We start from the raw sequence: 288358 nt of genomic DNA, 5'->3' as shown, positions 1-288358 counted from the left end.
TGGATCTGCTAGAAGTCAATGGTTCAAAGATCCTCTACTTTATTGGTCATATGTGTCCATTCAGATCTCCATGCCGATTGGCAATGATCCATGAAACTCTTGTATCATATCATCCATATAACACACAATGTATTGAGTCTTAGAATATCTCGAGGTGTCAATCCAATGTGTCTATTAAGATTTGCATGCCATGTGGCTACTATTTTTGTAACAATTACTCTATAATACCCACGTTTCATACAATGTATTGAGTCAAATGAAACTCCTATTCATTAAAATAAAATTTATTTTGGCAAAATTCTCTGAGTATTCTTGTGTTATTCTTTTCATTATCTTTCATGTAAATGGTATGATTAAAGTAATGCCTTGAAATTGAATCTATACTTTGTGTCAATGTACATATCCACATGTGTTTTGATATCAATGTTTATGTTTGTTTACAAAAGTGTAAACATCTCTTAATGCCATGTTGATTTGTATGGCATATTGGTAATTACTAGATAGACTTAAAATGCTTATTATTTAGGGATTAATACATACTTCTTTGCATCTAATGCGTAGGTTATAATCCCTGAGAGAAAAACAAGAATTTTCTCAATAGAAGTATGTGTAACAGAAAAGATGAAGAAGGGAATTGAATCACTGATACGTATCATTGCTTGTCTTGGGTACATATGCGTCCAAGTATGAAGGGAGCTTTCAGGATGAAAGCATATACAATTGCAAATTTATCAAAGCACTAGAAGGGTAAAATTTTAGCTCTCAGACAAAGGAATGTTGATTCTCACCTTGTAATAAAGGCGTTTTTATAGCATGTATTCATGCAAAAACAAATACATATTGCACCCACTGTGCCCTTTCAGTGAAACATTGTAAATAGTAAGTATTTGCAACTCATTGAGAATGAGAAATTTCATGATATCTATGTAACAACTTGTCTCGTATTTATAGAAGTATACCCTTTGAATTATTGTGAGTGGAAAAATGTTGAGAGTTTCATAAGTTCTTTTAAGTATTACCACCTCGAAATTGGTAGATTGCTCTTTAAAGGGCATACAACTAAGCAGCTTGCAGAGGACCTTATTTTTTTCTATGACTGCAAGTACATATTGCCCAAGGGGGGTTGAGAATATGGAACCCTTGATTCTATGCACATATCAAATCTCAATAGCATAGAATGGCCATTGTGTAGTAGTGACATTTCACACATTCATACCGATTGCAATTTTTGCACACATGTTCAAGGAATGTAAGGGTTTGAGACGTTGTCAAGCATTTTTTTGAAAACTGAAATCCCCTAGTCAAATTGTAGTTAGGTTTGATTTTTGCTAGCTTAGTTGTTTGTGTGACAATTTGTTTTGTTATTTCATAGTTGGATTTCTTGTGTTTGTTTAGCCAAGGATTTGCTTTTGTCATCTTGTTTGATTTGTTGAGTGTGAAACTTGATAGCCTTGGTCGAGCTTGGTATTTTTTTGGACAGGTTGAAGTTGGAGTTTGCTATTAGCTACCGAACATTGAGGAGCTAGGTATGTATTCTTGTTGAGACTCTTGCACATCACAGGGGATAATGGGTTCACGAGCACTTCACGTTGCACTTGTTGATGCACTGCACTCGGGGGTCATCTCCTGTTCTTATCAAATACTTCCATGCCATGGATTGGGATTAAGCACATCTTACACCATCATTGAGCACTAGCACGACATGAGGTCCACTGCAACTATATGCAGTAAATCTTAGATGCACGTGCACATGAGAGAGCACCTGTCATTGAGCATGAACATTTCTTGCACGCACGATATTTGGGATGCTCATCACCAAGTTAGGAACCTCTGGTTGAGTGTGTAAGGAGGTTGGGTGAGTTAGAGGGTCGTGAAGGACGCCATCAATTGTAAGAAGGGTTGTTCATGTTTGGTCAACATCTTGAGGACCACCATTTTCTAAAGTGATGTGAGATTATGGGCGGGTGGAGTGGAGTATATCATATCTTCTTATGAGAGTTGAGAGGTGAGGATAAGGAATTTTAAATTAATAAGGAATTTTATTTGCATTTTGCATGACGAACGATCACATCTAGATAGGCTAGGGACGATTCTTCAAAGCATACATTATTTTATGTATACCATGGATTGATTGATTGCATATCATAGATCAATTGCAATTTTTTATCAAATCATGTATGGTTGAGCACGAAGTTCCTACCAAATCATATTTCTGCTAGGGCACATTGCATAAAAATATAGATTCATTTTGAAAATTCCAAGAATGTCAAAACTGCATTGGAGTTTATACAAGAATCATGGCACAAAAGCATTGCAGCCATAAAACAGCATACAGATTTAAGGGCAACAACAACGTACAAAGTTGAAGACAATGAAGCAAAGAGGAGATGTTTAGCAATGAGGGTTGTCAAAGAGAAGCAATTTTAAAAACTCAAGGAGAGAGTTTTGGCTATTAAGTATCGGTTGTTTTTAATCAACAAGTTATTACACAAGATGAACAGGTGTTAGAAAAACAGGAAGCTGCTCTAATGCTACACCAAAGGGTTCAATTGGACAAGAACTTTCCATTCTGTGAGTCTGAAAGAGTCTATATAAAGAGGCCATCATTGCTACTAGGGATTCAGATGGTACTATCTATGGACCATTTTGTCAGCAAACTATGGAAATAGCTACATTTATAGAGATGCCTGAGGAGAAACCTGCAGTATTAGTCAATTTGGTGAGAGAACATATTGGATCAGACCAGCAGACTTTGATATTTTCTTCCAAAACATCATGATGAGTTCTTGCAAGAGCTTTTGCATAGAGAGGGCCTTGAACTGTCAAATGTTTATGGATCCATGGATCAGGCAGCCAGAAAAATACATCTTGCAAAGTTCCGTGCAAGGAAGACCAGGGTGCTTCTTGTGACAGATTGTTCGGTTAGATGTGGATACAAAAAATCATCCCTAACTTGAAGTTGTCAATCTTAACTTTACAGTATGAGGATAAATTTCATGGTCACTCAGCAGTAGTTGTAACTGGAAATCCCTAGGACCTTGGTGGCTCTCTTGGTAGAGAATCTACCACAGGAAGGGGAATAGTGTATGCCACACAGGTGCTGCTGCCATGGGAAAAGCTGCTACTTTTGGACAGTACAAGCGCAGAAGTTGGAACTCACCCGATTCTAGTGAAAATACAAACAATGGAAACCGAACTTCTGGCGATGAAAGTTCCATGATGTCTTGGCACAGTGCATATCAACATAGTTATCTTGGGAATACTGAGGCTAGTTCCAGCAAGGCAATCATTTGGGCTTTCCTCGGAGTTCAACTCATAATCCTTCTCAGTTCAGGCAAAGAAAGGGTACGAAGAAGAAGGTGATGAAGACGAAAAGGCTTTGACAAAGCCTATAGACAACGACAAAGGAGCTGGGAGGACGAGGATGCCGAAGCGAAGAGAGGTCAAGTCGAAGGAAGGAATGGTGCGATGAAGAATCTGACGTCAAAGACGAACGCAGGTTGACGATTCATCAATCCTGACTAAAGGAGGATGAAAGTAGAAGATAGGAGTCCAACTCAGTTCGAGGATAAAGACAACGACCTTGACAGGGAGCTTTTGCTCCGTCGGGAAGAATCAGCCTACTACAATGAAGAAGGCGCGGTCCGAGTTGCAGCTACGACGAGGTTTCTTCTTCAAAAGGAGGCTGCTAGCGAAGCTCGACAAAGGCTACACAGGGTGACGAGTAAAAGGGAAGCTGAAGAAGAAGCTGATCGCGAGGAGGACATGGATCATGTGGAGCCCTCGCATATCTAGTATCGGAAGAAGCTACAGTAGGCGACTTCCAAGAATTCTTCAGCTTCCTTGTCTGATTTTTACCTGTGACCTCTCTCAGAATATAGAAAAAGTCCAAGACATCAATAGAGTCTCAGAAAAGTGCGTATTCCCTCTCGAAATTTTCTAGAAGTTTAGTGAAGGGAAAATGCAAAATTTTTGAGAGACAGTGAGAGGAAGCTGAAATAGCCTCTCTCACAACCCGATAACAACATACCAAAAGCACGTATGTTATAAAAAGTGCATCAGAGAATTATGTAATAAGGATTCTAGGCAAAGCTTGGTGGACATAAAAAATGACTCACAGTCCTGACATAGTGGAGTGCTGAGTCACAACAAGGAACATGGATTTCAAGTAAAATTTTTCTCTCTTAGTTGACTATTATCTTACTTGGGATGAATTGGCTAACTGTCCTTTCCAATTATAAGTACTTTGTCACACGACATATTTTATGCCTAGACTTGTTCAAGTATCATAGATGGAGGATGCTCAAGGGTAAATGGTTTTGCCTTGATCAAGACATGTGTGAAAGTGTAGCTATGGATGTTACTATCATTTGTGAGGGCCGCGAGCCCCAAGTGTTGCAAATGGAGGATGATTGGTCCTTGATTATAATACACCAGGAAATTACAATGTTAATGCAAAATCCACCTATTAGCTTCTATTTTAAACTAGATGGTAGAAAAATTCAAAGCCGAGCTGAGGATACTGTTACTAGTGGAAAGTATATGGCTCCACATATTTTAGAAATTGTAGAGTCTCCCTAAAATCCCAACACCACAAGTTGTAAAATTTATGATATTTATGCAAAATCATGCACTTGTTATACACTTTTCACATCAACACATTTACATATGCATGTAAACTTTACAAAGATGTAAGTAAAGCCATAACTAAATATCATATGGGAATAGCCCTTAATGGTTTAAAACTTAAAATTTTTAAGGTAGAACTAGTTTAGTTCTTGTTTCATTGTTTCATTTCACACTTTCTCTCTTCATCTCTTTATATCCATCACATCCCTCCTACCTGCTATGATGGATGCTTGTGCACACTTTGATGAGTGGATCCACAAGACTATCTTTTCCAACCAGGGTGACGAGATATTTCAAGTTTTCTCTAAGAACTTCAACCTTGAAAGTGTGCTCTCATTATTGGACCTCCCTCCTTCAGGTTTTGGAAGACTTTGTGAGCACCATTGTTGCTACCTACACATACTCCATCGAGGGATCCGACATGACTTGGGTGCCTCTGGAACAGCTCATGGTATTTCAGTTAGGGAAGAATCGCCAAAAAGTGGTGAATAGGTGTCTAGCCCATGTGGATCATTCGCAGAGAATATGCACTGTTCCCATGAGTAGTGCACCAGGTACAACATCTTTGGATCTCCTAGAGTGTGATGGCGCATTGGCAATTTACCTCCTTGCATTGGATATACCCCTAGAGGAAGAGAGCAATGAAGATACAACTCCACAGGTTGTTGATATCACATACACGTGAGAAGAACCAATTGAAGAGCTCATAAATATTGAAGAGGAACATGGAGTGGTGGCAGAGCAAGGGTTGGCTCTCATGGTGCCATCTTCTTCAGAAAAATCACAAGTCGACAAACCCAACCTTGCCTCCTTGACGCCCATTAAAGTAGATGGTGTACAATACTTGCTTCTATCAGATGTGCTGCAATACTTGGAAATGAAGGAAGAAGAGTTGTTTTCCATCCTAGTCAAGGACTCGATGGAAGACCTGATCGATTATGATTACATGGATGTGCATCCGACGATGACAGAGATTGGAAGATATGATGGCACAAGCTTAGATACAGTGAGTGTCATCATAGCAACACATGAGCATATTACCTTAGTTGAGGAAGATTACCTTGTGCCAAATGCTAAATTTGAAGCACTACAACATGATCTGCTTGGACTAAGGCCCCAACTTCCTACCAAGGAGTTTGTAGATCCCTTTGCCCAAAGAGGTGCTTGACACACAAGGAAATGAAGATACAAGATGATCTGGAGAAGGTGATATTTCTAACTACCATATATTTTTATGTGACAAAGCTTGTCAGTAGGGTGTGTCGGCTCCCCTAGAGTCCACTGGTGAAATCTTGGCAAAAAATGGTCCCTATAGCTTCCTTGTTCAAAGTCTGGCATCTGGGGCCACTTTCTGTCTCCCAAAGTCACTGGTGAAATCTTGGCAAAAAATGATGTATGTAGTTGCCCTGTCCGAAGTCTGGCATCTAAGGCCACTTCTGAAATGATGCCTACAATTGCCCTGTCCAAAGTCCTGGCACTGAAATGATGCCTGCAGTTGCCCTATCCAAAGTCTGGCATTTAGGGCCACTTCTGAAAGTGGCCCTAGGCACCAGACTTCGGTCAAAAGTGGCCCCAGACACCAGAGTTTGGACAGGGCAGCTACAGGCATCATTTTTTGCCAAGATTTCACCAGTAACTCCAGGGGACCCGACGCACCCTATCGTCAAGTTTCGTCACTTTCTGATAACTCTAGGTTAGTCACTAAATATATTGTTTGATTTGACTTTGTCATTAAATACATATTATATATAGATGAGTTTACATCAAGGAAAGGAGGAGCTCGGCACATGGATCGACAGAAGGATTCAGCTCTAAAGGAGTACATTGGCAACCTTGTTACAGACTTGGTGGTCTTTCGTAAGAAGTGCTTACCAGGAGGGCAAGAAATAATCATGAAAATTCGAGTTTTGACCAAGTTTAAACCTTTTTGAGCAATACCTGTAACATTTATCTTGGAGAAGGTGGTGCTAATCAAGTGATCAAAGCTTCTTTACTTGTTTGACCAAACACGTGGTGAAGCAATGTGTGTGATTGCTACATTAGGTGACCTTGCTAAAGTGTTAGATCTGCTTCTCCTAGAGAAAGAGCTGAAGGGGAAGCGCATCATTTTTTAATCAAAGAATGAACTTATACTTTCATCGAAAGGTGGCCCCTCCTCCGATGAAAAAGCCAAGGAACAATTGAGAGTTCTTATTGGCTATCAGCTTTTTGTATCTACCATCACTATCAGCCATTGCATGTATTTTTTTAATGAATATAAGATTTTATTTTGTCTCTATAAATAATTATTTATTGAATAAATATGTGGTTTGTGTAAGTGTGACGACAATGTGTAATACGTGAATGACACATTCGCATACATTAACATAATTCAACGCATAGTACTGCACTTGCGATTGTGTAAGTGTGACGATAATGTGTGGTACGTGAATGACGCATTTTCATACATTAACATAATTCAACGCATAGTACTGCACTTGCGATTATACATAAGCAATAACGTAACTCGTATCTGCACGTATTACTACTTTCGATGCATTCATATGTTAAACAAAAATTAAGAGTCGTGCATTTCAAGAAACAAAACAAAACAACTTTACTCAATTATTAGAATTCAGTACACATTGCATGAGACATTATGTATATATAAATAAATATTCCAATGTGGTAGAGTATACAAAATTTTTTGGCCTTCCAAGATGCTATGGTGCTATAACACTCATTACAAAACCTTGCATCATTAATCTCATAACCTATGGAGGAGTCCCCTTGCTGTGTCAAAGCCGAATGATAAAGTTCATGTCTTTATCTGTGATTGTGATACGCTTTGCATGGATGGCTACAAGCTGTGTATCATTGAACAAGTCAATGTGAGAAACCCCTCTGCAGCTGTTTGTAGGGACTCCATACCTGCAACAGTCCACCTTCCTGCTGGTGGGCCATCCCGCACTCGCACCAAAAATCTTGCCATCCCTTTTAGCTCCAAGTCTTGCATGACTTCCTAAACAACCTTATAAAAAGAACTTTTCCGAATGAGAAGCTCGTATCTGCGTTGGATTCTCCTTATCTCTCGAAGGGCGATAAAGCCCGGTTTCCATCTCCTCTTCTTCTGTGGTGGTCCTTGTGCTCTATGGGGAGCACCTATTACTACACTAGAGGAGGCTCCACCTTGTGCTCCACGTGGCAGGCCTTGGCATGAGGTCTTTTCGAGACTAAAACAGTGGCATTCTTGCTTGGTGCATGCCATGCAAGCTCAAGGAGGGCAAGATGGAGAAGAGATAGAGGTTGGGGGTGTGAGAATGGAGGAAGCAAGAAAGAAAGATGTGAAAATGAGAAGAAGAATGAACTTTTAACCCATTTAAATCCCAAAACTAGGTTAATGCAGCTTCATACACACTGTCCATCATGTAATCGTAAATCCATAATCTTTTATCGAAATGTGATGAAACTTCAAACATGCACTTGTTAGGTGGCCAAGAGCCCAAATCATTATTTTTTTGAAAAAAAAATACTTGCAAACCCCTAGTCCAAAGTCTACCGTCTGGAGCCACTTTCATATTTTGTCGCATTCCGATATAGTTTAGTATTTTAAAAATTATCCCACACCAAAATTATGGATGGATTGATAATTGATAAATCAACATCATGACTATTGGCCCTTAGAAACTTCGTACCACATAGACTATACAGAGACATCAGGAGTAAAGTTTGCAACAAGAAATGGCAAATTTTTGTATGTTTTTCCTATTGAAATTGACAGTACTAATAAAAACTGTAAGTAAGAATTGAAAATACAGTGAAGATGCACCGTCAAAGTTGAGAGCGAAGGACAAGAGTAAAAATTTAATTCATATTTTAAGGGCACATACAATAGTTTTGCATTGGGACATAGTCATATATCCAATGCACAAGGATAACACTATGCCAAAAAAGATAACATTACAAACTGTGTTCATTCCATTGGAACAAATGCATCCTTCACTACTTGAATATTTCTTACAAGTTGGAAGTCCTTGGGATTTACAGTGTTGCGCTTCACATGTATTGCACAACGTTGAGCATCAGTCATCAAGTCAGCTAAAAAGGCCTCTACATCACACTATAGAGCATGAAGTCATTCTTTTGTGAAGCGATCAAGTCTATCTTAACCTTGTGCCAAAAACCACCTCCTGCTTTGTATGTGGTAGAGGCCTTGCACAATCTCGTGAATAAGTCTTCAGAAGCTCGCCTTCAGAATGATGAGATCAAAAGACCGTTGATACCTCCTAATTTCTCTCAAGGCCATTGTACCTAGCTTCCACGTGTTTCTTATGGGGATGCTGAGGAGGACCCTTGTGAGGGCGGCTTGAGGAAGGTGGGTTAGGTTTAGAAGGGGGTGCATCTGGGCTAGTAGATGCTCCAAGGGGCTGAACATGATATGGGACTCTGAGCGGAAGCTTATTTGCAACTACCTTAGACCTAGCCATCTTTCCTACACAAGATCTATGATAACTCAATGAAGAAGATAGAAAGTGAAACCCTCTTTTATATAACCCTAAACTGTAAGACTCGTTCACATAGATGCACACTCTCTCTTTCTCTCTTAAACTATGAATTGTATTCACACTGAATACATTGTTCATCTTACTATCTTAGCTCTCTTTGAATCCATTTGTTGCCTCGTCAAAGCCTTGTTTCTAGCCACTTGGCATGGTTTTCTTTGGCACTTGAGGCTTCATAATGCACTCTTTTAGTGACACGACGTGATTCCATAATGTCTGCAACCAATTCATAAGCACTTTTATTTTTTGTCTTTTGTAAGAGTTTAGCTTCATCCGCTAGTATAATCCTATACCACCAAGATAGCAATTGGATCATTGGATTGCTACCATTCATCCCTCCACCATGATCAGTTTTTCTTTGGTATGCACCATACGCTATCCAATGTGAATTTTCCATCCCTTGTGTGGACCAAATTCCGATGCTTCCCTTTTCTACAAAGTATGGCCCATGTGTCTCAAGGATATGCTACAAAGACACATATCACACATGAGTAAAACTATGCCCAACACTTTATACAATTCATACAATTTTAAAATATTAACTTAGTACGCACCATGCAATGTATGATAGAGCTTTTGCCCACGCTTCCACCATGTTTTCGTAGAAGCTATGCACAACATTGATAAATTCTTGCTTATCTTCATTGTTAAACACCATCTTGCGAAGTAAGGGAGTCAATTTGTTAAGACTTATCCAAACCTTAGCTTTGGCCAACCTTGTTTTTCCTCCATTACTTTGATCAGGAACTGCAAAATGTAACTTTTTCCACCCATCGTAGTCCTGCGGTCTACGAACCATGACACTCCCTTTCTCATTGATGGGTGATGAGAGAAACTTCCTAGCCTTTGCTCCTCCAAAGTAAGGCTTTTTTTGGCAAATTACCAGATTTTCCTGATCTCTTCTCATCTTTTTCAATTGTCACTTGATGCTTGCGTAGCTCAATTTCTGATAGCACTTGCTCCACATCCCTACACGTTGCAATGGCTTCTTTTTCTGGTTGCATCCTATAAGCAAAGAAAATGTATTCATATACAAGTTTCTCCATGATTCTAACAAAAAGCATGCAATGAACAAATGTGAATACTATCCAATGGAATGTTGAAGATGGGCTTCCAAGTGGGATCTTCTCTATTGCGCGTCGGTGCAGCACTTGTCACCCTTTGTCAGTTCTTCTTTTCGTCATTTCCTTCCACCCTCTCTGTCAAGCAATATAGACATGGATTCTTTGTATTTACACCATTGGAGATTCCACACATGCATTTTAAAGTTTTCAAGTCTCCTGCAAGATGCCATTTAACCAAGTATTGACCATACCCTTCAATCGAGAGCATCTCACCATGTTCCTGATGATTGATGATGCTTGGAATGCTTGTGTGCACAAAGAATAGCTATAGCACCTCAAATGTTTCCTTAGGAACTTCAAATGCAGCGAGCCACCACACATGGTGCTTTGATTGAATACTAAAGTTCCTTGGGTTGTTCTTGTCGAATTGTAAAGCTCTATTCATCAAAGTTACACTAACTCTTTCAAGCTTTACTCCTTTGACGACCTCACTTTTATCTAATTTTATAACAAAATACAATTTACCATTACATTCTCCAACAGACATATTATAGTACATTACCATTGCCAACTGCACCTTGTATAAATGTAAATAGTAATTGTTGAGTTCGGTGAACTTCACCTCATATGCATTTTTTGTCCTGACCTTTAGTGTTTCCACGCATTGAACATGCATGGGATCTCCTATCAGCTCCAAAGCCTTTGTATTAAGTTGTCATCGGGCCTCTATTAACTTTGAAGGTTAAGAAAGAGGCACGATTCTATTTCTCTTCAGCACACGACCAAACCTAGCCTTCACACCTTTGAATATCTTTGAGTAAGTCATTGTGCTAATACCGGCCTTGTCACAAATAGATTGTGCATCCATATTTGAGAACTCATTTGACACATCTTTTAATGTGCACTCAATCACATTTTCCTTCATAGCCCTAAACTTAGGATTTCTCAAAGCGTTTTCCAATGTACTTGCCTTCAGCAATCTACTAATACACAATCCAACCTCACCCTCACCTAGGTTCTCTTTCTGAGCTACCTTACATGCTTTGATATGTCACTTCCACTAGCCGCTATTCACAATTAACTCATTGATTGGCTTCTTCTTTCATTTGTGCTCCTGTGTTAGCTTGCTGTTGATCTTTCTCAAGTCATCCAATTGTGCCTTTGCCTCCTCATATGAGATACCAATGTCATGGATAGTGTCCTACATTGAAATAATTTGATTCTTTTGTTGAATTATAGTGTCATTCATTTGTATTACTTGTCCTATGAGCTATTGTATATGAAGTTGATGTCCAGCAATCACATCATGGCAATTTTTTATGGTTGCTTGGCAAGTTGTAAATACTTTGAACGCTTGATCATTGAGCAGCCTAGTGTAATTGAGTAACCCATTTTCAACCTCGCACACATACTTCAACAAATTTGTGATTCTTGAGAAAGTTAGAGGTCTATTGTTTAAGGGGTCAATTGGGTAGATTCCCCCATCAACCCACAAATCCACATGTTTCAACCCCATTTACTTGGACACTAGTACCTTGGGTTCTTTTGAATAATGGGACGTATTCAATCTCTGCCTCAATATGCAGCTCCTTCTTTCCTGTATTCATTTTACTATTAATAGAAATGGGGAGCCTACTTGGTTGTCATAGGAGGTAGAGTGAAGATGCATAGAGAGACACACAAAGGTGCCAAGGGAAAGGAGGGTGTAAGTAATTCACTCTATTAATGGAGGTTGCATAAACACATAGAAAAGGTCACAATAGAGCCATGAGAGAGTATAGATATAGGGAAAAATAGCTCAGAGGGTAGGGATGTCCAAGACTTTTCTTATTTTAGACATTTCTATTTTACCTCCAAAAACATTTCCAAAAAACACGAAATTTGACCAGTTGGTTGATCAAAAGCTAGAATATAAAAAATCCCCAAAATATCTTAAAAGGAACTTTCAAATTTTCATTTTCCTTGTTCTTGATTAAAAATCAGTTACCTTGTATCTACTAATCATTTTGCATTGAAAACAAAGCACCACACTCCCGTAACTAACTCCTTTTTTAATATAAAATTTGGTTGGAGAGAGAAGGAATTTGAGTATATCTTTGTAGATAATATAAAAAAAGGCAAAACTAGATTGCAAAAGTGGAGAGAGAATAGGATTATTTTACTATTCTTCTCTCCTCTTTTCCTTATTTTAAGGAGGAGACGGGGGGCTAAAAGACCCATTTGGAGTTCATTTTTTTTCTAATGATCCTAGTTTGTTCCTCCTTGACACTCGAGGCAGTGCCACATCAATACTCAAGGTAGTTGAAATGATCACTATACCCACCTCCCTTTGGAACAACCATTGCCACTACTTTCCTCAAGAAAACTACCCCTCCTCAACATACAATACCACCACCAATGCTCGAAGCAATAGCTAGCTCAAGCCAGTCCATTTAAACTATTGTTTCAAGCGTAAAATATGCCCACAAAAAATGTATTAGAGAAATATATTTATTGCAATTCCAATCTCAAAGGACAAGTGAAGGAGATGAAATTTCTTTTAAAAAATGTTTCCAAGCTCATTTACAAATGCTAGAAATGCACCCACCAAAAATGCATTAGACAAATGTGTTTGCAATCCTAATCTTGAAGGATAGGTGAAGGAGGTGAAGTTTTTCTATATCCACGCAAAATGCTAACACACCATGTGCTTAATAGTTGTTGTCTACCATGGCCCATATGTTAAACTACTCTTGAGACATGTTTCCCTCCTCTATGCAACATGGTGCCTCAGTACCCCGTCCAACCTAGTCCCCCTTCTTGCCACCCCACCATGACCTCCCCCCCAAGCCCCTTGTCACTTTGGCAAAAAACTTCTAATACCTAACTATCCTAACCATTAGACTTGGCCCATTTTTCTCTTCTCTTTGCTCTTCTTGGTCTTCCCTTTTCTATTTCTACTCTTTTAGTTCTTTCTTCATGATATTTTCAAATTCACCCATAGCAAAAGGCATAGAGACTACTCTCGATTAGACCAATCACCCCCTCTAGTTTTACTCTTCGATGCCCTTCGGGCTATTGCCTTCATTACTCTCATCTATTTTTTGTTTGCAACCAACAAAGGATGAAAGGGAAGAGGAGGAAGAAAATAAAAGCTAAAATTTTGTTTTAAATGAAATGGATGAGGAAGAGGCATCAACATCTAAAATTGATTTCAAACCTTATGTGGATGGAGTGTGAGGTGTTTCCTTGGGTGAAAGAGGTATTCGAAAACTTGGATAATTTTCAAACTCCAAATTGGAATAAATGCTTTTATATGAATCTTACAATGGGGACAAATGCTATTGGAGCTACTTTAATGCAAAAAGGGAAGCTTTCTCAATATATCAAGTTAGTCTATTTTGCAAGCATAATGATGAGAAAGGTAGAGTTTTCAAGATCAGGAAGGTAGAGTTTTCAAGATCAAGTGCATAGTACCTATCAATTGAACCATTAGCCTTGCGCTTGAGTTTAAAAATTCATTTAGTGCCAATAGCCTTCTTGCTAGCCAGCAACAGCCAACTCAAGACTCTTTTGTTACATTTATAGCATACCTTTCTTGCTCAACTACTTAGTCCATTGTTGGAGGCAAAACATGATCAACCAAGGGTTGATCTGGGGCAGATGGAGTAGCAACAGTTTGTTATAATACATCTATTTCTACATTTACAGCAGGCTCGAATCCCAATATAAGTGGCAAAAGACCCTCAAAGACATCAGTAGACTCATAAGTGGCTTGCATCTCAAACTGATCCTAAGAACAAGCAGCATTTTCAACAAAAATGGCATCTTCATTGACATAAATATTTCAAGTATGAGGATCATACAAATAATATCCTTTGCTCTCCGAACTATATACAATAAAAATACAATTAAGTGCTTTATACATTAAATACTAATGTAGCATCCAAAGTGCCCGAAAAGCATCAAGTAGCCATAGGCATATACTTGCGCGAATAAATAAGTGAGCAACATAGCTTAGAAAGCAACTCCAAGCAAGGACCAAACACTTATCAATATGTTAGTATCAAATCAATATCACATAAGCATATCAGATGAGCAATAAGCACTCAATACAAGTGTTGCCCTATAGTATCCAGCTTGTTATCACATAGTATTTTATTAATTTTAATGAAAGAGAGTAATGTATTTTATTTTTTATTAATGGTTGTTTTAATACGCAGGCACTGTGAGTGACCATGGCCGTAGAGCGAGGCTGGTGACCATAAAGACCATGCTATGAGCTCGTGGACAGTCACATGATGATCTGCACGCGGCCATGGTGGACTACAAGGAGTTGTTCGATGGAGCATTGGACACTACTAATTGCATTACGGGGGAGGACATTGTAGCCCATGTAGCCTAGGGAGGGCACATTGTCTCAGCCACCTACAAGAGGAGGCACCTCTCCAGCTAGAGGTATCGCCAAAGCGTATCAATAAGCATCTCAAACGATAAAATAGAAAGCATCTCAAACAATAAAAATAGTAATCTAAAAATCTTAATATCTCCTTGATGTCTATGTATACATTAGGTCTCCTATACCTTTGCTAGGACCATCGAGCCAACCTGTACCTCCTAATGCACCTCCTATTACTCAGGAGACACAAAGGTATATCCTTTATGACAACAACACATCAAGTTAAGTGTGTTTTTCAAAAATTAGGAATTCATTGTCTTATTTTTCTATTGCATGTAAGCATCGATAGAGCAGCACACCGCCTGATGACAGGCGACAATGGAGCCTAGCAGTCTCAGCCACCACTATCCGTAGCTAGAGTCCCGATGCGCCCTTGTATCGGCACCCTAGGTGTTACTTGCTACATTGCACCCAACGGTTCCATTGACTACTCAAGAGCAAGCATTGCCTTTTGACGTCGGATGGGAGAGCTATGCTACTCCTATATACCACATGTCCACATTCCGTGGGGGTGAGTATTAATTAACATAAAAATGATAAAATGTGTTTATTTAAAACTACTAATGGGCCTTGTTTTTCAATGCAGTGATCAGTGGGAGGATGACAAGAAATATGTCATCAGTGTATCAGAGCTGGAGTATGGGACGGGATGGAGCCATAAGTGGCTTTGCAAGCAATGTCTACTCTTATGGCCCATCGACATGGCCGTGCACTGTGAGAAGCTTTGATATGAATGTGTGTGTGTGTGTGTGTGTGTGTGTGTGTGTGTGTGTGTGTGTGTGTGTGTGTGTGTGTGTGTGTGTGTGTGTGTGTGTGTGTGTGTGTGTGTGTGTGTGTGTGTGTGTGTGTGTGTGTGTGTGTGTGTGTGTGTGTGTGTGTGTGTGTGTGTGTGTGTGTGTGTGTGTGTGTGTGTGTGTGTGTGTGTGTGAAAGAAAGAAAGAAGAAAGAAAGTTATATTAGCATCTAAGTTGGCCTATGAGACCAAAAAGTTACATATAGAATGTCTGGAAAGTTTTCCAAGTCCAATAAAGCGGCTATCTAGTGCTATGGTAAACTAAGTGAGTAGGTAGGTACAAAATGGTATACATACTAGATACAATCTCGATGCACTTCAAGCACAGTGTGGAACTACTCATGGAGTGTGGTCATTCTAAGATGTCCCACATGGGCCTATCTAGCACAGAGAGGCTGAAGCGGTGGGGTATGGCCTCTCAGTGGCGTAGTAGTATCCTTTGGATCCACACCATGTGTCTCTTGCATGGGTGGGGGCCCGTCGGGCATGGTCGCTAGGTTCGGCACCTTACGGTGTCTATGTCAAGAGTGGTCCCCCATGGTAGGGGGACTAGTAGGGTTGGATGGGGTTCTTTGGTAGGGATGTTAGTCGGTGCTTGGTAGAACTCTATAATTGTGCACTGGTGGAAAAAAGAAAGAGAATATTTCAGCCTATATGGCATGTATAAATAATTTATAAATAATCACAAATTCACCTAGATGGTATGTATAAATAAATGTCATACTTCAGCTTGATAACTCTTAAGACTTCATTTAGACAAGCTGTCTTGAGTGCCTAGTTGCATTGATTGAATCATTTCGACTTCATTTGCAAAGTACACATAGAACTGTTCATTTAATTGAATCAGCCCATCATGCAGAGGATTTCTACTTAGAGAAGAGAGAAAGTTGACTAGAGGGCATTTCATTCAATGATACACATGTCAATTCTAAGTGTAAACGATACATTGTGCATTATGCAATGAGATGCACTGTTCAACCACCGTCAAGTACTCTATGTGGGCATTCACGATTGTAGTACATGATAGAAAGAGAAAGGAATGGATACGGTATTAAGCTTATCCCATATGAGAGAGTCTGAGGGGAATTGAACCCCAACACTAGCCATATGCGGCTATCACCACGAGACTCACTGCCCACCCTCCCTTGTTAGTAAGAATACAATGGAACTACATAATGAAATATTAAGAGTGGATACATTACCTAGTGTTGGAAATAATAAGCATCCCTTGAAATTGGTTGATTTGTAGGTTTTCTAGCTAATACTGGTAATCCTCGTCGTCATCTCTAAGGTCAATTGTCAATAGAATCTCATCTTCATTATCCTTGTTGACTTCTTCAATCTCCTCCATTGTTAAACCTGTATTGATGTTCATTTCCACTACAGGCTCGGCATCCATTGTTTCCTCCTCCGGTGTCTGTAGTGTCAAGTGCAGATCATTGTTATTCTAAACGTCAACAAGGTCATCATGATCGGAAAGAAGAACTCTATGATTGTCCAACATTGATGCATTTTGATCGGAAGGCAAATCCAATTCATCTCGATCATCAGCCACCACTATGTCAACACTATCAAACAACTGTCGACCTCTAGGCTGGACATGCACAACTTACTACCATGGATCAGCATGTGTATTCTTGTAGAAGAATGCATGTTCAACATGAGCTGGAAAAATATATGGCTCCTTTGAAGCCCATATTAACTTGGAGGAATTGACGGCGGACCAAAATCTAGATGGCTCTTGTCTTATTGTGGCATTACTACCTTTGTACTCTGCTCAAAACCAATCCACCTTCAAAACCACCTATTAAAGCGCATGAATTGAAGCTTTAGAATTATTATAAATTCAAGAAGTCTAGATGTCACGAGTACACAATTCAAGAGATTTTTTTATTTACTTGCTCGAAGATACGCTACGATACTTCATAAATGCCTACTATGGCTCCCACGTAGCCAAGTTCAGTGTCGACAAGATTTGTGTCTCTTGAACTTGCACGTGATACTTGCTTGAAAGAGGCAACAACGCAGGAAACTTGAGTGAGATGTAAGTCATCAATATTCTTCACCCTTACATGTTGTCCATAAGCCCACATGTTTCTGTACATGCTACCCTGAACCAACAAATAGACCATAAAAAAGTAGCTGATATAAAATCCACTTGTTTAGTCCAAAGTTCTCGAAAAAAAAAATTTAAAAAAAGGTTACCTTTCTTTCACACCCAACCATAAACTCTCTCAATTCATCTGAGATAGGCTCATGATTTCTAATCATCCGCGTTGCGTACAGGTGTATATCCAATCCATGAAAGAAGGTGCATCCTTGTCTTCATTTACATCGTCTTGACATCTTGATCTCCTCTTTCTACATTTGCCAACTCGTCTTCTTGCAAGTTCTGCATCATACTCATCAACGAATTGTTGCATGCATTCGCTATTGTAGACTATGAAAGTAGATATATCCAATTTGCCTTGGACCTTGAGGCAGAAAGGGACTCTCTGACCAAACAATACATCATTTGACATGGTAGACGAAGACTTATTTGTCCATGCACATGGAGCCTCCTCATCAGATGACTCTAGGTATTCAGAGACGTAATACATGCATTCCTCGAGTGCCCATCCCTTGACAATGGAATCCTCTGGTTTCGCCCTTTGGCATACATAATTTTTTAAAACTCCCATAAATCTTTGGACCCAAAATATCCATCGAGTTCTCACAACACCGACGATCTCTATCTTGTCCACTACATGGATCAGAACATGAACCTGGATATTAAAGAAGGATGTTGAAAGCTCCTTCTCCATTAAACAAAGAAGCTCTATGCATTCACACTTCTTTTGTGGAATGGACCCTTTGTCAATTTCCTTATATGTAATCCATCTATAGAGGAAAAAATATATATTATATATGTTTTTGAATGTTTTTGTATTGCAAATTAACAAGCAAACGAATACCTTGTAAGTGACCCAAGATGGTAAATGATATCTCGGACGCCTCTTGTAGTGCATCCATCAATAAGAAGGGGTAGGAGACATGCTACACATATGACCATGATAAGCTCGATGAATGAAACAAGGAAGGTATTCAAAATTACTTTCAAAAATTGAGAGAGATTTACCTTCAAAAAAATATGCCAATCATGTGTTTTTAGGCTAGACAAGCTCCTGTCATCTACTGTGAACATGGTTCAACAAGACGCGCCATACCCTATGGGCATATGAATAGATTGAATTCGTTGGTTGAGTCTGCATCTCTTCTAATGTGAGCACCCATGGGGTGGGCTCATAAGCTCCTGTCATTTACTGTGAACATGGTTCAACAAGACGGGCCATACCCTATAACCGTATGAATAGATTGAATTCGTTGGTTGAGAATCTGCATCTCTTCTAATGTGAGCACCCATGGGGTGGGCTCATAAGTTTTCTCACCTATAGTTTCATCAAATTGTGGCCATAGATTGGGCTTTGAATTTTGGTTCATTAAGTCATTTCTTGCTGTAATTGTGTCTTTCAAACCAACAAGGTGTTGCCATAAGGAATGACCAATGTTCTTGATTATATGCATAGGATCAAGAAGATGACAAATCTTCAAATCCTTCTAGTATTCTAAAGCATACCATATCGAGGGACTTAACACCAAAGAACGTTTTCCTCTAGCTTGCATTTGGACGTCATCGCTCTCATCGCCACTTATGATTTTCGACTTCGGATTGATAGCGGATCCAACAGTCCACTTTTGATACCAATCCATTGGTATCATCTGCATGGGACATCTCCCATTCTCCACCTTTCCATTAAAATTCATGGCTTGTCCCTTGCTTCATAAATGATGATTTGCAAGTAAAAATCATCTATGCCAAATATATATATTTTTGTTGAGACTTTTGCTATATGTTGACCTCAACCAATCACCGCACACATGACAAGCTTTATAACCCTTGGTAGATATCCCTACAAAAAAAAATTAATTGAATGACCTACTTGACAAACATCATAAAAACACACGAGACAATGTGTATATGTTGAACCATGTATTTGAGCAAAAACCATATCCTAGAAAGTCGTGGATAGTCCATGTTACAATTCCATGAACAATGAATTGTATTTGACCACTGCTTTTGGACATATCCATGACATCAATCCCTCTCCATAGATCTTGAAGATCATCAATGAGAGGAGCCAAATAAACATAAAGGTCTTTAACTTGACATTTTCCCAAAATTAAGAGGGAGAGCATTAAATGCTCCTTCTTAATACTGAGATAGGGGGCTGATTATAGTTAATAACTACCACCTGCCAAGTAGACCATTTACTTGATCTCATGGAAAATGGATTCACACCATCCAATCCTATGCCCATCTTAATATTTCATGGTTCTTTTGCAAAATCTAGCCAGCGTAAACCAATGTGCTCAAATGCAGGACTATCAGATGGAATTCGCATTACTCCATCTTTCCCCTTATGCTCCGCTCCCCAAGACATAAGCTTAGCTAGTTTTGGACTTTGAAACATATGTTTTATATGTGGATCCAAGGGAAAATGCCTTAATACATTTCTAGGAACCTTACCTTTGCCTTCTTTATAATGAGACATTCGACATTTTGGGCACGTCACATCATCCTTATATTGACCTCTATACAAGATACAATTGTTGGGGCATGCATGTATAGATTTATAGTCAAGTCCATATTTATCATTTTTTTAACCGCATCATGCAATGCAGGGAGGGCATTACTTGAAGGTAGAAACTTCTTATAGAGTAGCCTGTAAGTCAATTACACAAGCTATCAAGCATAGGAAATAATAAAAAGCATAATCACACAACAATGAAATGGAATTCACTAAAAAAAGTATGTCACGTACTTCAATAACACTGTAACAGATACATTACTCCATCCAAATTGATTTTGAAGATTGAGAATAAGCAAGCTTGCACTTAGACATGTCAATTGGCTTCCTGTATAGGTACACTTTAGAACTTCTTCTCGAAGATATTTCTCGTTGTCAGGAATATCACTCACACCATCATTTTGATACCAATCATCAACAAAATCACACATGCCGTCGTCATCGTCAAAGATGCCATCACATGGATCAAACTCCTTGGAATATTGTTATTTTAGTCTTGCATACATGTTAGGATCGCTCCTACGTAGGATCCTCATGCACTCTACTGACATACGTGATGTGCCATGTGAAGGTTGATTTATGACATCATCAATGTCATGATCCGTATGCTGCATATTTGAAGGCAAAGAAGACATACATCAATGGCATGCTTTGACCATAAAAGGAGAGAGAGACACACATGCAAGCACACATAATTCAATGGCTACAAATTTAAGAATAATGAGAACCACACTTTGTTGTACATATACAAAGCTTTCAAAGATTGCCCAAAAAGATTATAACATTATGAGACTGTAGTACAGAAGTCCAAAATTGTAGTACAAGGTTCCAAAAATATATATATAATCTGTATACACTGGAGCTCCTAATCCTCATCTATAAAGGGTGCTCGTGGAGGCCTATGCCAACCATAGTTAACTAACAATTCATCTCCAACACGCAATGATGTAATATCATTCACAACTATGTATCTTGGTACATCTCTATCATATGTCCTGGCTCATGACTATTTTCAATCTCTACAAATGTGCAATTGGTTCTTGCGCTTCCTCCTCAATTACCTCCTCAACTAGTATTGATCAAACCTACTATGTTTCCTTGAGAGTAAGGTCTCCCATCAATATAGAGTCTTTTTGCATGTGTGATGCCTCTCTCTAAAAGAGAGGTTGCATTGAGACACAGCCCATAAGTACTCATGCTCTAGATGTAGCGAGCAAGCTGATGCCATGGTCCCCACCCATATATATAGGTCCACAAAAGGACATAAGAGTGACCTCTGAATGAGGGGGCACATGTAAATCCTATGCAATAAATCAGCCTCATCCTGCTCCACTAATAGTGGATAGAGCAATCATGTACCGATTACCCCAAAAGTTGAAAACCTCTCCATCTAATGGAAGTGATCCCCTTTCCCATCCTTCATATCCTCTATGATCCTATATCTGTACTAGAGTACGCAAACGAGTAGGCAATGGATGAGATCTCTAGCCATCTCAACCTCCATACTAGGGGCAAGAGGTCATCGAGAAACCTCAAACTGCAACTAACCAATGTCATGTCCATGCCGTGTGTGAGGGACATGTGCCCCACCAATATTGTAGTCATCCTCCTTATCAAGCGAGGGTCCCTACATATATAACATAGTTCGCATCACATATATAAGTCAATGCTCATTACAAAAACTAATAATGAAAGTAAGAAAGATCAGTCACACATATCATAGGTTCATGTCACTCCTCAGGTGCTGGCGCTTGATCATAAATATCGTATTGCATCTGAAGTGAATGGCACTTTTGTCATGGCCTCCAATATGTACCTTGACAATGATCACACCAACATATCACATGCTTCTTATAGTAAAAATCATCATATGTAGGTCCATGTGCAGCACTAGAACCCAGCCATCATCAGTAGGAGGCCGCAGTGTACCCTCTGACCTATCTAAATCTACTTATCAAGAATCACAAAAATATGAGACATTTATTGAAGGATCAATTATAGTAAAGAACCATAAAACTAATATAACAACAAAATCTAATAGGTTTTGTGATATCTTATAGAGCTTATTATGTGAAGAATAAACTATACACACGCACACACACATAATGTATACGTGTGTGTGTGTGTGTGGACGCGCGCGCAAGTGCGCGTGCAATCCTCCTTTTGTTTGTCTCTACTATACAGTAGCCCCTTTTTTTTCATACTAGAATAAGCATTACTTGATATTATAGAATTAATACTTACTTTAGCATGGGAAAAAAATAGACACTACTATATGGTGGAGACAAAAGGCCGGCCGATATGGGCATGGAGACGTGGCAGCACTTTCGTAGGGAGAGACACCTACGGATAAGCTTTCCTTAGCAAAGGGTATGTGCAATAAATAGCTTACATTTGAGCTGTTGTGATCTTTGTTAGATGTATTATAAATGTTCTCTAAACTATGCAATTCTTATTTATGAAATTTACATAGGAGGCTGCACAGAGACGAGTGGCGGCTGCTCACACGTCTAGACTAGGCCGCCGGATGGGACGAGCTGGATTTGTGGCAACATTTGTAAGTATAGGCTGGTCAAATTTAGACTTTTACGCATAATACTAAGTGGAGAAATCAATAATTATTTGGTTCTGTTCAATAAAGACCAAAGACTATGGTCGTGCGCCTACGGAGCTGGAGACACAATACGCGATGTGGGCCACGGATACCGAGCCTTGTGCGCAACACTTCAGGAGAGTACCAACCCACTTGTGAGTATAACCTTTATAATTTTAGTTTTTTCTCAAGATAAATATAATATTTTCTTTATTTGATTTTACTAACAAAGTGTTTTTATTTGATTTCACTAACTAATACAGGAGCAGCATGGAGAGAGCAACATGACAAAGGTGGCTCGACACAGGAGGCAGAGGGGCGGCGTCGAGAGGCTACTAGTGGTGGTGGTGGTGGTGGTGGTGGTGGTGGCGGTGGAGATGGCGGCAACAACAGCAAGTGCGACACAGAGGAGGGCTCGTGCGAGCCTGCGAAGCATGGTAACTCTATTTAGGGATTTTTTTGATCGGTGATATCTGGCATTTATTTATACGTTTTGTAGATGGGAGGATTGACTAGACCTATATTGTATGCACACATTTGTACATATTTATTGATGATGTGCATTGACGTATGTTTGTCTATTTTGTATAGGAGAGGGATGATGTTAATACACTCAGACATGCATGCTTTGTATATACACATTTGTAGATACTTCTTGATGGTATACATTGACCTTTGTTGGTTTCATATTTGAATTTTTTTATCGTTATTTAGTTTGTTGAGAGTAGTATATATCCAAAAGTTATTTATATGTTGGTAAGTTAACAAGTATGTATCTGAAATTCAAAGTGTGTGTAGGTTCCATAAGAGTACATACCAAAATCTATTGTATTGTGTTCCAAAATACGTGGTTCCATAAGAGTACCTTTTTTTAAAATATCAAGTTCCGAAGTACCTCCTTCATTGGTACCAAGCTAGTGAAGTCATACATTTGGGTCCAAACCTCGCAAAATCCCTCTCTTAGGTCGAAGATCCTACGTCCCCTCTTATCTCCATGATATGCTCCAACGTTAATAACTTTGTGGTTTTCCATGTTGGGCTGTAACGTCAACAAGTTCGTGGTTTCCATGTTTTCCACCAAGATAACAGATTCAATGCTATGCATTAACTCGTTCCCAAGTACAAGAACTATTGTACCAAGTTTCATCCAATGTGGTTCCATAAGAGTACCTAGTTTTAAATTATCAAGCTCCAAAGTAGCTCTTTCATTGGTACCAAGCTAATGAAGTTAGACATTTGGGTCGAGACATCACAAAATCCCTCTCTTGGGTTGAAGTTCATACTTGTCTTATTCCCATGTTATGCTCTAACGTCAACAACTTTGTGGTTTTCCATGTCAGGCTCTAACATCAACAAGTTTGTAGTTTCCATGTTTTTCACTAAGATATCAAATTCAATGCTATGCATCAACTCGTCCCCAAGTACCAAGAACCCTAAACCAAGTATGAAAGTACGTGGTCCCATAAGAGCACTTGGTTTTAAACTATCAAGTTCCGAAACACCTATTTCATTGGTACCAAGCTAACAAAGTTAGACATTTGGGTCGAGACCTCGCAAAACCCCTCTCTTGGATTGAAGTCCCTACCCATCTTATTTCCATGTCAGGCTCTAATATTAACAAGTTTATGGTTTCCATGTTATTCGCCAAGGTACCGAATTCAATGCTATGTGACAACTTGTTCCCAAGTACCAAGGTCCAATGGGCGAAGTTCGAAAGTACATGACTCCATAAGAGTACCGCTTTGCAAAGTATTAAGTTTCGAAGTACCTCGTACCCAAGTATCAAGGTAGAGCATTAAGTCATTAATTGATTCTACTTATTATAATTTTGATTGTTGTATAGCGCGTCGAGAAGATGGGTGTCTAGGAGACACTATGGGCTGCCAAAAATAAGGGTATCTAGGAGATAAAAAGGTTGTGCCTCACGATAACAACATAGAGTACTATTCAAAAGAGTAATGTTTTCTATAACCTTTAATTGCATGTGTACTATTGAGCGAGCACCCTCAATGAGAACACACACCATTACATTGGGGAAACCATTACATGTTAGAAATCTCAAGGTTAGAAGCAAGATGGATGGGTGAGAGAGGGTCATGTAGGTCTAAATCGACTATAAGTTAGGGTCTCAATATGTCTCATTATGCATGGCCATTTTACCTCAACTCCCAACCATGCAAACTCACAATCAAAGGGTGCCTTTAGTCAACTTAGGGATGATGTCCTAGCCTAAGACCCTTATCAATATCCTAACTTAAGGCCCTTCCAAATATCAACATAGTAAATGATCCACCCAATTAAGAGTTCCAAGAACTTTCAAGCACTTTGACTCCCCTCTTATGTTTTCCTTCACCAGAAGACCCTAGATACTTCACATGAACTTACTTATTTTCTTTTAAGATTCCAAAAGAGAGACACTTATGTAGCCAATGGGAACAAATAACTAGACAATATACTAAATCATATAAACATCAAGCTACAAGGAACCCACTCCATACCAAACAACTAGTTCGAATATCATATGCACCCAAGAAGGACCACATAAATACCCAATCCTTTTGAAAAAACCTCATGGTTCTGCACTATACTTAACATGTTATTACTTCTTCTTCACTAATCACCACACTTTCCTTCATAAAAATGCTTGAAGAACTACTAGATGCAACAACAGTCTATACATGGAGCAATAGGTTGAGAAAAATAGCACAAGCATCATGAGTCCTACCTCTCAAATACACTTCGTGAATGTATACAACAAATTAATGAATCTTAAAAGTAATTCAATACTTAGAAAAATAAAATCTTTTCAAGGTAATTCAAGACTCCATGGCAAGCCCCCTTTCTCTCTTTATAACATATACACGTATTAAGACTTGTGATCATTAAAACAAGTACAAAATTCTATTTTTTAACTTATTCAACTATGGTATTTTTAAAATTTTCAATTTAAAAAAACTCATTTTTCATTCTATTTAATAATTTTGTTTTATAAAGTATCAAGAAAATAGAGATAGTTATTTACCATAATCCATGTTTGTGATCAATTGCGATCAGCCTGAAAATCTTGAAAAGAATCACCTATGCATAGACTGGACCAAAGTACACAATGTCCAGAGTGAGTGCAAGGAAAGAATTGCCAAAAAAAAAAACACACACACACACACACACACACACACACACAGAGAATTGAGTCCAGAGGGCACAACAAATGAGAGAGAGAGAGTGTGTGTGTGTGTGTGTGTCTGAGAGAGAGAGAGAGATAATTGAGTCCAGAGGGCACAACAAATGAGATATATATATATATATATATATATATATAATTGAGTCTAGAGGGCACAACAAATGAGAGAGAGAGAGTGTGTGTGTGTGTGTGTCTGAGAGAGAGAAAAGAGAGAGAGAGAGAGAGAGAGAGAGAGAGAGAGAGAGAGAGAGAGATGTGTGTGGGTGTGAGTGGGTGAGTGTGTGTGTTTGGGTGTAAGTGTAAGAGGGATTGAGAGAGAGATGCATGACAGAGAAAGAGAGGGAGAGAGGGGGGTGTAGCAGAAAATGGTTGGGGAGAAACAGAGGAGACAAAAATGGATAGCTCAGGTTTGTCCGCAAGGTATCATCATCTATACTATATTTTTCTAATAATATTCCTTCGACGTCATCGCTTAAGGGACGAGAAACAAATTTTACCTTACTTAAGCAACTAAAGCAATGTTAAAATTTTTAAGCCGCTTATGCGACACTTTTTGGTCTCGCTAATATCCTCGCGATACTCATCACATAAATGATGTACAATAGCGACAAGGAAAGCAATGACTTTTTACATCACTTATGCAATGAAAACCTATTGCTTTATGCCTCGCTATAGGGGGGTCATTATAGTAGTGGGCATTTTCACCAAAGGCCTTCAGAGTTGAGAAGCTTCAATGCTTCAAGACTATGCTTGGAGTTCACAAGCTCATGCTGAGCTTAAGGGGAAGTGTTGAGATGTCGAACCCTATATGAGTTGGCATCCACTATGTGCCTTGGTCATATGGCACGATATTACTCATTGGCATTTTAGATGACCAGCATGACGATATGCTAGTGATTCTACAGCTGGACTACACCCATGTAGTCCACCCTTGGTTATGGCATATTCATTGTGCCACCTCTTATTTCGTTAGTGGGATTATAGTTAGTAACCACTTGTATGTACGTTATGGTACTTTCATATTAGTTTTTTATCGTGGTGTAGACTTGGTTCTTTTGTGTGTGGAATTGGTCTCTCCAAGTGTTCCATTTTTTAGATACTTAGGGACTCACACATGGAGGTATATTTTCTTTGAAGATAAAATATTATTCATTTGTTTATATAGTAATAAAAAAGCATGCATTATTTTTTGTAGAAAATTTTCTTTTATGCATGTATAAATTTTGTAAATGCCAACTTGGAAAGGTAAAATTAAGATGGTTGCACAACCAAATTCTCATATGCACTTGAATATTAGCTACAACAAGTAAGCATGCATTACCAACCCAATTTGCAAATGTAGAACCGTGCAAGACTAGTGGTACTCACATGCACCATAGAATAAGGTATAATCCAATGTGGACTTGACATAGCGCAAGGTGCACCTCACTACATCCAAATATGGCTTCAATGGAAGCTGCATAAACTGACTCTCCAAACCAATTGCATAGTTTAGATCTAGCCTAATGATTGTCAAATAGATCGAGCTGCCCACAATCTTTTGATACATGGTTGATAAAGTCACCCTCATGTGCAATAGATTAACATAAATATCCAAAGGCATAGAAATAGGCTTGCGATTAGCCATACCATACTTCTTTAACATATCTAATGTATACTACCTCTATGACAACTATATACCATGTGGAGTCTTGATTATCTCCATGCCAAGAAAATAGCATAGCTCTCCCAAATCCTTCATCTCAAATTTAGTCTTAAGGAGACCCTTCACATGGTCAATCTTTGTCTCACTATCCATAATGATCAAATCATCCACATATATATAGTAATGACCATAATACCTGCATCACTCTCACATACATAGAGCGAGTGATTAGCATGTGCTTTGTGAAATCAAATGCTGACAATGTATTTTACAATCATGTCTTGCCATGCCCTAGGCGCTTGTTTAGCTCATACAAGTCCTTACAAAGCATGCATGTATAAACTGCATTACTTACATCCACATAACCAAGTGGCTACTCCACATAAACTTCCTCTTGCAACTCCCCTTTCAAGAAGGCCGCATTCTTAACATTCAATTAATGCATGATCCAACCATTTAATGCAACCACTACTATGACAACCATTACAATAGTCATTTTAGAAATTTGAGCAAAAGTCTCCTCATAATCAACATCATGAGTCTCTGCATATCCATTTGGCAACCAATCATGCCTTATGGCACTCTTTGACCTTATAAACCCATTTGCAACCAATAGCTTTCTTGCCTTTAGGTAAGGCACCAACTCCCATGTGTCATTCTCCTTAAGTGTAGCCATTTCTTCATTCATATCATGATCCCAATACCCATTACCCACTACATATCCTTCATTGGCTTTCTTACTCTATTTGACCTACATGGGCTTGGATCACTACTAAGTGTTTTAGCATCCTCTTGTGCCTTCTATAAAACATGTATTTAATAGATGAAATCCCAAACTCCTTGTATGCTCAAAGACATCTAAATCAATATTAACATGAGAGAAACCTAATGATACATTTTTCATAATAGGCGAGTCTCCAACTTTTTCTTTATCTTTTCTTAATATCTATGATATACTAGGTAGAGTAACCTGTGACCTCAATCTACCACTCGAAGGTCTATCAACAAAACCATGACTAGGAGACTCTTGTGCTCCACTCAATATTTGTGATTTTCTAACATGTTTTCTACACAACCACACTCTCATGCTCATCGGTCCTAATAACATTCTACACATTACTATTCCAGCTACTCATTTCATCAAAAACAACATCCATGTTAACTCTTAGCTCATGTGTAATATAGTTATAACATCTATACCCCTTCTACTCAAGTGAATATCCCACAAATACATATTTTTTTTCTTTGGAATCCAATTTATTGTGCAACTCAGTAGGAATATGCATATAGGAAAAAGTTGGCTTTGTATCTATAAACTTCTCTTCAAATATCATACCATATATAACAACAATGGGTGTCCTATTCATAATGTATATAACAACAACAATTGCTTGAGTCCAATAGTAATGAGGAGAGTTTTTTTTAAACATCAATGCATGAGCCACCTCTGCACTATACATATTTTTCTATTCAACAACTCCATTTTGTTCCAGCATGTATGTACATGTGTACTACTACTTTTTTGTAAGAAATCAAAGATTTCAATAGAGAGATATTCTCCCCCTCCATTGGACCTTAGGCATGTAATATGTAACCTTATCTCCTTCTCAACCAAAGCCTTAAAGTTTTTAAAGTGAGTGAACACCTCACTTTTCTCATGTATAAAGTACACCCATACTTTGCCAAGTATGATCATCAATGAAGAAAATATAATACTTGCAACCACTTAAAGTTGTAGTCTTTGCAAGATCCCACACATTAGAATGTATCAATTTAAGTGGCTTCTTGCATACATGATTTTCATGTGAAAATTCATGTTTTGCTTGCTTTTAAGATTGACATACTTCACATACTTTATGCAGTCCATCAACTCTAAACATAGACAAACTATCCACAATCTATTTTGATTGTGTCTTTCAATTATTACCGCTGCACATTCACATGACCAATTCCCTTATGCTAGATTTCAATATTAGCCACAATACCTAAACCTTGTGCAAACATGGCAGCATCCATTTTAAGAAGACTTACATAAAGAGTAAACAATCTACTAGTACATTTCCCATTTATAATCAACTTGCAATCATTTTTAAAATCTTCTACATAACAACCATCATATGTGAACCAAACTTGCAATCCCTGCTCTACCATCTAATCAACAGAAACTAAATTTTTTATAATATTTAGTTTAAGCAACACATCAACTAAGTACTTAGTTTTACTGTCATGCATACTCAAATGAATATTTCCAACATGAGTAACGGAGTTAGTTGTATTATCCCATATCTCCACATAGCTTGGAGACTCTAGAATGTGCATCCCTTTAAACCACTCTCCATGAAAAGTCATATGGTTAGAGGCACTTGAGTCTATATACCATACATCATTCTTTGATAACATGATAAAATACTAATATAAAAGTACTACAACATATATGCATACGGTCACTAAGTGTGAACCCACTAAGAAAAAAGAGATGGCATAATGAATGTGTTGTAACCAAGAATGAACTATGTGGGTTTCATGGCAGCTATAGAATCACTAGTGTATTTGCATGTTGGTCACCTAACACGCTAGTGCAAAATATCTTGCCACATCATTAAGGCACGTAGTGGATGCCAGCTCTCATGTAGATCTCAACATGTCAACAAATCCTACTCGTAATGGATGCTAAAGCAAGGACAACCCTTCATTTGTATGCAAACTAGGATAAGACTTGGTTCTATGAAGTTTCTAGAAGATTTTGAAAGATTCTAGAACATTCTAGAATATATCTATATCATTGCTTATATCATCATTGATGTTAGCATGCCATGTGTTAGTATGCATGTCATACCATTTATTGACGTATATGTCATGCCATCATGTGGTATCCTTTTGTAACCACATGTGTCCCCCTTACCTTCCCTAGATTATAGTATAAATAGAGGTCATGGGTTTCAAGCCCTTCAGTCTTGCCAACACCAATTATGAGGCTCTTGTTGCAAGGTAAGTCCTCTTCCAATTCTTATCTTATTTTAGTATTGTCTTACAATCAAGCCACTCTTTTGTGATCATTCTCTCAAAATCAAGTTATCTCACAATCAAGTTCTAATTCAATTTCTATTTCAAGTTCTCCTCTTGTAAGTTGTTAGAGCAATCTCCTCACTCTCAAAGAGCGCTTGCTATGCTCATAAGAGTTTGGTAAGACTCTCCTACCATGATCTTGCCTAGTTGTGATGAAGTTCGTGATGGGAAGCATTGTTACTTCTTTAAAAGCATCTAGCAACAAATCCAAGAGCTTTAGGAAAGTAATGAAAAGTTATAAGTAGAGCAATCACAAGCTTTGGGTAGCTTAACTATGCAAGACCTATAGTGACACCTTCAAAAAATTCAAGAGACAAGCCTATATCAAGCCACAGGTCCATTAGCTACTAACAACCTTCATGATCAACATAGCAAAGAACCAAATTTCAATATTCCAAAGAAATTTGATGGTATAAGGTCAAAATTCAGAGGTCTCCTTTAGTAGGTGTGATTGCTTATATGTATGCAACTTGATCATTACCCAAATGATGCTTTCTAGGTCAGCCTCCTAGAAACTCTTCTCTTAGGTATAGCTCTCTCTTGGTTTTCCCCCTTACTTGAGAAGGAATCTCAATTGCTATATAATTTTGACACCTTGTACAAGAGTTATTTGGCTACATTTGGGGAAGTAGACAAAGCAAGAGTAGTTAAAATCTACACCAAGGGTCGAAACCCACCTCGCTATATGCATCAAAATTCTGGTAACTCACATACAATTTAGCATGGTATGAGGATTATTTTATTATTAAATTCCATGGAAGCTTGAAAATTGATGTTAAAGATATTTTGTTCACCATGCCACAAAGGTGCGTACAATTATCGAATTTATCTCTCAAGAAATTGAATGTGATAGCTACTTGTTTGAAAGAAGACACGAAAGATATCGAGGAGCTACTTTGAATTCAAGAATGATGAAGACTTTTGAAGACCTAACTATCCAAGAAGACTAAGTATATGAGACAGAGCCTATCCAAATTGATATGATACCATTCAATTCATTGACAACTCAAGGAAAACCAAGGTGGTGCATTAATGGATTATGCATGTACTATAGTTAGTTTGGACACATAGTTAAATATTTTCCTAACAAAGAAAGGATGAGAATTCATGGTATCACTACTCCATCACTATTAGGGAACGACGATATCCGAGCTCAATAGAGACCATGCAGTTGGATAAAGCTTCAAGAAACCCAAAAGAAGTTTCCATCCAATGTTTAGTGTTAGGTTACCAATAAAGATTCACATGGAGGGAAGATAGTTAATCAGACAAACTTTGTTAGACTTTGAAACCACATCATGCTTCACGAATGAGAAATTTATAGAAAAACATGATATACATCTTTTAAGGAAAGCAAAGCCAATATGTGTAGAAGTAATTGATAGTTGAATAATTGAAGGTATGAAACACTCCATAAAAGTTACCATAAGGAGTCTTGTATTAGATATAGCCTTAAACATCATCCACTATCCAAATAGCCCCATTTTTATTAGGCTACCCTAGCTAGAATTGCATAACCCTGACATCAATTGGAGGTCTAGAAAGGTTGAAGCAAGGCAAAACAATAAAAGTAATATTTTTTAACCAATATACATTGGGGAAAAGGTGTTCATATGTCAAGCAAAGGAGAATCCATCCTTTTTAATTTATGCGATTCCAATGGAGAAGCCAAAGGATGAAATCCTGGTGGACACATTCCCAAGCTCAATATGCAAAGTTCAAGGATGTATTTGAAAAGAAGAATGTGGATATGCTACAAGAACATTGATCTTATGATTTTGTAATAGATTTACAAGAAAGAGCTCAACCTCCTTTTGGTACCATCGATAAGCTATACCAAGGTGAATTCGCACAACTCAAAAAATATATTGATGAGAATCTTACCAAGGGATTCATATATCATTCAAAATCTCTAGTTGATGAAAATAAACAAGAGACAAGAGAGGTGAAGGACTCTATTTGAAATACTACTAGCCCAATCTATATTTGTGTAACCATACAACTCCAATTATACATCTACTCCATAGAATAAGGCATAGTCAAATGTGGACTTGACATAGCGCAATGTATGCAACACTTCATCCAAATGTGGCTTCCATGAAAGCTACATAAACTAACTCTCCCAACCAATTATGTAGTTTAGATCTGGCCTGGTGATTATCAAATAGATAAGGCTATCCATAATCTTCCGATACATAGTGATATCCTCAATCAAGTCACCTTCATGTGTACTAAGCTTAGCATTAATATCCAATGATATAGAAATTAGCTTACAATCCACCATACCATACTTATTCAATATATCCAATGCATATTATCTCTGTCACAATCATGATTCATGATTATCTCTATGCCAAGAAAATAGTGTAGCTTTTCCAAATCCTTCATCTCAAATTCAGTCTTGAGGAGACCCTTTACATAGTCAATCTCTATCTTACTATCACCCACAATGATTAAATCATCCACATATATAGTAATATCACAATACCTCCATAAATCTCATAAACATAAAGTGAGTGATCAACCTATGCTATGCAAAATCCAATGCTAACAATGTATTTTGCAATCCTATAATGCCATGGCTTGGGTATTTGCTTCAACCCATACAAGGCCTTACGAAGCTTGTGTATATAATCTGGATGATTCTCATCTACACAACTAGGTGTTTTCTCCATATGAACTTTCTCTTGCAACTCCAAAAGTAAGAAGACATTCTTAACATCTATTTGATGTATAATCCAACCTTTTGATGCAGCCACTGCTATATTATAGTGGCCATTTTAGCCACTAGATCAAAACTCTCCTCATGAGTTTGTGCATACCCTTTGGCAACCACTTGTGCCTTTATAGCACTCAATAGATCCATTTGACTTATGCTTGACCTTGTAAACTCATTTGCATCCAATAGCTTTCTTGCCTTCAGGTAAAGGTACTAACTCCCATGTGTCATTATTCATATATGTAGCCATTTCTACATCCATACCACCGTCCCAATACTCATTATCCACCGCATCCTCAAAACAGGTGGGTTCCACACATGTATGCATAGTGATGAGCTACATAGTTATCATATATCAATTGCTACATTGGCTTTTTTTACTCTACTTAACTTGCATGGGCATGGATCACTACCAAGTACCTTAACATCCTCTTGTGTCTTTCGAGTGCCTTTCACACACTAGGTGTTTTAATAACTGGAATCCTAAACTCCTCATTTGAGCTCTGTTTAAAGCCATTTGAGTCAACATCAACATGAGAGAAACATGATGATACATTTGTCATAGTAGGTGAGTCCCCAACTTTTCCTTTACTTTTTCTTGACATATACGATGCACTTGGTGGAGTAACTTGTGACCTCTAATGTCTATCAAACATAACCATGACTAGGAGACTCTTGTAGTCCACTCAATGTCAGTAGAACTACTGACTTATTTTCTACATAGCCACACTCTCATGCTCATCAACCCCAATTGCGTTCTGTACATTATTGTACCAACTACTCATTTCATCAAAAACAACATCTTTGCTAACTCTTAGGTCACGTGTAATAGGGTTATAATATCTATATCCCTTCTGCTCAAGAGAATATTCAACAAATATACATTTTTCTACTTTGGGATCCAATTTAATATGAAACTCATCAAGAAAATGTACATAAGAAATACATCCAAATACTTTCAGATGGGCCAAATTTGGCTTTCTAACCATAAAATTCTCTTCAGATGTCATGCCATGTACATTGATAGTGTGTATCCTATTCATAGTATATATAAGAGTAGAAACGACTTCAATCCAATAGTAATGAGACAAGTTTCTTTTTGACATCAATGCACAAGTCATCTTTGAAATATACCTCTTTTCTGCTCAGATACTCCATTTTTCTATGAAGTATATATACATGTATACCGCCTATGTTTACCATTTTTTTGTAAAAAATCAAAAAACTCATTGGAGAGATATTCTCTCCTTCCATCCTACCTTAGGCATTTAATATGCAATCTTATCTCCTTCTCAACTAAAGTCTTAATTCTTTTAAAGTGAGTGGGCACCTCACTTTTCTCACACATAAAGTAAACCCATACTTTACAAGTATGATTATCATTGAACAAAATATAATACTTGCAACCACTCACCGTTGCAGTCTTTGTAGGACACCCACACATTAGAATGCATCAATTCAAGTGGCTTCTTGCATACATTCTTTTCATGTGGAAATGTATGCCTTGCTTGGACAAAGAGAAACAATGAATCAAGTCTTGGAGCAATACCTTAGATGCGCATTGAACTATCATCAAGATAATCGCGTGGATCTATTACCCCTTGCTGAGTTTGCATATAATAATTTCCTCCCATGACTCCACTCAATTCATACATTCTTTCCTAATCATGGTCAACTCCCAAGGATAGACAATCATGTAAGATGATTGCTACAGACTTAGCTCAATGCCTATTTTATATTCATAAAGAGTTGCAAGCATAGATCAAACAAGCTCAACAAAAATATAAGAGAAATGTAGATAAGCTTTACCTAAGCATGTATGGGGGTAAAGACACTTGCACACTTGTACATTGTAGGTAGCAAGCTCCCGTAATTGTTACTTTATTAACTATTCTTTCAATGACTGAGTCAATAAGGGAATGTGGTTACACATTATGATTTTTTGAGTTCCCACATACAGTGTCTCTCTCTCTTTCTCTCTTGGTCTCTTGCTCCATCCATCGTAGCTCTTGCTTTGCTCTTGCTTTTTCTTGTGTGCTTCCACTTGGGATCTACCTTTCAACTAGTATCAAAGCTTGGACTCAAGGAGCTCCACTGATCATTTGCTTCAGCCCGTGAAGAAGCTTAAACTCAAGGTTTCATGGTAGCCATTGTTTCTTTCTCCCGGTGAAGGCATTAAGTGGTCCCTTCTCTTAACTTGTTCCAACTTACTCTCGACTTTTCGAGGAGCTTCCATGGCTTAGCTTAGCCTTGTTGAGTTCTTATTGAGCTCAAAAGTGGCTATTCTATCCATTTTGATTGGATACATAGCATGTTGTAGAAGTCATGGACAACTGTGGTATCTTGACTACACTTTCATATTTTGGACATAACTTTTACATACAATATCAAATTTAGGTGTTCTATAGCTACAAATAAATAGCAGGGCTACAAAGATGAGCACTCAAATAGCTACTTCTTTTTAGTTTTTAATTTTCTATTTTACATAGAATAGAATAGCTCTAGTTTGGACAACAAGCATCTGATTTGTCTATGCTCTACTAATGCTTATGGGAAATGTTTGCAATGCTCGAATGATGCATTGATGCTTTTGAAAGAATTTTAAGCTTATTATAGCTTGATTTTATCATTCATTGAATATCAATTTCTATAATAATAGTTTGGGCAACAAGCATACAATAGTGAGCTTCATGCGCACTGAATGCCTATTGTGCTTACATGGTATTTCAGGTATGCCTCTTGGCCTTTGGTTAGTTACTTTGAGCTTCCGTGCTTACTCACAAGTATTGAAGCTTCATTGGACACTTATGCTCCTAGATGTATTTTTGATACACTTGGGCTTCCCATATGCTTTGATGCATATGTCTTGAGCTTTTCTTGCTTACTTTGCATTCGTGATTTGCTTCTAGTAGGAGCCACTTGCACTCACTTTGTAGAGCTTAGTTATTTCAAACAGTGGGACTCTTGGTTCATGTATATGCTCTCTTGCATGCTATTGGACGTAATTACCTCCACTTGTGGGTTGAATTGATTATGTATCCTTTGGACACCGATGCTTACCTCTATCAATAGTTTGTCAGTGATGTATATATGTATATTGGTTATGTACTAAGCGTCATTGCTCTTTGCTCAATCAGTTATACATTTGGTTGATCACTGTAGTTGGTTTTGAGATCTTCTACACGCATGATTTATATGCTTATGCGATGCATGATTTACTGACACTTTGAGTTTGTGATAGTCTTTGATATCACTAGTCTATGCTCAGTCATTGCTAGTTGCATTCTTTATATTCTGATTTCTTGGATATCCTTGGCAATGGAAGCTTGCTTTCTTGGCTATTGCCCATAGTCGGGGACTAACATATATTGATGTCTTTATTTCAGCATTGTTATAATTACAAAATTTAAGCATTCTTTTGGAGAGAATAAAGTTTTTTCTAGCACTCTATTGATTGCAATTTGTGGACAACTATACCCTCATTTATTCCCACCCTTTTGCTTGCCTTTTTGCATTAGTTTTGGGATTGTTTTGTTACATTTACAATAGCCTATACTCTTGTCATTTGTAGACATTTATAGTCATTATGGCAAGTTGTGCTATTTTCAACATTGAAAACCTTTATGACAATAACTTCTACGATTGGAAGACAAAGACATAAGCTATCTTAGTGGTATCGGGTATTGACTTTAAATGAGGTGGGGTTAGGTGCATGAATGGGTGAGTGATGACCCTAAGATGTATGGTGGTTGTGGCTATGAGTGAATGCTCCAAACCTAGGACTTTGGGGTGATGTAAGAAGGTGTGTATATACATAAATGGATGTGTGTGTGTGTGTGTGTGTGTGTGTGTGTGTGTGTGTGTGTGTGTGTGTGTGTACACGTGCGCGTGAATGTGCATGCGTGTGCGCATGTATGACTCTAGGTGGACCCATGGTGTTTCCCTAAAGTGCTATACTACCCTATCAATAGCTATGTGATTAGTGTATGAGTGCTAAGGGTCTAGCATATGAATGTTGTCAAGTCACCTAACCAATGAGTGGATCATGAGGGTAGTGGTTCTTACAAATGGAGGATTGAGGGGTATGACTACAAGGCCAAGGGCTTAAGTATATAAGTGTTCTGCTAGGACTAGAGCCCATGAGTGATTCTTGAGCTATTAATTTACCCTAGCCCATGATGGTGGTCACCAAAGCAACACCTTGACTGGTCTGACAAAATGGCTTGGTGAACTAACCCCATGAGTGGGGTGTAGTGTGTTTTATGCCTATGACTGCACACTCATAAAGATCCAAAGAGTGAGCTCTAAGGCAATGTGGCTGTGAGTGATATGGTGGAAGTGGTGACTACAAGTGTGTTCATTTCTAAAAGTAGCGTGCGTGCGTGCGTGCGTGCATGTGTGTGTGTGTGTGTGTGTGTGTGTGTGTGTGTGTGTGTGTGTGTGTGTGTGTGTGTGTGTGTGTGTGTTGCATGTATATTCCTACTTGTGGTGAACCAAGGGCTTTATGCTTATATTCATAGTGATGATTTGTAGCCTAAAATTGGATGATCATGGAGGTGCCAACTAGTGTGAGGTTGTGGTTGCAACACAATTTATAAAGGTGAAGATCTTCCATAACCATGATTTCACCCTAATACCAAGTGGGCATAGGTCTATGAGACAAGCCCACTAATGACTCACAAGTAGTAATTGCATTGATATGTCCCTCCTTGTGGACATGCATGGAGTGAATGTTTCTAAAAGTTTGTGATAATGGAGGTGACTAGTGGCTACATATGGTGATGGTACACATGTGTGCTCATTGTGATGCTATGTGCGGCTACATGAAGGTTGTGCCATGAGTGGTTTGGTGAAGGTGGTGCCTACCAAAGTGTGTAATTGTGGTGATGAAATTGGGTGGACTCATGCATGCTTGGATGGCCAATCCCATGATTAGATGTGGAAGTGGAGTCCATGGTGGGTTTTGAGAACATAACTAAGTAGGCTTGCGCATGAGCGATATGAGTAAATGAGCACATAACTAAGTAGGCTGCACATGAGCAATATGAGTAAATGAGCACATAAGCAGTGCCTTTGAATTAGGATTAATAGTATTAACCCTAACAACAAAATATTTAAATAAATTAGATGCTTATGATGCTCATACAAGTGCAATTCAATTAATGAATAAATTCACAAGGTGAGAGACAATTGTACTTTTTAAGCTTGATGATGGTGAACACTTGAGTTGGAAGATTATAAACCCTTCTCTCTCTTGCACACTTGCATGCTTTCTTTGCTTCTCTCTTTTCAAATCCTTGTCCATCCACAAAACCCTAGGTTTGTATTCTTATCCTTTTCTTCTTAGTCATATTAATTCCATGTGGGTGTTAAAGTCTAATACTGTTGTTGATGGTGACCACATTGTGATGGCACTAATTGTAACGATGAGGAATGGGTGTTGCTATAACTTTAGCCAACCACCTATATGGCTATAAAGGACATTTGGTATCCAAGGCAAGCCGATCTTAGCATAGGTTGTGACATTGCCAAGTCAAGGGATTGATAAGGGTGATGCAAGATGCTATTGCTAGTTGTGATGATAGCACAATGGTGATAGGGTTCCAAGATTAAATGAGTGTTAGCCAATCTATTTGTTCATGACAATGATTTGTCAGTTTCTTCTTCTGTGGAAACTATAAATTTTCTAAGTGAGTTTCTTTTTTTGTGACTTGAGTCAAGTGGAAACCATGCAATCATAATGGAAGGCTATTTTTTGTAGCATGCCCTTGTGATGATACGCCACCCTTATGGCACATATAAATGTGAGCTGACCAATGTGGCACACATGGACATCAAGGCTAGGATGAAGCCACTTGTCACATAGGTGTCAAACAATGAGCTATTAACCTCATGAGTGTTGCATTGTGTTGGAAAAAAGATGGGCAAGTTGCAAATAAACCAAATGATTGTGTGAAAAAGGAAGATCACATGATTGATGGTAGTGCATATTGAGCTCACAAGTTGCTCAAATTAGGTTTGTGAATGGTACTAAGTGATAATTATCTAGAAGAGAAGATACCGATGAGGATGAATCCATGAGTATGAGTGCAAGTGGATGACTAGTGTTGTGCTGACCTCTAGCATACTATTGTATAGGCTGGACTAATCCATGAGTAGGTTGGAAGTATATGGCCCACAATTTTTTAATGACAATCTGACTAATGTGATGACTAAGTTAGGTTTGTGGGTATGGCCGATGACTGATTTGTGGGTGTGGTTTCTAGGATGGGCATGGGTGTGCCACAAGTGGTGAGCTAAAGTGTGAACATGAATGAAATGCAGCTATAAATCCTAAGGATGGATCAGCAATAGTAATTACCAATAGATTTCTTGGATTACAAGAGTGAATAAGATGTGATGGGTTGGAGAAATCCCTATGACAAGGTGGCTTTGGTGCCATGTATAGTGGTTTCTCTTTTTCTTTTTCAACCTTTTATTTTCCCAAGGACTTAAACCAATGCAAGTACACCAAAATCCTAATCTCTATGAATCTTGCTTTGCATTAACCTAATGCACATAATTAAGTGTTTTGCACAGCACTATCAATCCAATTTAACATTTAACAAATATCCAAACAAATCCATACCAAAATGGTTGATAATAATCAGTTTTCTTTTGGGGCTTTCTAAGTTTCTTCTTGTTTTTTTTTTCTTTTCTTGAGTCTGATGATCTCTACTCTACTCTATACATATATGATGCAATGCTCTTCATCAACAACCCATCAAATCAACTATTTCAGTCTTCTAACCTAGTTGTGAATGGAGTAAGTGTAGCACAAACCAGTTATCCATTATTGCATCCTGCTCCAAGCACACAAGCCCCATATTCTGCTACATATTGAGAATATGAGTAGATTGGCTAGTGAATTCCATCTTTTGTTTTGAAAACGAAACCAATAAATTAGCCTCAATGAGTGCTAAAATATGGGGCATTGGATGGAACTCTTATTCCTTTAAGAGCTTCAACTTTCCATAGCTCAAGATCTCTCACCCAGTTGGATCATTCCTTACTTTGACTTGCCTTGGCTCAAGAATATAGTCAATATATTCTATAAATTAAAAGTTCATTTTTCTTCCAAGTATGTTGGGTATATCTAATGTTTATGTAACGTGCCTACTGCCTATCGGCTATCCAAGCATGTTTTTAGCGGTCCATTGAGAGACGAGTCTAAGCGACATCGCCCAACACTCCCATGGAATGTCACGATGTTTTTTGCCTAGGATTTATTGAATCCGCCTCACAACGGAACGTTCGCGGTCGAACCCACTGGGATCAACCTAAAATCTAAGTTCCTAGTGGTCAAGATCTCCTGACAACATTCTAGCTTCGAGGGTCCTGGGCATCCTACTTTATGCAAAGATACCCAAACTGAAGCAGACCCATGCCGCACTTGGTTCAAAGAGAATGGGAAATGAGAGGGATGAAATTTGGGTTCCTAATGGTCAAGGTCTTTTGACAATATTCTAGCTTTAAGGGTCCTAGAAATCCTACTTTATGCAGAGATACCCAAACTGAAGCAGACCCATGCCGCACTTGGTTCAAAGAGAATGGGAAATGAGAGGGATGCACTGCTCAACCTCTCTACCCGTAGGGCATAGTCCCATTCCAGTCCCCTAAAATGGCATGAATCGGGGTTCTAACCTAACAATCACTAAGGGCAATCATCGATAAAACCTTGTGAGAAGCCTCCTAGTTCTCTAGGACCACCCTTTTGTAGGACCGGACCCGTCGGGGGTTCCTCCCACCCACTTCCCTTGATAGCTTTAGTTATCTAATTAGGTCCTATCACATTTATGTGTGACATTTAAAACTAGCTTTCTTAATTAATCATTTTAGGGAATAGGATTCATTTGCGTAATTTATGGCACAGATGCAAAAACAGAGCAAGCAGTCCTTTTGATAAACAAGTTTCTTAACTTATCATCAAGTTAATCTTTGTCTCCTACCCATGCAGGAGAAATTATATGTCCCTTTTGCGGCACCATAATTTCCATCCTTTATCCAGAATAGAATCTTCCGATGCCACAGACATTAGTCTTCAACTTCGTTCTAGAGCTCCACCTAGCCCACAAGTGGCCTCGGAGTGAAACATCACTTCCATGGTTGACCTTTTCACCACTCGACCTTTGGTCCATGAATCGAACAGTGCTCTTCTCTCGAGTTAATCCGAGGTGTGATCCTGGAGATGATCCACTTGTGCAAAATATCATTTCCTTATTAATTCATTTAAGAATCAAGCACAGTCAAGATAATCGTCTCTAATATCATCTTTCAAAAAACATTCATTTATTCCCATGGCAACTTGTCATCACAGACCCTTGCCATGAATTTACCATCAATCACAAGCACTTGGAATAATCATCCAAACCACAATCCAACAATCAATTAATTGTAAAAGCATTTAGGGTGTTGTTCAATCAACCCACAAAACTAATTGTATTTTTCCAAACAATGCAAGAATAGACATAATAACAATTCCATCGCATATTCGCTCTCCCCCTTGGGATCAAAGAGCGATTCTAGGTAAAATTTACTTAACACTTATATGCATAATTCTTAATGTCATTCTTTTTACGATTATGCCATTCATAACCTCTGACTGATTCTTCCTCGTAATTTATCTATCAATGAATAAGCCATATGCAACTAGGTGAAATTAACTTCCCTTGATACATACACTTCACAAACTCCATCTTTTGAATATTTGCAATGAATTTATCATTTCTAATAACCCATTCTCGTGCAACATAGTATGGGACCTAATGTATCTCATGCGAGAATCAAAGCAAGTATCTAACAATTTGAAAATGTACTACTTATATCCGGTACCCTAGTTGTATTGGCAATGATAACATCGCCCGAATCTTCGTTGTTGGTTGTGGGATTGCATTCTTCACTTGGGGGCCATCCTCCACAATTAGATCCAAGAGATAAAGAAGCAATGGAGATTGAATTTGAGATGGGAGAGCATAAGAGAAGATGGCTTAGTTAAACACCGAGATAGGGGAAAATTGAGCTAACTCTCTCCCTTGCAGCCTCTTGGGGTAATCTCTCTCTCTCTCTCTCTCTCTCTCTCTCTCTCTCTCTCTCTCTCTCTCTCTCTCAAGCTCCTTCTCGCAATCTCTTGGAGGGGTATTCTTCTACCTCTCTCTCGCAGCCTCTCGAGGTCTCCTTATACTTCCTTGTGCCTCCCAGGCCTCATATTTATAGCTAAACAAGAGAAGAAGGGTTGTGGTTGAGAGAAGAGCTCTTTGTGGAGAAGATCTTGGAAAAATCAATGATTTGGTGCTCAAATAATAAATTTGATTGTCCCATTGGCTTCGAAAGGGGGGTAGAACCCCAAGACCCAAGACATTTGGTTAGAAATCTGTCAGATCACTCCTTCTTTTTCTCCATGTTTGAAGTGTTGTTTACTGCCTATAAATTGCGATCACAGTGCGTGCGATTTTGCCAATCCTTCTTTTTTGTATTAAATCTCCAAAACTAGCTTAAAAATCACTTGCTTTTGTTTTTACATGACATCCAGTTTTAGAAATTTCCATATCTCTTTAGGATACTTAGAATAAATAATATCTAAAATATGCTAGTTTTGCCCAAATTCTAATATTTTTGGACCATCCATACTATACACATTAACACTAGTGATTAATATGGCTCATAACTCTCATTCACGTTGTCACTTCCGTGAAGGGTGGCTGCGGTCCTTGTCAATCTGAGAAAAATGTCGGATTACAACTCTCAATTTTTTTAAATATATTTTTAATTAAATAAAAATCAGTAGTTATTAATGTTGGTTAGTTTTTACTTTGGTTAATATTTAGTTAGTAATCTTATTAACTTATTAATTGACTAACTAACTTTTAAACTAACCAACTAACTTTTAATTGTGTGGAAATATTATAGATCAACACGATTCTTTCTATAGAAATTCAATGAAAATTATCACACTTTTGCTAAACAATGCTATCCAATGCATTGTCAAGCATATAACCATGATTGTTAAGAGTAAACACTTCAATATCATGGCATCTATCCTTTTACCTTTCTCATCTCACCCTTTATTGTAATATCCCTAGTGTAATGACTCTTTTGGAAATTATAAGATATTAAAAAGATCATAAAGGCTCTATGATAAAAAGTCTAAATGTTTTCTTTTTAATCACTTCCTTCTTTTCATTATCCACATATAGATAGAGGCTATCATCATACTCTTGACAAAAGAGGAGATGTCGATCAAACTCGCACTGATGATTAAATCCATTAAATGGCCATTAAATGGCCAAGAAGCCATAGGTGGCCATCAGCATCATCACCATGCTAATAAGAAAAAGGGAGTGAAGACAGATTGTTTGGACCATTCGCCATGTCAACTTGGAAAGTGCAAACACTCAAAGTTGAGAGAGAGAGAGAGAGAGATTATCAACATGAAGGAGAGAAGAAAATCTCAACCCCCCCTTCCATTCATCAATCATTATTCTTATCCCCATGATAACAAGTGGCTATATAAGTAGTCCTAGGCAAGCACTAAGGTTGATTTTTCATTCTTGTTTTTTAATCAAGTTGAGAAAAAGAGAGAGATAGGTAGAGGTGGTGTGTGTGTGTGTGTGTGTGTGTGTGTGTGTGTGTGTGTGTGTGTGTGTGTGTGCGCGCGTGCGTGCTAGAGGAGGATCAAAGGCAAGAGGTCATCAACAATCAAGGAGAGTAGGAGGCTATATCAACCTATTTCATCCTCATCTCCACATCCCTCATCACAGGGATCTTCCTACTCAATCCATCATCCCTCTATTTCCCCCACTCCAAGTCAATTCAACATCTCTCCATCCCCAAAGATACCAAATTTCTAAATTCTACCACACCTTATTGTCCAAAATTTCAAGGAGAAATCCCTACCCATAGAAACTTGAAGATAGATCCTATTCATTAGCTAAGCCATAAACTCTAACTTATCCTACATCAAAGATTCCATTCTTCTAACCCTAAGTACCATCTCAATCTCTACCCTATCCATAGCCATCCATCAAGTCTCCCTTACCTAGCCAAATACTCCTCTTGGCCAAATATTCCTATCCAAATTTTTAAAAAATGAGTTCTAGGAAGAGAGTTAGAAACTTAAGGTGGCCATGAAGATTTCAAGTATTAGTCCCCTTCCAAAGGGGATAGACCCCATGGTGGAAAGCAAAAGCACTTAGATGGATTTTATGCATGGAATTGCATTAGAAATTTTGATTGATGCATTAGAAATTTTGATTGATGCATTAGAAAAGATTATTTGATTTTGTCTATGTTTTAAGTCTTGCTATGCCAACATAAGTTCATTTTCTAGGAGCATATTTAAAATCCTCCAAGGTTAGCCATTGGGATATTTGGCTAAGGAGCTCATTGTCTACGCTGAATGTGAGGACCCCTACCAAATTTAAGAGGTTCCTTTGTAGAAACTTGTAGGTCATTATGAGGTGATAAGGAGCCAAGCGGCTTTGGCCATAATTTTTTAAATATACTAGGACTAGATTGGACTCTGAAAAGGCCTTAATGCTAGCCAAGGGTGGATTGCTAGTTTGCCTATGGATTGAATCCATTTTCTTAGATAAGAAACTAAGGAAATGAAATAGTAACTATATAAATATTTTGAATAAAATTCATGCTTTCTTAAAGATCACTAGCAGTGCTAATATTATGCAAAGAAACGTTTTCTAACAAGTCAATTAAAGAAGTTTTTTGTATATGTCAAACATAATTATGGTAGGATTAGTTAGAAAAGTAAGACTACAAAGTAGGAGCTTAAATCCCTAATGGATTCATCTAATGGCAGGATGATCCTGATTTAGGGAAATTTTAGGAAAAGCTTATCCTAGAGTATCATTCTAGAATGTGACTTAGTGTCATTTTGGGGGGATCACAATGAGACTTTACCTTATAGGCATTTAAAGGGGTTGACATGCCTAGCTCACGCTCATTTCTCACTCTCTTTGAACAAATTGTGACACTAATTCTCTTGGTTTTTGAATGTCTTACATAAGGGGATACCCAACACTTATGCTAAAACTTATGGTATGAGACCTTAGAAGTCAGTTATTAGGATCTTTGTTTTAGATCAATCCTTGTGGGGATGAGATGGATCTTTCCCTGGGAGGGTAGACTCCAATGATCCTAGGCTACGAAGTTCACATATTCCTTAGGAGTTTGGGATGGAGTCGCTAAGATAAAACATTTGATGGACTATCAAAATCATACTATCAAGGATTTGTTAGCTAGGCATGTTACATGTGGTATTAAAGAGAAAAAAGAAATATAGTTCTCATCTTAGAAAAAAACTGGCAAATCTTGTAAAGGCTTATTGTTAACTTGATAACTCTCTTGTGAAACATATTTGCCACTGATAAATGATGGACTTTTCTAGAGTGACGAGACTTGCCAGCAGTTCCTAGTATTTTGAGCTATTTTCACTTTAGCCATGTACTCCATAGATATTGATAGGACAAATATTTCTCCAAAGTGTGAAAATAAACTAGGCTTAGAGGTTGCACTATTATCCAAGCTTTTAGTAGAGTTAGAAAATGGAAATGAAGTTGTATATCACAACAAACTAGGAATGTGGAGTTTGGTGGAGCAATGAGCCCACTAGCATAAGATTCCATGTTGTGAGCTTGGGTGCCTATATGAATACTTGTTAGGGATGGACTAGCTAATCCCCAAAGATGCTCACATCCATTGTGGAAGAGGGCAAGTATCATTCCAAAACCTAGAAGAAAATCAAGTGACTACTCAAGGCAAAGCTGGTAAGCCAAAAATCCAATTAGCCAAAGCTTCATGAATAGTGCAAGGTTAAGAAAATGATTACATTTATAGTTAATTAAATTTAATAAACTTTGTCAAGACAAGGGATTAGAAGAGGACCCTTCTTAAATGGAGTATGCAAACACTTTTCCTGAAGAGAAACTAAACTTCTACCTCAAAGAGAAGTTGATTCGAACTAGTAACAAGAGCTACTCCAATTGCACAAAGGCCTTACCCAATGCTCATTCTTGAGACTATTGAGTTGAAAGAGTAACTCAAAGGATTATTAGATCATATCTGACCAAGCAATTCACCATGGGGAGCCCAATCTCTATTTCTGAAAAAGAAAGACAGAACCCTTCATATTTGCATTGATTACCATGGGCTAAACTAAGTCACAACTAAAAACAAGTACTCAATCCCTAGGATTGATATGTTATTTGATCGACTTCAAGGAGAAAAGGTCAACTTGAGTTCTAGATACTATCAAATAAGGAGAAAAGAAGAAGATTTTCCCAAAACTACCCTTAATACAAGCTATGGTCACTGTGAGTGCATTGTTATGTCTTTTGGACTAACCAATGCTCTTGCAACCTTCAATCTATTAATTTAAGATATCTTTTGACTTTATCTCAGTCTTTTTTCTCTCACCTCCTTTGATGAAATTTTGATCTATTCCAAGGAAAATAAGGAACATGAGCCACAACTCTACCTTGTTCTTGAAACAATGAGAATGCACAAGCTTTACACCAAAAAAAAGAAATGGGCAATGAGTTCACTGTTATGTCTTTTAAACTAATCAATTCTCTTGCAACCTTCAACAAATGTATGTAGAATATCTTGCAAACTTATCTCAATGATTTCATTATCATCTTCTTTGATGACATTTTGACCTATTCCAAGAAAGACGAGGAACATGAGCCACAACTCTACATTGTGCTTGAAACAATAAGGATGCACAAGCTTTATAATAAAAAGAAGCACAAGCTTTATAATAAAAAGAAGCACAAGCTTTATGATAAAAAGAAGAAATGTGTATTCTTCAAAATATAGATTGGATACCTTGGGTTTATAGTGTCAGAAGAAGGAATGGCCATAGATCCTACCAAGGTCAAGGATGTATAAGAATGGCCACCCCCAATGAAAGTCTCAAAGAAGTGTGTAGTTTCTTAGAATTGATAAGATGGTACCGAGTCTCTATCAAGGATTATGCCTTAATTGCTACACCCCTCAACAATCTCTTGCTAAAGAAACAGACTTACATTGTATGGACCTTGATTGAGCAATCCACCTTTGAACGACTTAAGAAAATTTTAGTAAGAACCCCTATTTTGAAGCTTCTTGACCTAAACTAGGGGTTTGAGGTTGTGACATAATTGAATAATTTCCTTATGCAAGAGGGACATCCAGTTTCTTGTTCCTCAACAAAAATAAAAACTCATGAAAGTAAACATGCTATTCATGACTTGGAATTATTGGATGTGATCCATGCTCTCAAGTTATGTTTGAGAGATTACTTGCTTGGAAAGAAATTCACCTTAATAATGTATCGCAAAGGTCTCAAATGGATCCTTACCCAACCATATCTAAACAAGAGACAATGAAGGTGGATTGAAGTCTTACAAGAGTACGAGTTTGAGTTTAAATGCAAGCCATGCAAGGAAAATGTAGTTGTGGATGCTTTAAGCTACAAGGCATTCCTCAATGCTCTCATTGCAAAAGAACCCTCAAGGGTAGAATCATTAGCTGCCATAGTATAAATGTCAAGAAACCCATCATCCAAATGACAAAGGAAGAAGTTGCAAAGGACCCTAAATATCAATATTTAAGAAGGGATATTCAACTTAAGGATAAAGACCCTAAGTTGCAACTTAAGTATGAAGACTTCTCCATTGAGAAATAACTTGTGGAGTTCAAGAAATAATTATTGCATTCCTTCTAGCCATGAATTGAGGAAGAAAATACTGTGGGAAGTTCACAACTCTCCATTTTTAGGACATCCTAACTATGTCAAGATTCCCAATGCAGTTAGGAAAAGCTATCATCAAGAAAAACTTAGAGGTAATGTAAAGTATGTCACTAGATACCTAAGCTGCCAAAGGATGAAAGTAAAGCATGTTAAAATGCCAGGAAAACTTCAACTCCTTCTCACATCCCTCAAATGAAGTGGGAATTCACTAGCTTGGATTTCATGGTAGGGTTTCCTTCAATCTAGGAGGATACAACTCTATCATGGTGATTATGGAGATGCTAACAAAGATTACTCATCTCATTCACATTAAGACAAACTACAAGGTTTTTGACATCACAAGGTTGTTTGTCAAAGAAATCTTTAAGCTTCATGGATTTCCAAAAAGCATCATCATCAAGATTTCCTCTTTACTTCTCCATTTTGGAAGAGCTTATTTGAAGATAGTAATAGATAGATATGCTTTAGTACAACATATCACCCACAAGCCAATGGCCAAATAGAGCAATCAATCAATTCAAAGGAGACACCCTAAGGGACTATTATTGCAAAGAACCTAAGTAGCAATGGATGCAATATCTACCCTTAGTAGAATTTTCTTACAATATCTCTTACCACAAAAGTATCAAGATGACTTCATTCCAGCCTTGTATGGGAAATATTATCTCACACTACTAAGCTTCTCCAATCCAACAATGCGTCTTACCACCAAAGAATCAAGATGACTCCATTCCAAGTTCCAAGCCTTGTATGTGCAAGATTGTCTCATAGTACTCAACTTCTCCAAATCCAACAATAAAGGTAGAAGCCTGCATGAAGATGCCACAGGAGATTGGGTGAACAAGTTAAAGCCATAAGACAAGATATTCAAGGTACTAATGATTGCCTAAAAACCTACACAAACATGAGTGGGTCTACAAAGGAGGAGACATGGTGTTTCTTTGTGTCTACCCAAGGGAGAGTTTTCTATCATGGGTTGAATTTAAGAGACTAATTCCAATATATTGTGGAACTTACAAGATCCTTAAGTGCCTAGGGAGAAATGCATACAATTTGCAACTTCTTGGACACTTAAATATCCACCCTATTTTCATATTATTTTATTAAAGTCTTATGTACCCAACCTGCATTGTGTACTAGCTGATCAAAAAATTGGAATGTTGAGCCAAGGAGTTAAGCTCCATCCTAAGAGAATACTTGGTGTAATGAAGATAATCCTTATATGTAGACCTCATCAAGTGGAAGGACTATCATGAAGAGGATGCAACTTGGATTGATGAAGAAACTTTATATAGACAATACCCCCGGTCTAAAAGAAAGCACTCAAAATCTCTATGTTTTTAGATAGTCATTACCCCCCTAATATCATTAACAACTATGTCACCCTCACCCTCATCATTTGCAATGCCATCAACCGCGACATCATCTTCACCCCCTACATGATGTAAATCCACCAAATCACAAAGAGAACAATCATCTACAAAATAAATTTGACTAATTAAAGTAAGGCCATGGCAAGCTAAACATATAATAGTAGAAGGGCTATATAAAACTTTAACTACTATGGCTTGGGGCTACATGAAATTTTTATTGTGCTAGTCATAGAGAGAGAGAGAGAGAGAGAGAGAGAGAGTGTGTGTGTGTGTGTGTGTGTGTGTGTGTGTGTGTGTGTTTGAAGGGAGATAGAGAGGGAAAGCAAGAGAGGAGAGCAAGATATTGAATGAGAAGAGGTTCATGCCCAAGTCTTGGAGGATCTAGACCCTCATGGAGTGAGTGTGTATGTGTGTGTGTGTGTGTGTGTGAGCATTGTCGCAATGTGTAGGGTTGAAGGTCACCACAAGGGTTTGGCAAGAAAACTGGACAAGATAGATGGTCATGTGTCTTCAAGAGATAAGTAGATTACAATGAATGTTTAAGGTTCAAGAGGTACTTCACGATCAATCACAAGGGTTTAAGAGAGAAGAATGTATGGGGGTTCAAGAGCTTAGACTCCAGAGATGGTAGAGATAAGAGAAGGGTTGAAGGTTTCAAGCCAAGTTCTTGAAGATGTTAATAGAGCTTCCAACTGCATGTTCTCAGCAAAGATCACAAGAGTATTCTCATAAGTTCTAACTCAAATTAAGCTTTTTTTCTTGACTGTAAGAGCAATCACAAATTATAAAATCAAGTACAATATGCTGTCATGTATCATAAACAACTCTGCATCCAATCATTCATACTTGATGCCATAGCATGAATCAACTTTGCATGATTACATTCAATATAGACTGTTAGGGACAAAAGCTTATGATTCAATTACAAGGCTTGTAGGGAAAAGAGACTTGCTTCAAGAGAGCTTCAAATTGAGTTCTTGATAAGAATAAGTTACCATAGCCAAGAAATAAGAGAAAAAACTCCTCTTAATTCAACTCAAAGCATCTATGAATGACCTACAAACATTGCCATACCATAGGGGCACATAATACTTGCATATTTTGACAAGATATCTTCTATAGAGTAAGAAATGAATTAAAAGAACAATGCTATAGCTGATTCTCTGAATATGGCTGAAGATATCAGCCCCAAATCAACCCAAATATCTTTCAAAATTCACCTCTCATGATAGCATATACTTCCCCTAACACAGTGTCGGTGCGTTTGGTGTCAAAAGTCCACCACAGGGGTAAGAGACAGCAAGGTGAAGGTAGATTTAGGGAGAGGAGTAGACAAAAGAGAAGGGGTTCAAAGAAATTGAAGACATAGAAAAATACTCCCAAAAAGAATCAAAAAATGTAGAAAAATACTAACAAAGATGAAGCCTATCAGTTTATTCCTGCATTATAAGAAGATAAAACTCTAATAGACAAAAACGTGTATAAAATAATACCTTCCTCTATGCTGCTCAGATTGCCAATATGATGCTTCCATTGGCTTCAAAAGGGGGTAAAATACCAAGACACCTAGCCAGAATTCAGCTAGATCACTCCTTCTTCATCTCCCACTTTGGAGTGCTGTTCATTGCCTAAAAACAGTGATCATGCACCGCGTGATTTCGCCAATCTCTCTTTTTACATAAAATCCTCTCAAATTAGTTGAAAGCTATATGATTTCTTTTACATGTTATCATAATCTAGAAGTTGTCTGTAGTTTTATGGATTTTTACAAGAGAAAATATCTAAAATATTAAATATTGACTAAAACTTGTCCAAAAATCTAATATTTTTGAACCATGAACACTAACACTAATGTCTAAAATGGCATTGGCTCTCTAAATCAATAAGAAAGCCACACTCTAGATTTTTTTTACACGGTGTGCACGTAGCAGCACAACATCCACCCCCTCCTAACCTGCATATCCTCTGGCATGTGCCAAAGTATTACGGATCTGTAGTGTTAGAAGAAGTATATTCTACCATGTCAATGTCTTCATCTTCTGTCTCTTCTTCTTCCTCTATGTCTTCATGCTCTTGAATTACATCCAAGTCTTCTAACTCATATGTCGAACTTTCTCTTCGTTTGAAGAGCTTGATTCTTTTTCCAACTATGGGTATCTTCATGCTTATTCCATCCAATTCACCCAATGAATATGCAACATTGTCATGAACGACTTTTACCACATACAGGCCAAACCAACGTTTTACCATCTTCCTAGAAGCACTGTATTGATTATTTAGGCTGCTGTCATAGACGAGCACCTAGTCATTTTCTTGAATTGCTATTGGCCGAAGTCAATATCGCTTATCAAATCTTCTTTTGTTCTTTAGTCTTGCTGTCTTTAGCTTCTCAATAGATACTTGAACATCTTCATGCCTTCTTTCTAGCTGCCATATACGCAAAGTCAGCAATTCTTCTCTACTGATGCCTTTCTCCCAAGGTAGAAGACTCCATGTGAGAATAGATTCTTCAATTAGCATAATTGGTTGTTGTCCATGCATAAGTTCAACTGTTATATAGCCACTCATTGTACTGTGAGTAGTTTGGTTAGCCCATAATGCAAAAGGTAGCATTTTAGGCCATTCTTTGATCTTTCCTCTTTAAGACTTTGCTAGAGCCTTGAGAATAGACTGGTGCCCTCTCTCACTTTTCCCATTGCCTTAAGGGTTGTAGGCTGATGTGACAGATGATTTTTTACATCGAGAAGTGCTTAAAAATAGCTAAAATTTTCGAATTTCAGGGGGAAAATAGACTTCGTTGAAGGCAACAACTGCAATTAGTACGATTTTAAGCGGCAATGCCCAAAAATGCTTTAAAGACCCACCGAGCGGCAGTTGGAGAATTTTCATAAATTTTTTGACTGTCAAATGGGACTTTTGGAGATGCCCGGTAGTGCGGGGGGACTTCAAGATGAACTGCCAGAATTTTTAAGACTTCAAATCCGAGATCAAACGTGGGAGATAGACCGGAAAGGAGTGCCAAGACCAAATGGCCAAGTGGAAATGGACTTAGGAAACCCCAAAGGGTGTAACCCTTAGGGGCTCCCTTTGGGGGCCCCTTCAAACTTGATTTTCGTGGTAGGGGCGGGAAGGGAGGGGAGGGGGTGGGGGCTGATTTTTGCACACAAGGAAAAAACTGTCGCCATGGATGGAGGAGGCGATGATTTGTGGAAGGGGGGTTGTGGAGCTTCAAAGCACCTCCCCCAGTAGATTACATACATGATTTCCCTCTTCTCTATGCTCTCTATCGCCGCCTTCAGCCTCTCCAATGGTTGCCTGAAGATGAAGATAAAAAAGCATTCTTTCTCTCTCCTCCCTCTCTCTCTCTTCCAAGAGGCAATTCATGTGGGAAGAATCAAGAAAAGAATCGGGTGGTGAACGCTTATCTGGCATGGTACCGGATCACTCCTGAATTGATGGAGGGCTAGAGTTGTTTATTCGGAGGTGGGCTGAACCTTGAATGAGGGCTGATCTGCAATCCCGCATCAGATTTTAAGACCCGCAAAGAAGGAAAAAAACGGTAACTCTATTTTACAAAGGAAATTTGTTTTTTCTTAATATTTGATTGAGCCAAAGTTATTCTTATGGAGTGAAAATTGGTAGACATGCTGTTCACTATTTGTTCTATGCTGGCATAGTGAAAAAATCAGAAAAAAAAAGTCAAAATTCTGAAAATAATTTTTAGAAACCTGTAAAACACGGTTTTTATGAGGAAAATGGAGTTTTTGGTATTTTCGGGTGGGATAAACCAATACACATGGGATAAAATGCCAATAAAATCTATATTTCTACTGTTTTAAGAATCAAGAGCCACAGCTCTGAAAATATATCAATTTTTTTATTAGAAAATTAGAGAAAAATGAAAAAAAATAAGATAAAAATAGAAATGCACCTTTAAAAAATATGAAAAAATATAATAAGTGGTTGTGGATGTATGGTAGTGGCAAAGCATGAGTTTTGGCCTCAATTTGTTGCCCTATATTTTTGTCACAGTGCGTGATTTATTGCTTTTTACATATTAAACCATGACAAAATAACCTCTATACACCTATGCAACGAAGCAAAACTTAAGGAGGAGGATTTTGTGCAACAGTTTGAGGGCTGAAATAATACAAATTTTGATTGTTTTTTCTATGTATAGCACTTAGGAAATGGCCTATTTGAAAATAAGGGATCTAGTAGCACAAGGTTCGCCTTGGTGTTAGATTCTTGCAACGAGGAATATACGTATTAGTTGGAATTCATGAAAAGACTATTTGCGTACTAGCATATAGACTGATTTTGAAACATAAATGTTTGTATACGATGAGACATCCACTATTGCATTGATCATACATATGGTATCAACTCCTCGAAATGCATAGCAATTGTTTGAATTATAGTAGACCCACGCTTGAGAGGATGAGATTCCCCTTGCCGTAGGTTAGTCGTTCATTTCTTGGTAAAATTTATTGGTGAGGAAACATGGTATCTCCTAGATCTTGCTGGAAAAAAGAAAAGTCTTGTGCAAATGTGTTTCTATGTAAAAATAGCTTATCTAGGGGCCAATCCCCAAGATGTAGGAGAGCTATAGTGGGGCCACGACAATCAACCGATAGGGTGCCTCCTATGTTTGTGATACGTGGCACTTATTGCCAACATGTGTGGAATACCCCCCTTGAGGGGTTTTGGGGAAGGTGCCATTGGACTCTTATCCAGCTACAAACGCAATATTAGATGTATCTAGTGTGCATTTACTTATTACAGACACTCCTGGTCTGCAAGGCCATGTGGTGGTGGGGGTGTTTATTGTGTGCATGAGGTCCGGCTAGTGCCATAGCCAGTACCGGCCCATTTTTGGTCCCATCAGTGGTGCGTCTTCTGAGAACCACCTCAAAATGGTGGTTTTCGAATCTAGGGTCTCTTGGGACCTACTTGTTAGTTGATGTCCTTTGAAGAGATCCATCAAGTGGGACTCCAAAAACATGAGAGAGCTGAGAGGGCTAGATAAAGGGCCGAAATCAATAGCCGTTATTCTCCTAAAAGGAGTAGTCATGAATCTATTCAAGGGCGAGGTCTTAGTAACCTTATCCTGAATCAAATTCCCTTCAGGAGGTGGAAGTTCTAGTACTTCCCCCCTCCCAATTAATCTACCCACTTCGAGTGGTGGGACAGCTTTGTCTGCCCCGATTTCATTAGCAAATCCAGTCATTGCCATGGCACAACCTATTGCAATCCCTGTGGGAACAGCAAATTTGCCAGCCTTAGGTTTCCCCCTTTCCTTTTTTAATGGGTTAGTGGAAGAGGATGTGGAGCTTCATATACAGGAGTTCCAAAAGCTGATGTTTAACTATCGTATCCAAGAGGAAGGGCATCTAATGATGTTCTTCAACATGACCTTGAAGGGAAGGGCAGCTATATGGTATCACAGCCTTGAGGTTGGAACCATAACCACCGTGGACTTATTTTATGAAGCCTTCCGAAGGGAGTTTGCCCTTGAGAGGGGTGGCCAATATTGGCTATGCGTGTTGAATTTGACACGCCAAGAACCGCATGAAGATATACTAGCGTATACCAAGAAGATTAAAGATTGTTTTCGTAAATTGGATGCCTCTATCCCTATTCCACCTGCTTCCTAGTTACAATACTTCTTGCATGGTTTTGATTTTAACATCCAGGTGCAGCTGAGTAGTGTCACCTTGGCAGATATAGACACTGCCACCATTAGACGAGCGCAAGAAATAGAATCCCAACTACAAGAGGCCTATGCTTCTCAAACCAATCCTAATATGGGTCTAGCATCAAGAAATAATTTGCAACCGATCAATGGCAGTGGAAGCCAAGGGATAGGGATGGCCAATCCTAATGGGAGAGGGAACGTAGTGCTGAATGTGCCTTTATTGCTAGCTCCGCCTAGTGTGACTATGCCTATGGCTAGTCAGATGCCTCCAAATGTGGGAGGCCAAGCAGCGAACCCTAATATCAATCCTGTGGGTTAGCAACCAATGCAACCGATGCCTAATCAAATTGTGCGGCCGACGGGTAGACGATCAAGGCTATGTGTCAAGTTCGTCAAATATCCTTAGTGAAGCCAAGGACATGATGAAGCACTACATGAATATGATCTCCGAAAAATATCGACAAATAGCCGTTGATGTTAATTTCTTAAAGAAACAAGAGAATCTTATAGGGAGTCGACACCCTGAAGAGGGTGTCAACTCCAAATAGTGTGGTGGGCAACATTATCTATGTAATTGCCCAAATATCACGTGTGACATTTATAGAAAGTCCGACCATTTAGCAGCCACCTGTTGGAGCAAGATCAGTTCCCTCCAACAAGGCAATTGACAACCAGGGCATGTTAATCATCGTGTGCAAGGAAACAATTTTCAACAGGATGATGGGCCGAAACAAATACTCCAAAGGGATAAGGCTATTGTCGAAGAACTGCCAGGCGGCAATGGGGTGAGCCTCATAGAGGTTGTGCAAGTTAATGGCACTAAAGCTTCTAGCCTACATGCTGTAACAAGAGGCCAAAAAAATAGAGAAGGTGACAAAGATAATGTAAAACCTGTCGACGGAAACCCTAGGCAGAATGATAAAGAAACACAAGTTCTAAATCTTGACGAGGAAGGGGGACCTCTAAAGCCCATAGAGAGTAAGGCTGACGCCAAGAGAGATAAAGAGGTGTCGAGAAAGAAGGTGAGAGTTAAAAAAGAGGCAATAAAGCTGGTATAGCATCCTAAAGAGCGGATGGTTTGGTGCGAGAAGCGAGCTTTAGTGAATTATCACGAAGTTGATTTAGCTAGCTCTCTTTGCGATGTTAAAACAGACGTGAATCTCTTGCAGGTAATCAAGCTGTCGTTAGGAGTACGCAAAGAATTTAAAAATATCTTGCATAGGGGTTATATCGTAGAACCCTTGGGAATAGCACGGGTAGGGGATGACTAGTTTAAACATGTCGAAAAGCACTACCCAAGGGTTGCAACCTATGTTGATGGGATTCTAGTGGATAATGCTATCGTCAACATAGGATCCTCGATTAATATTATGAGTCTGATTTGATGGAGAGGTTGGATCTTGTGATTCAGAAAGATGCCTCCACAATCCTTAGAACGGCTGATGATAGCCTGAGATAGCTGGAGGACTGCATTACTAAAGTCCATGTGATAGTTGCCAACATAGAATGCTTGTTGGACTTTAGGGTAATCCGATTTGCAGGGTGTCCGAGTTACCAAGTATTACTTGTCGATCTTGGATTTTGCAAGCAGAATGTCAAGTAGATATACCTGCCGGTATATTGATACTTGGCAGATGTGCTAGATGTGTGGTAGTTGATGCATATCATGAATCACCTCAAAGTGAGAGAACTCTCATGTCTTCTACAGAGTTAGAGACAATGGAAGATGTGTCTACAAGTGAGACATCATCGACTAACAAATCCAAACAGGGATCGACCACACAGAAGATGTATATCAAGTAATGTTGAATAATCCATTAGAAGCTCAAGATAGAATAAGGGACGCAGATGTTATCGAGCTAGACCTTGGTACGCCAGACGATGAGTGGCCAATAAAGCTAGGTTCCATGCTTAGTGCGGAGGAATGGGAGGATTATGTCGCTTCGATCCAAGAGTTTCACAATATTTTTGCTTGGAGTTACGATGAACTTAGAGGCATTCCTCCCAGCCTTACTATCCATACAATTCCATTGAAGGAAAGAAGTCGTCCTGTGTGACAAAAAGTCAAGCGTTTGCCGTTTGAGTTGCAGGATGGGCTGTTCAAAGAGTTACAGAAATTACAAAAAGTGGATTTGATCTTTCCTATGTAGCACACTGAATGGTGTTCACCAATTGTGATCAACAAGAAGAAAAATAATCAAATCTAACTGTGTGTGGGCTTTCGAGAGTTGAACAAGCAAACAATTAAGGATTACTACCCACCGCCCTTTATCGACCAGATTCTGGATCAATTGGTGGGTAGGGAGATATATTCATTCATGGACTATTTTGCAAGCTATAATCAAATGGCGATTGCAGAATAGGATAAGCTCAAAATGACATTCATAACAGCCTTCGGGACCTTTGCGTATCATGTGATGGCATTTAGTCTATGCAATGCGCTTGGTTCTTGGTAGCAATGAACTGCCAATAAGACCTTTGGTGACATTTCCCTTGAGGAGCTAAAGGTATTTATTGACAATTTAGGGCCAGCCACCGTGAGAGAAAGGTAATTGATTATTTTACAAAAATGTTTTGAGAAATGTAGATAATTTTGCATAGCTCTCAATCCGAGGAAGTGCATTTTTGACGTACCTTATGGGCTTCTGCTAGGCCATGTAGTTAGCTCAATAGAGATTGTGATGGATCCTTAAAAGATCAAAGCTATAGTCGCCATGAGTCTGCCACGCACCCCCAAAGAAGTCCACAGCTTTCTATCTCATCAGTTGGATATTATCGACGGTTCATAAATGCTTTGGCAAAAAGAACGTTGCTATTGACAAATCTATTATCCTTCAACTATTTGTTTATGTGGAGTGACCCTTGTAAGGTGGCTTTCGAGGATGTAAAGCAGGAACTCGCAAGAGTACCTATGCTGAAAGTACGAAAGAGGGGAAAATTTTTTTATATCTTTTCAATAGCTACTATGCATAGCATTAGTTGTTTTCTAGCGCAAATGTGGGAAGAGAAGTGGTATCACCCGATTGCTTTTGCCAGTCGAAAGCTGGGTGTATCCGAATTTATTTATACTTATATGGAAAATTTGTGTCGTGCGATGGTCTTTGCGACTAAAAAGTTCAGACATTACATCCTTTATGAGAAGGTTGTCCTTTATACGAATGCGAAAGGGCTACAACTACTGATGAATAAGCTACAACCGCCGACCATTTGGCAAAGTGATTAATCACTTTGCAAGAGTTTGACTATGAGGTTAAGAGCAAGCCACCCAGGTTGCAAGGTATTGTAGAGTGCCTTGTGGACTTTGGGGAGCCAAAGGAAGCTCTGGCTGTAGACAGTGACTGGGACTCATTGTTCAAGATTGACACTGCATCTATTCCCTCCTGGTATGCGGAGATAACACATTATTTGTCGACGGAAGAGACTAGAGCTGGTCTATCGAAGTCAGAAAAGTGAAAGATCAAGCAGCAGGCTTTAAAATTCGCAATAATCGCAGGCACATTGTTACGACGAGGGGTAGACTATATCTACTGCCGATGCGTAATGCTTGATGAGGTCCCTTTCATCTTAGAAGAGTGCCATGACTCTGCTTGCAAAGGTCATTTTTCTAGGCGGCTAACTGCGCAAAAAGCCTTGAGGGCAAGATATTGGTGGCCAGCCATCTTTTAGGATACATTCAAGTACGTTAAAAGATGCGACATCTGCCAACAACATGATAGCCGAGAGAATAGAAAGCAACCACTCACTCCTATTATGGTGATCCTTCAGTTCGAGAAGTAGGGGATCGACTTTGTGGGCCCTATTACTCCGTCGTCCACTACACAGAAAAGATATATTATCGTAGTGACTAATTATTTTACTAAGTGGTCGGAAGCACATGCAACACGGAAAGATGATGCAAAGGAAATCGTAGTTTCCTATTAGAGCAAATAGTATATCAATTTGGTCCGCCAAAAGAAATAGTATCGGACCGGGGTACACATTTTCTAAACAAAGTGATAAAAATATTGAGTGAAGTTTGGCACATCAAGCATAATAAAACAACCCCCTATAACCCACAAGCTAATGGGCAGGTCGAGAGTACCAACAAGCAGCTTGTGGGCATTCTGTCTAAGGTAGTATCGGAAAAGAAACGAGATTGGAAAAAAAAGTTATGCGTGGCAGTGTGGGCATACAATACAACATTCAAACGAGCTACTGGTCACACCCCATTCAAGTTAGTATATGGAGAGGAGTGCATCCTACCTCTAGAGATCGAGTTGCCGACGATAAGATTCGTGATCAATCATTCTTTGGGTGATGGGGATGCCCTTTTAGAGCACTTTACGACTCTGGCACACCTCGATGAGATTAAATTGTAGAGCTTGCTACATCAGGAGGTGACCAAGTGTCAGATGAAGCAGCTCCATGACCTAAAAGCAAAGAAATACACTTTTAAGAAAGGACAGCTAGTGTTGTACTATGATGCACGTAGAGAATTATTTCCAAGAAAGTTGGAGCCCAAATGGGACGATCTTTATAGGATTGTCAAGATCGGGAAGAATAAATCCACAGTATTATTCACAAATATTGAGGGTGTGGAGTTTAAGAATAAGGTTAATCTTAATAAGATTAAACCTTATTATTTCTGACTGCGCTAATGAAATAAGTGCCTTGCAAGTCTATGCGCATTTGATCATACATCTGCAAGGAAATAGGGATAGAGGTCGATGAGTCGACTGATCCCTTATTTGGAGCACCCATACTTAGAGCATCGATATCATCAGGGAAAGCTCATTTGGTGGAGTAAAGGCGACAAAGTGACTGAGTAAGATGACGAGACATTCGTTTGGGAGATTAAGGTCTTCTGTCATCACTATTTGTAGATTTTGACAAGCATCCCTGTAGTCTTTAATGATGAAGGTGGGATGGAGCCATTAGTTCATCCTCTCAATATGTTGAATTTTGACTATCATAATTACGAATATGGGAGTTCTGGATGGCTATTGTGTAAACCCATTGTGGACGTACACATCATATTTTGATGGGGTGTCCAAGGGCCCTAATAAAAAAGGGAGTGTTGGAGTAGTTATCCGAGATTCCCAACATAGAGTTACAATGAAATTAGCTACTTATCTCGGGGTAGGATTCACTAACAACATGGCGGAGTATAAGCCTTGAATATGGGAATGAATATTGCCAAGAAAGGCGGTATTCGACAATTGTTAGTGAAAGGGGATTCCTAACTGATCTTAAATCAACTCAATGAGATATATACAGTCCAGAATCCTATCCTTTGTATGTATCACTGAGCTGCTATAACCCTACTGGATGAATTTGAGAGCATATCTCTTCAACTGATTCCATGTTCTTGGAATCAATTTTTGCAGATTCACTAGCCAATTTTACTTATGAAGAGGACCTCTTCTTCAACTGTGGTCCTAGTCCGAATGTTGCTCTTGATAATGAGACAGGACCTGGGCGTTTGTGGGGAATGTGGGGGATGTTATCAGACCACGCATTATATGGCAGGTGATGGTTTATATGGGTAATGTGAAGAGTAGCCGAGACCCATCTACCACTATTATCCTAGACCCATAGGTTGGTCAGATGACATATTATGCGTACACCTCTTGCTATATATGCATGAGGTATGGGTCACAACTTGATGCATTTAGTTTAGGGTTGAGAGCCCTATTTTTCCCCTTGGAATAGAGCGTATTTTCATATATCTGTCTTCTTCCAAGAAGGGATCTATATGAACTAGTTTGTTTGATTTCTTTAGGCCAAGAGGGCTAGTTAGTTTGCAGTACAAATGTGCTATTTCTTTAGGCCAAGTGGGCCCTATGTCTATTTGCTGCAGGTATGTTTAATGGTTTATTGTTTTAGTGATTACATCATACAAGTTAATGAAGTCACTGGAGGGAGCCTTTGCTGCGGAGGAGCTTTTTGTGGCCATTCCAAGTGGTTTCGTTCCCTTTTTGAGTTTTTTTTTCCTTAAGCAAATAACGATACATATGTAAGGGGGTACTTTCTTTTTGTTTGTTGGGGACCGGCAATCAAGGCATGACATTCTAGGTTTAGGTTCGATATGTCTGTGGGAGGTCTGAGTAGTCATTGCCTCCTGTCAAAGCATTGTTAGGCACTGAAAGACCTATTTTCTAAGGAAATTCTAGTGACCCTGTTCTGCTGAGCTACTAGGTGGCCAGTCTAGGAGGTCCTGTTAGTGTGAGGCAGTTAGAGAAGCCAACTAAAATGATGATATAAAGAAGCACAACCCTAAATATCTGAGAGAAAATCTGTGTATACAGAGATGTGTAAAAAGGGGTCTAACCCTTATTAAAAAACTATAGAAAATGAAAGAAAGAAAAATACTTGAGATGTTGTTTGTCGCCTTGCGAAGGCCTGGTAGGTTCCTAGGGATGAGTCAGACCTGGGGCCAATGCCTTGTCTTCCTAAGGGTGGCATCTAGCTGGAAAAATAAAACTAAGAGAACGTTGGAGCGAAAATAAAAGTGAGCGTTAGAAAAGGATAAAGTGTCACCTTACGAGGGCTTGGTAGGTTCTTGGGTACCAAGACATGATCTGAGACCGATGCCTTGTTCTCCTTGGGTCACTACGCTCAGCTTCCTCCTTTTTACACGCCCGAGTATGGAAAATAAGAGGCTAAAGGACCAATGTGCTAAAAGATAATATTTGTTGATCAGGCTATAGGAGTCCTCGCCTAGTAGGAGCTCCTAATTGAGTTGTCCTTAGGTAGGTAGTTCAGACCACCACTTTGGATGCCCTCTTTGATTGTTCTTTTTAGCTTGGCTATGTTGGAACAATTGATTAGTGACTAGCTCTAGGCTTTTTATCAAATTATACTAGGCCTACTCCTCGTGGATTTCATGCCTTGGTTTTGTCAGGGGGTAGGATGAGAGTTGTGATGTGTTTTGTTGCTTATATTTTGTATCAACTTGATGCTCTTTATGATTTTGTATGGTCAGATCTATTCGTGGGATTCGACGGGTTGAGTCACCCTATCCCGTTTGCCAATGATATATGATTTTTTACGTCGAGAAGTGCTTAAAAATAGCTAAAAATTCTAAATTTCAAGGAAAAAATAGACTTTGTCGAAGGTGGCAGCTGCAATCAATACGATTTTAAGCGGCAATGCCCAAAATTGCTTTAAAGACCCACCGAGCTGCGGTTGGGGAATTTTCATAATTTTTTTGACTATCAGATGAGACTTCTAGAAATGCCTGACAGTGCGAGGGGACTTTAAGACAAACTGCCAGAATTTTTTAGACTTCAAATCCGAGGATGGACGCCTAAAGGAGGGCCAAGACCAAATGGCCAAGTGGAAATGGACTTAGGAAACCCCAAAGGGTGTGACCCTTAGGATCTCCCTTTGGGGGGCCCTTCAAACTTGATTTTCGCGGGGGGGGAGGGTGGGCACTGATTTTTGCACGTAGGGAAAAAATTGACACCATGGATGGAGTAGGCGACGATTTGTGAAAGGGAGGTTGTGGAGCTTCAAAGCACCCCCCTCTACCCTAGTAGATTACATACATGATTTCCCTCTTCTCTACGCTCTCTATCGCTGCCTTTGGCCTCTCCAATGGCTACCTAAAGATGAAGATAAAACTAGTCTTTCTCTCTCCTCCCTCTCTCTCTTCCAAGAGGCAATTCCTGTGGGAAGAATTAAGAAGAGAATCGGGTGGTGAACGCTTGTCCGGCATGGTACCGGATCACTCCCGAATCGATGGAGGGCTAGAGTTGGCTGTTCAGAGGTGGACTGAGCCTTGAATGAGAGCTGATCTGCAGTCTTGCATCAAATTTTAAAACCTACAAAGAAAGAAAAAAATGGTAACTCTATTTTAAAAATGAATTTTTTTAAAAAAAATTGATTGAGCCAATGTTGTTCTTATGGAGTGAAAATTGGTAGACATGTTTTTTACTATTTGTTCTATGGTGGCTTAGTGAAAAAATCAAAGAACATAAAGTCAAAATCCTGAAAATAATTTTTAGAAACCTGTAAAATATGGTTTTTATGATAAAAATGGAATTTTTGGTATTTTCGGGTGGGATAAACCAATACACATGGGATAAAATGCCAATAAAATCTATATTTTTGTTGTTCTAAGAATCAAGAGTCACAGCTCTAAAAATATATCAATTTTTTATTGGAAAAATAGAGAAAATTAGAAAAAAATAAGAGAAAAATAGGAATACGCCTTTAAAAAATATGAAAAAATATAATAATTGATTGTGGATGTATGGTATTGGCAAAGCATGAGGTTTGGCCTCGATTTGCCCTATCTTTTTGTCAAAGGTGCCATTGGACTCTTATCCAACTAGAAACGCAATGTTAGATGTATCTAGTATTCATTTAGTTATTACAAATGCTCCTGGCTCGCGAGGCTGTGTGGTGGTGGAGGTGTCTGTTATGTGCATGAGGTCCGGCTAGTGCCATAGTCAGTTAAGATGTGAACTTGTGACCACCCTTCTTCCATCAATGATTTTCACCTATTTTGAGCTCTTTTATACTTTCATATATGAACTTGTGACCAATATTGGAAGGATCACGAAGACTTGGCTGATTTGTTGCCCTATCAGTCATCCCTTCACTTTTTGGAGGCAGTGAGACTGCCATAGGCTTGAATTTCTTATCCACCGTCTTGTATTTTGTCTCCACTTGCGCTTCAGCCTTGTTGAGTAAACCAATGTCTTCCTGCTCAACAAATTCTTGAATTGTTTGATTAAAATCCAATGTACATACTTCTATGGACTAATTTTCAGCCTGATTTTCTGTATGAGTAGTTGCATATATTTCAGCTAATGTGTCAATAGCAATTAGTCCAAAAAAATGCCCGAAATATCTTTATTTTCAGCCATCATGTAATAAGTTTTCAGCTCCCTTTTTACATGACATAAATATTTTCTTTCAGCTTTAGTCATGGTTGGAAGAGACTTCTAGCAGCCCATACTATTGGTTGTACATACATACAGATTTGCTAGAAACACAGTTTCTGTAGTATAAGGAGGTTCAATCTTTTTACATAACGCACTGCCATAGACTCCTTTTACAGCAATGCATCCCGAAAACCCTTGAATTCTAGAGCATTAGGAGGCATAGAATAACCACGCAGTTGATCTATATTTCGATAATGGTTAACAAACACAGTAAGAAATTGGATAGCTCGTTCATTATCCTTGCTTCGAATTCGAGCATAGAAAGAACCATCATCAAGAGCTTTTGTTTCCAAGTGGGCTTCAGAAATGTAAGGTTGCCCAACAATGATAGGGTAACTACAAGAGTCCTGAATAAAAAAGTAAAATTTGTCTTTTATGTCTCCAATAGTTACCTACACATTAGGACATGCAACATATAACTCTCTAGAAGAGTTGTTTGCACCTCTCATTTGCCAACCTAGATCAACATCTATGGGCCATCCGCTACTTTCATAGAGACTCATTATCATGATGTTTATCTCAGAACCATAGTCTAAGAGTGCAATACATGGTGTTTCTTTTTCTCCAATTTTGACGACTCTCTCTGATGTTGCTCTTGCCGAATGTGTATGGGAGTAATGATTGCTTGGAATGAACCAAGCATCTTCCGCCTCATGCATGTGTTGTAGACGGCCTTCTTTTTTAGAGATAAGCTACCCAACTGGTTTGGACCAGCAAACCATTACATTTTCAGCTTTCACTTCATTAATTTTTGCATTCATGCTTTCTTTATCTTCAGCTTCAATTGCTGCAATTAATTCTTTAACTGCTTCAAGATGAATTCCTTGTGAAGTCAGCTTCTCTTCATCTTGCACAAAAACTCAAAGAACTTGCAAAAAAACATGCACTATTTCTTCAGCTTCATCACCAGTATATTTTCTTTTCCTTTTGATTATATTAATAATCACATCATGGAATTCACGTTTGGCAATTCCAAGAATTTCGCCTAAGGTGAATTCAAATTTTCTTCCCAGAATTTGTTCTTCTAGGACTCGCTTGAGATTGATTGCAAATTCTATGTCAGACTGCAATTTGTAGCATGGCTGCTTGCCTTTCTTCTTTTCTTCGATCTTCTTTGTTTGTGGTGCATCTTCCATCTCTTGATTTGGGATTTTATTTTTAGCAAGCTTTGGTTGTTCATGCATTCTTCTAGTTACCCATTTCAAAGGGCCAGAAGAGGAAGGCCCTGGTTCATCTTCTCTTCTTCTCTTTTCTTCAATCAAGAATTCTTTATGATTGACATCAGTCAAATGTGCAAAGGCGATCTGCCGGTTCTGTCCAACCAGTTATTCCTCGAATGCACTGACTAGTGTTACATTCCATTTGATCTAGTGCATGCATTCATACTTTCGATTGCACATTAGCTTTACATGCTTTCAAATTTGATTTAGTTGGTTCAATTTGTAGTCCATAGGTAGCTGCATCAATTACTGTGTAGGCATTCTTTACAACTAAATCTTCTAATCTTTTCTTCATTCCACCATTGCCAAAATTTGGCTCCAGTGGAAGACCAGTTTCAGTTGCATGAATTTTTCCAAAAGACGAGCTTTTGTGCTTCAGCCTCATGGAAGGCAGAACAGTCCCTCTTGTCATATTGTTGCTTGTCAAACTAAGTACAGCGCCTCTTATAGCCTTCTCTCATGAATCTTTGAGTTGATGATCGTCCTCGTTCTTCAACTTTGACATCCAGCTTCTCCACCTTGAAACTAATTTCTATAAGATCCAAATGAAGGTCACGCATGCTTTTAATGAGTTCATCCATTACATCATTTTTAGAAGGAACAGAAGAAAAAAGAGTTGGTTGATTAGTCAAAGGAATAGGGTATTTTGAAGGTGGAACAAGCTCCATCAATGGAGTTGTTGAAGTTGAAGCAGAGCCCAATCTTAGTTGCATCCTCTCTCTTCGAGCAATCATGTTAACTATATCAATAACATCTATCCATGCAGTCTTGACTCCTGATTCAAAGGTAGCATCTTCTAGGTGATCAGCAAGCTTCTCTGGCAGAATGGGATCTCCAGCCTTAAGGAATAATTCAATCTTTTGACCTTCCATACTTTGTTGGTCTTTAGCATCAAGTTGTCCAAATTTACTTTCAAACTCATGGTATAAAGCTATTGTTGCTAAACCTTTGTTGGGTTTCTCAATCCAATCAGTGAAACTTTTCTTTATCGTTAGGCCAGAGTCTTTTAAGAAAAATTCTTCGCGTAGGGCTTTTTTGAATGCAGTCCAATCCGCATCTCACTAAAAAAGACCATGGATTCTTTCTTGAAGACCATGCTTGTTTAGTCTAGCAAAATAGTGACTCCATGCATGTTACGGTGGTACACCAAAGACGAGCATTTTCTCAACATACAAGTGAATGAAAATATATACCTTTTGACCATTAAATTGTTTTAATTCCCACCCAACTTCCTCTAGGGCCTTGATAGCTATGGAATCAATCTTCTCTTCGTCTTGCCTTTGTTGTTATTGTTGTAACATTTGGATTTGTTGTTGTTAAGTTTGCTACAGTATGCGCACCAACTGTTGTAGAGTATCTCCTGAAGAATCCCCCATCTTGGAGTTCTCTTACACCGACTTTCACATTGGGTTCACCAATGTCGCAGCGCGTAGGGTTGAAGGTCACCACAAGGGTTTGGTAAGAAAACTTAACAAGATAGATGGAGATGTGACTTTAAGAGATAAATAGATTACATTGAATTTTTAAAGGTTCAAGAGGTACTTCATGATCAATCACAAGGGTTTGAGAGAGAAGAATGTATGGGGGTTCAAGATCTTAGACTCCGGAGATGGTAGAGATAAGAGAAGGGTTGAAGGTTTGAAGCCAAGTTCTTGAATATGTTAATAGAGCTTCCAATTGCATGTTCTTAGCAAAGATCATAAGAGTATTATCTCATAAGTTCTAACTCAAATCAAGCTTGTTTTCTTGACTATAAGAGCAATCACAAATTATAAAATCAAGTATAATATGATGTCATGTATCATAAACAACTCTCCATCCCATCATTCATACATGATGCCATAGCATTAATCAACTTTGCATGATTACATTCAATGTAGACTGTTAGGGACAAAAGCTTATGAGTCAATTACAAGGTTTGTAGGGCAAAGAGACTTGCTTCAAGAGAGCTTCAAATTGAGTTCTTGATAAGGATAAGTTACCATAGCCAAGAAATAAGAGAAAAAGCTCCTCTTAATTCAACTCAAAGCATCTATGAATGACCTACAAACATTGCCTTGCCATAGAGGCATATAATACTTGCATATTTTGACAAGATGTCTCCTGTAGAGTAAGAAATGAATTAAAAAAACATTGTTGTAGCTGATTCTATGAATATGGCTGAAGATATCAGCCCCAAATCAACCCAAATATCTTTCGGAATTCACCTCTAATGATAGCATAAACTTTCCCTAACACGATGTCGATGCATGTGGTGTCGAAAGTCCACCACGGGGATAAGAGACAACAAGGTGAAGGTAGATTCAGGGAGATGAGTAGACAAAAGAGAAGGGGTTCGAAGGCATTAAAGACGTAGAAAAATACTCCCAAAAAGAATTAGAAAATGTAGAAGAATACTTTCAGAGATGAAGCCTGTCAGTTTATTTCTGTATTATGAGAAGATAAAACTCTAATAGACAAAAACGTGTATGAAAAAATACCTTCCTCTATAGTGCTCAGATTTCCAATCTGATGTCAAGATTGTGGAAGAGAAGGAAGGAGTCTCGCTTGAAGCTTTCTTGCTTGCACAATGGGGGAAGACACACAAGGGTGGAGGCTGAAAACAGTTTTCCTCTTCTTAGTTGTGTAAGCCAAAAGAACTCTAGTACAAAGAAATAGAAGAACCCTCTATATGGGTCTCAAACCAAACTCAACTAACTAAGGTGGCATACTAACTGAGCCACGAACTAGAATAGATAAGGATAGCTATCATGTAGCTATTATTCATGGGCGGTGTACCAACCGCATCTGCAACTGACACGTCGGTGACATAAATACACAACGGTCACCCTGGCGTATCACGAGTGGAGCTCGATATCTCAACACTCCCCCTCGAGCTCAATCCCAATTCCTGCACACCAAGCAGGTCTCTGAACTTGCACAGCTTCTCTGCGCCCAATGCCTTCGTAAATATGTCAGCTACCTGATCCTCTGTGCTGACATAAACTAGATCAATAAGACCTAGTAAAACCCTCTCTCGCACATAGTGATAATGCACCTCAATGTGCTTTGTTCTAGCATGATAGACTGGGTTATTTGCCAAGTGTATACTACTCATGTTGTCACAATAAATGACAACTGGTCCATCTGTAGACTGATGCATATCATAAAGTAGCTTATGCAACCAAGCTACCTCGCATGCAGCCATTGCTGCACCCCTGTACTCAGCCTCTGTGCTCGACAAGGCAACTGTAGGCTGTTTCTTGCTGCTCCAAGTGACTGCAGCACTCCCAAAAGAGAATACATATCCACTGGTAGATCGTCTATCAGAAATACTACCAGCCCAATCAGCATCAGTGTATCCATGCAACTGTATCTGAACCCCAGTCTCATAAAATAGTCCATACTGCAATGTGGACTTCACATACCTAAGTATGCGTCTAGCCGCATCCAAATGTGGTTTCCTTGGAGCCTGCATAAACTGACTTACCAATCCAACAGCATAGCTCAAATCTGGCCTGGTAATAGTCATATAAATCAAACTTCCTACTATGCGTCTGTACATAGTAGGGTCTTCTAGAAGCTCACCTGCATCTGTGCTCAGCTTCACATTTTGCTCCAAAGGAACTGAAATAGGCTTACAGCCTGTCATCCCATATTTGGACAGCATGTCCAATCCATACTGCCTCTGCAAGAGCTGTATCCCACTTGGTGATCTAATCACCTCAATGCCCAAGAAATAACGCAGCTCTCCCAAATCCTTCATCTCAAACTTCTGCTTCAATAGCATTTTCACATGAAGGATATCTTCATCACTGTCACCTGTCATAATCAAATCATCAACATAAATGACAAGTAGCATAATACCTTTCTCTGTTTTTCTCACATAAAGTGAGAAATCTGCCTTGGAAATCTGAAAGCCAATAGTGACAAGATACTGCCCTATCTTGTCAGACCATGCTCTAGGTGCTTGCTTCAAGCCATACAAGGCTTTCTTCAACCTGCAAACAAACTCAGGATGAACAGCATGCACATAACCTGGTGGCTGCTCCATATAGACCTCTTCTTGCAAATCACCATGCAAGAAGGCATTCTTTACATCCATCTGATGTAAAGACCATCCCTTTGATGCAGCCATAGCAATGACTGCTCTTACGGTTGCCATCCTTGCAACCGGACTAAATGTTTCTTCATAGTCAATGCCATATGTTTGTGCATACCCCTTGACTACTAATCTTGCCTTGTATCTGTTCACAGAACCATCAGCATTGTGCTTCACCTTATAAACCCACTTACAGCCAATTGCATTCTTACCTTTAGGCAAAGGTACTAACTCCCATGTAGCATTTGCTTCCAAGGCATCCATTTCTTCATCCATGGCTTTCTCCCATTTTTCTTTTCCCATGGCTTGCTCAAAAGATGTGGGTTCTGGTTCCTGTATCACTTTGACCATATATGCATAGTGAATGGCTGTAAATCCATCATATTTCAGCCTATCCACAGGATACCTAGCTCTTGTAGACCTGCGCAAAGTAGGTTCACTCCCAGGTGCTCTCAAAACATCCCTGGTCTTCCTTACTCCAGGTGTAACAATAGAAGGAATACCCAACTCATCATCAATGCTCTGTTCTGAGCCACTGGATTCACCATCCACATAAGAGTGACCTGCATTCACATCAAACATGGGCTGATCAACCTTCTCTTTTCCTTTTCGTGATACCTGCATACCACTATCTGCATTGCTTTGAGAAGATTCTCCTGATCTCAATCTGCCTGTCCATGGCGAAGAATGTGAACCACTGCTAGAGGATGCTCCAGGTCCACTAATATTTTGTGACTGCTGCTGTGAATTCTGTGTAGCATTACCATTTTGTGCATCTTCATCATCAATCACATTTACTGGTTTATACCAGCTACTCATCTCATCAAAAACAACATCTCTGCTCACTGTAAACTTACGAGTAGAAGGGTTATAGCATCTATACCCTTTTTGCTGCAGAGAGTAACCAATAAAGATGCACTTCTCAGCTTTTGGATCCAACTTGGATCTCAGCTCATCTGGCACATGTACATAGGCAATGCAACCAAAAATTTTCAAATGAGAAATATCTGGTTTCCTACCAGTATACCTCTCCTCTGGAGTCATTCCATGTATTGTTGCAGTGGGACTCCTGTTCATTATGTAGACTGCTGTAGCAACTGCTTCAGCCCAATAAAAATCTGACAAGTCTTTTTCATTGAGCATGGCACGAGATACCTCTCCAATATGCCTGTTTTTCCTTTCTGCAATTCCATTTTGTTGTGGGGTATAACTACATGAATATTGCTGCTTTATGCCATGCTCCTGCAAGAACTTTGCAAACTCATTTGAGAGGTACTCTCCCCCTCCATCTGACCTTAGGCATTTTATCTGCAAGCCTGTTTCTTTTTCAACCATAGCTTTAAGAGTTTTGAAATGCCCAAAAACTTCACTTTTCTTTTTCATAAAATACACCCAAACTTTTCTGCTATAGTCATCAATAAAACTGACAAAATAATGACAGCCTCCAAGAGATGCAGCTTTAGTTGTCCACACATCAGAGTGAATTAATTCCAATGGCTTCTCACTCTCTTGAACATGTCTAGGAAATGGTTTCCTTGCCTGTTTTCCAAACTGACAGGCTTCACATACCTTATGCATTTCTGCAACCTTGAATTTGGGCAATCCTGCAACAATATTTTGGGCCTGCATTGATTTAAGTCGCTGTACATTAACATGACCAATGCGTTTATGCCAGATATCAATATCTGCAACTACACCGGTCCCATGTGCAAACATTGCTGCACTCAATTCAGACATGTCTGCATCCAATGTAAACATTCTGCCCTTCTTCTTTCCTTTTGCTATCAAGTGACCTTTATTTTTCATATCCTCAACAAAGCATCCATGAGGATTAAATCTGACCTGCAAGCCCTGTTCAACCATTTGACCAACTGAAACCAGATTCTTGGTGATATTCGGGACATGAAATACATCGGACAGGTATTTCTTTTTCCCACCCTGCATAGACAAGGGAATTTTTCCAATCTGCACAATAGGATGTGCAGTATCATCACCAGTCTCCACAAATCCTGGTTTTTCCATTTTCCTTGCATCCTCCATCCATTCTGCATGACATGTCATGTGGTTTGATGCACCTGAGTCAACATACCATACATCATTGCTTTCTTCTGCACTTGTCATAGAATTGTTCATGTGCTGCACCATGAACAAATGCTCATTTCTGTCATCACCCTGTCTACTAGAAGATGCATAATTCCCTTGTTGCAGTTTTCCATTCATGATGTCATTCTGCTTTTTATAGCAGTCTTTAGCCATATGACCCATTTTACCACAGTAGTAGCATTCAACATTACTGTTTGCATTTTGGCCTCTTTGCCATCCACCACGACCTCTTTGGCTCCCCCTGCCTCTAGAGTTACCACGTCCTCCTCCATAGGACTGGTTTTCTTGAGTTTGCTGCATATTCTGATTTCTGCCACGGCCTCCAAATCGGCCTCCTCTACCTCTGCCTCTACCTCTTCCAGCATTTGAGTAGAAGACAGCTTCTTTTGAAGTTCCTCCTGAAGAAGATGCACCACCATTTCTCTGTTCCTCAGAAATTAGAAGAGCAATCAACTCCTCAAAATCAGGAAATCTTTCACGAACTGAAATGGATGTCCGAAACTGTGCATAATCCTTTCCTAGACCATTCAAGGTCACGGAAACTAAATCATCATCTTCCACTGGCGACCCAATGGAAGCAAGTGCATCTGCAATCTTCTTCGCCTTCATGTGGTAGTCGTTGATGCTCATACTTTCTCTTTGCACATTATGCAACTCTTGCTTGAGCTGCATTTTCCTGGCTTGCGTATTTGTGCTATACATTTTTGACAAAGTATCCCATGCCTCCTTTGGCGTACTTGCATCCTGAATATGCACAATCATAGAGTCTGAAATACTGATAGACAGCCAATACATAACTTTCCTGGCTCTCTCATGCCATGTTTTAAATGCCTGCATTTGTTGTTGATTGGGAACATCAGGAAGAACTGGTTCTTCTTCATTTCCTGCAACAAATTCCCAATATCCTTTTCCCATAAGGAAATTCGTCATTCTAAACTTCCATGCCTGGAAGTTGTTCTTGTCAAGCTTTTCAGTGACAATCTGTGAAAGAGAATCAGACGCCATTACAGAATACTGCAAGAAATTCTGTCACTGCAAAAAACACAGCTTCACCCTCACAAGGGCAAATCTGCAAAACTTGCGAAAGTGGTATTTGACCACGCAGTCACTTCCTAGTGACGATTTTGCATAAACAGGAACCAAGGATGATTCTGAAACTCCCAATGTCTCTGCGCACAAGCATACGATGCAATTTCTACAGTAACTTTTCACCGACCTGTAGAACAGTGGTCGCACAGCATAAAACTGAGCCTTTTCTTGAGTGCGTGCAGAAAACTTCCGTCTGCAAAACAGGCCCCGAAATGGCCTCAAATCAAAAAAACAAGGTCGCCGAGGGCTAAAGCCCTTCTCCCGCAGCATATACTGCCCTCTTGCTTCACCGCGAAGGGCGTCTCAACCTGAGACAATGCACTCCTGCAATTTCCGGTTGTGCTACCTGCAGAGATCTGCTCCCAAAACAGGAAATGAAAGCAACACTGCTCCTCTTACCAGACCACCGCGAGCTTGGCTTGCTTTCTTGAGCTCCTTACCACGAACAAGGCTCTGATACCATGTCAAGATTGTGGGAGAGAAGGAAGGAGTCTCGCTTGAAGCTTTCTTGCTTGCACAATGGGGGAAGACACACAAGGGTGGAGGCTGAAAACAGTTTTCCTCTTCTTAGTTGTGTAAGCCAAAAGAACTCTAGTACAAAGAAATAGAAGAACCCTCTATATGGGTCTCAAACCAAACTCAACTAACTAAGGTGGCATACTAACTGAGCCACGAACTAGAATAGATAAGGATAGCTATCATGTAGCTATTATTCATGGGCGGTGTACCAACCGCATCTGCAACTGACACGTCGGTGACATAAATACACAACGGTCACCCTGGCGTATCACGAGTGGAGCTCGATATCTCAACATCTGATGCTTCCATTGGCTCCAAAACGGGGGTAAAATACCAAAACACCTAGCCAGAATTTAGTCAGATCACTCCATCTCCCACTTTGGAGTGATGTTCAATGCCTAAAAACAACAATTGTACGTCACGTGATTTTGCCAATCTCTCTTTTTACATAGAATCCTCTCAAATTAGCTAAAACCTACATACTTTCTTTTACATGTTATCATAATCTAGAAGTTGTCTACAATTTTATGGATTTTTACAAGAGATAATATCTAAAATATCTAAAATTGGCTAAAACTTGTCCAAAAATCTAATATTTTTGAGCCATGGACACTAACACTAATGTCTAAAATGGCATTGACTCTCTAAATCAATAAGAAAGCCACACTCTAGATTTATGTTACATGGTGTGCGTATAGTGGCACGACAGTGTGCTAGCGAGTGAGCGAGCGAGTGAGTGAGTGAAGGGAGATAGAGAGGGAAAGCAAGATAGGACAGCAAGAGATTGAATGAGAAGAGGGTCATGCCCAAGTCTTGGAGGATCTAGACCCTGATGGATCTCCTTACCCTCCACAAATCACTCTCCTCACTCCATCCTTCTACTTCCAAATCAATCCCAACTATCAATACCAACTCACTCTTCATTCCTTATCGCTAATTTATCCTATTACCACCTTCACCGTTGCTACATTTCCTACTCTCCAACCTACATCAACCCAAGAATATATTATTAATCTCCAATCATACATGAAGGAATATTTTTTTACTAAGATAACTAATGAAGTTGGTTTTATATGCTAAACTAAAATATACTAGGTTTATTAGAAAACTAAAACTTCTCCATGAGGGAAGCAAGTGGTTAGATCCCCTGATAGATCTTTCCTATAACAAAATGTTCTCGATTAGTCGAGAGGCTTCCACAAAAAGATTGGAATGCGAGATTAGGATAAGTTAGAAAGGGTTGAACATTGGCTATTCTAGTATGACATCCTAGATTCTAACCAATGCCATTTTAGAGGGGCCAAATTCAAGGCTATATCTTATGGGTAGAGGGGTTGATGTGTATCTATCCCCCTCATTTCTCACTCTCTTTGAACCAAGTGTAGCAATGGTCCACTTTAGTTTGAGGGTTGATAGCAAAGTGGTCACCTCAAGCTACCACTAGATAATGTTGATTCCTAACCATAGTGATAATTTAAGCCCCACTTTAGGTCAATCCTTGTGGGCTTAAGGTGGAACTTCCCCTACAAGCTAGAGCAAGTTGTTTGAGCTTATGAGTGTGGTTATTCCAATGGAGTTTCAAATAAAAGTTACCTTGATTACCTCTTGATGGATTACCAAAAATTTGTGACATTGTGGAATAATTAGATAAGCGCATTAGGCGGTTTTATTTTTGCGAGCTTTCATTTTTGTTCTTTTGCAATCAATCTCATTTTTTCGAGCTTTTTCATGCAACATACATTCATAGCATGATTACTGATTCATAGTCATACAAACTATAGACATGAAGTGACAAAAAAATAAAATTATAATTCTTTATTATTACTAAAAAAGTATGACAATTTGTATTTACATGAACACACATCAAGAAAAAAAGACCAACGTGGCATATTCTCAACATAACCAACCAAATCAAATATCCTAATGCATGTGATCCCTTGAATAAAGTAATGATAGGGAAAGAAAAACCAATATAGCACCATGCCAACGATATAGTTGAATGATATGGTGTCAACACAACCAACCACAAAGCATAATGTCAAACTAAACAATGTAATAAGTTCGCATACAAGGGTGGATAAACATTCCCTCTCTCCCTCAACATAATACAAGGGTGGATAACCCCCTCTCCCTCAGCACAGTACCGGTCCACAAACAAGGGTGGATAAACATTCCCCATAGAGCATGTCATCTAGCTCTAGACACATGCAATGTCTCATCTCCTCTGCACTGGCCCGTGCCAAACCACTACACCCCACAAACACATCCAAAACATAGTCGTAGCGCTTTGTAAATGTGGCTAATAACCACCAAACCATATCATCAATTAAGATACAAAACGTTTGCGACCATGCAAGTAGAAACAATGAAATAACTATACAATGAAACCTGAGAGCAAAAACATACAAAACTACTTACCGATCAAAAAGATGAGACCTCTCTGCCCCACCTCTAAGAATGGCACCATCAATATCTATGGGAAAGACACAATCATCCAACATGTAGCTACGATACACTGGAAACAACATCTCTGAAATCATCTCCCCAACCTCTCTATCATAGCAAGGTACAACATGACCGGCACAATGCCAAAGACACATTGTAAGATCAAGTACTTATTCATGAGTGGAAATAGAATAAGTGATCAAACCTTGTTTGCAACATATAACAATATGTTTAAAGCATCCAACTTTGTTATCTTACTGCCTCTCTAGTAATAGGGTGCTGATAAGCCTTGGAATTACGCATGAGCGTCCAAGTGCAGTGAAGCACAAGCCCCACTCTCGCTGCATCCACAATGAACTCACCTATATGCTCTGCCAAGCACATACTAACCAAGAATCCCTCATCGACCAAATACTCATGAGCAAGATCCATGCAACCTGTAACTAAACCCTTTGAGAATGTATTCCGCTTGGGAATAGTCATGTTCTCTAAAAGAAACACAAGGGATAATACCATATGGGAAGTGATTTTGATGTAAACCTTGTATGAGAGAAAACGTAGCTTACCGAATGAAGCGGGACCTAGAGTATCCACAAGCAAGCCCGTAGGAAAATTTGCAAATATCAATCGAGCTACCTCTCGACATGGCATACCATTTTTGCTATAAAGATGTGTCTTTTGTGTTGCAAAAAACTTGTTGATGCTATTTAAAAAACAACAAATAGTCATTAATGCTAAGTAAACAATGATGCAATGCTACACGCAAACAGGTAAATTGAGGTTCTTGCAAAACATGGTCACCATGTTTACCTATCAAGAGCAAATCTATCAATCTGAGTCACATCCACTAGCAAAGCATCAATGTATGTTTCAAATTGGAAGCCTGCAATAATTATTTCAAGTAATATATTTTTAATCATACATGTAAGTCTTCCTCATGGACGCCAAACAAAGCAAATGAATTTCAACTTAATATAAGATCTTCTCACCTACTAAACGAATTATGGGTCACCTCTCCCAACTCCCTCGACCAAGAGATGACTCTGCAACAAAGGAGGTGATGGGTGCCATAAATGATTGCATCACATTTTTTCTCAATGGATCTGTGGAGGTGCTTGGTTGGCTCATAAGCCCTTTGCCTCTCTTGTCAATGGGGCTAGCAAGAGGTGTAGTAGTGGCCCCAATGGTAGATTGAGTAGCATGCACATTATCATGACTACCTTGGGTGGCTTGTGTAGTATCCTTATGAGCTTTGATGGCCTGAGTACTTCCTTCTGCACCCTCAATACCTATAGTTGCTTGCTCTTCTATAGCAATGGGTATGGCAAGTGAATCACGAGCAGGAACCTCCTCCATGAACCCTACAAGCATGATTCAACCTTTAAACCCTCATGCGTGATCATAAAAAGTAATTCTACAAAATCAACAACGCGCTTTACATGGGTTAAAGTACTTACTCTTATGCAAATCTTTCTCATGCTGCTTAGAGATAACTCCCACAGGGTAATCGAGCCACCGAGGACAAACATTTGCCTCCCATGCCGTCAAGTTCCTCTCACATAATGTTGGAGAATACATGGTATTCTCATCATGGATATCAATCCACTCTCTTGTGAATTCTGGAGCTACATCTAATGTCTTCTCTTCTACACACTGTAGTATCCACTTGCAACATTCTCGATCCAAATGACTCCATAATTATCAAAGCACTTACCATAAGAGGAGAAATGATTACTCCTCATGCACAACAATCAAAATAAACCTATAAATCACACATTTGGATGAATACATAAGCTCTGGCATCTTCTCTGCAGTGTTTGAAGACTTCACTCCATCCATGAGAGACACAAAAACCTACAAACATTTTACAAAAACTTAATATTGATACGTACATTAAGAAAAATGTCCAAAAAGCAATATAGATGTATTGCATTGTGTCAACCTGCATGACATGATTCTTCAAGTTAAGTTTGAAAAACTCCTCAAATGAGTCTGGCAGTTGTGGACCTTCTACTTGTATCCTTTGGATCTACAGCGCGGCCTCCAAATGCAAATGACCCCAATATGTCTCTTTCTTCATGTAAATCCGAAAGAGCTTCTAATCACCAACAAAGTGAGGGTATTAGGGATCTTTAGACTTCTGTAAGACTCATAAGATGCAGTAATATTTTTTCCCTATGTTGCACAACAACATGCATGAATAGAAAGCATTGAAGAAAAAATACAACATGTACACAACTTGCTTTGTAAATACAAATTACCTTTCCGAAGAGATTTTTGAACTTGTAAGACAATACAACTTGTCTCTTGTGATTTTGAGCATGTTCGCATCATCCCACCTTAGGCTAAATAACAACTTAAAGAAATCATCCCCATTTTGGGGATTGGCAATGCATAAGTACTTGTAACCCCTATCTTTGAGGCGCTCCTCTTCGACTCTTATAGACTTATCTAATCATTTCTTCCTCTCTACCTCATCTATACCAAGAGCCTCAACCTTTGCAGTTTCTTTTGAGATAAAGACATGGAATTCATCCTGTCATACCAAAACAAAAATAAAATTATAGCCAAAGATAGAAAAGCACATTCCATACAAGAAAGCTAGAGATAGAAAAGCACCTTCCATACAAGCTGAGATATTAAACTGCAAGGAGAGTTATACCATGGAGCGGCACCATGATAATTCCTTCCCTCTATACTCATCTCAACCTCAGCCCACTTCCTCATGTGTGGACTCAATCTATCTAGAATGGATTCTTTGTTTGCAAGCCCAAACTTTTGGAACATATACACCTCATGAGTAATATTTGGAGTTACATGCGCCCTAGAAATACTATTGGAAACAAACATAATCATAAATATAAGAATGTAATCATAAATATGACAATGAGAAGCATAGTTTAAGAAAGAATACTTACGCATTGGTGGTATCCAATGCGAGTAGTAGCTTTGCTTCCTTCTCCATTGGCACCTCAATGAATTGACATCGTACACAAATATAAAATTGAGCATTGTCGGAGTATTATATAATTGAAAATTGGATAACATAAGACAAAGTATTCAATGTTTGTCGAAGTACACAAATATATTCAATGCCTACATGTATAATGGACAAAGTAAAAATGATTAATTACTTTCTTTGATGCGTCTCCACCATGTTTTTAGCCTACGGTTTCCATCCTGAACCAAGAACTTATTGCCCATCAGATCTTGCCATTCTCTCCCAAGAGCCATCTCAAACTCCTCATTTCTTTGATGCCAAATCAGACCCCAGTCATCTAGATTGTTGGTTATCACATGTATGGTCTCCCCTCTAGGACTCGCAACTGACACAAGTGTCCCATAGTCTCTAGATAGCCAGTAGAATCAAAGGAAGGAATCAGCCACTAAGCATCGTCTGTGGCAAATCTGACTGCCTCATGAGCCACCAATCTACATAGAGGCACGACAGGAGGCAACGTCCTCTTCTTGACATAAAACTGGCTCAGTACATCCTTCATCAAGCCTAGAGAGACTTGCTTGCCCAGGTGCCTTGAGTGCTTTTGTTGTTTTCCATCCTCGACCTCCCCTTAAGCATTATCACCACTCATCTTTTCATTGACGTCTAAACCCTCATGGTGCACATTAGTCTCTATAAACACAAATGTTCATAAACAAAAATTTAAAAAAATAGTAACAAAGCAATTATATATATAATGATAAACAACAATGAGTAACAATAAGCAATAGTGACATATAAATGAAATGAACATATAAGTACCTACCTGTCTGCTCAGCAATCTCGTCAATGGTATTAGAGTCCCCATCTACTTGTGCTTCATCGTCAATGAACACACATCTTTTTGGACCACATCCTTTCTTCTTTGAAGGAGTGTCCAAAGGTCTCACATGTGATGATGCTTCCTGGTCTATGATCCACCTAGGAGCACATCCCGAACGTAGCTTCATGCTGACTTGATGTTTACTATGATGTGAGACATATTCCTTTCTCTTGCCAAGCACTCTTTTTTGTGCCATAATATGAAATCTAAGCAGTAACCACAAAGAAAATTAAAATTCATAATGTCATTATGTATTGCTTAATGTTCTTGAAATCCTCTTTTAGCATAGTCACAAAGTAAGCGCATATAAAAAGTCACACAACAATTCCATACAAACATACATATACATTTTTTTCCACAAGATTACCAATACTAAGCTTATTGGAAAAATATTGTATTGTATTTATGTTCTAGGTTTCTCTCACACTTTGCTAGTGGCTCTAGCTACTAAGTGGAACAAACCTTGATGATTGGTTCTAGTAAGAAGTCAAAGAAATCTTTTGAATCCCCTTAAAAAGGTCAAAAGTCTTAGGGCAGTGACTTGGATTTAGATACAAACCCAAAAGATTATAGCAATAGTGAGACAAGGAGAATTTAGATGAGGATGATGGGAATAACCCCTAAGATAAACGATAACATCAATAAAACATTAAATGGTACTCACAAATTGTAGTTTTGGACTAGTTTTGAACCCACTTGCTCAATGACACAAATAGAGAAGATAGAGGGATTGGTAGTAGCTACCTAGACCTAGTCTAAGTCACCAACTTACCTTTTCAATTCTTGAGTGGAGATGCTTGTGAATCAATTTTTTGCTATTTTTTGTTGAAAATTTATGATTCATCTTTTGAAATCCACTAGAGTATCAAAGGGAACAACTACACCAAAATTTATCAAAGTAGCTAGACATGAAGGGCACTACATACACTATGGTTGCCATTGCAATTACTTGGACATCCAGTTGCCATCCCATCCACTTGGGAGACTTGAACGATCATTGTGCATCTTGAATCATACATTAGATCTCTCTTTGAGCCTCATAGTGATAGAGACCTCCAATTGTGTAATAGTGCTTACACTTGCTCCACAAAGATAGGGGTTTCACTTTGAAAGTATTTTGGTACATGCAATGGGAAAAACATAGGGAAAGAGGTGACTTTGTCATCTCTTAGTCATGACTTTGATGAGCTCATTGTTGAGCACCAATATCACAACTGGGTAGAGAGAGAGAGAGAGAGAGAGAGAACAAAGGCACACTAAAGAATGGCTATTCATCCTCATTCTCTCCATCAAGCCTCCACAAATTCCCCAACTTGAAGCACTGCATGCATCATGCCTTGTCAAATGCCATGGTTGACTGCAAATCCAAAAGAGAAAAAAGTGACCACAATTAATGTGCTTGTGTAGATACATCTATCCATTAGATTGGTAAACACATACAAACAAAGGCTCAAGACATAATGCATTTACATAATTACATGATAAAAACTGCATTTACATAATGACAAGCTCTACTACTCTTCATCCAAAGATCACCTACAAGTGTGCCACATCAAAGAGATGTACACGCAACCTAAATACTCATGAAAAAATAACAAAGCGAATATTTATTCAACAATGAGTAAAAGGATGATAAAGTCGAGCTACAGTAATATTGAGATAGAAGAAGATGATGAAGATGGACATTGGGGCTTGCTTAATGTGGATAAACACTAGGACCAATGGCACTATCAAAGCCATCCCAACTATCCTACTCCTTGTGACCTTGAATGCATCTATCTTGCTTGAATGGAGGAAGGATGTAGAATGGATTTGTAGCCAATGATGTTAGAAGGAATGCCAATCAATCATCGTAGAAAGAAATAGGTCATGAATTGTAGCAAGATAAACATGATGAAACCACCCCAAATCAATATGCAACAAAGACACACGTACACATGCTTGAGGGTATCTGGACAGCAAGACGGACATAGAAGCTTAAGTTCACATCTACTATGCTGGTCAGGGAAAGGAGCTGCCATATCAACATCTGTAGGTATACAACACAATAGACTAGCCATAACCTACACGCATAGGGAAAGGTTCTCCTACTCCCAACAAACCATATAAGGCAACAGTCAAAGTGCAATCAAAGCAAAACATGAGAGTGCACAGTTGAAATATAAATAGTGCATCATGACCAGACGGAGAGAGAGAGAGAGAGGCCAGTGCATCATCACCGGACGGAGAGAGAGAGAGAGGGAGGCCATGGTTGATGTCAACAATAAGAGAAGAAGAGCAACAACAGGCAGTGACTGCACTGTGCTCTCTGACCATATTGGCATGATGGATTTGAATCAATCTTCTATCTATTAAAAGGATGTTCCATCAGCCTTTTGCAAGATGTCCTACGCCTTCCCTTTCATCTTTGACTCTGGCTTTCCAGCAGAGTGTTCCTGACTAGGATGCAAAAGACCCCCTCCGTTGAGGCTGCAAAGAGCCAAATTGCCTAGCTGCGGTCCCTACAATGGCCATGGCTGCAGCACTAGGAAGGAATTTGGCAGAACGAAATGTATCATAGCCCTGCTCTTTTTCAATGAATCGCATCAAGCAACTGTTCCCACAGAACTTGGTTGCCCCATGAAAATTGCATATTACGGTCTTTAGATGGATTACCCCTTTGACACAAGAATCTTGATCAAACTCGGGTACTTTCTTGTGTTTTGCTTGTGTTTATGACATTCAAAACTTCGAAGGACTCAAAAGCCTCTACTACAGATGCCTCTACTGCAGGTGCAGATCCTCTACTGCAGATGTCTCATTGTTGAGGCCACTACATCTACCACCATCGCCAGCAAAGCTTCTCCGTTGAAAGCACTTTTTTCATAGTCATTTTCTATATTTAAGAAGATCCTACCAGCCTGCCATTCCCCCTTTGAAGTTTGCCATTCCCACTAGTGCACTCAGGCCACTGGCACACTGCACTCTACAATGAACAGAGGTGCGCTGCCCGTGTCGCAGAGAAGGCAACAATATGCATTCTGAATGGGGTGAAGAAGGGGCATTTCCTAGTGACAATAGGGGTGGAGCCCTGATTCATGCATAAACCGTAAGAAGACCATCTCCTCCAAAGAAGATTACCTGGTGAGAGGAAGGAGTTGAGCTCACTTCTGGTCTGCGTCCGCGCAAACGATTTGGCTGCTCTGGTTGCTCTTGTGGTCAATTGAAGATGAACCTTACCTTCTTCTCCACGTTCTCTCACAAGAATTAAATAGCCAAAAGCCCTTGCCTTTCAAAAGTTGACCCACCAAATAATAAGACCTTAGGGTCTATCCACACTTATGAGGACATTTGTGTCACAAGACCCATTAAGGTTGCATTATCTACAATTAACCGTGTGTCTTTCTCTTCGAAATTCATTTGATTGTCCATGGTGCTAGAAAATGTCTTGATCATCTCTTTTAAAGGCCATCAAGGCCATTCAATTCGGCAATTCTCCAAATGCAATTTTTCAATTAGAATTCATCCAAATTTGTCTAATGGAAAATTCATCTAGCTAAAGATCTCTAGATTCACCTAAGTGTGATTCACATTGATTGATTCTAGTTAAAGATCTCTAGATTCAAATTTGACTGATTGATATTGTGGTCAATTTATCTAGTTCAAAATTCATTCAATCGACGACACATCTTGAAATTCATCAAATTTGCAACCTCCAAATTCATTCCATCATCTGATTTGACAATTCCTAAAAGTAATGATTTGGTTTTTCTAATTCTTAACCATTAAATGACCAAGTAGGGACCGAAGGATTAGGAAATACACATTTATCCCAGACTACTCAAGTTCATGCATAGCAACAAAATGAAAGGTCTTCCAACAAGAGATATTATAATCCAAACCTTCATATAACCATTTTTTATAGAAAGGTAAAATTGATAACTACCTTCAACAATTAACTTTTATAGAAAGCTAATGCAACAATTATTTTTTTATAGAAAGTTAATGCTACCTTGAAACAAGATTCTATCCTCATTGCTTTACAATGGAGTCTATCCTCCGCAGCAAAACATCTCTACTTACTTGTGCACACACACACACACTCCCTCGTATCCTGGCATATGTGCCTGTCTTACCTAAAATGGTTATATGATCATAATGTGCAAAAAAAGGCAGGTTGGTAATCCCCCCATCCTTTGCATGCATGCAAATGATGGTAGGAAGCATATGCAAAGGACAAGATCCTTAGTGAGTTCACCTCTACACGTCCCTTGTGATATGCGTGTGCGCGGTCGCCCTGACTGCTTTGCAATCTTGAGGATGATGACTAGTAGCTCGATGACCCAATGCTTCACGATCTTGAGTGAGAGAGAAACACACACACACACACACACACACACACACACACACACACACACACACACACACACACACACACACACATTGTGTGTGTGTGTGTGTGTGTGTGTGTGTGTGGGGGGGGGGGGGGGGGGGGGGGCTTGAATCAGTCAAGGTTTGAGAGAGAGAGGGGGGGGGACACAAAGCTTTGTGAGAGCGAGAGCGAGAGTAAGACAATGAAAAATCAAGAGTTCATGTTGAAAGACGCCTTCTTTGGCAAGGCAACGTTCTTAAGTAGGATTATACCGGGCTCTTGCTACCAAAGTAGCTGGTAGTGACTCTAGAGATTATATTACTAGGCCTTGAGGGTCGTACTAATGCATGTGTAAAATGTCCTAGCAAACAGCCCAAATGTTCTTTTGTGTCATTTTTATTACATCTCACTCACTCACTCTAATGATGTTTTAGAGTTATTGAGCCGTCAAAACTAAACGTTCTCTATGATGTGTCATAAATGGATAGTCCTTCTGTGGCTCTTAAATTTTGATAATTCTACTAATTCATTAATTAGTCTTCTCAAGTTACAATGACGGCCACCAACTACAACTTTTACGTTATTCAAACTCTCTCGAGACTTCCTCTATGACGCCCTTTTTCCTTTGCACTTTCCTTAATTCAAGAGTTGTTGCCTTCTCTTTAACAAATCCACATTGTAAGCTCAATATAGAGTTATCTTATTTTTCATCAATTTCCAACCCAACAGAGAGCACAACATGTCAAGTTTTTCCATTTTGTCATGGAAAATAGCTAGTGATTGCATAGAGCATAGGGTTTCATTAAGAAATGGAGAGCTTGTTCTGAGTGAGAACTGCCTGCAGAATCTATTGCCTCCAACACAAAAATTTCAAGGGTTGCAAGCCATCGTAGAGCATGAAGGTGGAGCAAACAAGGTTAATGTATCTCCAAGATGGGATCATGAAGGGCATGCGCACTACATGATTAGTAGCACACTATCAACCACCTACTCCATCATGCACTCAAGAAATTGTGTGTATGTATCTAATACTATTGAGTCGATAAAAGGTGGTACTGGTAGCAAGTCAACTCCAGTGCATCTTGATATACCCTCAGATGATAGCAAGGATGCTGATCAAGTGATAATATCAAAAGATAAATACAATGACAGAGGTGTGCACATAGGGATGCATGACACAAATATTGATGTGGAGTTGCATGTGGGTAGCAAAAGCAAGGATGTTTCTTCCTATGATAAGTCCATTGTGGCCTTCATTAAGGAGAAAGCTAGGCCAGGTAGATTGAAAAAATTGCTAGCACTTTGTGGATCTCTGCAAAAGGTGGATGAGCTCCCAAGTGAGTATAATGGTATGATTGCTTTTGAGCTTCCAGCTACACAAAGTAAGAAACGAATGATGGGTATGGAATAGAAATATGATGGTCAACTTTGGTCACGGCCCTCACAAACAAATATGGCAATAGAGTGCACAGTGCATTTGAGCTATTGTCTTGGAAGTCTTCAATGTCCTAGGGTAACTTGTCTCTACTACATAATTGAGAGAAAATAAAATGATGTTTTTTTCCATGGTCATTTAGATAGACAGGTGAGCATGGGCTATCCTGTGAGTGAGGGAAACTCCAAAATAACATGTCACTATTGTCAAAAGGTTGTTAGTTGTATAGCCGTTTGTAGATGCTCAATCTATTATGTGTTGCCATTAGACCCTACAGTGACACGGTTAGTGATCCATGTTGGGGAGCATTCTCACGATGTTCAATAGGGCACAAAGAGGGCAACCATTGAAAAGGTACGAACCCTTGTTAGCACAGTCCTAAAGATAAAAAAAGGAGGCCCACAAAAAATACAGATGCTAGTTGCTCGACATATGTTGTTTGAATCTTTGACAAGAGAAGATGAATGGCGACTGAGGTGGATCTTAATCGTTTTTAGAAGAAATGATGCCACTGGTGCAAAATAAAGGGTAATCTTGTGTTTCATTACTTTGTACTAATGTTGTATGCCTTGCATTTGAAATAACCATCTAGCAAACACACAGGTTCAAAGGTATTGTTTCACAAGAGAGAGCTAATCAAGTTCAGGTCATTGGTGATGGGTATGACAATATACTTCTTTTGCAAAGACGCTGTGTCTTTCCATTTTTCCATGGAAGTAGATTTCCTGGGCAAGGTCATGCCAAGGAGAAGGGCTTCTTGTTTAAAATTTCCACTAAGGGACCAGCATCAGGGGTGGACTATTAGAGTTCAGAGAAAAAGAGATGGAGACAAAGGCTCAGGCACCAAGGGTAGCAGACATGCTCCCTTCAGTTCATTCTCCATCATCAACACACAGTCATACAAAAGTCAACTGTATGTACAACACACATACAAAGATCAACTCACCTAGATCTAATCATGGTTAAGTCAGTGTGACTTAACCTTATTCACTAAGGTAAACAATTGACAGAAGACTAATGAGCTTGAGTCTCAACACTCCCCCTCAAGCTCAAGTAGGATACTTCACTCCAAGTAACTCTCTAAAATGCACAAACTTATCTTTACCCAATGACTTGGTAAAGATATCTGCAACTTGGTCTTCTGTCCTCACATGGACCAAATCAATGTCACCTGCAATCACTTTTTCCCTGATGAAGTGATAGTGTACCTCAATGTGCTTAGTCCTAGCATGATAGACAGGATTACTAGCTAGGAGCACACTACTCATGTTTTCACAATAGAGTGTGACAGGCCTAACTTCTTGCATGCCCAAATCATCAAGAAGCTTCATGAGCCATGCTACCTCACATGCAGCTAGTGCAGCACCTCTATACTCTGCCTCAGTACTAGAGAGTGCAACTGTAGGTTGCTTCTTACTGCTCCAGCTGACCATACTACTACCAAGGGAAAATGCATACCCACTAGTAGATCTCCTATCATAGGTACTTTCGGCCCAGTCAGCATCTGTATATCCTGTAAGCTCCAAAGGCTTACCATGCTCATAGAATAGACCATAATTTGATGTAGCCTTTACCTATTTCAAGATCCTGCTCACTGCATCCAAGTGTGGCTTCATAGTCTTTTGCATGAACTAACTAATCAGTCCAACTGAATAGCTAAGATCCGGTCTAGTAATGGTAAGGTAAATCAGGCTACCCACCATTTGTCTATACATAGTGACATTCTCAATCTCATGCCCAACACTTGCAAGTAGCTTAACATTTTGTTCCAATGGAGTGCTCAATGCTTTGCAATCCAACATACCATACTTGGTTAACATATCCTGTGCATACTGCTTCTACAAAAACCAAGTACCATGAGGTGTAGAGACAACCTCAATCCCAAGGAAATACTTCAGATCTCCCAAATCTTTGACCTGAAATTCAGCATGTAACATTTCCTTGATCTCTCCAATTCGTGTGACATCATCACCTGTAATGATCAAGTCATCCACATAGATGATTTGCTTGAGGCTGCCTATTTTGCCATCCAGTAGCTTGTTGTCCACGGGCTGCATATGCATTTCCAGCACCTCTTCCTCAAAAATTTGATCTTCCTCTTCCACCTCTATCCCTTTGATTTGAGTAGAAGACACTGTCCCTGCTGTTTTTAGACCCACTGGAACTTGTATTAAGTCCAAGTTTCACTTCTTCATGCAAAAGAAGTGCTACAAGTTCATCAAAGTCAGGCTGCTCCTGACGCACTGAAATGGAAGTATCAAATTGCTTATATTCCTATCCAAGTTCATGGAGGGTAGTAGCTACCAAATCATCATCCTCAACTTCAGCTCCAATTGATCCTAGTTGTTCTGCAATGGATCCGATCTCACTGACATAGTCCTCAATAGACCTTCCATTCCTGGATATGTGGGTGAATTTTTGCTTCAGTTGTGTCTTTCTTGCATGAGTGACATGCCCATAATTCTTCATCAATAAGTCCCAAGCAGCTTTTGGGGAAGTACAATTTGCAATTTGCATAGCCTTTGTGTCTGACACACATAGTGACAACCAATGCAAAACCTTGCTGGCCTTTTCCAACCAAGTCCTGTGTGCCTTCAATTGATCCTGTGTTGGAGGTCTATCTCCCGGTAGCTTGGGCTCATCTTCAAGACCTGTGACTAGGTCCCAATAGCCTCTTCCAATAAAAAAATTAGACATCCTGAATTTCCATAGAACGAAATTGTTATAGTCCAGCTTCTCACCAACTATCTGAGTGATAGTATCCTTCTCTCCTATGTTTGCCATTTTCAAGGTCTTCAGCTTTGCAAAACCAGTAAATTTCAGTTCACAACAATGTCATATGTATCTAAACATGTGGTAAAGCATTAAATGTAATAGCATTCCAACCAAGTAGCATTGTGTGATCAGTAGACATGTAGACATATGCAACATTCAATGACTGACAACAATCTGTAATCAGCAGTCTGTAAGTAACCAGCTATATATTCTCTATATCCAAGTGAGGTTATTCTCAGCTCAACCAAGCCATAAACCACAACAGTTATATGTCACAATCTCTGGGAGTCAATACATAACTCAATAGACCCAATACTTGTATACTTGCTGCAAAATGTTAACAGTCAGCCCCATTGCAAAAACTGTAGTAAATTAGTTCACAACTAAGCATTTAATGCTTACAACATTCCACCTTTACAAAACCAGTCAATTTCTCAAAGTGCCAGTATGCAATGTACTTCAATACCCTGTAATGCAACCAGTTTTTTTTTTTACTGTAAATCTTTCACCAATAACCACTACTGCATTTCAGGTGTCTGCTTTATTTCAGCTCAATGTGCATATACAAAACAAAAAACCCAAGTGCTCTACACTTTTTATACCACAAGCACCAAGAAGCACCAGTTTGTCTAGCACAGCAGATAGACCAACACATGCCTTCCTAGCCGTGTGGTGAGAATTTCAAGGCAACACTGATCTTGCCCTGTGGCTGCCCTTTCTGTCCAAGCACCTTGAACTTTGTGGAAGGAATGCAACCTTCAAAGAAGACTTTATGCAATGGAACCACAATAGTTCCTAGTGGATCATCTGCAAGAGCATCGTCTTTATAAAAAAAACTTGATCAGAACCTCCAACCACTCCATATATTGAAGGTGAACTGCTCATCCCAAACATTTTTTCCACGGGATATGCTGAATGGAAGCCCCTCCTTCATGGTTGTCTGGCTTCGGACCAAATCCATGCTTCCCTTGACATCTACCTGTGTTAGTACTGAGGCCACACCTGAGCAGAAGCTTGCTCAGGAGCTTTTGAAAAAACTTCTTATTGTAGTTATTTGATTTCAAAGGATTTATGAAGTCAAAGGTTGTTGCAGTACATCTCGCTCTGTATTTGCTCAGAAATGTTTAAGAAGTCTGCGAAAGATATTTCCTTTTGCTTTACAATACTCGATAGCGCACCATGCTGCCCTGTAGGGCTCTGCCATTCCAGCACCTACTCGGAAAGCTTCTCATAAACTCGAGTCCCAAGACCACACTCCAAGTCTAGCTTTACATTCTGTACTACCTCCAGGATGCAGTCCCAATGGCGTCAATTCTATCAATGTACAAGAACCTGTATCACCAAAGGGTGATCCTTATGAAAGTCCTTGTGACAAACCAGCTATTGTTTCCCCTACACCTGAATTGATGAACAGGCCAAGCACTGTAGTGCAGCCAATGTCAGAAATTGCCAATTCCCGGGATCCAATTCAGACCCTTGAAAAACCTCGACATAACGATCAACCTAAATCTAAGGTGGAATCGCTGCCAGCTCACATCATAGATAAGTCAGTAATTATTGAGGTTGGTACATTACTTGGTTGGCAAGTAGTGGGCTTTGCAACAGCCATTAATCGCATGCTTCCTCCTTGTTCTCACACCATTAAAGCCTCAGTGCTAGCATAGCTTTCCAACCTCTTCGACAATGCGTGTATCATGTCAATGGTGATTCTTATTCTTCTGTATTTTTGCCTTGTGTTTGAGATCGATACCTGGATTAGCGGCTCCCGTTCCTCTGGAGCTTATGCTTGTACCTTTGGAAATTCAGAAGCCTATCGAGTCCTGTTTTCGGTGAAGCTTTTAGGATTGTCATTCATCCACATGCTCCTCTTCCTCATTTGAGCAGGTTTCACAAGAAATGGATGCTCTGATACCATATTACAGTTCAGAGAAAAAGAGATGGAGACAAAGGCTCAGGCACCAAGGGTAGCAGACATGCTCCCTTCAGTTCATTCTCCATCATCAACACATAGTCACACAAAAGTCAACTATATGTACAACACACATACAAAGATCAACTGACCTAGATCTAATCATGGTTAAGTCAGTGTGTCTTAACCTTGTTCACTAAGGTAAACAACTGACAGAAGTCTCAACTGAAAAAAGTCTAATGAGCTTGAGTCTCAACATGGACTTAGTGAATTGTATGAGGCAAACAGGAACCGGAGATCTATGAAATGCATGGGTGCACTTCGATCACACCCATAGGGTTGATGGATGGGCAACAATGTCTTGTTCTATTTATTATCCTGGGTATGTGATAACATTATTATAGCTTACATTAAATTTGAATTGTTGCCAGCAAATACTATGCTAATGTATCAATCATCAACTAGCATGAGAGCATTGCAGGTGATTACAATATGTGAATTTAAAGAGGAGGATGAAGAGTCTCAAATCTTATTTTGGGAAAATATGAATTTCATCATGGTTTGATGTGGTCATGATCCTCTTGACTTTGTTGGATTCATGTCCAATGAGGCAAGTGCAAATTGGTTGGTAGTAAGGGCTGTATACAATGGAGGATCGCATAACATAATGGAAGGGAGAGAACGCTCTTGTCTTTTTCATTGGGAGCAAAGTTTACAAAGGCATACCAGAATTAGTCACTATAGATAAACAAATGCATCACATTGAAATGTGTGAAGCATGGAGGCTAGCAACAACAAGTCAACATGCATCGCTTCACGCCTCTGCTATCTGAGATTGGTGGGCACAAAATGTAAACAAGGATAACATTAAGGATTTGGATAGGTGGTTAAAATGGTGGCAACAAAGAATTTCCCATTGGGGAGGAATTGAATCTCATGTAGGTCAGCTGTTTTTCTTAGCTCATTAAAAGAATTGCTACACAATGTACTAATGGAGAGGGATACTAACTTTGTTCTTGGATTTGACTCTACAGGATAACAAAAGTCCCTGGGAACGTGCTCAGATTCCAAGCATAAACTTGTCGGAAAGCATCCATGCTAGTTGGTTAGTAGGTGAAGGTGGAAAATGAAAGATATCACTCTATGATGCATGTGTTTCTAATGTTTTGAATGCATAGATCCAATGTGCAAAGAGGTTGGGCTATATCATAGGTAGGTATATTGGATCTGGGCCTTCAATGGACTCTTTGATGGCTAATGCTAGCAAAAAGAAATCCCCAAATCCTGCCTCTATTGCGTGTGCATTGCAAGGTGTTGTAGCTAGCAGTCCTTTGTATGAGGAGCCCACAATGCAAGGTGATAGGGAGACTATGCATAGAAAAAAGAAGGGAACTGAAGCAGCTGCAAGTTCCCACAAGCTGGGATACATGATTGAGTCAAGGCAATGTAAAAATAGGGACAGACCATGAAGTATACAGTTTGATGATGGTGAGTTGAAAGATATATATATTCAGGATACTGAGGAGAATGAAGAGATACTAGTCAAGCCGGTGGAAAGTGGAGTAAATGTGCCAAATGCAAGAACATCGACTTATGTAGAAGAGGTAGAAGTGGCACAGGAGGAGTGGGCTTTACGAAGGATGCCACCTAACTGTGTGAGAAAAATTTTTGGTATGGGGGGTAGAAAGAGTTGTAGCAACAAGTTACAAAGTCAGCAAGTGGGGCTAGTCGCACCATGCTTTTGGTCCGAGAGAGCCTTTAAGGACAAGATCATTGCACAATGGATATGGTTTTGCAATCATGACGTCACGCATACAAATGCTGTGCAAAAACAAGTGATAGTATCACCAATAGTTTCCTTTTTGTGGCCAGTTAATATAGGGACAAATATAACAAAGGAAGAGTGTAGTAGTCTAAAACATGCTAGTTTCAAGTTTTCCTACTTTGCAATACTATCAAAGAATAAGAAGAGAAAACCTCTTACTTCTACAGAGGGTGGTTCAAGTGGGAGGAGACACAAGTGGAGGTATGGAATTTCCAAAGACGCACAAAAGAGAATAGAGGTAGCTGCTTGCATGGTTGCAACCTTCTTGGAGGAGATAGTGAAACTTGAGAGGCAACATTCAGTATTTTGAGTCTTGACAGAGAGTTGTTATGATGTGCACATCAAAGAAGAGCCTAGGTGCACTTGTCCTGATTTTCAAAGAATAGAATCTACCCAAAAGGCATTTCTTGCTTGCAAACATATGTATTATGTGTATGTTCACATACTTGGCCTTCGACCTAAGGAGCACATGGTTATACATCAACCTGCACTAACTCCCATTGACCTTACCTTGTGTTAGGGCAATCACGTAAGATATGCCCTGTCATGTGGAAAGCCCAAAAATAAGCATAACTCATTCATTGTTTTGGCCCACTCGTCATCATGCTCACATCAATAGGGTGTGGCTTGTCCTTTTTTTTTTTGCAAAAAGATTAGGGTGTAGCAATCTTGGAAATTTTCTAGATATTGTACTCTTTTTGGGAGATACAGAAGTTCTCCATTGCTCATTGGAGGAAGGTTGCCCATACTCTTTCTAGATATTGCACTCTTTTTGGGTGATGCAGAAGTTTTGGTTGTAGCAATCTTGAAAATTTTCTAGAATTTTGTACTGCAACTTCCTCAATTCTGGATACTATACATCTTGTTCCAAGCTTGAAAAAGCTCAAAAAATCAATTTCAATTACAAAAGCATGAAATTGAAAGCTCACAAAAATAACACACTCGGCACATTACATCATACTACACACAAAAATGACCTTCAAATAGGACCATGGATACCTAAGCAATAGGTCATCAAGCCACCACCAAGATGCCTCAAAAAGACATCGATCTTTATGTCTATCAAAAATAAATAGTCATAGAAGTTTTCAATGCCTTTCACCGATGCCCGATGATAGCATATGTGGATTTCCCAAACCACCTAAAGTGTCACCTCATGTGATCTCAAACTAAGAGAAAAGTCTGCTACCTATCAAGCAAAACAGATCATCACAAACCTGGATGTCAATCCCTAATCTAGGACTTCAAAATGTGCCAAACCTCAAAAATGCATGTAGAAAGCCACACTATGGGTCCACTATGCTTAAATATTGATAAGGTGAGGAGGCCCCATCACCATCACTTGCTCACACTCCCTCTAGAGCACTCAAGGGCCATGAAAGGTGACAGCACCACTACAAAAAAATGAGGCCTTCATGAACTTGACCTTACCTATAGAAGAGGAGGCCTCATAGCCTTAGTCTTCACCTCGATCAAAGTGTCAAAAGTGTAATTCAAAATTTGGAGACAATAATGATATCGCATCAAAGGAGTCCTTGAAACCCTTTGCTTCTTCACCTTCAGCTTCTATTGTGCTGCCAATTCCTTGCATTCCTTTTAGAGATGTCCCTTCTTGCCACAATGATAATGACATGCCATCATCTTCTTTTGCCTATTACCACTCTCTAAATTTAAAAAAAAGTTGCATTCATACCACCATGTCAAGAGGGGAGTCTCCCCTCTAACACGAAGAAGCATCATGCTCAAATAGCAACATAGAGAATAGATGCTCAAAAATGACTAGTGTCATCGATGTTTAAGCTCATAAGGCCTTATAGAGAATAGTCCCAACAATATGCACTCTAGACAAGTGGAATGCATTATCAAAGCTGAACTTGTATAAGGAATCATTGGGTTGTGTCAATCACCTTGGGCATAATAGTTTGTAGTAGCTAATCATAGAGCATCATAGCTTGCATGGTCAACAAAACCTCATACATAAGCTTTAGCTTCTCCCACACTTTTGAAGTCATCCTACAAGAGGTGATCATTGAAATGACTTCTTTAGAGATGCATCGAAGAATTGAAGAGTATGCATGGGCAGCATTTGTCTCTCAAGTAAGAATCTCATCCTCATATTGCCTTAGTCCCAATCTTTTGGAATAAGCAATGGCATTTAGGAATGCAAGATGGCTCCCGAAACAACATAGCACAAGTGCTTTTGCACAAACCAAGCTTTCATCACAACACTCTAGGTGAGATAGCTAGGTCCCTTAAGCTTATCATCAATAGACCAACATAGAGGTACCATTGGAGAGCAGATACAAGAAGATGAAGTAAAGGAAGGCATTAGAGTGATGTATCTACCAATAATTAGTCCAATACTATGAGTTCAATGTAAATAATGTAGTTCACGACTCAAAATCAAGCTGAAAATGCAAACTTTTCAAAAATGTAATTGTCACAGTTGGGTTGGAAAAACAAGTGTAGAAGATGACAAACATAATCATAATCAATAAAACAATAGCAAAATTGTGAAAACCTAGGCTGTAACTTGCAAAATGGCAACCGAATAGGGAAAGCCATCTGGAGTTGAGCAGTTATTGTTGGATTAGACCTAAAAAATATCAATATATGCCATCAAAACCAAGAGAACAATCTCTAATCCCATGTCAAAGTAGTGGGTAGCAATGGAAGCAAAGTGACATGGTTCTAATAGACCACAACAAAAAGAACAAAGAAGAACATTGCAAAGAAAGCAAGAACTCAGTGAGAATAGACTCATGAAATGGAATCCATATACCAAGGCACAAGAACAATAGAAGGGCTCTAGCACTAAGTCACCATGGTAGTGGCACAGTTTCCCTCTCTCCACCAGGATGTAGTCGTGCTAAAGAACGAGTATCTAATGGATCCAAAAACTAGAGAAGGGATCATGTCTATAAATAGACATAAATTGTATCAAACATGATGAGACTAGTCAGCCGGCCATAAACTATTCTCAAAAATATAGGTCAACCAATATGCAATATGACTATCCATTGTTAGCATGCACTGGCCATATCAAGCCAAAAGATGAAGAAAATCCAAGATTGCTTGCATTTGACTAATATGTTTAATCATAGCCATGATCTGGAGACCAGCAAACCAATAAAAATGTGATTGGTATAAAATGTTGGAATGCACATGAGTACACAAACTCTATCCTATGAGATGTGCACTTCACTAATCTTTTGAAGACATTGCTTCCAACTTGCTTAAGTATAGTTTAGATTCCAAGTGAAGTTGTGAGAATAAGGGTTTGAGTGTTGAATATTGAATGTGACAAGTCTATGAATTTTAGAACTACCAAAAAGGCTAGAGAGCTCAAATATAGGTAATGGCCAATGATTGGGAGAAGGAAAACAAGAACAAAGAGTCAAGATTGAACAGAATATTTTTCTTTATACACCCAACTTGAAATAAATAGGAACAAATTATAGGTTAAAAATGGAAAATTTTTATTTTAACTACCCTCTCTCCAAAGCTAAAGAAAGCGTGGACAATGGAATCATACTCTTTGTATGTATCTCCTAGTATTTCCATCCAATATGTACCTCCTAGTATTTCCATTCAATCCTTAGTGTAATGGTGGTTAGCTTGATTTGGTCCATTGTCACTTTCCATTTGCAATTAGAGTATTTGAAGTGTGTTGCTACCCTAAGCCTTTATCTCCATATTCCAACAAGGTGTGATCTTTGAGCCATTTTCTTGTCTTGCTTCCCATGCATAGAAGTGTTGACCTACATTGCAAATTGGTTTGGATACCATTGTTCAGTTGCCTCTCCAATGTATCCTCTTTTAGAGGTTGCTTGGATTTTTCCATCCTAACCCAACCACCAGAGGCACCTTATTGAGTTGAGAAAAAACATAAGCACAATGCACCTGGTTCTAAGGATAGAGGCTTTATTCCAAATAATAATAATTTGGGGTGATCGATGTGAGTACTTTTTGGTACGTAGTACTTGTTTATTTGCTTTGAATTTCTCTATCTTGCTCTTGACAATTTTTCATCCTTCAACTTCTTCATCTAGGGTAGAGTTTCCTTTGTCTTGATTTTGGTTACCCCTAAGCATTTTCACCTAGGAGACCTTATAGTTTTTCCTATCATTAGTATCTTCTTTAGTGAGTTTTGGACATTGTAGTGGCCCCACATGCCATAGTGGAAGTAGGAAATATTAAATCAACATTATCTATCTTCTTCTCCTCAATGTTCCACAATAGGCAAATCGTGTTCATGAAAGAGTTTGCCAAAGAAGGAATGTTAGAGATCTACCCAAGTCTTTAGTAAGGTCAGGAAGTAGATTCCATAAATATGCTAGGAGCTCAAGAGTCTTGACCCAAATTGGTCACTCCTCCTTGGGGATAATATCCTTGCATGTTTCAATGGGTTGCTAGTCCATGAAATACACAAGGTTAATGCTCCAAAAGTAGATGCCTTTTTTGAAAATTTTCTAATCAATGGCAACAATAGTCATTTGGTGGGTGGTGCTAATTTTGTAGACCATCTTCGCAATAAGAATTATACACACAATAATTGTGAGCATTGACTCAACAATGAATCATTGACGGATTGTCAAAATATTGGTTTTGATTTTTTTCAAGGAAACAAAAAATATTAAATACATCTTAGAAAAAATTCCCCTCGTGTATAAATGCATAGCACATAGAAACCATTGTAAAGAGAAAATGAGTACAACGTGAGTACAACGTGAGTACAATGGTTGTGTGAACAACCAAACTAGTTGGCTATAGTATCGAAGCATACGAAGGGCTAGTGGAAAGAAGACACCAAACTCCCATGTCCACATGAAAGCATCATATCCCCTTCTCATCTCATAAAACCACTATATAGCATCTTCTCATCTCCCATTCTATCCAAGACTATCATCATAATCTAATCTTAGGGAGTGACATTGCATCCTCCTCTTCAATTATAACTAATGAAAGCTAGATGAAACAACATGAGATGGTTTTCTAGTATAAGTGCAAACAACATGTTCGTACCAATGTTGTCCACGCTTGAGTTGTTAACCTAGTTTACTCAATAATTAATCAATGTTATCATGGTGAAACAAAAGTAATTTCATTACTGTGAACAAACTCTTAGAGGATACTAGATAATCATTATGTAACAACACATCTCCTAATGTCATACCTTTTCCATCTAATCTCAGCCAAAAACCATTTATCTAGTTCATTTGAGAGCTTCTCCTAACGTAGAGATTCTCTTTTATATTAAAAGTTGACCCATTACTAGAAAGCTAGTTGAGCTTTCCATTCCATATGCTCCTTAAAAAATTCAAGAAATGCTAAAGCAATCCTCCAACTATAGCTTCTATTTAGAGCTAGGGATACACTAGGAACTTGGTGATACCAATACCCTAGGAAAACTTTCTCCAAAAGCTCCTCACCTAGAAAAAGACCCCTATTAATGAGCTTAACTAATAAGGCTCTACAATGTCTATAGGTTGATAAAATGACAGTCCAAGCTTTTGTATTGGCTGCTAGGCTCCCAACTTTGCCTAACCAAATAAATTCTTGATAAATTGCTTCACTTGGACATGTTTTTAGCTTTTTGAACTAATCTCTCAAGACACTCCTCTATAGTACACCATTTAGTATGAGATTCCTTGCAAATGACATGCAAACCACCATTTAAATGGTTTGAAGTTCAATCCAAATTTTAAAAACAACACACCCATTGAACTCTTAACACAATCTCTACTTAAATCCGAAATATATTAACTCACATACGAGATACTTAAATCCCACGTATATACTTAAATCCCAAATATATTAACATACTTGCATACGAGATACTTGCAAATATATACTTAAATCCCACATATATTTGGCTGCAAGTATGTGAGTTAATATATTTGCAAATGACATGCAAACCACATGCAAGTATGAACTCTTAACACAACCTCTACTTAAATCCCAATTATGGATCTCCACTAAATGATACTTGCAGCCAAACAATTTCATTCATCAAAACAATGCAAAACACATTGTACATGTCAAAAGCATTATTGAGTCCGATCAACTTTACAAATATGGCAACCTTGTCCTATATTACCTTAGTATATTCGACATGCATAAAGATCATGTCCTGCCCCATAGGAGTATAATAGCACTTATTAATATATTGAGAGCTTGATGTTGATACACCAATATAATCGAATTTCGCTCTTGCAACACCTAGGGGCAATAATAGGCAAGTAACTTTTAGTCACCTACTGAGTTGTTAAGCATTCGTGAAACTTATGTCTCATCATATGAGTTAAGCAAACACTATTTGAGCCCCAATGGTGGAATAAAGAAATGAAAACCCATACATTGAATCTGAATGTTGGACAACACAAAATTCACTCCCAGTAATTGGATTACACAGTTGAAACCCCATGCATTGGCCCAAATTGAGGATGCTTCAACCATCCAAATTGACTGTTAATGAATGTTTAAGTGATTGCTTTCTTCCACTGCTCATCATTGTTCATTGTAATATAAATCATTAAGTGCAATAAGACCACTCTTTTAACTACTATAAATTTGCAACTGCATGAATTACAGTTTGGAATGTTTCCACTCAACTGCTGTGCTATTCATTCAAACTGCAAGCAACTGCTCATCATTCAATATTTGCAGTGATGGGATCTTGGGACTTCATGCAAAGTCTGAAGAATAGAGGATGCTAGTAAAACTTGGTTGAAAGTTTGTAGCCACAAAGGTAAACCTTTACTGCAGGTAAAGAACTTGGCAGTTTGTACACATGGTCATGTAGGCTTCGCACTTGCCAAACATAATAAGTTACATATACTTGAGTCCATTCTAGCAAATGTGCAATTATGTTACAGTTGTAACCAGCAAATATTTTGGGTCCATTTGATCAAAGAGTCAGAATATCCGTTCAAAATCCGACATACTTTAAGAGACCCATGTTGAATGCCTATACAAATTTCAATCATATATCCAGGAACTAGCTTTCTTCAGCTCTCCATTTGTTCAAGAGAATCCAAAACCTTCAAAAAGATGATCTTTAACAACAGCCAACAGCTTTTCATGCATAATCTCATAAGAAGGATATTGTGGAAGAATCAGTTGATAGAAGCAGGTATGAGCTGTTGGCAGCCAAGTTGCATCAGTGTGAGCCTTCCGAATATGAAATTTTGAGGACAGACCCGCAAAGCCTTCAACTGGCAAGTGATTTACTGAGGTCGAGAAGAAGAGTAGTCGCCTGCGTTGTTCCATGGTCATATTGCTAACAACCTGCCAAAATCCAATCTTGCTTTTTTTAGGGTAATGGTTGTACTAACAAATAATTAAATTTCTTCTGGCCAGCACACAAACACAAGGATCATGCATAGCCTCGCTTCATCTACCCCCCTCACTCCCTCTCACCAAAAAGCCCTCAGTTTGCATACCAATCCATCAATGCAAAGCTCCTTTGGATACTTCAATGTCAGACACACCCAAGAAAGTTTTGCAATGGTTGTAACAGAAATTGTTGTGTTACCATCATCAGTTTTCTATTTATGATAATTGAAAAATGCTCATAAATCAAGGGGATAAGACCGATAATTGAAAGTAAACCAATGCAAGCAGCTAAGCAGACACACCCTGAGAATTTTTCTGTGCAACTACCAATAACCATTAGCATATAATTAACAGCATAACTATAAATTCATCCCCCAACTAATGCATTAAGGTCATTCACGTCATCCTGTTTTATCACTCTGATTTAGTTTATGTTTTTCATACCTCCTTCATTCCAAGACACATTAGTGCATGATGTAACAGGGCACCACCACCATTTCACCATCCATTGGCACATTCATCAAGGCTCCAAGCAATATTTGATTGGCCTTAGACACACATCCCAAGGAGCCTATGTCTCCACAACCAGATAGTGGAGGTGCATCAGTGGGATTTATCTTCCCTAACCACACACCTTTGTGGATTTATTCACAAGGGTTACCCATCCTCCCATACCAATCCCTTTAGTGTTGCCTAGATAGTACCACAATTTGCACATGTCCTTACCTAGTGAGCCGTCAGTCTATCATCAATTCATCATGTACCATAGCCTATAGTTGGGCAACTGCCACAAGTCACTATGCCTATCCCTATGGTGCCGCATGTAGTACCAAGCTCTATTCTTGCCTTCCCTACTCACCCTACAAATGTGACACCTCCGAGTTCTCATCACAACACTACATCTGCCAAGAATGCATTAACTCATAAGACTCGCTTTAACAAATCTAAATACACCACTTGGTCTAACTTGATGCAAGATGTTTTTGACTCACAAAACTTGTGGGACATTTTTTCAGAGCTAGAATGGCAGCAAACGCTATTAGTTTTCTCATAATGCTGTCCACTCTTGGAAAAGCCAAAACACTTCACACACAGCCAAGTTGATACAAGGTCTACTTGACCTAGCATCTAATTAGTGGACACTTGAAACGACCCCTATGTAGCTTGGGATAGGCCCCATCGTACCAACCTTCAACATGAGCTCCAAGATTTCTAAATATTTGATTGAAATGACCTAGGATCAAGCTAGCTGAGTACCAGAGGTTACTCCCCGAGTTTGCTACTATCAAACTTCCCAAGTCCAAGGATGACCATGTCACCTTGTTCCTAAATAAGTTGCCTCTCATATTTCAATTTCATGCAACAAGTGATCTTGCAACCTACCTTACCCATTTTTTATGAGTTCGAGACCACTTGTTCTCTTATACACCGTTGTTTGACCAAGTTCATATGAAACCCACTTTTCCACCTTTAGAGAGGGCCCTAGTTTCCGCTTCTTAAAAGAGGAAGCAAGGTAAAGGCAAGAACCAAGAACAAGGATAAATATCAAGATCAAAAGACAAGTGCGTCACAAGGAAACATCCAGTCTCAACCAAAACCAAGATAGCAAAATGTACCAAATAAAAATGGGTATTTTCAACAGTGTCAAGGCTGTCATTCCGATGATCAATGTCATGCCAAAGCTACAAAACCCAAGACGCCACCCACATAGACACTAGATATTACATCCTTGGACATTTGGATGAGCACTAATTGTTGGCCCAAGCGTCGAGTGATTGTGCAATTAATTTAATGGGAAATCAATGAGAATAAAAGAATTAATCGATGCACAACAATACTCTATCATGAATAAGAAGTAATGAATTAATATGAGAGAGAGAGAGAGAGAATACAATGCTCTAGGCGATCGCACTAAATAATGCCACACTTGTGCAAAATGAGGCACAAGATGTCTTAAAATAATTTAAAAAATAAAACCCTAATGGCTTAACCGTCATAAGAAACCCTAAAATAAACCCTAACCCTAGTGTCACTTAGTGCTACGACACTAGGGGCAACAACTGCATTTAATGGCAATTTAAATATTGGGTGCCTTTAAGATACCGAAAAACACACTTCACTGCCTGCCAATGAAGTACTGAAGGGCTATGCATATATCTACTCAATTAGGACACAGAAAACTAAAGATCTAGAATTATGTGACATAGATAAAATTATAAATCAAACATCCAACAGCCTGCTGATATAAAGTAGTATCAAAGGATCGACTATCATCATCAGAAGTGAATCTAAAACCAGGCTCCAAGGGAGTAGACACGAGCTTACAATTCTCAAACTGAAAACGCTGGAGAAGCTAACCAATATACTTGGATTGTGTCATAACGATGCCCCCCTCCATGGTGGGAAATTGGATATCCAAATAACAGTGAAGTAGACCAAGATCTATCATTGCAAATGTTTGATGTAAATCAGCCTTAAACGCTGCAATTTGACCACATTAGTCCCAGTGACGAGAGTGTCATCAACATAAAATACAAGAATAATAAAATCAGATCCCTGAAGTCGAATGTAAAGAGTAGCCTCGGTAGGACTATTCCTCAAATCCAAGATGCACTAGATGAGAATGTATGCAAGCATACCAAGCCCATGGAGCTTGCTTTAAACCATACAAAGCCTCTTTGAGACGACAAACTTTGTGCTCAAAGCCAAGTGCAAATCTTGAAGGCTCAAAAACATATACCTCTTCAGTGAGATATCCATGGAGAAATGCCGTCTTGATGTCCAGCTGATGCACCTCCCAATGAAAGTGGGTAGCAAGGGCAATAATACTCCTAATGGTAGTAATGCCAGAGGTAGGGGCAAAAGTCTCCTCAAAGTTGATTGCTTGTTGTTGGGCATAGCCCTTGGCAACTAGGCAGGCTTTGTACCTATCAATAGAGTCATCTAACTTTCTTTTAATTTTATAAACCCATTTGGTACCTATGGCACACTTGCCATGAGGCAAGTCACATAGCTCCCAAGTGTCATTCTGATGGATGGAATCAATCTCTACCTTCATTACTTCTACCCAACGATCATCTAAAAAAGCATCTTTATAACATAGGGGTTCATCATTGCATGTTGTAGCTGCCAATGCACATGCAAGAAGATTACCTTGATCTTTGCGAGTAGAGGCTCGTGTGTGGATAGCCAAAAGAAGAGGTTGTTTGCTGTCCCAAAGAGTGTCTTATTGGGATGTAAAGGTCCTTTATTGACCTCCATGTATTGTACACGCGTATTATTATGTTGTACATATAAATGCACCCTTACAGCCCCTAAGTATAAATACATTTTATTCTGTGTACCAACACATTGTGGGTACACGAAAATCAGCTTGTCTTCTTTCTGTCACTCTCGCTCTCACTCACCTACGCACTTCCCCTGCTGCAAGTCTTCACACTTCCGCTAGCCGTGCTCTCAACAACTGGTATCAAAGCTTCAGCTAAGGTGTTTGCGCTCCTCAGAGTCCGTACAAGACATCTCCAGTGTTTCGCTCGCGCGAAATCATCAGGTCATCACTTTGGCTGTTCGCTCAAGTCACATCACCACTGATTTCAAGCACGTGTGTGTGTTGCCAGTCCACAGTCCAGAAACCCTAAATCTACACAGGCGACAACAGATTCTATCACGTTTTGTACAGGCAACAAGTTGTTTTGAATGAAGCGACAGCAAGCGATAGGCTTTCACGTCAGTGACTAGTCACGACTGACACGCGACTAGCTAGCAACATGTTCTGTGGCATCAGGCGGCAATTTTCTGCAAGGAGACAGGTCATGACAACAGACGGTTGATCAATGGAGTAGGCATTTTTCATCTTTTTTTTTAATTTTCCTGCAAGTAGACTCCTTGCTCTAACGGGGGGTTGCACGTGGAAGCACAATTTTCAAATTTGTGCAAATTTGAGCCTGGAAATTTGGAGCTTTTCCCAGATTTGATGTTGTTTATGCTTGACAGTGACATTTGTATCAGAAATTGCAAACATTGTGCATATTGACCTCAGTTAAATTGGGGATTTTGCCAAATTTGTTGGAATTTTGCTCATCGGAGCAAAATTTCTTGACATGACCTGGAAAAATTGGGGCTTTTCATGTATTGATGAAATCTTGCTCAGCTGGGTCAGATTGGCTAACATTTACGCACTATTGGACCTGGAAACTTGGGATTTTGTGCAAATTTTGGTAAATTTCTGCAATATTTGCCCGTGTGTGGTTGGCTTATGTAAAAACAACAGAGGTTTATTGCTGGTTGGGTAAGAACAGCAATGTATTTGCTGGTTTAGCTTGTGCTCTTGCACTTCAATACATTTACACTCGTGTTTGTGATAAATGGCTGCAACTTCTTCCAGTTCTGACATTAAGGTTTGATGGAAATCAAACGGTTTGATGGTCAGGGTTTTGACCTTTGAAAAGACCGTATGCAGGGCATAGTGTTCTTAAAGGATTGTGAGGATGCTTTGTAGAAAGATAAACCCGCATAAATGTTTGATGCAGATTGGGCCAAAGTCGACAAAAAGGCTATGGCTTATATAAAGATAGGTATCACTGATGACATTTTGACAAACATTAAGGGATTAGATACTGGTCGTGCAATATGGAAGAAGTTGAAAACTACCAATGAGATCACCACACTTGTTAATCAAGTGCATTTAATGCACAAGTTGGTGCATATGCGGCTGGATGAGTCCAAGCCTGCAGTTGAGCACTTGAGTGCATTTATTGGTATTTTAAATCAGCTCAAGGATGCTAATTTGAATTTTGATGATAAGTTGAGGGCGATCTTTCTAATCATGACACTTTCTAATTCCTGGGAGACCGTGGTAGTTTCTCTCAGTAATAACCCCAATCTCTCATATGATGATGTGAGGGGTTCAATCTTGAATGAAGAAATTAAACGTAAGTCTAGTGGAGAAAGCAACAACTTAGCTTACAATGTTAAGAGGCAGAGCTAAAAAGAAAAATGCAAATGTTGGATAGAGAAGTAGAAGCAATAGCAAAGAAAAGGAAAAGAGTGATGTTACTTGCTATTAGTGTGGTCGGAAGGGCCACAAGAAGCCTGATTGCAGGTACTACAAGAAGGAACAAGAGAGAAAGAAGAATGCATGAGACAAAAGGAAGAAAGAGAATAAGACAAATGCATCTGAGGCAGCCAAAGGCAAGGAAAAGGCCAATGTGGCCTCTAGTGTAGTCATAGAGGAGCCCTTGAATGCAGAGGCTGATGTACTAGGTGCAGTAGATTATGATGCTCTTGTATGTCACATGTAGGATATGCAAATTACCAAGGCTGATGTGATTGATACACTTTTGTAAGTTGATGATGGTGTCACTCAGACTTGGATTGTAGACTTTGGTGCCTCTTTCCATGTAATTCCTTGCTTGGAGTGTTTTGCTATATTCAATGCATACAGTTATGGAAAAGTATATCTTGGAAATAACCATGCTTGCAACATTGATGGGATAGGCACTGTACATTTGTCTTTGGATAATGGGCAAGAGCTTGTGTTGAAAGATGTCAGATATGTACATGGCATCAAGAAAAGTGTACTATCTGTTGGGCAGCTTGACTTGCATGGTTACACTAGACTATTTGGTGGTGGTTTGTGGAAATTGAAAAAGGGTTCCATGCTGATTGCAAAAGGAACCAAGAAGGGCACTTTGTATTGTCTGCATTATAAAGCTTTGAATCGCAAGTTTCTTGCAATCGCTGAAATTGGCTGTCATTAGGAGTTGTGGCACAAGAGATTAGGCCATACGAGCCAAAAAGGACTCAATATCCTTACCTCTTTGAAGAGGGTCGATGGAAAAGGCTCTAAACTTGATTTTTGTAATGATTGTCAGTTTGGAAAGCAAATGAAAAATTCATTTTACTCTGGTGTCTCCCTAAATCCAATGTCTTGGACTTAGTGCATTTTGATGTATGTAGTATGCCTGTGAAATCGTTCGGTGGTGCTGCATACTTTGTCTCTTTTATTGATGATTGTTCCAAGAAGATTTGGGTTTATCTATTGAAAAAGAAAAGTGGAGTATTTGCTGTTTTTAAAACTTTTCATGCGTTTGTGACCACTCAGACAGGTAGAAAGATGAAATGCTTGAAAACTCATAATGGGGGTAAGTTCACATCTACTGAGTTTAAGTTTTTTTCTGACTTGCATGGAATCAAGAGGGACCTTACAACTCCTTACAGCCCTTCTTCAAATGGTGTGGCTAAAAGATACAATAGGACATTATGTAAGAGAGTGCGGTGCATGCTGTCCATTGCTAATCTCTCTCATGAATTTTGGGGAGAGGCACTTAAAACCGTGGCTCTAATTAGCAACCGCTCTCCAAACAGGTCCTTAAATAATGGCATCCCTGAGGAGGTTTGGTCTGGCAAATCGGCCTCATATGACCATTTACGGATATTTGGTTGTAATGCTTTTGTGCCTGTTAGAGATGAGTTGAGGAGTAAACTTGACCCGAAATCCACCAAAGGCATTTTCATGGGCTATGGTGATGAGGATAAATTTGGCTATAGAGTGTGGTTACCACAGTCTAAGAAAATTGTTCACAGCCGTAATATTGTGTTTAATGAGGCAAAGTTGCTGAAAAGTACTTTCGCCTTTGATGAAGACATGAAAAAGGTCAAATTTCAGAATTTGCAGCCATCTCTTACTTCAAATGATGAGCCTCATGATGTTGTACCACACGCTGAAATTGATGATCAGCTGGTTATTTTTGAGCCAGATGATAATGGACAGCAAATAGAAGCACGAGGAGGTCATGGACAGCAAGACAAACTTGCTGATTATGAAAATGCAGGTGCTGGAAATGAAAATGAAGGTGTTGTACAGCATGAACAGCATGCTGAAAATGGCTTACAGCAGCCAATAAATGCTGAAAATAACATGCCTCCAAATGTAAACCCGATTCCTGAGAATGTATATCATTGGGTATGCAGGTCTACACGCTTAAGAAGGTAGCCACATAGGTATGACCCCTCTTTGCACTATGTGATGCTTACAGATGAGGGTGAGCCTCTTACATATAAAGAGGCCAAGTCATGCAAATTCAGTAGTAAGTGGGAGCTAGCTATGCAAGAAGAGATTAAATCTCTGTATGCTAATGATGCTTGGGGTCTTGTGTTGTTGCCCAAAGGAAGAAAGACTCTTTCCAACAAATGGGTTTACAAAGTAAAGACAATTGATGGAAAACCCAAGTACAAGGCTAGACTAGTTGCCAAAGGATATGCACAAAAGGAAAGAATTGACTTCCAAGAGGTCTTCTCACCTGTTGTGAAGATGATCACTCTATGTGTGCTTTTTACTCTCACTGTTGTATTAGATTTAGAGCTGTACCAAATGGATGTGAAAACAACTTTTATGCATCATAGCAGCTAGAAACATCAGAAACGTTTAAAAACGAAACGTCAGAAACATGTTTCGTAAGTTTCTTTCAAGAGGGGGTAAAATAAGAAACACTGGTTTTTTTTATATAGGGATTTTTAATAGTTTTGACTTGGGAAAGAGGTTCCAAACCTCTATGGAACTCTCTCTTAAACAAAGAATGGCTAATTGAGCTTGAGTGATAATAGAGTCAATTAAGAATAATACATTATATGTTACATATCCATGATTCATTATTAACTTGTCACTTATGTCAAAGTTAGTCTTTGGACAAGCTATACTATGGTTTAGAACTCAAACATTATGATTTATACATATCATACAAAGAAAATTAAAATTAACACGTAAATAGCCTATCTATTATATGGACTAAGTCAAGTTGTAACATCATGATTCTCATTTCAAAACAAACTGACAAAATGTCGAAATCGAAAATGAATCATAATATATCATAAATAACTCATAAATGAGACTAAAGTCGTAAAATATTCAAATCTCAAGACAAGAATAGATACTAGTTTGACAAAGTCCAATAACTAAACAAAATCACAAAAAATCAGTCTCTCATCCAAAATCTTAAGCCCTTGCGAGCCATTACACATCATATTCATCATGGTTAACATCCCAATAGCTTTTGTCAAAAAAACCATGCTTTGAGTTTCAACTCACTAAAAAAAATTTTAAAAATAAAAACGCCCACGTTTTTTACTCTCAAAAACGTTTCGTACTTTAAGAGACGTTTCATAAGTTTCAAATTCAAAGAAACGTGTTTCTTAGCAGCTATGTTCTGCATAGTGACATCGATGAGATCTTCATGAAACAACCCAAGGGCTTTGTAGTTCTTGGAAAAGACCAGTTGGTGTGTAAACTAAAACGCAGCTTGTGTGAGCTGAAGCAAGCACCACGGCAATGGTACAAAAAGTTTAACACTTTTATGCTCTCTCATGGATTTACATGCAGCCATGCAGATCATTGTTTGTACATGAAAAAGGATACAGTTGGCAACCCCATCATACTTGTTTTGTATGTAGACGATATGTTGCTAGTTGGGAAAAGAAAGACTAGCTTGGATACTCTCAAAGATCAGCTGAAATCAACTTTCTCTATGAAAATTTTGAAAAATGCAAAGCATATATTGGGAATGAGGATGTGCACGAATAGAATGCACAAATTGTTGTTCTTATCTCAAGAGAAATACATTAAAAAGTTACTAGACATATTTAACATGGCTGAAGCTAACCCTCTTGGGATGCCCTTATCTCCATATCTTAAGCTTAGTAAAGCCAACAGCCCAAAAGATGACATGGAAGCCAATGCTATGAAGGGAGTCCCTTATGCATTAGCTTGTACTCGATTATGAATAAGAAGTAATGAATTAATGAGAGAGAGAGAAAGAGAGTACAACACTCTAGGCGATCACATTGGATAATGCCACAATCTTGCAAAATGAGGCACAATATATATTTAAATAATTATTATTTTTTAACCTAACGACTTAACCGTCATAGGAAACCCTAAAATAAACTCTAAACCTAGTGTCACTTGTGACACTAGTGCTAGGACACTAGGGGCAACAACTGCATTTAATGATAGTTTAAATGTCTAGGAAGCTCGGATCATGGATCAAAGGGCGTTAACACATAGCCCATGAGATGGCCTACACTAATAGCATTGGTCACAATGGTCATGAAGCAACTTAATGCGAAAGAATGAGTGGTACTTTGGAGTTGGGGCAGCTGAGTCCTATTTATAGGACTAAAGGCCCTATTCTGTACAGTACTATGTGAGTACCAATCTTGGATTCTTATTCACACTAAGGGCACTTCGAAGTTGGAGCAACCGAGTCCTATTTATAGGACTAAGGCCCTATTATACACACTGATGTGTGAATACCACTCTCGGACTCCTGGCCCATTGACGAGCACGCCACACACCAAGATGGTGTGGGTTGGTGGTATGGGATACCAATCCTTTGGACATGGTCGTGACCCGAAGTATTGCTAGCTCCAAAGGGTTCAACAACATAGCATAATCCTTAATGAACTTCCAAAAGAAGCCAATAAAATCCAAAAAGGTTTTTACTTGTCTTATGGTCCTCAAAATAGGCCAATCTAGTACTACAATCGTTTCAAGGTCAATGCGAATGCCATTAATTGAGATAACATGTCCAAGATACAAAAACTTTGTATGAAAAAAATTTGCACTTTGATAGTTTTGCAAACAATTGTAATCATCTTAAGAAATGTAAAACAATATGTAAGTGGTTCACATGCTCCTCCAACATCTTACTATACGTAAGTATGTGGTGGAGAAAAACAACTATCCACTTTTCCAAATATAGGAGAAATCAATCATTCATCATCTGTTGAAAAGTTGTAGGAGCATTAATTAATCCAACAGGTAAGACCAAAAATTGAGTGTTCATACTACGTTCGAGACGTAGTCTTTGGAGCATCCTCGAAAGCCATCTATATCTATGTGAGAGTACGCAATGGAAGGGAGCACGAACACAAAGACAAAGGATTAGAGAGAGATTGCAAGAAAAGAATAAGAAAACTCCACTGAACGAGGAACAAATGCTGAATAAAGAAGAAGTGATTAGTCCCTGCGTACAACCCATAGCATCAATGAGGGCACCAGATCAAACTAACGATAATGGCAGCATTAGAGACAGAGGAAGATGACGAAGTCAAAGTGTGCACCTACCAAGGAAGAAGGAAGATGATTTACCAAGTGAGCGAGGGAAGCTATAAATAGCCAAAAAAACCCAAATTGGCCGATCAGTAATCTAGGCAAAAAAGTGGTTGACCAGCATTTAATAGTCATAAAAATACAAAACCAAGACAAAAAACATTCCAAAAATAATGGACAATGTCTAGCATATGAGAGAGACTGATGTATGCAAAAACCACCTAGAAAATGCACACAAAATCTTGACTAGAGGAGAAAATGCACTAAAAGGCAATAAACTGACTACTCTAAAATAAGCTACCTCCTCCATTAAAACAAGTGAGAAACATGTCACAGCTTCTAATGTCCTTTTCTAACTTAGACTAAGGCTCAAAGGTAGGAGATATTGAGAAACCACATCTTTCTATACAGTTTTCCTTCTTCATTACCATTTTTTGTTTCAATTTCCAACCCCAAAAAGGCTTTCTAGGGTCTTTCGGGAGAGTCAAGGAGCTCTGCACAAGAGACTTTAGTGGGCGAGACTCAAGACTATTCGTGCCTATATATACGGCACCTCCCATTCATTCTTTATCCACTTTCTTTCACTCACTTCGTCAGGCTATCATCCCTTTCACCCCGCCTGTTGCCATGCACCAATCTCCAGCTTCCTTGGGCTCCATTTATGGTGGCAATGGCTTCTCTTCTCCAACTGGCAACCATCCACGCCTTGGTGACAACACTCCACCCCCTAGCATTAGCATCTGCAACTTGGTGTCAACTCCATCTCCTCCAAGCCCCATCACCCACTATTGACAACAGTATTTGAGTCTGCTAGTGTTTCTGTTTTGCACCCTAGCACCTCCTCCACCATCAAACATCACATCATCTAGTTGACAACATCATCTCTAGGCCATGCTTGAGTTTTGACTTCCTGGTGGTTTCTCTACAGTAGTAAGGGATCTCCTCTTTCAATTGGCAACAGCCCGAGAGACCATTATTGCTTGCGTTTGGACTAAAGCCAATGTAACATTATATACTATTATTATGTTAATTTTTAATGTTAGCATTCCTTTTAATCTTAATGCAATGTATGGTTGTGAAGCAATTGCAAAGGAGGTGGACGACAGTTTGTCTAACATGGCAAAAATGGCAGTCCATTTAAGAGAGCAAGCAATCAGACCCGAATTGTTGTAGTCACAAGGCAAGTTCGGGCTTATGTGCACCGAGCAAACAACCATTTCTAGCCCTTTAGAAAGGGAAAAGGAAAAAGGGGGCAGGGGGAAAGGGGGGGGGGGGGGGGGGGGGAAGGAGAGGAGGGGAGGGGATAAAGAGGGAGGAATATTGCCACCTGTAGGGGGGGGGGGATATAAAGAGGGAGGAATATTGCCACCTGTACCGAGGGGTCGACTCCCCTTGAAGGTAGACATCGAGGATGGTCCGTTTGGCTAACCCTGTTGGGTGTAAAGGCCCTTTACGCACTCTCCCATGTATATATTACTTCACTCATGTGAACCCACCCTAACGGGTGTAAGTGTACCATACCCTAAGTATAAATATATTCTTTTATTCTTTATGTGTACCACACTGGTACACACCTATCCGTTGACTCACTCTCACACTATCTAATTGTTCAGCACTATTGAGCACCTCGACTATTGTACCTGCCCTCTCTCTCTGCTTTTGCTTTTGCTTGTGCTCATCAAACTGGTATCAAAGTTGCAATGGTTTTTTGCATACCATAGACAGTAGTCGCCAACTTCAAGCTCGACAAGGTAGCGACAGCTGTCAAGCTTAGATTACATGCACGAGTATTACAGACGTAACAGTTTGGGGGACTGCAGCGGGCGACCAGTCAACAATGCACGGGCATCAGACGGACTGACGACCAGTGACGTGCAACTGCGTGTGTTGGGCAACTGGAGGACTAATGATCAGTCGACGGACTGATGGATTAACTACCAGTTGACGGACTGACGACTGAAGACCAGTGACCAGCAACTGCACGTGTCGGGCGACTGGAGGAGGCGTGCGTCAGACACGCACGCGTGACAGGACAGGGTGTTAGCCTGCACGGACAACGGACATCACATGGCCGCACGAACGATAGGCAAAAGGTCAATGGGCCATTTCATATTTTCATTTCATCTTATTTTCCCCTCTCTACTGGGTGTTCACACATACGAGCACAAAGTACAAATCTATGCAAATCTCTTTCTCAAATTTTGGGGCTTTTCCGAGATTTGATGACAGACACAATATTCAATGATTTCTGAACCATAAATTGCAAACAATGAGTGCATGAGTCTCAAAAATTTTGGGGATTTTCCGATTCAAGTGAAATTTTTGCTTGGTTGAGCCAATTTCTTGGAAATTTGTGCACTCTTCGACCCTAAAAATTGGAGCTTTTGCAGGATTCGTGAAATTTCTGCAACATTTACCCGTACTTGATGCTCGGGAAGATGTATTTATGCAATTGGAGCATATTCACTACAGAAATTTTGGGATTTTTCACATTGATGTATTTTGAGTCGTTTTGAGACTGGACAATGAAATTTGCAGCAGATCCACTGCTGAGTGGGAGTCTTCTGAGTTTTGGATGCTTCAAATGTTGAAAAAGGGCAACTTCTCTTGGTACATGTATTGCTGAATACTCATTATGCAATGAAACAGTGGTAAATACAGCATTTGGGTCATTGCATTTGGGAATTTTGGTGATGTAGTACTGAAGTGGGAGCTATCCTTAATGCAAATGTATCAAATTTGATTCGTGCATATGCTATAATCAGTACTTGAGACTGAAATTTGCAGCTGAACATCTGTTTCTTGGACATCTTGGAAGTACAAGAGTGTGTGCAGCTGAACATCTGTTTCTTGGACATCTTGGAAGTACAAGAGTGTGTACTTACTGTTACAATTTAGCAACCTTGCTAGTGACTGAAAGCATTCAGCCCTTTATTGCAACTGTGTATTGCTGAAGATGGCTAGCAGTGCATCTACATCTGACATAAAGAATCTCTTTGAGATTTATAAATTTGACGGCAATGGTTTTGAACTTTGGAAAGATTGTATGCAAGGTATACTCTTTCTAAAGGATTGTGATGATGCTTTAGAAGAACATAAGCCTGTTGCTTTGTCAGATGAGGATTGGGCTAAAATGAATAAAAAGGCCATTACTTACATTAAAATGGTCGTCACACATGATATCTTGGTTGATATAAAGGGGCTTGATACTGCTTATGTAGTTTGGGAGAAACTCAAGGCTACTTATGAGAATACAACTCCTGTCAATCAGGTACATCTCATGCAGAAGTTGATCAACTTGAAGCTTGATGAGTCGAAGGCTGCCTCAGAGCATTTGAATGCCTTCACTGGTATTTTGAGTTAGTTACAAGATGTAGGTTCGCCAGCTTTTGATCCTAAATTGATGGCCATCTTTTTGCTCATGAAGAGATTAGACGCAAGGCAAGTGGGGAAAACAGTGGATCAACCTACAATGTACGAGGAAGAACTGAAAAAAGATACAATGTTGCAAATAAAAACAAAAATCGCAATAAAAGCAAGGAAAAACATAACTTATTATCAATGTGGTCACAAAGGGCACAAAAAGCCTGATTGCATGTACTTTAAAAAGGAATAAGAACGCAAGAAGCATGCTAATACAAAAAGCAAAAAGAATGATAAGATAGAAAAAGTAAATGTGGTATCTAGTGCTGTTGTTGAGGAAATAGAAGATGATAAAGATATTGATTTGCTGGTTGCATTTTCAGATCCGCTTACCATGACAGTGGAGGACATGTATATTACTAAAACAGATGTGATGGATGCTTTGTTGTCAGCTCATGATCGTTTGTCACAATCATGGATTGTTGAGAACGGTGCTTCTTTTCATGTAACTCCATCTTTGGAGTGTTTTTCTACTTATACAAAAGGTAATCTTAGAAAAATCTACCTTGGCAACAATCATGCATGTAATATTGAAGGAATGGGCACCATACACCTTGCTCTAGAAAATGGTTAGGAATTGATTCTTCATGATGTTAGGTGTGTACCTAGTATCAAGAAGAGTTTGCTTTCTGTTGGGCAGCTAGACAGCAAAGGTTACTTCACTACTCTTGGTAGTGGTATGTGAAAAATACAGAAAGGATCTATACTAGTCACTAGAGGTGGTAAAAAGGGGACTTTGTATTATCTCTACTACAAGGTACTTTCTAGAAAGCTTGTTGCAATTGTTGAAGTACATTCACACATGGAGTTATGGCACAAGCATCTTGGACGTATGAGCCAGAAGGGTTTACAAGCACTCTCTTCACTTGGAAGAGTTGATGTGAAAAGCTCAAAGCTTGACTTTTGTGATGATTGTGTTTTTGGTAAACATGTAAAGAGTCCCTACTCTCTCGAGCCTCTAGGAAGGCATGTATCTTGGATTTAGTTCATTCTGATGTTTGCACCATGCCAATAAAAACTCATAGTGATTTCCGTTATTTCGTGTCTTATATTGATGACTGTTCTAGGAAGCTATGGGTCCACTTGCTTAAGCAAAAAAGTGAGGCATTGGATGCTTTTAAAGGTTTTATGCATTGGTTAATACTCAAAAAGGCTTAAAGTTAAAATGCATAAGAACAGATAATGGGGGAGAGTATGTGTCTAAAGAATTCAATAAGTTTTGTGATGACAACGGGATTAAACGAGAGCTTACAGCTCCTTACAATCCATCATCTAATGGTATGGTTAAGTGAATAAATCGCACATTATGTGAGAATATTCAGTGCATGCTATCCACAGCTAATCTCTCGCAATCATTTTGGGAAGAGGCACTTAAAACCGCGGTGCATATTTGCAACCGACCTCCACATTGTGCACTTGAAAGTGGCATCCCTGAAGAGGTTTGGTCTAGCAAACCTACTTCATATGACCACTCAAGAGTCTTTGGCTGCGAATGCTATGTACATGTACTTGTTGATAGTAGAACCAAACTTAACATGAAATCTCATAGAGGCATCTTCATGGGTTATGGAGATGAAGGTGAAATGGGCTATTGAGTTTGGGTTCCAAGCATAAAAAGGTGCTACACAGCCGGGATGTGGTATTTAATGAGTCAAAGCTGCTGAAAAATGTAACATCTAATGACTCGGACACAAAGAAAGTTAAATTTCAGTATGATTAGTTACTTGAGCAACCATCAGCCACTGAAAATTCAGCTCCTTTTGATGCTACTTATGACAATCAGTGTATCATTATTGAGCCAAATGAAAATGGGTAGCAAGGGTCTGTTGAACATCAGCTTGAGCACCAAAATCAGCATGCTGAAAATGAATTACAGTAGCCTGAAATTGTATTACAGCAACCTCAACATACAGTTCAGCAGCCAAACAATGAGGTCGTTGACATTCCCTTGGATGTGGATCCATTACCCAATAACATAGATTATTGGGTAAGAAGGTCTACACGTGTCAGTAGACCTATAGAAAGATTTGATCCTTCTTTGGATTGCATTTTGTTCACAGACAAAGGTGAGCCTCTTACATATAAAGAGGCCTTATCATGTGAGTTAAAGAAAAAGTGGGAGCTAGTTATGCACGAAGAAATGAAATCAATGTATCAGAATGATACTTGGGATTTGGTTTGGTATAAAAAGTTTGATGCATTCATGCTCTCACATGGATTTAAAAAGAGTAGTACACATCACTGCTTATATATTAAGAAGGTTGATGATGGAAGCCTTATTATACTTGTGCTTTATGTGGATAATATACTTATTGATGGTAAGCATAAAAGCCAAATTAATGCATTGAAAAGGCAGCCGAATTCAGCCTTTTCTACGAAGGATTTGGGTGCAGTTGAACATATTTTGGGCATGCATGTAACACGAGATAACGTATGGGGAAATGTATCTTGGTATAGCTAGCTAGTAGTACCCAAATTTCCATGCACAGTCACATTGCAATGATCCAAAGTATGCAAACAAGAATGTTTCCTAATGCATTTGGTGCTCCTAACATGTCAGGAACACATGGGGGGGCTAGTTAACTGGATGCGATGTTGCATATAAGTTAAGTTGGAATTGCAGCAATGTGAAAGTATAAAGCATCACAATGCTTAAGAGGGGAAAAGGCCTAGAACCTAGTAGAGATTTCAACAACTCTTATTTCTCTCACAAGAAAAGTACATCAGCAAAGTACTTGATCGTTTTTCTATGGCTGATGCTAAGCCTCCTGGTGTACCTTTTCCACCTTATCTGAAGCTTAGCAAAGCAGATTGCCCAAAAGATGATAAGGCAGCCAGTACTATGAAAGGTGTTCCTTATGCTTCAACTTGTGGTTCACTGTGGTTCACTCATGTATGCTATGGTTGCCACTAGACCTGACATTGCTTATGCAGTGGGAGTTGTAAGCAGGTTCATGTCAAATCCTGGCAAAGCACATTGAGAAGCAGTGAAATGTATCTTACAGTACCTTAAGAGCACACAAAGAAAATGTATTTGCTATGGCAAGGGTACGTTAGACCTACAGGGGTATTGTGATGCAGACATGCCAGGTGACTTGGATACTTGCAAGTCTACTAGCGGGTATATCTTTACCTTGACGGGTGGGGTGGTTTCTTGGTGCTCTAGACTGCAAAAAATAGTAGCACTCTCTACCACTGAGACTAAATATATTTCAGTCACTAAAGCTTCAAATGAAGCAGTTTGGCTTAGTCGTTTGGTCAAGGATTTTGGGCTGCCTACCAAAACACATGTACTTAGATGTGATAGTCAGAGCATTGTATGCCTGGCTAAAAATGCCATGTTTCATGCACGTACCAAACATATTGATGTTCGGTATCATTTTATCAAACAAGTTCTAGATGATGGTCTAGTCACCTTGACTAAGATCAAATCACAAGATAACCCAGCAAATATTCTCACTAAAAGTCTTGCAAAGGCTCCACATGAGCATTGCATCAAACTTGTGGGAGTTGGTTAAAGGTTTGCTCTGAACCTTTAAGTGGGAGGTTGTTGGATGTAAAGGCCATTCACGCCCTCTCCTATATATATATTACTTCACTCATGTAAACCCACCCTAATGGGTGTAAGTGTACCGTACCCTAAGTAAAAATACATTCTTTTATTATTTGTGCGTACCACACTAGTACACACCTATCCGTCAACTCACTGTCACACTAACTGTTCAGCACTGTTGAGCACCTCGACTATTGTGCCTGCCCTCTCTCTCTGCTTCTACTTCTGCTCATACTCATCAAACCCATGGGGTCAAATTCTTATTAACCCACGTTTAATTTCGATTTTTTTGAAAAAAAGTTTGAAGCCAATCAAACTTTGTTTTTTCTTTTCAATAAAAATTGGGCTTGTATACCTATTCCATTACTCGACCAATGCTACCCCTTTGCTTACTTTTCCAAAACAAATACCCAGTTTTGCATTCAATGTAGATTGCTTCTATTTCTTCTGTTCTTTTCTCTCACACTCCTTGAGCTCTAAAACGTCACTTTCTCTCTCTCTCCTAAAACCTCTCTTCTTGTCTATACCATGTCTTTTCACAATATATCTCCCTTTGATACGTCCATTTCCACTGAATCTCAACACATGAAGGATGCCCATTGTCGCCTCATGATGCGTGCCAACAATAACGAGTAGTTGAAATCCACCTCGTAATGTGTGCCAAAGACAAAAAACTGAAATGACCCAAATTTCTCATACCAATATTGAAAAACTGCACAATCTTGGCAATTTAGATGGAGATTCATGCACGGAAACTCGAATCAAGCAAAAACCCCAAACTTCTTTGAAAAAGTTTGGAGAAATTCTAGAAATTAGAAGAGTCAATTAAAAATCCCTAAATTTCTTGGCACAAAGTATGAGAAATTGAAAATTTCTTCGAAATCGGCCATGAGACGAGTAAGATCAATGACAAATTACAAAAAATTTTAAAACCCCCAAATTCAAAAACTAGGATTTCTACGTGTTTTCTCAAATCTACAAAAAATGATAGATAGGGCTCAAGAAATGACGAGCAATGCTAAGAAAATAGCGGCCATGGCTCGAAATACCATAAGCAGGGTTGAGAGAGACTATGTGTGCAAGGCTACATGCAAGACTGCATATGGGACTGTATGCAAGCTGAAAACAATAGCAACACCTCCTTCAAAACAGCCACTTCTCTTCCAAAACAATAGCTCCTCCCTCCAAAACAGTAACTCCTCTTCCATTGGTGATTGAGTGAACTTCGCATGGGTGGCACCATCTAAATGGTGAGAGAGAACCCACGTGCCTAGCTATAATACCAAATGTTGGAAATGGAGAAAGAGAGAGAGAGAGAGAGTGTGTGTGTGTGTGTGTGTAATTACAAGACAATGAGCAAGAGTGAGCAACAATTCCACACTCAAAAGATACAAGTGCCAGAATGATAGAATGAAAGCATAATAGGTTTTAAGTAAGTTAGAACTATCCCTAACTCAACTAGAGTTAATTTAACTCTAGAGGTGGTAACACAACTTATTAATGTAGTTATGTTCACACTACAAACCAACTAACTAAAACATTAGGCACTAGCCATAGAATTGGCAAATTCTAACATCTCTTGCTATGAAGCTCACAAAGGACTTCCATGCACAACCTTTCAACTATTAGAAGTCACTTCCTAGACATGCAAGCAGGCTGTAACCATCCTTCCCTTTAATAAATGGGTGGCAGAATCCTAAAATGCATTGATTTACAGCAATCACACACACACACACACTCCCTCTCTCTCTCTCTTTCTCTCAAATCACCAAATACCGAAACCAGCTTGACCTCCTCAAGAGTAAAGAGGGGGAAATCACCAAAGCAATGCCAACATGCAAACTGAAATAGGTGAGCTAAAGACACACATGATGAAGGAAATTAATACATGAGCGACCGTAGTGAAACAAGCACAAGTCGAGGTGGCTGAAAACTCCAAATAGATCAAAGTGGTGAAGAAGACACCAACAAAAAAAAGAAGAGCTTGTGAATGCAGCCCTTGAAGAGAAAAGAAGGAAAATTAGAGCATTGCACATCTGGGTGGTCAAGTGAAAAGAGGGAGACAGCCCTCTAGAAGATGCCAAGAGCATATGCGAAAAAATAGGCATGCAGGACCCCTCCAAGATGGACAATGCATGGCACGCAAGGAAGGATCTAGAAAAGGGCCATCCCCTTATCATCAAATTTGCTGATTTGGAGTCACAAAAGCTTTTCTTTCCAAAAGGAAGGCTCTCAAAGGAGAAAAAGTATACCTTGAGGATGTTCTCACACTCGCCCAAGTAGCCTACCACAAGGAGTGCATGACATAAAGTATGGAAGCCCGCAAAGCAAGCAAATGGATAGTATACAAAGAAGGGTGCATCATTACCACAAATAGGCACCAATATCAAGGCATTGCCTATGAGACATACTTGAAGGTCACAATGTGGAACTATAATGGAGCCATGAGGACAAAAGCAAGGCTATTCCAAGAGACCTTCACTAACAAGGACATCATCCTATATACAGAGACACACTAGAGCCCGGGCACACACTTACCAGAGGTAAGAGGCTATAGATGGAAGACGGCATGCTGCCCTAGAGACGATCACAAGGGGGGGATCAGAGGGTTTGGAGGAGTAGCTATGTTGTATAGGGAGGAGCTATAGCACATGGTATACATCATGTGGAGAAACGAAGAGGCTCACTTCATGTGGATCCAAATACATACAGATCGTCCCCACAATATATACATGGCAATGTGCTACTTTGCCCAAGTACATTCTCCATATGCACTGTAGGGAGGAGAGTCAACATATCTACCATTATATGAGGACATTATGCATTATTCCAGCATTGGGGATGTCCTATTGATGGGGCACTTCAATGCTCGCACAACACAAAGACAAGCTCCATTCTTCGAGAGTGAGGATCACATGTGCAAAGAGATAGCACCATAGGAGATGGGGCTTAGTCGAACATCACAGGACACAATTGAGTGTACGGATTATGGTGACCATCTCCTAGCCTTGGGTGGCACACATGGATTAGCCATCCTTAACGGCTTGGCTAAATGGCCTCGATCAGAAGCTCTCACATGCTTTCCACATAAGCATGCATCTAGACGTATAAGAGGAGCCCCTCTCAAGGATCCATACAAATTTCCCAAACACCACTTCACCAAATTGACGAGTGCTTACTCACGTCATCTCCATTGGAGCTTGCAAGAGATGGACCCCCACATAACCCTGGAGGATTTTACGACACAGCTTACAAGAACACTTCACACCTCAGTTGCTATGTATTTTTCCCACACCCCCACCCGTTGTCGGAGGGGTTTTTGTCGAAAGGTCGAATCCACCGGGGATCCAAAGTAGAAGGAAGTAGAGATAGGAGATGGAAGAGAATATAGAGAATACCCAAGCGGTAAACACGACAAAAACAAATCACAATGAATTGAAACAATATGTATTGAAAGAACCTGGAATCTTTGCTCTACTCAGAAGCAATCTCCAGGCATTAGTTCTCCTGGAGCTCCTTCATAGACCAAAAACGTGGATTAGAAAAATCAACTCTCTCTCTACTGCCCGGAACCCAAATCTGATGGCTCCACTGGCTCCGAAAGGGGGGTAAAACCTCAGGACACCTCCTCACGGATCTCCCAGATCACTCCTTCTTCTTTCAATTCAATCTGCAGTTTTCGGCCTGTTTACAACGATTGTGACGCCCGCGATTTCGTCAATCTGTCCTTCTTGTGAAAATCCCCTAACTGGATGAAAAAGCAACTAGCTTTTTGCATGCCATCCTAATCTAGAAGCTTTTTCTAACTTTTTCGGATTTTTACGATAAATAATATCAAAAATAGACTAAAATTATCCAAAAATCTAGTATTTTCGGATAATCGATGCAACTCACACTAGTACTAATGGCTCAGATCACATTGACTCTCTAGATCAATAGAGAAGTCGGATGATGATGCATTCCATACTTTTTCACACTGTGTCCTCATAACATCACGACACCGTACCACCACCCCAAGCAAGAATGTCCCAAAGAATAATATGTATGACGAGGAATGCAAGGAAACCTGTCTTCGTCACCGGCAAGGCAAAACATGAGGGACCTATATACATAGCCAAACACACTCGATCTTTCACCACCTAGTGCGGCAAAAGAAGAGGCCATTTCTATCTAGATTGGAGCACGAGTTTTATCAATTATTCTTGGGACAGGACAGCAAGGAGACGTGGAAAGCATTCCAGGTGCTCCAAGCCAATACTACCTCATTATACCAAGTACATGGGCAGTCCCTATTGCCCCACGCCACCAAAGAACACATCCACATCATCTACCTTCTTTAGCACAACGATGGTTCGCAACGCCATCGATAGACCCTAAAGCGGTCGAGCCCAAGACCATAATGGACTAGTAGCACAGCACCTATCACATGCTAAAGACATCCTAGCACACCTTCTAGCCCACCTATTTAACATGGCTCTATGTGAAGGATTCCTTGCTAGTTAGTCAACTAATACTATAGACCAATCCTAAAAGTTGAAGACCCCATGGTTCCTACAAAATATAGGACAGTCATGGTTGGCTACGTACTAGCCAAGCTTTATGGATCGATACTAGAGCACGAGCTGAGGAAATGGGCAGAAAAGCACCAACATCAAGCATGTGGATAGACCGGGTTAGGAGGGGTTACTCCACTATTGAACATATCCTCACACTCCAAGCCATCATCGAGAAGAGCAAGACACAGGGGAGGCAGGTATACTGTCATTACACTTTTGATCACATCCTCACACTCTGAGCCATCATCGAGGAAAGTAGGGCCTAGGAGAGGCGGGTATCCTGCTATTTATGGATTTCCGTAAGCCTTTGACACAATACCACGTGCTAGGCTCATGCAGAGTCTATAGGAGATAGAGGCGCTGATGGAGATAAAATGGAAAATATTAGCACTCTACGAGTCTCTTTCAAGGTTAGATCACCAACACCATTGGGGTGAAACAAGGATGCTAACTCTCACCTACTCTATTCGGCCTCTATTGATGAGATATCAAACTACATTCATGGACTTGGAGAAGAGGGAACTGGCCTAGGGGGGGCATTGATATCCATGCTACTATATGCCGATGGCATAGTCCTCATCTCTAGCACACTAGAGGGATTGCAGCCCCACCTAGATGCACTATAGGCCTTCGGTCAAGATAGGGATCTCATAGTGAACCTTGGGAAGACCGAGGTTATGGTGTTTAACACTTCCTCCCAATGGATTCGATGATCACTATCCCATTTCACATATGAACAAGAGATAGTGGAGGCAGTCCAGAGATGTCTTAGCTTGGGAATTACATTTTCAGGACCAAGATTCACTTTGAGTAGAGTAGCAAGGATAGATTGACACAAGTCTATGCGACTTTGGGGGCGATGGAGAGCCAATGTGCACACGTACAATTTCAAGAGCCTCGGATGAAGCTCTAGCTCTTCGACACTTTGATCACACGAACACTTCTGTATGGGGCTTCCCTATGGGGATCCAGCCTCTACCACACAAGGAGAGCCACACAAGATCAGCCACTACCCAAGGGAGAGGAGATATATGAGGGATGGGAGCTGATGAAGAGACTGTTGGTATTGATGATTTCAAGGATAGTGCTAAGTAAACCCTCTATACCACATGAGATTATTAGAGAAGAGATGGGAGCACCACCACTAGTGACAAACGCCCTCTTCCAAATAGTGACTTTCCTACATAGACTTTGGACCGTGCCAAAACAAAGAGACTCCCGGCTTGCACTACAGTCATCTAGACATCTAGCATTACAGAGGGATATTGAGTGCTAGTATACCCCAACAAAGCTATGGCTACAGTTACATGGATTACACATAGATCACTTCCCACCACTAGAGTACTTGGATTGCCCCCACTTGGAGCGCAACCTAGAGGAGCTGAACCACATCATCAGGATGGACATTATTCAAATACACAGAGCCAGGACATGGGTGACACCTACTAAGGATTTGGGGACGAAGATGGCTTTCTACCGAAAGTATCTTTTATACATATCCCTTGACAGCTTTGTTGACCGCCCAAGTTACATGGATGCACACTTGTCTTATGGTATACGATGTGCCATTGCATAGCTTTGTACATTCTCACACCAACTCTGCATTGAGATAGATAGATACAATGCAAACTCCCTCCCCCCACAGACAAGATTTGCTAGCTTTGTCAACTCAAGCCAAAGATAGAGGAGCACCACTTACGCAAATGCCCGGTATACTACGATATCCGAGGATGCATCCATTGCTTGTTGAGAGAGGGATTTGGACCACTATCCAAGGTTATGGATTCCCCAGCTCAAAGAACTCTCCAGCTCTTGTTGCTAGAGCTACACTCCCACAAAGAGCATCTCTTATAAACCCAACAACACAGACATAGAACCACACACTAGCATGCACTCACGGAATTCTATAGGGCATCGAGTACTCCCTCCACCACGGAGCGCTCCCTAGTCCTGACTAACCACCCCACTACAGGGGACCACCTTAGACACAGCCATAGAGAGATGCAAAGCCCATCACCCACGTCCAGCTTGTCCACACCCTCGCAGGAGGCATCATCTACAAATATAGAGAATACCACACCGTCACAAGGGGACCCTACCTCGCTGCTTCAGCCTCTCTACACTAGATAAATCCATGAGAGATATCTTGAGATAAGGGTGCTTCCTCAACAGTTCCACACCGTATCGAGCTTAGAGATCATTTCTACTCATCAACTATGTATCGTTCACTGTTTATTTTCCATTTAGATAGTTATAACATTAAATTGTAGCTATTTTGGGACATGGGAAATTGCCTGAATTTTCAAATGTAACATTTTAGTATTTAGTCTCATAGGCTGGTTTGGCCTTTTGTAGATGTTAATATAACTCTCTCTCTCTCTCTCTCTCTCTCTCTCTCTCTCTCTCTCTCTCTCATATTGAGCTAAAAATGCATTATAAACTAATTAGCTCTTGATTACCACCCCAAAATACAACATTACCAAATTTTCATTAAAAAATAAATGTGTTCCTAGAGTGTCAATGCGCCATAAGCAAACCCTATTTTGGGAGGACCCATCCATCTATAAATAGACACATTGCCCACCATGTTAGAATTTGGGAATTCTATGGGCAATGCCCAATGTTTTAGTCTTTAGTTCTTTTTCAGTTCTTAGTGTGAACACAACTAAAGTTACAAGTTGTGTCACCACTCTTAGAGTTAGAGTTAGGGTCGGTTAACTCTAGTTGAGTTAGAGCTAGGTCTATCTTAGACCAATCTTGTACCTTTCATTCTCATTCTTTCAATTCAGCAAGTACACTATACTCTTTTGCTTCAGCACACTCTCAATGTCCCTCTTTTCTCTCCTCATAGCTGGCTGTCATTTTCTAACATGTGATATCAAAGCAAGGTTCTACATGCGGATTCAGTTCAGGCACCGTTAGCCAGTGCCACCCCACCTAAGGTCTTGTTGCGGTCAGCCAGCTCTTTGCCTGAGGAAAAGAAGGACGAGCTGCTGCTGTTTTCAGCCTGCATACAGCCCTACACAATCCCGTACCCAGCCCAAAGAGCTACTATTTTGGAGCTGCTGCTGTTTTCAGCTCTGCCCTTATTTTCTCACCTCTACCCACCATATTCTCAGTCTTGCCTGTGATTTTTTGCAAAGTCTAAAAGGATGTCATATTTGCTAACAATGCTGCATTTTCACATGATCAATATCAAATGCTAGCCACCGATGACATCGATGATATATTTGAGGTCTCTTGCCACTTTCTTTGGAGTCCGTACTTGCTATAAATGGCTGGACAGACATAATACAACAAGTTGTTGCTGCACTTGCCACATGCAGTGGAAGATGCAATATAACATGAAAGGCCTGCTATAAATGCAGCAAAAACAATCCAGTTAAGAGGTACTCAATCACATGCACTATTATTTCCCATGGGGGTAGACTTGCAATTACAAGCTTACAATGATTCAAATTGGGCTAGTGATGCAGACACTAGGCAGTCTACTAGCGGACGCTATTTGTTTTTGGGTTGTTCATGCATTTCATGGCTAAAAAAGAAATAGCCTACAGTGGCTACCTTGTCTTGTGAGGCTGAGTACAAGGCAGCCTTCACGGCAACAATGGAATGTGTATGGTTGCACACATTGTTGGCTGATCTACATTTATCATTGGAAGGACCTACATCCATACTTTCTAACAGTCAGAGTGCTATTGGAGTGACACTAAATCTTGTGTTTTATGCTCACACGAAACATATTGAGGTGTATTACCATTATGTGAGAGAGATGCTATGCAAGGGTATTACTCTGGATTGGCCAAGGACCTACCAAGATTGCATAGATAGTGGGTGTTTTCTTTTTAGTTGCCCAAGTGAATGGGATTTAGTTTTAAAAAATGAGCTGGCTTCGTAGTTCATACAACAACAAAACCAATTATATACAACAATAATCAAAGGTGTTGATGTAGAGGTATGGAAGAGATAAACACCAGATGTGTTACACACATTTTCACCAAGGCACTACCTCGTGAGAAGTTTGAGGCTTTTCGCAAGTCCTTAGACTTGCTACCCTTTGGTGATTGATCATTCATGTACTTTACCACATTGGCACTGTAGGGGGGGTTAGAATTTTCCAATTCTATGCGCAATGCCCAATGTTTTAGTCTTTAGTTCTTTTTCAATTCTTAGTGTAAATACAACTAAAGTTATAAGTCGTGTCACCACTCTAGAGTTAGAGTCAGTTAACTCTAGTTGAGTTAGAGCTAGGTCTATCTTAGACCTAACTTGTATCTTTTATTCTCATTCTTTCAATTAAGCAAGTACACTACTCTCTTTTGCTTCAGCACACTCTCAATGTCTCTCTTTTCTCTCCTCCATAGCTAGCTATCATTTTCCAACACACCACTTAGCCTTAATCATGTGTTGTTGGCATATGTCTCTAGTGTCCACACCCCATTCGTCACAGAAGATATTTCAATTTGAGTTGTTGTCTAGCGCATGTTATCTAACCTTCTTCATCAAGTGGCGACGTGTTTCAACCTGCACTTATTGCTAGATCAGCTGTTGTTCATGCCTTTGGACTTAATCTGCTGCTGGCAGCTTGCCATGTCATCAATTAGACATGCATTTGTTGTTTCGAGTTGTCGCCTGCACTGCCATGTCATCAACCAACCTACGTTTTGCAAATTTCTCTAGTGGCCTGATTGCCAGCTTTTGCCACACTATTTCCGAAGGCTATCTACTATATTTTGACATCTATAGAGTACGAGACACACTCCAACTCATACTCTTTGTGTCACAAGGACATAAAATTTTGATACTTTGCTTAGCATTTGATTAAGTGTTAACCAAATGAGTAAATGTGAGGTGCATGTGAAATGTGCAAGTCAATTATATCACAATGATGGGTCAATGACCTAAGAAGTCACTAGGTATCAACAGCAAAAGTTGTAATAAGTTATATTAGTCAAATACTAGGTGGTGCTTGGTAACAAATTTTGGCCTACAATGTTTTATCATACATTAATGTCAATGGTAACATTAGGAACTAGGCACTAATAAGTTAATTAATACAAATTCAAGGGCTAATAAATGCTCAAGATTAAACCTTCCTTCTTAAAGAGGGTAGCAATGACCTGATTAAACAACAATTACAGCAAGCATAAAAATCACATAAACTGAAAAATGCAAATGTTACTACTTCATCTTGGACAATGGATGTTACTACTTCATCTTGAACAATGGACAGCATGTTGGCCCCAAAACTAGTGTCCCTTACGGTATTTCTTTATCTTGAATTGCAATCTGGATGAAATACAATGAGACTCCCTAAATCTCCTTCACTCTCCAATTGCTTCTTGCTGTCATAAATTGCCAGCAAGCCTTTAAACTAATCTGCCCCTTGGTTTGCTCAAGGATTGACCTTCAATTGTGCTCCTTAGGTGACAAATTCAGCCACAAACATTTGCAAGCTGAATGGCCACTTGAATCTCTTGAAATTGCCTCAATTCAATGACTGAAACTCAAGTCTGTAGGCCTTTAATTTCTGAGTACATGTCCCAAGGCAGCTATCATACCCTAATTTTTGCTGTCAATTATTGTTTACAATAGAGATTAGTCAAAATCTCCATCTCCATAGCTAATTTTCCTAGGAATTGCTAAGGAAGGATAGGAATAGGCTGGAGGATGAGAGAGAATACTAAGGAGAGAGAAAATTCGAACTTTCATTGCAAGAAAATAGAAGAAATCAACTATTGCCCTATCTAGGTAGCCATGATGTTGGGTCTACAAGCCCTTTGCTCACTTTCCATGTATTACACGCATATTATTTATTTGTACATGTGCATGCACACTTGTGGGTAAAACCCGTAAACCCCAAACTATAAATACATCCTTTAATCTTTGTGTACCAACACATTGTTGGTACACACCAAATTGTGGACTGTCTCTTTTTTTTCATGAAGATAATTGAATTAAATAGTAAATATTTACATCAAGCCATCAGGTCAACATTATCTCTGTATCTCTTACTTTGTATTACATCGGACCATCAGGTCATCAGAGAAAATGAGAAAAGACTATCAAAACTTTTACATAAAGAAAAAATCACACAAAAAGGACAGCTGGAGTAGAGCGAACAATAGCCAACCAAGGAGCAGCAATGTCAAGAAGAACCAAGTCAGATGATATCATAGAAGAAATCTGCCATAGCACTACCTCGAACATAGGCCACATGACCATGGATGCCCAAAACTGAATCAAAAATAAAGGCATTTTGAGTACGCCAAATATACCACAAGGCAGATTATCTAAGGAAATGGAATAGGCAAGAATAATCAGAATGCAAGGAAGGCATAGAGGGCAGCTTTCCCATAATCCATAAAAGGGCTGTTATCCAATGCTGAGTCGCCAAGAACCACATGCAGGAAATAAAACTCCAGATCTGTCGAGCAACTGGACAAGAGACAAAAAGATGAAGCAATATTTCATCACATGTAGTGCAAAATACACAACGACCAACAGAGATCGTTCGAGCACGCAACACTTCTTCAATTGGAAGACCACCAATCAGCAGTCGCCACAAGAAGACTTTACCCTAATATGGAACCTTAGACTTGCAAATCTGAATGAATCTTTCGTGCCACTTCTTTTTGCCATCCCTTATATGCCATAATTTATTCACCTTTGTAGTGACCCATCTCTTGGCCTCCACCATCTGATGATATATCAGGTTAGCAAACTTGTTCTCGAAATCATCCGAAAGCACAAACATCCAGTCACGCCATGGATACAATGGTTGTAGCATAGGCAAAGGAGAGAATCTCTGAAGTTTGGCCTGTATGGATGACCAGATGTCACAATATCCACAGGGTACCCGAAAGTGCTGACAAATACGCCGAAAAGAATAAAGACGAGACTGCCTAGGAATAACACCATCAAAAACTATCTACAACCCCAAACGAGCCATCCGATTAAACTTGACTTTCTGCAAATCTTTGTCTGGCCAATCCAGCAACCTGGAGAATGCCAGTACTTCTCCTTGCAGCAAATTCACCTCCTTACAAATATCAGGGGGACGCCAAACTGAATAACGTAAGATCTCCTACCATGATGCAATCAAATGAGAAAGGAGAAAAGACTGGGAGATCTTAATAGGCCTCAAGGAATTAAGCACATGCCACCAGGAAGCATGAATAACCGTGTTAGCATGAGAGATGCCAATCTTTTCAATGAGAAATTTAGCAATCTCTGACCAAGGATGACTCTGTACACATAAAGCCTGCAAAAGGGCCAACCTCAAGGCTGTCATATGCAAATTAACATCCAACAAAGCTGCACCCCCCATCCGTTTAGGCGTAGTCACATGTTGCCATGAAATCCACACCTGTCCCAAACGATTGACTTTCTTTTTTCACAACATGAATCTAATAGGCTGAACCAATTCCAAAAGGCACTTCTTAGTCCAGGGAAGCAATGGCAAAAATAACGATATCATACTGATCATAATACATAGAGCAACTTTAAGTCTAACATGTAAAGCCCAACCTTGAGATTTCCAGTACATGAACCTATCATGAATCCAAGAGGCCATCCAATCTAACAAGGCACGGGGAGCTACCTCCACACCAATAGGATATCCCAAGTGTCTGGTTATACTTCCCTTTGAGATCACAATTCCATGCCAACCCAAGGCCTACACATCATGCTCCGTACAGGAGAGTAGTGTAGATTTCTGAGTATTAATATGAAGACCCAATGCCAAAGCAAAAAGATTCAAGGCCACCATTGCTCAATTAACATTAGTGCGATCAGCCTTAAGGAACATAAAGGAATCGTTTGCCAAAGATTGACCCACAAGTTGAGTACCACTCGAAAGAGACAAGCCAACGATCTCGCCTTGATCAGCCAACTTATCCAACAATGAGAGCATCAGGTGAGTGACCAAAGCAAACAATAAAGGGCTGAGAGGGCAGCCTTGTCTAAGAGACCGAGACAAGGCAATTTCCTCCGTAATCCCTCCATTAAAAGCAATACGAGCTACAACACCCTAACTAATGGTATCAACAAGAGAAACCATGTGAGGACCAAATCCCATTGCAGACAATAATTGCCGCAAAAAAGACCAGCCAACATGATCAAATGCCTTCTCAATATCAAGCTAAAGCATAACTACTTGCTGACCTAAAGCTTTAGCGTAGTCAATTGCCAGTTGAACATTCAAAATGTTATGCATTATATTCCGACCTTTGATGAAACCATATTGACGTGGATGAACCAGGTGCGGAAAAACTTTCTGCAATATGTTGGCAATGATTTTGAAGAAGATTTTATATAACAAACCCATAACAAAAATGGGTCTCCATTGTTTCAAAGAGGTTGGAGAGGCAACCTTGGGCAACAACTGAATGACAGCAATCTTCCAATCTAACAGCATTATACCAGAATTCCACACTCGCTGACACAGGCAAGTCAATAGGTCCTTAAGCTACTCCACATGAGCTGAAAACAGCTCATTAGGAAGCCCATCCCAGCCAGGACTTTTCCTTCAGGGCAGGTGGGACAGCACTTCTTCCACCTCATCTTCTGAAATATCAGCCTCCATTAGATCCACCCATTCTGGTTTAACTTAATTACTAACCAACTCACAAATATATCGGCAAGCAGAGTGAATAGAATAAGAAAAAATCTCTTGCGGACACGGCAAGGACTTATAAAAGTCAACACTCATCTAGATGATGGAGGCAAGATCAGTCACAATAACACCCTGCTCATCCGTCGAATGCACAATATTTTCTCGGACATATTTCTAGTGCAGACGAGCAAAGAATTGATGGGATTGACAGTTATTATCATATAAAGCTTCAGCTCTAGCAAGCACAAATTGTGGACTCTCTCTCTCTCTCTCTCTCTCTCTCTCTCTCTCTCTCTCTCTCTCTGTGCATGTCGCTTTCAAACCTGTACTTCACACCTACACATTGCATCTTCCATCTTCAACTAGTATCAGAGCACGCATTTCGAGGTAGCTGGTCACGAGCACACATCCCGAGGCAGCTGTTCGTGGATTGCAGCAGTAGCAAACTATATCGTGAGCAGCTGCACGCACATCCAGACGGCGCTTTTCAGGTCAGATCATCATTTTTTCTAGTCTGCATGTGTGCATAGCAGCAGCTGACAGCAATCATTTTGACTGCATGGGGTCAGCCAGCAGCAGCAGGGACAGGTCTGTGCAGGCAAGTGACAGCCTGCGGGTGGCTGCATAGCAACAGGCAGCAGCAGCAAGTGATTGCATGGCGGTCAGGGCAGGTCGGGCAAGTCACGCTGACCTGTTAACAGCCTCTTCTTCCCGAGCAGCATACTGTCTGAAATAAAGCAATTTCTTCAGTTTTGGGTACTACCGAGCACACTGATCGGCTACAGCTGTGTGTTGCTGTTTACAGCTGTGTACTTGCTGGTTCAACCTTCGTATTGGCTGGTTGTCCATAAACAGCAGTGGTTTATTGCTGATAGAGAAAGAACAGCAAGTGTATCTGGTGGTTAAGCTTGGGTATTTACAGTTACTTTGGCTGATATCTGTGATTTTGGCAAAATGGTTATAACTTCTTCAAATTCTAACACAAATATTTTGATGGAAATCAAATGATTTGATGGTCAGCATTTCAATCATTGGAAAGATCATATGCAAGCTATTCCTTTCTTGAAAGATTGTGAAGATGCTTTGTCACAAGACTGTGACAACTATTACCTTTTTGTTGATTTCTTTATTACATATTTTATTTGGTTTTTCTTTTTGGAAGAATCCCTCTTGAAATCTAAACGCCTAAGTTGCATGGCCAGTATGTGAAACAGACAGGAATGTCTAATGAGTCAAGACTCCACAGTTAAGGTCCAATATAAGTCTGGAAGAGACTGATGGCACTGTAGATTGACAAGCCTGGAAGAGACTTATGAAAGTGTATATGGACAAGTGTGTTGAAGAACTAGCCTAGAAGAGACTAGTTCAAAGTGAAGATGGACAAATCTGCAAGAGATTAGTCCATGTGGGGTCATCAGTGGAAATTCACTTTCAGTTGAGCTACATTGCAAATTTGGATGTAGCCTTAGTCTACAAACATGGTCAGAAGACTAGTGGGATGCAATGGAAGCAACTCCTAAAATTTAGGGAGTTACTATTTTTGGACCTCAAAATCTATTCGCGTCATTATCTTCATTTTTGCACGAGGATTAATCCTCTAGTCTGTGCCGAGGTCAAATTTTGAACAAAGGATGGAGAATTTTAGACCGGAAGGTTAGAACCGGCAATATCTTCCAGTGCTGCCATTTGGCACAAATTTGTGCACTTACCTCTTTAAAGAGGGCTGGCGTGCAGTTTTTGGGCTGGAAGGGGCTCATTTGAAAAAAACAGCTACAGATGGAGAGCTCTTGAGAGCTGGCCTACCTTGTCTATGATGCACAGAGTGCTGAGCTTGCTTCCTGCTCTCTCTCTCTCTCCCTGACAGTATGGTTATGCTGCAGAATCAAGGGCCTTTCTTCTGATTCAGGTACAGCTGTGTGGGAACATGTTGTTTTTGCATGAGGCAAGAGCCTCCTTTCTCCAAGAACAGGAGCAGTTGTATGCCATCCCAGCAGGGACAGGTGAGGGTGGTAACCTCACCAAGTAAGTGTCTGAAACAGCACTGAATCAGTACTGTTTTTGGACTGTTCAGAGGTTAATTCAGAGCCCAATTGATGTCAAAGTCAAGGGGCACTTGGCCTAGATGATGCAGGACAGTGTAGGGAGCAGTATGAACTGAAAACATGTTTCAGAACAGGTCTGAACCAGTAATTATAGTGGGCTGAACAGTACAGGGAACAATATGAGTTGTAAACAGGTGTCAAAACAGGTCTGAACCAGTAAATACAGCAGGCTGAAATGGTCAATTCTACACTCCAACCAGAAGTTTCAGACTTGGGCAAAGTTTCCCCTCCTGGTTTGCTTGTTTTGGGTCAGTAATTGTATTGTTATGCTGCCAAATTTCACCCAGAATAGGTGAAAGACAGCCCATTGTACTTTCTCTTTTTAAAAATAAAGAAATACCGCAAGGGCGCCTAACTTAGGGGCCAACAGGGTGTCTGTGTTGCAACAGGGGCATTCTAGCTTCCTGTATTTCTTCTTGATTCTGTGTCTTTAAGTTCAGGTTAAGTGGGCGACTGTTAAATTGGGTGAAAGCATTTATATATTTTGGTTGTACACTACCGCCCTTCCCAGTGAACAGGCCGGTTTCATGGTTCCATTGCCGGGATCGAATCACTTTTTCCCTAAAGAGTGAGCCAGGGTTTGTTTCGGTGTAAGACACAAAATTGTGCATTATGGCTGATAGAAAGGAAGACACCAAAGAGGAAGCGTCTTCATCATAGGAGATCCCTGTTGTTCATGAGGTGGGAGAGTCTTCTAGACCTCCACAGTTTGTTACTCCTCTTGTTATGGTTGAGCCACAAGTTCTTACGGCTTCTTCTATGGATGAAGACAATTTCAAGACTCAATTAGTTGCTGCTGTGAGTATGTTTACTCAAGTGATGCAGAATCCAAGGTTTTTGGCATTTTTACAGCCCTCCCTTCCTTTATCGCAAGTTGGGCAATCTGCAAAGATTTCGGATCCAGTAGAGGTCCAGGATAAGGGTAAACATGTCGCAGATTCAGTGGAAACACCAAGGCAGCTTGCAAAGTCAATGGAGACTCCAAGATTGGTTCTGACTGCCCAGGAACAGGTGGCGGAAACGCTAGTTACACAGGCATTGCCAGTTCAGCCTGCCACTTTACAGCAGCCAAATGTTGGCCTAAATGGACAGGGAAACTATTTTCAGGCTTTACCACAGGTTTTCCCACCGACCTCTGTACATCCTGGATACTTTGGAGGTGGATCTGTATTTCAGAGTATGGCTGGTTATGCGCCTGGAAACCAGATTTATGTACCAGGAACAGTGTTTGGGGATACACAGGGTTTTATGCCAAACCCCATGTATGGTAACATAGGCATGCAGCCTGGATTTCAGGGTGTTCAAGGCAGTTTTGGCATGCCACAGGGCACTTTTGGTATGGCTGGTTATCAAAACCAGCAAGCAAGTATTGTGTCTACAAGCCCTATAGTCAGTGGTCCGGCAACTTCTATGACACCTGTTAGTGTTCCTATGTTACAGGCATATCCTATGGACCCTTTGATGGCTCATGAGAAGCCAAAGCCATACAAGGAAGGTGGTGCAGCCGTACAGTTTGACATCTTTCGAGGATTTGAAGATAGGACTAAGGCACTTTCTTTCTTGCAGCAGTTTGATGCCGCATTTGCAGGAGGGAACTTTACAAAGCCTTCTAAGGTCCGGAAAGCTGCCACTTTTCTTAAAGACAATGCTAGTCAGTGGTGGAGTACACTGTTGATGCAAGGACAAGCTCCTGCCACTTGGACTTACTTCAAGCAAGTATTTGCTTCTGCTTGGTTGACCAATGAATTTGAGATTGATGCTATGTCAGCTTGGCACAATTTGGATGCATCTAAATGCAAGGATCTGGAAGACTATAATAAGAAGTTTTGGAAGGCTTTGCTTCCAGTCACTTCTTACAGGGTTGTGCCATTGACCAAGCAGATAGAGAAATATTGGTGTGGGCTGCCCAGGGAACTCCGGAATTATTGTACAAAGACAAAGGTCACCACTTTGACTCAGTTAATTGAGAATGCCACCACAGGAAATGCATTATTGTTGGGACAGTCAAGTGGTTTTGGGGGCAGCATTAAACAGGACAAATCTGAAAAATTTTCAGCAAAGAAGCCATTTGGTAAACAGGTTTCTCAGATTTCTCAAAGCACAGGTAAACCTTGGCAGTTCAAGAAGAAGCCAGCCAAGTTCTTTGGACAGCAGTCAAAGAGCCAGAAGAAACCTTTTGTGCGCAAGTCTCTCGAAGAGAGAAAGGCTTTAATGGTTGAGAGGAAGTGCTTTATCTGTGAACAGACTGGTCATACTGCGTCTAACTGTTCGGACAAGAATAAGAGACCAGCTGATGATGATAAAGAGGACAGGAAAGGAAAGAAGCCCAAACCTTCAGCAGGTTTAGTGCCAGATATGCTGGGAGACAAGCCACACTCGGATGCTAATGAGCTCTGCAGAGCTTGGGGTAAAGTTAGGGATCAACATGTACTTATTTTCTTTGATCCTGGAGCTAAGGCAAACTTTATCTCACCACAGTTGGCTTCTACTTTGGGCATCAGAGCAAATGAGATGGACTACACAGCAAAGGCAGGGTTGGCATGTCCTGGTCACTCAGAGTCTGTGACACCCATTCTTGGAAAGCTCCGTCTTCATGTACAGTCTTATGTTGATGCAGAAGAATTTTATATCATGCCACTTGAAGGCTGTGATGTCTTGTTGTGAATGCCATGGATGTTCAGAAAGCATGGTGTGTTGGATGCCTTTAACAAGACAGTGACTTTGGAACATAGGGAAAAGACTCATGTGCTTGATGTGAAGCTTAAAGGAGAGTCTCTACCTGTTGTATCTGCTTCTGCCATTACATCTGTAATAAAGAATCATCTTTCTGTGTACTTGATTTTTGCACGTGATGTCAAGGATAATGATGAGTCAATTTTTTCTATGTTAGATAGAGACAGGTCTGCTTCTTGTCTCAGTTCAGTGATTGTTTTTCTGACTCATTACCATCACAGTTGCCACCAGAGAGGTCTGAGGATCATGCAATAGATTTGGTGCCAGGTAGTAGCCCACCAAATAGACCTCCGTACAGGGTTAGTGCAGCCCAACAAAAAGAGATATTGAGCCAGGTAAATGAGCTCTTAGAAAAAGGGCTGATCAGCCAAGTTCATCTCCTTTTTGCTCACCAGTGCTCTTAGTGCAGAAGAAGGATGGCTCTTGGCGCATGTGCATAGATTATCGAGCATTGAACAAGAGTACCATCAAGAATAGGTTCCCTATTCCAAGAATTGACGACATCCTTGACCGTTTGGAAGGAGCATCAATTTTCAGCAGGATAGATTTAAAGAGTGGATACCATCAGATCAGGATTAAGCAAGAGGATGTGCATAAGACTGCATTTAGGACCACGTTTGGTCTCTATGAGTTCTTGGTAATGCCATTTGGACTCACTAATGCTCCTACTACGTTTAATCGAATGATGGACAGGATTTTTCGTCCATACAGGCAGTTTGTTGATACATTCTTTGATGACATGATTGTCTTTTCAAAGAATGAACAGGAGCATAGAGAACACTTGAAAGCAGTCTTTGATGAGCTTCGCAGTAATAGGTTGCTTATCAATGGCAAGAAGAGTGAGTTCTTCTTGAAAGAAATCCAGTTCTTGGGGCACATAGTGTCAAAGGATGGTGTCCGAATGGATCCTACTAAGGTTGAAGCAATTAGAACATGGCCAGATTTGAAGATTGTCCATGATGTTAGAAGCTTCTTGGGTTTGTGTTCTTACTACATGAGGTGCATTCGCAATTTTGCAGAGATTGCTTCACCTTTACATGCTTTACAAAAGAAAGGAGTCTCTTTCCAGTAGACACAGAAAGAGATTTTAGCTTTTAATTTTCTTAAAGAAAAGATGACTTCTAGTCCAGTGATCATTCTGCCAGATCTTAGGAAGTCATTTGTTGTCCAGTGTGATCCCTGTGGCAATAGCATTGATGCAGTGCTAATGCAAGATGGCTGGGTAGTTGCTTATGAAAGCAGAATCTTGCGAGGGCCAGAGAAGAGGCAGATTTTGTTGTCCAAACAGATCATCAGACATTGCGTTATTTCTTAACTCAGACTAAGCTGTCAGAAAAGCATATGCGTTGGGCAAACTTTTTGTCAACGTTCCATTTTCAGATTGTGCATGTGGAAGGCAAAAAGAATGTTGTGGCTGATACTTTGTCAAGGAAGCCACAAATTTCAGCTATGTCAATTCCTTATCATCATGAGCTTGATGATATGAAGGAACAGTATGCTGATGATGAAGATTTTGCAAGGATCTTTGATCAGCTTGTCAATGGACAACATCATGAGCATTATCTTCTCAAGGATGGTTTCATGCTGATGCATGGTAGACTATGAGTCACTATGCCATTGAGACAGAAAGTTATAACAGAGAGTCATTCTCCATCGTATGCAGGGCATCATGGTATTGATGCAACAATCAAAGCAGTAGAGACATTCTTTTATTGGCCTACTTTGAGAAGAGACGTAGATGCTTTTGTGCGGCAGTGTTTGATTTGCCAGAAGGTCAAGGTTGACAGGCAAAAAGCACTAGGGCTTTTACAGCCATTGCCTATTCCAGATAAACCATGGGAAAGCATAGCTATAGATTTTATCTTTGATCTTCCAAGGACACAGACAGGAAATGATGGGATATGGACTATTATTTGCAGGTTTAGCAAACAAGCTCATTTCATTCCTATCAGGAAGAAGATAAAACCAGATCAGATGGCACGTTTGTTTATGTGCAATGTCTTCAAGTACCATGGTATGCCACAGTCTATTGTCAGTGACCATGACCCACCGATGACAAGTCTATTCTGGAGAGGCATATTTGAGAACATGGGCACAACGCTTAAGTTCTCATCGTCATTTCATCCACAGACTGATGGACAATCAGAAGAGGCAAATTCTACTGTCTTGGATCTGCTTAAGTGCTATGTGTCAAAGCACAAGTCAAAGTGGGAGCAGTATTTGCCTTCGGTCGAGTATGCATACAATAATATTGTGCATTCGTCAACAGGCAAAGCCCCTTTTGAAATTGTTGAAGGTGGTAAAAAGGTTCCTCCCATTTTGCATACAAAGGATAAGATCTTTCAGGCAGATCAATATATGCAGAGTATGGGTGAAATGTATCAGAAAGTTAAGCATGCCCTTGAAAGGACTCAGGCAAAGCAAAAGAAAGCTGTTGATCATCACCGTCGTGAATTGTTGTTTTCACTTGGTGATTGGGTACTCTTGGGGTTTGAAAAGGCACGCTTAAAGAAGCGGAAAGGCAAGGAAAGTCTTTTCACTAAGCTTAGTATGCGATACTATGGGTCTTTTCAAGTAACAGAGAAGATTAGTGATGTCAGCTATAGGCTGAAATTGCCTGATAATTGGAAGATTCATAATGCTTTCCATGTAAGTCTTCTTAGACCCTATGTGGGTGATGTGCCAGAAGATATGCCAGCTGAGGAACAGCCCGAAGTTGAGGAACTTGATGAAATTCTTGTTCCAGAACAGATATTGGCACACAAGGAAAGGAAAGTGAAAGGCAAAGTTGCTAGAAGGTATTTGGTTAAGTTCAAGAACTATCCAGCTATAGATGCTAAGTGGATGGACGAAGGTGAACTTGCAGAGTCACCTAGTGTGTTGGAACTTTACCTTGAAGCATTTCGCTTGCAACCTACCTTGACCCCTTGTATCTCTAAGCTGAAATAATTTGTCAAAGTGACAATTGCTCAAGAAAGAAAATATGTACAGAAACAGATTTTGTACAGGTTAACGCTTATTGTGTCCATATGATTTTCTCAGTGCTAAAGAAGTAAGTATTGCTTGCAAGAATACAGTTTTTACTTCTATTGAATTGAATACATGTTGTAACAATGGTTACTCGATCGGGCATGTATTCTGTGAATTGACTCAGTGGGGATATCATTTTGATGTACCGGCCACTAGATCTCTAGTCAGGGTGATGTGGAGTCATCAAATGAGAATCTGCCACTATGGGGATATAATTGTGGTGTACCGGCCACTATATCTGGAAACAGTGATGTGAAGTCATACGATGATAGTCTGCCATGTTTCACAGTTCGAACATGCATGTGTTAACAGTGTGTTCACTTCACAATGTTGACTGATAGCATGTATGTGTTGTACATGTGCTGCTAAGTGTAAGTTCACTGGGTTAGCTGGATGCATGTATGACATTCATGCAAACGAGGACGTTTGCAATTTCGAGAAGGATATATGTCACAAGACTGTGACAACTATTACCTTTTTGTTGATTTCTTTATTACATATTTTATTTGGTTTTTCTTTTTGGAAGAATCCCTCTTGAAATCTAAACGCCTGAGTTGCATGGCCAATATGTGAAACAGACAGGAATGTCTAGTGAGTCAAGACTCGACAGTTAAGGTCCTGTGTAAGTCTGGAAGAGACTGATGGCACTGTAGATTGACAAGCCTGGAAGAGACTTGTGAAAGTGTATATGGACAAGTGTGTTGAAGAACTAGCCTGGAAGAGACTAGTTCAAAGTGAAGATGGACAAATCTGCAAGAGATTAGTCCATGTGGGGTCATCAATGGAAATTCACTTTCAGTTGACTACATTGCAAATTTGGATGTAGCCTTAGTCTGCAAAGATGGTCAGAAGACTAGTGGGATGCAATGGAAGCAACTCCTAAAATTTAGGGAGTTACTATTTTTGGACCTTAGAATCTGTTCGCGTCATTATCTTCGTTTTTGCACGAGGATTAATCCTTTGGTCTGTGCCTAGGTCAAATTTTGAACAGAGGATGGAGAATTTTAGACCGAAAGGTTAGAACGGGAAATATCTTCCAATGCTGCCATTTGGCACAAATTTGTGCACTTACCTCTTTAAAGAGGACTGGCGTGCAGTTTTTGGGCTAGAAGGGGCTCATTTGTAAAAAAACAGCTGCAGATGGAGAGCTCTTGAGAGCTGGCCTACCTTGTCTATGATGCACAGAGGGCTGAGCTTGCTTCCTGCTCTCTCTCTCTCTCTCCCTGACAGTATGGTTATCCTGCAGAATCAAGGGCCTTTCTTCTGATTCAGGTACAACTCTGTGGGAATATGTTGTTTTTGCATGAGGCAAGAGCCTCCTTTCTCCAGGAACAGGAGCAGTTGTATGCTCTCCCAACAGGGACAGGTGAGGGTGGTAACCTCACCAAGTAAGTGTCTGAAACAGCACTGAATCAGTACTGTTTTTGGACTGTTCAGAGGTTAATTCAGAGCCCAATTGATGTCAAAGTCAAGGGGCACTTGGCCCAGATGATGCAGGACAGTGCAGGGAGCAGTATGAACTGAAAACAGGTTTCAGAACAGGTCTGAACCAGTAATTATAGTGGGCTGAACAGTATAGGGAACAGTATGAGTTGTAAACAGGTGTCAGAACAGGTCTGAACCAGTAAATACAGCAGGCTGAAATGGTCAATTCTGCACTCCAACCAGAAGTTTCAGACTTGGGCAGAGTTTCCCCTCCTGGTCTGCTTGTTTTGGGTCAGTAATTGTACTGTTATTCTACCAAAATTTCACCCAGAATAGGTGAAAGACAGCCCATTGTACTTTCCCTTTTTAAAAATAAAGAAATACCGCAAGGAGCGCCTAACTTAGGGGCCAACAGGGTGTCTGTGTTGCAACAGGAGCATTCTAGCTTCCTGTATTTCTTCTTGATTCTGTGTCTTTAAGTTCAGGTTAAGTGGGCGACTGTTAAATTGGGTGAAAGCATTTATATATTTTGGTTGTACACTACCGCCCTTCCCATTGAACAGGCCGGTTTCATGCTTTGCAACAAAACAAGCCTGCACAAATGTCTGATGAAGATTGGGCGAAGGTGAACAAGGAAGTTGTGGCCTATATCAAAATGGGTGTCACTAATGATATCCTTACACATATCAAAGGCTTGAATACAGGTTATGCTACACCTGTCAATCAGGTGCATGTGATGCGGAAGTTGGTGAATATGGGACTGGATGAGTCTAAGACAGCTTTTGAGCACTTAAGTACATTTACACGTATTTTGAATCAGCTGAAGGATGCTAATCTTGATTTTGATGATAAGCTAAGAGCTATTTTCTTGATCATGACACTGCCAAACTCATGGGAAACACTTGTGGTTTCTTTGAGCAACAATCCTAGCAGCCTCACATATGATGGTGTCAAATGATCTATTCTCAATGAAGAGAGAGACAAAAATCCAATGGGGAAGGCAGTAGTTCAGTATACAATGTGAGAGGCAAAGCTAATAAGAAGAATGAAAATATAGGACAAAGAAGCAGAAGTAAGAGTAAAGAGAAAGAAAAGCAACAAGATGTCACATGTTATCAATGTGGCCGTAAAGGTCACAAGAAGCCAAGACAGAGACGAAAATCTAGTGGGAAAGGCAGTAGTTCAGCATACGATGTCAGAGGCAAAGCTAATAAGAAGAATGCAAATACAAGACAAAGAAGTAGAAGTAAGAGTAGAGAGAAAGAAAAGCAACAAGATGTCACATGTTATCAGTGTGGTCGTAAAGGTCACAAGAAACCTGATTATAGGTACTTTAAGAAGGAACAGGAAAGAAAGAAGAATGCAGGAGACAAGAAGAAGAAAGAGGACAAGGCTGATGCATCTAAGGCTTCAAAGGACAAAGAGAAGGTCAATGTGACCTCCAGTGTTGTCCTTGAAGAACTATCTCATGGTGATAATGATGGTGATGTACTTTGTGCTATCAGTGATGCCCTTGTACTTCATGTTCAAGACATGCATATTACCAAAGCAAATGTTATTGATGCATTACTAGCAGTCGCCGATGGATTGACACAAACATGGATAGTAGACTCTAGTGATTCATTTCATGTGACTCCATGCTTGGAGTGCTTTGCTACCTTTGATGCAGGCAACTATGGCAAGGTTTACCTTTGTAAAATCATGCTTACAATATTGATGGGATTGGCACCATATATTTGTCTTCAGACAATGCTCAGAAGCTTGTGCTCAAAGATGTTGGATTTGTACTTGGCATCAAGAAAAGTTTGCTATTTGTGGGACAGATAAATCTGCATGGTTACACCACAATGTTTGGTGCTGGTTTATGGAAACTTAAGAAGGGCTCTATGCATGTTGTAAAGGGCTCCAAAAAGGGCACACTCTATTGCTTACCTATTTGGAAAATTTCTTGCTATAGCTGAAATTGGCTCTCATTTAGAGCTTTGGCGTAAGAGATTGGGTCACATGAGCCAACAAGGACTTAAAGTTATTTCCTCTTTGAAAAAACTTGATGCTAAGGGCTCAAAGCTCAACTTTTATAATGATTGTCAATTTGGTAAGCAAGTGAGAAATTCTTATTATTATGGTTTCTCTCGCAAAAAAAATGTTTTGGATTTGATGCATTCTAATGTGTGTAGCATGCCTATAAAATCTATGGGAACTGTTGCATACTTTGTTTCATTCATTGATGACTGATCCAAAAAGATTTGGGTGTATTTGTTGGAAAAGAAAAGTGATGTATTCGCCGCATTTAAGTCATTTCATGCCTTTGCGACCACTCAAACAGAGAAAAAGATGAAATGTCTCACCATAGAAAATGGGGGTGAATTCACATCCTTTTTTTTATTTCCATGGTATCAAAAGGGAGCTGATAGCTCCATACAGCTCTTCTTCGAATGGTGTAGCAAAAAGATATAACAAAACATTGTGTGAGAGAGTGCGGTGTATGTTGTCCACTGCTAATCTCCCTCATGAATTTTGGGGAAAGGCATTAAAAACCATGGTGCACATTTGCAACCATTCTCCTAACAAGTCCTTTAAGAATGTCATCCTTGAGGAGGTTTGGTCTGGCAAACCGGCCTCATATGACCATCTACGTGTCTTCCGTTGTGATGCATTCGTACATGTCAGGAATGAACTGAGAAGTAAGCTTGATGCTAAGTCCACCAAGGGTATCTTTCTGGACTATGGTGATGAAGGTGAAATGGGCCATAGAGTAAAATTACCTCAATCCAATAAAATTGTACGCACCCGAGATGTAGTGTTTAATGAGGCAAAGTTGCTGAAAAATACTTTGGTCTCTGATGAAGACTCTAAGAGAGTCAAAGTTCAGCATGTACAACCACCCACAATGTCAAAAAAAGAGCCTCATGATGCTTTACCGCAGGCTGAAATTGATGATCAGCCGGTTATCTTTGAGCCAGAAGAAGTTGGACAACAAAGAGATGCTCATGAAGGTGCTGGACAGCAAGATGTAGGTGCAGGTCCACAAGATGAAGGTGCTGAACAGCATGAACAGCATGCTGAACATGGTTTGCAGCAGCCAGAAAATGCTGAAATTTATTTGCCTCCTAGTATAGAGCCAATGCCAAAGAATGTAGATCATTGGGTACATAGGTCTACTTGCTTTAGAAGACAACCACTAAGATTTGACCCCTCTTTGCATTATGTTATACTGTCAAATGAGAGTGAGCCTCTCCGTTATACAAGGGCAAAGTCATGTAAATTCAACAGTAAGTGGGAGCTTGCAATGCAAGAAGAAATCAAACCTTTGTATGCAAATGATACTTGGGATCTTGTGCCTCTATCCAAAGGAAGGAAAGCTCTTCCAAATAAGTGGGTGTATAAGGTAAAAACAGTTGATGGGCACCAAGTACAAGGCAAGATTAGTTGCCAAGGGTTATGCACTAAAGGAAGGTATTGACTTCCAGGAGGTCTTCTCTCCTGTTGTGAAGATGACCACTCTATGTGTGCTATTTGCTCTTGGTGCAATGTTGGACTTGGAGCTATACCAAATGGATGTGAAGACATCTTTTCTGCATGGTGATATAGATGAAGAGATCTACATGAAACAGCCAAAGAGCTTTGTAGTTCTTGACAAAGAGCAGTTGGTATGCAAACTGAAACACAGCCTGTATGGACGGAAGCAGGCACCATGACAATGGTACAAGAAGTTTGATACTTTTATGCTCTCTCATGAGTTTAATTGCAGCCATGCATACCACTGTTTGTACACGAAGAAGGATACCGATGGCAGCCCTATTATACTTGTTCTCTATGTACATGATATATTGCTAGCTGGAAAGACAAAAACTAGTCTTGATGATCTCAAGGATCAGATGAAATCAACCTTCTCTATGAAGGATTTGGGAAATGTAGAGCATATTTTTTGCATGAGAATCAACAAAGATAGAAAGCAGAAATTGTTGTTCTTATCACAAGAAAAGTACATTGAAAAGATACTTAACAGGTTTAACATGGCTGAAGCTAAGTCTCTTGAAGTCCCTTTGCCTCCATACGTTAAACTTGGCAAAGCTGACGGCCCAACGGATGAGATGGAAGCCAGTGCAATGAAGGGAGTTCCTTATGCATCAACTTGTGGCTCTCTTATGTATGCTATGTTGCTACTCGTTCGGATATTGCTCATGCAATGGGAGTTGTCAATCATTATATGCCTAATCCTAGCAAAGCACATTGGGAGGCAGTCAAGTGTATCTTCAGATATCTTAAGGATACACAAAAAAAGTGTATAAGCTACAGGCAAGGTGCATTGAGTTTGTAGGGATGCTATGAAGGAGACATGGCAAATGACTTGGATACTTCCAAGTCCACTAGCAAGTATGTCTTTACAATTACTGGAGGAGCAGTTTCTTGTTGCTCCAAATTGCAGAAAATCATAGCACTAAGTACTACTGAAGCTGAATATATTTCAGCTATTGCAGATTCCAAGGAAGCTATTTGGTTGAGCAGACTTGCCGAAGATTTCAGCATGTCCATTGGTACTCCAATATTAGGATGTGATAGCCAGAGTGCTATGTATCTGGCTAAGAATGCCATGTTTCATTCACGCCCCAAAGATATTGATGTGCGGTACCACTTTATCAGACAGGTTCTAGAAGATGTTCTGGTCACACTGACCACGATCAAAACTCAAAGTAACCTTGCAAATGTTCTCACTAAAAGTCTTGGCAAAGCTCAGCATGAGCATTGTATATGACTAGTCAGAGTTGGTTAAAGGTTCACTTCGAACCTTTAAGTGGGAGGTTGTTGGGTGTAAAGGCCCTTTGTTCACTTCTCGTGTATTACACGTGTATTATTTATTTGTCCATGTGCATGCAACCTTGTGGATGAAACCCGTAAATCCTTAAGTATAAATATATCCTTTAATCTTTGTGTACCAACACATTGTTGGTACACACCAAATCTCTCTCTCTCTCTCTCTCTCTCTCTCTCTCTCTCTCTCTCTCTCTCACACACACACATTGCTTCATGTTTTGGTGCTGCCATTCTCTCTTCAACCTTCCATGATTCATGAAAACCATCTTCACTGATGGAACACCCCGAATATGATGTTGCTTCAGTGAAACAGCCCTCAAACTGCTGTCATCTATTGCTATACTCTTTTGTGGGCATGTCACCAATTCCTAGAGAATCTCCTACTAGATGGAGATGGCCTATCAAATGTTGCAGCAACAATGGCAGCTCTCTCTCTCTCTCTCTCTCTCTCTCTCTCTCTCTCTCTCTCTTTTTCATAAAAGGTAATTGCATTAATTACGAAAAAAATACAAGATTACTTGATTACAAGATACATGACGACAATCTATGCCATCACGTGAAGAGGTTCTAAGTACTACAAGTTACAAGGTCATGGCAAAGACACGGAGGAAATTGCCATATGCCAGGGACGTAAGTCCTCCCCAGAGAGCAAATCAGAATGCTGGAGAAGATCTAACTGCCAATACAAGAGGCCCTTAAGCCTCGCAATATGCCGCTGAACATTATAGGCAGAGTCAAAAAGAAAAGCATTCCAAATGGTCCAGTTATGCCAACAGCCCCAATATCGAAGAAAGTGATACATGAGCTTCATATGTGGCTGTGCCGGAGGGGTATTTGGGCTGCCCAAAAACCCAATCAAAGGGGCGCAGGGTGAAACCCCTTGCCAAACAGCCGACAAAAATAACCAGACTTTCTTAGCGATGGGGCAAGAAATAAATCGGTGGCGGGCGGATTCCACAGTAGTGGTGCAAAAGAAACACTTGCCATTGGAGATTCGTCGCTTGGAAAGAGCTGAAGCAAGCGGAAGACCACCAATCATCACTCTCCAAAGAAAGACTTTATATTTGAAGGGTGTCTTGTTCAACCAGCCCTCCATCACAGTTGCCCTCCACCATGACCGGGATTTATGCAATCCCCATGAAGCATTCTATGACATTAATGTGACATTAAAAGTGATATTTAATGTCACGTTAAGGTCATAAATATGGAATGACATTAAAGTGACATTTAATGTGACATTAAGGTAAATCTAGGGCAACATGCATGAGAATGACCGTTCGGGATCTTGGGCGCCCGAACGGGGTTAAGGGGAGCCTAGAGAGTAAGAGAGTCCAAGAATAGTAGGACTCCAGAGAAGTGGACGGTTGGCAAAGGAATACGGATGAGAGGGGCCAGCACTTATCTAGGCGTGGTTGGGAGGAGAAGAATCACTCGTGCTCAGAGGTTTCATGGTTTTTTTCCTGTCTTTCCCGAAGTCATCTTTCATTGGTATCAAAGCCTATGGTTCAACGACCAGATCAGTTGTTCGTCAGATCTCGTCAGATCGTCAGTAATCCGCCAGGTCGTCAGTCGCCCGCCAGGTCGTCAACTCTTCGCAAGGTCGCGTGAGTATCAGGCGCCGTGAAAACGCGACAGGCCATGAAGAAAAAAAAAAGTGAGACGTGCCACGTCACATTAATGTGACACGTTACGGGCAGGAAAAAGGTTCAGGCGTGGGGTCGCGAGGACCAGACCAAGCATGGGGTCGCGAGGACCAAGCGTGGGGTCACGAGGAAACGTGACACGACTGCAGTAGACGGAGGCGAAATGTGAAACGTGACTTTGTCATGACTGCTGTTGACGGGTGACTGCGACTGCTGTGAGATGGACATGACACGACTGTTGTCACGACTGTTGTGAGAGGGACAGAAGAATGTCATACACGACTGAAGTCAGGAAATTGAATTTCCAGCATGACTGCTTTACTGCTCTAGTCTGGGAAGATAAAATTTGTTCATTACTCTTCGGGCTTCTTTCCAAACCAGCAACCACAGCCTGCCATTAAAAATCAGGAAAGTACTTTACTTTGTATGCAAATTTCTTATTTTTACTTTCCAATTCCAGTGTATTAATGGCAGAAAAAGGAAAAGAAAGGGTAATGGAAAGCTCTAGTTCTGGGGACCAATCTATGGTAGATCCCCATGAACCAGAAATACAAGAAAAACAATGGGAATAATTTTTTGCTACGCGAGAGCAATTCAATGATCTTACTGCTCGTGTGCAAACTCAAGGGGTTCAAATGGAATTTTTAACTCAAACACTTACTGAAATAAAATCTCAATTAACTTTATTGTTGGAAAGAGATAAAAATAAGATAGAAATCTCAGATGTCCCATCTTCATCGAAAGATTTAGATGTGACTATGCGAGATCCTAAGGAACCCCAAACTTACCATAAATTGAGGGATAATCCAGTTCTAAAGGATATCAAACCACCTCAATTTTACGGGGAGGAAAAAGATAGGAATAAAGACACAATCTTTAATTTCCTCCAAAAATGGGAAGATTTACATAAATTAAAAAATACCCCACCACATCTCCAAGCACTGGAGGCTAGTTTAACTTTCGGGCCCAAAGCATATAAGTTGTAGCGAACTTTAAAGGAGGTGAATAAAATACCTGAAACTTGGGCTCAATTTGAATCCGTCTTTTTGAAAGAATTTCTTCCTGAAAATGAAATGGAAAGAAATTGGGAAGATTGGGATTATGTCAGACAAAAGGGAAGACCCCTGCTGACATATTTGGAGGAATATCGTGAGATAATCCTCAAACTGGAAGGAATAGATGAATTCCAAAAAACAAGAGGATTCATTAGGGGACTAGATAAAGCCTGTAAAAAGGAAGTAAAACAGAGTTTACCTAAGACGCTGGAAGAGGCAATTAAATTTGCATTAATTTATGAAGATAGTATGCGTCCAGGTACACTCACTAGTATCATGGATACGGAGCCCAAGTCTAAGAAATTGGAAACCTCAAAATTTGTGGGCAAATTTAAAAGGAAAATGCCATTTTTAAAGGGTAAAAAACAACCTTTTGAAAAGAAACCATATATGAGGCCAAAGTTAAGTCTTGATGACTTTGATAAGGCCAAAAAAGAAAAGTTGTGTTTCAATTGCCTATCCCCTAACCATGCTGCTTGGAATTGCCCTCAAAACAAAAAGGGGGAAGACAAAGGAAAGGATAAGGACAAGGGTAAGGGAAAAGAAAAACAAATCCATGTAGTGCAGACCTTAGAATTAAAGGGCCATGAAAAGTATAAATCTTTAGAGGTCTTGCACATGGATGTACAACATAAGTGTTGTATGTCAACTTCTATGTGGCAGCCTATTTTTGGGCCACATGATTTACTTAGAGTACATGGATTGATAGTTGGAAAAAGGGTTAGAGTCATGATTGATGACTCTGCCACACATAATTTTATAAATTATATACTTGTCAAAAAATTGAAACTTCCCCAACAAAACAGTGAGCATCAATATGTTGTTCGTATGATGCAAGGCCAAGACAATAAAATATGGGATACAATGGTATCCAATTTGGAAATTGAGATTCAAGGATATAAAGATAAGCTTGATTTCCAAATAATGCACATGGAAAGAGCTGATATTGCTCTAGGGAGGGAGTGGCTATGGGGATTGGAACCATTCTTAAAACGTAGCTATCACCATAATACACTGTAATTTGAAAGGGATGGTAAGACTTTTGTCATTCAAGGTGAACATGAAGTATCTAATAATCCTTTGCTGTGTTCTACTGAAGTTCAGAAGCTCATAAAGAAGGAAGTTTGTGAGGTATATATGCTATGGTCTCTTCTTGTACAAAATACTTTTACTTTCTGTAATATAAAGCAACAATTTTTTTATGTTTGTGAGTTGAATGTTAATAATGAATTGAATAGTTTGTTAGATGATTTTAAAGATGTGTTTCCTTCTGATTTACCGAGTGGCCTTCCACCAGATAGGGATGAAATAAATCACCCAATTGATACAAATAAGGATACACACCCAATTTCACAACCACCGTATAGGTTAAGTGAAACACAGCATCAAGAAGTTGAAAGACAAATTAAGGATTACTTGGATAAAGGGTTTATTCAACCCAGTAGTTCACCTTGGGCTTCACCAATTTTATTGGTAAAGAAAAAAGATGGTTCTATGCGACTTTGTGTTGACTATAGAGCACTTAATAAAATAACGGTAAAGAATAAATTTCCTATGCCCAGAATGGAAGATCTTTTTGATCAATTGCAAGGGGCAAAATTCTTCACAAAGATAGATTTAAGATCAGGCTATCACCCAATAAGAATTAAGGCACAAGATATTTCCAAGACGGCCTTTCGTACTAGATATGGGCATTATGATTTTTTGGTGATGCCTTTTGGCCTCACTAATGCACCAGCTACCTTTATGAAGCTGATGAATAGTGTTTTACGGCCCTATCTAGGACATTTTGTAGTAGTCTTTTTGGATGATATCTTGATCTTTAGTAAATCAAGAGAAGAACATTTGGAACACTTACAACTGTTAAGAACACATTCCCTTTATGCGAAGAAAACTAAATGTGAATTCTTTGCACAAGAGGTCAAATATTTGGGGCATATTATCTCGAAAGAGGGAATCAACCTGGATCCATAAAAAGTAAGGGTAATTATTGAATGGCCACCTCCAAGCAACCTGGAAGAGCTACAGATCTTCCTAGGTTTATCTGGATTTTATCGTAGATTCATTCGAGATTATGCCAAAATAGCTGTTCCAATGACAGACCAACTTAAAGGGAAAGGGAAAAGTTTTAATTGGGGAACAGACCAAAATGAAAGTTTTCAAAAACTTAAGGTAGCTATTGCTACAGCTCCAGTATTATTAATAGTGGATCCTAATAAACCATTTGTGGTTGAAGCTGATGCCAGTGATAAGGCAATAGGCGCGGTCTTATTACAAGAAGGTCGACCAGTTGCTTTTGAAAGCAAGAAATTAGATCGTGCAAAACAGAATTATTCTGTTTATGAGAGGGAGCTGTATGCAATAGTACATACAATGAAGAAATGGAGGCACTATTTGTATGGTGCCAAACTTTTGATTTTATCGGATCATGAAAGCATTAAGTGGCTTAATGATCAACCGGATTTACACGGGCGTAAAGCCAGATGGGCCGAACTCCTCCAAGAGTTCGACTATGAGATAAGATATAGAAAAGGAAAGTATAATATAGTAGCTGACGCACTCAGCAGAATGCCCATCATTAATGAATTGAGTTTTACTCAGTTCACTTCCAACTTGCTTGAATCTTTAAAAGGGAAATGCCAGGTTGATCAGGCATATTCCAACATATGGGAAGAAATAAAAAATGGAGATCCAAATGAAAGTGCTTCTACTGAGGAAGGAATATCTGAGGATGTTCAACAAGGAAATGGAGTATCAGGGGTTGCTCAAACTGGATTCACGTGGAAGAATTTTACCATTGATAATGGTTATTTACTCTACAAGGGTAGGGTATGTGTCCCGAAAGATAACAGAAATAAGGCGTCAGATACTCTTTGAGTGTCATGATACCCTAGTGCGGGACATCCAGGAGTTAATAAGACTTATAGTCTTATTAAAAGGCAGTTCTATTGGCCTGGAATGAATAAGGAGGTCCTTGACTATGTAGTCAAATGTAATAAATGCCAGGTTAATAAAGCTGAAAGATTAAAAATGGGAGGACTTCTCCATCCATTAGAAATTCCTTCGGGAAAATGGGAGAGTATCTCCATGGACTTTATTGTTGCTTTACCTAGAACACAGAGGGGGCACGACTCTGTGTGGGTGATTGTGGATAGGTTAACCAAAATGGCTAGGTTTATTCCAACTTCAACTGATGTTAAAACACCAGAATTGGCTAGATTGTTCGTAGAGAACATATACCGATTGTATGGCCTTCCGGCAAATATAGTTTCTGATTGGGATAGAAAATTTGATAGTCATTTTTGGCATGCGGTATTTAGGAAATTGGATACTAAACTTAGCATGAGTACGGCGGATCATCCGCAAACTGATGGGCAAACTGAAAGGGTTAACCAAATTCTTGAAGATATGCTTAGGGCATATGTAAGTAAAAGGCAAACTAATTGGGAAGAGTATTTACCGATAGCAGAGTTTGCATATAACAGTGCCAAGCACTCTTCCACTGGATATAGTCCATTTATGTTAATGTATGGGTTTCAGCCCAGAGCTCCTTTTGCAGTAGTACTGCATAAGAAAAAGGTTCAGGCAGCTAAAGACTTTTTGGAGGATATGAATAGTATGTTAAAATCTGCTCAAGAAAATATTAAAAAAGCTCAAAATCGAGCTAGAGCATATGCAGATCCTCACCGAAGAGACATCTCCTTTGAAGAAGGAGAATTGGTCTATCTTAAGGTGCCTGAACAAACTAAAACTATGAAAAAGTAACAATATCCAAAGCTTTCACCAAGGTATTGTGGTCCTTTCATAATACTTAAAAGGGTGGGAGAATTGGCTTACAAGCTCCAACTACCTGTTGGTAGTAAAATACATCCAGTTTTTCATGTAAGTAAATTAAGGAAGAAGCTGGGTGATTTGGATAATCTAATCTTAAATGATGCTATTGAGGAGCTATTCTATGACCAATCTAATCCACATGAACCAGAAAAAATATTAAATGTTCGTAATCGACGAACAAGGAATACTATTTATCAGGAATGTTTGGTTAAGTGGAAAGATTGTTTAGAAGAAAGCTCAACATGGGAGCGAGTAAGTACTTTAAAGAAAAGGTTTCCCGATTTACAGTTAGACCTTCCAAGTATCGTTTTCGAACATTAAAGTGACATTTAATGTGACATTAAGGTAAATCTAGGGGAACATGCATGAGAATGACCGTTCGGGCTCTTGGGCGCCCGAACGGGGTTAAGGAGAGCCTAGAGAGTAAGAGAGTCCAAGAATAGTAGGACTCCAGAGAAGTGGACGGCTGGCAAAGGAATACGGATGAGAGGGGCCAGCACTTATCTAGGCGTGGTTGGGAGGAGAAGAATCACTCATGCTCAGAGGTTTCATGGTTTTTTTCCTATCTTTCCCAAAGTCATCTTTCACATTCGCTTTAGTAACTAGCCATTGATGATCTTTAATCAGAAGATGATACACTTGGTTAGTAGGAGCTTTGCTTAAATTCAGCCAGCCTTGTAGGTCCCAATCCTGCCAGGGATGATCCGAAGCAAGGGCAGGAAAGGGTTGTATACTCTGGAGCACCCTCAAAAGCTGTTCCCATAAGGGCCTATATCCACGAGGGATCCTGAAAAGCGTCCTAGCTGTACGAAACGATATAAGCACATTGCGACTGGCAAGGGCGTCCGCAACTGAAGACAAGCCCAAACGTGCCATCCGGTTGAATTGTGGTCTAAGCTTATGTTTACCTTCCCATGAAAGTAAATGCGAGACTGCCAGCAATTCCAATTGAAAAGAGTTAGTAGCTAAGTGATCCTCCGCTAGATGCCACTGAGCCTTCTGGAGGACCAATTTCCAGGAACATACCAAATGAGTAAGCAGCGATGAAGAAGAACTGGAGAACCGCGAATCAGCATTAAGAACATGCCACCAAGAACTCTGGATTTGGGTATTGCCATGCAGAAGCCCATGGTCCTCAAGGAAATAACGGGCTATATCGACCCATGGATGATGATCTGAGCACATGGCGCGGAAAAGAGACCAACGGAGTGCCTGCATGTGAGTTTGGGCATCTAAAATAGCTCGCTCTCTCTCTCTCTCTCTCTCTCTCTCTCTCTCTCTCTCTCTCTCTCTCTCTCTCTCTCTCTCTCTCTCTCTCTCTCTCTCTCTCTCTCTCTCTCTCTCGCGCGCGCGCTCACTTGGCCTCAAACTTTTTCCCCGCTTGCAGGGCAGGTTTTGCCAACTGGCAACCTTCTAGAACAATTTTCAGCATTATCAAGCTTTAATAAATTAATTTTCAAAATATTAGATCTGAAAATTAATTTAATAATTATTTATCATTCAAAAAAATTTTGACTGACCAACAATTAAATGCACTTATTGGCTAGAAATGGCTTGTCAACTATTGCACCAACAATGGTAGCCTCTCTCTCTCTCTCTCTCTCTCTCTCTCTCTCTCTCTCTCTCTCTCTCTCTCTCTCAGCTTACACAAGACTTGTTTGGGAGTCCACATACAAAAGCTATACGAGACATCCAAGGTACCACCCAAGGATTAAGGGGAGTAGCAACATTGGTTAGACAAGTAAATTTTTTGTCCAATGTAGCATAGCTTGACTTGTGCATATGAGAGAAATTGGTCACCATACTCTCTCATACATACTAATCCGAAATAAGTTGAGCACACGGCAGTTAGAGCAATGAATTTATGGCCATAACTTACATATGCTACCGACTATGCATGAGATACCTATGGCTAGACAGGTAAACCTTAAGTTAAAAAGTTCATTATTTAATGTCTTTCAAAGTTAAATTTGAATCTTCATATGCAAGCGCCCAATTGCAACACTCAACTTATCGTTTTGCTCCAATTAGGTGATTTTTTATGAGCTCAAGTTGAGTGGGGCCACCCTGAAGAGTGGCAACAAAGAATGGAATGAGGAGCAAGAGGCCATCTTCAAGGATCTCTACATGGAGCTCGAGGAGATTAATCATTGAGTTTCACGCACCCATCGAGTGCGTCAAGTTGTTGCGAGCACCAGGACTACTGCTACACCAGTCATTAGAACCTACATGAGACAAGGCTCGAGGAGTTCCTCTATTGCACATGCAATTGTTGCAGAGGATGCTCTAGCTAGAGTAGTGATCGAGACTTTGGTGAGGTGTTTGAGGTCTCATCTAGTGAGAGAGACTCTCTACCTTCCGATGTATCTAGGCTTGACAACGAGTCCTCATAAGTAATAAGCCATTCTGCAATTTGTCATTTAGAGTCTTTTTATGAGCATTGAGTAATAGACTATAGCATTTGCCATGGCAAATACCATTTTGCATCTTTTTTCTCTCACTCAATCGAACATGTTTCGGTTGACTCTTATATGGATTTGCAATTGTTGTCTAAACAAAAATCCATGGGAACATTGTGCTTTCCATGATCTATCTTTAAGTTGCATAGTTTATATGTGTGTAGGCTGATTTTGTATATAATTTTATATGTATTTTTTAAATGAACATGCAAAACAACGTATTTTATTCTCAAATTTTTTGTGTGCGTATTAAACCGCACATATTCGTGTACTAAACATATGAAACCACCTTGGATTTATCACATCAGCTGTTGATTCCCCATCCATCGTAGCCTCACCCCACCACATCCACCTTTTTTACATAGGATATGGTCAAGAAAGTGATTGAGTGACTGCAACGTGGCTGATTGATGGACCATACAAGTATACAAGTTGAGCATTTTCTTTATGCTATAGCCACTATGGCCCCTCTCCTTGCCTTCATGTTTAGTAGGGCCCTTGCGGAAGGCTTTCCAAGCAAGTAGACCATGCATACCATCGTTCCTATCCACAAGTCCAAGGACCCCTTAGATTGAAGGAACTACAAGACCATCATGGTAGGCCACACACTGGCCAAAATATATAGAGAACTACTAGAGGCGTAGCTTAGTGCATGTGCAAAGAGAGAGAGCTTGAGAGCAACACAACACACTAGCTTTGAACAAGGCTTTTCAACACTTGATCACATTTTCACCCTCATGGCTATGGTGGAGCAAGCAAAGATAAGGAAGGAGGAGTTGTATTGCTACTTTGTGGAATAGCCAAAATGCCTCACAAAAGGATTGTGTCATTTTTTTTCATCTACTACCACAATATAGCTACAATTGCTTGTGCAACACCATCTGATGTGTTCACACAAGTGCATATTGATGGCATCATAGACCAGCTAGCATGTCTAATAAGCCTAAGATCAATGCTATGATAGAGCCATAGATAAGAGCATACTATCTTTCGATCCTCAAAGCTCCACAAAAAACTCCTTGCAGGCTTTGCTAGCCATTTCAACTTTATAGTCACTCATCATCCTCCCCAAAGAGACTATCGAACGAGATCTCTAGTACTATAGGAGTGAAGCAAAGATATCCTCTTCTCCCCACCACTCTTCTAACTCTACATTAATGAGATAGAGAGCCACATCGTACGAGGAGGAGACGGAGTGGATATAGCAAGTACGTTAGTCTCCATTCTATTTTATGATGATGATATTGTTTTGGTCTCTTGAGTCATAAGAGGGTCTAAAACGACATGTACATGCCCTTTGAGATTTCTCTATATAATGTGGACTAACAATAAATCTAGGGAAGACCATGATTTGGATCTTCCACACATCAGCCCCTATGAGGAGGAGGTCAATCTTCACCCAAGGAGAGGGACACATGGAGGTGGTAGACTTGTTTACTTGGGAGTCACCTTTACTACATCTACAGAGACTTCACCATAAAGCAGTCGGCCAAGGATCAACAACTCGCACGAGGATATGTTGCTTTGGCTGAGTTGGAGCAACAATGTCACCAAGCACACTTCCAAGATCCCTACACATAGAGATGGCTATCTGATACACTGGTCACACCAGCCATGATGTATGGTGCACCAGTTTGGACCCCTTGCTTGGCTACTTACGTGTGGACACAGATTGAGAGAGCACAAGTCATCATGCTCTCATGGATGATTTGCAGCAAGCATCAGCACCACATGAGATCATCAAAGCAAACTTTGCTACAGTCTCCAAGATGATAGAGGCTCTCTTCAAACCATCATCTTTATCCACAGAGTGCAGGCCATACATCCAAATCAACTACCCAAGAGTGCATTTGAGGCTTCTCAATAACTAGCTTAGACAAAATGTTAGACCTCGTGGTATCCACAGGTCAAGCAGTGGCTTACAGGTTCTAGGATTGAAATGGACTGCCTCCTCCCCTTCCAATACAACCCTAGTTGCCCCCCCGTACACCTCTCTCACTCAGAGAGGAACCTAGTTATGCAACAAGAACTTTACAAGCTACACATACAACACACATGGACCTCAAATTGACAACCCCTCCCTACGAAGATGTAATACTACAAAGACCATTTTTGAAGACTACAAAAGACAGTTTGATTGTGAGACCTAGATATTTGGATGTATACATGCCATATAACATGCCGGTTGCCATTGGCCAGCTTAGGCTCTCATCCCATTAGCTTGAGAACAAGACAGGGAGAGCACCTTATATCCCCTAAGCAAAGCGGATCTATAGACTGTGTAGGGTGGAGATAAAGAGTAAGGAGCACTATGTATGCAGACGTAGAGCCTACAGTACAGGATCCTAGCAAATACTCCACGCTTTTCAAGGATGGCTTTTCTCGCAGATCTATCGTGGAGCCACCAGATCAGCGCTAATTAGGCCAGTTCTTGATTGAGATCTTGAGGCTCTGTACATCACTATGGCAGGATGGTACGACACATAGGGGAGGCAAGCAATCACTACTTACTGACTTCTATCAAATGGTGACTGTAGACACAATATCCACACAGAGGGGTGACAATCCGGAGAGCTAAGATCAGAGCAGCACGTCAACAACGCAGATTAGGGTTCCAAACACAGAGGCTACACTCGAGAGAGAGAGGAGGGAGATTAGCCAACCCCACAACCAATACCTTGCAAAGACGGGAGATCAAACCAAATACTACTACTACACCATCTCCTCAAGGATATATGGCATACTCTAGCCCCCACTCCCCATTGGATGGAGTTAGAAGACCCATAGATTCCCCCACACTCTCTCTATTGTACTCACATTACCTTGTATTGTATAACTTTGTAGTTTCGCCTAGAACTATATAACACCATCACAGATCACATCTTGCCATCACAAATGACATCTTAGTATGTCACGCTTTGATACTCCATGACGATCATCATTGTACATGGTTATGCCTCATAGCCAATTTTGGCTCATTAGATGTTAATATTTCTTCCCTCCCCCCCCCCCCACCCCCCCCCTTCCTGCGCCCCCCAAAAAACCCAAAATCGAGTTCCATCCCCCTTAAACAATAGTCTTATTTACAAGCGCCTCCACCCAGCAAAGTGGACGAACCACACGCAAGCAAAGGCAACTTGATAGTTGGTATATTCATTTAAGAGTCATTTTCCCCAATCCTCAGGATATTGAGGACAACAATCATTCATAAGAGGAAGTGTTTGGTCCTTCAACATCTGGATGGGCACCAGCAGTATTAGTCACAGTGGTCATAAAGAGACATTAGTACAAGTGCACTAGAGACACAAGTTAGGGAACTAATGGAAAAACCCATTTTTTATGGTCTGACTACCATAAAACTTTGACATGCAATCATAGCATGTCCAATGTGTGCACTCAACCCACTAGATCTACATTGGCATCTTGTACAAGGGGCTGAATAAGTGCTTACGAATTATAGGCCTAAAACTGTATAATATATGGGTGCAGCAAGCCCATGTGGAGAGAAGTTGAGAAGCTGTACACACACAAAAAGGAGAAGGCCACAATTGTGTCAACCTTCTCAAAACTGAAGATCAGGTTGTCAATTGTGGAGAAGCTCATGAATGGTCCAAATCTACTCCACAATGTAAATTAAATGATAGATGCCAAAAAGAACATGCCTGCCCAAACTGTTCCCCATTAGAAATGAGACTCTCACAATATACACTAAAGCACATTAGGTTATTTTTCCAGGCTACACTCAACCAGAAGCCTAAGCAGCAGAGCGAACTGGAAAACAAATCAATGCATAGAGCATTTACCTCCCAAAACCAGATCATTTGACAGTCAGAACTGCTATACTCATGGTATTCTGTATGCTTTTTCCAGTCATCAATGCAGATATTCCTGTCCTTCCCAAAGAGCATCAATTCAAACTCCTGGGGATCCAAAGCCTGCAGGAATTGCTGAACACTACCGCTCACAAGCAGATCTGAGAATCCTTGAGAAAAGTACTTCACCTGCTCCTCAGTGGATGTAACAAAGCAAGAGCGAACCAAAAGCTCAACATACAAAGACCTATTTAGACTGTTCACTTGCATATCTGTACCACCGGCACAGAGCTCAACTGTTTTCAAAACACCGAGTTCTTCAAACTCATGAACAAATGTCAGCCCAAGTACATCTGAATCTACTAACTCGGCATCCATCTCCAAAATCTTCTTACAGCTTCCATACAAAACAGGATCTGCATCCTTCACATCTTCCCACGTGATAGGTAAACCAGCAACCTGCTTATAGAAGATTGACGTGAACACTACATCTATTTGAACCCTGTGCATAAATGCCAAAGCAATTACCCGTCCACAAAACCGAAAATAACTCAGATGTTCAGGATTTACTCCAGAAGCTGCAGGTAACAACAGAAGGAACTGCCAGCTTTAGTAGGTTGTCTTTACAACACACCCAACGAACAACCATTTCAGTAAGGTCAACAACAGATTAAAGTTTGAACACTTTTACAAGTTGATTAAAACCAAATTCAGGATACAAATACTCACTAATAGCTGTATTCAATGCAAAATCTCACTATCCTTCCAACATACAGTAAATGCAAACGCAAGTTAGGTCACCAGTCTATACTGTCAATGTAGAAGGTAAATAAGAGAAACCGGGACTGTTGCTAATTTTAATAAGCCTTGACACATGTCTAGAAGCTGCCACATGTTATCAATGCTTCTACTAATCCCTTAATAACCTACAAACTCCTCAAATCAAACAATACTATACGATGATGCAACCATCATTCAGTATCCAACATTAACATTAGCAATCCATCTAGAACCTCATCAAGTTATCTAACATATGAATGCTTCTTACAATTACCAATCTTCATACTAAGCAACAAACAAGGATTCTATCCATGGAACTGACCTAAAATTGATGTCCCATACCACAACTGTGACCCAATCACATATTTCTTCATGGGCCAAATAGCTGATCGACATGTTTAGCACTCCTCAGCAGTCCATTTACAAACATTCTGCCCAAATCTTACATGCCATTTGCCCCTATGGATTAGGTTGTACAGCCTCCATGATGAATTAGAAACGAGAAAGGTAACAACGTAAGTCTCATGCAATGACTAACACTGGTGTCTGAATGCCAACAATAATAAGACTTTGGAGTTCTAAGAATCTATTGATGCCATTCATGTTCAGCCTTAGCAAGCTTCCTCATGTCACTATAAGCCATTGTCAAGCTGAGTTGACAACTTTCACATTGCGGCAGTCTTTGAAACCCACTACCAGATGAGACTGATCAGGACGACTAACTTACATGTCGCTTGATACCAAGGTTGACACATTGCTTATGGTGCAAATCATAGCCACATGGAACGGGGAATGGGAAACAGTAACGGGAACAGGGAATGCAATCGGAACGAGAGGCCCCATTTCGGGAATGGGGGAAACGGGAAATTCAAAACAGATAAATTTCAGCATTTTTAAAAGAATTATGCATTAAACAACTTCATGAGTGTTCAAAGACACTCTAAAGCACACTTTAAACATCATACTGCATGAATGGTGCGAGATATATTAAGACCAATCAATGCTGCAAATAAGACTTGAGTACACTGCACACAACCAAAAAAGTTAAAACTCTAATGATTAAACTTTAAAGACTCAAGAGCCATAATTTATAAATGCTTGAAGGCTGAGTAGCATATTAAAGCATCATGAGAGTGCAAATGCCCCAGTGGCAAGGCCAATAGTACATACAAAAATAAAATTGAGAGTCAAGACTCAAGACTCAAGACTTATGAGTCATAACTCAAGCTGAAATTTGAACACGGAATCCACACTAATGTATTGAACACTTACCATTAAGTACTAAATAAACTATCAAAAAGATACATCATACATTGCACTCCACCCACAAAAAACCCCCCACTCCTGAAAAAAAACAAAACAAAGCTCCCCCCCCCCCCCCTCAAATCCACCCAAAACCCAAAAAAGAAAAAGCTGGAACGCATTGCCAACACGGAATAGGAGACTTGGAACATTGTGAAACAGCTGACATGGAACATTCCAACCAGTTGGAACGTGTTCCCTATTCCTCACGGTTAGGTTTTCACATTCCAAGGCCCCATTCTACCCACTCCAAGTTGCTATGGTGCAAATAGTTAAACCAAGCCCTAAGACTTGATAGTTCATCACCATGTCTATGATTGTGGAATGCAAAGAGAAGCTCCTTACATTCGAAATCCACTAGTTAGACACATTTTGAAACCAACCTTCCTCCCCAAATAGGGTGGTAAATAACCTAATTAAGCACTAATTACAACAAGCATAAAATTTACGTAAATTGTGCACACTTTACCACTTTTATCTTGGACATTGGACACCCAGTTGGCCCCGAAACTAGCACCCCTTGCGGTATTTCTTTATCTTATATTGCAAATGGAAGGAGTACAACTAAGATCCTCTAATCTCCTCTGCTAATCCAAGTGTCTTTTGTTGTCAAAATTGACCTGCAAGCCTCCAAACCAATCTGCCCCTTGGTTTGGGGTTTTGCTTTCACCCTACTCCTTGAAAGACAAATTCAGCCACAAATCTCATATTGGCAAGTTTGCCTCTTGAATCTCCCTGAAATTCCTCGATTTCAGCTATTGGGATTCAAGTCCTAGGCCCTAAATTTTGAACATGCATCCCGAGGTGGCTATCAAACCCTAATTTCTACTGTAAATTAGGGTTTACAGCAAAAATTGACTAAAATCTCTTCCTCTAATGGCTCAAACTGCTGGAAATACTGAAATAACTTAAGAGATGGTTAGGGAATGAGAGAGAATGTTGTAGAGGGAGAAATTTCAGAGTTTCATTGCGAGAAATGTTGAAAAGCTATTGCTGCCCTGCTCAAACAGCCATGGAAGTTGTCACCTACAGCTTTGGACCACCAGAAAGTCTGTTGCCCCCACCTATACGCTCTAATCTACACTAGAAGGACCTTGGACTGCTGTCACCTACTCCAAGAGGGCTCCAAACTATTGTCACATACTATAGGACTGATCCCTAGTGGTTGCAAATCACATTAGTATCCTCTCCTTGCTCTCTAACAACCTCCTCCTCTCTCACAATGGCTGGAATAGACTTCCACCAGCCCTAAAACGTTTCACCCACTTGCATGGGCAAGTTTTACTAAGCGGCAACCTTCTAATTCCATTTTTCAACACTAATAATGATTCTAGTACTCGAAAATTTAATCAGTAGCCAATTTGTCTTCCAAGTATCCTTGAGCAGTTATTAGCCCTTAAACCAGTATTAATTAATTAATTAATGCTTAGTCTCTAATGTCACCACCCACATTAGTGGCCAATATATTGGTCTAGGCTAAAATCTGACACCAGGTACCACCTAGTACCTATCAGGCGTAATTTATTACAACTTTTGCTGATATCTCGAGATCCTAGGTCCCACACTATGAAATAATTGACTTGCACCTTGAATGTGCAAGTCACATTAGCACATTTGATTAACTTTTAATCAAATGCTAAGAAAAGTAATAAAATTTCACATCCTCGTGACACGTTGTGTCAAGGAGCCATGTGTTTGTTGTGTCATGTTCATGGCTAGTTTTACTATAGCCTCTGAAACTAGCCTTCTTTCTTTGAAAGGTTGGTAATAACCTGATTTAATAATAATTACAAAAAGTAATTAACTCACATAAGTTGAAATGCATACTTTACCTCTTGATTATTATGCACTAGACAGCTTGTTGGCCCCAAAATTGACACTCCTTTCAGTACTTATTTATCTTTTATTACAAATGGATAGAGTACATTTGAGATTCACCTATCTCCTATGCTAATCCAAGTGCTATTTGCTATCATTAATGACCAATAAGCCTTCAAACCAATTTGCCCCTTGGTTTGCATGGGAAATCAGCCTTCACCCTGCTCCTTGTGGAACAAATTTAGCCCCAAATTTGATATTGGTTGCTGACCTCGTAAATCTCTTGAAACTCTTCAATTTCAACTTTGCTAAAATTCAAATCTTAGGTATACCCACATCCCAAGGTAGCTATCAAACCCTAATTTCTAGTAGAAATTAGGGTTTATAACAAAGATTTGTCCAATGGCTGATTATGCTGAAAATTGCTAAGGGAAGATGCGAATAGACTGGAGAATGGGAATGCTAAAGAGAGAGAAAATTCACACTTCTATCAAGAGAAACTAGAAGAAATCACCCATTGCTATGTCGAGACAACCATGAAAGTTGCTTGCACTATAATGTTGTCTGTCTAAAATAGCTCTCAAACTGCTATCACCTATTGTATAGACTCTTCTCGGCTTGTCTCCAGCTCTTGGAGGGCCTTGTGCTAGCTAGAAATGGCCTATCAACTATCGTACCAGCAATGGCAACTTCTCTCTCTCTCTTTTTTTTTTTCGTAAAAGGTAATTGTATTAATTACGAAAAAGGTACAAGATTACATGATGACATGATTACAAGAGACACGAGGGCCCTAGCCCAACGTGTGGGAAATCCCCGTACTAATGCACTACATAGGTTACACCAATCATGGCAACGATCCAGAGGCAATTGCCATATGCCATGGATGCAAATCCTCCCGAGGGAGCAAATCGGAGTGTCGAATGAGATCTAGCTGCCAATGCAAGAGCCCTTTAAGCCTGGCAATATGTCTTGGTACATTAGAGGCCGAATCAAAAAGAAAAGCATTGTGCGTGGTCCAAATGTGCCAGCATCCCCAGTATCTGAAAAAGTGAAATAAGATCTTCATATGTAACTGTGGCGGTGTGGGGTACTTTGGGCGCACAAAAACCCAATCGAAAGGAGTTAGTGAGGACCCCACCACCGCTTGCCAGATTTGCGACAAGAGTAACCAGATGTTCTTGGTGAGCGGGCAAGAAAGAAAACGATGTCGGGCCGATTCCACGGTAGTGGTACAGAAGAAACAATTGCCATTCCAGATTCGACGCTTGGAAAGGACTGAAGCAAGCGGAAGACCACCAATCATTACCCGCCAAAGGAAGACCTTGCATTTGAAAGGTGCCTTATTCCGCCAGCCCTCCATCAGCGTTGCCTGCCACCATGCCCGCGATTTCCGCAGTCCCCAAACAGTATTAGCTTTCACACTCAGCCAATGGAGATCTCGAATGAGAAGATGATACACCTGATTGGTAGAGGCCTTTTCCAGACTCAACTTGCCTGCAAGGGCCCAGTCCTGCCAAGGACGATCCACAGCCAGGGCAGGAAAGGGTTGCCGACCCTGAAGCTCCAATAAAAGCTTTTCCCATAAACCAAGGTATCCGCGCGGGATCCTGAAAAGTCTCCTAGCAGTCCGAAACGAGGCGAGGACATTGCGAGTGGCAAGGGTAGCATCCACAACCGAAGTCAGACCTAAACGGGCCATGCGGTTAAATCTCGGTCTGAGCTGATGTTTGTCTTCCCACGAAAGTAATCTAGATATTGCCAACAATTCCAGCTGAAAGGAGTTAGACTGCACGCGGTCTCCTACTGGATGCCAACGGGCCTTTTGGAGCACCACTTTCCAAGAGCCGACCAAGTGCAGTAACAAAGGGGAAGAGGGACTGGAAAATCGAGAGTCAGAATTAAGGACATGCCACCAGGAGGCCCGAAGCCATGTGCTGCCATGGCGGAGCCCGCTGTCCTCAAGAAAATACCGGGCTATGATGGTCCACGGGTGATGATCCACACACATGGCACGAAACAGAGACCAACGAAGAGCCACCATATGAGTTTCTGCATCCAAAATAGCGCCACCACCCATGCGTTTAGGGGTACATGTATGCGACCATGAAATCCATGAAATGCCTGCCTGCAGGGAGTCCTTCTTCCATAGCATGAAACGAATGGGATGAGTAAGAGCCTTCAAAGTAGTAGGCGTCCATGGCAGCAATGGCAGGAAATACGTTAGCATTGGTAGCATAATGGTCTGAGCCACTTTGAGGCGCACATGGAATGGCCACGCTTGCGACTTCCAATACATAAACTTCGTCACCAGTTTTTGTGAAATCCACTCCAGTAAGTCCTTTGGCCGTACATCTACTCCCAACGGGTATCCAAGATGCCGGACAATGGATCCACGGGAAACCACCTGACCCTGCCAGCCCAATGACTGTAAATTAGGCTCCGTGCAACTAAGAATGGCCAACTTAAAGGCATTGATGCGAAGACCAGAGGCCTGACCAAAGAGCGTCCAAACATCTAATGCCTTTCGAATGTTGTCCCTGTCTGCCCGCAAAATCATAAAGGTGTCATCAGCCAAAGATTGACTAATGAAGTGCTGCCCCAGAGGAAGAGACAAGCCGGCCAGCTGAGCCGAAGCCGCCATTGAGGATAACATTGAAAGGACCGGGTGAGTCACCATGGCAAAGAAGAGAGGACTCAAAGGGCAACCCTGTCTGACCGAGCGAGCAAGGACAAATGGCTCTGTAACCCCACCATTGAGCATAACTCTTGAAGAAGCCGCAGTACTAATGGTGTAGATCAATCGGGACATCCGGGTGCCAAAGCCCATAGCAGACATGAGATCTGCAATGAAAGACCAGTCCACATAGTCAAAGGCCTTTTCCAAGTCCAGTTGAATCAATACCACTTCCTGACTGGAATGCCGCGCATAGTCAATAGCCATTTGCACATTCAAGATGTTATGGAGAATGTTGCGGCCCTTGATGAAACCATATTGGAGAGGATGCACAATAGCTGGAAGGTACTTGTGAAGCCGATTCGCCAGCACCTTGGAGAAGATTTTATACATCGAGCCCATCAAAGAAATTGGCCGCCAGTGTTGCACCTTTGACGGCGAAGGGACCTTGGAAATCAGTTTGATAAGGCCTTCTTTCCATGAGGAAGGCATGACCCCTGTTTCCCAAACCTGCTGACACATAACCGCCAATGGCTTCGCCAACTGCGTGGCCGAGTGCTCAAAGAATTCATTAGTGAGACCATCCCAACCAGGACTTTTATCCTTAGGCAGGTGCAACAAAACATCCATAACCTCCTCCTCGCAAATATCCGCCTCCAAAGTGGCTTGCATATCAAGTGGAACCTGCTGGCGGACCAGATGATAGAAGGCCGAGCGGGCATGCGTAACCTGGCTAGAAGGCGAGGGAGAAGCTTCTCTCTCTCTCTCTCTCTCTCTCTCTCTCTCTCTCTCTCTCTCTCTCTCTCTCTCTCTCTCTCTCTCTCAAACCCAGCCTCAAAAACATATTTCTCACTTACATGGGCAAGTTTTGCCAAGTGGTAGCCTTCTAATCTCTTTTTTTAAGATTATCATAATTATTAAATTAGTTTTAAAATATTCTTCTAGCGTTCAAAAAATTAATTTCACCAACCAATAATTAAATTAACTAAATCACTTTGTCTCCCAAGTATCCTTGAGCTATTATTAACCCTTAGACCAGCATTAATTAATTAATGCCTAGTCTTTAATATATCATTGGCATTAGTGGCCACTAAATCAATCTAGACTCAAATCTAACACTAGGTGCTCCTAGTACCTATGAGGCATAACTTATTACAACTTTTGCCTTTAATACCCAACTGATATCTCAAGGGTCCTAGGTCCCACATTATCAAATAATTGACTTGCAGCTCATATATACAAATCACATTTACACATTTGATTAACTTTTAATCAAATGCTAAGCAAGGCAACAACATTTCATGTCCTCGTGATAGACCCCCCCCCCCTTGAAATCCTTGCAATTATCCTAGATTGCCCTACAATGTGCCAAAGCAAAACATACTACACTAGAATTTTTCAAAATGCATCATAATAAAAACAATATTGGCCATTGCTGCTTAACCATGCTAATGTCAAACACTTGTTGAAAATTTCCAACTAGCATAAACCATAACAAAGGACTAAAGAATCCAAAATTGTTACCATAAACTCATAGAATGCATTTTCCATTAGCATATCAAAGCTATTCTAGCCAAATAACCATAGCAAAGTATAAACTCAACATAAACCATGGCTGAACTATCAATTGCATTCATAAAACATGTCGTTCTCCATACAACTAGTTGAATACCACTGAAAACCGATGATCATCCACCGAAAACTGCCAACTAATGCCATACTAAGCAAATATATGTATCAAGCAAATGTATAAAGAGTGTGAGAGAAAGCACTCTGTGAGTCGATCGAGGTGTGTGCAACAGTTGAGTGAGTAGTGAGTGAGGGTGGAGAGTCGAGAGCCTTTGCAAGACTTTTAGTAAGAACATCTGCAGGCTTATCCTATGTTTTGATCTTAGTCAGTGTGACTAAACCATCATCCAAAACCTGTTTGATAAAGTGATACCGCACATCAATATGTTTGGTACGTGCATAAAACATGGCATTCTAAGCCAAGCATACAACACTCTGGCTATCACATCCAAGTACAGGTGTTTTGGTACGCAGTCCAAAATCCTTGACTAAACAACCAAGCCAAACAGTATCTTTCGAAGCTTCTATAGCTGAAGTATATTCAGCCTTATTGGTAGAAAGTGCTACTATCTTTTGCAATCTAGAGCACCAAGAAACTGCCCCACCAGTCAAGATAAATATGTATCCGCTAGTAGACTTGCAAGTATCCAAGTCACTTGCCATGTCTGCATCACAATACCCCTGCAAATCTAATGTACCCTTTCCATAGCAAATACATTTTCTTTATGTGACCTTAAGGTACCATAAGATGCAGTTCACTACTTCCCAATGTGCTTTGCCAATATTTAACATAAATATGCTCACATCTCCCACTGCATGAGCAACGTCATGTCTAGTGGCAACCATAGCATAAAGAATAAGAAACTCCCCTCATAGAGTTAGCTGCCTCATCATCTTTTAGGCAATCTGATCTACTAAGCTTAAGGTATGATGGTAAAGGAACACCAAGTGGCTTAGCATCTACCATAGAAAAACGATCAAGTACTTTGCTAATGTATTTTTCTTATGAGAGAAATAAGAGCTACTGCTCTCTATCTCTTGTCACATGCATGCCCAAAATGTGTTCAGCTGCACCCAAATCCTTCATGGAAAAGGCTAAATTCAGTTGTTTTTTCAATGCATTAACCTAGCTTTTATGCTTACCAACAATAATCATATCATCTACATAAAAAGCACAAGTATAATAAGTATTCCATCATCAGTCTTCTTGATATATAAGCAGTGATCTGCATTGCTCCTTTTAAACCCATGTGAGAGCATAAAGGCATTACCACCTCTAGTGATTAGCATAGACCCTTTCTGTATCTTCCACATTCCACCACCAAAGGTAGTGAAGTAAGCCCTATGGTCTGATTGCCCAACAGAGAGCAAACTCTTCTTAATGCCAAGTACATACCTAACATCATGAAGGATCAATTCCCGACCATTTTCAAGAGCCAAGTGTATGGTGCCCATTCCTTCACTATCACATACATGGTTGTTGCCTAGATAGACTTTCCCGAGGTTACCTTCTGAATAAGAAAAAAAACACTCCAAAAAGATGGAGTTACATGAAATAAAGCACCACTCTCAACAATCCACGACTGCAACAAACTATCATGAACTGACAAGAAGGCATCTATCACATCCCTTTTAGTGATATACATGTCCTCCATGGTCATAGCATGTGGATCTGAAGATGCAACTAGCAAATCAACATCTTTATCTTCTTCTATCTCTTCAAGGACAACATCAGATACCACATTCGCTTTTTCTATTTCTTTAGGGATAGAGCTGTCATCCTTTTCTCTTTTTTTTTGCCTTTTGCATTAGCTTGCTTCTTGCGTTCTTGCTCCTTTTTATAATACTTGCAATCGAGTTTTTTATGCCCTTTGCATCCACATTGATAACAAGTAACATCTAGTTGTTTTTCCTTGCTTTTGCTGCGATTTTTGTTCTTATTTGCAGCATTTGACCTTGTTTCAGTTCTTCCTCTTCCCCACTTGCCTTGCGTCTAATCACTTCATTGAGAATAAAACCACACATACCATCAAATGTCAAGTTCGAGTTGTTGCTCAATGACAACCAATGCTTCCTATGAATCGGACAAAGTCATGAGCAAGAAGATAGCCCTCAATTTTGGATCAAAAGCTAGCAAGCCTACATCATGTAACTAACTTAAAATACGAGTAAAAGCATTTAACTGCTCTGAGGCAAACTTAGACTCATCGAGCTTCAAGTTGACCAACTTTCGCATGAGATATACCTGATTGATAAGAGTTGTATTCTCATACATAGCCTTCTCCCAAACTATACATAAGTATTACTAAGTTCCTTGATATCAACCAAGATCAAATGTTGAATACTTCAGCCAGTAGCAAGGTTGCTGAATGTAACACTAAGTACACACACTTGTCCTTCCAAGGTGTCCAAGAAGCAGAAGTTTTGCTGCAATTTCAGTCTCCAGTACTAATTACAGCATATACACGAATCAAATCTGATACATTTGCATTAATGACAACTTCCACTTCAGTAATACATCACCATAATGCCCAAATGCAACAACCCAAGTGCTATATATACCACTATTTCACTACATAATGAGCATTCAGCAATACATATACCAAGAGAAGCTGCCTTTTTACAACATTTAAAACATCCCAAGTTCAAACTTCTCCCACTCAGCACATAAATCTACTGTAATTTCACTATCAAAGCTCAAATTGGCTCAAAATGCATCACCGATGCAAAAAGCCCCAAAATTTCTGCAATGAAACTGCCCCAATTGCATCAATACATCCTCCCGAGTTTTCGGAGTCCAAATGCACAAATTACAGTGAAATTGGCTCAATCGAGCAAAATTTCACTTGTACATGAAAAGCCCCAAATTTCCAAGGCATGTGCACCCAATGTCTAAATCAAACATCATTGTTATGCATGCCCAGTTTCAAATCTGGGAAAAGCCCCAAATTTTCATATGTAAATTTGCACAAATCTGAACCCTGTGCTTGCGTGCATGAACACTTGGTGTCATGAGGACATGTATTTCTGAAACCTCACTTAACATATGGATTAATTTTTAAACACATGGTGAAGTAAATGTTGCACATGTGAGGTGTAACTGGGATTACAATAAATTTATGAGCCCGGTACCCGAAGAAATTACAAGATGTCAAGGCAAAAGTTGCCATAAGTTATGCCGCACGGGTACTTGGTGGTATTTGGTGCTAGTTGTTGGCCTAGGTCATTCATTTGCCCATAACTGTCAGTTAGTGACACTCGAGAAGTACCGTTTAATGGTACCTAACGTCAATCTGATGGTCAAATATGGCACACAGACACTCGGGAATGGAAGTTGCCTAGCCAATTTAATTATTGGTTGGTCATATCATTTTTCAAGTCATCGAAATAATTAAATATTAATTTTCAGTATTTAAATACTGAAAATTAATATTTAATTATGGCTAATACTAGAAAAACCATTTGAAAAGACTGCCACTTATCAAAAATGCCCATACAAGACTAAAAAACGGCCTTAGAGACCAGGGAGAGGCATTTTTAGTGTATTCAGCTTGCAAGAGAGAGGGAGGAGATATTGCTAGTTTGATTCGCAGCCATTGGAGGATCTTCTGAGGCAACCAGGGGCAAGAGAGAACCATCAACAGTAGGTGACAGCATCTATAGGCTATTGAGACAAGGCAGCAACAGTAAATGACCGATTTCCTCCAGTTCTTTGCATCTACAAGCTGTTGTGGCAGGGCAGCAGCTGCATTTGATTGATTTTCCATCATTCTTCGCGACAAAACTCTGAATTTTCTCTCTCTACAGCTTTCTCTCTCATCTCCCAACCATTTCATCACCTTGCTCCGAAGATCTCAGCATTTGGACACTTGGATGCTCAGAAGTTGCAGATTTCTCTAATGTAGACCCTAATTTACAAACAGAAATTAGGATTTAGCAGCAGCCTCGAGAAACGTGCCAAAAATTAAAAGCTCCAAGTCTTTGATTTTTTAGAACTGAAGGTCAATTTCAGCTAAATTCAGATGAGGACTAGCCAGCCATTGAATTTAGGACATTTCCATCATCTATGAAATGGGTGAAGGCCAATCAAGTGCCCGAATCAAGGGGAAAATCAGATTGAAGACTTGCTGCTCACTTTGGACAGCAAGAGGAGTTTGGATTGCAAAGAGGATCGAGAGAATCCCATAGTAAATCAACTTTTTATTCGGCTTTTCAAATGCTGAAATTTCCACTGTTGTCTATCTAAATGGCATATCCTTCTTTTGCAAGGCATGCAATGGAGATGCAATTTCAACAAACCCGCATACATACTTCTTGTAATAAGAACATAAACCTAAGAAGCTACGGATCTCGTGCTCATTTCTCAAAGGTGACCTTGATCATATGGCTTCAACCTTTACAGGGTCCTTACGAATACCAACAGCCAATACAATATGCCCCAAAAAGTGGATTTCATGCAAAAAGAATTCACTTTTCTTGTTATTGATAACCAGCCTATGGTCACGCGGTTCATTGAACACAATGTCCAAGTGTTTTCTGTGCTCTGCCTCGTTCTTTGAATAGACAATCATGTCATCAAAGGAAGTGCCCACAATTCCTCTATGTGACCTGAAGATACAATCCATCATCTCCGATTAAAAGTGACAGGAGCATTTATAAGTCCAAAAGGCATAACAAGAAACTCATACAATCCAAAAGATGTCCTAAAAGCTGTCTTAAACACATCTTCCGGTCTAATGCGTATCTGATAATACCCACTTTTCAAATCTATACGGCTAAATATGGCTGCCCCTTGCAATCTATCCATAACATCATCAATCCGAGGAATCGAAAAGCAATTCTTTATTGTGATCTTGTTCACAGCACGATAATCAATACACATACGCCATGAACCATCCTTTTTCTACACCAAAAGCACTGGAGAACAAAAAGGAGATGAGCTGGGCTGAGTCAACCCTTTTTCTAATAGATAAGATCTATGCCATGATCTTTTGGCCTTTCAGGCAGTGGCTGCCCTGAAAGTGACTGAGAGAAGCAATCAGCATACATTTTCAGAAATGACATGCAATCCTTCTTTAACTTAAACATGTTCCCAACATTTTCACTATCATCTTTATCCTTAGTAAAAACCAAGTACGCAGAAAGATGTTTTTTCATTACTTTGGAAATGCCAGTTCCAGATACAACAAGGACAATTCACCTTTCAACTTTACATCAAGTGTGAGTACCTTTTCCTTAAGTTGAATAGTGATCTTTTTTGCACAAGAATCAATCACTATATGCATACGGTGACACCATGGCATACCAAGCAATACATCACAACTCTCAAGTGGAGCAATGAAGAACTCTTCGCTATCCACATATCCTTGTATATGCAATTGAAACTTTCCAATGAGCGGTGTGACAGGCTCTGCATGGCCTTTACATGCCATTCCAACTTCCCCCATGGGTCCCATCTCATCCTCTCTGATGCCTAGATAGGCGGCCATATCAACAGAGATGATGTTGGCTCGTGAACCATTATCAAAGAAAATCAATGCATGCTGATCCCTAATTTTGCCCCATGCTCTGCACAACTCAGTAGTATCATCATTGGACTGATAACTAACAATATGGGACACCAATCCCACTGATGTTTTGGGCTTTTTTCCTTTAGAATCTCCCTGATTTTTTGATTTTCCAACTTGCTGCCTATTGGGACAGTCCCTTCCAATGTGACCCTCTTGTTCATAAATAAAACATTTATTTGCAACGATCAATTCCCTATGTTATTTCAAAGTTTTCGAGCCCTTTCTTTGTTGTTTTGGCCTCTTTTCAGGCTGATTTTCAGATCTGTCCCTTTTCTCAGTCTCAAATAACTTTTTATTCGGCTTCACCCAAAATAATTATTAGATTAATTTTCAGTACTTAAAGACTGAAAATTTATGTTTAATTATGGCTAATGCTGAAAAAACCATTTGGGAAGGCTGCCACTTGTCAAAAATGCCCATGCATGTCTAAAAACTGTCTTTAGAGGCTGGAGAGAGTTATTTTTAGTGTATTAACCTACAAGAGGGAGAAGATGTTGTTGGTCTGATTTGCAGCTGTTGGAGGATCTTCTAAGGCAGCCAGGGGCAAGACAAGACCGATCAACAACAAGTGACAGCATCTACAAGGTGTTGACACAAGGTAGCAGCAATAAATGACTGATTTTCTTCAATTCTTTGCATCTACAAGCTGTTGTGGCAAGGCAACAGCCGCATTTGACTATTTTTTAATCATTCTTCACAACAAAACTCTGAATTTTCTCTCTCTACATCTTTCTCTCTCATCTCCCAACCATTTCACAGCCTTGCTCCGAAGATCTCAACATTTGGACCCTTGGAAGCTAAGAAATTGCAAATTTCTCTACTGTAAACCCTAATAAATTAGCATAAATTAGGGTTTGCAGTAGCCTTGGAAAGCGTACCAAAAATTGGAAGCTCCAGGACTTGGATTCAACAGGGCTGAAGGTGAATTTCAGCTAAATTCAAGTGGACTAGCCAACCATTGAATTTGGAGCATTTCCATCATGTATGAAGTGGGTTAAGGCCAATTAAGTGCCCGAATCAAGGGGCAAAATAGATTGAAGACTTGCTCGTTACTTTGGACAGCAAGAGGAGTTTGGATTGCGGAGGGGATCGGAAGAATCCCTTTGTAAATCAATTTTTTCTTCAATAAAGCTAAAGAAATACCGAAAGGGGCACCAATTTTGGGGCCAATCAGGTGTGCATTGTTCAAGATCAATAGGTAAATTTGTATTTTCAAATTTGCATTAATTGTTTTCTGCTGTAATTAAGTTGTAATCAAGGATTTACCACCCATCCACAAAAAGAAGGCTAGTTACACTTGGTAAAGGAAATGGAAGAAAAGTTGCCAAATAATAAAAAAGAGGGGGAAAAAAAGCCTATCATGACATTGACCAAGACTCGTCATAAACCTGTGCGCGTCGTTTGCTAGGCCTGCTTGCCAGTTCCGGCAATTATCGCCAATCCATGGGGCCTACACCTATCGCTTGTCAAACATGACACCCGTTGTTGACTCGACCCGCTGCCGGCAATAGACTCGCATGTGTGCAGCAGTTGAGTGCGCAATGAGTGAGAGTTGAGAGTCAAGGGATAGGTATATACCAATGTGGTACACACAAAGAATAAAAGAATATATTTATACTTAGGGTACAGTACACTTACACCGCAAGGTGTGTGTTCACATGTGTAAAGTCGGTGTGTGTTCACATGTGTAAAGTAATATACACACAAAAGTAACGAAGAGTCTTTACACCCAACAATGTATAGTTTTAGAGCTGCAGTGAAAACCATACCCATCTGCATACCAACTGCCATGACTAGCACACTAAATAGTGGCCTTACCCAAACATATTATCAACACCATATCTTGGATGCAGGCTGAATACATCCAAGATCCACTATATACGAGAGTTATGTTAAGAAGACTGCTAGGGTTTGCACTGAGGACACACAGAGCGTACGACCACGACAGAAACACACAGACACAGACACAGACACAGAGAGTAAAACTCAAACCCTAAACGCAAAACTCAAAACTCAAACATAAACAGAAGAAGGGAGAGAGAGAACACATCTCTGAAGTGAATGAATGTTGTAAATGAATGTAAGAGTGTACAGTGTGCTCAAGGGCAAAGCAATGTCGGAGTGTGACATCCACCGAAGATGGATCCCACATCTGTGACCACCAGTCTGAGTGTAGGAGTGCTGAATAGTGAATGGCAGCAGGCTGGTCACCAAAACGCAGCAGTCTGGAGGCTGGAAACTGGTAAACGCAGCAATGTACCACCGATCAGGGGCTGGAAACTATGCACAGTCTGACTGAAACAGTGTCTGAGAGTGTCAGGGCTTGCAATACTGAAAACACAAGCTGGCTGACCTTGGAGATGATGGACAGCAAGCTGAACAGCAGTTTGGGACAGTTTGGAGCTGTCACTAGCAGCTGAGAGCTGTCGCCTACAGCAATGGACAGGCTGAAGATGATGTGGCTGCAGTCAATGATGGCTGGACAGCGGATGGAGGCGGGCTCCAGGCTAGAAACTGGGCGCCAACAGCAGCAGAGGGTGTGTGGGCTGGTGTAACCTGCAAAACAAGGATGATCGCTGAATGGGGGCAGCCTATCTATTTATAGATCTGGAAGGGTGCCCTAAAAATTAGAATTTCCACTAAACTTTCTTGAACCGCTCCCCGTTTTAGGGTTTCCATTGAACTCTCTAGAACCGCTCCTCGTTTTAGGGTTTTACTCTAAAAGAGCATTTTTAGTGTGTTTTGGGGTTGTTTAAGAGGCTAATCAGCAAGTAATGCATATTTTAGCTCAACACCCCCTCTCAAGCCCAAAACTAAGCCGAAAGGTTAGGCCAGCCATGGTGATGTTTATGTACCCCAAGGCGTCCCACCCCAAAGCAGCCAAGGCATCAGACAAAGGGTGCACGTCGACTGCCCAGTGGCCTACCAAGACTACAAAGGCAATAGTTATCGTACCAAGGAAATCCAAGTAGTCACCCCAGAGAGAACAGGGCATCGGACAAAGGGTACACGTCGGCTGCCCAGTGGCCTACCAAGTCCTACAAAGGCGGATGGAATCACATAGAGCTTTGTGTGTTGTTTTTCTTTCTTTCTTTTCTTTTTTGAATGAGTGTGGTAAATTTTATGGGATACGGCCGATTAAATAATAGTGACCCAAAAGACGGGAGTAGGAAGGATACACCCAACACATCACAAAACAGTACAAGCTAACCCATCCACTCAGGGTATCAATGACGAGGAAAAATAGGTGATGAGATATCCATGTGATAAAGAAGGATGGTGGTGCGGTAACAACAACCGCCGATGGAAACAACTTAAGATCCGCTCAAGTGGTGCTCTGCACAATGAGATGCAAAGTATGCTACATGCTGAAGAATGCTCATGCAGCGCGTGCCACTTGGACAGTGTCTCTCATGGGAAAATTGTTCACTTGCCCAAGCGCCCTAGTACAAAGAAAATGAAATCATGAAATGCAAAGGGTAAGGTACAATAGGGGGAAGAAGCCGATGTCGAAGACAAAGTGCTAAAGCCTGTAGAATACCAAGAAGGGTAGGAACCCCCTCTCAACCTGGATGTAGATGCTGAAGAAGAAAGAGGAGCTTGATGTCAGTCTTCGTGTGGTGTCGAGAACCATAAGGAATGAAGAGAAGAAGGAAGCATCCTAGCTGGAAGAGCTAGGTAAAAGTCACTGCCATGATAGCATCAAGAGAGATGTTGCACGATCCGCCTCGGGAGGGGAAGCCTCCATGCTAGAAGAAGAGCAAAACTCCAAGGATGATGAAACCATGAAGGAACGGCGCACACCCCCAGTCTCCAGCCTAGGTAGAACTGGGCAAATCTCCATGTTAGCCCTACACTAAAAAACAAAACCTACAAAGGAGATCAAAGTATACAATCACAGAGGTCAGTAGTGAGATGCTCCAAAAACAAAATAAACTAAAATGAAAAGCTAATTGAAGGAACAAGTGCAAAGATGCAAATGTATATGTGTGTGTGAGTAAGTGCAGCGGAAGACTTAAAATGTAGCGATAAAAATCCTATGAACCCGACTCTAAGAGTGCGAAAAATGAATGCTAGACTGACCTAGGGTATCCGAAAGGACCTAGAGACATGCTAGTCTAAGAAGGTGGCCACCATCACGTAAATCCAATAGCAAGGCTCTGCCAAGGGAACGCCTGACGAGGTGGGAAGAAAGGTGAGATAGATGCATGAAGTGCAACACGATCGGAACCTGCAGACCAATCAACCAATCCTTCAGGAGTAGAGAAGGATGGCCGCTGAGACTGCCCGGATGCCACATGTCCAGTAGTTGCTATGGGGGCTGGAGGAGCAGATGCGGCAACAGCAGAAGGTGTAGCTGTCAGAAGTGGAGCAGCGGTGGAAGCATAAACATGTGCTGAAATAAACTGCTGAAACACAAGACAAAAAGAGAAAAGAAAAGAATACGATACAGATGAGAACTCAGATGTATACACGGGAAATGGAATCCATATATCTGAACACGAGACAGTCGCATACAACAATGAGTCACTGGCTGCGTGGGCACTGGCACTGGCTCCTCTCTCCACAGAGTCTGCAGATGGTGAAATGAAGTGACTGACTGAGGAGGAGCCACTGAGTATAAATAGGTTGAAAAAGTGGGGAGCAATAATGCTGGTCGGACAGCATTTAATGCTGGCCGACTGGTGCATAAAATGCCCCAATGGCATAAAATGCCACACCAGAAAAATACCTAAAATACCGAATAAAAATGCCCAGCCCAGATCAAGCTCAGACTCACACATGAGCTGACAAATACTCTGCTAACACCCTCTCTCAGATCATGAGTGATCTGATACAATACAATGAAAAGGGATCAGAAACTATACAACATAGAACCACCAAGTAGAACCATGGATACCCAAGCAGTGGGTGATCAAGCCACCACCAAGGTGCCTCGGAGAGAACCTGATGTTGATGTCGATCGTACCAAACACCTGAAAATAGAGAAGATCATAGAATGTCTCTGTGTCCATCACCAATGTCTCGCAGGAGCATACAAGACCATCCTGTCAAAAATGCCTCTGAACATATGTGACCATGGATTCCCGCCTTTGGCCAGACCGCCAAAGTGTCCCCTCATGGGAGCTCCAGACGAAAGCCTCCCGCTCTCTGTCAGATAACCAGCTCATCATGAACCTGGATGTCAATCCCAGCTCCAGGATTTGATTCCGTCAGACTGAAGTCGATGCATCAGGGACGTCCCTCGCTGGAACCTGTGCACCTGTATAAAAATATAGATGAGGCGCGGCTGCCCCATCTGAACACCCGCTCACACTCCCTCTCTGGCACAAGAGAGTCGTGAGGGATGACCTCATCACCACCACTAGAAAGCAGCAGAGGAAGGGGCCACATGGCCCTTCCCGCGATCCGAAGAAGAGGATCCCTTCTGCGCCTTGGACTTCACCTTGGTCGGAGGATCGGAGTCGGAGTCTGATGAATGAGAGGACTCATCGGTAGAGTCAGCATCCCACTTCGTCTTCTGCTCCTTCTTCCTGGAAGCCGCTAACTTCTTGCAGTCCTTCCGCAAATGTCCCTTCTTGCCACAGTGGTAACACTGGGCCTTCGACTTCGCCTTCCCGTTACCCCTCTCTGAAGCTACATAAGCCTCACCTCCATAATGTGCTGGAAGCCGCCCCTATAATCTCAAGGATGTCTCATGGTTATCCTCATCAAAGTCTTCAGGAAGAGGAAACACAGCCAAAACACAAGCACAGACTGCAGAAAATGAGAGTTCACATGCAATATAACCCAAAATCTGATCAATAGAAGACAAAATCTGCTGCAGAAAGTCAAAAAATCAATCAAAAACTGCCAAAAACAGAGAAAACGGCCTGAAGTAACAGTCACCCAGCCACGAGAGATGCTGAATCAGCAAAACCGCAGGCTGTAAACTGCAAGAAAACAGGTAGAAAACTGTTGCCAGCAGCTGCAGATGAAAAACGCAGGCAGCAGAGGGTGCGGAGGCAGCAGGCGATGGCAAAACTGCAAAAAACGCAAGCTGAAAACAGCCCCAAAACAGGTCGCCTGTCTGCAACAGCAATCGTCAGATCAGCAAGGGTACTAAACAGTCTTGAAATCAGCAAGAAAACACAGCAGAAACACAAATCCTGAAAACTGATACCATGTCAGAAGTGGAGCAGCGGTGGAAGCATAAACATGTGCTGAAATAAACTGCTGAAACACAAGACAAAAAGAGAAAAGAAAAGAATACGATACAGATGAGAACTCAAATGTATGCACGGGAAATGGAATCCATATATCTGAACACGAGACAGTCGCATACAACAATGAGTCACTGGCTGCGTGGGCACTGGCACTGGCTCCTCTCTCCACAGAGTCTGTAGATGGTGAAATGAAGTGACTGACTGAGGAGGAGCCACCGAGTATAAATAGGTTGAAAAAGTGGGGAGCAATAATGCTGGTCGGACAGCATTTAATGCTGGCCGACTGGTGCATAAAATGCCCCAATGGCATAAAATGCCACACCAGAAAAATACCTAAAATACCGAATAAAAATGCCCAGCCCAGATCAAGCTCAAACTCACACATGAGCTGACAAATACTCTGCTAACAGTAGCCCCACTGGACTATGAAGTCGCACCGATCTGCTAAGGCTTTTTAGGTGATCTGCTTTTTAGGTAAAAGATCTTGGGCCTTGGAGCGACACTCCTCATCCACATGGCCTGCTCTCTGGCAGTGTGTGCAAAACCGGTTTTTCTTAAGAAGTTGCTGCCAGATAGGTCTTGATTCTTTGGTTCCATCGGAGGAAGAGGAGTTACCCTTTGATGGGCTTGCCTTCGCATTTAGTGAGTTCTTGCCACTGGTGATTTTCCCTCCCGAAGAAGAAGCAACCAACCCCCTCTGCTCTGAATAAGACTGTGATGAGGATTTCTTGTGGACTTGATCATGCAGCCTTGCGTAACGCAAGAACTGGCACTCAAACTCGTAGAAGGTTGGCAATCGAGGTTGGGAGATGATGTGTTGAATGAAATTGAAGTATTTTGCAAGCAACTTATTCAAGAAGAATGTAACCTGATCGCCATCTGACTTTGGAGAGCCAGTAGTGGCGAACTCAACAACTAACCGCCTATAGTCAACCAGCTTGACTTTCAGATCATCCCCTTCCTTAAGAGAGAACTCTTGAAGCTCAAAGTCGAGATTGATGCGGCGAGTACGATCACAAGCCGCATAGTGGTCGAGAAGGTGACTCCAACGCTCTGACGCGAGCGGAAAGTGCTCCAATTGAGAGTGAAACTCAGGAAGCAATCCCTGCATCAGCTCAACATTGGCTGTAGCATTGCGGATTCTCCATTGACGGATGTAGTCAGGGTGAGCTAGTCGAGGGTCCCGCATAGGCTCTACACCAATGACGAGGTCCCAAAGACCCTGAGACTCAAGTACTTGTTGCATGAAATTCGACCAAGTAGTGAAATTTGACCCGTTAAAACGTGTCTTATCCGTGAAGGCATTCTTGGCCATTGCAACAGGAGTGGTAGTGCTCGAAGATGAATAGTGTGAAAAAGTGTAGTGGAGGTAGGATGGAGGAGTGGAGTACACTTGGGAATGGGCCCCACAGTGCCCACCAAGCATGAGGGTAGTGTGCAAGGTGGATCCATAGGTAGGGATGGGCTGACTAGGTATGGGCATGGTAGCCACATGAGGAACCCAAGGAGGTGGGATGGAAACACAGGGAGCAAACAGGAATCCCTGCGTAGGTGTAACCCAAGGAGAGTGTGAAGACGCACCATAAGCTGAGGATGGAAACCCCTGCGTATGAGTGGTCATGGGAGATGTGAAGCTGGGGATAGTGAGAGGGATGCCCATCACAGTCGACCCAGGAGTTATGGGTGTGCTCATTTGCTGAAAGGTGAGAGGCATTGTATTAAAGGATGGCATTACCCTAACGAAGTACCATGGTGCAAAGAGGTAGAGAATGGGGTGGAGAAGAAAAAGTTTCCAGGAGCGGAGATGGAAGATCCAACCCCTAGGGTGTGTGAAGCAGATATGGAGTGTAATCCAAGATTTTGAAAAGATGATGAGAGATGATCAAGGTGTGATATAGAAGAGGGTGGGATGTGAGGGAAGTGACAAGTGTGTGTGATATGCTCAAATGAAACAGAAGTTATAGATATACTTGAATTTCGTCTAATTCGTGAGCCCCCTCTATTGAAGTTCACATACGCAAAGCCATCCGAATCTTGTACCTTAAAAGAAGAAACAGGCGAGGGCTTTGATTCATGTAACACAAAAGAATTATACAAACCTGGCATTGGACCTGGCTGAGATGATGAAGATGAATCGCCAGACGTTCCGAATACAGTATGTTCTCCATGATCGGAGAGGTGTCCAGCCTCACCAACCGGTCCGGATGTGGTAGCAAAACTGGTAGGAGAGGTATAAACATCACCGTACTTGTTGCGATAGTACTCCTCAAAGTCCTCTGTCATGTTAGGGAAATCTGGTGAAGGTGGAGTGTCGTCCTCCTCACCGAGTCCATAATGCCGTCTCAAGGCCTCCAATGATGAAAAAGTCTCATAAGACATCATAGGAACTGGAGAAGAAGGTGTCCGAGACATTGTGATTCGATTATGAGTCGTATTGTGTGCCTCGCACAAAGACTAGCTCTCAAAAATATCCGCAGGATACTCTTTACAAGAGCACCGGCTCTGATACCATGCTAAGAAGACTACTAGGGTTTGCACTGAGGAGACACAGAGTGTACGACCACGACAGAAACACAAAGACACAGACATGGACATAAAGGGCAAAACTCAAACCCTAAACACAAAACTCAAAACTCAAACCCTAAACGCAAAACTCAAAACTCAAAACTCAAACACAAACAGAAGAAGGGAGAGAGAGAACACATCTCTGAAATGAATGAATGCTGTAAATGAATGTAAGAGTGTACAGTGTGCTCAAGGGCATAGCAATGTCGGAGTGTGACGTCCACTGAAGACGGATCCCAAGTCTGTGACCACCAGACCGAGTGTAGAAGTGCTGAATAGTGAATGGGAACAGGCTGGTCACCAAAACGCAGCAATCTGGAGGCTGGAAACTGGTAAACGCAACAATGTACCACCGATCGGGGGCTGGAAACTATGCACAGTCTGCTGTAAACAACAAGCTGAAACAGTGTCTGAGAGTGTCAGGGCCTGCAATACTGAAAACGCAGGCTGGCTGACCCTGGAGATGATGGATAGCAGGCTGAACAGCAGTCTAGGACAGTTTGGAGTAGTCGCCAGCCATTGAGAGCTGCCACCTACAGCAATGGACAGGCTGAAGATGATGTGGCTGCAGTCAATGATGGCTGGACAGCGGATGGAGGCGGGCTGCAGGTTGGAAACTGGGCGACAACAGCAACAGAGGGTGAGTGGGCTGGTGTAACCTGCAAAACAAGGATAATCGCTGAATGGGGGCAGCCTGTCTATTTATAGATGGAAGGGTGCCCCAAAAATTAGGGTTTCCACTAAACTTTCCTGAACCACTCCCCGTTTTAGGGTTTTACTCTAAAAGAGCATTTTTAGTGTGTTTTGGGGTTGTTTAAGAGACTAATTAGCAAGTAATGCATATTTTAGCTCAACAAGTTATCCATCACTAGAGAAGTGGAAGTCCTACCTCCCCTTGAGCATCAAGCAATGCTTTGAACCCTTGCTTTGTTGAATCCAACTAAGTATGATCCAAAATCGGCCCTAACTAAAAAGCTTCAAGGTAAAGCTACTACAACAGAGAATGGACTGCCAAGTCATCCTCTTCCATCCACTTAGCATCAATTGTTAAACACTTCTAGAACCTCACCAAATATCTTCCAAAAACTTTATCTCTAATCTTTTTCTCTTTATATACCAAAATTTGCTCGGTTACCAAAATATTATCCAACTCCTCAACCTGTGGCTAAATTTCAACAGATGCACCCTTACACACATCTCTGTGAAAAGGCCTCAACAAGCTTACATAAATGGCATTGTGTATCTGCCTATATGGAGATATAAGCAACATCGCTAATCCTCTCCAACACCAGGAGGCTAGAAGGGCTCATAGTATCTCCTACTCAGTTTTGGATACAATCTCTCTCTACCTTTCATTTTTTTCAGCCTTGCCTTTTCAAAATGCAGCAAGACATAATCACCCCCTACAAACTGCAAAGCACGTCTATGACGATCAACTGTCTTCTTTTACTTCTCTTGAGACCTTTGAAGAGCATACTTGACCTTTGCATAGGTTGCATCCATGTTTTCGACATATTGATCAACTTTAAAGATCTTGTCCTTTGTGAGCAAAATAGGGGAAACTTTCTTGCCACCTTCCACAACCTCAAATAAAGCTTTGTCACTGCAACTATACACTGTAGTATTATATGCAAACTCTACCAAAGGCAAATATTGCTCCCACTATGACTTATGCTCAGACATATAGCATCTCAAGAAATCAAGCACTATAAAATTTGCCTCTTCTAGCTAACCATATATTTGCGGATAAAAGGACAAAGAAAATTTTACTTTTGCTCATTCTCAACCTTGGGTGCGTCTTTAGGCTACAATGGTTGTCCTTTGGAAGCTTTTTACTACCCAAAGGCCTTTGAAGATACACTAATTTATGCTGTAAATTAGGGTTTACAGCAGAGATTAGTCAAAACCTCAACCTCCAATCGCTGATTTTGCTGAAAATTCCTAAGGATAAGAGAGAATGCTGAAAATAGAGGAAATTCACACTTTCATCACGACAAAATCTGTTGTTAGCTACTGATGTAAACTCTTGTAGGCATGTCTACAGCTCTTAGAGAATCTCCTACCAGCTAGAAGTGGCATGTTTACTATTATAGCAGCAAGGCAACCTTCTCTCTCTCTCTCTCTCTCTCTCTCTCTCTCTCTCTCTCTCTCTCTCTCTCTATCTATCTAAGCTTGCACAAGGCTAAAATGACCCTCTTCTCTCTCTTTCCCAACCTCAAAAACGTCTTTCCCACTTACACGGGCAAGTTTTGCCAAGTAGCAACCTTCTAATCCCATTATCCAGCTTATTAAATTAATTTTTAAAATATTAATTTTCAATTATTCTAGTACTCAAAAATTTAATTTCACCAACCAATAATTAAATTGGCTAGCCCAATTTGTCTCCCAAGTTTCCTTGAGTAGCTATTGACCGTTAAGCTAGTATTAACTAACTAATTAATTACTAGTCTATGATGTCACCACTGATAATAGTGGCCAATAAATTCGTCTATGCCCAAATCTGACATCGGGTACCGCCTAGTGCCTACAAGCATAACTTATTACAACTTTTGCCAACTGATATCTCCAGGTCGCAAGTCACATTTACACATTTGATTAACTTTTAATCAAATGCTAAGCAAAGCAATAAAATTTCACATCCTCTCTCTCTCTCTCTCTCTCTCTCTCTCTCTCTCTCTCTCTCTCTCTCTCTCTCTCTATATATATATATATATATATATATATATATATATATATATATATATAGTACTCATTATTTCACAATGGTTTGAAGCTCGCCCTTTGTACCACATAAGATTATCAGAGCAAAGATGGGAGCACCACCTCTAGTGACAAAGGCCCTCTTTCAAACAATGACTTTCCTACATACACTTTGGACCTTGCCGGGAGCTCGCACTAGAGTTATCTAGACAACTAGTATTACGGGGGGATACTAAGCACTAGTATGCTCAGACAGTGGCATGGCTACAGTTACATGGATTACGCATGGATTACCTCCCGCCACTACAGTACAACTTGGATTGCCCCCACTTGGAGCTCAGTCGAGAGGAGCTGAACCACATCATTAGGATGCACATTATTCAAATACACAAAGCCAAAACATGGGTAATATCTACTGAGGATTCGGGGACAAAGATGGCTTTCTACTTGAAGCATCTTCTACACATATCCCCTTACGGCTTTGTTGTCTCTAGATTGAGACAAATAGATGCAACACAGACTCCCTTCCTCTAGAGGATAGGATTTGCTAGCTTTGTCAACTCAAGCCAGAGACAGAGGAGTACTACTTATGTGGATGCTCGATGTACTATGAGATCCAAGGGCGCTTTCATGGCTTGTTCAAAGAGGGATTTGGGCTACTATCCAAGGTTACGAATTTCCTGGATCAGAGATGTCTCAGGCTCTTCTTGCTGGAGCACACCACCACAAAGATCTCTTACGGACCTAGCAACAAAGACATGGAGCCACACACCATATACTCAGAGTTCTGTAGAACATCAACTGCTCCCTCCACCACAGAGCCCTCCTTGGTCCAACCGATGGCCCCACCACAAGGAACCACCTTAGACACAGCTACAGAGAGATACAAAGCCCACCGTCCACGTCCCACTTGTCCACAACCTCGCAAAAGGCATCATTTGCAAATACAGAGGATACTACACCGTCACAAGTGGACCCTACCTTGCCGCTTCAACCTCTCGACACTAGATAGACCCATGAGAGAGATCCTAAGATGAGAGTGCTTCCTAGGCAGTTCCACATTGTATCGAACTTAGAGATCATTTTGTACTCATCAGCTATGTATTGTTCACTATTTATTTTTCATTTAAATAGTTATAGCATTAGATATCAGTCATTTTAGGACATTGAAAATTCCCTGGAATTTTAGAAGTGACACTTCTTGGCCTTTTTGTAGACGTTAATCTCTCTCTCTCTCTCTCTCTCTCTCTCTCTCTCTCTCTCTCTCTCTCTCTCTCTCTCTCTCTCTCTCTCGTAAAAGGTAATTGTATTAATTACGAAAAAAAGGTACAAGATTACATGAGTACATGATTACAAGAGACATGAGGGCCCTAGGCCAACGTGTGGGAAATCCCCGTACTAATCCACCAAAAAGGTTACACCAATCATGGCAACGACCCAGAGGCAATTGCCATATGCCAGGGAAGCAAATCCTCCCGAGGGAGCAAGTCCGAGTGTCGGATGAGATCTATCTGCCAATGCAAGAGCCCTTTAAGCCTGGCAATGTGTCTCGGTACATTAGAGGCCGAATCAAAGAGAAAAGCATTGCGCGTGGTCCAAATGTGCCAGCATCCCCAGTATTTGAAAAAGTGAAACAAGATCTTCATATGTAACTGTGGCGGTGTGGGGTACTTTGGGCGCACAAAAACCCAATCGAAAGGAGTTAGCGAGGACCCCACCACTGCGCACCAGATTTACGACAAGAGTGACTAGATATTCTTGGTGAGCGGGCAAGAAAGAAATCGATGTCGGGCCGATTCCGCAGTAGTGGTACAGAAGAAACGATTGCCATTCGAGATTCTACGCTTGGAAAGGGCTGAGGCAAGAGGAAGACCACCAATCATTACCCGCCAAAGAAAGACCTTGCATTTGAAAGGTGCCCTATTCAGCCAGCCCTCCATAACCGTTGCCTTCCACCATGCCTGCGATTTCCGCAGTCCCCAAACAGTATTAGCTTTCACACCCAGTCATTGGTGATCTTGAATGAGAAGAAGATACACCTGATTAGTAGAGGCATTTTCCAGACTCAACCGGCCTACAAGGTCCCAGTCCTGCCAAGGACGCGATCCACAGCCAGGGCAGGAAAGGGTTGCCTACCCTGAAGCTCCGACAAAAGCTGTTCCCATAAACCACGATATCCGCACGGGATCCTAAAAAGTCTCCTAGCAGTCCGAAACGATGCGAGGACATTGCGAGTGGCAAGGGTAGCATCCGCAATCGAAGTCACACCTAAACGGGCCATGCGGTTAAATCTCGGTCGGAGCTGATGTTTGTCTTCCCATGAAAGTAATCTCGATACTGCCAACAATTCCAGCTTAAAGGAATTAGTCTGCAAGCGGTCCCCCACTGGATACCAACGGGCCTTTTGGAGCACCACTTTCCAAGAGCCGACCAAGTGCAGTAACAGAGAGGAAGAGGGACTGGAGAATCGAGAGTCAGCATTAAGGACATGCCACCAAGAGGCCCAAAGTCGTGTATTACCATGGCGTAGCCCACTGTCCTCAAGAAAATAACGGGCTATAATGGTCCACGGGTGATGATCCACACACATGGCACGAAAAAGAGACCAACGAAGAGCCAGCATATGAGTTTCTGCATCCAAAATAGCTCCACCACCCATGCGTTTAGGGATACATGTATGTGACCATGAAATCCACGAAATACCTGCCTGCAGTGAATCCTTCTTCCATAGCATGAAACGAATGGGAAGAGTGAGAGCCTTCAAAGTAGTAGGCGTCCACGGCAACAATGGCAGGAAATACGTTAGCATTGGCAACATAATTGTCTGAGCCACTTAGAGCCGGACATAGAATGGCCACGCTTGCGACTTCCAATACATAAACTTCACCGCCAGTTTTTGTGAAATCCACTCCAGTAGTTCCTTTGGCCGTACATCCACCCCCAATGGGTTCTCTCTCTCTCTCTCTCTCTCTCTCTCTCTCTCTCTCTCTCTCTCTCTCTCTCTCTCTCTCATGGCAAATGGATGTATTGTGAAGCAATAGGGTTTGCAAGGAAAAACAAAAAGTATGTACGCATAAACTCAGCATAAAACTCAAAAACACAAAGGAAGAATGAAGTCATGAATTAAAAATATCAAACCATACTGAATGAATCAGCTTGGTACAATGCACTGAGCCTCATTGGCCAATTCTCTAGGACCAATACTGAGGTAAGTAGAGTCAAGTCAATGATGTTGATCAAAGCTCAAAGATTACGTCACCATCTTGGCTGATCGAGCAGTAGCACCTATGAAGAATCTATGAAGGGAGTGAAATGCAAACCTCCAAGCTAAGGGATGTCAAAGAATACATCAAGTCTAAAGGACAATGTGTGTGCGTGTGTGTCTGTGTGTGTGAGAGAGAAAGAGAGAGCACAATCCTTAGGAGCTTCCTGTCCGAAAGAAGCCACCGCTCTAGCAATGGCAGTAACATTGAATAAAGTGACCAGCAGCATAAACACAAATTTCAGCAAGGGAAGAGATGAAGGCAGCAGCACAGACTAGAGGCAATGCAACTAATGTAAGGGCCAGCCCACCTGAAACATAGTTTGTAGTGTTGAGTTTCACTCACACCTACGCTCACACGAGTGTCGGTTATCTACACATAGGACACTGGGGCACTTTTTACTCCACGTAAGAGGTTTTTCCCTCCAATCACATTATTCTTTTTTTGTGTATTTATGTTACATAGTTCAATCACTTACCACACATTACACACTTTCATGTGTGAAGCACCTTAAGCCACTCACACAACCCTAAAGTCTAAGGGTTATACTTTGTACTTTGAGTTACACACTTCCCAACTAATCAAGCGTTGAGCAGTGACCACTCTCACTCTCTCTTTCGTAAATCCACTCTCTCTCTCTCTCTCTCTCTCTCTCTCTCTCTCTCTCTCTCTCTCTCTCTCTCTCTGCACACTCTCAAGCTGATCTGAGCTGATTGTTGCCATCTCCAAACCAACAAGTGGTATCAGAGTACAAGGTTAATCCAGCAAAGCTGCCGAAGCTTCGCCCTGTCCGCCAGCTACTGAAGCAGCCACTCCTTGTCCCAACCAGTAGCCACCTCTCTACTGACTTGCAACTCCCACGCCCAGCCAATCCGCCTACTCCAATGACCAGCCACCCCAGCCAGTGGTGCCCAACGCCTGACAAGCGGCCACTCTGCAGCTCACACTGCCCGCCAATCTCGGCAATCCTACCTACAGCGCCACCACCCGCAACTCATCCGCCTCCAACCACCAACAAACTGTGCCACCTGCAATTTGCCCACCACCCTGCCCCATCGCCACCACCAACCTGCCCTATCGCCGCCAACTGCCAAGCTGTGCCGCCAATCCTGCCACTACTTCCACCTGCCTGTGAGCAGCCCGACAGCTCCAACTGCCACATCAGCATTCAGTTGTCTCGTCCTCAACTGCCACATGTATATTTAATTTTTTTTTTCAGAATATCAAAGCCAAAGCAAAGGGCTTTTGTAGGGAAAGGTCAATTTCTACTTCAGCGGGTGCTTTAGTGCACAAATTGCAGAAATTTGTTGAAATTTGGGTTAGGAAATTTGGGGCTTTTGTATGTTTGGCAGACATTGGCACATGTATTGAAGTTTCAATCCAAAATTGATTGAAATCTTGCACCTTGGACGATCAAATTTTGGGGCTTTTGTGTTTTTAGTGATGTTGAGCCCTGTTTTTGCATTTGGCAGCATGTTGCTTGCTGAAATCTGAAAAATTTTCAGCACATTGAGATAGTAGTGGTCAAATGTGACAAATTTAGTACATTACAGCCTGGCATTTGCTGTAATTTCTGGTAATTTGTAGATTTCCAGGTTAGGCCAGCTTTTGTTATCGCTCTTGTGCATTTGGAAGAGTGACATTTATCATGGCCAATCAATAACAGAGTGATGTCGTCACTTATGTTTCATAATAGGATAGATTGGATGGCAACAACTATGCTTTGTGGTCCTTGATGATGAAGAATGTGCTTGTTGCAAAAAATCTTTGGGACTATGTCAGTGGAGAAGAAATTTGCCCTCGCGATATGGCCGTTGCAACTCCTCCACAAGGAGGCCATGGTTAGAGGCAAGCTCTCGTTCAGCCACCACCCAAAGAATAGCTGCACAGAAGGCTTCGGACACTAGGGATTCCAAAGCATTGTCACTTACTGCATTGGCAATTCAGCAGTCTATAATCCCACATGTCCAGTCTATTGCTACTTCATGAGTAGCAAGCTTACACTTGAGCATGTGTTTGTTGGAAAAAATGATACTTGCATTTCTTTTTTGAAGAAGTAGCTTGAAAATGTGAAGATGGAAGAATGTGATGCTATGCAAGATCACCTTAATTAAATTCAAGACTTTAAAGCAGTTGATGAATGTAGATGAGTATTATTCTAATACTCAAACGATCTCTACGACCTTGAATTCTTTGACACCTTCTTATTTGGCCTTTCATACGGCATTGAATCTTACAATGTGAATTTCTACATAACCACTTACCTTTCTTTAGTTGGTTAGCTTGTTGCTAGAAGAATAGCAAACAAGGAAGAATAATGGGATGGATGTTGTAGCTTCTAATCAAGCTTTTATGGCAAGACAAAAGGGCAAGGGCAATCAATCGAAGAATGCTTCACAAAGTTTTGGAAGTTCAAGAACTTCACAGAACAACAAGAAGCAAGGGGGGAATACAAGCCAAGAAGGGCAAGTGCCATTACTGTAAAAAGCTAGGCCATTACATCATAGAATGCAAGAAACGCATTGCCAAGGAGAAAAGGGAGTCTAGGATGTCTGTTTCAGATGCACCTTCTACTGCTACTGCTACAAAGTCCGCATTGTTTATCATTGACCGTGACTATTGTTTTTATACTTGCAGTTATGATTCTTCTAGGGCAAATAGAGCATTCAACTCTACAGCGGATGCCAGCACTTAGTTCTTTAACAGTGGTGCTTCTAAGCACACTACATTACGCACGAATTTGTTTACCTCTATTGTTGCAGCCCCTCTTGGCAAATCAGTGCAAAGTGCCAACAATGCATCTTATCTTGTTAGAGGTATTGAAGCAATTGTCTTGAAAGCCATTGATGGCTCTTCGCTTTATATGTGCCAAGGATATAAAGAAGAATTTGTTATTCATTTCTTCTTTAGCAAAATGTGGAATACAAGTCATATTGATGATGATAAATGCATGGACAAGGATAAGGAATTCTTGACTTTGGTACTCATTGGCATATAATGTCATGGACTTTATGAGTTAGATGCTTATTTGGTTGATCAGTCAGTTTATTTGGCATCTACTATTACTCTTGCCATATCACAGGCATAGTTATAGCATACTCGCATGGAGCATATAAACTATGGCAATTTGATGCTTAGCAACGTACTCAGATGCTGGACGGCTTACCTCTCTTGGAGAGACCTCCTGAGCATATTTGTGAGAGATGCACTGTGGAAAAAATGCATCGGTTTTCTTTCCCTCGTAATGTTGCTTTTAGAGCTATGGTCAGGTTGCAAATTATACATTCAAATGTATGTGGACCCATACAGACAAAGTCATTGGGTGGATGTTATTACATCGTCACCTTCATTGATGAATTTACTCATTTCTGTCACGTTTATTCGTTGGTGAAAAAGTCAAACATGTATGATATAATTTTGGCTTTTACTATACCTGTGGAAAATTAAAATGACTGTCAAATTAAAACTCTTCGTTCCAACTTAAGGAGGGGGGGGGAGGGGGGACTGAATAATTTTTTGAAGCAAAAAGGCATTGTACATTAATATACTATTGTATATGCTCCACAGTAGAATGGGGTTGCAGAAAGGAAGAATCGATCACTCATGGAGATGGCCAAATGTATGCCGAAAGCTTAAAAAATTGCCACATCGATTTTGGATGGAAGCAGTTATATGTGCTTGTCACATTTTGAATAGGTGACCTACTAAGGCATTGAAAAATATAACGGCTTTTGAGGCTTGTGTCAGAGTGCAGCGGTGCGGAAGCGTAGGACTGAGAGAGAGAGAGAGAACGCAGAGAGAGAAGAGAGAGAGAGAGACAGTGGAAGATGAAGATCTGCTGTATAAAGTGTGCTGTATACAAAGATATGCAGATATATACACGGGCGCAGTGCGCTGGACTGCGTGTCTCCACCTCGACGATGCAACCTGCTGTTCACCTCGAAGTCCGCTGCAGTCTGCACTGTCTCCTGTCTGAAATCTGCGAACAGAGACGGAATCTGCGCGTGCCACCAGTCTGTAATCTGCGAGCAGAAAAGTGCGGAAGATTGTTGAAAAACTCGGCTATAAATAGCCAGAAACTGGGTGCCAGAAAAAGACCTGTCGGCTACATTAAATGCAGCCAACTGACAGGACAGGTTGAACTGCCACGCGGCAGTCCGACTGTGAAGTCCGACTCCACCTGGATAGAAACTGTCCGACTGCACTTGGACAGGGCCTCTGACTGCTAACACCCCCTCTCAGAGCCTAGGCGGGGCAGAAGCCTGAGGAATCTGGAATGTCTCCGAAGTAGAGCCTGGGGAAGTGCCTTCGTAAACAAATCTACAAGATTGTCCTCCGTCTTGCATTACTCCACAGTGAAGGTCTCATCCAGAAGCTTCTCTCTGATGAAGTGGTACTGGATCTCTATGTGCTTCGTCCGGGCATGAAAAACAGGATTCCGTGCCAAGGCAATGCAACTCTCATTGTCACATTGCAACAAAGTAGGACGAGTCTGGGGGCAACCAAGCTCCTCCAACAATCTCCGAAGCCACACAGCCTCACATGTGGTGGAAGACGCGACCCGATACTCCGCCTCACTAGACGAAAGGGCTACCGTGGGCTGCTTCTTGCTACTCCATGAGATAACACCTACACCCAAGGTAAAACAGTAACCTGTAGTAGACCGCCTATGGTCCACATCACCGGCCCAATCCGAGTCGCTCCAACCTGCAAGTACAAGATCTGAACCATCTGTCCCTGCGGGGTAATGAATCCCTAAATCAGACGTCCCCCTCAAATACCGAAGTATCCGCTGAGCAGCCTGCCAATGCACCATCTGAGGGTCACTCATGAACCCTGCCAAGAGCCCAATAGCAAAACAAAGATCAACACGAGTGTTGAGGAGCCAAATCAATGATCCAATCAACTGACGATAGCGGGAAGCATCCACCATAGGCGGAAGCGGAATGGGAAGTGGCCTTCTAGCTCGGATCCATAGGAGTAGAAAGGGTCCCCATCGCAAAAGAAACCAAGAGCTCCTGTACATATCTCTGCTGAGAGATGAAGATCCCCCTCTGAGACTGATAATCTCATGGCCCAAAAAGAAATGGAGTAGACCCAAGTCCGTCATCTCGAACGTCCGATGTAAAGCTGACTTCGTCTCTCGAACCTTCTGTGCATGATCACCTGTGACAATCAAATCATCAACATACAACACAAAAAGCACACAACCATCCGCGGAAGTGTGAACATAAAGCTGCCGATATCCCAACTGTGACTGAAGGAACGAATCAATCTTCTCGTTCCATGCACGCGGAGCCTGCTTGAGACCATACAAGGCCTTCTTCAACCTGTAGACTTTCCCATCTGAAGATCCAAAGCCGGAGGCTGCTCGACATAGATCTCCTCCTTCAAATCACCATTGAGGAAGGCCGACTTCACATCCAACTGATAGACAGGCCATCGCCTATGGCCAGCCAAGGCAAGAACAGCTCGAATAGTCGCCATACAAGCAGTGGGGGCAAAAGTATCATGACAATCAATCCCTGAGCACTGTGCAAAACCTTTAGCAACAAGGCGAGCCTTGTGCTTGTCCAAAGAACCATCGCTAAGGTACTTGGTCTTGAAGACCCATTTGACGCCAATCACCTTCTTATTCGGGGGGCGTGGCACAAGTGACCAAGTGTCATTCCTCTCAATAGCCTCCAACTCGGCTTCCATAGCTTTCTTCCATGGTGCGGACTGTAAAGCCTCCTTCACGGAGGTGGGCTCTCGATCCTACATAACACGGGTCATCAAACAATAGTTAGAGCAAACAAGCTCCGTAGAATGTGCCTGGTGCCTCCGTGACCGCCGTGGACCATCCTGCGATCCCCACTCCTCAGGAACCCCCTCGATCACTGAATCACGGAGTGTGTCACGGGCCCAACGAGGAGAAGGCCGGACCTCCCCTCGTTGCTCTCCATCAGCTGAAGACTTTGGAATATCTACCGGTGGTAACTCCTCGGGGGTGACCGGTAGAACAGTAGACTCTGTGTCAGAAACAGAATCAGAATCAAAAGGCACGGGCTCCAAAGGAACTGTAGCAAGAGCCCAACTCTCCCCTGGATCTCCAAGAACGGGATGCTCCTCACCCGTTGATATGACCGAAACCTCCACAAACCGCACATCTCGACTAGTGTACACATCCCGCTTAAGAGGATCATACAATCGATAGCCTTGGAACTGGGAGCTGTAGCCAACAAATACCTGTCTTTGGGAGGCTGCTTCAAATTTATCACGATGAGCCTTGGGAATGTGAATATAGGCATCACACCCAAAGACCCTAAAATAAGAAACATCGGGCTTAGTCCCAAAGTAAGCCTCAAAAGGTGTCATCCCATCAACGGCCGAAGTGGGGGATCGATTAAGGATGTGGACTGCAGTAGCCACAGCCTCGGCCCACAGAAACTGAGGTATCTGTCTGTGCTCCATCATGGTGTACGCCATCTTGATCACGCTTCGGTTTTTCCGTTCAAGAATGTCATTTTCTTGAGGAGTGTTGGTATTAGCAAACTCCTGGTGAATACCTTTATCTGCACAAAAACGAGCAAACTCATTAGAAACAAATTCACCACCCTTGTCGGATCGCAAGGTCTTCAATCTCCGGCCTGATCGGTTCTCCTCAAAGAGAAGCCAATCTTTGAAGTGGGAGAAAGCTTCTGACTTCAATGCCAAGAAATAGGCCCATGTCATCCTATTGTAGTAATCTACGATCAGCATGAAGTACGAGCTCCCTCGCAAGGACTCGTTCCTCATAGGGCCACAAAGATCCGTAGATACAAGCTCTATCGGTGAAGTAGACCGCCGCGAAGCTTTATGGGGAATGGCATCCCTATGCTGCTTCCCATGAATGCAGGAGACGCATGGCTGCTGGCTCACCACTATATCTGGCAACCCTCGAGCAAGCTGTCCACGTGACACCCTCCGAAGATAATCATAGTTGAGGTGACCAAACCGAGCATGCCATAACTCTGACTATGTCTGAGAGGTAAGAAGAAGAGTAGAGAGGGCGGTGGAAGACTTCAATTTATAGATGCCGTTCTCCTCATATCCGGATGATAGGACTCGCACCGAATCACTGTCAAACTCCACCAAAAGTCCAAGGGAGCAAATCTTATGAACTGACAGTAGATGATACCCTAAACCTGGTACATGCAAGACCTCTAAGGTATGTTTACCACCACGTCCATCTGGAATAAGCTGCATCTTACCCCGTCCTGCAATAGACACTGAAGAGCTATCTCCAATGAGAATCTGCCCACGCGAGGGTCGCAACTAGGCAACACCATTTGATGAAGAAGTCATGTGCCAGGAGGCACCACTGTCAACGATCCACTCTCGAGCCTGGGGAGCCGTCATCGCAGCATCAGAAGCATTCGGTGTAGAGTCCTCAATGACAGCTAGATGAAGAAATGCAACTGATGAGGTTGCAGCCACCGCTCCAGAATCCTTTGTGTCCTTCTTGTTGGTGTCCTTCTTGTCTTTGTCAGGCCAATCCTTCTTCCAATGGCCAGTCTTTCCACAAATATGGCATGTGGATTCTTTGTCCTTGTCCTTGTCCTTCTTTGACTTGTTATCCCCCTTCTTCTTCTTTTGGTCCCTCCCCTTCTTTTGAGAGGCTTAACCTGTCAGTGCCTCCGATTTGGAAGCATTCTGTCCCTTTAGTTGTTCCTCTTGGTCCAAGACCATAGGAACCAACTCTTCCCACCGAAGAGTGGACTCTCGCCCCGAAGCAATAAGAGCGGAGTAGAAAGTACCGAATCGTGGCGGTAACTGGGATAAGAGTGTGATCGCCATGTCTTCAGAGGAAATCGACTTCCCCGCATTTTGAACCTGCATCTAAAGCTGTCTAAGCTTGTTGATGTGCTCCCGCAACGAAGAAGACTTGTTCACAGACAAGGTCCGCATCTCAACCTCCAAAGAAACCCGCTTCATTAGGGTCATCCAGTTATACATCTGATCAAGCTCCAGCCATATCTCCCGAGCCACCGTCAAGCGCTCGATGTGAGCTATCACGGCTGTAGTACAAGACAAAAAAAGAAAGGAACGAATCCTAGCATTCAGTTTGTCCCAATGAGACTGAGCCTTGGCCAACTCCACACGAGCATCAGAAGAGAGTTTGGACTCATCTCTTACCGAGGGCCGGTCGATCTCCTCCTGTACAAGCTCCGTCAAATCATAGGACTCAAGGATGGCCAACATCATGACGCGCCAGATGCGGTAATTGTCGCCATCGAGCTTCTGATATGCGGGAAGAGCCGGTAAGACAGGCACCTTCCGGTCCATAATTGTCTGGAACTCCAAGTCAATCTCTATAGACATCTTCACCTGTAATGCCTTCACAAACGCAAAAGCAGCCCCCTCTGACTGTGAAAACTCAGCATGCTAGGGCTCTTTCGCGTCCTGAAACTTCTTCACCCGCCGGGGGCGATGAAAAAGCAAAACCTGCACTTGAAAGCTGAAAACTCAAACTTTCTCCTCGTCAAACAACAGCAAATCCACCACCTGGACTCCTTTCCTACACGCCCACGTTCGCTTCAGCCTTGTTCTGAGGCGCAGCCCTCCTGCCTGCCCTCAAACGCTGAAAACGCAACCTTGTGTCGCGATAGAAACTCCTCTTCAGGTTGGTTCTGGCTCAGTCAGCCCTCTAACACTGCTCCGATACCATGTCAGAGTGCAACGGTGCGGAAGCGTAGGACTGAGAGAGAGAACGCAGAGAGAGAAGAGAGAGAAAGAGACAGTGGAAGATGACGATCTACTGTATAAAGTGTGCTCTATACAAAGATATGCAGATATATACACGGGCACAGTGCGCTGGACTGCGTGTCTCCACCTCGACGATGCAACCTGCTGTTCACCTCGAAGTCCGCTGCAGTCTGCACTGTCTCCTGTCTGAAATCTGCGAACAGATACGGAATCTGCGCGTGCCACCAGTCTGTAATCTGCGAGCAGAAAAGTGCGGGAGACTGCTGAAAAACTCGGCTATAAATAGCCAAAAACTGGGAGCAAGAAAAAGACCTGTCGGCTGCATTAAATGCAGCCGACTGACAAGACAGGTCGGACTGCCACGTGGCAGTCCGACTGCACCTGGACAAGGTCTCTGACTACTAACAACTTGGAACAACCATAAACTTTCAATTGGTCACTTTCGTACTTTTGGGTGTCTTGCATACACTCATATTTCCAAAGTATTGAGAAAAAAGTTAGACAATAAGGTTGTGTATATTTGTGGGGCATAGTAGTGAAAGCAAAGGATACACATTGTACGATCCTATTTCCAAGAAAGTTTTTATCAGTAGACATGTGATTTTTGATGAAAAATCAGAACTATCTCTTGCTGGTTATGACACATATCAAGCTGCAAACGATGTGTTTGAAAGGTTGCTGCCTATTTCTTTTGGTAATACAGCTAGAGCTTCACTAATTGAACAAAATGTTCAGCCAGTTGCTCCATTAAATAATGCAAAATTTCAACCTATGGCTGATCTGAATATTCAACAAAATGTTCTACATGAGGTTCATCAAGAGCATATACATAATCAAGAGACGAGACATATACCTAGATGGTACTTGCAACAAAAGTGAAATGCACTCTAACAGTAAACTCTGTCACCCAGGATATGTACTTTGCTAACATCAACTGGCAGTCTACATCAAGAACTTTCTTTGCATCAAATGTCAAGTTTTTCAATGCTTAAGGAAGCTCATAAGGATACTTCAAAATAAGCTATTCATGGAAATTGAGTAATAAGAGCTGAAGCAAATAAGAGATTGACAACAAACAAAATGAAATGTTGCTTTGTGTTAACAAAACGTTTATAACATATCTACATGTACAACCTATCTCACAAGGCTTAGCATGAATCCTTGTCTCTATATTGGAACACCTAGGCACACAAAATCCTACATTTTGGTGTGCTTTGTAAAGGCTGTTTCTGTGGCAGGATGACCTGGTGTTGAAAATTTAGGAAGCACAAGGAGATGCGAGACGAGAAGCAGCTGCTTAGACAGCGGCAAGTTTGCACTTGGTAGAAAGATACTAAACGAGAATTTCCTTAACCATGAAATAGCTTCGAAGCTTTTTAACAATCTTAATACATGATTTACATTTTAAGACACTGGACAGATGCTAACCCTACAGCACTGATCCTTTATATACAACAAAGTAAGCACAGACAGTGAATGACACAAAGCACTTACCAGGGTTGGGATAAAATCTCCGGCAATCATCTGGACAGGACAGAAATAAGGCATTTTGAGGGTTGAATATTTCCCTGCATATCAGACAGAACCATTCCCGAAGAACACCTGGCCCAGTTCCTTCCTCTGCTGCAAATTCCACTGTGAGGCCTACCTGCAGGGTATCAAGCCTTGCTTCTTCGAACTTACAAAAAGAGTCAGAGAGCAACTGATCCCGGTGAACTGAGATTTCTTGTCTTTCTTCAAAATCATCTTGTGGCTCTGGGAGCATCCCTAAAACAACCCTCTTTATTGATTCAAACTCTAGTAAGAACTTGTGTTCCAGTAACCAGAAATGATCATTTTGCCACCCTGATTGCTGAATCAGCCCATTCAAGGCTCTACACCGCGAACTAAGTATTGTAAGCAAAGTTTCCATACAGCCTTCATAAAGCTCAGCGATTGTGTGTAATCCCTTAAGCACAACAAGTACCGAATTTAGACCAAAGGGTAAGTCACGTGGCATAAGCATTTCTCCCTCAATACGCTCTAAGCAGCAATCAATCTCAAAAAGCAGTCCCTGGAAAACTGTGTAGAGCCAGGTATAGGACCCAATTTCTCCACCTTTCTTATCAACCTCGTCAAGCATTCCCTCAACATCATTCCCTGTGAAATCCTTTCTTCGCAGAGCCCCAAGTACTCTGCTATTTGCCTCCTCCCAGCAGTGAAAACTAGCACAGAATGAGCTGGTTGAATGTTGAGAAGTGCATGATGCCTCGGTATTTCTGCAGGCCTCCATTGCTTTGCATAAAGGTGTTACAAAAGCAGCAAAATCATGTGCTTCTCTTGCACTTAAACAGGGAATCAAAGGTACATTACACAATGTTGTTGCTGTAGTTCTTAAGGTTGAAGCAAGCCCTGAGGCAAGCTCGTCTAAAAATGGAGCAAAGTCATGAACAATGGTTTCTGCCTTTGCACCATTGAAGTATGTGCTTGAATGAGCAACACCAATGAAATCTGATATCATGGCAAGGGCATTCCGACAAGTCGGATAGAGCGAATGGCTTGGCGCGCTTCTAGCAAGCAGTTTGCAGAAGTCTAAAAGGACAGGAGCACAGTAGTAGTGAATATCTGCTGGTAAGAGATCATCGGTAGCAGCAAGAAAAAGCCTGATCGCTTCCTCTGCACAGTCCTGATTGCTTTCAACAGGTGAAAGAAGCTGGATGACCAGTGCAGAAGGTGCCCCTGCAAGTTGGAAAATCTGAATATGGTCTGAAACAGGGAGAGAAACTGCTGCCATATTCAGAAATTCTTTGACAAGAATTCGGATTTTATCCTGCAGCGTCTCCAATGTTCCAGCATCTACTCTCATCGCCAAAGCAAGATGAAGTGTCGCCACCAAATCACTGACAACTTGCCAGGACTTATGCAGTGGAGTGCTCAGCATTCTTGCCACCAGGTGTAATGTTGCATCATTACACACTTGGCACTCCTTCAGTGTCTGATCCTGCTGCAGCTGCCGTCCAAAATAAATAAGTCTCTGCTCTGAGACAGGAAGCCCTGTTCTTAAAAAAATCTGCCTGTGGATTGATTCAACTGTATCATCTGTATTTGCATGTAGCACAATTGTCCTTCCATCAAGGAAGGTCCTGACAAAGAACTGCACCTTCGTCTGAGAGAACTGGACCTTTGTCTGAGAGGTCTCGTTCAAAGCCTCAAGAGTTCTGCAACAAGGGATTCCGATTCCTTGGCTGGGTAAAGCACTGCTCATACCAACGAAAGATGCACTAGTGTCACTGCAGTCACCTGAAAGTACATGTCTGTTGCTGAAGGACTCGCTATTCTGATCACAATCTTCCTCCTGTGGACAGCTGAACCTAAAGCTTTCATGCATAAGCAGATCACCATTTGAGACATCCAAGACATCTAAACGCTCAATGTCCTCTTTTGCTGATGCATTTGGCTGCATGTTAATCGTTAGTTCAGCTTGCTGATCACTGAGCAGCTCCACTTCCTCCATTGAGACTGGTTTCCCATCTTCAATGTATTCATTCAAAGAAAGCTGAACATTCACTGGGTCCGCATCTTCCATAGGCTTGCACTGAACATTCGCAGCAGGCTCTGAACTGATCCTGTCTAACTGTACATTCATAACACAGTCTGATAAATATTTCAATCTAACATCCTCCTGCATTTCCTCCCTTGGCTCACGCCTGGGACGGACATGAGGAACTCCTGAACCTAACGAGTCTCTTGCACCAAGTTCAAGCTCCTCCAGCTTTCTTTTGTTCAAAATTGTCCTCAAGAACACTAAGGATTGCTGGCAGTGTTCTTGTCCTCTATCCCCTGATCTTTCTTCAGCCGTAAACAAGAATGTGCTAACAGTCGGAGAAAGGTCGCCACATCCGCTGACGTCATCCTCACCTTCTCTTGCATCCATCTTAACTCCTCTTTTATTTCAGGAGACTGGAACAAGGGATACCATTGACAACTTGCCACTACCTGTAAAGCTGGCGGAGCTCCTCATTACATTGCAGCCATAGAGACTGATCATACAGAATCTTTCAACATCAGATGGACTACATAAGACCCGATTTAGCAGCGCCTTGGATCGCTCAGGCAGGTCGGGCAGGGACCGTTGATGTCGAGGGAAGCTCCGTTGACAATGAATTTGCTGCAGATATCTGCAGACCGAAGGCAGGAAAAGCTGAAATAATTGGCTATGAGGGAAGAAGAAAAACAGAAGGAGCAAACGCAGAAAGGAAAAGGACGATCGGAAAGAGCAGGAGGAGAAGGAGGAGGAGGCTGCCTTTCAAGGGACGATGCAACACCACCTCCACAAGAAGCAGCACAAATAGTTGTGCAAAGCATGGAAAAGACGAAAGCTTGACCAGGAAAAAGCAAGAAAGGGAGATGGCAATGGAAAAACCCGAGGTCCAGGAAGCAATTCTAGGGTTTCGATCTGTTGCGACCTGCAAACGCAGAACAAAATGAAGAGAGAGACGGAGATGGATGACAAAGAAGAAGGCTTAAGCCTCTCCCTAATGTTTACTTTTGTTTTTTTTATTATTTCCTCCTTTCCTCGCTTTTATGTTTCGATTATTCTCTTCTTTTCCTGCAAATACATATCGCCTTTTCATGAATTAAATATATGTCTAGTAGCAATAAGACTGCTAAAGCCTCGCTTTTCTGTTTCCATTATTAATCTACTCTTCCTGCAAAGAAATATCGCTTTTTAACTAATTAAAAAATCTTTATTAGCAATTTAGCAATCACAGGCTCGTTAATCTGCAATGATTAGTAAGTATAGATAGTAAGTATAGATAGTATAGATTGATCATTTTAGCTTATGAATTGTATGATAAACAAGTGTTATATTCCACGCAAGTGCATCGCCTGGGAAAAGGTTTCCCCGACGGGCCCCGCCATCCGCGTGGCTCCACGTCAGCTAACACAATATCTCGTGCTCTGCTTTGTCCAGCGTGGCAGCCTACTTTACATTTTATACTCATGGTATTGTGGATTTAATGGGCGAGAAACACTTTTTCCTGTATACTTTGTTACTGGTTTTTTTCGATGAAACTATTCTTTATTACTATGCCTTATCTTATTGTATCATATCACATTCAGAACCTTGTTAAGCTCGGCCGCGTCCCTTTGCCTTTGAATAACTCGCACATGTAGCTCTACCTTTGCTCCAAATGCATTGCATCTCTTAGAGCAATGTCCCACCCTATGCATGGAGGGGTAAGGGGTTTTACATCAACCGCATTGCCCTTACTATTGCACAAACACCGTATGCTTAAAGGGTGAAGGAGAAAAGTCAACATGTCATAGAGCAGATTTCAATTGGCATCAAGGAGGTGATTCACATGACTAACAAAGTGTCAACCAATGAGCTACAATAACCTTGCTAAATTTGAGGTAGTGCTGCCTTTTTCCTTAGTGCTTGTAGCACTTAGAGTGCTTTTTCCTACCATTACTCACCCTTATCCCTTGTGGTACAACAAAGTGTTCGAAAGGGGAGTGGAGTTTCCCTCTCCCCAATTGTAACCAAGCACTCCACAACCCTTTACTTCCATGGCTCCTTCCACATTTCAACAGCACTCCCCCTTGGGCTTTATTTGCATGAGCGAAACATTGTTAACCAAGTGCAAGCCCCATATAGAGACTATCAAAAGTGCAAGAGTAAGAAGTTTGTGACATACTTGCCCCTAACCAAGCTAGAGAGATGGCATTTGATAGTCTCTCGAATACCTTTCCTAAGCAACGCCATTCAAATCCCTCAAGATTCACAAAGTTAGCAGGTTTGGGTGCTTCCAAGTCTACCTCACAATAAAATATCATTACCTCAACCAACTAGGATCAACATAAGATGCCTTCTTTGTCTCTATCAACAATCTAGCACCCAACCAAACAAGGTCACTTACAACCAATCAAGACCAAGAGTAGATTAGCACCACACTTGGCTCAAAGAGAGTGAGATACAAAGGAGAGTTCAGCATTGAACCCTATACCTGTTAAGAAAGCACATGACTAATTGGGTCTACCCCTTTGTAGGATAGCATCATCATGATAGCTATCCATTTCCTTTCCACCCATGCATCCATCATTTTAATTATTTAATTAGGGTCCTACCGCATTATGCAAATATATAAAAGCAAATTCTTTAATCAGCCCGTTACACAAAGTTCTTTGTGTGTCTTCTAGGCACAAATACAAAGACAATTGAAAACACACTTTTCTAAACTATTAAAGTATTTAGCAATCTCAATCCGAGACTAATATCCCATCTTTGGATATTCCAACCCCTTCCTGGGTCCCTCACCCTTACCCTTATCTAGACTCAGGGTCTCTACTTCCCATACACCATGCATGTTTATATTTCTTGTCTCATGATAGGACCATGCTAGCACGACTAGAGCTCCCTTTTGGCCCCTTCTATTATTTTTAAAAGGTGTATTAGCTCTCTCTCTCTCTCTCTCTCTCTCTCTCTCTCTCTCTCTCTCTCTCTCTCTCTCTCTCTCTCTCTCTCTCTCTCTCTCTCTCTCTCTCTCTCTCTCTCTCTCTCTCTCTCTCTCTCTCTCTCTCTCTCTCTCTCCCTTGAATGTTTTGATTTGCTAGTGGGCAAGAACTACTTATGGTGCTAACGAGCATGCACAAGATGGTTTCACGTGTTTATGCAAAGGTAGCATTTGCAGAGCTAATGTTCAAGCATGGGTGCACAGGTAGTGCAATGGGTGTTTTGTGCAAAAGCTAATAGCAAACTATGGTAGGTAGGAGACGTTGCCATGCAAGTGGCACATGTGAAGAACACCAATGGCATAGAGAGAGACACAGAGAAACAGAGATAGAGAAGAAAAGAGTAGTGTGTGTCCAATTTGGGGGGGGGGGGGGGGGGGGGACAACAACGATGGAGAAAGAGAAAAAAGAAAAATGAGAGAGAGTGAAAAAAGAAATATACGAGAGAGAGAGAGAGAGAGGGAAAAGAAAAGAGGTGAGAAAAAAGTTGAGAGAAGAATATATATATATATATATATATATATATATATATATATATGAGAGAGAGTGAAAAAAGAAATATACGAGAGAGAGAGAGAGAGAGAGAGGGAAAAGAAAAGAGGTGAGAAAAAAGTTGAGAGAAGAATATATATATATATATATATATATATATATATATATATAGAGAGAGAGAGAGAGAGAGAGAGAGAGAAATACACTTTTGTTGCATGAATGTAGCTTAGAGAATGTAGTGCACTTCATTTTTGTGATACTACACTTTGTGTAGCCTAGGCATGAAGCCCCCAGTTCTAAGTAACAAAATAATTATAGATTCCTTACCCTCCAACAAGGGTGTTATGAATGCTTTATTATTTCATAGGAATCCTATATGTGTGACATTTTTCATTCTACCAATGAGTTGTGTAAGCCTTCTTTATGATAGCATTTGTCTTCAAATCATCGTTCATGTGATTTTTGAGTAAGTAATGAAACAAGATATATCTTTAAGGTAGTTCAAGTATGTCAATGGGGTTGTACGTCAACAACTTTGAGTTTGGGTTGAGTTTAATGGGTTCCTAAGTTCAAACCTTGGGCTCCAATTCTAGGGTGGCATAAGAAAAAATCTATTTAAGCCAAAAGTAGTTCAAGCATTTCATGTTGTTCATTAAAGTGCATATTTTCAAATGGCCCATAAACTTTCATAACACTTAGCCCTCTTAATAAAGAATTTGAAGGAGGTCTTTGAATGTCAATTTTGCCTTATCTTTTCCTTGGGATCATTAGAAATAATATGCCAAACATTGTTCCAACAATATAATTATTCCATCGCTAACCAAAAAGTAATAATAAAAAGAGAGTTTTCAAGATCCTTTGTAGTGAATCAATATTTATTAAAAAGCACGATGATGTTTGAACTATTCTAATGGTTAATTGAGAAAAGAACTTTGACATTGAATGGTTGAACAATCTCACTATAATTATTGTCCCAATCGAACAATTATTGTTTAAGTTTACATAGAGGCAACACACACTTGAAATATAACACAAATGGGTTGATTAAAAATTTGTAGAAGAGGGTTGGTGTGTTGTGCTTTGGAGCCAAGCTTGTGTAGTTGCAATTTAAACGAACAAAAGGAAAGAAACATTGGCATAAGCTCTCTCTTTCTCTCTACACACACACACACACACACACACGCATGCAAATACACATGTATTAACACACACACATAGAGTACACAATCTATGAAATAACACATCACCTACAGATATAGCCAGCACCAATTGCAATCATCAACTTGCAATTTTTGGAACAAATAAATATTATGCAAATACTTTCCACCAACTTTATGACATTGTCAAAGATGTGCACAAAACATAAGAAAGTAGAAAAGTACATCTTCAAAATTTAAGGTGTCAAAATAAACCAAAAAGGTAAAGAGTTAGAGCATTATGTGAAGATTGTGCAAGCTACCACTACTAGCAAACGGTTAGTAGACGTGTGTCTTATACATTCATCTCTTGCATGTGAGCCTCTGTTAACCCCAATGCGAAGAAAGCAAAAAGAAAATTCAAAAGATGCAATGCAAAGTGGAAAAGGGCGGCCCGACTAAAGAAATAGAAGGAAAAAAAGTTAAAAGTGCAAGGACAACCTTAAAAGTTCAAGGCAAGCGCAAAAGAGGAAAGATGCATTTTAAATATAAAAGTGCACTCTAAATCCTTGTAAAAGAGCGCTAGACTCCCTCTTGTGTAAATTGTAAATGTAGATGGGCATGGGTGAAAGCACAATGCAAATAGGAGGGGAATAAGAAAAGAGAACCTAGGCCAAAATTTCCAAGCATGTACAAAAGGGATGGATGAAGGGGATTAGAGTTTTGTATAAAAGGCAAAAAGTAAATGAAGAAGCTCATTCTTGTGTGTGGCCAAAACTAGCTCTCTTCTTCTCTTCTTCTTTTTGTTCTTGCTTGCTTGAGCTTGTGCTTGAGAGAGGGAGTGTGAGGGAATGAGTATGTGAGGGTGAGGGATTGTGGTGGAGAAGCTTTCTATCTTCTCCTCTCTTCTTCTTCTTCTTCTTCTTCTTCTCATGCACACGGCAATGGAGCATAGAGCTTGGAGCTTGAGGATCGAGCTTGCTTGACCTTGCACCTTGATCATCGAGCTACTGGAGTACTTGAGGGAGGAGGCAACTCAATCGAGCATGGAGGTAAGCTCACTACACTCATAGGTGTGAGAGCGCATACGGTTATATGAGAGGTAGCCATTGCACTTGGCTTGAAACACTTGAAGCAATAAGTGGTCCGTGGGTCTTGGCAGTTGAGTGAGAAGCTCCCATATTTTTGTTCCATTACTAAGACAATGAATTCAAGATTTGAGTGCTTGTGCACTCTGAAATGAGCATTGAACTAGGGTTTGCTCCAAACCGGTGGTTGAGATATGTAGGAAGCGAGGGAGTTGAAGAGGTATTTGATCTTCTTTGTGAGTCAGTTTTTCTGGTTTTTTGGATTTAGGTAAGTAGGTGGGATTAGTATAAGCAGTTGCTTGTGATTTGGATGCATTTAGGTAAGGAAAAATTAGGAAAAATAGAGAAACAAATAGTAGGGTTACTGTTGTAAACATGGTAGAACTGGAAGCAAAAGGGGATTCAATGCATTAAGAGAGAAAAGAGTGAAGAAGGGGAGTGGAAGACTAAAGAACAAGGGATTTAAGAGGCAAAGAGAGCAAAGGGAAGCTCATTTATGTATTCAGAGTTGAGTGAGAGAGAGGGAGCTGGATAGGTTGTTTGTAGGGCAGCAGTCAAGTGCAAGGAGCGCTTCGATTCGTGCGACTAGACACATTCATAGGCTATCGATGAGTTGGTTTGATAGCTAACTTCTTGTTGTTTGTTCCTGGAGCTTGCCAGGGACTAGGATGAGGCATTAGGAGTATCGTGACGAATTTTTAGCAGGTTTACATTAGCTTTTTCCCCCGTGTTTGAACCATCTTATTCCCAAAATCAAACCATATGGCTGCCGTGAAGTCATTTCATTTCAAAATTAGACATAATCGGATCGTCCAATCAGACAAACCCTAACCATTCCAAAATCTGACGGTCCCAAAAATTAGATAGTTTGACCATTCGATTCGGACAAATCAAACTCGAATAGCCTAGAATCGGATGAAAAACTTACAAATTGGTGGGAAAATCAAACATAAAATTTTGACAAACTATAACCTCACTAGACCCTGTAGAGACCAAGCCCTAGCTATAGGACACCCCAGTAGATCCCCATGTGAGTGAAAGAGGCAATGCAACCAATTGACTCAAGAGTTGAGACCAAACAGTCTAGGAGCGACTAGGGTCACTAACCATATCCTAATAGAGATCTGCACAGACAACTTGAACCTGCTACCCTTCAAACCATGCTTCAAACATATAGCAGGGACCTAGAGTGGACCACTACGAGTGGCCACCATTTGTACAAAAGAGCTTCACTAGCCGAAATTGATTGAGGAGAGTGTGATATGTATTGATTGTGGTTAAATTCATACATTTCATCACATAAACACTTGGAGTGCACTAGAAAAGCTGAAAGGTTGATTTCTCAAAGCGCACATTGAGGAGCATCCCACTAGCATATGAGTGTATGTAGCATTGAGGATTGTTTTGAATAACAAGGAAATCACACAAAACAAGATAAGTTGAACAAAACCACTAGTGTAGGAGGAGACCCCCAAGCATCGAATAGTGGCCAAGGATACCAATCAATGAATATTGAGAGACTTGAATTGTCAAGCCACATAGGGAGCAACAACAACAAGCACGACTAGGGATATAGCTCTATACGGCTTGATCAATCTGATCGACACCCTAGTTGCCTAAGAAACCAACAATATGTTAGAAACTAGTGCTAACCCAAAAAACGACGAGCTTGACTTGGGAGAATCCCCAGTCCATCGACATCTAGCAAACTGATGACTAGTATGACCTGTAAACCAAAATGGAGCATCATGGTAGACCAACTGAGAACATCATAGCCAACAGTCGACATCCAGCAAACTAATGACCTAGTATGACCAACCAAAATGGAGTATCATGGTAGACCAGCCGAGAACATCATAGCCAATCTAAAGGAGGAGAGAAGGTTGGCAAGGAAAGCATTGCTAAGCATAGCCACCTATCACCAAGAGCAACGAGCTCAAAAGGTGAGGCAAGACATAGAAATACATGGTCCAACACGTTTTAGCGCTCGCCAAAACTGAAATAGGATAGGACCAAATGCTGAGAGGGAGAGAGCACTAGAAGTTGACCTTACACTGAGCGAGCTTCTCATCAAGCAAATCTTAGACAACATGGCTACAAAATAGAGTGGATCAATCTTGGCAACTTTGTTGCTAGCATGACTAAGAATCACCTTGAATTCTAGGAGCCAAGCCAAGATACTTGTGGTTGCTAAGCAACTCGACAAGTATCAGCCCCGACGATGACCTATATAGCTTTGTGGAGTAGTTTGAACAAGTATGCGAGGCTAATGGCCTCATGGACCTTGCTCAATGCACACAAGCTTTTGGACTTTCCCGGAGAGACAAAGAACGGATGTGGTACACTAGTGTAGATAATGTCGAATGCAATGACTTCAATAATCTCAAGAGTCTCTTCATTACGAGATTCTTTGACGCATGATACTCTAATGACCTCATAGTCAAGTTGATGAACATCTGTCAAAGGGACAAGGAGGATATCCGAGACTACATTACCCACGTGTGGATTCTCTTTAAGAGAATCCCAACCTCGCGGAGAAACCTAGTGAACAGGCAGTCTTCGTTGTGTTCATAAGTGGGATTTGAAACGAAGAGTTTTACAAGGCCTTAGTGAACAACTTAACCCTGCAAAGAGATGTGCTAGCTAGGGTCTTCGAAAAGGCCATATGAGTGGATGACCTACTCAAGGAGAGGAGCTCGAGACCCACAATCCAAGACAACATTGTCTCTAGAACCTTAGAAAGGGCTACGACCATAAGTGAAAGATCTAACCAGAGCCCCCAAAGATAAGGGAAAGAATGTGACTAAAGCCAAGAGTTGGTGGACGTGAAGCTAGAGTTGGTTAGGCTTTAAGAGGTTATGAGAAGGCTTGTATGACCTCGCATTATGTAGTGCATGCATTGTGGAGGAAACCACCTTGCGCGACTGAGTGCATGGATCCTAGATCCAAACCTTGGGCCAATTGTGGTAGGTTTGGCCATGATGCACTATATTGCCAACTATTGAGGCGATTGCCATACTCACAACTATACAATCAGCCTTATTACCTAGGGAATAGACCACAATGTTTTAGGAGGGGGGTTCCACTAGCTCTCCTAGCACCCAACAATTCAAAGCCAACTGTTCCTAGGATGGACATTGTTAACCCTAGAAAGAAAAAGAAGCAAAATACGGATGCAATGGAAGAAACACAATGGAGAACAAGCAAGGCACAAGGGTGGCCCCAAAAATCAAGTCAAAGACAAAAAGTACATTTTTAAAATGCAAGGCGTCCTAAAAACTGTTGTAAAAGAGCGCCAGGCTCCCTCTTGTGCAAAATGGAAAAGGTAGGCATGCATAGGCTAAAGAATAGGGTGCAAGTAGAATGGAAATGGAAAAGAGGACCTTGCCATACGTAAAAAAGGGATGGATCCCCAAGGGATTTTAGGACATGTCTATAAACTCCAAAAAGTGAATGAGAGCTCATTCTTTGGTGTGTGGCAAAAGTGGACTCATCTTCTTCTCTCCTTCTCTTCTCTTAGCTTGCTTGTGAGTGCTTGAGGGAGGGAGTGTGAGTGAGTGAGTGAGTGAGTGTGTGAGGGTAAGGGATCTTGGAGGTGAAGCTCTCCATCATCTCCTCTCTTCTCTTCTCTTCTCTCGTCTCGCATGTGGCTATGGAGGATGGAGCTTGGAGGAGAAGGCTTGAGGATGATTGAGCTTGCATCACAAATCTTGAAGTTATCGGAGTGCTTGAGGGAGGAGGCAACTCATTTGGGCATGAAGGTAAGCTCACTACACCGTGGTAGGATGAAGGCGCGTCGGCTAGGTGAGAGATAGCCATAGATGCTTACTTGAAATGCTTGAAGGAATAAGCAGTTTGTGGGTCTTAGCAGTTGAGCGTGAGCTCCCTCTACATTTTGGTTCCGTTTGCTGGGATCAACGAATTCAAGCTTGAGCGCTTGCACACCTCAAATCGAGCATTGAAGTAAGGGTTTCATCCCCGAACTGGAGCTTGAGTTAGATAGGATATATTGGGTTTTTAATCCATGCTACAAGTAAGTAATTTTGTGTTTTGATGATTAGTTGAGTGGGAGAAGTCATTTCAATACTTTGCTTTTGATTTTTATTGCATTTAGAGTAGGTTAAGATCGAGAAATTGAAGTGGAAAGCTTAGGGGTTGTTGTTGTAAAATAGGCCCAAACAAGGCATAAATAGGGAAAAAATGAAAAAAATGAGTACTTAGATGTGTTGGAATCGTTGATCGACTTCCACATGAGTTTTTTGCATGTACCAGGTATATAGAGACCTTCCCTTGTCATTATTGTGTTCTGGAGCTTGTTGTCGTTGTTTTCACGCTGCTGGAATTGGACATGGCGTGGTTCGATTTTTGGGATCAGACAAGTAGCATCTAATTGGACAGGTCGTGGTAGTCCAAGCATCCAATTGCCCGAAATTGAGCATTTGAGTATCTGATCTAGACATTTACATTGTGTTCAACTCGGACAATTGGATGGGCCACAATTAGACATCTCCAAAATCGGACTTAAACACTCAGCCATTGGCCACTTGGACAATTGAACCAGACTAGATCGGAGACAAGTCTAAATCTGATGCACGAAAATCAGACAATTGAAAATCAGACGTTCGATTTTGGGGATTAGACATTGCAAAATTGGACAAAAAAATCTAATAGGAGAAACTAATAAATTTAACGCATCCAAGGCAAAGTAGAACACCTCTCACAACCGAGGAAGGCTCCAAAAGTCTTACAGGCAATGATCAGGCCCAAGCAACCAAGATAAAGGGAAGGGCACTGACCCAAGCGAGGAGCTAGTAGAGATGAAAATGGAGCTAGCTAGACTACAAGAGATGATGAGAAGACCTACACACCTACATGTCCAATGTGTGTATTGTGACCAAAATCACATTCTAGCTGAGTGTCAGGACCCTAGGTCCCGACCTTGCACCAATTGTGGTAGGTTCAATCATGATGCCTTGCATTGCAGACTATCGAGGAGACTCCAATATTCACAACCTTACAATCAACCTTACCTAGGAAATAGGCCTCCAAGTTTCTTTGGGAGAGGAGCTTCATTGGTCCTTTTGGCACTTAATGATGCAAAGCCAATAATCCCTAGGATGGAAATCAATCCCATAGGCATAGCTAGGCCACCTTAACCCATCCATTGAGCGACGCTCTAGTCCACTACGTGGAGGAGCTAAATGACGTGGAGCCTTATGTGAACCCTTACATCTCGTATGACAAAGAGGGCAATCTAGTTCTCATGGACTATCGACCAGTGCCAGTGATGGTGTTAGGAAGAGGGAGAGGTAGAAGCTTAGGAGGGTAGACCCAAGAGCCAATTCTTGTTGAACTTGCGATCACCCAGGACACATCTCATCGCACTTCTCCGAGAGGGAGCAAGCCAATCGATATAAGGGTGATCTTAGATGCACTGAGTGTGGAATCACCCACCTTTTTGCTGATTTTCCTAGGTGAAAACCATCCTCTAGTTCGGCAATTATACCATCAATTCCATTGGGGTTGTTTAGCATCGAGATGCTTGATGGGGAGGCCATGGCCATCTGTTGCATATTATTACCCGTGCACAAACGAAGAAGATCGGCCAGGGCCTATAGCCAAGATGCAGCCTCAATAAAAAAAAATCATAGGCGAAGAAAGAAGAAAAGTGAAGCAAAGGTCACGTTGAAAACTGAGAGTGCATCAACACTACGTGTTGAAAAGAAAGTCATGGATGCTGAGGGAGAAACATCCACTCCAAAGACTGTTGAGAAAGTGACTGTTACGGTAGGGGAGTATCCCAAGCCAAAGCGTCAACTTGAAGCCATAGAAAAGGTCAAGGAGTGGGTGAGAGAAGCCCAAGAACACCTAAAGGATGTTGAGCCCATCTTGGAGGATGAGATCAATGATCTCTCTAATATGAGTACACCAGTCTCTCCCACACGACCGAGAGATGCATCAACACCTCAAATTTTGCCACCTAGATAGACAATATATCAATAGTACATCCCGAACATGTAGGCAGTAGAGTATCTGTATGTAGCATTCGTAAGCATGTAAGACATCAAATACATCCCAATCCAAACTCTGACAAGCCAAGTAACATCCAAGACTACTCCAGATAATCCAAAATGCATTCAAGGTCAAGCTTCAATGAGCACTCAAGCTCAATGTATGCATAGGGTAATCAACGGTGACATGAGCATCAAGCCGTAGGCAACGGGTATGCATAAACCCAAGAAGCATCACTATCAAAGCATATACCAATGTCAATAAGTGCGGGCTAAAATAAGCTCAAGCTTCCAAAAGCATCCGGATTCAATAACAAGCTCAAAGTTGTCAAGAATCGCGTGGTGGGGGACTTGCTCAAGAAGCTACGCCGAACACACACAGAATGCACAAGGAGAAGCTCACTCAAGAGACAAGAAGAGAGATGGAGGCCAAAACGTTTTCTTAATGTTTTCTTGCTCTTCTTCCACACACTTTTCAATGTACACAAAGTATAGATAAGATACAACATAAAGGAAAGTGGCCTACTAAGTCAAACAATGCATAACCGACTACACTAGTCGACTGGGGCTATAACTATGCCAGCTGTAAATAGGTGTAACAACCTGAATATAATAAGTAATGAGTCAGTGGCCATGTGAGAGTCATAATGACCACCGACATGCTAAGTGTAGATGTGTGGACCCATCTAACCAGGTGTTCCATCATCAATGTCCGCATGTGTTGAGCTTGTCATCTTAACAAAAGTCATCCCTCCATGATCAATACGTCATAGCATAACCTAAGACATACATCCGGAACCAATAGGCATATGTCAAAGCATGAGAGATAGCTTCAGTCCAAGAGTATTCAGCATGCATTTACTATTATAAACTGTGTATTTCCAGCCCCAAAATTAGGCCAAAATCATAGCATTACATGTAGCTTCAATCCCCCAATCAATCGGGATGTAATAGGCATCAAACTGATTATGTAGTCATGCCCAAACAAGCACAGGCATACAAATACATGCTGTCTCAGACCTGAAATCTATTGCAAAATATTCTTTCATCAGAATTTGGCAAATCCGACATCACATCGCGTCCGGAGTGTGCCAAAACCCCAACTTAGACTCTTGCCTTGCCTGAATCGGGTTCCAAATGCCTGAGATATGACAAAAAGAGTAATTTTTGGGCCAGATTTTGAAACAGGCGCAAAAAAAACGTGAGCTGGCTGGGGGGGTCTTCTATCCCATGTGTCAACAATGGGGCCCAAAGGGGGCACAAATGAGGGCCAAAGAAGGCCTACACCAAGCCTCAACAAGCCTTGATAGGCTGGAAGCAAGATCTAGGTGAAGGAAGCTCCAAGAGGTGTGAGCTATGGCTACCCACAACTTGTTTACAGCCTGTGAGACCTAAGAACTAAAGTAAAACTCTGAAGAAAATGATCAAATACCTCTAATGTAATGCCCTGAAGGTGCCCAACAATGCCGGGAAGATGCTTGGGAAGCCGGGGAGTGATGGGAGCTCGAAGGAGTCAGATATGGCTGTCGGGAAGGAGACCCAATGTAAGTAGGGAGTCGAAGGGATGCTGAGAATGCCACGAACCAAGCTCAAGAGTCAGAAAGCAAAGCTCTGATACCAGTTAAAAGGGAGCGATGGCGGATCGAAGGTTGGACTCGAGAGCTATGGAGGGAGAGCAAGAGCAAGAAAGGGAGAGACTAGAAATGGGAACTCGAACAATCACAATGTGTGACCAGGCCTTCCTTTATTCAAATTGTCACTAAAAGAATAAAGAATAAAGTGACGGTGATGGGCGCCCACCACCTGCAGTGTGTAGTGGCGATGACTGTCAGTGTAGTAATACATAGGTGGCTAAGCAGAGGCGCCTTTACCCCCAACAGTCAGAAATTACACTCTTGCAAATATGGTATTCGACCTAATAAATACCGACTATGGCTCCCACATAGCTGAGCTCCTCTTCAATAATATTTGTATCTCGTGCACTTGCACATGATTTTTGGCTAAAAGAGAAGATAATTCAAGAATCTTGGGTCTAACATAGTCGATCAATTCTATTCACTCAAGAATGTTCACCATGTGCCCACATGTTGCTATGCCCGTGTACCTAAAGTGCAAGAATGAAATATGTAAACTTTTAAGTTACATCACTGAGATTACATACAACTCAATATAGGTACATGAAAGAAAGAAATGTTACCTCTCTATCACAACCAAATCCAATATCTCTTTGCTCATCACCGATGTCTTCCCCTTCCATGATTCCATCCCTAATATGGTGGGATAGCCATGAAAGAATTGAGGGAGGTTCTGTCTTGCTAGATTTCTGACCTTCTCATCTTCTTTGTGCATTGCAAGCTACTTCACAATACTCTTCAACAAATTTTTCCATACACTGAGTTGTGAATAAAAAATGTGGACAAGTTCGTGCATTCCTCATATGAGACCTTGAAAGGAATGCCCTTACCACATAATACCTCATGTGATAGTGTAGTGGGCTCACCATCTACAAGAAGCATCCTTACCAACATGCTCAAGGTACTCACAAATGTAGTACATGTACTCTCCAAGAGACCATTCATCCGATATTGAGTCCTCTAGACAAGCTCTTTGGTGAACAAGCCCCTTCATAACTCCCATGAACCTCTCTACCCAAAACCTCCAACAAATGCTAACAATACTTGCAAACTATATCTCGTCCACCAAATGGATTAGTACGTGGACGTGAATGTTAAAAAAAGAAGATGGTAGCTCCTTCTCCATCAGGCAAAGGAGCTTAATGCATTCCCTTTTCTTTTGCACTATTGACAACACATCTATCTCCTTAGATGTGATCCATCTAAAAAAATAGATGAACATTATGTGAAATCCCATTCCAAGCATATATATAGGCATGTGCAAAGTGTAGACATACCTTGCAAGCTTCCCCAAGCGATAGATAACGTTGCAAACACCACTCGTCAGACAACCATCAATGGCAAGAGGGAGGACATGTTGCATACGTCCATTTTACAATGCAGTTAGATGACTTGTTAGGACAATAATGAGTAGCAGACCAAAAAAGTAAGAGATACCTTCATGAAATTATGTCAATCATGTGTTTTCAAGTTGGAAAGACTAATGTCATCCACAGTACATATGTTTTGCAATGATGCACCATATCCAGTGAATCATTCAATATAGGTACATGAAATATGTAAACTTTATGTTACATCACTAAGATTACATACAACTCAATATAGGTACATGAAAGAAAGAAATGTTACCTGTCTATCATAACCAAATCCAATCTCTCTTTTCTCATCACCGATGCCTTCCTCTCCCATGATTCCATCCCTAATATGGTGGGATAACCATGAAAGATTTGAGGGAGGTTCTATCTTGCTAGATTTTCGACCTTCTCATCTTCTTTGTGCATTGCAATCTACTTCACAATACTCTTCAACAACTTTTTCCATACACTATGAGTTGTGAGTAAAAAATGTGGACAAGTTCATGCATTCCTCATATGAGACCTTGAAAGGAACACCCTTACCACATAATACCTCATGTGATAGTGTAGTGGGCTCACCATCTGTAAGAACCATCCTCATCAACATGCTCAAGGTACTCAGAAAGGTAGTGTATGCACTCTCCAAGCAACCATTCATCTGATATTGAGCCCTCTGGACAGGCTCTTTGGTGAACAAGCCCCTTCATGACTCCCATGAACCTCTTTACCCAAAACCTCCAACGAGTGCTAACAATACCTGCAATCTATATCTCATCCACCAAATGGATTAGTACGTGGACTTGAATGTTAAAAAAAGAAGTTGGTAGCTCCTTCTCCATCAGGCAAAGGAGCTTAATGCATTCCCTTTTCTTTTGCACTATTGACAACACATATATCTCCTTAGATGTGATCCATCTAAAAAATAGATGAACATTAAGTGAAATCCCATTCGAAGCATAGATATGGGCATGTGCAAAGTGTAGACGTACCTTGCAAGCTTCCCCAAGGGTAGATAATGTTGCAAACACCACTCGTCAGACAACCATCAATGGCAAGAGGGAGGACATGTTGCATACGTCCATTTTACAAAGGTGTCAGATGACTTGTTAGGATAAGAATGAGTTGCAGACCCAAAAAGTAAGAGATACCTTGATGAAATTATGCCAATCATGTGTTTTCAAGTTGGAAAGACTCATCTCATCCACCGTAAACATGTTTTGCAAGAAATACCATGTAACATATATCTAGCATGCACATATCGTGACACCGTTGAATCGTGTCTTGGAGGCTCTCATAATAAAGAATAGCCACCCCACTTGACCCCTTGGTTCCTCCTAGTCTACGGGGTTGAGGTCTATAGACGCTCTCCCATTTGTATCCCACAACATCTGGTAATCTAGAATTTATACATTGATGTGTCTTTGTATACATAGCCATGTCTATCCTAGGAAAAGTAGATTCCTCAAAATAACCTATATAAAGTCTCATTGAACCATTACAATTCCAAAGGGACATCTTTAGCGTTTCATAGGCCTTGTACTGTCATTGTGACCTTCGTTCTTCTATCACTACTATGCCATCTCTATACACAACATACTTGCCTTCTTTACGTGCCTCCAACTATGCAGGTGTGAGATCTATGAGAGTGTGTAATGGATGAAGAAAGAGAGTGAGATTAAACATTCAAAACGTGTTTAAACAAACAAGATCGAGTATGTGGGGAATCAAACCCCAACTCTAGCCATAGGTGGCTATCGTCCACAAGAATTCCCACCCAACCCACCTAGTGTTAGTAAGATTCAAAGAGAGCAATGAAAGAATGAATATGATAAATGGAAAAGTGTGTTAGGTCTTACCAACAGGGTCCATTGATACCAATTTTATTTTCGTCCAATCATTAAGAAAGTTGTGGGAATGATCAAAACAAAACACTTGATATAATACATTGGCTTTTACGATTCAAGCGTGGTTTGGAAAGAGATCAATGATCAAGTCAATATCTTCATTGTCTTGCATTGTCTCTTGAAGCTCCTCATTCGTGAGTTGTACATCAAGAGAGAGAGTGGGTGGCAAAGCTATCGATGGCTAGGGTCTACACGAAACTCAAAGTCCAACTCAAACTCAAGATCCTATGTCGCATCATCTTTTGCATTATTGTCACTCAATTCCTCTTCCTAGTGCTCTTATTGTGGTAATATTAAGAGTGAATGGGTCTCTGTTGAATTTGAGGCATCCTCTTGTAGACTCTCTTGGTCCACCTCCCCGCAAGTGGTGGTGTCAAAGACCCGTCGTCCTCCAGGATTGATGGGGACAACTTGCCTCCATGGACTACAAGAATCTCGGGCAACATAGAAGAAAGCTGAACTGACCAAAACCCAAAGGGCTCTTGTTTCATTCTGGCTCCAACCCCTGTGTACTCCGCAGGAAACTAGTCAACCTTCAACACAACCCCTTAACATACAAGATTTGCAACATTTTAGAAGGAAGTCTAAAGCAAAGATTGTCAATGTACTCTTGTTGTCAGAAATTACACTCTTGCAAAAATGGTATCTGACCTCATAAATACCGACTATGGCTCCCACATAGCCGAGCTACTCTTCAATAAGATTTGTGTCTCGTGCACTTGCATGTGATTGTTGGCTAAAAGAGGAGATAATGCAAGAATCTTGGGTCTAAGCTAGTCGATCAATTCTATTGACTCAAGGATGTTGACCATGTGCCCACATGTTGCTATACCCATGTACCTAAAGTGTAAGAATGAAATATGTAAACTTTAAGTTACATCACTGTGGGAGCTTTCGCTCAACCGCCAAGACCCACGGACCGCCTATTGTTTCAAGCGTTCCAAGCGAGCTCTCATGGCCATCTCTCACCTAGCCGACGAGCCGTCAAACCTACGAATGCAATGAACTTACCTTGATGCTTGATCGAGTACCCTCCTCTCTCTCACACTTCGGTAGCTCCACGATTCTTGATGCTAGCTCAAGCATCCTCAAGCCTCCTTCATCTCCAAGCCTCATCCTCCATAGCCGCGCGCGCAAGAGAAGATAAGAAGAGAGAAGAGGAGAAGGGAAGATGAGATGGTGGAGAGCTTCACCCTCTTGATTCCTCACTCTCTCACACACTCACTCCCTCACACTCTCACACTCCCTCTCTCAAGAGCATACACAAGCAAGAAGGGGAGAAGAAGAGAGGAAGAAGAAGACTAGTTTTGCCACACCAAAGAATGAGCTCTTCATTCACTTTTTAACTTTATATACAAAACCCTACTTCCCTTTTGGGCGGTCATTCCCTTTTTTCATTTTTTACATGGCCGGTCATAGCCCAGGGCCTGTTTTCCATTGTTCTTTTCTCTTCCTTGCTTCCTTTTCACTACCCTTCTATATTTACAAATAGCACGGGTGAGAGCCCGGTACTCTTTTACAAGATTTTAGGGTGCGCTTTTTATGTGCCTTTTCCTTTTTGTGGTTGCCTTGGTCTTTAACGGTTGTCCTTGAGCTTTTGGGCTTTTCTCCTTCTTTTCCTTGCATCGGGCTACCTTCTTTCCACCTTTGCCCTGCGTCTTTTCCACTTTCTTTCGCTCTCCTCGTGTTGGGGTTAACATTGCCCCCCTCCTAGACGAGTGCCAGTCCCATGGCACTTACTGGCGCAGGGAGCAAGTGGTGGTAGGCACTGAAGACTTCGGGGGGACAGGGGCTTGGGGTCTGCACTGGTGACTGGGTATTCGGGGGTTGGTTGGGGATGCCGCGTTGGATGATTTTGCCGGCTCGCTGGATGCTGGGTGGGCAATTAGCATGGGAGGTTGATGAAGAATGAATGCCACTTGGGTTCTGGTTGTCGACACCTGCAATTGAAAACCTGTCAGGTGGTCTCTCCCTAGGGGTGGTGCTAGTCTCTGTATTGTGCACAAGACTTAGTTTGGGAGACAGGTCGAACTCTAAGCAAGCTGAGAGTGTTGTCCTGCACTTGAGGACCCAAACTATGAATTAGTTCTGTGTAGGTATTATATGAGTGCCGTGCATGTGCATATTTAAATATTACGTAGTTAGGAGACTGGGCGGCGGGGGGCCACGTGGAGTAGAAGGGTGGTAATGGGGAGATGACGTACACCTTTGACTGTGTTCAGGACTTGCTTGCCTTTTTTTTTTTTTGCCATGGTTACATGGGGGCAGCAGTACAAGGGATAACGGGAGTTCTACCCCTCATCATCCGAATGGTGGGCGGAGGTCGGGGGGCCTTGTTGAGGAACTTTCGGCTTAGCAAGTAGCCTTTAGTATGGAGGCGGGTTTTAAGGGTGGTGGTGGAGAGAAAGGGGTGGTTGCACTGTGTGAACTTGCTGTCATTCATGTCTTCCAACAGTGCACCACAGAAGGATGGGAAAAGGGCAGCACGCATCTTGAGACGAGTCATGGTGGTGCTGTCTATGGCATTGGGATCAAAATAAAGGGGCGGAAGGTGGCGCTCTTGGGGTGCAGGTTCCTGGTGTACTAGGATTCTAATTAGTCTAAGGTAGTTACAGGTGGTGATGAAGGCTGGGTCAGGGCAAGAAGAGAATTCAGTAAGGAATTTATTTATGGAGCTGTACAAGTCGGGCAGGGTGAAGAGAAAAGCGTTCCTATGGGAAGTGGTGTTGCCATTATAAATAACGGGAAAGTCAAACCTGCCGTGGATGGATGGGTTGAAATCCACTCCTACCCTTCGAGGAAACGGCATAAAGGTGGGGTCGTTCCTTTCCGAAGGGAGGGTGTTGCAAAACGCCATCCACGCCTCCAGGTTGACGTCAAAAATGCGCTGCTTGGCGGGTGCGTCATGGGGTGGTACTTCGGTTTGTTGGGGTTGAGGGGGTGGCAGGGCATATTCCTCGTCTCGAGGCCCTAGTTCAAGCTCAGGCTCACCCCCTTCCGCTTGCTCCTCCTCCTGTATTTTCTCCTCAGCGAACCCCAGGTCATCCATCTCCTGTGTTGTTAGTCATGCTTGTGCCAGACATTTCCTTTGTTCCTCCAAGCTCTGCGGAGGGCCTCCTAGTTGCAGTGGTACGTGCAGGCCTGCCGTAAGGGCCCTGCTCGCAATGGTTAGCTTTCTTTGCAACTGATCATTGGCCTATTCTGTTTGTGAGTGGGTGGTGTGGAGTAGTATGTTGATGAAAGTGCGCTGCTGAGCCATCATAGCAAGTTGGGCTGCCTCTGCCTGGTTTTCAGCCATCACTTTATCGCCCTCCGCCTTGGCCAGCCGGCGTGCTAGGTCTTACACTCTCTGCTCGTTATGATTTGCCCATTCCTTTGCCCGCTTCTCCATGTCTTCGAGGCTTTCCCCCTGTCGGAGGGTCATTGCCATAAGCTGTTGTTGTTGGGCTTCGAGCTCCTAGTGCAAGCGGGACTGCTCTCGATGCTGCTCTGCAATCTCTCGTTGAGTTGGTCCCGCGTCGCTTGTAACCTGCGCACCTGTTCTGCCCTCAATTGATCCAGCTCTGCAACGTCTTGTCTAAATTTTTCGAGCTGGCTCTGCGCCTCCAAGTTGGTTGCAGATAGTTGGTCATTTCTGCGCTGAAGGTGGGCATTTGTCTCCCTCTCCCTGGTGAGACGCTCCATTAGGATTTTCCTTCGTCCTTCCCAGGTAGCGTCGCGCTCCTTCAGGGTTTTCAGCTCCTCCACCTCCTTGGTGCTAGCCTCCTCCCTAAGCACAGCAATTTCTTTTTGATATTCTGTTATTTGCCTTACTCTGTCTAGTTGGAGGGCAGCTTACGATTCGCGCTCCGCTGCCAGCTCTTCCACCGCCACCCTCCTTTCCTGCCTGGCTGTTTGCAACTGCGTGAGTAGCTCCTTTACATAGTCATCATAGTGGCCTGTTGGGGGTGGGGAGTGGGGCATGATTGTAGTGGTGGCAATCTCCTCCACTTTTTGTATTTTCTCCTCTGGCCCTAGCTCCAGCTCGGTCGTCGCTGCCCTTTTGGCCCCTGAGACTGGGGTGGCCCCGGCTGCTTCCCTTGCCAACTCTCTTTCCACTAAGAATTGTAGCCAGGTGACTACATTGCTTTCATCTACCTTTGTGGTGTGCATCAGGGCGGCTATGTCAGGGGGCGTCACCTTGAGGGGAGTGGCTTGCGTGGTTGGTGCGAGGAGAGGGGAGACGGGTCTGACCAGGTCTTTTCCCTTCCCTTCTATAGGAGGCGGCGGCACAGGTTCCGGCACACCAGTGCTGGGGCCAGGTGCTTCAGATTCGGATTGGTATGCCCTACCCGCTCCCTCTATGTCTTTCCTACACTGTTCCTCGATGGAGCGACGCGTTGCCAGCTCCAATTCTTCTTCTTCTCTCCTCCTCAGCTCTTTTTCTTCTTTCCTCTTCTTCTCTTACCGACTCTCTTCGGGCCCATTCGAGCTCCTCCTGCTCTTTTCTCCTTCGCTCCTCCTCTCTCTTTCCGTGCAGGGCTTTGGTCTTTTACTCCGCTTTCCTTTCTGGTGTAGCCTGGCGTTCTTCCTCCTTGTCGGTGTCCCAGTCTCTGTTTCATCCGACTGTTCCTCCGGCCGGGGCTGGGACTGCGACGGCGATTCGCCTCCTTTTCCACCGCCTCCCTGTTTGTCCTCTTCCGCACGTCCCTGCCCTATTGCCTCATGGAGGATCGCAGTGAGGACACCTCCAAAACCTACGGTGGAGGCCTTGGAGGATGAGGCCTTGCGGGTTGATCGAGGCGAGGGGGACTCTCCTGCTACGGCCCTTCCTCCTATTACTAGGGCCTTTGCTGAGGCCTCAATCGTCCTTCTCACGAAGCCGTTGAGGTTCACCTCATCCAGTGCCTGAGCCGCGATGCTTTCGAGTAAAGGCACATTTATCCTGGACATGATGCTATGGTACCGTTGACTCGAAAATAGGGTATGCATCATTTTTGCCTGCAGTAGCTGGATCTCTGGATCAGGGATGTCTGCCAAGTTGACTCCGTCGTTGGTGTGGACTTTCACTTTGTCCATTTCCAACATGGCGTAGAAGTCCCTTTTCGGCTTCTTCTCCACCTTGTTCGGAAGCTCCAGTGCTCTTTCTACCAGTTCAGGGATCAGTTCAACCTACACCTGTTTGGTGGCTCCCGCGTCCCGTACTGTGATGGTGCCTCTGTTTTTGTTGAAGGTGCGTAGGAACTCGGCGCACAGGGTATAGTCTATTCTCCGGCCCACTGCTTCCAGATACCGTTGTAAGTGGCATTGCTCCATGATCCGTCGCACCGCTAGTTCCTCAATAACCACATCTTCCAAGTTGAATATGTGGCGGAACTTCAGCTGATTGAATGCTCTGGTTTCCACCGTGAGGCCGTACCGCACCTGTTCCTCCTCCGAGAAAGGGAGTTTGCCAGCTTTGTCTTGGCCTGCCATGGTCACTACCTGTACATTCAGTCAATTCACTCCTTAGTATTTTTGGCAACCAATTCGTAGGACAACCATAGCAGATTTTATCATTTATAATCATGATTTTTTCCTTTTAAACTTCTATCACCTGTTTCTTCATGGCATTTTTATTTGAAGCTTTTTCATGCGTAGTTCACTTTTTAGTTTTAACTTTCATGCTTGGTTTGCTTTTTAGATTTACTGATTTACTACCCCATCCCCCTTGTGGAAAAGAAAAATCCGTCCCAGGATTGGGGTGTGGGTCCAAGGCGTTCAGGTTGTTTTGTGGAGGAGCCAATCGTAGAAGTTGGGGTTATATTCGAGGTGTGCAGAGTGGTCCAGGTCATAGGGTCGGATGCCTACGTGGGTGATGTATGTGAGGACATCGGTGAGGAAATCTCCGGAGTTGATCCGATTTGCGATGTGGAGCTCTTCTTCTGTCAGGATGCGATCGAGATAGGGGTGTCCTAAGATATGATCATCCATGGTTCGACCTCGAAGAGTGGTTAACACTCGATACGAGGTGGGTGCGACGTATGTGGGATCATACTCGGCTGTCTTGATGGCTCAGCGTTGTTCGGCATTGGTCATTATGCGGCATCCTTCCATTGCCCATTTTAATCGAAGAGTGTACCACTGCTTCAAGAAGGGAGATTCGGTGTCCGCGAGATGGGACAACCTTGCTGTTTCTTGGCTAGTGAGGCCGGACGTCGTGCGCGGGTCAAATGATGGGATGAGGCGTTGCTTAATGGCTTGCTTTTTGGAGACCTCGCGAGCGAGTAGCTCAGCGGCAGAGCATGAAGCTTGTGCGAAGGCGAATTCAAAAGTCTCCCAAGAGCAAGGCATGGTGCACACGTCCGTTGCAAGGGGTTCAGCTAACAGTCCCAAGTCTAGGCGGTCATAGCTAAGGGCCAGTGCCACAAAGGTGGCGTCGAGTTGTTTGATGCAGTCCACAACGTCATCCCCCGTGTCCTCGGCGAGGTCCGCGACCAGCGTTAGGAATGACTTCCGTTCATAGGAAGGCTTAAGGCCGGCGGGTGGTTGAGGTTTGCTGGGGCTAGAGGTTTTGTCGGCACAGAGCTGCTGCTGGGGGCCTGTTTGAGTCAGCAGCTCAGCCAACGGTCGGATGGATGGGTCGGGGTTGATCTTAGGGACCATGCTAGGGCGGTCGGCAGGGCTGCTAGGTCGCGGGCCAGGGTGGTTGGGTGATACTGCCGGCAGTAGTGCCCGGTGCTTGGGCCGTTGGGCGTGTATGACGCCTGTGGGATGACTCGCAAAGGAGTCGGATGACTGGGGTGGATTCTGCGGTTCGTGGTCTTGAAGTGTCAAAGGACAAGGCCTTGCGATTGACGTAGGAGCAAGGCTCGTGTCAGTTGGGACCTTGGGGACCCACAGCAAGGCATTCCCTTCACAGTAGCCTTGTGCACGCAGCAGGATTTTAGGGACCCATATTTTCTTAACCACGCGGCATTTGTGATGATGGTGTTTTGGTCTTCTAGGTTTAGGTTTGTATGTGTTTCGCGGACCCGCGCGTCTAGTTCTAGGCTGTTCCCGAGGCTTCTTTGGCACCCAGTGCAAGCGAGTCTGTTGGGGTTTTGCCTTAGGTTTGGCGGGTTGCGGTGCATGGGGATCTGGGTGTAGTAAATATGCATGGCCCTCCTTCTTAGTCCCGTGTGCGGCTATTTCTAATGGTTGTCCCTTGAGCAATGCTGGGGTTACGAGGCGCTGGTTGAAAGTCGTGACAATAGCCACATTCCTGATTGTTAGGTGGATGCGTTGTGACTCATAATCAACATTGCAACGGGTCTGCTTTTTAAAAGTTCGCCCAAGCAATGACTTTTTGCCTGCCTCCCTGGCATCGGGTAGGACGTAGAACAACATGGGAATAGTTTCAGTCTCGATAGAAACGACAACCCTGCATGTGCCGAGGATCGGGTAGGATTGGGCCCCATATGGGTTCAATCTGGCTGTTGTGGGATGAAGTGTTGGTGCGCCAAGTTGGGTCCAATGCTCATGCGTCAAGCTGTTAAAATCCGCCTCCTCATCGATCAGGGCGTTGAACGAGAACGTTTGCTTGGCCGTGATCGTGATGCGGAGGTAGGCGGGTTCTACAAGCTCGTCCTCATTTTCGCCGATTTCCGTCCACTCGTATTTTAACGTGCGTTTCCACCATTGGTTGTTCATGAAGTGGGTGTGTGGGCGGATAGTACTTTTTGATTCGACTGCCGTTAAAGAAGCCGATTCCCTCTCCATCCAGTGTTTCCAGCTTGACATTACTAGTCCAGCTGATTGCACGGACCTTAAAGGGTCCAAGACCTCTGAATTTCATCTTTTGTTTGTGTCCTTTAACTGAATAGAGGAGCACTAGGTCGCCCGGCTCAAACTCTCGTTGCTTGACGTGCTTGTCAAACCAGGTTTTGCGTCTAGCTTTCTCACAAGTAAGCATGTGGGTGGCTAGTAGACGTACCTCTGATAGGCGTTCTAGCTCGACTAAGCATTGCGTCCATGCCTCCCTCCCCTCCCATCGTTCTTATAGTGCTATCCGCAGGCTAGGGATAAAGAATTCTAATGGAAGAATAGCTTCGGTCCCATAGGTTAGCCTGAAAGGCGTTTGTCCGACGGCCGTCTTATAAGTTGTTCGGTAGGCCCACAGGGCTGCCATCAACTTGTTATCCCAGTCACTTCGTGAGGCTGAGACGACTTTGGTCAGGACAGTGATGAGAATTTTGTTGGTTGACTCAGCCTGGCCGTTAGCCTGAGGGTAGTATGGTGAGGATTTGCGATGGATGATGAGGAAAGTGGATAGGAGATGGGCTATCACTTCGTTGATGAAATGCGTTCCCTGGTCACTGACCAATTCGATGGGGCACCCAAAACGCAAGATTACTTGTTCCCATAAAATCTTGGCAGTTGTCCTAGCATCATTTTTCCGTGTGGCCCTCTCCTCCGCCCATTTGGTGAGGTAGTTCGTGGCTACCACTATGTATCTAGCCTGTGAATATTGTGCCGCAGGGCCGATGGGTCCTATGAAGTCAATACCCCACTTTTCGAAAGGTTGGTGAGCGATGACCGGGGTTAACTCCATCTGATCTTTACGGGCTGGGACCCTTGTTCGTGGGCACTCATCGCAGTGTTTGACAAATTGTGAGGCATCCCGGAAGAGCGTGGGCCACCATAGCTAGGACTGCAACACCTTTCGTGCTGTCGTGTCCCCACTAAAGTGTCCTCCTGCAATGCCGTTGTGCGCCTCTGAGAGCACATCGTGCATCTCATGCTCACATACGTATCTACGTAGCAGACCGTCTTGCCCCAGCCTATAGAGCTGGCCTGCAATCAACTGATAGGGCTAGATTTTTAGGATTAATCGCCTAAGCCATGCCCGTTCCATTGGTCGTTCGGGCAGCCCATGCTCGAGTACTTGGACTATGTCGTCTGCCCAATATGGTGTCAGGTCGGCCCTGAATAGGTCTTTTTCGTCAGATATGCAGAATAAGTGGCTGTCTGGTAATTCGTCCACTATGCCTTGTCCAGCAGCTTCTCCTGTGGGTACTCGGGACAGATGGTCAGCCATGTAGTGTTGTTTTCCCTTCCGTACTACCACTGAGAAGTCGAATTCCAGGAGCAGGAGAAGCCATCGGGCTATACGTCCTGTAGCGCAAGGTTTGTTGACTAGATAGAGCAGAGCCTGATGGTCGACAAAGAAGGTGAAGGGGGTGGCAAGCAGGTAATGCCGGAACTTCTTCACAGCGAACACCATGGCTAATTCCTCCCTTTCTGTTGTTGAATAGTTCATCTATGTTTCAGTGAGCTGCCTACTTGCAAAACTCACTGGGTAATCTAAGTTATGCTCACCAGGTTGGTACAGCACCGCCCCCACGGCGAACTTAGAGGCGTCGATGTGTACGTGGAATGACATAGTCCAATCTGCGCGTAGGTCGCCTTAACATGTCCTGTATTTTGGCCAGTTCTGTCTTGACCTCGGCCAAGCCATGGTCTGCCTCGGTGGCCTTCCCCTTATCGTGGGATGACGCGTTGGATCGCTCGCTAGAGGTTGGTGTTCGTTCTAAACTCCGTGGGTTGATTTCTTCCGGGTTCGAGCTCCTGGAGCTCCGCTCCCTCAGTTGGTCATCGACCCTAATGGCCTCCTCAAAAACCCTAGCCACCACGTCCCTTTGCAAGCTCGAATTGCCCGCTAGTGCTTTGTACAATTCTTCATCCCGAATCCCACTGATGAACACGGTTGACACTGCCCTGTCAGTCGGTCTTTCGCCCACCCAAGGGGATTCTCTCAAGGAGACTTCTAACGTGGGTCATGTAGTCGCGGATGCCCTCCTTCTCCTTCTGCTTGATGTTCATCAGACGCACTAGCAGGTTGTCACAGTATCCGGGTTCGGCAAACCTCTTGAAGAAGAGGTCCTTGAGGTTATTGAAGTTGGCTCGTTCTATATCATCTAGACTTGTATACCACGTCCTACCCTTATCGCTTAAGCAAAGTCCGAATGCTTGCGAACGTTGGGTCTGGTCGTTGAGGCCATTGGCTTCGCAGACCTGCTCAAATTGCTCGACAAAAGCTGTACGGGTTGTCCGGTGGTTGGTACTTGTCGAGTTGCTTAGCAACAATAGGTATTTTGGCTTGGCTCTTTGAACCCTGGGTTGCCCCTAGTCCTGCAAGTAGTGAGGTTGCTAGCGCAGCGGCATTTTGTTCCGCCGTGGTGTTATCGAGTAGCCGTTTCATGAGGAGCTCGCCCAACGTCAGGTCTCCCTCGAGTGCTCTTTCCTGGTCTGTTCGGTTTCGGCTAGCCAAGTTCAACACTCGCTACACCTCATGCAGCTCCATGCTTTGCCTTAGGCTCCTGGCTTGTTGGTCCCTATTATAGTCTGCTATGCCCTGCAATGCCTTGCGGGCTAGCCTCCTCTCCTCCTCTAGGTCTGCAATGATTGCCTCCGCTGTCCTGCCATGGTGTTCGTACCGGGCGTGCACATCGTAACTGCTCACCATTTGCTGTATGGCTTCCGGAAATGCGCTAAGATCTAGCTCCCCTGCAAATCGATGATCTGAACCTCCCTCTGTCATGGTAAAATTCTCGCGCCTGGTTGTCAGTCAAATCCTTGTCGTTGTTGCTCCTTGCTTGATCCTGCCCTGCGCTTTGTGCGTCTATCACGCTTGGGTTTTCTCCTAGTGGTGGGTTTTTTAGCAATTTATTTGAGTGAGTTCTTTTTTAATTTTTGAATGCAGTGCTCAACTTAGGGTCACTCATAAGTGTGTTATCCCTCGTGCACTCGTGCTCGAACAGGCTTTCGACTTTCCTAAGTGCTCTTCAAGTGCGGAAATTCAATCAGAGTGATGTGAGTGCTTCCCCTGTATCTTACTCACTCTTGCTTGTTTTGGGCCTGACAGGCTTGCTACTCTAGTCCTGGCCGCCTTATGGGTCACTAGGGGAGTGCCCCAGTGTGTCCCTGGATGGGTTAGGTTTGTTTTGATTTGACTCTGGGAGTCGGACGTCCGATTTACCAGTGGTCCGATTGTGGGGATCGGACCAGGTATGTTAGGGCGAAGTGGGGGTCTTAGGGTCCGCGTGTCCGATTCTCAAGAATCGGACGGGCGAGTGTGCGAGGGATCGGTCCGATCCTAGGAGGTCCGATTCTAGGAGGTCCGATCAGACCGGTCGATCTGATTCCTTCTGGTCCGATTATGGATGGGTCCGATTCTAGGGGTCGGACTCGTGACGTGTATTACTCCGTCCGATCGGACCAGGTGGGTCCGAGTCAGAGCGTCCGAGTGGTCTGAGTAGTTGAGTCGGACAAGTTGGTTTGAGTGTCCGATTTTAACAAAAAGGGACCGGTCGGTCCGAGTGCCACGTGGCGTGTCCGATCGGACAAGTTAGTCCGATCTAGTGATTGAACAGGTTGTTCCGATCGGACGATTGTCTGAGTGTCCATTTCTGGGAATCGGACACTGGGTCGGCCGTCCGATTCCGCCGGTCCGATGGGTCACGCACACCGATTTGCTCGATTTTCACTAGGTGTATTATCCTATTGGTCGTGCGATTACCTCGCGACAGGGCAGACGAGATCGATTACCTGAAGTCGCCGAATGCGATGTCCTCCTAGCTCCAGTCGATCGACAGCTGCCCCAGCTCGCTCACTCTCTCACTCTCTGTCTCTTCCGCTCTCCGTTGGTTTGAAATGGGGTCCTCTTGCCCTCCCAGAGTTTTATACTCTTCTAGTTCTGCCCTACACACTACAGGTTCCTTCCCTGGTGTTTCTTATGCCGTTATCTTGCATCTACTCTATTTTTTCCCTTTGTTCATGTGATTTTTCCCTTGTTTCACAGCAGCAGCCCTCTGCCTTTTCGTGTGTGATTTCCTACTGCTAATCTATCCTAAACACATCCTGAATCGAAAACAAAACACTGAACTAATTTCTCCATGTTTTCCAGTCATTAATAACCAGATTGTTCCAAAACACTTACATGTTCTGAAGATAAAAAACACCAGACTTCCTACCTATCTCAAGCTCCGTTTCAGGGTGAATGCCCTACTTCGATGCTCGATATGGGGCGCGCGAGTGCTCGAGCTTGAATCCGTGGTCCCGGCAACGGAACCAAAATGTGGGAGCTTTCGCTCAACCGCCAAGACCCATGGACCGCCTATTGTTTCAAGCATTCCAAGCGAGCTCTCATGGCCATCTCTCACCTAGCCGACGCGCCGTCAAACCTACGAATGCAGTGAACTTACCTTGATGCTTGATCGAGTACCCTCCTCTCTCTCACACTTCGGTAGCTCCACGATTCTTGATGCTAGCTCAAGCATCCTCAAGCCTCCTCCATCTCCAAGCCTCATCCTCCATAGCCGCGTGCGCAAGAGAAGATAAGAAGAGAGAAGAGGATAAGGGAAGAGGAGATGGTGGAGAGCTTCACCCTCTTGATTCCTCACTCTCTCACACACTCACTCTCTCACACTCTCACACTCCCTCTCTCAAGAGCATACACAAGCAAGAAGGGGAGAAGAAGAGAGGAAGAAGAAGACTAGTTTTGCCACACCAAAGAATGAGCTCTTCATTCACTTTTCAACTTTATATACAAAACCCTACTTCCCTTTTGGGCGGTCATTCCCTTTTTCCCTTTTTTACATGGTTGCAGGCCCTGTTTTCCATTGTTCTTGTCTCTTCCTTGCTTCCTTTTCACTACCCTTCTATATTTACAAATAGCACGGGTGAGAGCCTGGCACTCTTTTACAAGATTTTAGGGTGCACTTTTTATGCGCCTTTCCCTTTTTGTGGTTGCCTTGGTCTTTAACGGTTGTCCTTGCGCTTTTGGGCTTTTCTCCTTCTTTTCCTTCCGTCGGGCTACCTTCTTTCCGCCTTTGCCCTGCGTCTTTTCCACTTTCTTTCGCTCTCGTTGTGCTGGGGTTAACAATCACTAAGATTACATACAACTCAATATAGGAACATGAAAGAAGGAAATGTTACCCCTCTATCACAACCAAATCCAATCTCTCTTTGCTCATCCACCTATGTCTTCCCCTTCCATGATTCCATCCCTAATATGGTGGGATAACCATGAAAGAATTGAGGGAGGTTCTATCTTGCTAGATTTCCAACCTTCTCATCTTCTTTGTGCATTGAAATCTACTTCACAATACTCTTCAACAAATTTTTCCATACATAGTGAGTTGTGAATAAAAAATGTGGACAAGTTCGCGCATTTCTCATATGAGACCTTGAAAGGAACACCCTTACCACATAATACCTCATGTGATAGTGTAGTGGGCTCACCATCTGCAAGAAGCATCCTCATCAACATGCTCAAGGTACTCAAAAAGGTAGTACATGCACTCTCCAAGAAACCATTCATCCGATATTGAGCCCTCTGGACGCGCTCTTTGGTGAACAAGGACAAGCTTAAAAGCAAAAGGTACATTTTAAATATAAAATACACTCTAAATCCTTGTAAGAGAGCACAAGACTCACTTCTATGCAATTTGTAAATGTAGACGTGCATGGCTGAAGACACAATGCAAATAGAAGGGGAATAGGAAAAGAGGATCTAGGCTAAAATGGATGAGCATGTAAAAAAGGGATGGGTGCCCAAAGGGGATTCTTCTTTTTGTTCTTGCTTGCTTGAGCTTGTGCTTGAGAGAGGGAGTGAGGGTGAGGGACGGTGGTGGAGAAGCTCTCCATTTTCTCCTTTGCTATTCTTCTTCTCTTGTGCGTAGCAATGGAGCATGGAACTTGGAGCTTGAGGATTGAGCTTGCACCTTGGATCATGGAGCTATCGGAGTGCTTGAGGGAGGAGGCAACTTGATCGAGCATGGAGGTAAGCTCACTACATTCATAGGTATGAGAGTGCGTATGGCTGTGTGAGAGGTAGCCATTGCACGTGGCTTGAAACGCTTGAAGCAATAAGTGGTTTGTGGGTCTTGGCGGTCGAGCGAGAAGCTCCCACAACCTTAGTTTAGTTATGTGAGGACATTAAAAGGTTTAACACTATGATTATCTATCATTTTATGAATTATAGACACTTTAGATGGAGGATATATTAGTGCATTTCATTTTGGTCACTATGGCCACAATGGTTAGTTGGGCAAGATGACCTAGGTACCCATATTTTGGGCATGGCCACTTGTGTACCAATTGTAGCCTTCTCTTGCCTATATATAGATGGCATATCTCCCTCACACATTTTATCCATCATTGATCCATTTGATTAGCCAACCCTCATCATCCTTTTCTCATCCTCCCTACTAGCATCTAGCACCCACTCTGACACTTAGTGTTGCATGTTGGGGCTAACCTTTGCAACCTTATATCTTTCAACCACCATAAATTAGCTTATTCATTCTTTCTCCTACATTTAATTCAATATCCTCATTCTCTATTTTCTTAATATTTGCTTTCATTTCCCTGCAATGTAGTCTCAAATGCAATCATTCACCTTACTGGGAGTTGGAGTATTCATAGAAGAGCAGTTGTCCAAAGATCCTCTCAATTGGGCATCATCTCCAAGTAGTGTACCCCATGTGTTTTCCCTAAAGTAGTCATTAATGTAGGATAGCCTAAATTCTACCCCTAAAAGTTGAGTTTGGTGCTAGACATAACTTGGTATGTTTCCTTTTATGCTTGGAAGCCTCCATCCCTATAGGGCAACTTCAGTTCCCAACAAGCAACTTGGTTTTGGTGTTGGACAATACCTATTATCCTTGCATTTTTTGGTGCTAATGTCACTATTCTAGGACTGATAGTCTGTATTTGCAGTACAAACATACTTGTCAAGGATCGATCACTTATTTTTAGCCTCTTATACAATGTGTTTGCAATCAGTTACCCCTATGTTCCTTGCATTTGCACTCTACCTTATTTGCCCCTCCCTCATTGAATACTTCTCACCTACACTATTGACACCATCTCACTTTTTGGCCAAAATTTAACGAGCACCAAATAAGTGGTCATAACATCTAACCACCATCTTATCATTCTCTCCCTTCTCAATCTTCTAGACTCTGATGGGATAATTATGGCACCTGCTATGCAAGTGTGCCTATCCCACCCTTCTTTACCTATATGTGAAAAAATGTTTGGATGAACTATCCTCATTCAAAGTCAAGTGCATACGTGACACATTGGACCTTTAGGATTTTATAATAAACCAACCCTATTTCTCAATGTATTGTGGATCCCCATGTTGCAATGACCTTGGAGTCAATAGCTTTATGGGATTGAATGAATACCAAATCCCATTCTCTTTTCTCTTTTTGCATTGTGTAGATTTTGTGCTTTTGCATGGAAGAGGAATCCATGCCATTGGTGAGGTTTGGAAGAAATTGAAGTCTCTCTACTGGGTCCAAACATTTTGGGCATCACATATCCCTTGAGTCAAAGTTTATGTAATGTCCCATCCATCAATACACTAGACTCGAGCACATGCATACTAATGAATATGGAGGACATAATATACTACATATGAAAGGGGGCTTGTGTCCTAAGGTTAAAAGGAGCTTTGATAAAAGAGAACAAATAATTTCTTTTTTCTAGATCAAATGTAGTCATTGTCAATGCCATTGTAAATAATCACAAACCAATCTTTATTTTGGTTATGGCCATCAACATCCTTCACAAACTAATCATCGTCCTCATGTGCAACATCCTCAAATGCATTGCAGCTATAATAATGAACTCATCCACAAGCTCCACTACAAGCATCTCCATAGGCTCAACTCAAGCACATGTGGTATTTCGATAGGCAGATAACTAGCTCACAAATTGATAGACCCAAATGTAGTTAGGGGCACATGTAAATGGAGATGAATCTAAGCCCTATCAGATTCAAGAGCACATGGACAAACAATATTCCAATAGAAATACTGGAATAGACATCCACCTATCGAATTCCAAATGGAAATAAGGCACATATCCATTGGATTGATGCTGTATCTTAATGGAAATATGAACATGTTTTTTTTTTAAAATAAACAATAGATGCAATTAGCATATAACAAGTAAAGCTGAATTGATACAACCAGCATACAATATGCAGTTATTTGTGCTGTAAAGGAGAAAAAAATCTTGCCACAAAATTAACTTGGATTAGTTGTATAAGAAATATATTCACGGTGATGTCTTCTTCATGTTGTTCATGGCAATGGATTGCTTTGTTGTTGTGACAATCTATCAAATATCGAACTACAGATACAATTATCAAATCCACACAAAAACTCTATCAGATATCAGACTGGAGATAGAATCATCGATCTGTAGATTGGGAAGTTATCAAATATCGAACATCAGATAGAATCATCAATCCGTATATTGAAGAATCGATCAATGATCAGACTACAAATAGAATAATCAATCCCCATATGGAAAAACCTATGAGATATCAAATTGAAGATAGAATTATAACAGATATTGAGCAAATCATATGTGTCAAGGTGGCATGTAGAGGGATGTACTTGAATAAGCATAGAGCTAATCGCAAACCCTATAGTAGACATTGTCTTTGGTAGTGAGCGCATGCGCAAAATCTTAGTAGTTCTTGTGTTGATTTTTCATCGATGGATATTATGCTCACCTTCCAAGCCATACAAATCATCGATGGATATTATGCTCACCTTCCAATCCATAGACCTACTATGGGCTCACTTGAGAGGAGAGCTTGGAAGAAACCAAGGCCTCTACAGTTGCAATATCCCATCTTGGATGTCTAAGAATGTAACACTTTTCCCTTTTGTAACATCTCACCGACAAAGATCTCTATCTTGAGGTGATGTTTTCACTTTGGATCAACAAAACAGTCCTAGTTGTTAAGATATCGAGCTCCACTCGTGATATGCCAGGGTGACCGTTGTACATTTATGTCACCGACTTGTTAGCTGCAGATGCGATTGGTACACCGCCCATGAATAATAGCTAGATGATAGCTATCCTTATCTACTCTAGTTGGTGGCTCAGTTAGCATGCCACCTTAGTTAGTTGAGTTTGGTTTGAGACCCATATATAGAGTTCTTCTATTTCTCTATACAAGTGTTCTTTTTTGGCTTACACAACTAAGAAGAGGAAAACTGTTTTCAGCCTCCACCTTTGTGTGTATTTCCCCATTGTGTAAGTGAGAAAGCTACAAGTGAGACTTCTTCCTTCTCTCCCACAATCTTGACATGGTATCAGAGCCTGGTTCGTGGTAAGGAGCTCAAGAAAGCAAACAAAGTTTGCAGCGTTCTGGTAAGAGGACTAGTGTTGCTTTCATTTTTTGAGTTTGGGAGCAAGTCTCTGCAGGTAGCACAACCGAAAAGTGCAAGAGTGCATCGTCTCAGATTGAGACGCCCTTCATCGTGTAGCAAGAGGGCAGTATATGCTGCGAGTAAGGGTTTTAGCCTTCGATTGCCCTGTTTTTTTGATTCGACGCCATTTCAGGGCCCGTTTTGGAGGCAGAAGTTTTCTGCACGCACTCAGGAAAAGGCCCTGTTTTTTTGCTGTGCGACCACTATTCTACAGGTTGGTGAAAAGTTACCGTAGAAATTGCATCGTATGCCTGTGCGCAGAGACATTGGGAGTTACATAATCATCCTTCTGCCCATTGATGCAAAATCGTCACTAGGAAGTGACTATGTGGTCAAATACCACTTTCGTCAGTTTTGCAGATTTGCCCTTGTGAGGCTGAAGCTGTGTTTTTTGCAGTGACAAATTTTTTTGCAGTGTTCTATAATGGCATCTGATTCTCTTTCATAGATTGTCACTGAAAAGCTTGACAAGAACAACTTCCAAGCATGGAAGTTTAGAATGACGAATTTCCTTATGGGAAAAGGATATTGGGAATTTGTTGTATGAAATGAAGAAAAACCAGTTCTTCATGATGTTCCCAATCAACAGCAAATGCAGGCATTTAAAGGATGGCATGAGAGAGCCAGAAAAGTTATGTAATGGCTATCTATTAGTATTTCAGACTCTATGATTGTGCATATTCAGGATGCAAGTACGCCAAAGAGGCATGGGATACTTTGTCAAAAATGTATAGCACAAATATGCAAGCCAGGAAAATGCAGCTCAAGCAAGAGTTGCACAGTGTGCAAAGAGAAAGTATGAGCATCAATGACTACCACATGAAGGTGAAGAAGATTGCAGATGCACTTGCTTCCATTGGGTCGCCAGTGGAAGATGATGATTCAGTTTCTGTGACCTTGAATGGTCTAGGAAAGGATTACGCACAATTCCGAACATCCATTTCCGTCCGTGAAAGATTTCCTGATTTTGAGGACTTGATTGCTCTTCTAATTTTTGAGGAGCAGAGAAATGGTGGTGCATCTTCTTCAGGAGGAACTTCAAAAGAAGCTGTCTTCTACTCAAATGCTGGAAGAGGTAGAGGCAGAGGTAGAGAAGGCCGATCTAGAGGCCGTGATAGAAATCAGAATATGCAGCAAACTCAAGAAAACCAGTCCTATGGAGGAGGACGTGGTAACTCTAGAAGCAGGGAGAGCCAAAGAGGTCGTGGTGAATGGCAAAGAGGCCAAAATGCAAACAGCAATGTTGAATGCTACTACTGTGGTAAAATGGGTCATATGGCTAAAGACTGCTATAAAAAGCAGATTGGCATCATGAATGGAAAATTGCAACAAGGGAATTATGCATCTTCTAGTAGACAGGGTGATGACAGAAATGAGCATTTTTTTATGGTGCAGCACAAGACCAATTTTGTGACAAGTGTAGAAGAAAGCAACGATGTGTGGTATGTTGACTCAGGTGTATCAAACCACATGACAGGTCATGCAAAATGGATGCAGGATGCAAGGAAAATGGAAAAACCAGAATTTGTGGAGACTGGTGATGATACTACACATCCTATAGTGCAGATTGTAAAAATTCCTTTGTCTATGCAGGATGGGAAAAAGAAATACCTATCGGATGTATTTCATGTCCCGAATATCACCAAGAACCTGGTTTCTGTTGGTCAAATGGTTGAGCAGGGCTTGCAGGTCAGATTTAATCCTCATGGATGCTTTGTTGAGGATATGAAAAATAAAGGTCGCTTGATAGCAAAAGGAAAGAAGAAGGGCAGAATGTTTACATTGGATGCAGACATGCCTGAATTGAGTGTAGCAATGTTTGCACATGGGACCGATGTAGTTGCAGATATTGATATCTGGCATAAACACATTGGTCATGTTAATATACAACGACTTAAAATCAATGCAAGCCCAAAATATTGTTGCAGAATTGCCTAAATTCAAGGTTGCAGAAATGCATAAGGTATGTGAAGCCTGTCAATTTGGAAAACATGCAAGAAAACCATTTCCTAGACATGTTCAAGAGAGTAAGAAGCCATTGGAATTAATCCACTTTGATGTGTGGACTACTGAAGCTGCATCTATTGGAGGCTATCGTTATTTTGTCACTTTTATTGATGGCTATAGTAGAAAAGTTTGGGTGTATTTTATGAGTTGAGATCCAAGTTGGATCCAAAAGCTAAGAAGTGCATCTTTATTGGTTACTCTCTGCAGCAAAAAGGGTATAGATGCTATAACCCTTCTACTCGTAAGTTTACAGTGAGCAGCGATGTTGTTTTTTATGGGATGAGTAGTTGGTATAAACTAGTAAATGTGATTGATAATGTAGATGCACAAAATGGTAATGCCGCACAGAATTCACAGCAGCAGTCACAAGATATTAGTGGACCTGGAGTGTCCTCTAGCAGTGGTTCACATTCTTTGCCATGGACAGATAGATTGAGATCAGGAGAATCTTCTCAAAGCAATGCAGATAGTGGTATGTAGGTTTCACGAAAAGAAAAAGAGAAGGTAGATCAGCCCATGTTTGATGTGAATGCAGGTCACTCTTATGTGGATGGTGAATCCAATGGCTCAGAACAGAGCATTGATGATGAGTTGGGTATTCCTTCTATTGTTACACCTGGAGTAAGGAAGACCAGGGATGCTTTGAGAGCACTTGGGAGTGAACCTACTTTGCGCAGGTCTGCCAGAGCTAGGTATCTTGTGGATAGTCTAAAATATGATGGATTTACAGCCATTCACTATACCTATATGGTCAAAGTGATACAGGAACCAGAACCCACTTCTTTTGAGCAAGCCATGGGAAAAGAAAAATGGGAGAAAGCCATGGATGAAGAAATGGATGCCTTGGAAGCAAATGCTACATGGGAATTTGTACCTTTGCCTAAAGATAAGAATGCAATTGGTTGTAAGTGGGTTTATAAGGTGAAACACAATGCAGATGGTTTTGCGAACATATACAAGGCAAGATTAGTAGTCAAGGGGTATGCACAAACATATGGCATTGATTATGAAGAAACATTCAGTCTGGTTGCAAGGATGGCAACCGTAAGAGTAGTCATTGCTATGGCTACATCAAAGGGGTGGTCTTTACATTAGATGGATGTAAAGAATGCCTTCTTGCATGGTGATTTGCAAGAAGAGGTCTATATGGAGCAGCCACCAAGTTATGTGCATGCTATTCATCCTGAGTTTGTTTGCAGGTTGAAGAAAGCCTTGTATGGCTTGAAGCAAGCACCTAGAGCATGGTCTGACAAGATAGGACAGTATCTTGTCACTATTGGTTTTCAGATTTCCAAGGCAGATTTCTCACTTTATGTGAGAAAAACAAAGAAATGTATTATGCTACTTGTCATTTATGTTGATGATTTGATTATGACAGGTGATAGTGATGAAGATATCCTTCATGTGAAAATGCTATTGAAGCAGAAGTTTGAGATGAAGGATTTGGGAGAGCTGTGTTATTTCTTGGGCATTGAGGTGATTAGATCACCAAGTGGGATAAGACTCTTGCAGATGCAATATGGATTGGACATGCTATCCAAATATGGGATGACAGGCTGTAAGCCTATTTCAGTTCCTTTGGAGCAGAATGTGAAGCTGAGTGCAGATGCAGGTGAGCTTCTGGAAGACCCTACTATGTACAGATGCATAGTAGGAAGTTTGATTTATATGACTATTACCAGGCCAAATTTGAACTATGTTGTTGGATTGGTAAGTCAGTTTATGCAGGCTTGAAGGAAACGGCATTTGGATGCGGCTAGACGCATACTCAGGTATGTGAAGTCCACATTGCAGTATGGACTATTTTATGAGACTAGGGTTCAAATACAGTTGCATGGATACACTAATGCTGATTGGGCTGGTAGTATTTCTGATAGACGATCTACCAGTGGATATGTGTTCTCTTTTGGAAGTGCTGCAGTCACTTGGAGCAGCAAAAAACAGCCTACAGTTGCCTTATCGAGCACAGAGGCCGAGTACAGGGGTGCAGCAATGGCTACATGTGAGGTAGCTTGGTTGCATAAGCTACTTTATGATATGCATCAGCCTACAGATGGGCCAGTTGTCATTTATTATGACAACATGAGTAGTATACACTTGGCAAATAACCTAGTCTATCATGCTAGAACAAAGCACATTGAGGTGCATTATCACTATGTGCGGGAGAGGGTTTTACTAGGTCTTATTGATCTAGTTTATGTCAGCACAGAGGATCAGGTAGCTGACATATTTACGAAGGCATTGGGTGCAGAGAAGCTGCACAAGTTCAGAGACCTGCTTGGTGTGCAGGAATTGGGATTGAGCTTGAGGGGGAGTGTTGAGATATCGAGCTCCACTCGTGATATGCCAGGGTGACCGTTGTGCATTTATGTCACCAGCTTGTTAGCTGCAGATGCGGTTGGTACACCGCCTAGGAATAATAGCTAGATGACAGCTATCCCTATCTTCTCTAGTTCGTGGCTCAGTTAGTATGCCACCTTAGTTAGTTGAGTTTGGTTTGAGACCCATATAATCAGAGCAATAAAATAATCATAAATAATGATGTACATATAATTTGCATGCCACATAACATCCTACACAACCTGTCTGGCCTTCCCAATTGCCCAAAACTGCTAGAAATGACCTAGCAACTACATGGGACTGTCCGACCTACTCTAGGAAATAGGTAAATATGCTTGAGAGTACTAACTATATAACAGTACACTACTTGTGCGTGTCCAGGGGATGACTAAATTTCTAACAAAAGTAAACATAGAGAAAGAAGGAACAAAACAAACTACACTATTCAAAAGTGAAAGGTGACTACAAGGCTGTGACAAACCCTCCATGATGTTGGTCCGCATGAGTGAGGGCACCAGAATAAGGCAATAGAATGCTGACAATAGCAAGCTAAGAGTGAGAGTGGAGCATACAAATTTGACTGAACGAGTATCTAGATGGGGTAACTATATATAGCTAGAGAATGCCAAACTGACCAACCTCCTAACAAAATGCTGCAAACTAATTGACTATCAGATGATGAGGCAAAAATGTTGTTCAACGAGCCCATAATGCTACACCTGCTTGCCACATGGCATAAATTGCAAAATATAGCCACTGCATAGTGTTAGCAAAGCTTGAGACTAATGATGATATTGGAAAGTGAAATTCAAATGCATAAACAACTATCAAAGACCCTTTATCTCTATCAAACTCTAACAAAGTGCATAACTAGGTGATGACCATCATGGAAGCCATGGAATGTAAGTAGTACCACCAATCACATTCAAAAGAGCTTATGAGACTATGGTAGACCATATCTAGGAAGGGCAATCTATCATAAAACCATGGCATGTTTATGATGGCATCAATGTGGGCAAGGCGTACTAGACAAAAATGTGACACTTCATGGTACAATTGAATCACAAGACCCAACTGCAGCAACAATCAACACCAATCAAGCTCCCTGAGTAACAAATCTCATATGCACAGTCAAAGAGAGCTATGTGGGGCTTGAGACTTTGTACCACAATAAGAAATATAAAATTATCAATAGATCCATATAGGAGTTCAACTTTAATGAAGCAAATGACCTTTAAAAGGTCACACGAGCTAAACATGGACTTTTTGATGTGACAATCCAAACAATCAAAAGTATTAACGAAACATCTCTATCTACAAATCAATAGTTCCGTATGATTTACCGAAGTTTTGATAACAATCCGATGAAGGTTTAGAGGAGCAAGCAACTCCTCCAAGCCATGAGGGTCATGCTAATAGGATCTTGATAGCTTGACGGGTAGCATGTGGGGTGGCTAAAAAGATCCTAGAGCAGCTTGTGAAGTAAAATGCTAGTAATTGAAAGGATGGCTCATTTTGATCCATACAAATTCTATAGGATCAGCTAAATTCAAATTAAGCTATTGAATTTTGATCTTGCACATGTCTAGCATGATTAGTACATCTGAGATTAGAAAAGTACATTTGCAAACTTGAAAGAGGGACAAAGTGAGGGCCCTACATGGATCTCAAGATCCCTTTTCTTTCAAGAACGGCTTTCTTTTTGTTGAAAGTTCCAAGGAAGGCATGGATAGAGGGAGGGGCCTTAAAAAGGTTTTTCTTTTGCTTGAAGTTCCACTTAGATATACCAATTACTTGAGTTTCATCATACAGTGTAAAAAGAGTTAACAAGGTTAAGCACCTAATGAAAATCCTTCTATATGCATATGAAAGCAATTGGACAAGTGATGGGTGAGCAATTTTTTGCAAACCGCAAACAGTGATGGGTGAGGAATCTTTTGCAAACCGCAAACATACACACATATACATGGTAAAAACGTTGAAGTGACTATAGATCATACAAAAAATGGAGAAAGGAATGGTAATTTAAGCCTTGAAAAAGACATAGCACTAGTAATATGTATAAAATGGCCCAATGTAACTTAATGAGCTCCTATGTTACCCATCTAACACATAAAATCCCTTCGTTGTTCCCGTTGTTTAAATTGACCTCATGGTTATGTAAAATAGAAGAGTTTAAACCTTTACGCAAATACCAAAACTTGCCCTAAGGCCCACACCCACATGCTCAAATATGTCAAAAACTATAATTACCTCATAAACCTTGGAAAAAAAGGAACAAGGGAGTACCTGCTTGCACTCCCAGAACAAGGTGCATTTCCTGATGTGGTGGGATTGCTAGTTAGCCTATTTAACCAATCATTGCCTCTAGGACTACTTAAAGAATTGTTACTACCAACACCAGTTGAAGCTATGTTTGCAGAACTGCTTGACCAATTATTGCTCCCAAAGCCAGATGTACTAGGTACAGTACAAAGAAAAAAAGGAAAATAAGAAAAAGAAGGCTCCATTTTTGTAGGAGTTGGTATTTAACATTAAATAAGCAGTCCAAATTATGTGCTCCTTAGAGATGGAAGTCTTGCCCCCCAGTATTTGCTATGTAACGTGGTATTGCTTATCAGTGTACTAATCCTTTCCAACCAAGCCCCCATTTGTCAGAGTGTTTGTAATGCCATTTATCTAAAAAACGTGAGGCTAGAACTGTTGCCTTAACTAGTTGAAGGCTTGCTTGACCAATTATTTCTTCCATAGCCACTTGAGCTACCAAAAGCAAGTGAAGCTATGCTCCCAAAACTGGAGGGCCTGCCCGACCCAAAGCCAGTGGAGTTGCTGCTACCAAAAGCAACTGAAGGTGAGCTCCCATAATTTGAAGGCTGCTTGCTTGTGAGATCATTGTTATTAATACCATAGGTAGGAGGCTTGCTAAACCCAGTGCTTGCACTGTAACCATTTTGGGACTTGCTGGACCAACTACTATCTACAACAACCCGTATTAAATCCACTAGCTCTTGATGAGAACATCCTGCCAAAACTATTGGCACCAAACGTGTTTTCTACTATCATAGGTATCTGCATTGAAAACAAGAGCCATGTTAAGAATGTGAACCACAAAGGTGAAAATATACCCAAAAACAATTGTTGTGATACTACAGAGAAAAAGTTCAATCAAAGTGTCATGAATGGTCTTCGCAGCTATGAGACAAGATGGGTCTCATACCTAGAGTTGAGGTAAGTAGGGAAATGAACATGAATTTAAAGGTACTCACAAAGGAGTACAATACAAAATTGTATAAGTTAGTCAATCTTGCAAATTCAGGTGATCCATCTTGTTCTCAGACAGATGTTATTTCAGATACGCATATTAAACGCCTCAATATATCCAACAAAAAAAGCAGCAAAGTTTCGGAATTCGTGTATTAGCATGCATGTGCAGCATGAAAGAATGCTCTTTGAAAATCATGGCACATTAAACCCGAAAAAGGAAAAGTGACTAACCTTGTTTGTAGCTTCTATTGAATCTAATATTCTTGATAGAAGTACCCTCAAGCCAATGTGGTCCTTACCTCACTGTCAGTTAGCAAGGAAATTTTGCGAACATTAAGTGCGGAAGCAAGATAAACTTGCCCCAGGTAATGGGTCACCATGTCCATTGTAACATTAGTCTATCATGGAAAAGTGATCTTTAGTGTCATCCATCCTAACCAAAAGCAATTATGCGTTAGGTATAACACTGCAAGGAATAGCATCATAATCTATACTACCTGCATCATGAAACTGGAGATAGAGATGTACAATTCACAACCCATATCACATTTGAGCCTCAAGACAAAGTATAAGCTTGATACTTATTCATGTGAGATTAAAGATCGTGAAGTGGGGATCTAATTACAACCACACATTTGAGCCAAAGCTGCAGTTAGTACTCCTGGCCCTTGTTCTAACAACAATTCCTTAGCAACAAGAAGAAAAATGTCAAACTCTGAAGCTACATTTTGTATCTTAAAAATTGTCCACTTTGCTAAGCATTTTATTACATCCTCCACAGCAGGAGGTTCTATATTCTCAAACTTGAGCCCCAGTTAATGCTCAAGTAGGTCAAGTGCAGCTTTTTGCATCTAAGTACACATGAGAATCACAATGCCTTTTTTGCCAGCTTGACCCGTTTGCTTAGAATGATGTAGTTATACTTCAACATCATTTGCAACTTCATAATGAATAGCCTACACAAACAGTATGGTTCAGTACCTCAATAACCTTCCAAAAAAAAGTACATTCATCTCCACCCAGTACAGAAAACACCAGTAGGCTAGAAAAGGGAGCCCTAATGATTGACCTAAACCAATGCCATGGGAAAAACGTTTCAGGGTTGATATGCAAACCTTCAACATTGACAATTTGCAAGTTCTTCTTAGATTTTGCAATAGTTTGAAAATCAGGAAACCTTTTCTCCAAAAAGTTTGAGTATCTTTCGTAACAATTCATTTGACACTAAACCTTAGTATTTTGTGGACATTGGCCAAAGCTTTTCTTCTACACAAGAGCATCTAGTTAGGAAAGGAGCTCTATATGCAAAATGCCCCCTTGCTTTGAGTGTCCTATTTTGTTTTAGAACTAAAGATTTCAAAAAAAGAAACAGTAAACTCTTACCAAGTCCACATCAGCAACATTCAAATCACGGGCTGCCACACCTATTGTTACCAACATGGCAATCCTTCCATCTCTAAAGGAAGTTAAAGCCTTCTCTCTTTAAGCATGATGAAATTCAATATTAGGTAGTGCCTCACAACCCATCAACTGATTCAAGTGTGTGGCAGCTTCATCAACATCCCTTTAAGTTTGGGTAAAAATAATGGATTTGCATCCATTTCCATAGACCTATAGTGCATAGTAGTCACCAATGACATCCACTATTTTAACTCAAACTGAGGCGAGGCATTGTAAAGCTTGTGCTCACAGATATAAGATCACCCAAGATAGACCGCTTTGCTATTGCTGTTGTGGTGATAGACATCACCATTATACCTTCGGCCAATATGTTAGCCTTGTTGCTACCCTGAAAAAAGGTGACTATGACTTTACAAAAACAATCAACAAGCATGTAGAGAGAATTCGCAATGTGGTGACTACTCACCAGGTCACCACCCCCAATTGTGAATTGTTCCACTATTGTGGCAAAGGCTTGCATTTGCAATGCAATCCCCTGGAGTAGAAAGGCCGGTCCACCGCTGTCGACCGGACAAGTGGCTTGAAAGCTCTCTTTTTTTAAGGATGTTCAATATGCTTGCCGCCAAAGTAATCCTCAGTGTAATCTCTTATTGAGATGAAATAATGACCTTCCATCTTGAGCCAACGGATCATAGAGCGATGGAGCCTAAGAGCAAACCTGGTTGTTCTGAGATGGACGGTTCTCGGTGGCCGCACTGAAGTTCTTATATGCAAGCCGTGTTGCGGAAAAGCGCATGTGAATTCCTAGCAACTGCCATGAGGCGCAAGCTATGGTGCAAAAAAACAAATTAATGAACACATGAATGCCACAAAAGTTAGGCCATGATATAGGTGGTAAACCAGTCCACTGTAAAATAGTAGGGTGTGTAGGGAAGGAGTGCACTAGAACCCTAGTCTCTTTGCCTATGGCAAAAGATCATAAACCCTTGCTAAAACCTTGATAGTTTTAGATTGTGCTCAAGAGGTATTTGGTAAGACAAAATAGCACATGTATTGTAGACGGTGACCAATGCCTAATTAGTAGTGATCTTTGGTAGAAAAAGCTTTTACAAGCCCCGCCACACCCAAGTACGTATACTTGCAATGGCAAGACCAACAACAAGCCCGTGAGAAATCAATTTAGAATGCTTGACTATGTTTAACAATTGAATGCATTGAAGATGAAGAGAGAATATCTTTTTGCGGGGAGAGAATGGCTACATTGCCAATGGTTGTCAACCACATTAGCATTACTTCCGCTAATTAATGCAATATTCACAATCTTTGATGGTACTTAGTTTACCATAAGTTCTATTTTTGCTGATGATAAGGTTAAGTATAGTTAGGACCTTCAGCCATGCGAGCTATTTTTTTTAACTCTATTGACTCACGTAGGTTGGCGCTTAAGCTGTAGATCCTCACTTCATTGAAAAAAAAGAATGGATTTGGGTATATTCGAGTGATTTTTGAAATGTGAGGGGTATTTTGGTATTTCAAAGAAGGGCATCTTTGCATAGCCACAACATCCTCATAAATGATAGCTTTAACAAGCCACCTAACCTATTATGAGATGAGAACTAGTGTTGGGGAGTCCTAGACTTTGTTTTGTCTCACTTGTATTTTTTAAGTCCTGAGTGCTTTTGGCCTTTTAGGGAAAAAAAGAACCAACCTTCAAGCTAACATTGTCTCTGTAGAGATATTGTAAAAATCAATATAACCTCAATTCACATTTAGAAAAACAAGGCACAAGAGCATTTCCTTTTGTTATTAGGATTATTTCTCAAGAGTAGATGATTTAACTCAAGCTAACAATTTGTAATTTATCAAAGAAGAATCATGTTATCATTATGCCATTGTAATAACAAATGCCCTAACTAATTATGCCATTGTCTCTGTAGAGACATTGTAAAAATCAATATAACCTCAATTCACACTTAGAAAAACAAGACACAGGAGCATTTCCTTTTGTTATTAGCATTATTTCTCAAGAGTAGATGATTTAACTCAAGCTAACAATTTGTAATTTATCAAAGAAGAATCATGTTATCATTATGCCATTGTAATAACAAATGCCCTAACTAATAATGCTTAGAAAATCTAGGGATATTCGAGTTGCTAACTAAAGTTTCCATAGAAGAATGGCCCAACTAATATAATACATGCATAACTAGCACAAGGTGGCAAGTTTAATGCTTGGTTAGGTGGCTTGATAATGCATCTACCTTTCAATAAAAACATCTACACATGAAGAACCTAGAATGAAACCCAAACATCGTAATAACAAGCTAGTGTACCCTATCCTACATTGTTAAGACTAAGACTTGTGAGTCTAGTGCATTAATTAATACCATTGGAACTTATTCATTTTGCAACAAACTGGTCGACTACTATTCAGCGTGTCTTTTATACCAATGCATAGTTGCATGCATAAACATAAATCATAAACTAAGCTCTACATACACCCATAGAATAGCAGATACAATAAGAATGGTTGCGACTATGTTCATAAATTTGTAGAAAACAACATTATGCCACTCAAAAGGGTGTCTGAATAATCTTGCAACATACTGAATTAGGTTACATATTTAAATAGATTTACACAATTTCAAAGAGCTACACAATGTACTTAAACCAATTTGCTTTTTAGTAAGCTATTCCAAACCTTACTAATGTTCAATTCTTTCATAAACCAGTAATTATTGTATATGAAAATAACATTTTATTGGAGGTTTCAATGGTTAAAAAGATGTCACTTACCTTCATGAGTGCTATTAAAAATATCCATCTCCTCTACTACAATAGTGACCTTCGTGTTGCATCTTAACAAAGCATTTTAGAGCTTCATCATCATAACCATTCTGTGCATATCCTGCAATCAGTGCACATCATGAGAATCTATCCCATGAACAATACCTTCATCATGTATTTGTTGTGCTTTTGCAAGAGCACCACATTTAGCATACATAATTATTAAAGTGCTTGTAGCATAAGGGCTTCTTTCAAGTAAGTGCCATTTGCAAATGTCCTTATGTAGCATTGTGCCCTTGAATAGATTGGTTTGCTTTTCACAAGCTATCAAAAGTCCCACAACATGAATAGTCTCCTATTAAAAGATGGCTCCTTTCTTCTCTTGAGGCTTCACTTCGTTCAATTCAAGTATCAAATTTGATTCGTTTTTCTAAGTAAAGTGTGGCTAATTTTTTTGAGCCATGCACAGCCTTGCCACACACCATTTTACTAGCATATGCCCTAAAGGGCAAATGTTAATAAAATTTCAAGGATAGGGAACAACTATGGATGCTTTGCCTCACCCAATAAAAGCACTTATGTTCCCTATAATCCTCAAACTTGGAAGTTGTCTGGATTTTAATGTGAACATAAGGTAAATTCATATTGATGAAAAGCTATGATAGAATGAGGATAGAATCCCCCCTCCCCCCCCCCCCCCCCCCCCCCCCATGCTATTTGTAAATATTTGTCTCATGAGAACAAATATGTCTTTAAGTATTGATCCTCCTCCCCCCATATTCCCCCCCATGCATCCCTTACACACACACACCCACCCACCTTGCCTCCCTTAAAAAGTGCACTTCTGAAAATTTTTGAATAAAAAGACCCCTAATGTAAATTTTACATTAGGTGCATTTATAAACCCCTTCCGTTTTTGGAAAACCATAAGTCAACATAATAAAAATACCCTTTATTTTGAACTCACGTGGTATATTACATATTTTACAAGGTAACCCCCTTGAGCATGAGAGTACTAAACTTATTATTTTCAAGGAAATTTCTTTATTGACACCTCTAATTTATTAATAGTATAGTGTTAGTGTTTGATGTATGTGCAGATTTGATTATCATTTTGATTTGGGAGCTCCTACATGCTTATATTGCAACAATCTCTTAGAGTTGCAATGCTAGTATGCATATATAGGTTGTTTTGTATCCCATTCATTGAATTGTTATTTTATTCGAAAAGGAAAGGAAATTTAAATCCCACTACTTGGAATTATTTAGAGTTAAAAAATAAGAAATTATAGAAAGCACAAAAAAAAACATATGAACACATTTATTTATAACACGATTAAATGATATATGAGTGTTCGCTCACATGGGATGGGACATTAGCACTAGGAAGTGATCTAAGGGGGTGGTATGTGTGCACGACCTAGTGAATTACATTGGATGGATGACCAATTGGGAATCTAATTGAGTTTACTCCTGTCTCTTTGATACTAATCTGGTGGATATGTTGTCTTCTCATTGGATTAGGCAAGGTGTTTGATATTATGTGCTGGATTAGATTTCTTGAGTGAAGGTGTTAAGCTAAGATATTTGAAAACTCAACTTTGTGATGCATTTCTAATCTCCTACTCATGTAAAGAAACTAAAATATAAATCAAGAAAGACAAAAATCAAAGGTATCTATCTACTGTTCAAAGGAAAAAAGAAAGAAAAAAACAACAACTCCTCAAAATAAAAGGGGTGAAAGAAAGAAAGGAAAAAAACCAAAAGAAGATAACCATCACATATGAGGTCCTATTAAGCTACTTGAGGGATTTCCTTGATGAGTGTCCTACATTTGATGCCTTGCATCTCTTTGGGATGGGACCTTTTGGGATGGAGAATAAATATATGTGCTCTTTTGACTCAAATGGTCTAGAAAAAATTGAGAAAAAAGTATTGGGAGTTAGGGACCCTTTACTCATTGTTCTAATAGGACATAGAGGATTAGCAGGTAAACCATAGGAGTTCTATTTGGTATTACGATATTAGCTTGCCTTATGTGGCTTCTTTGATAGGCATTGTACTTATTAGTGATGCTATTTCAGAAGTAATATCTTTAGTAGGAGAGTAATGTGGCATTTTATTGCCTCGAGGGATTATCATTGCTTAGCAAGTGTAGAACACTTCCTAGTTGGTATATTTCATGTATTGGATGAAGCTATGTCATGCACTATAGAGTGGGGAGAGTGAAGCTATGTCATGCACTATAGAGTGGGGAGAGTGAGTAAGGGGAACACTAGATTGAACAAGTTTTAAGCACTTCAAATGATATATTTATCTTGCTTTCTCACTCTAATAAGACACTAGTAAGCATTTTTCTACCTTTTTAGTGCCTTCTAGGATTTGTTATGCTCTTTTGTAGATCTCATAGATGTACTCATGAGGACGTTTCATAATCAAGTGGGGAAGAGTATATTTTATTTTTGAAGAGATGTAGCAATACTTGTCATAGCAATGTTCATGTTTCTAGATGTTTGTCATCACAAGATAAAGGCCTCATATCGATGTTTAAAGCGATGAAAATGTTCACAAAAAAATTTACCCTTGTCGTCACTAAACACGTTGGTATTAGCGACGCCATAGAACCGTCGCTATTTGCATCGCATTTAGTGATGCTGATAGTGAGGTTTTGCGATGCACACTGTGATGCCAATAGCGACATGTGCAGTAAATTTGCGACGCTAATAGCAACAATTACAGATGATTTTTTTTTTTGGGTTGCTACCTTGCCACATGTAGCACTATGTGCTGTATTTGGGCTATAAAAAATGGTTATAGTAAGGTTTATAATGGTTGTCAAAATGAAGGCAATCTGTCCTTGAATCCACAACTAGACTGATACATAAAATAAATACAAAATCACTTAATGAAAGCATCATGGAATCACGGCAAGATACAAAGGATGATAATAACATAGTGCATAGAAAATGCCTACCTAAATCACAGGACAAAAAAAAGAGAGGATGTGCACTCCATGGATCCAAGCGCGAGCTATAGATCCTTGCCATCTGAAAGCTCATCCTGCTGCAAAGGAGCATCGAAGGGACTTTGCAAAAAAAGAAACAACTACACATCAGTTCACCAAACAATAATGCATTTAAATTAAAATTAGTAACTATGGACAAGAAAGATGAGTGACTTAGTGGGCCACCATGTGCATACAATCTATCGATCAGTGGAGTGAGACCATGTCTCTCTGCATATCGAGTCTCTAGGTCGGTGGGATCGTGGTTTGTAATGGAGTGCTGCAAAGAAAACAAAATATAACTGTTAGAAACACAATTGTAAGTATAAGCAATATTGTAAAAAAATAAGTGAGAAGAATAAAAGAAAAACTTACAAAATCCTCCAGATAAGTCCTATGGTTGCCACTCCCAAGATGATGGACCACTGTTGCCTCCAAACATGCCCTCGCTGTCTTGCGCTGTTGTCTCCAATGTCTTAGAGAATCTATAGACTCCTCCCTGAGTCGACACCAGTCATCTACATCTAGCCACTCGGGCTTTGAGGCCCCACTCTTAAGTGCCTTGTGTGCATCCGTTCGTCTGTGTGACATATATGCACGCATGCATTCCATCATCCATCTTGTGGAAAACCTATCCATTGTGGTGGATACTGGAAACTCCTCATGTAAGGATGCTACTATGTCGTCCTTTCTCCCCTCTGGTATGTTATTCCAATGATCCAAAACGTTGTACCGAAAAACTTGTTGATACAACTCTCTTTTACGAGTCATCACCCTCCTCCTATCATCATTCATGATGATGGCTCATGCCATATCATCTACAAGGTATCCATACCCCTCCACGGTATGTCTAAGATGAGTTCTCTCCCACCTATGACTATGCTCTTGGGCATATCCAGGAGACCCCTGTACATTTGGTATACCCACGGGGGTGGTATCTCTCGGAGTAGCACCCATAGGGGTGCCACCTGTGGACAGCTGAGCAAAAGTTGGAGTGACTAGAGTAGACGTATCCACAGGTGTGATAAATCCACCAGGTGATGCAAATCTAGCAAAATGATGAGATGAGGTCCACAACAACCACTTGAGCCATCCTCTCTCGAACCTGGATGAGACCGAGGAGTAGCACTTGTATCTCGAGCCGGCAAACCACACGCTCATCGCATCCACGTCCCGAAGCATCCCCCAGAACCACTCACTCTGTCCACTGGAGCATCGACCTCGTCTGCTGGAAACAGAAGCATCAGAGCGTGCTGAAGTAAATTTAACACGAAACGACCTGATGGTGTCCAAGACAGCTCCTGGTCCTCCTTATCTCTAAATCGAGCCATCTAATCTACAGACATATGTGTGAAGATCTCTTGTAGCTCCTCATCGCTCATCCCTCGACTCATCATGCTATCCACCAAGGTCACCTGTACAGACAAAAATTGATGTTAGCATAATTAATATAAAGATTCAAGCAAAGCATAGTAATATAACTCAAAAAAAAAAACTTACTTAAAACACATATTCTGGAGTACCCTTATAAGCGATTCATCAACAAATTGAGTAGGTGGATGCTCCAAGTATGACATAGCCTATAGTCTCATGTCAATCTCGTGACACAACTCTGCATACACTGGAAGGTTGATACAAAGGTCACCACAAAAGGATGAGTCCACCTCGTTCTCAAAGAATTCTTGGCCTCCTGTCTTTCCATCATTGTTATCCAATTCTGCCTCCTCTACATGCTCCAAGCTTTGGGTGGCCTCCACCCCTTGCAATATCAACCCTCTATTTGCATAGTGACCTCATCTATGCTAGGAACATTGCTTTCATCATATATTCTCACACTTTAGGGAGTTGAAGGTACAACATACCACCATCGAGGTTGTCGAAGGTTTGGATAGAAAATTACATGTTCAAAATCACATACAAGAGAAATTTAATATTTGTAACATATATCATGTCGTAATGAAATTTTAAAAAATATAAGTTCATCTTTTTTCGGAATCTATTTCGAGAAATCCAGATGGACCTTGTCAAACAGTTACCTCGGCTCCTTCCAGTATCACTTTGAACCACTGTACATCGAATAGGATCATGGAGAAGCTATGGCAATCCACTGTGTTAATACTTTGCAAGTTTCCAAAATACTACATCTCCTCTATAACAGTGTTTGGATCCATGGCTTGCCATCGGCTCTCTTGCTCGAACTTTGCTATGACACCATAATCCATTGTGGAGCACATTTTGTCGATATGCTCCACGTGAAAATGTCATTCCTGCGACCACAACGTACTGTATATTTTGTACTATATATTGAAACAATTAATTAGTTGTCACATATAAAATCTAGATACAACAGCTTATAAAACATGTAGTCACCTTTGGATTACATCCCCTTGAGAATTCCCACTCCTTAGTAGAGACCTCCATCCCTTTGCAAGAGGCTGCAATCAAAGCTCCATGCAACCATCACATAGACATAAACCGCAGCATCTCCTCCATGCCCTTGGGATATCGAATCGGTTGATTGCACATACTACGTCGAAACTCGAGTCACGCTTCTTTCTGATCTTTCCTTGATTGCTTGTACCTAGTGAGCGACGTCTCCATGGAGGCATTGTGCAACATACAAAAACGATTCACTTTCTCCTCCATTATAGCATCCATCCTTTTTTCTACCCCATTTCCAACCACCGCATCTTTGGTCTGTCAAGAATCGCGTGGTGGGGGGAACTTGCTCAAGATGCTGCGTCAAACACACACAGAATGCACAAGGAGAAGCTCACTCAAGAGACAAGAAGAGAGATGGAGGCCAAAACATTTTCTTATTGGTTTCTTCTTCTTCTTCCACACACTTTACAATGTATACCAAGTATAGATAAGATATAACATAAAGGAAAGTGGCCTACTAAGTCTAACAATGCATAACCGACTACACTAGTCGGCTGGCGCTATAACTATGCCAGCTGTAAATAGGTGTAACAACCTGAATATAATAAGTAATGAGTCAGTGGACATGTGAGAGTCATAATGACCACCGACATGCTAAGTGTAGATGTGTGGACCCATCTAACCAGGCGGTCCATCATTAATGTCCGCATGTGTTGAGCTTGTCATCTCAACACTCCCCCTCAAGCTCAACTGCATCTCTGCAACTCCAAGTAAGCTTTGAAAAATTTGAAGCTTCTCTATATCCAATGCCTTCGTGAAGATGTCAGCTATCTGATCCTATATGCTAACATACACCAAGTCAATCTCACCTGCTAGTACCTTCTCTCTCACAAAGTGGTAGTGTACCTCAATATATTTTGTCCTGGCATGGAACACAAGGTTCCTAGCCAACTGTATACTGCTCATGTTGTCACAATAAATGATAACTAGACCTTCCACTTGCACATCTAAATCAGCCAATAACTTTTGCAGCCATACTATCTCACATGATGCAACATCAGCACCTCTATACTCAGCCTCTGTACTTGACAAAGCAACTGTAGATTGCTTTTTGCTGCTCCAAGTAACTGCTGCACTACCAAGAGAGAACATGTATCTGCTGGTAGATCTTCTATCAAATATACTATCAGCCCAATTTGTATCTGTGTATCCAAACACCTGTACATCTGTACCTGCCTCATAGAAAAGTCCATAATGTAATGTGGACTTCACATATCTCAATATGCGTCTGACTGTATCCAAATGTGGCTTTCTAGGTACTTGCATAAACTGACTCACAAGACCAACAACGTAGATCAAGTCTAGCCTTGTAATGGTCATGTAAATCAAACTCCCCACTATTCTCCTGAACATAGTAGGGTCTTCTATCTCATCCCCAATATCAACACTCAACTTTACATTCTGCTCTAACGGGACTGAAAGTAGTTTGCATGTTGTCATACCATACTTAGACAACATATCCAAGCCATACTGTCTTTGGGACAGCCATATACCATCATCACATCTGATCACCTCAATGCCAAGGAAGTACCTTAGCTCACCTAAATCCTTCATCTCAAACTTCTTCTTCAAAAAGTCCTTGACTTCAGCAATCCCACTATTACTATCACTTGTAATAATCAAGTCATCCACATAGATGACTATGATGATCAAACCTGCATCTCCCTTTCTCACATAAAGTGAGTGATCAGCATCAGAAACATAAAAGCCAATATTGACAAGATACTCTCTGATCTTGTCAGACCATGCTCTAGGTGCTTGCTTGAGCCCATAGAGCGCCTTCTTCAACCTGCACACATACGTGGGATGCTCTAATCTTCATAACCTATTGGCTGATCCATATACACTTCTTCTTGCAAATCACCATGCAAGAAGGCATTCTTCACATCCTTTTGCTGCAACCTCCAACCTTTGGCTGCTGCCAAAGCAATCACACATCTAACAATTGCCATCCTAGCAACTAGACTGAAGGTTTCTTCATAATCTATGCCATATGTTTGGGCATAGCCTTTTGCAACTAGCCTAGCTTTGTATCTACTAACAGAACCATCTACATTGTGCTGAATCTTATAAACCCACTTACATCCAATAGCTTTCTTGCCATTTGGCAATGATACTAGATCCCAAGTCTTATTGGCCTCTAATGCAGCCATCTCCTCATCCATTGTTGTATCCCAATGAGTATGACCAACAGCATCCTCAAAGCAAGTGGGCTCAACATCCTCAACTAGTTTCACCATATAAGCATAATGGTGAGCTGCATAACCTTCAAAACCAAATATTTTAACAGGGTATCTGACCCTGCTAGATCTGCATACCACCAGATCACTCAATGGAGCCTTTACATTACTATGAGCTCTCTATACACCTAGTGTCCTGACAGAAGGAATACCAAGCTCATCATCCAAGCTCTCCGAGCCACTGGAGTCTCCATCAAGAACTGCATCAATGCCATCTGACACTTTATTATTTCTTTTGTCTTTACTTGTAGTGCTACGAGATGCACCTGAAGATGTAGAGCTACTCCTTAGTCTCCCAGGCCAAGGACTACCAGATGATGTCTCTGGTCTACTAAGAATCTATGATTTTTGCTTTTTAGCCTGCACATGAGTGTCATGATCATTATCATCATCCAATGCATCACCACTAGATGCATACCAACTGCTCATTTCATCAAAGATGACATCCCTGCTCACTTTGAAGTTACATGTGATAGGGTTATAACAACGATACCCTTTTTGCTCTAAAGAGTATCCAATAAAGACACATTTTTCTGCCTTTAGATCAAGCTCCTTCCGTAACTCATCTGGCACATGAACATATGCAATACGACCAAACACTTTCAAGTGTGAGACATTAGGCTTCTTACCTATAAAACATTTTTCGGGGGTCATACCATGAACTACAGCTGTGGGAGTTCTGTTCATAATATAAGCAGCAGTACGAACAACCTCAAACCAAAAATGCTTAGGCATATTATTTTCAGCCATCAAGGCGCGTGCAACTTCTGCAATATGCCTATTTTTCCTTTCTGCAATCCCATTTTGCTGTGGGGTATACCTGCATGTGAACTGTCTCTTTATCCCATGAGACCTCAGAAAATCACTGAACTCATCCGAGAGGTACTCTCCCCCTCCATCTGACCTCAAGCACTTTACTTTCAAGCCTGTTTCTCTTTCAACTGCAGCTTTGAAAGTTCTAAAGTGCTCAAACGCTTCACTCTTTTCCTTCATAAAATATACCCACAGCTTTCTAGAACAATCATCAATGAATGTGACAAAGTATGAAGTACCTCCAAGAGACACATTTTGTGTAGGCCCCCAAATATCTGTATGCACTATATCAAGAATATTTCTACTTACATCTCTGTCATGTGAAAAGGGTTGTCTTGTCTAATTACCAAATTGGCATGCTTCGCATACCTTATGAAATTCTGCAATTCTAAATGTAGGCAAACCTATAACCAACCCTTTGGACTGCATTAATTTCAACCTTTGTACATTTGCATGTCCAATGCGTTTGTGCCAAATTTCAATATCTACAACAATACCTTTTCCTTTAGCATACATAGCAGCATTCATAGTAGGAATTCCAGCATCTAGAGTAAACATACGTCCAACTCTACTTCCCTTTGCAACCAACCTGCACTTGTCATTAAAGTCTTCTATAAAGCAACCCTTTGCATTAAATCTGGCTTGCAGCCCTTGCTCTACCATCTGACCGATTGACAGCAAGTTTTTTGTAATAGATGGCACATGTAATACATCTAAAAGACTCTTTGTCTTACCATCATGCAAGGATAAGGGAACTTTTTCAATGTGTGAAATTGCGTGGCATGAATCATTACCTATCTACACATAATCTATATTTTGCAAATCATGCATCTCTCCAAACCATTCTGCATGGCTAGTCATATGATTGGATGCACCTGAATCAACATACCAAACATCATCGTGTGTTTCCTTTCCTGTAACAGCATTTAGCATATGCTACATAACAAACAGATGTTCATTTTTGTCTTCATTCTGTCATGAAGACGATGCATAGTTTCCTTACTACAACTTACCACTGCGAATATCATCTTTCATAGCATAACGTTGGGCTGCAATATGACCTGTTTTGCCACAGTAGTGACACACAATACCAAAGTTGTTAGAACCTTTGTTCTGCTATCCACCTCTTCCTCTAAAGCTCCCCCTACCTCTAAAGTTACCATGACCTCCTGAAACCTGCATATCGCCAAATTGCTGATTCAATCTGTTTTACTGGTTGTCACTACCACGTCCTGTACCACGACCTCTTAAAGAGGACCTGCCACGTCCCCTTCCTGAACTGGAGTAGAAAGCTTGGACCTATTCACCACTTTTTCAGATATCTCACTCTACATGTTGATCTCTTCAGTGATCATAAGAGAGACCAACTCATCGAAATATGGAAATGGCTTTCTGACATATACGGAAGTTATAAAAGACTTCCAACCCTTTTCATTGTTAAGTCCACCTAAGCTAGAGGACACCAAATCATCATCATCGTGCATTGTATCAATCACTGCCAAGGCATCTACAATGCTCCTTACCTTCAGTGCATACTCATTAATAGACATCTTCCCTTTCTTCAATGTATTCAACTCTTGCTTAAGTTGAATATTTCGTGCCTTTGTATTTACGGATAACATACTTTCAAGTATGGTCCAAGTTGCATATGAATTCTCTGAATTTCTAATATGTCCCAGCATATTATTGTCAATTACTGCAGACAGCTAATACATAACATTTTTGTCTTTTGCGTTCCATTCCTTCCGTGCCTTTGTCTCTTCTGCAGTTGGAGGATCACTCACCTCCGGCTCCTTTTCTTCACATGAAACAAACTCGTAGAGGCCTTTTCCAATAAGAAAGTTCATGACACAGAACTTCCATGAAGGGTAGTTCTTGTGGAGCTTCTCTCAATGATGGGGTTTCCATTGTTCTCTGCCATTATCACAAAACTAATACCAAACAGCAAGCAAATCTTCTGCAACCCTCGACCTGTAGTGCACAGCAATACACCAGACAGCCTTGTTCATTGTCTGCTCAACAATACATACAATCAGCAACAGCCAGTTTACAGATAAACCTTGTGTTTATTCACCGATAAACACCTTTGAACTTACAGATCTGAAATCTGTAACCTGTGCACCTGTATACGGCAGACATAGCTGAAATTGCAAGGTATCTCGAACTGCTGTCCACAACCTTGCGAGTCTAAAACAGGGCTTGAAATGACCTCAGATGGCCAAAATATCAATGGGAAAGCCCTAAATGAACCATATGTAGAATACACAACACTCTTCGTGCATACCAAATCTCACTGCAATATAAGATTTTTGCTCTGCCCTGCTTCCGAGGCCTCCACAGGCACTGTCCAAGAGAAGAAGTAGAGAATGAAAGAGCTTCTTACCCGTTGCTTGCTTGCTCGAATCCTTGGCTCCTCTCCTTTGCTTTAGCCTTCAAAACCAGCCTCAATCAGTGGTGCAACTATGATACCATGTCAAGAATCGCATAGTGGGGGGACTTGCTCAAGATGCTGCACCAAACACACACAGAATGCACAAGGAGAAGCTCACTCAAGAGACAAGAAGAGAGATGGAGGCCAAAACATTTTCTTATTGGTTTCTTCTTCTTCTTCCACACACTTTACAATGTATACCAAGTATAGATAAGATACTACATAAAGGAAAGTGGCCTACTAAGTCAAACAATGCATAACCGACTACACTAGTCGACTGACACTATAACTATGCCAGCTGTAAATAGGTGTACCAACCTGAATATAATAAGTAATGAGTTAGTAGCCATGTGAGAGTCATAATGACCACCGACGTAATAAGTGTAGACATGTGGACCTATCTAACCAGGTGGTCCATCATTAATGTCCGCATGTGTTGAGCTTCTCATCTCAACACGGTCAGTCTATCATCATCCTTCACCGACCATTGCATATTGTTGTCTGAATCCACCGTTATCGAATCGATCAGTTGCACATACTACATGAAAATTCGGATCGCACTTCTTCCCAATCTTTCCTAGCTCGCTTGTACCTAGCGAGCCATGCCTCCATGGAGGCATTATGCAACATACAAAAATGATTCACTTTCTCCTCCATTGCAGCATCCATCTTTTTTTCTACCCCATTTTCAACCACCACATCTTCGATCAGTCTATCATCGTCCTTCAGTGACCATAACACACTATTGTCTGAATCCACTATTGGTAGCCACTATGAAATATACACTAGCTCGTATATTGGTGGACCGTCGACCATCGCACTTACTCATATCTTCCACGATGACACCCTTCTTCCACAAAATGTTAAGCTCATCAACTAATGAACGGAGATAGACGTCCATATTCTTGACTTTGTAGCAGCCAAGAACGAGCAAGCTAAGGATCAGGTGTGCTTTCTTCGTAGAAAGCCATGGTGGGATGTTGTAGTTAACAAGGACTATAGGCTACACATTGTAAGATGTTGAGTGAAGACTGAATGGATTCACACCATCCATAGCAAGACCGAGTTGAAGATTCCTTGGCTCTCATGCAAAGCTTGGAAAGGTAGAGTCAATGTGGCTCCATGTGAATGAGTCTGTTGAAATTCATTGGACTCCATATATGGATCTATTCTATGCATGCCACATTGTCAAGCTCGCCATGCCCGACGTACGATACATGTGAAGTATATAAGGGATAAGTGGAAAGTGTCTAAGAATTTTTTGAGGGATGGTTTGCCCTTACAAAGTGACACATGTGAGCACCATACTTTGGACATGTCTCCATAGTTTCGTACTCTCCTCGAAACAGCACGCAATCATTGAGACATGCATGGATGCTATTGTACTCCATGCCAAGCTTTCGTAAAACATGTCGTGCATCATCACGAGACTTAGGCATGGTATTTCCAAGTGGTAATATATGATACTTTAGCAACCTGAAAAGAAATCATAAAGCACCTTGAAAAAGCACAATTGTTTTTTATAATGGTGTCGAAAAAAAATCAACGAAGCATACGTAGAAGGTACCTGAACAACCAAGTCACACTCACATCACTCCACCCGTATTTTGCTTGCACACTTAGGAGTACAAGTAGCGTCTTCAGGTGAGATACTCAGCACCCATCGTATAATGGTATGGATGCTTCCTCTCTAAGTGGATTAGATGTCTTAGTATCCACAGGCATCAATTGATCGATCATTGCCTCCATCTCAAAGCTCCAAGATCGTAGGAAAGTTTGAAAGGTTGCATGTCTCCTCTGGTATTGACGGTATAGATTAGGTAGTGCCTTCCAAGTGGTGGATTGGCTCAAGCACTCCATCCATCGTATGCCCATGAACTCTTCTAACTGGCTGCAAAAGGTGCACTTCTCCTTGGGATGAGACGTCCCCTCCCTATATAGATTTTATGGTCACATTCAATGTTGTTTTATATGATATTCAATTAGTTTGCGACTATAATGCATGATTGATACACACTTTTCTTACTATTTGCTCAAAGTCTGAGATTGCTTGATCAATGATCTCCGATTGGAACTCGCCGAAGCATCGTATATGTTCTATAGACAAGCGACACTTTCATCTAAGTGTCAGCTTGCATTGAAATCAAGGACACGGGACACGCTGATTAAGATACATCTTGCGATCTTGAACATCATGACCTTCATTGTTTTTCATTTGGTCTACGTTATGACAAACAATTTGTTTTTTTTCTCATTCTCTTTTTCTTTCTTAAATTATTTGAGAAGGGATTTTAGGTTGACTTTCTTAAATTCTTAAAATTGTTATAGGTTGACTACTCAAGTTCGCTTCTCGAGGTATGAAGTGAGCCTTTAGCACTTACTTTGAAAGTGAGCATATCACAAGTGTTGGCATAATCTCTTTTGTCTCTATCTAGCACTTTGAAAACACTCCTAAAGGTGTCCAAACAAGTGAGTTGAGTTGAGCTTCTTGCTAGTGAAGACTTAGTTACTCCTTCTCAAGTGCAATGGCCCTTGTGATGTGTCAAGGTGTAGGGAGTTTCTTCCACTAAGCTTTTAACCATGAAATGTCCTCTTGAATGACTACAATCTCTCTTTGTTTTTCTCTACCCCCTCGTGTTTTCTCATTTTGTAATGAAAGAGACCTAACTGTCCTAACTAAGGGGAAAGAGAGAGAGAAGGATTGCAGAAGAAGAGGGAGAGGAGAGAGAAAGGCAAGAAGAAGAGAGAGAAAGAGGGAGAGAGGAAGAAGAAGAAGCCATGGAAGCTTGAGAAGGTGAAAAGAGAGTTTCTTGATAATTTCTATCATGCCTCAAAATACCCTCTTATACCTTATATACCGTCAGTGTGACTAGTATGTTCCCATGCCATATTCCCGTGATCCCCGTTCATTACAAACCATCCCGTCTCATAAAGTTTTTGTCCTAAAAAACAAAGGATGTAGTCATGGACTGTAAGAGTGTGCTGTAGGAAATCAGCCATAACTTTGTGTGGGCAACTCTGAATGGGACAATTGAGGTGTCCTTACGGAGCCCATGAGATGTACTTTCAGCCGATGTGGGTGAGGTAGGGCTGCAATCACGTCAAGACCAAAACTGGTACAAAATAAAGGGCTGTCCACGAATTTCTAGTGTGCAGTCCCAGATGGTATGACTGGAGAAAAACAGCCATAACTTCCACTAGGGAACTCCGATCGGGGCAAGTAAGGTGTCAGCACAGAGCCCTCAAGGTATACTTTCTGGCCATGTATAGAGGATAGGGTTGAGAGTGGACTAGGACCAAATCTGGTACAAAACAAGTGGCTGTCCAGATGTAGAATGCAGCCCAAAACAGGGGTCATGGTGAGGTGCCAGCCAACACATCCTCCTTGAGGTGTGGAAATTCATCCAATATAGATGCTAAGCGCCAAGAGGCTTCCTCTATTGGTAGGCCTTGCCATTTGATCAAGTATTCATGTATGGAACGGGTGCGGAGTTGCTTCTCACGTTGACCAATGACCGCTTCCAGAATGTACTGAATAAGGCCCTCCTCATCTATGGGTGGGAGCTCCTCTACATAATCTTTGGGAGTGCCAATGAAAGGTTTCAATTGGCTCACGTGGAAGACATCATGGATCTTAGTGGTGGGAGGGAGTTGGAGCCAGTAAGCCAAGTCCCCGACCTTCTTAATGATCTTGTAGGGCCCATAGTAATAGTGTGCCAACTTGTTGCAAGAGCCGTCCTTTAGCGTCGCATAACAGGACTTGGGGACCTTGAGGAGTACCATTTCACCCTCTTGAAAGTCAAGGGGTTTTATTTTTGCATCAGCATGGAGCTTCATGTGCTCTTGAGCCCTTTTGAGATTTACCTTGCATTGTTGAAGTAGAGCTTGCATGCGGTCCAGCTCTTCTTTTCCCAAGGGGTTGAGCTTTTCATTGAAGATCACGGTAGGAAGGGGCACCTGATAACCATACAATGCTTCGAAGGAAGAGACTCCAATGCTTGAATGAGTGGAGTTGTTGTAAGAAAATTCAGCCAAGTGCAGCCATACATCCCGAGAATTATGCACATCATGACAAAAATGTCGCAAATAAGTTTCAAGCCACTTATTGACTCTTTTGGTCTGCCCATCCGCTATAGACGGAGCCAATTTGATCCCCATGGAGCTGAAAATGGTCTGTCAAAACTGACTCATAAATTTGGTGTCTCGGTCATGTACTATAACTTGGGGCAAGCCATGCAACTTAAAAGCATGCTCCATAAACTGAGTGGCAACTTGGGATGCTGTAAACTGGGATTTTGTAGGGATGAAGTGGGTTGCTTTAGTGAGTCAGTCAACTACCACGTAAATGCTATCCCAACCCTTCTTGGTTGTAGGTAAACTAGTGATAAAATCCATGGTAATGTGGGTCCATTTTCCTTCGAGAATAAGTAAAGGCTGCAACAAGCCACCCGGTTTAAGAGAGCTATCTTTATTTTGTTGGCAAGGCACACATCTAGACACAAAGTCTTTTACATCCCGCCATAGGCCTTTCCAATGAAAGCTTTTTGAAACTCGATCATATGTTTTGAAGACCTCTAAGTGGCCAGTAATCGGGGAAGAATGCATCTCTTCAAGGATCCTTTGGGTGAAAGGAGAGGCATGGGGAATCACAATATGGCCATGGATCCAAATGAGGCCATTATGGAGCTGATATTGGGAATTGTCATCCATGACACCTTGCTGTAATTTCTGAAAAAGAGGGCTGAATTCAGTATCAAGCAAGTATGCCTCTTGGAGCTCTTCAATCCAATCATGGTGGAGTTCAGTAATGGATGAGACCTTGCATGCCCACATGCGAGAAAGTGCATCGGCCACTACATTGTCCTTGCCACGGGTGTGGGTAATCTCAAAGTCATAGTTTTGTAGTGTCGCCACCCATCTACATTGTTTGGGAGTGAGGTTGGGCTGAGTCAAGAAATATTTGAGCACACGGTGGTCACTTTTCACCTTAAATCTGCTGCCATACAAGTAGTGATGCCACTTTTTGAGAGCATGAATGACTGCCAACATCTCCTGATCATAGACATGCAACTCTCTCTCTTTATCATCCAATTTTTGGCTCTCAAATGCTATTACCCCATGTTCCTGCAGCAAAACTGTACCAATACCCCATCCACTAGCATCACACTGGATGGTAAAATCCTTTGAAAAATTGGGGCATACGAGGATGGGGGCTGAAGTGAGCAAGTCTTTCAGCTCTAAAAACTGCGGGCAGCTAATTCATCCCATAGGAAAGCCTCTTTTTTCAGTTGGTCTGTTAACGTGGCTGCAATTGTGGCATAATGGCGAATAGATCTCCTATAAAAGGACGAGAGACCAAGAAAACCACGCAAGGAGGTAGTGGTAGTGGGGGTGGGCCACTCCCGGACACATTGCACTTTTTTAGGATTAGCTTGGATGCCCTTTTCACTAACGATGTGTCCTAAGCACTCAACCTCCGTTTGCATAAAGACACACTTGCTTTCTTTGGCAAAGAGGCAGTGCTCTCTTAGTACATCAAAAATTTGCCTGACATGCTTCAAGTGCTCATGCATTGACTTGCTGTAAATGAGTATATCATCAAAGAATACCAACACAAACTGGAAAAGCCATGGTTGCAATATCTTGTTCATTAAGCTCTAAAATGTGGCGGGAGTATTTGTGAGCCCAAATGGCATGACAAGGAAATGATACAAGCCACGGTCAGTCCGAAAGGCTATTTTGACTTCATCACCCGCCCTCATTCTGATTTGGTGGTAACCGGATCGCAAATCAATCTTAGTGAAGTAGCGTGCACCCTTGAGTTCATCAAGCAAGTAATTAATTCGAGGGATGGGGTATCTATTTTTTACGATGATCTTATTGATATCACGGTAGTCAATGCACAACCGGAAAGATCCGTCCTTTTTCTTAACCAATAGTACCGGGGAGGCATAAGGGGAAGAGCTAGGTTCTATGAATCCCATCTCAGTGAGCTCCTTGACTTGCTTTGCTACTTCCTCTCTCTCACATTTAGAGAGTCTATATGGGGGTTTATTGATGGGCTTGGCATGGGGCTCCAAGTCAATCGGGTGATCCACCAATCTTTTAGGGGGAAGGGTAGTGGGAGGCTGAAATAGGTCCTCATATTCAGCCAAAAGTGCTTTTAGTGCTGCATTTTGCTTCCCCACGGTGTGTTGTGGTCATCATTATCCTTATGCAAATGCAAGACAAAGATTTGGGAGCACTTCTTGAATTCCTTTTTGAGTTGTCTTGCTGTTATAAGCTGAAAATCTTCATTTTCTTTGATTCCCTCCAAGTGTACAAGCTGCCCATGCATTAAAACTCCATGTACAGCTGAGAGAAGTCCATAGAGATTGTTTCCAACTTGCTGAAGCCAATCACATCCCAATACAACATCCACGGGGCCCATATCAAGGGTAATCAAGTCCACCTTTGCTGTGTAATTTTCAGCCAGCATGAGAGACACTTGTGTGCATACATGGGAGCTCACTTCCTCATTTCCATTGGCCACTTGAACCCGAAGGGGTTGCTGTAATTCAGTGGAAACACATGTCAAACGACTAAGAGTTGATTTATTTACAAAGTTGTGTGTGCTGCCACTATCTACGAGGATGTATACACTCTTGCCATCAATGTTACCATGCACCCGTAAGGTGTTCGGACTCCTAGAGCCGGTCCATGCATCCATGGAGATTGAGCAGGCTGATATAGCGGTGAATGAGGGGTGCCAAGGGTCATTCCCAAGCATGTCATCAACGGGGCAGCCACCGGGGTCAAAAGGGAACCCGTCCGGTGAGTCATAAAATTGATCGAGATCAATATCCTCCTCATATTCAGCATTTTCAGCAAGTGTCATTATTTGAGAGCTATCATGCATGTCCTCTTCCAGCTTGTCTCACTATCTTCCAGCACATACATACTATTAAACTTGACAGTGGCGTTCTTAAAGGGGCATTTGGATGCATGATCAGTCGGTACTTATCCCCGCATTTAAAACACAAACCTTTGGCTTTTCTATCCTTGACAACTTTAGGAGGAATGAATTTCTGACCATTGGGACCGAAGCCATTCCTGGCCTTATTTTCAGCATACTTTGGGTCACTTTTGGAGGGTGGTGCTGTCCCAAAACTGCCATATTTCCTTTCAGCATTAAAAGTGGGGTAAGTAGGAATTTTGGGGCTGCCATTCCCTACATTGTTGTTGCGATAATTATTAACATATGGGGGTTGTCTAACAGGGTATCTTGGCTATCCTGCAATGGGCTGCGTGCTCTCATTGCGGCGGTACTTTCGACCATAGCATTCGGCCAATTCTATGGCTGCAAACATGGTGGCTGGCTTTTGAGCCATTACATCAGCTTGAGAGATGCGCATCTAGCCCATAAATGTATTTATACAATTTGGTCTCATCACTAACTACCTTAACATACATGGATAGGTTCATAAACTGGTTGGTGTACTCCCTCACGGTGAGATTTCGTTGATCAAACTGATACCATTGCCTAGCCAAGCGTTCTTTTTCCACCAAGGAGACAAAAACTTGGATCATATGCATCTTGAACTCTTCCCAATCACGAAACTGCTGGTTTTCCTGTTGAACAAATCTCCACCATGTGTGGGTAAAACCTTCTAAGTGAAGGGAGGCAAAAATGATCTTTGCTTCATCGATATGGGGGTAGATGAGAAAATAGGCTTCCAATTTAGAGGTCCATTCCTCTAGTTCAGCTGGGGATGAGGATTGCCCATTGAATTTAGTAAACACAATCTTGTCACGCAGATCATTTGGGCCTCGCTGCCCATGAATGCCATGTGCCACATGCTGCCCATACATGCCTGGCTGTCCAAAATTCCCATGGGGGCCATGCTGCCCGTGCATTACATGAGGACCAAATTGCCCATTAGGACCTTGCTGTCCAAAATGTCCATGCTGCCCATTACCATATCCATGCTACCCATTGTCATATGCATGCTGCCCATTGCCATATGCATGCTGCCCATTGCCATATTCATGCTGCCCATGCACTCCATGCTGCCCAAGATTTGCATTGGAGCCATTCCCTTGAGTGTACAAGTAGCTGTCATTACAGGGGAGTTGGGATGCCAATGATGGGCTGGAAGGATTCGTAACGGGGGAGGGAAGGAGGGACTCATCATGTCAAGTGAAGGGCTCACCCGTCTCATAAGTGCTATGGGGAATGCCATGGGTACCACCAAGTCCTTGTGGGCTGCGCCCGGTCTCCAAGAGGGAAGGGCGGTTAGCCTCACGGGGAGGGACATACTCCTTGGGTCGATCCGAGGGGGGGCAATGGCAGGGATGAGGGCGCCCATGCGCTCTATGAGTAAGTCCATCTTGGCCATCATCTCGGAATGACGCTGATCTTGGCGGGTTTCCATCTCCCTGTGGCGTTGCTCCATCTCTCAATGTCGTTGAGCATGACGGGTCTCATGTTGGCATAAGGTTTGGTTGAGCAAAGACAAGCAATCTATCTCAGGGGCACCTTCTTCAAACAAGTCTTCACAATCCTCTTGGGCTGAGCTAGGATCATTCATTGAGGCACGGGAGTCCCTTATTTCACGTTGAAATTCCTCCTAGACCTTTGCTTTACCCTTGTGGCCTGCCATCCCAAGTGCAGTCTATCAGACCCCTTGTTACAGAAATGATGATAACTTGACCTAGAGAACTCTGATTGCCAAACTTTCTGATTCAAATGAAAACCCTCGATCCCCTCTACAAGGCTATATACAAATATCTGTGACAATAAATGATCAGGGCTTTGCTGTAATCACTTTTTGTGGGCTGACTGTGTAGGACTGCTGCCTGTCCCACGGTACCTCTAGGCACAAAACTGAGTATATCTCCCAAACCATAGGGCTGAATGGGGAGATTTTTAGCTTAGATCGAAGGGGAAGATGCCCTCTTCGAATCAAGCTATAGAGCTCATGCTCAATCACATGAAAAGGCTTTTCTATAATCAAATTTTGTGGGCTGAATGTGTAGGACTGCTGCCTGTCCCACAGTACCTCTGAGCACAAAACTAAGTGTATCTCCCAAATTGTAGGGCGGAATGGGGAGATTTTTAGCTCAGATCAAAGGGGAAGATGCCTTCTTCAAATCAAGCTATAGAGCTTGCACTCAATCACAAAGAAGGCTTTACTGTAATATATTCTTGCGGGCTAACTGTGTAGGACTGGCTGTCTGCAATATCCTGCAAAGGCTCCCTCAAGGAGCATACGTTATCCCAATGGTGAGGGTCTTATCCCAGACATCCAGGGCCTCAATGGTGGCTCTCAATGCCCCATAAAGCCATACATTCTTTGCATCCATAGCTCATTGCTGAGACCAATTCCACACTGCATAACCTGCCCTTCTTGCATTGCATCCACCATACATTACTAAGCGGTTCATGACATTACCAATGCATGTAGGGGTTTATAGGCTGAAGTGATCAGGGTTCGGGCTATTCCATCAAATGTACATGCACCTGCAATAATTCTTTGGGCTCCGGATCACCGAGAGGTGGGCAAAGTTTCCCCCGAGCTGGGTTGTGCACCCCTTCAGGGTCTTTGATGGCAAGGGGGAGTCACCCCTCTTTTGTCTTGCCACCTCGCCTGGCATCGGGCTTTTCCTTACCCGGAATATACATGGCAGGCATTTATTAATTAAACAACCAGCATGAGATGCATTTCAGAAATCAAAATTTTGGGCTTTTCATGAAGTGCATGGAATTGGAATGGGGAATAGGGATAGGGAGCTTACCGGCAGTGACTCACTGCATACTCACCCTTATACAATGGATTTTTTTATCACTTCTTGGCTCAACCAATTCATAAGAAGCCAAACGGGTTATGGGTAAGTAAAATATAATCACAATGAAGCTTTAGCATGAGTAAAATCCATTTCAGCACTATAAGATCAAAGGGAAATGACCGAGACAATTAATCAGCATCATGCATTCAAGGTCTGGGCCTCCTATTATCTACTTGGACTCATACATTCTCTCAAACAAATGGATGGGATTCAACAAGAGGCTTAAAGGGAGAGAATGAGAGCCAAGAATCAGTTACCTTGAATCTTTTGGATTAGAAGGCAGCCACTAATGCCACCTCAGTCCTCCATGAGAGCTCCATTTGATCCCGAATGCTCCATGGCTCCAAAATGGGTATGCTCCATCAAGAAAGGGTGAAGTCAAGCTTGGGGCAGGATGGTTCAAGACCTCCCCATGAAGAGTTCTTGCTGAAATTGAGGTCCTACTCCATAGCCATGGTTGTCCACAAGTGCATGCCTTCAAATCTTGCTTGTAATCTTCTTTCCGTTCTTCTTGATGGCTGAAATCTTGAGCAATCTTGAAGAGGAACTCCCGGGGACCAAGAAGAGACCAAAATCTTCAGGATTTCTGAGCTTGATGCCAAGGTTCCATGGCTGCCATGGACTGCACTAGACCAGGGTTTCTTGAGTGCAAAAGGGGAGTCCAAGGGCTGAGGAAGATGTCTCTGATGCTATCCAAGAGAGTTGCCAAGGGCCAGGGCTGAAGCCAAGAAGGAGGGGAGGGCTGCCCTGTAGGCCAGGAAGCAGCCCGTTTTTTGCACCACAAATTTTGGGCTGCTCCTGGGGGGCCAGAAGCAGGGAAAATCAAGGGTGTTGCTGCTCAATGTGCTCCTCCAACTGAGGGGGAGACCTTAGGACAAGCCAATCTTGCTGAGGAAAAGGAGGGGGAGCAAGATTTCTGAGTTTCTTGGGCTGGAGCTTCCATGACAACTTGGGGAAAAGAGGAGAGAGAAGGTCTTCTTGAAAAGTAACTGAGTTTTTGGCCTTCTCTAACTGTGCTACCCTCCTTTTTGCCCAAAACCCTAAAAAACTTGCATGAAAATTAGTGACGACCTATCAAATTTGTCTGCCCGCCTCCAGATTTGTCCATGGTTCTTGGAAAAGCTCCAAGAAAGGCTGCCACAATCTTCAAGAGGGCTGACAGCCTACCTAAGTACTCCTGTGTACCTGTGAAAGAGATGTAACTGGAGCTTTCTAACTGTGGGAAACTGTGAGAGCCCTAAATCTATGGGAAAAGAGAAGGATCAAGGACAAAGCTCTGATACCACTTGTAATGAAGGAGACCTAACTGTCCTAACTAAGGGGAAAGAGAGAGAGAAGGACTGCAGAAGAAGAGGGAGAGGAGAGAGAAAGGCAAGAAGAAGAGAGAGAAAGAGGGAGAGAGGAAGAAGAAGAGGAAGCCATGGAAGCTTAAGAAGGTGAAAAGAGAGTTTCTTGATAATTTCTATCATGCCTCAAAATACCCTCTTACACCTTATATACCGTCAGTGTGACTGGTATGTTCCCATGCCATATTTGCGTGATCCCTGTTCATTACACATTCATTCTCCTCCCTCTCTCCCTCCCCCCCCCCCCTCTCTCTCTCTCTCTCTCTCTCTCTCTCTCTCTCTCTCTCTCTCTCTCTCTCTCTCTCTCTCTCTCTCTCTCTCTCTCTCTCTCTCTCTCTCTCTCTCTCTCTCTCTCTCTCTCTCTCGTTCTTTCTTCCTTTTCCTTTCTTCTTCTCAGTCTCTCATTTCCTCTCTTTCTCCCTCAATGCACCTCAGTCTCAACAAAAACAAACAAAAGAAAAGGAGAAAGAATAAGAACAAAGCAAGAGGGAGCAATGTGCTCACCGCAAAGTCTCGAAGATGGTTTCTTCGTCTCCTCTTCGCGACGTCTCCTCTTCGCCCCTCGTACACTTCCTCCTCTTCTTTGTGAATGGTGGTGGTGGCAACAGGGAGAAGCTCTCCTTCCTTTTCTTTCTCTCTTTCTTTCACTCTCTCTTTCACAAACTCTTTCGCGAAATGCGGCACTCGGTTTCGACCATGTTTTTTTTTGTTTGAGTACTGTAGCTATTTGCGTCGCAAATAGCGATGCTGCTAATATGCGTCGAAACTCGGTGTCGCTATTCCCCCCTTCCCTTATAGTGTGTGGTGTTCTTTCTAGCTGTGCTCATAAGGACACTTTGCAATAAAATAGGAGAGAAATGACAACTCTAAAATAGTGTAAACAAATTGCAAAAATTTCAAATAACTTTGGATCTTCTTGATACATTGTTACAACATTTTCAAATTTATTTCATACAGATGCATCATGGTTGAGTGTCTTGAAAGAGGTCATCTCTACAGTTCGGCAAAAGGAAAATTCTAGGGAAAGGGGGTCTTTGTATGAAAGAAGGGTGGATTTAGAGTTAAAAGCTTACAATTTTTCTTAGGTAGTAAAATATCAAAGTAGTTCTCGAAGGAAAATAGCATAGATACTAGTAGTAAATAATTGAAGAAGATCACTATAGATTTGTCAAACACAAAGTATGCTCAAATAAAAATTTATACTTAGAGCTTGAGATTTTGCACTTTGTATAAATGTCAAATATTGGGATAGGTATAGGGTTAAATATCTTTGATGGGTTAAAATTTAAGGAGAAGATAGGATCTTTTGTTCGCTTTGGTCATGAAGTTGTACTCTGACAATAACCATCATCACTTAGAGAAGGACGAAGACTGCACTTGGATTGGATCACACAACCTTTTGCTCATCATCGATTGGAATGGGGAAGAAAATTTGAAGCATTTTTATCATATGTTCAATCTCATTCATTTCTTTGGAAATTCCTTCTCTCTCTTTCCTTAATTTGCTTCTTCTCTGGATGAGTAGTATGCCTCGATCTCTTCTAAGAATGACTGCATTAGCAAGCCAAGAGTGTTTCATACCCAAGTAACATCAATTCAAGTGTAATGGAAGCTCAATGGAAGCCATGACGGCCAAATCAGATATGAAACGATTGATTTCATGATTAATTTACCCTTCTTTTATCCTTTGATAGCAAAGCTAAATTTACATAACTATTAGGCATAATTCATGCAGGTATAGAAGTTGTGTGCTTAAATGCATAGTACAAAGGGTTGAGTGTAAGCCAATATGTCAAAGGATTGCATGATATGAATGGCATGATATTTAAATTTTCTAAGTTTATAAGTTTTCCGCAATGTAGTAAAGCCTGATTTTTCCACTTTGATTGGTTATTGGTATTTATCGATTCTTGATTCAATTTTTTAAATATGAAAATATAAAAAATATTTAAAAAAGCCATCAACTAACTTTAGAATTTTCAATAAAAATTAATAGTAAATATTTGTTCAATGTGATACTAAATTGATAAAATTAATAATGTGGAAAGTTTAGAAAATTTTTGAGATTTTTCAAAGAGGGTTAACTATATTTTAAAATTAAAAAACTCATCATGTTCGCTAAAAATAATGATTTTTATTAATGAGGAACTACCTATCCTCATTTCAAAAGTATGATAATATGTAAAGATGTTAAGAAGACTATTTATGAGTTTTATATAATTTTTTGACTTATATAAATATAAATATAAATATATATAATGCTATTATATACATTAAAAATACTAATTGAAAATCTCCATGTTTCATATATGTTACTAAATGAAAATATATCCATTATTCAAATATGTGACACACAAGAGAATGGGGATGTATCAAAATCTTTGCTTTACACACACACACACACACTCATAAAAAAGTCCATAATGTAAAGTGGACTTCACATACCTCAATATACGTCTAACTGTATCCAAATGAGGCTTTCTAGGCATCTGCATAAATTGACTGACAAGGCCAATAGCATAGCTCATCCAAGTAACTTGCAAAGCTCTTACTGGACCATCAAATAGCCATACAAAACAATAAATGATAGACAATGTCAAGATTCAAAGCTCCAATCTTAGCTCAAAAGCAATCTGAAAGCATAACTAAGCATGTAAGTTCAATGGTATACCCCAATGTAGCATCCAAATTGCTCACGAAGAATCAACAAGCAATAGGCATGAAGTTTCTCTGATAAAATAGCATTTAGCCTTGCTTATTACAAGAGTAAAAAGCCTCTATAAAACTTAGCAAAAGAGTGCTCAAATTAGTCCCATAGCATTGCAATACATTGGCATAACATCCCTAGATGATCATGCATCAAATAGACATCCCAGGAAGCATAAGTGACCTCTAGACAATGAGTGAAGGGCTATCCAGAACTGTAATATAGTAAATTGTCATAAACTTGAGCTAATGGTTGAACCCAAGAGCCCCAATTAATGCCCAAACTCATTCCAAAGGTGTTAGGTATAATGCCAAGTGATTGCCCAAAGGCCTTGCCCAAAGGCCGAAAGCAATGCTAGGAGCTAGAGATGAGGTAGGATGAAGCAAATTGATTAGGGAAGGGGGCAACAAAAGAGAAGGATTCATGCTGAATTGCAAGCCACTTCTGTTGCCTCTCTATTGAGTAGAATGTGAAGCTCCAATAGGTCCCAAGGAAGCCTTGAACAAGCCTCAGGTGACAGGAAGAAGTCGAGGAGAAGGTAGAGCTCAATGCATACCTCGAGATGAAGAATCCATGGCTACCATTGAAACTGTGAAACTGAAGCTTTTCTCTGCAAGCTAAAGAAATGTCCGGTCAGGTTCGAGCTCTCAAGGAAGATGGCTCTGATACTAGTTGAAGGGAGTGAGTCCTAAAGTGGAAGCATGGAGTGAAAGCAAGAGCTATGGTGGAAGGAGCAAGAGCAAGAGGGAGAGAGGCACAACATGTGGAAACTCCAATAGTCACAGTGTGTGACCAGCATTCCCTTTATTTAGATGTCACTAAAAGAATAAAGGATGAAGTGATAGTGATGGGCACCCACCACGTATAGTGTACATGTGTGCAGGCATGCAAGTACTATCAATGTAACTAATACATGAGCGGCTAGGCACATGTGCATTTACTGCCAATAAAGGCAGCTTGCAAGGAGGCCCTCTGATTAGGCCATCTAAACCTTGGCATTACTAATGAGATCCCTATACTGCATTCGGATTCTACGAGTGCTATTCAATTGGCCAAGAATCTAGTCTTCCATGCAAAGACGAACCACATTGAGGTGCGTTACCACTTTATTTGAGAGGTCATTAATAAGGACAAGTCCATTGAGCTTGTCAATATCTCAACATACCAAAATCTTGCATATCTGCTAACTAAAAGTCTCTCAAAGGAGTGTTTTTCCTTCCTTACGAAGTTGATGGGTGTTGGTTGAGATGACATATTTCCTTATCCTATTGTCCTTATGTACATTTTGTACTTTGTCACTTTTTTCTTGTTCTCTCCTCACTAGGGGAAAATTTACCTTTAGGTAGGAGGTTGTTGGAGGTAAAGGTACATGTGCCTAACTGCCCATATACTAGTTACAGTGGTAGTACCCGCACTGTGCATTAGTTACCCACACACCTATACACTACAAGTGGCGGGTACCCATCAATATCACTTCATTCTTTATTCTTTCAGTGACACTTGAATAAAGGCAAGGTTGGTCACATATTGTGATTGCTAGAGCTCCCACATCTTGTGTGTGTGTCTCTCTCTCTCTCTTGCTCTTGCTCCTTCCACCATAGCTCTTGCTTCCACTTCACAGCTCACACCATTCATCTTTATACCTCCATGAGATTGTATCAGTTAAAGCTTTCTATTCATCAGCTAGAGTTTTCCTTACTTGTAGCTTTTAGCTTTTTAAACTATTTATTGCATTTTGATTTACTATTCTTTCCAAACAATTATATCACCGGATACATGATTGTAACACATTGTCTCATAGGTCATTTTGGCCTTTGCAAATGTTAATGTATATATATATATATATGGTGTAAGAAGGTTATAAATTGTGATTGCTATTATCCTCCAAAAGGCCCTTTCCTTTATGTCAATAATTGTGTCTTCTTTGACTCTATGAACACCATGGACACGTGCCTTAGATACTAATGAGATGTTATCTTGAAGAAAATAAATATCCCTCCTTCCAAGTCACAAACAGAAATGGCCTTTAAACTTTTGAGGAGAGAGCATGCTTGATGGCATGCCCACATGCTTGCATGTGGTTGACATCCAAAGTACCAAGGAAAACCCTTACTTATATGAATCTCTGGTGGTGAAGCCCTAATATGGCACCATATTTTGGAACCCTATGTTATTCTACAAATGAAGATAAGGATGCGGGAGTACCACCTACATAATTGCTACACATAGTGTGCCTAGGTTGTAGTTTGAGAGCACCTAGAGTAGAGTAGAAAAATCAAATCCAAGGCACAAGAAGCTTTGAATAGGGCCATGTCCTTTATCATTTTTCTTATTTTCTTGTGTATAAGGTGGCTTTATGTAGATAATGAAGCAGGAGGAGGAGGAAAAAGGAAGAGAGAGAGGTCGATTACCTCCCTTTCTTTCATATCCCTCCCCTCTCTCTCTATCTTTGTGTCATGCACTTGCATTATGGTAGACCAAGCCAATTAGGGCAATAGGAAGCAAGATTAAGGGAGGAGCATGAGTGGCCTATTCAAAGAGATAGCTCCTGAAGATGAATTTGCTCTATGATGTGTCCTTTTTGGTTGTCTCTATCAGCAATGGTTGGTTGCTTTGCCCACCAATTGTTGCCTACTACCCAACTCTACATGCATGAGGAGAGAGAGAGAGAGAGAGAGAGAGAGAGAGAGAGAGAGAGAGAGAGAGAGTGTGTGTGTGTGTGTGTGTGTGTGTGTGTGTGTGTGTGTGTGAGGAGGAGGAGGAGGAGGAGTATATTAACATCTTTAAAAGAACACTGTGGCCTATGGGACCATGCCAATACATATAATGACATGTATCTCTCATCTTAAAAGGTAAAATATATGCCTATGAGATTAGAATTTATGTAATATTCAATGTAAGAATATGGTCTTGGTACAAATGTAAATAATGATACTGAAATAGAGAAGAAAAGAATAAAAGAGAAATGGTAGAAATGTTTTTTTCCTCAATGAAGTATCTCTCTCAAATGGAGATATAGATTTATGTCGTTAAGATGTCTTCCCATCTATTTCTTGTGGCACTCAATGATAACTCTAATTTGTCTATGGTAAGGGTGTTTAGGTCTCCTCTTAGGTGGACATGGGCATCTTGCTCAACTAAGTACCATTGCTCTATCCAAAGAGATAGCTCCTAAAGATTAAGTTTCTTTGTGAGGTATTCCTATTAGTTGTCTATTAGCAATGGTTGGCCGATCTTGTACTAGACTATGTGGTTGCAAGAAAGTGTGTAGGAACCCTCTATCTTGGTAAAGTTGGCTATGGCAGAGGGGGGGGGGCACTTCTATATTGTAGAATAGCTACTCTACACCTCTAAAGCTCTAAGAGAAAGAATCCCAAACACATTTGATTCTTAAATTACATCATCTATTGTATGGGTCCAAAAACCTCTCAAAACAAACAATGGTATATACCTCGAATGTCATTGTAGAGCATACATTGATAGATGTAATGCTCCTTTGTCTTAGCAGTTCTCTCTCACAAAGTTAGCACATGTGATCTTTTATCTCCATACCTTCCCATTTTCCTGTCTCAATCCTTAGATGATGTGTTGAGGTACATATCTGCCCAATAGTGATAGTGTGCATACTTAGGAGTCACTTTCAAAGGGCCACAATTTTCTTGGAGAGAGATATCAAAGGCTCAACTAGCATGAGCATAGGCAGCATTAGGTGCACTAGAGAGATAATGTGCACATATACAGTTTCATGAACCACACACTAAATTATGGCTCTTTTATTCACTAGTTACACCCACACTCCTCTATGGTGTAGCCATTTGGGGTCCAAGCCTTTATCACTCAAGGAGATAGCCATTGATAGATCATGATGAATCAAAGAGGGAGTTTTATGATAGATGGGAGCATATGGAGTGACTATTGATCATGATGATATCATGTATGATACTAGTGAAGAGCTCAACCCCACACAAGATCATTAGAGAAGAGATGGTGATAGCATTTATGGTGGTTGAGGCCCTACTCTAGGTAGTGACTTTAATATGTAGATTATGGGAGCATCCTCAAGATAGACGGTTGCAGCTAACATCGACTTCATCATGACAATTAGCAACAAAGGGTGATAAACATTGTTGGTATGCTCAAATGGATACATGGATGAGCTTGCATGGTTTACAAATTCATAGACTAGCCCCCTACGATTACAATTTGGATTGCCCTACACTTCAACTCGGTTGATCAGAACTAAATTATGTGATTAGAGCAAACATATTGATAAGAGCTAAATGACGTGATTAGAGCATATATATTGAGACTACAAATTGAGAGGACTTGGATTGAGCCCCTTTTTAAACGTGGCATAAGGATGACACACTAGTAGAGTCACTTTCTTTAGCTCTTTGAGGATGGGTCCATTGTCCGAACGAGCTATATGGATACCTAGATACCAAATGGGGTACACCATTGATTCTCTCAGATCTTGTTACCCAATCGCCTAAGGTGTTGAATATCATAACCTTGGTTTTCTCAAGATTTACTTTAAAGTCTCTATCTCTATAAAAAGATGATAATGCATTCAAGTGTCTTTAAAGTCCCTAAAGTGAGTCGAATTTAAGCACAATATCATATGCATAGAGTAGCATTGGTATCAAACTCTAGCTAAAGTGGCTCTAGCTCCTCCCTCTCAATCAATGCAATCTAAAACTTGATCTATGTAGAGGCCTGACAAAGTGAGTGAGAGTGGGCATCCTAGTTTCACTCCAATAGTGATACCGATTGAAGGTGAGATACCCCCAAGGTCTTGTACTCTATGTGTCACCCTCTCATATAGGTGTAGTGGAAGCTCACGCTCAACCGCCAAGACCCACGGACCGCTTATTGCTTCAAGCGTTTCAAGCAAGCTCTAATGGCTATCTCTCACCTAGCCGACGCGCCGTCGATCCTACGAGTGTAGTGAGCTTACCTTGATGCTGATGTGAGTAGCCTCCTCCCTCACACGCCTCGGTAGCTCCACGATTCTTGATGCTAGCTTAAGCATCCTCAAGCCTCCTCCATCCTCCATAGCCACGCGTGCGAGAAAAGAGATGAGAAGAGAAGAGAAGAAGAGAAGAGGAGATGGTGAAGAGCTTCACCCTCTTGATCCCTCACTCCCACACACTCACTCCCTCACACTCTCACACTCCCTCTCTCAAGAGCACACACAAGCAAGAAGAAGAGAAGAAGAGAAGAAGAAGAGAGCTCTTGTTAGCCACACACCAAAGAATGAGCTTTCATTCACTTTTTGAACTTTATATACAAGCCCTAAAATCCCATGGGTACCCATCCCCTTTTTTACATGACCGGCCATTATGGCAAGGTCCTTTTTCCATTTCCCTCTTCTAGCCTTATGCCTCTAGCCTATGCCCGTCTAATATTTTACAATTGGCACAGCATGGAGCTTGGCACTCTTTTACAAGAGTTTTCCAAGTTTTTTGAGGCGCCTTTCATTTAAAATTGCACCTTTGGTCTCGGCTTAGCTTTTAGAGGTTGCCTGCGTGTCTTTGCTCTTCTTCCATGCTTTTTCTGCTTTTTCCTTTATTTTTCGCCATTTTCCATCATCTCGACTTGGGGTTAACATCACCCCCCTCCAAGATGGGTACCAGTCCCATGGCACATCTGTGTTGTTGTAGGGTGGTAGGCACTTGGGCAATGATGGTGTAAAGGGAAGGGGCACATGTAGATTCAGGTGCGTGTGGAAGCTGATGTTTGTCGGGGAAGCCAGATGGATAGTGAGTGGTTGACAGGGGCCTCTGAAGTTGGTGGTTTGCCGCTTGTGTGATGCTTGAAAGGAGAAGATGTGGTGCTCTTCCTAAGGGGAGTGTCTACCTTACTGTGTTAGTGCAGTGTGCTCGTGCTAGTGGAATGGGGAGGTGGGTCTAACTGCAAGCAAGAGTGGGTGATGTCCCACACTTGAGGACCCCATTTGTGTTAGGGGAGGTGTGGTGCAAGTGGCTTAGGGTGACAGGTCTAACCATAGGCGAGTGTTAGCTCCTTAGGTATGTCCTGCCCTTGATGTGCTCTAAGCATGAAATGGGGAAGCAAAAAGGGCCAAGGGGTTAGGAGCGGAGCCGGCCAACCGAAGCTACCGGGCACACCTAACTTGAGAACCCCTAGGTGTAGTGATAGTGCTCTATGTGGTGTTTAAGTGCTTCTGCAAGTGAGTGCTTGTGTGCTTTTCCTTTCGTGTTAGTCTTTTCTTTGCTTTGACTTTCCTTTTCTTTCTTTCTTTCTTTCTTTCTTTCTTTCTTTTTTTTGTAGTTGTGGAATGACAGCCAGGCCTAATTTTCTTCATCTGAATGAGGAGGGAAAGGGGGTCAGATGGATTTGCTCAAAAATTAGTAGCTTTGCATGTATCCTTTGAGATTCATGCGGACGTGGAGAGAAGTGGTGGAGAGGAAAGGGTGATTGCACCTAGTGAATTGGCTGTCATTCATATCTTCTAGGAGGGCTAGGCAAAAAGAGGGGAGGAGACTAGCCCTCATCATAGGACGAGCCATTTGGCAACTGTCAATAGAGTTAGGGTCAAAGAAGAGGGGAGGTAGGCCGCGCTCTTGTGGAGTCGAGTCCTGCTTAAGGAGTAGCTTAAGACCTAAGGTAATTACAGGTTGTTACAAAGGCGGGGTCAAGGCATGAGGAGAAATCTGCAAGAAAGCGTGTCATAGAATCATCTAGGCTTTTGGAGTCAAAGAGAAGGGCATGCTCGAAGGATACTATATTAGAGTTATAAATAACAGGGAAGTCGTACCGCCCGTGGAGGGTGGCATCAAAATCCACACCTACCCTTCGAGGGTATGCCATGTAGGTAGGGTTGTTTTACTCGAATGGCAAGGTGTTACAAAGCGCCATCCAAGTGAGCATACTGATGTCGCATACTCGCCTCCTCCACAGGGGTTGGCTTTTGTAGCCCTGTACAGTGTGTGGAACTTCAAAAACTTTGTTCTGCCAGTAATCAATCAGTTCTGTTCCCCAAGAGGTCGGGGTTTTTTCTCGCTCTTCTAGCCATCTTTGCCCCAACCGGCCACCAATCGCGATAACCTCGTCCATCACCTTGAGCGGAGAGACCCTCTGCAGACTATTGGGTAGAAGAAAACTAAAGGTGAATGGATCCTTTTCTTGTTCATGTCTCTCCCACAGCACCAGTTTTGTGTGGAATCCAGCGGGGATATCATCAGGGCAAGGTGGGAGGGGTGCAGACAGTAACACGGCTGGTTTGGCTCTCAACTATTTCCTGGCTTCCTCTACTAGCTTTCTGCGTCTTTCCGTAGATGCGGCTTGCCTTTCCGCAGATGGGTCCTCCTGTGGTGGCTCTTGAGACTATGGCGAGGGGGGTTGTGGGACTACATCCTCCCTGAATCGGTTCACGTCGATCTCAAGTTCTGCTTCCTCCCCCTACCGTTCTCCCTGTGGTGCTTCCTCTTCAAATCCGAGGGCGTCGATTTCCTGGGGGGTTAGGCCGGCCAGCAATAGGTATTTTCGTTGCTCGTCCAAGCTCAGCCTAACCTCCGTAGGTTGGGTTGGCATCTACAATCCAGCATGTAAGGCTCTGCATGCGATGCTGAGCTTTCTTTGTGTCACCTCCAATGACTCTCCTTGCTCTGAGCATATGGTGTCCATGATGGTGTCGAGGAAGGCTTTTTGTTGGGCACCGAAGGCCACTTGGGCGGCTTCCGCCTTGCTCTCTGCAATGATTTTCTCCTTCTCTACCAGAGCAAGGCGTCGTGCCAGTGTCTTCACTCTCTTTTCATTATGCATAGCCCACTCCTCTGCTCTCTTGTTCATTTCCTCCATGCTCTCTCCTTGCTTCAGGGTTAGTATCATGAGCCTTTGCTCTTGGTTCTCCAACTCCCTGACCAGTCTCTCTTGCTCTTCTTTTTCAGAGTTTAGTTGATCTGTCACGCGCTCAATTTCTTCTTGCTGCTCCTCTATGTCTTGTTTTCTCTCCTCATCTCTGGCATTCATATCAGCCACAAGCGCATCAACCTGAGCAGATTTCATAATGAGCTCCTGGTATTGCACTATCAGGAGCTTGTGCACTCTTTGCATCTTCACTAGCTCCTATGTTTCGTTCTCGAGCTGTTGTCTCCAGTGCTCCTCCCTGTCATCCTTAGCCTTTATTTCTTGTTTGAGATCTACGATGTCCCTTTGATCCATGGCTATCGTCCGTGTTTTATCCAGCTAGAAGATGGCCACTGATTCCTTCTCAGCTTTGCCAACTCAGCCACAACTATCTTGCGTTCCTCCATGGCTTTCTCCAATTGGGAGAGCAGCTCGGCGACGTACTCGTCATAGTTAGCCGATGGCATCATCGTTGTGTGGATGGGTGAGGTTGAGGCTTCCACCTTCTGCCGTTTAGGATCTTGCCTGGATTCCGCATCAGTAGCTGGCCTCTTTTGCCATGTGGCCATGGTTTCTATGCTCTGTCCCCTGGGCCATCTCTTTGTTGATGAAGTATTGCATCCATGCCATGAAATTTGACACGTCGGCACTGATCGGGATGCTAGGGGTGATGGTGGTGGGTTTAGTAGAAGGCACCAGGAGGGTAGGAATTGGATGAATTGGGGCCTTGCCCTTGCCCTCAGTGATTGCAGGTGGCACGATCTCCGGCACCTGTGTGCTAGACCCTGGCTCTTCTTCTCTATGTGGGCTCAAGTTTCCCAATTCATCAGCTCGGCTTTGTTGCTCGATGGTCCGGCGTGTGGCTTCAGCCAGGTCTTCTTCCTCCTTCCTTCTTAGTTCTTCCTCTTCCTCATCAGCCTTTCTTCTCCTTTCCTCCTTTGCTTTTCTCTACTCTTCCTTCTTTTTCTCTTTTTCTTCTTTTTCCTTTCTTTTCTTCTCCTCTACTTCCTGTTTCGATGCCTTCTTTGCTTTTTGTAATTTTTCTTTCTCCTTCTCTTCCTCCTGTCTCTTCTTCTTCTCTCTCTCCTTTGCCTCTTTTAGGGACTCTTTCTTTGCCCTTTCCAAGTCTTCTCTCTCCTTCTTGCAGCCTTCGTCATCCTTTTTCTTTCTCTGTGTTGTCTTCTTTTTGGGCTTCTTGGTTGTCTTTTTGCTTGTCCGTTCTTCCCCTTCTTCCTCTGTCTCAGTTCTATCGGTGGACCTATCCTTGTCCTGGTGAGGAGGTGACCTTTCTGGCATTTCTCCTTCTCTTTCTTTTGCATCCTGTGCTTCCTTCACTGCCTCCTGGATGAGCGCAGTCAAGACACCTCCATACCCGATGAAGGAGGCTTTGGAGGAGGCTTTCTTTCTTTCTATAGCTTTAGAGGCTGGAGATTCTCCTCCTGCTGGCACACTTCCTAGGGCCAATGCTTTGGCTGCCTGGTCGATCGTTTTTCGCACATACGCGTTCTAGTCCACTTCATCTAGGGTATGGGCTGCTACATTCTCTAGCACACGTACGCTAATTCGATGCATCAATGAGTTGTAGTGCTGGCTAGAGAAGAGCACATGTATCAGCTTTGCTTGCATCCTGGCTTCTGTGTCGGGGATATCTTGGATGCTTATGCCGTCATTTGTGAGCACATCTTTCCTCTTCATTTTAAGCATGGCATGAACATCCCTTTTCTGTTTCGTCTCCGTCTTTGGCTCCAACCCCAAAGCCTTCTCCACCAAGGCTGGGTCTAAGCGGACCTGTACCTGCTTTGCATTTTCTCCTCTACCCACCGTCATAGTGCCACATTCTTGATTTGGGTTGTACATTCTGAGGAACTCCACGCACTTCAGGTGGTCCGGCTCCTGCGAGAACTTTTCAAGATGCTTCGTGAGGTTGCATTGTTCAGCCACCCTCCTAGCTACTTCCTCCTTGGCCACCACAACTTCTACGTTGTGGATGGTTTGAAACTTAAGCTGGCTAAAGGCGCGGTTCTCTAGGTAGATGCGGTATTGCTCTCTTTCCTCGTCTGTGAACGGGAGTCGGTGGGCACGGTCTTGCTGCGACATTTTATGTTCCTACCATAAATCGTAACTTTCATTAGTGCTTTCCACATATTAATTCGTTGATTGTTTGTTGGAAAAGAAAAACTCTATGCTTTTTAAATGAAATTATTAAGAAGCAATGTAGATTTTCATTTTCAGACTTGGATTTTTTGCCCTTTACTTCAAAGTTTTCATGCCCATTTTCCTACCCCGTCCGTTTTTTCATAATATTTTGATGGGACCTAAAATGGGCCGGCACTGGCTATAGCACTAGCCAGACCTCATGCTCATGACACACAAACACCCTCACGGCCTTGCGGACCAGGAGCGTCAATCTAATGCTAAAGGACAAACTGCCCTAAAGCTTAATTCTTGCATTTATAGTTTATAGTCCAACGTTTCCCTTAAACTCCTCAAAGAGAGAACCCAAAGTACATAGGCATAACGCCTTGTCACACACACATAGGAAGCACTCCACCGACTAATAGTCAGAGCCCCACTGCAGCTCTCCTACATCGCAGGGATTAGCCCTTTGATGCGCTGCTAAACATATAGAACATTTCCACACATACTCCTCTCAAGGTACCAATATTTTACGTTCCAGGATGTACCATTCCTCACTACAATTTCCCCTTAGGACCCAACGGCTATCCTACTGCTTAGGACATTCTCTCACGCTCATCGTTGGTCACAACCTAAGGAAGATAGGTGCCATGTATCCAGGAGGTTTTTTTGATACCTTTTAATTTTTATGCTTAATGCAAATCGTGTATGGCTATGTGCTCAGATAAAAGAAAAATCAGCATCGTGCATGGTACATAAAGCATTCTTTCTATGAATTTCACTAGCACGTGCTGCGTTGAAAGGAGGCACCGAGCCATATGCTCATGCTACCATCCTCTTTATTTAAACCGTTTCCTATATGCCACGTGCACTGCAAAAATCAAATCTTTTCTTTATCTTTCAGTGTTTCAGTCCCTCTTAATCCAACTCTTAGCATTTTGTATCATTGATCGGTTAAATAGGGTTTTTATGCATTTCTCCATTTAAAAAGAACGATAAATACACACAAAACATAGAAATGGGGGAAAAACGGAGGCCAACCTCATACTTTGCCATTGTTATGCATTATGCAAACATAGATATAATTTTTTCTAATTTTCCTCAACCCATTTCCTATTTTTTCCTAATTTTTGAACCCATTTTTTTATTTTTGGGTATTTTTTCCTATTTTTATTTAATAAAAAATGACTGAAAATGAAAGTTGATTGTGGGATGTGGCCCTTAGGTTTATTGACAGCAAAAACTCAGATTTAGTTGGTGTGACACATCATATTTCTCATTTATATGGCAAAAACCCCAATTTTACCCTTAAAATGCGTGTTTTTCATGTATTTTAACATTAATTCCGGCCATGTAGCCTTATATTTTTTTATTTTCAGGTTGCAAACAGTAGAAACTCATGGCAAACAATATCATAATGAACTTTCATCCCATATGAACAAGGTTTCATAAAGCAAATAGCATAAAAAGATAATTTTTCTTTATAAAAATAGCATTACTGCTTATTTTTAGGTCTCGGTTTCTTGGTCTTGATTACGGGACTGATTTTCAGAATGGATTTAATGCTCAGCATCTTCAAGAATAACACTCTTCATGTCTTCATCCATCAGGAAGCAATCCGGTCTCATCCGGACAAGCTTTCCTCCACCATTCTTCATTGTCTTCTTCCACACAAGAACAGCCCCTTAAGGGAGAGAGAGGGAGGAGAGAGAAAGACTAAAATCAGAAATCTTCATCCAAGCCATCATTGCGCGAGTGAAGGGCGGCAATATGATCAACAGGTAGAGGGGAGTCAAGCCCAATAGTCACTTGGGTAGGTTGTTTACAGGGCAGGAGATTGATCCCCATCATTTGGAGCGCAAAATCGAGCGCAAATGGCGCCTCCTTCTTCCCACAATTTGATGCATGCTACTCCTCCAAACTTTCATGTAACATTTAAATTTTGGGCTCCCAAAGGTCGCTTGCCCATTTTGCCCAAATTTTGCCACCCTTTCGCATCTTAATCGTTTCCTTGGCCATTTCCCCATTCGGTGTCCAAATCGAGTGCTGTAAATTTCTGCGCTTCCGGCTTGACATCTCGCATTGGTTGGCAACTCTTGACAACCCACATGGCAGTCAAAAAAATTATCAAAAATCAACAAGTGTCGCTCGGGCGCCTTTTAAGAGTCTTATTTCACTTGGTGCTTAAAATCGTCCTAGTTGGAGCCGCCGCCTTCGATGTTGAATATTTTTCCCTTGATATTCGTAATTTTTGGCTAATTTTAGGCACGTCTCGAACTCAAAACTCCGCTCTCATTGGCGACCACGGGATAGGGCGACTCAGCCCGTCAAATCCCACAACAAATCTGCATAAAACAGTCAAAGGAAGCATCAAGCTGATACAAAATAAATACGCACTAAAACACAGCACAATGCTCACCCTACCCCCTAACAAAACCAAGGCATGACATCCACAAGGAGTAGGCCTAGCATAATCTGATAAAAGGTCCGAAGCTAGTCACTAACCGACTGCTCCAACACGGCCAAACTAAAAAGAACTATCAAAGAGGTTGCCCTAAGTGGTGGTCTGAACTACCTACCTAACTAAGGACAACACAACCAGGAGCTTCTACTAGGCGAGGACTCCTATAGCCTGATCAAGAAGTATTTTCTTTTAACACATTTCTTCTTTTAGGTTTTTATGTTTCCATACTCGGGTATGTAAAAAGGAGGGAGCTGAGCGTAGTTACCCAAGGAGAACAAGGCATCGGCCTCAGGTCCTGTCTCGGTACCCAAGAACCTACCAGGCCCTCGCAAGGCGACACTTAATCCTTTTCTGACACTCACTCTTATTTTCGCTCCAACCTTCCTAACTTTTTTCTTTTCCAACAAGATGCCATCCCTAGGAAGACAAGGTATCGGCCCCAGGTCTGACTCGTCCCTAGGAACCTACCAGGCCTTCGCAAGGCGATGATCAACTGCTCATAAATTTTCGTTTCTTTTCTTTTCTATTTGTATAGGGGTTAGAACCCCTTTTTACACACCTTTGTATATAGTTATTGTCTTTTAGATATTCAGGGTTTCTTTCCTTCTATCATCATTATTTTACTTCTACAAGCTTCTCTAACTGTCTCACAACTAACAAGAACTCCTAGAACGGCTGCCTAGTAGGCTAGCAGAACAGGGTCACTAGAACTCCCTTCTAAAACAAGTCTTTTGATGCCTGGCAATGTCTTTACACGAGGCAACGACTACTCAGACCTTCCTCAAACATACTGAACCGAAACCTGGGACTTCACGCCTTGGACACCGATCCCCAACAAGAAAAGAAAAACCCCTTAACAAGTACACAGACACATATAGCATAAAACACGATACTCATAAAGGAGAAATATCACCTGGATAGGGCCACGAGAAGCTTCCGCGCAAAAAAAGACTCCTTCCAAGCTCTTCTTCCAAACCTCTCTAGCACAAAACTAAAACAAGAAACCATTAACCACACCTGCACTAAACAGACGACTGGCCCTCTTGGCCTAATGAAATAAAGCACTTCACCACAAAACTTGATCGGCCCTCTTGGCCTAATGAAATAAAACATTCAAAACCTCGCAAAACGTGCCCTCTTGGCCTAATGAGATAAAACAGAATAGCATCTACACATCCTTCCCTAAAATAATACACATATACAATAATAGGCTCCTTTCCAAGGAGGAAAAACACAAGGCTTGCAGCCCTAAACTAAATGCATAAGGTTATGACCCATCCCTCCTGTATATATAGCAAGAGGCGTACGCATAACATGTTGTCTAGTAAGCCTATGGGTCTAGGATAATAATGGTAGATTGGTCTCGGCTACTCTTTGCATTACCAATATCAACCATCATCTGCCTTATATTGCATGCTCTGATAACATTCCCCACAAGCGACCGGATCGTGTTTCATCATTGATCACAATATCCAAACTAGGACCACAGTTAAAGAAAATGTCTTCTTCATAAGCAAGATTTGCCAGTGAATCCGCAAATTGATTCCAGTAACGTGGAATCAGCTGAAAAGACACTCTCTCAAACTCCTCAAGTAGGGTCATCGCAGTTCGATGATACATACAAAGAATGGGATTCTGCACTGTGTACGTCCCATATAGCTGATTCAAGATCAACTGGGAATCCCCTTTTACTAGCAACCGACGAATACCACCTTGTTTGGCAATATGCAGTCCCATAATCAAGGCTTTATACTCCACCATATTGTTAGTGAATCCTACCCCGAGATAAGTAGCTAACTTCATCGTAACTCTACGTCGAGGATCTCCGATTACTACTCCAACACTCCCTTTTTTATTAGGGCCCCTAGACGCTCCGTCAAAATATAAAGTGTACGTCCACAATGGGTTTACACAACCGGCCATCACGAACTCCTCTACTCGTAATTATGATAATCAAAATTTAGCATGTTGAGAGGATGAACTGACGGCTCCATTCCACCTTCTTCATTGAACTCAACAAGGATACTTGTCAACAGTCCTAAGCAGTGAAGGTAGAAGACTTTGATTTCCCACACAAAGGTTCCGTCTTCTTGCTCAATCACTTTGTATCCTTTGCTCCACCAGATAAGTTTCCCCTCATGGTATCTCTGCTCCAAATATGGGTGCTCCAAATAAGGAATTAACCGCCCCATCAATTGGCTTTAAGCTCTTTTGCAGGTCTCAAATCATCCCCAGCATGGACCTGCAATGCATTTTCTTTGTATTAGCATATTTAGAAATAATTGCCCTTTTCTAAAGGTATATTTCTTGGCTTTAAGGTCATGCAACTGCTTCATCCGACGCTTGGCTACCTCCTGGTGTAATAAGCTCTGCAACTTCAACTCATCCAGGTGGGCTAGGGTCGTGAAACATTTAAAAAGGGAATCCTCATCTCCCAGAGAGTGGTTAATTGCAAACCGTATGGTTGGCAACTCGATCTCGAGGGGTAACACACACTCTTCCCCATAAACCAATTTAAATGGAGTATGGCCGGTAGCTCGCTTGAACGTGGTATTGTACGCCCATACTGCCACATACAACTTCCTATCCCAGTCTTGTTTATTCTTAGAGACTATTTTAGACAAGATCCCCACAAGCTGCTTATTAGTACTTTCAACTTGCCCGTTTGCTTGCGGATTATAAGGAGTCGTTTTATTGTGCTTGATTTGCCAAGCTTCAGTCAAGCTTTTGATCACTTTGTTCAAAAAATGGGTTCCACGATCCGACACTAGTTCCTTCGATGGACCGAAGCGGCAGATAATCTGCTCTAAAAGAAAACTTGCAGTCTCTTTTGCATTGTCCTGCCTCGTCGCCCACGCTTTTGACCATTTTGTAAAATAATCAGTGGCTACTATAATGTACCTCTTCTAGGTAGTAGACGACGGGGTGATAGGACCCACAAAGTCAATGCCCCACTTCTCAAATGGAAGAATAGCCATGATAGGTGTAAGTGGGCGTTTCCTATTCTCTCTCCTGTCATGTATTTGACAGGTATCACATCTCTTAACATACTCAAAGGAATCTTGGAAGATGGGCGGCCGCCAATATCAGCCCTTAAAGCTTTCTGCGCCGTCAACCATCCAGCGAAGTGCCCTCCACATGCAGAGTCATGGCACTCTTCTAAGATAAAAGGAACATCATCAGGCATCACACATCGGCGATAGATATCATCAACACCCTGCCGATATAGTGTCCCTATGATCAACGAAAACTTCAATGCCTGTTTTTTGATTTTCCTCTTTTCTGATTTTGACAAACCAGCTCCAGTCTCTCCTGTTGATAGATAATGCATAATAGCAGCATACCAAGATGGGATAGAAGCTGTATCGATTTTAAACATTTCTTCAATATCACTCCCTTTAGCCAATGTCTCTTTTGGCTCCCCGAAGTCCACAAGGCATTCCACAATACCCTGCAACCTCAGTGGCTTACTCTTAATCTCATAATCAAACTCCTGCAAAGTGATTAACCACTTTGCCAAAGGATCAAGCGGTTGTAGCTTGTTCATAAGCAATCTAAGCCCTTCCGCCTTCATATAGAACACTACCTTTTCATAGAGGATGTAGTGCCTGAATTTCTTAGTCCCAAAGACCATCGCAAGACACAACTTCTCCATGTAGGTATAATTGATCTCTGAAATGCCCAATTTTTGACTAGCAAAAGCTATCGGATGATACCACTTTTCCTCCCAGATTTGGGCAGTTGATACTATGCATGGTGGCTGCTGGAAATATATAGAACACCTCACCTCTTTTAGGTGCTTTAAAAATGGGTGCTTTTACTAGCTCCTGTTTTACATCCTTGAAAGCTACCTTACAAGGGTCGCTCCATTCAAATAGACAGCTAAAAGATAATAAATTCGTTAATGGCAACATTCTTTCTGCCAAGGCATTTATAAACCTCTGATAGTAACCTATCGATGACAGAAAGCTATGAACCTCTTTCGGAGTGCGTGGTGGACTCATAGCAACTATAACCTTGATCTTTTCAGGGTCAATTGCGATCCCTACTGAACTGACCACATGGCCTAGCAATAGCCCATAAGGCACTCCAAAGACACACTTATGTGGGTTAAGAGTGATACAAAATTGTCTGCAGTGCTCAAAGCATTTTCTTAAGATAATCAACATCCTTTCCCTTACAGTGGCTGCCCCCAGGTCATTGATAAATACGTTCAACTCATCTGGGGAAATGTCTCCAAAGGTCTTGTCTGTTGTTCGTTGCCACGATCCAGGTGCATTGCACAAACCAAAGGTCATCACATGATACGCAAAAGTACTAAAGACAGTAATAAAAGTCATTTTCAACTTGTCCTCTTCTGCAATTGCCATCTAGTTATATCTTGCAAAGCAATCCATGAATGAATATATTTCCCTACCCGCTAATTGATCCAAAATATGGTCAATAAATGGCAACGTGTAGTAATCCTTAACTGTCTGCTTATTCAGCTCTCTAAAATCTACACATAATTGAATCTGATGAGAGCGGAATTTAGGTGATGGGAAGTGCTTAAAAATAGCTAAAAATTATGAATATCAAGGGATAAATATTCAATGTCAAAGGCGGCGGCTCGATCTAGGACGATTTTAAGCGCCAAAGTGCTTTAAAGGCGCCCGAGCGACACTTGTTGATTTTTCATAATTTTTCAGACAGTCGTGCGGGTTGACACGAACTACTGGCCAATACGGGATGCTAAGCCAGACGCCCAGGATTTTTCAGAGCTCGATTCCGAGTCCGGACGGGGAAATGGCCAAGAAACCGGTCAAGATACGAAGAGGTGGACTTATTTTTGGCCAAAATGGGCATGACCTTTGGGGGCCCAAACTTAAAATGCCACATGAAATGTTTGAACCAAATTGTGGAGAGAAAAAGGAGGAGAACATCACGCCATATTGCGCCCGAAAAATGCGCTATGGAGATGGAGGAGCATCATGCTGCCTGCAAACAACCCCTACAGATGAGCATTGCCCTTCATTCCCCTCTGAATCCTGACTCTATCGCCGCCCTTCGCCTGTCGAATGATGCCCTCTTTGAAGATCTCTGATTTCAGTCTTTCTCTCTCCTCCCTCTCTCTCTTCTAAAGGCAAGTTCATGTGGGAAGAAGAATGAAGAAGAAAGAATGATGGAGGCTTGTCCGGCATGGATCGGATTGCTCCACGGGCTGGAAATGGTGATTGGTGATTGTGCTAGACATGAAGTGCTGCTGATTTCCAAATCTACAGCCATGGACATGAAACCCGAAACACGTAAATAAACGGTAATTTGAAATTTTCAAAGAAAATTTGAGATTCTATAGCTATTGATTGATGAAAAGTTGTTCATGTGGGATAAAAATTGTTCATGCTACTGTTTTCCATGAGTTCTTGCTGGTCATAATCAAAAAATCAGAAAAATATACATCTTATGGTTCAAAAAAATACATTAAAACACGTAAAATATGAAAATCAAGGGAAAATGATGGTTTTTTGGCATAAAAATGGGGAAGTAAATAGGAACATCAACTAAACTTTCATTTTTCTGCAAGAAAGAACTAAGGGCCACAGCCCATAACCTGTTCTTAATTTTCAGTAATTAAATAATGCAAAAAAATAAGGGAAAATACAAGAAAAGGGTGGAAAAACCCTAAAAAATAGGGAAAAAATACATTTTGGGTTCCGAAAAATAAGGATAAATAAGAGCAATGTTTGTGAATGTTTGTGGGGACTGAAGCATGAGGATTTGCCTCAGTTCAACCCCACTTTCTTGTTCTATTGTGTCTTTTTCCGGTTTTTTCACATAAAATGATGTCAAAATACCCTATAAACCTATGCAACGATGCAATATTTAAACGGGAAAGGGTAGAGGAGTTGAAATATGTCTAAATGCTGCGTGAAGTGATGGGAAAGTTGCTGATTTCTATGCATAGCATTTAGGACGGATGATAATTAAAATTAAGAGCTTAGTAGCACGAGGATCACCTCGGTGCTAGGCCCATGCAACGAAGCACGAACGGTAGTTGGAAACCATTAAAAGAATGTTTTTGCACTTGTGCACAATACTGTTTGCTAAATGTTTGAGCACTAGGCATCCATCAAATGCATAGAGCATGAAAAGAATTTAAAAGTATCAGTGATCAGCTCCTGGGCATGCATTGCAATTGGTTTATTAGGACATGACCTACGTTGAGAGGCAGTGAGGTACCCATGCTGTAGGTAGACGCGGGTCCTAAAAGGGGAGATCAAGTGAGGACAATGGTACATTCCTAGACACGCTTATTTGGTACCTTGAGCGACTTTTGTGCGATATGTCTATATGTTGGGCGACGCATCGAGGGGCCAATCCCCAAGGTGTAGAAGAGTCGTAGAGGGTTGACGCCATTCAGCCGTAGTAGGAGGAACCCCATGTGTATGTGATTCGAGCCTTTTGGCTATGTGAAATGGACTCCCTCTGAGGAGTAATATTGGGTTAGGATTAGTTGGACTACAACGTATTACAAACGCAATGTTTAGGAAGGCAGAGATTTTGATAGACGCTCCTGGCCGCGAGGCTGAGGGGTTGTCTTGCGCGTAGTGACGAGGCCCGGCTAGTGCATGAGCTAGTGCCGGCCCGTTTTTAGGTCCATCATCTGGTTATTTTTCTTCTTCCTGATAACCACAGGTGAAACCATTCCATGTGTTGTACAAGAAAGATTAAACCAGTTTTTCTTAGCTTCTGTAACTCCTCAAACAACCCGTCCCTCAATTCAAAAGGCATACGCCTTACCTTCTGACGCATAGGACGACTGCCTTCTTTTACAGGAATAGTATGAACAGCTAGGCTGGGAGGAATGCCTCTCAGCTCATCATAACTCCAAGCAAAGATGTCACGGAATTCTTGAATCAAGGATACATAGTCCTCCCTTTCTACTGAGCTGAGCATGGAACCTAATTTAATTGGCCGTGAATCATTCAATGTGCCAAGGTCCAACTCAATCACATCCGCATCTCTTATCCTATCCTGCCGCTCTATCGGCTCATTTAGAGTTATCTGATAGATATCCTGTGTAGTGGACCCCTCTTTAGATTCATCACTAGATGATGTCTCACTACCAGATGGATCGTCTGCTGTCTCTAATTCAGTAGAAGATAAAGGAGCTCTCTCACTTTGAGGAGACTCTGGGTAAGCATCGACTATTACTCGATTAGCACCTCTCCCTAGAACCACTCGACTGGTGGGTATATCAACTTGACAGTCTATTCGTAAGATCCACGGCCTACCTAGCAAAACTCGATAGCTAGGACGTCCTGCAAATCTGATTACCCTAAAGTCCAAGAAGCATTCTACACTTGCCACTGTAACATGGACCCTAGTAATGCAACCTTCTGGTTGTCTCAGACTATCATCAGCCATTCTAAGAAGGGTGGAGCTATCTTTTTGGATGCTTAGACCCAGCCTCTCCATCAATTCTGAACTCATGATATTGATGGAGGACCCAGTGTCTACAATGGCATGTTCCACCAATATCCCATCCACATAAGCTGGAACCCTAGGGTAATTCTTTTCAGCATGATCAAACCAATCTTCCCCTACTCATGCTATGCCCAAAGGCTCTAGAATATACCCAATATGCAGGATCTTCTTAAATTCCTTGCGTACTCCTAGAGATAATTTAATCAATTGCAAGAGGTTCACATCTGGTTTAATCTCGCAAAGAGAACTTGCTAAATCAAAGTCATGATAAGTAGCCAAAGCTCTCTTTTCCTGCCAAGCCATCCTCTCTTTTGGTCTTTGGACTAGTTTTGGTGCTTCTTTCTTAGCTCTTGCCTTCTTTCTCGACACTTCCTCATCTTTTTTAGGGTTGCATTTTCTATCAACTGGCCTTAGTGGTCCCCCTTCTATGCTAGGATTCTGGACTTGCATCCCCTTGTTTAGGGTTTCCCTCAATCAGTTTTGCATTATCTTTGTCAATCTCTTTAGCCTTTTGGCCTCTTGTCTAGGCTCTTATGTTAGAGGTTTTGGCATCATTGACTCGTACAGCCTCAATAAGGCTGACTCTGTTGCCTTGTGGCAACTCTTCTATAGTTGTTTTTCCCCTCTGCAATATTTGTCTTGGTGCATCATTCTGCTGCAACTTATTTCCTTGCGCTCTATGATTCACTGGGCCCGGCTGTTTACTACCTTGTTGGAGAGAACTAATCTTACTCCAACAGGTAGCAGCTAAATGGCCCGACTTCCCACAAATGTCGCATTTAACATTTGGACAGTTCCTAGGAAAATGTTGTCCACCACACCACTTACAACTGAATCTAGAGGGTCCACCCTCTTCAAGGCGTCAACTCCCTATCAAATTCTGCTGCTTCTTCAAGAAATTAACGTCGACAGCTATTTGTCGATATTGTTCGGAAATCATGTCGGTATAATGCTTCATCATATCCTTAACTTCGCCAAGGACATTAGATGCACTCGACTCATAGCCTCGATCGTCGACCCGTCGTTCCATTGGCCTAACAATTTGATTTGGCATTGGATGTTGACCCACAAGAACAACATTAGAATTCGAAACTTGGCCTCCAACATTTGGTGGAGCCAAT

At 41.3% G+C, this 288358-nt stretch overlaps 3 protein-coding genes and 1 pseudogene across 15 annotated transcripts; 2 read left to right on the top strand and 2 right to left on the bottom strand.

Moving 5' to 3' along the window:
* Positions 1-75376: 75376 nt before the first annotated feature.
* Positions 75377-82640, bottom strand: LOC148027873 (uncharacterized). 12 transcript variants are annotated; one of them, XM_087689577.1, is made up of 13 exons: positions 82485-82635; positions 80291-80721; positions 79308-79570; positions 78678-79174; positions 78462-78567; positions 78163-78376; positions 77805-78079; positions 77486-77641; positions 77001-77397; positions 76533-76904; positions 76354-76426; positions 76110-76246; positions 75406-75980 (listed from the first exon to the last, which is right to left on the bottom strand). In XM_087689577.1, the coding sequence occupies exons 4-7, from the start codon at positions 78775-78777 to the stop codon at positions 77999-78001; spliced, it is 501 nt and encodes a 166-aa protein (XP_087545703.1). In that variant the 5' UTR covers positions 78778-79174; positions 79308-79570; positions 80291-80721; positions 82485-82635; the 3' UTR covers positions 75406-75980; positions 76110-76246; positions 76354-76426; positions 76533-76904; positions 77001-77397; positions 77486-77641; positions 77805-77998. The 12 variants fall into 12 exon arrangements, with proteins under 12 accessions (XP_087545705.1, XP_087545706.1, XP_087545707.1 ...); XM_087689578.1 differs by lacking the exon at positions 80291-80721 and having other exon boundaries at positions 75397-75980; positions 77486-77638; positions 82485-82637; XM_087689584.1 differs by lacking the exon at positions 78678-79174 and having other exon boundaries at positions 75401-75980; positions 78462-78514; positions 82485-82640.
* Positions 82641-98395: 15755 nt separating this feature from the next.
* Positions 98396-197847, bottom strand: LOC148027870 (E3 ubiquitin-protein ligase UPL5-like). Of its 2 annotated transcripts, XM_087689574.1 has the most exons (4): positions 197619-197847; positions 194831-197493; positions 156154-156740; positions 98396-98949 (listed from the first exon to the last, which is right to left on the bottom strand). In XM_087689574.1, exons 2-4 carry the CDS (start codon positions 197247-197249, stop codon positions 98686-98688), a joined length of 3270 nt encoding a protein of 1089 aa, XP_087545700.1. In that variant the 5' UTR covers positions 197250-197493; positions 197619-197847; the 3' UTR covers positions 98396-98685. The 2 variants fall into 2 exon arrangements, with proteins under 2 accessions (XP_087545700.1, XP_087545699.1); XM_087689573.1 differs by having other exon boundaries at positions 194831-197847.
* LOC148027872 (uncharacterized) lies at positions 131969-134344 on the top strand (annotated as a pseudogene).
* LOC148027871 (uncharacterized) lies at positions 136346-137038 on the top strand. Its single transcript, XM_087689020.1, has one exon. It carries the CDS (start codon positions 136448-136450, stop codon positions 137036-137038), a length of 591 nt encoding a protein of 196 aa, XP_087545146.1. The 5' UTR covers positions 136346-136447.
* Positions 197848-288358: the final 90511 nt, after the last annotated feature.

This window comes from Lygodium microphyllum, chromosome 12 (genome assembly GCF_053477565.2).
Source record: "Lygodium microphyllum isolate KBCC chromosome 12, Lygodium_microphyllum_v1.1.10, whole genome shotgun sequence".
Classification (NCBI taxonomy): domain Eukaryota; kingdom Viridiplantae; phylum Streptophyta; class Polypodiopsida; order Schizaeales; family Lygodiaceae; genus Lygodium; species Lygodium microphyllum.
This window is presented reverse-complemented; position numbering and strand designations above follow the sequence as displayed.

Bases quoted from the DNA above. Each gene is read 5' to 3' on its own strand.
- LOC148027871 (XM_087689020.1), top strand. From the start codon at position 136,448: ATGCAGAGTATGGGTGAAATGTATCAGAAAGTTAAGCATGCCCTTGAA.
- LOC148027873 (XM_087689578.1), bottom strand. From the start codon at position 78,777: ATGGCTCTTGGGAGAGAATGGCAAGATCTGATGGGCAATAAGTTCTTG. The intron at 78,568-78,677 runs GTAATTAATCAT...TTTCAATTATAT, and splicing joins GTGGAGACGCATCAAAGAAA to AATACTCCGACAATGCTCAA. The intron at 78,080-78,162 runs GTGCTTTTCTAT...TTGGTATGACAG, and splicing joins TATCTCAGCTTGTATGGAAG to GATGAATTCCATGTCTTTAT.
- LOC148027870 (XM_087689573.1), bottom strand. From the start codon at position 197,249: ATGGATGCAAGAGAAGGTGAGGATGACGTCAGCGGATGTGGCGACCTT. The intron at 156,741-194,830 runs GTAAGTGCTTTG...TGTTACCTGCAG, and splicing joins GAGATTTTATCCCAACCCTG to CTTCTGGAGTAAATCCTGAA. The intron at 98,950-156,153 runs GTAAATGCTCTA...GGATTTTGGCAG, and splicing joins AAATGATCTGGTTTTGGGAG to GTTGTTAGCAATATGACCAT.